At 44.6% G+C, this 266,849-nt stretch overlaps 1 protein-coding gene and 1 long non-coding RNA gene across 2 annotated transcripts; one reads left to right on the top strand and one right to left on the bottom strand.

The window, feature by feature from the left end:
• Positions 1-17,304: 17,304 nt before the first annotated feature.
• Positions 17,305-21,162, top strand: LOC146185493 (uncharacterized). Its single transcript, XR_014707801.1, has 2 exons — positions 17,305-17,388; positions 20,809-21,162. It is a non-coding gene; the product is annotated as an uncharacterized LOC146185493 (long non-coding RNA).
• Positions 21,163-23,327: 2,165 nt separating this feature from the next.
• On the bottom strand, positions 23,328-217,110 carry LOC146185492 (uncharacterized). The gene is made up of 8 exons (XM_084607840.1): positions 216,864-217,110; positions 130,793-130,828; positions 111,206-111,346; positions 74,374-74,508; positions 59,962-60,073; positions 54,921-55,153; positions 31,118-31,464; positions 23,328-23,366 (listed from the first exon to the last, which is right to left on the bottom strand). Exons 1-8 carry the CDS (start codon positions 217,108-217,110, stop codon positions 23,328-23,330), a joined length of 1,290 nt encoding a protein of 429 aa, XP_084463966.1.
• Between the last annotated feature and the right edge of the window lie 49,739 nt (positions 217,111-266,849).

The raw sequence follows: 266,849 nt of genomic DNA, 5'->3' as shown, positions 1-266,849 counted from the left end.
ATCCATCGGCACAGGCTACATCACTCCTCGTGAGCGTGTTTTTGCATTGTGAGCGTGGTTCGGCTGGCCTGGGTGTAGTGTTACGACCAAGCATCCGCATTTGCGCGCTCTATTGTTCGCCTGGGGGCATGAATAAGTGCTGTGGAAATGTGGTGATGGTCCAATGGCTCTAAGTGAGCCTGTTTCCAGGAATCCTGTTTTGTAAGCCTGTTTTGCTTTGTGGACAACCTGCAAATGCCAAATTGACCCTGTCAAGAGAACGTCTGGAAAAACACAAAGAAACGTCCCCCTGCGGGAAATAGCAGGAAGTGCTTTCTTTCTTTTGTTCACCCTTCCAGTGGAGAAGTGCTATCCTCCAGTGATGAATGCCTCCTATCCAAAGGAGACGACAGAGTGACATGTCCGCTGACGTGCAGGACAAGAAAGGAGCATGACTCATACGGCCATTAAGTGATTTCCCGGGAATGCAGGAAAGATTTGCAATTGTCGAAAAGGGACAATGTTGGGAGCCCTATGCGGCGCCACGTGCACTCGGGTTTCTGAGAAGTAAAACCCCTTGTCAGAACCAGCCTGTGGTTTCTTTGCTGAAGAATAGAAATGCACCTCCTCTCCTCGCCGTTCCCAAGCTTTTCCCGCCAACAAGTGATCACGCCCAACGAATGAATGCCGGACCAGTCAGTGCTTCAGACCATCAGTGCAGTGATGTGTTCGATTGGATGCCGATACCTGAGGGGCGTGCCCTGGATTTGGTTGGTCAGCATCTTCAGAGAGGGGCTGGACATAGGGGGTTTTAAGGACGCTGCAGAGCACGAAATGTCGCTCTGGGCCCTGGGTAAACGGCTCATCCAGTCGCTTCTCGCTATGAACTCTTAACGCTTGCCATTTTGCTGATGTACCCTTCTTTTTCGTGTAAATAATCTTGTAAATAAGTTTCTCAAAGTGCCATTAAACCTGCTTGTACATATTTCACCAACTTCGAAGATTCAATCCTACTTCAACCCCGAGTCTCTGCACGCTACCAAGTGAAGGCCGGGTCGACGTAGCCCCAGAGCCACGACAACTAGTGCCCAGCGTTGGGATCTGAATCTACAAGCCACAACATCTGGTGATTGGAGGTGGATCTGAAGCTACAAGCCACAACACCTTGTGATCGGAGGTGGCATCTCAAGCAACAAGCAGGAGCAACAATCGGCCAAGAGGGCAGCTCGGAACATCGATCGCATGTGTGGGTGAGTGCTTGGCTTTTCTTCTGATGTGGACCAGGTTCTAGAACAGGGTTAGATTTTAGAACTGGTAAAGAGAGTGTGGAAACGCCTTTAGGTTGGTAGTTTGCACAGTTGTTTTGGAAGTAGCCGACACTCGGAGCGATCATGGACCTACAAAAGCTGCAGAAACCGGACCTGTTGCTATTGTGTGAGGAATTGGGAATTGATACAATTGGTTTGGCACGAAAACCCTTGATTATAAAGGCAATCACTGATCTGGGAACCGATGATGAGGAGCTCAGTGAAGCATGGAACCTCATCGGTCAAAAAAAGGAACAGCTCAGACAGCAGAAAGAGCGTGAAATTGAAAGAGAAGCAAAAAAGCTGGAGCTAGAAATTGAGCTCCGGAAATTAGAACTAGAGTTGAGCAAGAGGTCGGGCGATTGTCCCCAGCTAGCGGTACCTCGTCTCAACAAGGAGGCAGATTTCAAGATGTCAAAGTACATGCAGCCATATGTGATATCAGGGGATATCGGTCTGTACCTGGCTAACTTTGAGCGAACTTGCGAAAAACTGTCCTTCCAGCGAGACACGTGGTCTCAGAGATTATTGACGGTTCTGCCCTGCGAGGCAGCGGAGGTTGTCGCGCGGCTAAGCAAGGAGGACGCGGACAACTACGAGAAGGTCAAAGCTTGCCTTCTGAGAAAGTATAGGCTTAGCGCCGAGGCGTTCAGACAACGTTTTCGGAACGCTACTAAGTCCAGGGACGAGAGTTACCCTGAATTCCTGTACAATTTAAGAGTAAATTTGGGCGAGTGGCTAAAGAGCACAGATTCCTACAGTGATAGGGACGCTGTAGTCGAGCGAATTCTTTTGGAGCAGTTTTATAACTGCCTCCCAGAAAAAGAAAGAAATTGGTTACAGGACCGAGGCGAAATTAAGTCGGCAACTGAAGCTGCCGAACTTATTGAGGAGTATGCTTCGCGCCGACAATTCAGCAACCCAGCAGTGGATAGGCCCCGCAATCCCAAGTTCAGTGTGAAAAACCGTCAGGAAAGGCACTTTGCTAGAGTTGGAAACGAAGAAATGAAGGTTTCTTCAGGTAAATTCCCTAGAAAGGACGGCAGTGAGAAAAGTGGGGAAGTGACCAACGTGCAGAACACAAAGAATAAGCTTGAGGCTAGGAAGCCGCTCACATGCTTTAGGTGTAATGAGCAGGGTCACATTGCCGTCAACTGCCGGAAAGAAAAGATTGCTTTCTCGTATGTCAGGGACTGCGATGAAAATATGCAGCTTTTAGAACCCTACCTGCATGACCTAGTAGTCAACGGGAAGCCTTGCAAGGTACTGCGCGATTCGGCCGCAACGATGGATGTTGTCCATCCGGCGTATGTATCGCCTTCCGACTATACAGGACAGTGTGCATGGATCCGACAGGTAGTTGAGGAACAGAGTGTGTGCTTGCCGATCGCGAACGTGGTCATCGAGGGCCCTTTCGGCGAATTAACAACCGAGGCTGCCGTTTCAGGAAAGCTTCCTAAGTGCTATCCGTATTTGTTCTCCAACAAATCGGACATGCTGCTGCGAAAGAGGGGCATCCTTTTCGGAGACAGAGTTGTGCAAGCCTTAACACGTTCAAAGGCGCGAGAACTAGCTACACTGCTCATTCCAGAAAAATCCACAGCGGAGGAAACGGCAGTTAAAACAGTGGTAAATGCGGAAGATAGCAGGTCAGAAAACTTTGAGAGCGAGGCATCTCAGATATGTCAACTTGAAAGGGAGCTTGATGAGACGCGGAATGAGGACGTTCTTGAGAGTAACCTCTTGCCGCCAGTGTCTAGTAATCTCACGAGACTTTTAAGTGGAACTCGAGAGGACTTAGCTATGGAGCAAGCCAATGATCCAAAGATACAGGAGATAAGAGAGCGCCACCGCGCCACTAAGACAGCAAAGAACATTTCTTTTGAGATGAGAAAGGGAGTGCTGTATCGCTTATTCAAGGATAAGCGCGGAGTAGAGCGGGACCAATTAGTCGTTCCCCAAAAGTATCGCGGAGACTTACTGCGACTTTCCCATGGCAGCTCGTGGTCATGTCACCTTGGAATAAAGAAAACAAAGCAGAGGCTGTTGCAAGAATACTATTGGCCTGGATGTTTTAAGGACACGGAAAATTTTGTACGGTCATGCGACACGTGCCAGCGGGTTGGAAAGGCGCAAGATAAGTGGAAAGCTCCGATGGTGTTAGTACCAATCATTACCGAGCCGTTTCACCGGTTAGTAATAGATGTAGTTGGGCCACTTCCTGTGACAGAGTCAGGGTACCGTTATATCCTCACTATGTTATGCCCAGCCACAAAGTTTCCAGAGGCTGTTCCGCTGCGCGAGGTGACGTCCGAGAGTGTAGTGGATTCGCTGCTGTCAGTGTTTGCACGAGTTGGATTCCCTTCCGAGGTCCAAAGTGATCAGGGTAGCGTTTTCACGAGTGTCCTCACCACCTCATTTCTCGAGCGATGCGGCATTAAGGTAGTGCATAGCTCGATCCATCATCCGCAGAGCAACAGCGTAGAAAGATGGCACTCTGTTCTCAAACGAGTCCTGAGGGGACTGTGCTATGAAAACAAGCGCGAATGGGATATCTGCCTGCCTGCAGCTCTTTTCGCTTTGCGGTCAGTGCCGCACGAATCCACTGGATTTAGCCCAGCCGAGTTGGTGTACGGAAGGTCACTGCGCTCACCTTTGCGAATGGTGCGCGAAGCCTGGGAGGGGCGCGGAGAAGACCCAACAGTAGTAGAATTCATTCTGAACCTCTTGAATCGCTTACATAACACTAAGGAACTCGTTGAGGCCAGCATGAAGTCAGCCCAGGCTCGTTCCAAGGTGTACTATGATAAGACAGCCCGTCAAAGGACGTTTTGTATCGGGGACCAGGTGATGTTGCTGAGAAGTTCAAGGCAGAATAAGCTCGAAGTACAGTGGGAAGGACCGGCTGAAGTCGTTGCAAAGCTTTCTAACACTAACTACGCAGTGAAAATTCCCGGTAGGCGTAAAGAAGTGCGCATTTATCATTGCAATCTTATGAAGCCTTATGTGCAAAGGGAAGCCGTGGTAAATCTAACGTTAAACCTTCCCGAGGAGATGGGGGACAACTTGATTTGCCTCAGCGGAAAAGGAAGCAACGCTCAGGAGCTTCTCAAAAAGACGGAGCAGAGAGGAGAACTAAAGAAATCCCAGCTGTCCGATCTGGGCGAGATAATAACAGAGTTTGAGGCCTCCTTCGTGGACAGGCCAGGCAGAACTGATTTGACTGAGCACGATATTGAGCTGACTTCAGACGTGCCAGTGCGATCAAGGTGCTACCGATTTTCTCCAAGGCAAAGAGAAATTCTGGATAGGGAAGTAACTCGCATGCTGGAATTAGGAGTAATAAAACCCTCGGAAAGCGATTATGCTTCGCCTATGATCTTAGTAGAAGCTCCAGGTAAAGACCCTAGGCCTGTGGTAGACTACCGAAAGCTAAATTCTCTCACCAGGGATCAAGTGTATCCTATTCCGAATATTGAGGAGAGAGTAGAACAGGTCAGTAGAGCGGCATATGTGACTACGCTGGACCTTACTCGAGGATACTGGCAAATACCGCTCACTGAACGCGCCAGCAGATACGCGGCTTTCGTCACTCCGACGGGCAGCTACCAGCCAACAATGATGAGTTTCGGGCTCAAAAATGCTCCATTTTGTTTTTCCCGACTCATGGATAGGGTTTTAAAGGGGTGTGAAACATTCGCGGTGCCTTATTTAGACGACATTGCGGTTTTTTCCGACTCATGGGCGGACCATATGGTACATCTAAGAGCTGTACTGAGCCTTTTGCGTCAAGCTGGACTAACCGTAAAGGCCGAGAAATGTTGCCTGGCAAGGGCGACCGTGGACTACTTGGGTCACAATGTAGGTCAAGGTTTCAGGAAACCCAGCGAGATTAAGATTTCTGCGGTAGCAGACTACCCGCGGCCGAGCACGAAAACGGAAATTCGAGCATTCCTGGGTCTGACTGGGTACTACAATCACTACATCCCTAACTATTCAGCTTTGGCTAGCCCTCTGACCGACGCTCTCCGCAAGACAGAACCGACAAATGTAGTCTGGGACGAACAAAAGGAAGCCTCCTTCGTAAACCTGAAGGCTGTGCTGATTAGCCGTCCGGTATTGCGAGCTCCAGACTATGGCCGAGAATTCACGGTCCAGTGTGATGCCAGTGATCGAGGGTTAGGTGCTGTTCTCTGCCAGAGAGATGACGACGGTAATGAGCACCCCGTGCTCTACTTGAGCAGAAAGCTGAGTTCTAGAGAGAGGGCTTATTGCGCGTCAGAGAAAGAGTGCGCTTGCATTGTATGGGCCATTCAAAAATTGCAGTGCTATCTTGGAGGGGCCAAATTCACCGTAGAGACGGACCATTGTCCCCTGGCTTGGCTGCAAACTGCGACATCGAAGAACAGTCGCCTTCTTAGGTGGAGCTTGATTTTACAGCAGTACAATTTTGAAATAAGATACAAAAAGGGGAAGTTAAATGGGAATGCGGACGCGCTTAGCCGCTCTTTCTAAGCGGTCCGAGATGTTCCTCACCATGTATCCAAATTGATAATCAGGTTTTTTTTTTTTCGTGCGCTTGTATATGTGTGGCTATGTAAAGCAGCACGTTTGGTTTTCTAGGAATACGTGGGTCCTGAACGTCTTGAGAGTGGGCTTTTCTCGAACAACAATGGCAGTTTTCTTTTGACCTGGTCTCTTCAGACGGGAGCCGAGTGCTTGCTTCGACATGTGGTTGAGTTTCAGATAGCTCGAGCAATTTGGCCTACAACAATCACGACAACGCGACAAGCAACAGCGAGCTTCAAGCGTTCACGTGCAGACCATTAAGTCGTCTCTTCATGCAGCAGCTGGGACTGCTGCCCTCCGAGACTCTTCTGGCGGGGGAGGAGGCTGTTACGACCAAGCATCCGCATTTGCGCGCTCTATTGTTCGCCTGGGGGCATGAATAAGTGCTGTGGAAATGTGGTGATGGTCCAATGGCTCTAAGTGAGCCTGTTTCCAGGAATCCTGTTTTGTAAGCCTGTTTTGCTTTGTGGACAACCTGCAAATGCCAAATTGACCCTGTCAAGAGAACGTCTGGAAAAACACAAAGAAACGTCCCCCTGCGGGAAATAGCAGGAAGTGCTTTCTTTCTTTTGTTCACCCTTCCAGTCGAGAAGTGCTATCCTCCAGTGATGAATGCCTCCTATCCAAAGGAGACGACAGAGTGACATGTCCGCTGACGTGCAGGACAAGAAAGGAGCATGACTCATACGGCCATTAAGTGATTTCCCGGGAATGCAGGAAAGATTTGCAATTGTCGAAAAGGGACAATGTTGGGAGCCCTATGCGGCGCCACGTGCACTCGGGTTTCTGAGAAGTAAAACCCCTTGTCAGAACCAGCCTGTGGTTTCTTTGCTGAAGAATAGAAATGTACCTCCTCTCCTCGCCGTTCCCAAGCTTTTCCCGCCAACAAGTGATCACGCCCAACGAATGAATGCCGGACCAGTCAGTGCTTCAGACCATCAGTGCAGTGATGTGTTCGATTGGATGCCGATACCTGAGGGGCGTGCCCTGGATTTGGTTGGTCAGCATCTTCAGAGAGGGGCTGGACATAGGGGGTTTTAAGGACGCTGCAGAGCACGAAATGTCGCTCTGGGCCCTGGGTAAACGGCTCATCCAGTCGCTTCTCGCTATGAACTCTTAACGCTTGCCATTTTGCTGATGTACCCTTCTTTTTCGTGTAAATAATCTTGTAAATAAGTTTCTCAAAGTGCCATTAAACCTGCTTGTACATATTTCACCAACTTCGAAGATTCAATCCTACTTCAACCCCGAGTCTCTGCACGCTACCAAGTGAAGGCCGGGTCGACGTAGCCCCAGCGTCACGACAGTAGCATTTCGGCTGTTTTCTCTTTTAAGGGTGCCGCTCAGTGGCCAGATTTAGTTGGCATAACTGATAATGCTCTTTCACTGCATTATTAACGGCGCTTTATTTTACGATATGAAACGTAGTACGGCTTACGCTTCCACGGATATCCATTGTTATATCCAATATATTTTCCTAACCTGTATAGTTATAAGTTGGCTTGAATATATTATACTGATCTGCGATCTCACTTATTTTACATATGTACCTAATTTTACCTTTTTACACCTGGCTGTGTTCTAGTCTGTGGCTGTTATCGCCGCGTCAGATACTTTACCTTCTATACCTCCATCCTGTGGCGTTAGACCCTTCCTGGCCGCCACGGAATGCAGTTTAGGACGCGATGCGCATAGCTGCTCTCTGCGACCTTGACCGGCCGAACGTAGTTGACCCCAACGATCATGTTGGTACTAAACCACCCACATGTCTTTGCCGGCGTGCCCGACTTCGTAGCCACCAATGGTGGTCATTAACAGCTTTCTTTCCTTCGCTTCATTCTCCGGCGTTCTGCAGCTAGGGACATCTGAGGGTAAGCAAGCTTACTACTTTCTTCGCGATTGTTTGGCCCCCGAGATTCACGTCGGAATCTTGAGGCTGCCTTCGTGCGCGCGGCGCTCCGCGCACGAGGAAACTTTAGAGGAAACCAGTTTTCCACAGTGGCTAGGCGCTTTAAAATCAATTCGTTTTCATGATATGAGGAGACCACTGAACGTATTATGACAAACTTGTCGCATTGGGAGCTTGACGTGGCAGTTTGTAAGACCTCAATCTGTCTGGTCAAGTGAACCAACGGGATGTTAGTATAGACTTGTCAGCTGTAAAATGAGGTTACTCACACTCACTATTAAGAAGCGGGCACGTATTCAGTAGTCGCAGTTGATCTGCTGGTAAATTAAATTTATTATACATCAGAGTATGAAGCTATGAAGATAATAAAGGAGAATAGGAATAGTTGAGAGCTAACTTGGCAACTTATGAATGGCAGCTTACAGATATCTCTCAAATCAATAGTTTTAACCATATAGATGACACCTATGAGGTAGAAATTTTGAGAACTACAGCATAATCTCGAAACAGCTGATTACTAGGACAGAATAGGGTTCCAAATTCTGGAACGGTGTTTGCCCTACAATCTTAAGTCAGCCTCTGCTGATGTTGGCGCTGACCAACCTTACCACAACCGTGATTACCTTCACAGATTGAATTGTTTTGAGTTTGCCATAGGCTGAAAATTTCAATGACTTTTGCAATGCTTCAAATTTATGTCTTTATTATGATCATTCGAGGACGTTAACTTTATCCACTCAATAGCTAAACAAAGGATACAGTTTTTCCACTGTGGTAATATTTCAATATTTTATTTATCTTAGAGCCAAATTAGGGCACTGTATTATGGGCCAACAATATGGCGCAGGAAATAATTAGTCAAAACAAAGGGGAGACAATACGTTCATGTTGGTTAGAAATAATAAGTTATCCACGACAGAAACAAGGAGGAAATGGAAACATGGAAACAGGAAATACCTGCCGTTGAAAGCTAAAGATGGAGTTTTAGGCAAAATACAGAAGTGGTATCCTAGAAGGACGTAGTTTCGCTTAAAATCTAAATAAAAATACCGCATAAAACTGATGCAAGACACATGCTTCAAAGAACAAGGTAAAAAAAAGTATAAGAGAAACTGCATTAAAATAGAACTGAGCACCAGGAGCACATGATACTAGGTTTGTCTCAAAGTATAACAACATTTATTTTATAAATTGTATAGACAGTAACGGACAAATAATAAATAACGGTATATTTCAGACGTGCACGCTAGTGAGTAGCAAGCATGGTAATTTGTTCTAGGCCATTAGGATAATTTAGCAGTATTTAGAATGGGGTTACCCTATCGGCACGTTTTGCCTAAGCAAACTTCAGCGCGAGGCCCATCGATTCGGTTAAATCTGACACCATGGAGTCAGGGGCCGGGGGACAGGGGAATAGCTGACCGCGAGAGCTCATACAAAAGAGCGAAAGTTGGTCGCATGCCCCCTGTTCCATGCCCCCCATACCATACCATACCATACCATACCATACCATACCATACCATACCATACCATACCATACCATACCATACCATACCATACCATACCATACCATACCATACCATACCATACCATACCATGCCATGCCATGCCATGCCATGCCATGCCATACCATACCATACCATGCCATACCATACCATACCATACCATACCATACCATACCATACCATACCATACCATACCATACCAAACCATACCATACCATGCCATGCCATGCCATGCCATGCCATGCCATGCCATGCCATACCATACCATACCATACCATGCCATGCCATACCATACCATACCATACTATACCATACCATACCACACCATACCATACCTTGGGCAGGCTCGTATTTGTATGTAATTTTTTGAAATAAATAAATAATTAAAATATATATATATATATATATATATATATATATATATATATATATATATATATATATATATATATATATATATATATATATATATATATATATATATATATATATATATATACCATACCATACCATACCATACCATACCATACCATACCATACCATGCCATGCCATACCATACCACACCATACCATACCATACTATACCACACCATACCATACCATACCATACCATACCATACCATACCATACCATACCATACCATACCATACCATACCATACCATACCATACCATACGCCGAAAGCACAAAGGGTTTCGCTTGGTATGATTACGGTGTCCCTTTTGTGCGTACCCTACTCTTGAACTGCCTGATACTTTAGGACCAGTTAGAATACTGGTTGGCGTCAAATGACAAATTTTGAAGACAGCGTTTCTTCCAGAGCAGCAATCATTATTACACAGGGAGTTGCAATAATCACACAGGGATGGTTTCATGCATTATTTTCAAAAGGCAATTATTTAAATAAGTAATTTAATGACACCAATTTGACAACCTGAGGGCAATATTGTGGCCAACGCCAACAGATAAAGCTTTGTGCACTTTGAGGTCTTTCTGCGTGATGCGTTTGCATACACTGTTGCGCTTGATTACGACAGTGTGCAGAGCTCTTGTCTGCAATTGTGCGTGGTGTGTATGCTATTACAACTGCTGTGTTTGGGTGTGTGCGCGCGCGTGAGCGTAAGACATCTGCTACTAAAACGTATAATTGAGGAAATTAATAGTTTAATGAAGAGAATTTCGTAATACTGGCCCTTGCTTCAAGTTGAGCGTACACCATACTCTGCTGATTTTTGTATCAATAGAGGTTGCTTTTTTTGTAATTCATGCGTCCTTTGCAGACGCATATCGATAGGGAGTTGGAGGGAAGGCAGGGGTGTTAACTAGGAATACTTCCGGTTGACTATCCTTCACGATGGAAAAGGGATGAGAATTAAAGAGGAGAAGGGAAAAAGAACGTGGAACACAGTCACAATTTGTCTCTCAAGCCGATGGCTACCAGGTAACAAAACAGTGCCTTGTATGCTTTGAAGGCAATCGACTATTGTGGCCACGGACCAAGGATCTTTCCCGCCGTTAAACAGCGAGGATAGAGACGGTGCAATGCACATGAGAGCAGCTTATGTCTTTCACTCACAAATGCAGGGCATTCACACGGGAGATGTCCAACTGTCTCTTCAAAGCCATAATTTTCACAGTGAGGGCTGCCGGCCGCTCCAATTCGGATAGCATATTTGTTCATGAAAGCAACATCAAGCCATAAACGGCACAGCTATGTTGCTTTTCGACGCACTATCTTATGGAGAAGGCGAAGACGCATTCCAGGTTCCAGTGTCCTGAGGCGGCGGTTGCAAAACTCTCCCGTGTTCCACACTGAAAGTGTGATGGATGGATGGAAACAACATTATTTAATAAAAAAAAAGTCTTCCAGGGTGGTTCCCTAATAGTCCAGGAGTCCACGGGCTTTTGTTTCACATAGAGCCCGATCTACCAGCCATTTCTGACCGGCGGGTTGAGCTGTCCGCAAAGCAGCCTCCCAGGAAGAAAAGGTGGGATGGGGGATGGGGGGCACTGCCTTGGGGGAAGGACATTCCCACAGGTAGTGGAAAAGTGAGGATTTTGGCTCGCCACAGGTGTCGCAGTGAGGGGGAAAGCCAGGGTGAAGGCATGAGAGACGGTAGGGGGAAATGAAACAATCCATCTGCAATTGTCGCCATGTAGCACTGGATAAGGGTGACAAGGTGCTGTGGGGTGGTGGCAGTGTCATGCGCTTGTGTTTGTAGAATGTGGTGATTTGGTGGTATGTAGAAAGGACCGATGCGGCCTCTTGCGCGGAGTTGGGTGCCTGATCATCCGGGGCTCGGGTAGAAAGTTCTCGAGCCAGCGCATGAACGCGCTCATTACCGGGGATCGAGGCATGCCCTGGGATCCACGTTAGATTAACCGTTCGGTCGAGAGAGGTGGCGGTGGTAAGAATATGATGCGCGGCCGGTGTCGCCACGCCGTTTAGGTAGTGGCGGTATGCCGCCTGAGAATCTGTACAAATTTCGGTAATGTCTTTGTCAATGGCTGAATGGGCAAGCGCGAGTGCGATGGCGGCTCCTTCCGCTTCTGCAGGCGAATTAGTTCGGATAGTGACGGCGGCCCCCACTCTGCCATCTTCGTAGGCAGCGACTGCAGTGAAAAATTCTACTTTAGAATTCCCTGCCGCGTCGACATAGAGGATATCAGAGCGGTTGCGGTATCTTTTGGTGTAATAGCTGGCTCTAACTTCTCCAGGGCCAAAGAGCGAAGCGACTAGAGCTCCGTCGTTGTGGACAAAATGGGCTGCCTCGTCCTACTGGCGATTGCCAATGATACTGAAGTATCCTTGAAGCTACTAAAAATGATATCGCGGCCTTTCGATATAGCGCCGTGGTACGGCTGGCGAATCTCTCCAACGAGTTGTTCTATGACCTGCGGCACAGTGTAGCCGTGCAGCTTGCAGGCCTTGTACTTTAGAATATGTGAACATGGTCCAGTCATGTGAATGTTCTTGACAAATTAATTCAACTGAAGCGCGCAGGGCAGCTAGTTCTGTACCAGTAAGAAAAGTAAGATAGGGCGTCCTAACCTGTATCACAATGGACGCGGTCGGATCCCGCGGAATTGGTTGGATTAACTGAGCCATCTGAGTAAACATTTATACCTTGTTGATGTTAAGAATACAAATAATTACATTTCATTTGCTTAAGACAAGACGATGACATACATGCTTTCTTCGTAATTCCAGAAATATAAGTTTGTATCCGAGGTTGATGTAGACTCCAGATGGGTGAGCATGGCCTTGCGGTAGGGGTGAACTGCGAAGCGATATAGGTGCGATGATCTTCTATAACTTTGACGAAGGCAGGGCTTGACCTAATTGCTGGAAAAGTTGCTAGATGATGATTGGGGATACGTGTTAGGCACCAAATATATGTTCTCATTGTGTCAACAGCAACAAGTGTTGTAATACGATTTTCTCGGACAACAAGAACAGTTGCTGCTGTTGAGACACATCTAGGGAGTCCAAGGCAGATACGAAGAGCTTGAGTTTGCAAACTTTGAAGGGTATGGACGCTTATTTTTCTTATGGTACCAGATATGTGGAAACAGTAGCAAATGTAGCCCAGAAATAGTGACCGGTACAGTTGAAACATCAAGTGCCCTAGGGCGCCCAGGGCTTTCCCGCGAGGATGGCTTTTCCATTGACGCATGTCGGGTAACGTGACATATTTTTACATGTGAATGTACTAGGGAACACTTCTCAGTAGAAATATTTTGCCCTGCAGACGCAGGTAAGACGTCAATATCGATGACGCCTTTTGAAGCCTCGCACAAACTTAGGGACGTGTCACACTGGATTCCCAAATACAGATATAATCTGCATGAATAGATGAAGATGTGAGCAGATTGTGGCAGTAAATCTACGAGGCCGACGAATATAAGGTTGAAGAGAGTTGGGCTCAGCACTTCACCTTGTGGACATAAAGGGATCACTCTGACAGGTAGCTGAACATGCGGCCTCCTATCTCAGCAGCTTCCAATGCGTCCAAAATAGCCTGATGGCTTAAGTTGCCATAGGCACCCTTGCTGCCCAAAAACAATGCGGCTGCCACTTCTTTCAAAACGTTTTGGTGCTGCGCAGACGTTACGAGGTCAACAACCACACGGTCGATAGAGGAGCGGCCACGGCGAAACTCGGATATAAAATTTGGATAACTTTGGTATCGCTCCATGGTACCATTTTACGCGTGTTTGTAACATTATTTTCATGCTTTCGCCGACAAAGCTGGCGAGCGCAATTGGTCGGTAGGAAGCAAGGCTGAGTGGTAACTTACCTGGCTTCAGAAGGGGAACCGGACCAGAAAGGAACCAGATTCGTTAGGAACTATGCCATCATACCATGACTTTAACTATCCAAAATATACCGACAAGCCATCCAAGGTTACCAAATGCGGGCTATGTCACACCATCGGGCCCTGTCGATGATGACCTTCTACAGCATGCTAGCGCAGCATCAAGTTCCTCCATGGAAAATAAGAGATCCATCTGTGAATCCCACGAAGGTGGAACATCACAGCAATGCAGCATTGCGGATTGGTTCTGTGGGCCTGTTATTCGGGCGAAGAAATCTTCGGCTACCTCTACTTTGCTGTGTCTTCGGTGGAAGGCGAGAGATTTGAACGGGAGACGCTGTTGAGAGGATGTGCGGAGGCCATGAATGACACTTCCGACGTATGACAAAGGCTTGCGTGGATGAAGTGTTTCCCAAAATGAACTCCAGCGTTGTGTCTGCAGGTATAGAATTCTGCGCTGAACCTTCTTCTGCGTGCACCTTGCATCTGTGAAGTCGGGGTGCTACTTTGTGCATCTGTATCTACGCCCTGCCCTCCACCAAAATGATCGCAGTAGTTGTAACTCGATATCGAAATCGGTGTAATTTGCAACTGGGTTAAACCAGCAGGTTTGCAATTTCAATGGCCTCAATTTTTTCTTCAATACCTGTAAAGAAGCCTGTTGTTTAGGCATCCCCTATAAATAATTTAATGGCCAATTAATACTCCGCATACTTGTGGTTAAGGGGGATGTGGCGGCCGGTAGTGATCAAGTAGGTTGAGCTTTGGTCGCTGCCAGTTGTCTCTGCATTCTAAAACCACTGGACGCTGGCTGCTAGTAAGGCATCGCGAAACGAATGTCAAGTCCAAGAAGTCACTCCATGAATATAAGTTTAAGTTCCGTCGTTAAGGCACTGAAGTTCGTGGTTAGGGACACGAGATTGTGTCCTATAAGATTCATTCCTAACATTTCCTCACATAGTGTCGTGAGCGTTGAAATCGCCTATAATTATCCAAGGGCCGGATGCCACTGCCACCAAATCACTAGTCTCATATATAATACATGCAATGATAGTGCGAACTTTATGTTGTGTTTTTTTGCAGCAGTTAAAGTTTTTTCCGTAGTGATCTGTCACTAAGGCGCTGTCGTGATAAACGACGTGCCGTATATTAAGGGCCTGGACTTGGAGGTCGCGCTTACATAGTTTTAGATGAGAGAAAACGATTCGCGCATTGTCTGCAATACTTTTTAGTCGAATCAAAGAGCGGTATACATGTTAACGTGGAGCCATCCTGTGGCAGCTTCTCAATATATCATGTTCTTGGTTTTTCATGTTCTGAATTTTTGAAAGAAGCGCAGTTTAGTTTCTAACTCTGGAATGCAGTTCCCTAATGAGCCCACTAGTTGACGCGACGCAGGCTGCAAAAAATTCAGAAATAGTACCGTGGGTGCTGGACTGCCAAATATGGAACACAGGGAAGATTAAGAAAAGGGTACCATAATAAAAGCAATGAACCTCAAGACTGTCATTGGCCGCGAATGCAAGACATAAGACAGTAAGATCACATCAAGTAGATCCGCTACAGTAGTTATCCATGCTCAAATTAAAAAAAAAAATCGAAAACGAAAGAAAGTAGTTCTACCTTAATAGGAGTGTACAAAAGTAAAAGAAGACATCGCTTCTGTCCGAAACTATGCGGTAAGCGCCATTTTTATGAGGGCAACAATAACAACAAGAACAATGTTCCGTGGTGGGTACGTAAAGAGGCCAATATCATCTATTATCGACGAGGTTAGAGGTTCGCCCATGTGTAACGGAAAACTTTGGAAAAGAGGCTACATTTAAGAGTTTAGGTTCTCACCAGAACAAATCGCTAATCTGTCGAAACAGTCGGTGCAACAATAGATCGGAGCGAAAGTGACGACAGGCGACCGCCGCTGACCAAAATTAATGGCCCTAAATACTGAACGCTGCTTCCGACTCGCGAATTCGTTTATCTCAAAGCGGTTCCTGGCGCATGGCAACGCAAAAGACTATGCAAATGAGCCCGCGGAATGCGCCGGCACGCTCGAACCACACGTCTCCCCTCTTAGTGAAAGCAGAACACGGTTTCACGTGGTCGCACCGCTTCTGCTTTTGTCAGCAGTCTGGCGGCTGGGGGTCAACACGGCGAACATTTATAGACACGCATATCCGGCTCCAGTCCTTGCATCCCCTCCCCAAAGCAAAGCCCATCCCGGACCGTGAACGCGTCACGGCGCATGATAATAATACGGCACGAAGAAAAAAAGGAGGGGTGGAGGGGAGGGAGTGCTGCGACGCAGCGCACGTCTTTATCTTACCGAGAATGAGATTATCCTTTGCCTACAGTGTTGCGGAGTTGCTCGAGATGTCTCAAGGTTCCTTCCGGATGGGATAACACGTACATACACACGCGCGCGTGCACACGAACGCACACCGGTCTCGCGGTGTGCAATTACCCTGTGCCGCACGTTAATGCCCCGAGAGTTGCGGTGGACGCGTAACGGAAAGAAGCAATTATACAAACGGCCGCAAAGCGCACCGCCGCTCCGTCGTTGCTGAGAGGCAAGGTCAACGTCGTCGTCGCCCTCTTTCCCGCCGGGTCGCTTATCGTCTATTCCCCCCGTCCGCGCGATGCGGCCATTATAAAGACAGCCTTTAAAGCCCATACATCATGGCCGTACACGCAAGGGAAAGCGAGGCTCGCCCCAAACGCCGCTCGAAGGTTGCGACGCCGACTTCGAGGCGCTGTGTAAGAACGGAAGGAAAAGAAAAGGTGAAGCTCGCGCGAGACGGAGAGAAAGCGGGGGTGAAAGCTCGATCTCGAATTAAGATGGAGACTGCGCTATCCGCAACGAAAACACGGGCCTGAGAACGAACCTCTATGTGCTCCATGCGTGCATGTATGCTCGCGCGAGCTTTGACTTTGATCCACATACAACCGCAAGTGGGTTAAGAAAAACCGGCTCCTCCTCGTCCATAGTCTTCCTTTTAATGCGCTCTCTCACTCTTTCTTTCTCTTTGTGTGTCTGGAAGTCGATGGTCGTCTTTCTTTTCCTTGGCTTCCCGCTCGGACAGTGCGCCATTTCGTAGTAGGATCTGAATCAAGGATCGCGACACGAGAGAAGGCTTGTTTTGGCTTGTTTACTTGATGGTTTTCACTCTCCCCTTGGCGCGAATGCATTAGCCGGAAGGCGAAATTGCGCTGTCCCCCGCAGCGTTGTAGCCGTACACGAGCACGCCGGGGTTGTCAGTCTCATTGGAGAGACGGTGGGAAGGTAACGGATGGAAAGGAGAAGGGGTGCGCGGGGGGAGGCGATGTTGTGTCCTTTGTGGCTGACGCGTCTCGCGGCCCTCCGAGCCAAGTCGGTCAGAGAGCCCGCTGCCGAGGCCTAGTTAAATGCCCCCCGTTGCAGCCGCTGCTGCTACCGTGTGCGTGGATGTTTGTGAGTGCAATGGCAAAAGGAGGTGTGTGTTTGGGGGGGGGGGACAAGAAGGGTGATTGGGGGAAAGGAGGGGGGGGGGGGGGGAGGTGTTAAGGCAATGCTTGCTCTTACTCAACTCTTCTTCCCTCCCCTCGCTGCGCTTTTATATTCGAAGTCGGGGAAAGTGTGTCCACGTCATGGAACGGAAACCACGCCTATGTAATACAACGATGCCAGCGAGAGCGTTGGTCCGTGGCCGGTAGTATATAAAGAGTTGGTTAGCCGATGTTGAGACGCAGATCGGAGGTGAAGCTCGGAGTAGTCGCTTGTTTGACTGTGTTGACTTCGCTGAAACCCAACAAGGCATCATCATGGTACGTCGTTGTGGAACGCTCTTCTTGCTTTTGCTGCTCTGTTGCTCGTGTACTAGAACTTTGTTTTCCGGAAGGCGGATATTCCTCTCGTACGTTGGAACAGTTCTGCCTCAGGCATTTTTAGGTTGACTGTGCTCAGAGTGGAGGCAACCCTCGCAAATCGGGAACGCTTCATAGTGGAGTAGCAAGGTGCACACACAGCCCCGCTCACTCGGATAACTGGGCGCGCAGTAACTTCGCGTGACATGTTCACAAGAGCAGCGGTTGAGTGGTGGTTGAAGGTGGCCCTTTTCTAGCTCACATGGGAGAACATGAATTTTAGGTTTTCGGCCGGAACTTGCAATCTCTTGCCGCGCAAACTTTCCCCCATCTATAGTAGCGTTGCACATAACAATTTTTCAATGCCGCACATACTAAGCTACCAGCGTCGACCGTAGTAGATTCTGCGCAAAGCACGCGTCGCGACAACCAACATGATGTCACCGTGACACGACCTGCCAGCCCGTCGGAGCTCGAAGCCGAGATGGAGGTCCCACAACTCACGCGTCCAGCTTTATTTCGACCTTTTTGTACACAGTTGAATGGAAGGACGATAGACGCCATTGCATCAGAGCTCCTAAAGCCTTACTGGCACGTGGTCCTAGACCAGTTCGCAATAAGTTTTGGTGATCCGTGGCATCGGTGGATTATTATCGTTGAATCAAACTCAATGTGCTTTTATTCGTGACAGCAGACGTGCGTTATACTCTCCATGGCTAATTCCTATCTAAAGAGTGCAGGGAGCCCTACAGACGTTCCTGTCCGGATAAAGCGGCCTTGACAAAGGGCCTTTATCTATAAAGCGAACCGCATTATAGCGTTTAAGTGCCGGAAGCGCAGGTTTAGGCTGAGAATCCAAGCTTCGCATTTCCAATAAGCATTCAGTACAGTAAAAGCAAACAGAGCAAGTACACGGCTAAAGCGCTTCACTGCGCTATATTTTCTGAGGATTTTACCACTCAAGTATAGATTTGTCCGCTAGTACAGTGGGCCCAAGTTATGGGCGTACATAAATATACGGCCATACCAAGATTCTCGCGAAGCTCGAGTTTCCCCACTGCAACTGAGCGGCGACATAAAAGTAAATAAACGGCTTCAATGTCCCTGCTGGCTATACCTTATGGGATTTCCGTTGCCACCGAGACACATCCGCGACAACGATGTACGTAACTCATATGCATTTTTACGTATATACTATATGATTTCATAACGAAATTCATACGCATATACTATACGATTTCATAACGAAATGCATCCAGCGCACGAGGCGCAGTTGGAATTGAACAATCTTATTCCGCTGCGTCCCTCCCGAGAACCGCGACCGAGTTCTGCAATATTTCCCCTTTTAGCCCCGATTTATTTTTTAAGTCTTGATATATACGATATGGTCCTGCTGAGTGCGCGGGTTTCCCGCGCCGCAGTGGCCTGGCCCGCTTCTAGTTAAAACAACAACAACAACAACAGCAAAGAAACGGGTAGCGAGAAAAAGACCCTGCGAAACCTCTGCACGGGCGTCTCGTTCGGATGCATCCCACTGTTCCATTTATAGGACATACTCTAGGAAAAAAAAGGCAGCCCTGTCTTCCCTATGTTTCCATTCCTGTTGCAACTTATCCCCATCCCTGATTTGTTTTTCTGGTGGCATGTGCCCTCCTTACGTCCATCCGTTCCACTTCTGCGCTTTGAGTCCCTTTGCGTTCTGAGAAATGACGCAGATAGGGAGCATGCGCGGAAAAGGAGCTACAGTGGAGAAAAAGAAAAAGAATACGCCAGCACGTGCCAGACAGGCTCTCGGGGCACTGTACTGGGAAAAGCGCTAGCCCGTTTGTCGATTATTATTGTTCTTTTTTTTTGTGCATTTTGACGGGAGCCATCCGAAACGTCCACTACGCTTCTGCGCGAGATCACGCCAATATATGGCGGTGTTGGGTGCGCAGCACTAGCGAAGGGAGCTGAAAGGAGAGGGAGGGGAGAGCGAGAATGCGTTATGCAGGTTTTTATAACCGGAACACGTCTCCTCGTAAATACAATGGCGAGGTTCCGGCGCTAGGAGCGCGCGCTTTCGAGGCTTTGCGCGGAGTTTCTGCCGGGATACGAACGGTTGGCTTGACGACGAAGGAGAGTCTGAAAAACAAACAAAACAAAACGCAGAACTGGTATGCTTTGTCTGGCTCAAAAAGCGAACGAATGTGACAGCCAAACACGAAAGTGAGGCGTGTGGGCGGTCGCTGGATTGGGCCACTCCGAACACTTTTCTTGTTTATGTTCCCTTTTTATACGTTCCTTGTGGCCTCTCGAATGCGTGAGTTTAATTTTTGTTTTCTTTGTTTTTTTGCCGGTTCGAAATGGTTTACGTCGCATGCATTCCACTTTAAGTCGGTCCAGAGCGTAAACAAGGACTGACTTTGATCAATTCGGTAATATGGCAGCAGCTTTTATCAGGTTTACTATCGCCGGAAAAAATTCCTTCTATTGCATATACTTATCAAATTGAAACCGGAAATTGATATGCGAACTAAATTTTATGTCCGCAACTTTAAGGCATTCATGGCTGGTTGCCAGAAACAGTTTTCAATTCGAGGCAAGCACCGTACGATTTGTCTGCTGGCAGCGTTTCAAAAAGGCTTGTTTTACATCTCGGCACTAGGGCTCCTGACAGCAACGACGAAAGATTAAACCTCCCAATCTTGGTGAAAGCGGAGAGCCAATATTTTAAATTTCAGCTGGAATTCAGTCGTTCGGACGGGTGACAGGAAGTTCGCCTTGCGATGACATGTAAAATGCCCTGCATAGAGGCGTAAAATACTTCTGACACTGTCAGGCATTTTTGTATTGGTGTATGCATTAGAATGTTGAGAAGTACAGGGTGCATGGCTTGTGACATTAGCCTTCGTCGCATCGTCGTGAAAAACTTGTGCGACAATGCCTCTCCGAAACTCTGTAGAGCGTGCCGAAGATCTTTTGATGCAAGAAGTACTTGAGTTTCGCAAATGCCAAGTTCGTCTGACACTGAATGACCTGGAAATGTTTTTAGTAGCATTTAGGACCACGCAAAATGGCCCGCGCAGTCTTTGCGGGAAACAACGTGCCAGAAAAACCTGTCTTACAGTGTCATTCGCTCCTCGGCTAATATGAAAGCGCTTGTGCGAGTTCAGTTTCTACCCGACGCAAACGCATGCTGGCGCAAGAAATGTTTTTGAGTGCAGTTATGAGAGTTGATCTAACCGTGTCTGGAAGTGTTCGCCCGATCACATTCCCTGACATCGCGATTTCGTGGATTGTAACATCATCCAATGAGAATTTGCGACGCAGTGTATAGCTCAACGTTTAGTGTGTAGTGTGAGTCTTAATACATGCTGCGTTGTTGTGTTTGTTTCGCAGAGGTCCCTGTGTCTGGCACTCCTAGTTCTGACGCTGGCCGCCGTAGCATACGCTGGCATCTTCGGCGGTGGCTTCGGACGCGGTGGCTATGGAGGAGGAGGATACGGCGGAGGCTTCGGCGGCTACCGTGGCGGCTACGGAGGCGGAGGCTTCGGAGGATACCGCGGAGGATACGGCGGCGGAGGATATGGCGGCGGTTTCCGCGGAGGCTACGGAGGCTACGGAGGCTACGGAGGCAAGGGCTGGCACGGATAAACGCCCCGATACCCTGGGGCAAGCGCGCGCAAACGCCACCGCGCGTACGCGTTGTACATTTTACGGTGATGATTGTTTTTGTTGAAAAAATATACAAAAGCCCAAATTTGTGGTCTTGTCTCAGTCTGTTTCCTTGTCTTGTGAAATATAGAGGGCTGCATGATAAAAGCAGCCTCCCATATATATTTTGGCCGATGTTTTGTCTCACGTCTCTCAGAGTAACGTTGTTGTCTTTACATCATACCCGAACTGTGCTAATTAAATTTAACGAGCATGCAGATGCAATAGGCGCTTTGCGGGAGAGGGAATGCGAGAGAAAACCCCAATCTCAGAACGCATGAGTGGTTTTATCCTGATGCCTTGTACCAGTATCTGCAGTTAAGATGGCAAGGGTGCATCTTGTGAGAAACAATTTCCGCGGACGCGCGAGAATGGTAACCAACAACACCTGAAAGAAAACCTTGTTTTTGACTGAAAATACAGCCTGGCCTGGAAAACACAGCATTTTAGAAATTAATGGGAGCCATATCCACGGGCGACCGTTTCACTCATAGGAAAAGACATTTTCCTATTTTTGTTCTGGCACCTGCAAGGTTCTGCATGACCGAGCACTGCGATAAGCAGCGCCCACACTCTTTAGGAAAAGTGAATTACCAGTGAGGCTCCAAGTCATAATGATAAGCAAAGCATCCAACAAGCGCTTGCTCGTGTTCTTGTCTTCGCCCTTGTTTGGACAGCGTGTTGTGCACTGGTGCTTGTGCCGTCTTTCATGAACACAATAGCTGAAATGATTCTTGTAGAGAGGCAAATAAGCGTGCAAAAGGACCTTGCGCTTTTTTTGAAATGATAAAGAAAACCAAGAAATCGAAGATGACATGTTTCCGCATTTTTCAAGCACGGCTTGGTATAACTGCACGCCATTGGTTCATTAAGGCATAGAAAGAAACACTCGAGGATGTTTTTCCTCGTTCAGAAGACAAAACAGCAGACTTACATAGGACGCGATCCAATTTCTGTTTTATTTGGCAACGGAAGAAATACAGAAAGAAAAAAAAAAGAAAACTAGTTTGAGCACGACCTGAATGAAAAAAAAAAGTAGATGCAGGTGTGCATAGCTGTGGCTTTTGCTCGCACAAGCACGAAACGGCGGTCTTCACAAGGCGTATTTTTCTTTCCCCAAATCGCTATTGTTAAAGAAGAGTGCGATGTGCGAAGTGCGTTTTTTAATTGGTACGAGCCCGGTTACAGGTCGCAGCTGTTAGCTGCAGAGAAGAAAATACGCAGGAAATCAATTAGTGCTGAAACTTGTTGCTACAATCAGTGATCCGAGTTATATACCGTGCACCGTATGCGCGAAAGTACACGTATGCGGCTTGTTGCGCAAATACGCCTTCGTATTGCGGGCGAAGTGCCGCATCTACGTCAACTTCGAGGGCTACTATGTTGTCATTAGCTATGGCCGGTGCCCCGAGACGAGAAAATCGCAAAAAGCGCGGGCACAAAATTAACGCGTTAATCCAAAATATGTCGATGGACTGTTTCTTTGCCACGCGTGGCAAATATATACGCCGAGTCTGACAGCACGGCGGTGCTATAGGTAACTTTTTTCACTCACGGAGAATGCGCGAGAACGCGCGGCTTCTCAAACGGCGGTTCGCTCTCGTTTCACAGAGCTTACTTTCGCGACTGAGCGCGGCCGCCTCTCCTGTCGTTAGGCCTCACATCGGGGTGCTTGGAACTACGTGAAGCATCCGCTAAATACATTCTTCCTCGCTAACAAAATACATCGGCCAGCGGCGGACCTGCAAAGCGCCGGCTGGCTTATGAAACTCTATCTCTTTTCATCCCGCACTCCCCTCCCCACCACGTTGGCGAACCTACTCGTGTACGCGCGGTCAGCGGAAGAAACTAGCAGCGTCGTCTTCGACTCTCATCTCTGGCGCTCGCGCGTTCGTTCGATCACGTGACTCGTGACGTTATCAGCGTAAAGCGACAGCATCGTCACCTTCGTTCTTTGAAATTTCCCTTTGGGTTGCTGACTGGCTACAGTTTTCTATGTCATGTGGGCTCTAAAGTCTCTACGGGTCGGATCTCTCATGGCAGCAAGGCGACACCGTGCGCAACGTGCCGGCGGATCTCCGACGCCTGGAAGGCCAGTCAACGACGCCAGTCTCGTAGGGTGCGCACAGCCCAGTTGTTTCCCGGCACACCGCAGGCTGCGCACAGGCCGCGCGACGCTTCTTGAAACGCGGCGCATTGGCGGGTTACTCGAAGGTGGCAGCCGTGTCGTAGCCAGTGGCTTCCTGCAGAGAAGAAAAAAGAAAGCTTGAACGGATGATTAGGTAACGTCACACAGATTTCAAGAGGATCGCGTCGTCAGTGTAGCCTTCGTTAATTGTAACGGGTTTGACCGACACCACCGAGATCTTGACAAGGCCTGCGCACCGCAGCAGTATACGTCACGACAGGCGGAGGGCGATAAAGTACCAGCAAATGAAGTTGCGTGAGCGAATCTGAGTCGAGTCACATGATGTCATCTCGCCCTTTTACCCAAGCCTGTACGCGCAGATTCAGTGGCTGATCCTTTATCGCTCATCCGCTTGTCATGACGTTCGCTGATGGGAGAGAAGGTGATGCAAAGGCCTTGTTAAAATCTCGGGGGTGTCGGTTTGACGGGCTGCACGTCTCCTGACCTGTCGGTCACGTGACCATTTAAAATAGGCAGTGCAGCTTTGATACGCGATAGCGTCAAACTTAATGCGCACGACAACACCGGACATACTAGGAACTGGGGTTGTGATTACGTATGTGCGATTTTATTGAGTCACATGATCCATCGACCACAGCCTCGCCGAAGACGTGACCAACTGGCCACATTACCTTGATGTTGATAACGTAACTTATGCACACGGCGAAAACGAGGTCGGGGGGATGGGGGTCATGCTCATGTATGGTGCTTAATGAGTCGCAATAACAACGTGTCATATGGCTCACTTGTCCCGTCAGCCATGGATTATGTGACCTTGATGTGGGATGGCATTTTGTACGGTATACAGTCTCGGTATCCTGAGAGCGGTAGCCTGGCACTAGCAGCTAACGCTGTAAAGAGGAGGGTACAATGGCAAGTTTTGCAGTGCTATACTGAGCGCAACATCTCGCCACAGTGTCGAGCTGACCGCACCGATGGGGTCAAGCGATTGATGGGACAATGGGAGTTCACGATCATATGAAGGGGTTCCACATATTTCGACGCCTGGGAGATGTGTAAGCTTGTGCTACCATTTGTTCTCAGTAGAATAGCCGACGTCTTTACGAAATAGAGCAGTAAGTTGGGCTAGTTAGTGGATGCTCATTTTGGAAAAGGGTAAGCGTGGTAGAAAACGCGGACAACCTAAACAGAAGTTAACTGCATCCACGCAGATCCACTAATTAATTTTACTAAATAAAAGATGACATTTATACAGCCATATATACAGACATATATACAGTTTACATTAGGTAGCGAAATACTCGAAGTAGTAGGCGAATATGTCTACTTAGGACAGGTAGTAACCGCAGATCCGGACCACGAAAAGGAAATAACAAGAAGAATACGATTGGGATGGAGCGCATTTGGCAAGCACTCGCAGATTATGACTAGCAGCTTACCGGTATCGCTCAAGAGGAAAGTATACAACAGTTGCATCTTGCCTGTACTCACCTACGGGGCTGAAACGTGGAGGCTAACCAAGAGAGTTCTACTTAAGTTGAGGGCAACCCAGAGGGCTATGGAAAAAAAATGGTAGGGGTACCATTAAGAGATAGAAAGCGTGCAGAGTGGGTCAGAGAAATAACTCAAGTTACCGACATTCTAGTAGAAATTAAGAAGAAGAAATGGACATGGGCAGGGCATGTAGTGCGAAGAGAGGATAACCGATGGTCGCTGAGGGTAACAAACTGGATTCCAAGGGAAGGAAAGCGTAGCAGGGGGCGGCAGAAAGTTAAATGGGCGGATGAGATTAAGAAGTTCGCAGGGGTCAAGTGGATGCAGCTAGCACAGAACCGAGTTAAGTGGAGAAGTATGGGAGAGGCCTTCGCCCTGCAGTGGGTATAATCAGGCTGATGATGATGATGATATACAGCGAAAAAAAAAGAAAAACCAAGTGCCCAGCGCTATTAATTCGCCATCGTCACAGCCAGAAATTCCGCACCTCACGATTTGCAACATGATAGAACATGTACACCAGTTTTTCTTTTTATAATATACGCCGTGAAGAGCTTGGTGTACAAGGTTCCTTGCTCATGTACAATATGTCGGTTATATCTAGAAAGAGAGTACGGAAGCAGCGAAAGAGATGCGAAAGGATAGAACCGGCGCTGCTCTATGGCACTGATGCGCTGTTGCAATGGGAGGGTACCCCGTTTACGTACCTCCAGATATTACTCAAACTTTTGGCAACGCGGCCACTTTTAGCCTGATGCTACATAACATATGTTCTCCAGACTGAAAACGGTAAAGACGTACTTTCATAGCCGAGCAGCTCAGAAACGAAGGAGCGAGTTCGTCCACCTGTCAGCTTATCGGATGTGAGTTAGTGCTTAACGAAACTCGAAGGTTAATTATCACAAATCCATGACGAATTATGGCTACTGCTTGATAAAAAAGACATTCTCTTTCGCAAGAACAATCTTGTTGAAAAAAAAAAAAAAGAACAGCGCCGTATATTGTGCTTATATTTTGATTTTTTTTTTCTCGGTCACTAAAAGCTGCAGTGCTGCTGGTCATGATTACTCATAGTTGTGTAGAGATAGCTGAGATGCTCCTTTTGTGCGGAAAATATTTGCATTTGCCTGCGTGATGAGTTCCATATTTTGTTACTGTTTAAACTGCAAGCAGTCCCTTGACCACTGTCTCATGTGTTGTCTGCCACGGTCAAAGGTTTGCGATGTTTTGCACACGCTACCCCTTTGAGATCTGTGCATTCTTTTGCCTTTTGTTGTCCCTTTTCACATGACGGTTCATGGAGCAGTGTACATGAAATCTGAAAGAATTGGCATCCTCCTGTAGGTATTGATTTCTCCTTCAGTGTTTCATTGGTTATTACACGAAGCGTGAGATAAATTGTACGTTTCCACTTGAGCCTTTCTCGGTTTCGGGGGACGGCTTACTGCGTCTCTTCCTTTGACCAGGGCATGCGATTTGGTTCTTGCTTGCCAAAATGCACGAGATATGTATATCAGAGGTGCATCTACGAGGAAACATTAATTTTATTCCCCTCTGAATTCTTAAGCGTCTGTGTGGAAAACGCCTTGTCTTATTCACGTTTAAACTAATTTTAAACGAACCCTGGCCTAGGCGGCCGCTTTTCGATGGAGGCAAAAAGCAAGGCGCCCGTGTGCTGTGCGATGTCAGTGCACGTTAAAGAACCCCAGGTGGTCTAAATTTTCGGAGTCCTCCACTACGGCGTCTCTCATAGCCTGAGTCGCTTTGGGACGTTAAACCCCACAAACCAAACCAAACCAAACCAGACCAAACCAAACCAAACCTTTCCCCCCCCCCCCCCCCCAAAAAAAAAAAAAAAGAAAGAAAAATTCTTGTTACATGCGTAAACAAAGGAGACAAAAAGGAAAGATTGGGAAGTTAACCAGGTAAGACCCATGTGGCTAACCCCGATTCGTGTAGACGCACCGTACTCTTGGGAAGGAGAGAGAAAGATAGAAAGGAGGAATGGCAGGGACAGTGGACCGCGTCATGGAGGACAATTGAAAGGAAAAAGTAGGGTGCTATGAACGAACTTCGGAAACTGTCAAGGGAACATCGCCTGGGACCTGTACGACCCTGTGCACAGCTCTATAGGAACCTCACACGGTTGCGAGGTAACACGTCAGAGAATTGCCCAACTGACCGCGTTGGCTAATGGTTTAAAAAGCCGGTAATGGCTATCGATCTCCCTTCCTCCTTCCCCGGTGGTAGACTGGAACCGGGACACGAGTGTTTCGCCATGCCGAACAAGGCGCGCTGGAACAAAGAAGACTCATCCTTGGCCAGCACCCCTATCGCTGTAGCAGCTCGCCGACATTAATTGATTCGTTAATGAGAACCGCTAGGCCGATCAATCCGCGTCCCGCTGAGGTGCGACAAGCGAAAGCGGTGCTGGCGATTCTCCGGGCGCTGAATGTGGTTGAATCGAGCGGCAGGGAAGAAGATTGGACGGGACCGCGTAAGCCAATATTGCGATGAGATCCCCACGTGGGCGGCGAATGATTACCGCCGTAAGCAGATCGCCGCCCGGCAATTCGATGCCGAGTGTTAAACGAGTGAACACAGATTTCTAATTACCGAGAGCGATTCCGCAGAACTATGTTTCGTCTGCACCAGCTCACCGAACGATGGCAACTTCAACACTGAGTGTGAAGCCTATACGGGCGAAACTTTTAAAACTGCTGAAACTTGTCCTGGTAGCTCATTCACCCTCCGTTAAGCCCTAGAGTGTTGCTGCTTTCTTTCACAGCGGGCGAACTTTGATGGAAGTACCCCTTAGAACCAGCCATAGAGAGCAATTAGTCGTTCAGGCACGGTTTTTAAATGAAAATGTATTCAAGCGCATTATTGCGGTCATTCAGGCCTACAGGTATGCCCTGCCCTTCCGCGTATCGCCGTTCCAGAAGGTCACTAGGAGATAGTTTGCTGCTTACTCGTGTAGCAGACATACATGGCAAAATTACTTTTGAAAAGGAATTAAATTACATTACTAATTACTTTGCTGAAGATTGCAGAAAAGTAATTAAATTCCATTACTCATTACTGCTTCCCCAAAAGTAACAAAATTGCATTACAATTACTTCTACTTAGTAATTCAATTACTTTCTAGTTTCCATAAAAGCAAAAACTAAGTAAAGCTATTAAACAAAACAACTTGTTCTCCAGAGTATTCTAGTTCTGCTCAATTCTGTCTCCTTTTGCCAATCCGTTACGCTGGCTTCGGATTGCAGCACGTCGTTCCTGCTTTCGCGCCCTCTACTTTGTTGTCTATTGAAGGAGTGATGGCGCACTTTAGTAAAGGTAATTTCGACAGGAATTCATTACTTTTGCTGCGAAATTACTACCAAAAAGTAATTCACTACATTACTAAATTACCAAACTGAAAAAATAATTCATTACATTACAAATCACCGAGAAAAGTAATTAAATTACAGTAATTCCATTACTGTCATGTCTAGTAGCAGAGCATCTATAGCACGTATTAAGCTGTGAATATTGCACGTATTAGGCTGTGAATCTGTGAAAGGTAAGGAGGGCACCTTTCCTTATTTGTCGACATTTTTAACTCCCAACTATTACACCCCAAAGTTTGAAACTATTTGTCAAGCAACGATCAAGGTCTTTTCGACTGAACATGTCTACACTGGTTTCGCATGACGCTAGCTTCTCCCGCACACCTTGTCACAGGCAGGGCTGGATTAACAATGATAAGGATCCCCGATTGAAAAATGAAATAAAAAGGAATTAAGAGGGCCCCTACAATCACCCACCACCCTACGCCATCCCCTGTTGTCATGCTTGAGACTTGATGCTTTTTAGGATTTCCTGCAGCAATATTTACTTTGAAGAATCTGCGGGCTGTTTACGAACGTCGCATGAGCATATATTTTTCTGCAGAGCTCACGAACAGACTGGCATCTAGACTGAGCTATTCTAGGAAATGAAAGGACACATAACTTCCTACCACCAAAATCAGAAATCAGAACGTGCATTCGGGAGAAATATTTTTTTGAGCGGTTAATTACTTAGTAATTTGATAGGGCAGCGCCTTAGACAGTGTTTCAGCAGAAACTGCTATATTATGCTCTATATGCTGACAAAGGGCCTTCAGTAATGCTTTTTACTCCAGACGCTGTAATAATACGGGGAGCTCAATCTTTTCGAAATGGTGGCGCCTGTAGAAAATAAATAGTTAATGAACAGACAAAATTAAATGTTTTAACACGGTCAAATGTTCATTAGTATATATTTACACTTATACAGATTTTCTACATTTACAAAGGCAGCGTATTTACATTTTGTAAATAATTTCCACTTTTAAGAGATGGAGGCACTTTTGCATGTGTCACAAACCTTTTCTGCTTTCTGTTTACAGAATGAATTTACTATTCACGATACAGCGTATGCAGCTCGTCGCACCGAGAAGCCGCCGTCGCCGTACACGACGGTGGTAAAAAATAAGGTGGGTAGGTAAAAATTAAGCGCCGCATTTAAGTGCATAATGGGACACCTTTAATAGTTCCCGTTAACAGGCTCAGCTTGCAGTTGCTGTTTCGCGCAATGCACTTTATTCTAAAATAGGGCAACATTTCAGCCGTGCTATCGCGTTTTATTTTTGCTATTTTTTACAGAAGCCTTACATGTGTACACAATGAAGAAAACGTAAGTTTAAATATTTCACAGGAAGTGAAGTTTTAAATGGGGCATGTATTCGTATAACATCTCTGCTCATTTAATTCCACATTTAAGCGAGTGAATTCAGGTATTTAAGTGTCTACAAACATTTTCGAGCATTTTGCTAGGAGAGTTTCTTGATGAACAACGTTGATCCACCAGAGAATCTCACGTTTCCAGTCGCAGCCGCGAAAAACTGCTATGGTGACCATCAGCTATGGATAGTCAAAATCTTTAACTAATAATTTGTTGCTTTTGTCACACCTTTTACTATTTAAGCTCAGTTTAGTAAAACACACAACTGACCTCAGCAGCAGTAATGACAGAGGTCAGTCGATTTACCAGCTGGTACGAGCTGACTCCAAACTGTAATTTAACAGAGTATATTTGGAGCCAGTCGGTCAGACATTAGCTCAACTAAAAAAGAAGCGAAAAACGAAGCATCTTCCTTGTCCTGTCAAAACGCTACGTTTTTCATTGAGCTAATATTCTATCTGAAAGCCAGTTGGGAGTCAATTTCCGGTGTTGTCAGCTGCAGGAAAGTAGGTTTTTGACATCAGGGTTTGCCTTGCCGTTAATGACTGTGCCTTCATCATGCGACGTCAATTTCAAATAGGCCATTAGCCGGAAGTCAAAGCTATAGTTTTGAATATTTGTTTATTTCAACCATATTTGATCAAATTTAAACACTGCTTTACGGAGGAGAGGCAGCTAACCTGTTAATAAGTGAGCCGGATGCGCGCATGCCTTGCACACAGGGCAGTTTGTAAACGTCACACATGCACTTCTTTACCAAAATGCGCCAAGTGTACAGGACTGTTGACTAAGGAGCAGTCGGCGACTCTCTATAAGCTTCTAGCAGCCACACCTGTGCAACCAGGAGCTCTTAGTCAGAGTGCTCCAAATAATGCTGACAGCAATGAAAGTAGGGGGTGTTCTTAAAGGTACTATGGACAAAATTATACAAGAGTGCTGCAGTCAACGACAACTTAATCTCGAGAATAATGTAAGTACATTTACGTAAGTACAGTAGTAGCCGGTCAATCTAGCCTCTGACCTACCGCGGTGAGATAATATTAAGGCGAAAGCCTTACTAGGCTATGCTGTGTGCGCAAACCATGTCGCTGGATGCGATGTCATCACCTGGTGATGTTAGCAGTCATGACCCCAAGCGAGTTGTGTGTCAGGATATAAAGAAGTTGGAATTAATGTCGAGCCATTACTCAGTAATGATAATAATTATTAACAAAATTATCATAAAGCAATATTAATAACTTATGATAGTAATATTTGCATTGACAATTAAGTAAAAATAGGGATATAACAAAATTAAAAATAAATAAAGAATAGATAAAACAAAACTAAATAATGAAGAATCCATCACGGAAGCGTTAATGCTTTCGCATTCTCACTGAGCAGTTTCTGCAGTGACCTCTGTTTTTTTTTTTGTTTAAGTTGGTTTTTTGGGACAGGAATGCGCTGCATCTGTCTCGTATTTAGGTGGACGCCTGCACTTAATTAGGTCAAGGTCATTTGGGCCCAGCGGGGCGAAATCCGAAGCAGCACCCCGAGCAGTAGAGCGTACGCTCTAATAATCAATGCATCATGCCCACCCAGGGGTGATACAAACGGATGCACCTTGTCACGCAGGTCCTGCGAGAGGTGCGACCGCAGGGGTCGCGTGATGGGCTGCTCAGGTGGAGCCGCCGCGTCGTCCATCGGCGACGTCGCGGCCCTGCGCACGGGCTCGTGCGGCTGCCGCTGCTGGCCCCCTCCCACGGTGGCCGGCGGGGGCGCCGGCGGGACCCGCTCGTCGTCGTCCTCGCCCTCGGTGCCGGAGGCGGCCGCTGCCGAGCCATTGTGGGCGGCTTTGACTCTGGCCTGCCTGGAGCCGCCCCTAGACACCGAGCCGCTCCTGTTGGACGTCGCCGACCGCTGCGAGGCCTGCGACCTAACCGAGGAGCCGCTTGCGCGACGGGAACAACCTGCGGGGATGGACACAGAGGTAAGTGAGGAAGAGAGTGCGCGGGAGGATGGTGGTTTCACTCTTATGCCGCTCGGATGTTAAACCCGAACTGCTAAGGCCGCGCATCGGCGGATTTAAAATTCAAGAGACACTCATCTCATACCCGTTATGCAAGCCCACCTGGTGGAAATAATTCAGGAGGACTCGATTGAGGCTCCTCTTTCTCGCTTTTTTCTTTGTCCGAGTAATTCAGTCGCGTTCATGACGCTGTTGAGATGTCCACCGAGCGGAAGACAGTTGCTGCGCCTTACCTTACCTCAAAAATCAATGCAAAGCAGTACTTAAGAGGATGGCTTTAATTAGAGACTAATTATGGCCTCGTAAAACCGAGCTCTAGGGAAAGCGCACTCGTGCAGTGGAAACCTTTCCTCGGGGGTTCCGTCTAAGCCGAAAATGTCACTTTTGACAGGAACTTTGTGCCATAGGAAAATATCTGTTACTGGCAACACATGTAAACACTCATAGAACACTATTTCTTGGCGCGCTGTTCGATTTCAGAGGCATCTATGACATCTCAATTTCAAGGCACCAATAGCCCAGAAACGATTTGCTTTGATAACGGCTGAAATAATAACTATGGAACTGGTTAAAAATATCTTCAAAGTACAGTGAAGGTTAAAGAAGAATTAATCTTATAGTTGCATATTTATGTTACATGCAAAAACTATAGGTGACAGAGCATATTACAAAAAAAGAAAAAAGGCTAAGAATTGGCGGGTAAATTTCACTGCACAATGTTTCAAGTGAATGGACCGCTCTGTCATTACATGTACCCATTGCTGGCTGGGCTCGCAGCATATTGCGATTAGGTGGCCCCTCGCCAAGCTGCACTAACTAGAGACGGCCTTGGATCTCACCCTTCTGAATTCCCTACGAGGATGATCATATCGCTAATGATTCCTCTGCGCATTGCCGACAAGATCACCGTTTACGGCGGCAGAGATTTTGACGTATAGATATACCGAACAAATCATTCGAGGTAAATCGTTGCAGTCGAAAGAACATACCTACCTACGATTGGGCAAAGAAACGACTCGCGATTCATAAGATGTAATTACACCTCCAACTAGTTTCTCATTTGAATACTTGTACTCCCCAGCTTAATGAACCTCGGCCAGGGCAGGAAATTAGAAGGCCCGTGATCCGAACCAGATCACGCTTCAAGGTTGGCCGTTCAATCAGCGTGTTAAAATGTCAACCAGCTCCATGCGTTCACGCGGTACAAGGAGTCGCACAGAAACCAGATCAAGGCGGCCGTGGCCGGCCCTAATTTGACGACGGCCAAAATGGGAGACCGGAATCAAATCTACAGCAGCTCCTCCCGGCGGTTAATGGACTTAACCTGTAGCTGCACAAAGAAAGAAAGAAAGAGTGAAAGAAAACTAAAATAAAAGGACATCTAATGGGCTGAAGTAATAAAGGTAAGTTCCGCTGAAATTAATGCTGTACAGGCAGACGGAAACGTACGCCCGCTCCTCCTTAACTCCGTTTCCTTGTTCAAAAAAAAAAAAAAAATATATATATATATATATATATATATATATATATATATATATATATATATATATATATATATATATATATATATATATATATATATATATATATATATATATATATATATATATATTTATGCACCTAGAGGCACTAAGATTGGAAATAACTCGAAAAAGGCGGGCATCAAATTGCCCCAAAACGCTGGCTACCGAACAAACACACCCTTAAGGAGTTGTTGATGGTAATTTCTTGCCGGAGTCATTATTGGCAGTCTTGTTCCGTTCGAAGACCCCCCCACACCCCCCCCCCCCCTTTGAAAAAAAGAAAGAAAAAAAAGAGGAAATAGGGAAGGAGGCGCTTTGAGAAGAGACGCAGGAGAAACTTCGTTTGTTTATTTGGTGGCTCTGAATTATTTATTCAGCAGCCAGTTCAGGCCCAGGGCCATGACTCTGCGAAAGCAGCCCGCAGTTTCATACACTCGCTTTCATTTTTGTCTAATCAGACGGGACAAGCAATTCAGCTGGAAGGTGAATGTGTGACCGAACGGTTGATTAACTCCAGATAGGAAAAGAAATGAAAGGGGCAGCGCTCGAGGTGGAAGTCGAGGGATAAGTTAAACACCAAAGAAGATAGCGTCCAATTAACTGCCGTGGCCAGCAGTGATGACAAGAGAGCCAATAAGGAGAGCAAGGAACTGATTGACGGGATAACAAAGCGAGAAAAAACAAAACAAAATGAGGCGGGGTACAGAAGCGTTTGAAAGCGTTCTGAAAAAAAAAAAAAAAAAAAAAAAAAACACGAAACGAGTTTCGTAGTAATTGAGCGGAAGGTTCGTGTGACACGTAATCAGTCCAGGCTAAGGCGAATGCACTTCACTCGGGCAGTTTTTATGCAATGTAGTCACGTGCGCTGCTTTGATATGATGCTGTATTGAATGTAAGTGAGAAGGTAATTGAAAACGCTGCCTAGTTAGCATATTTTGGTACATAGTGTCACCACCGCTACATAATGAAGAAACCGCACTTCATTTCGTTATGCGCCCTACCATTCGTGGCCGAGGATTGGCTAGCAAACATCTTCACGAGCGGCCAGCATGGAATTTGCACACTCGTGCTGACGAACTATGTTCCATGATCACTACGTAAGTATATAAAAAAAAGATAACTTTTGCTGTTCAGTTCTATAAATAATATGCAGCTTTTGATTCATGCGCTGCGGGCAAATGGCCGGAGGAATCTGAGACACTCGACAGAGAAACAACCAGGATTTCGAAGACGCGGCTGTAATTATTTACACACGTGCAGCGAACTAAAAACATCTTAATAACATGCTTGTCGCGAAAACAGCGCACGCGAAGAGAGAGCAAAGTGCCCAAGGCAAGAAATGTTTCACATAGTTCCCTTGTTGCTGTGGAAAGAACCAAGAGAGACGTGTGCTCGACAAAAAGTGCGCTCGCTTTTGTTTTTGCATCATTTCAAACCTCTTCCCCTCTCCCAAACAGCGTGCACAGCGATGCATGGTGCGTGGGTAGCTGCTTGCATGACTGCTTTCAAGCCGCAGGCAACGCCCGCGACAAATGCATTCACTTTGCCCTAACTTACGATGCTTATTCTTCCGTTTTTCTTCGTAAACATAGAAGCTTTTTGACAGCAGCGCCTCTGGCCTTCATGCCATGCGTCCTGGTACTCGCAGTCAGTCGAGAGAGCGACGCTTGAGTAAACGAATGCTACTTTGTCATCCTTAGACTTTTTGTCCTAGATGGCTGCTTTTTGAAGAAATAATCTGGCTGCTCTCGGTCTCGTTTGCTTGGAAAACAGTTTTCGCTGTTGCATGGGCGCTCTCATCTGTAATATATACATGTCACCGCAATGTGTATGAAGTTCGCTACTCGACGCTTCAGAAAATTCACGAAAATTAATGGGTGCAGGTCGATTGCTGTGTCTCCTTTTTTGTCTCAGTAGGACAGCCATAAGAGAGAGCAAGAGAGAGAGAAACGGAAGCCGAAATCGGAGATGCAGGGAGAATCACCTGGCGATGTCTTCTTTAGGCTACTTTAATTAGGGAAAGGCGAACAATGGGGAGGGAGGAAAGGAAGAGAGGATAAGAAAATCAATTTTGAATGGTTCCATTACGGTGGGCGTACACAGGTGTGCGCACTGTGTGATGCATTCCACAGCCACATAAAAGGTGGCTAAACCTGTTTAGGGAGAGGATGTCCAATGTGAAAATAGCTGGTGAAATATAATCCCTCAAACCGTTAGAAGCTGGCCAGTCACTGCGGTTTCAAGATTTTGAAAAAAAAAACCAGGGAGTCTAACACCAGTAAAATGCCTCGAGTTGTCCAATACTGCAAGGCGTCTAGAAGAGGGCAAATTGCGTTCACCTGTGTCCCCGGAATTACGGGGGCCGATGACGGGTTGGATGAGTTAGAAGAGCTCCTCAAGTTCTCCAGTCTACACTGAGGAACCTCGAGTGGAAGTAATGGTGTAAGCGCTGATCAAGCATCAGTACAAAAGGAGTTCTGACGTTGTCCCTGACCGTAGAGCGCGGACTAGTCACACTCAGCCATGGTGGCACGTGGGGACGCTCCGGACGCGGCCATCTTTCGACTACACCTCATTACTTCGTAGCATTTGCAACATCTAAGAACTTTTCAATTGTAGGACTTGAGCACACTCCTCTTGCCGCAGAAAGCACTGAGGTAGCCCAGTTTCTTGCACTGTGAAATTAGGGGAGGGGGGGGGGGGGCGGGGTTGGAATGTATCGCCGCACTGTATGACGAAAGCGGCATACCATCACGCGTGGCAAGATTTTGTCGTTTTTTTTTTTAATATATGCAGTTTTCACATCGCGAGATTAGAAGAGGCGGGAAACTTTGTCTCGATGTTTCTTTTGCCGTCCTCACGAGGATAGGCAAGTCGCCTTTTGTGATTGACTCGTTGACATCGTAGATAACACTAGTAGATAACTTTTTGCTGAGCGGGAATACCTGTACAGACTTATATGTCCCTGAGTTAAGGGACGCCCCGCAATGATTTTAGCGCAGCCGCTTGGTGGATGCCTACTGCAATGATGTTTTTTCCCCAAATGACTCGAACACCTTTAGTTTCATCACGCACAAGGGGTACAGGCTGCACTAAGGCGACTTTTTTTTTTTTTTTTTTTTTTTTTTTTTTTTAAGCCATCTCGCGTTGTCAGTTGCATGCATAGGGAAAGATAAGGATTGTGTGTGCCATTGTTTGACCATTTGTTTGCATAGTGGACTCAGTCAACGACAGTGTAGCTCTTAATAGCTTTCTCTTGGTCTTCCGGCTGACGTAGGTCTCAAAGCCGTCTTCGCACCTGTCCTCGCTGAGGTACTCCACGTCACTTGAAAAGCTACAACGCATCCTAGACGAGGTCGAGGAAGTGCTTGATGGATGCCCAGGACCAATGCCGATGCTGGCCCATATATCTACTGCTGTATGACGGGGGTCGGGGGTCGGCGTTCTCATGACACACATGAAAAAAGCAGCAGAAGCCGCTGGATAAAACGGACGACTTTACAAAGGGCTGATGGATGCTGCCATATTAGGTGCCGGGCTTCTCTCGTAGCACAGGAAAGAGTTGACGACTGCCTACCTTAACAGCCCGATTACTGTGCAAGAACAATATATATATATATATATATATATATATATATATATATATATATATATATATATATATATATATATATATATATATATATATATATATACATACATATACATACGAATTATTCGTCGTCATACTTACGCGCCACCCAAACCGAGAATGAATTGGCTGCAAGCTAAGGTGTTTTTCGATAAACCTTCGTGAATGATGGCTGAAATGTTCGAAAACTTTTCCTCAGGCCCTCATTAAAGAATGTAACCAATAGCTACTTTTTCGACGAATTCGCAATGCAGCAATGTCTCTCGTGTCGAATTCCTCCCCGATGGTCTGATACAGCGCAATATGATACTTTTGAAAAAAAAAAAAAAAAGAAAAGTGGGGCTAAACTTACAATTGCGAGAGAAGTTACTTTATTTTTTTTTTTTTTTTGAAACATCGCGTGGCGGCTTTGAGTAGAAAACCAATTTCAATGACCTTGCTTTATTAAGGACGGTTTCAAAGTTTTGCGCAGCCTCCGTTTGAAGGTGCCTCATTTACACTTCGTACTTGGATGACTTCGCTCTGTTTTTGAACTTTACAGCGTCCCAGCAGCACAAGCTTAAAATTGACTTATGCATACGCTTAGTTTCTCAGTAGGTTAACCTTGAGAGCTTCGAGCTTCCTTTAAGCTGCTTAATGTCTTAAAAGTATGTTATAAACAGTGGCCTTCTCGCACTTTTTTCATCAACTACATACCTGTGACATGCGAAAAAATCTACATCAGCCAGACTGTCCGATGTATTAATGATCGCTTTGCAGAGCATAAACGCGATTTGAAGAATGGGGAAGGATCCCATTCACCATACCATTGTAAAATCAGGGGTGGAAAAGACTTGTGCGAAGCGAGACTAAAGGATACAAAAAATGTCAAACAAAAGTAGAGATAAGATATCTGGTCAATTGCTTGAGGCATGCATTATCAACGAGAAAGGTATATGATTGTGTGAGCTTATCACCCATTGCAATGTACAATAATGAAAAAGGCCTTTTTGTTTTTTTAGATAAAATGCGGTGAGACACACGCGTGCCTAGATTGTGCGCTCTGGTTAGCTTGACCCTGGCGTGCTTGTTTGTTTCCTCTTCACCATCTTGATTCTTTCGCCTTATATTCACTACCATCCGCGGTGACTAAACAGTTGTAAGTTGCGCCTGTCCCGTGTATCTTTCTGTGTGTCGTCTGTTTTGAAGTGACATCCTTTCAAGTAATATATTTTGAGTGGCCGCTTCACATGCTTCATCAAATTTACTAGTACATTATAAGGATAAACTTGCCAGCCTTGCAGTTTAGGTCGCGCATGGAAGGCTTAAAGAGAGGCACCAAAATCGATTATAAACGCATTCTATTGCCTGGCGACGCGGAAACATGTTTATACGCATATATGACTTTAAGGTTGGAGAAGTCTTTAGCCTCAAGCCCCACCTTTCCTTTGCTTTAATATAGAAAAAAAAAAAACTTAAAACAAAAGCTAAGAAATGTCAGAGGCTAACCGGCCGCAATTAATTTTCTATCGCGCATGCACCACTAGAGAGGTATACTTAGGGTTGCTATACTAGTGCGCAGAGCATAGACAATCGAATAAGAAAAAGAATCCGCCAAAAAGAAATAGAAGTGACTATAGGGTTAGCAATGAGGGCATGACGCGCAGAGAAGAAGCCAAGCTCTGGATGCTCTGTTGAGGGTCGTTAAGATTGATCGCGGCGCCGCTGGTAATTAGATTTCGGGCCGTTACCGGTGAGCTAGCCAACATAGCAGCAGCTGCGACCGCGAGGAATCAGACATTAGCCGTCAGCTGACGAGCCTCGCGATCGAAGTCCCGAAGATGGCCTGCTGAACGAGCATTTGCCCATTCGCTACTCTTCACTCATGATTATGCGCGTCAGTGGCATTGGACATATGTGCCGCTGGCTTGTAGGATGCGTAGGACACCCGCGCGACTGGCAAAACATTGTGGTGCGATGCGAAATGGTTGTTCAGCTCGGCCACCGAAGTTGGAAATGACACGGACCGAAATGCTCCGTTTTATAAGGAATCAATAAACGTAGAAATATAGTTGTAACGGCGGAAAGGCAACAAAGCATATAACGAACTCATAACAGAAATAGGCACGGAACTCGCAGTGCTTTAACATTTCCGCAAGTAAGGAGGCCTAAGTGGGGCCCTGTAAATTTTAAGTGCGAACTTGCTGGCATAGTTTTATTTGTGATGGTCAGCAAGAAGATTTCGTAAGAAGCAAAGCAAGAAATGAAGCAAGAAATGAAGCAGTGGCAATCATTGATGTCAGAAGAGCAGGTTTGACGCGCTGTCGCCATTCATCATTTCTGCTTCCTGTTGTTGCCCCAGAATCTTGAACTGTGATTATAGAAATAGAGGGACAGTGAATCTCGGAGAAACGTTTGGGCCTAAAAGATAACGAAGAGAAAAACATATAAATGAAATAGAAATGCGAGGTAACTGTCCCACTCTCTGTTAACAACCGACTGGGGGGATGAATACAAGAAAGGATACATAAATTTTTGTCTATGAGGAATGGAAATTAATAGTAAGTGTGTTATTCAAGGTAGACCACCATATAACGCCGGGAAGAAAGCGGAGAAGCGAAAGGTCGAAGGCAGTGGAGAAATATTTAGGCCGTTTGAGGTTCTTTAATGTGGTCTGATATTGCACACTATCAGAGGGACTTTTATAGTTCACAATCTCGAAACCAATTATTGCGGCTGGCATTCGAACCGGCACATTGTGCGGCTCGTATGGGTAAGAGAGATCAGTGCAGGTAAGTAAGTGCTATGCGCGGTCCTAATTAGGCGTTCCAGGATAGGCGGACATTCACATGCTTAGTGAAGGTATGCTTCTTCAAAAGAGCTACAAATGTTGATTTTGGCAACTACCACCCAAAAGTCGTCACTGTTGTTCGGTGAAATGATCGGGAGAAGATAAGTAAACAGCAAGACGATCGACAGTTGCCTTCTGTTGGATTTAAGGAGGCGTAACCACGTGTATTGAATGCAGTGGCGAGTGCAGCAGCTAGCGAGAGAACACAGGTGGCAGAGAAAACCCAGCCCTGCATTTGCAATGACGCCTGCAACTGTGGTTAAGCGATAACGGAAATGTAAAATAAATGTAGGAAAAGCTAAATAAAAAAAAAACAAAAACAAAACACTGCTGCACCTTCGATTAGTGTGCAGAAATGTCACAGTTCGGATAAATCTTGTCACCAGGGGCCTGGAGCAGTGTCTGAGAGCAATACACCGGCGAATATCATGCATAGTTCTAGGAGTGTCTACTGGCAGACTGTCAAACCGCCAACTCTGTTGGTGGGCGAGCAAAGCTGCATACCGGGGCTAGGAGTGAAAAAGAAAGAAAACAACAATATATTGTCTTCCCCTGTTTGGACATTTCTCAACGAACTGCGGCAATGTCCGTTTACGTGATGGAAATACGATTTTGTGGCAGTCGTCTAGCAGCCGCAGCTTGGGTTGAGGAGACGACAGCGTGGGAGACAGCACGATGGGAGAGAACGCGCAGAAGTGGATAAGCTTCCAGACGTTTCTTTATAGATCTCCCTCTGCTCGCCGACAGAACCCGTGCTTTTTTTTTTCTGTCATTCTATCGAAGTTATCGGTGGAGGTATATAACGTGGTCCAGTTGTATGAAATGCGTGCCATAGTCTGAATTTCTGGCACTGAAAAAAATAATTCAAGAGACTGTGATCCAGAAACAATGCTAGGTTTACGCTGTAAAAGTGACAGGTGGCCCGATGACCGAGCCAAACAATTGGGAGGTCTCGGCCAACTGATATTTGCTACCGCGTTGCTGCAGCACCCGGCTGTGTGGCGAAACGCGCCAAACTGGAACGGTTAGGCCGCATTCAAACAAATACAAAAGCGCCAATAGGGTAAATAGAAATGAACCTTAGCTATGTCTTCAATCGCCGCTAGGCTTTAATTCACGGCAACAGCCATAGTCATCCTTCACGGATCCAGTATCCCGGATGATTCTAAAGTTACGGTAACCAAAACACACACTTTCGTGCCACACTGGAGATCAGTGCATAATTGCACCGATACTTAAACATATACGCCGTAAAGCACTCTGGAAGACGTAAGGCGAGCGTGAGACATTTACAACAAATATTCAGTGACACTTGCGCCCGATACGTGAATGCTGCGGAATATCCGCATGGCGGCTTATTCGCGATAGCTGTGGTAGACTACATATATAACCCACTAGTAAAAGCCACAATTAGGGCAGAAAGCGCGCCATACCTGAAGCCATAGCTCTGGCATCTGTCCATAAATCGTAGGACCGACATGATAAAACGGCCGACGTTATTACAGACTGAGAGCGAGCCTGCCTTTTTTATATGGCCGGAAGACTCCCCGAAAGAGCTGTAAAACGTTTTGCTGCTACCCGCCTGGAACAAACTTAAACAAATTGATTGGACACTGGGTCATGCAGGGTTGGGGTCAATTAAGTGGCTTATAACCTAGTTTGAGCGGTTAATAACCGAGGTATAGTCATTTCCGACCATAACTTGCACCCCTTTCGTCCGCACATAGCGAAAGCCTTGAAACTATACGTCTTAACCGAAGGAAAACCCTCCACCGCACAAAAAACTAAGACCAGCAGATGATATAGCTGTACGCCAAATATGAACTCATTTTAAACCTGCATAAATGCGATAAAATGTCGCAATACTTTGCCACCTTACCCTGGTGTGATGCTTGTGCCATAGTTTTTCATGTTCCATAGGAGTCTAAAAACAAACCTGAACCTCCAAAGACGTCCCATACGTCTCAGGAGTAGTGGGGTTCTACGACGTAGTGCATCCTTTGAAGATCAGCTAAACATAATTGGCCAGGTTCATGAGCAACTAGGATCGCTGGTTTCCTGGTATGAGGACCCAACACATCTGAGCATCAAGCGGGGAAGTCCTGTTTTCTGTTAAGGCCTATTCTTTTGATGCCTCTATTTTTCCATTATCGACTGCAATTGCTTGTGCCGGTGAAGAATGTCGACATAGCGTAAAATTGTTCTGCGAAGGCCACAGCGCGCTATATACAGTCACACGATGACCCAACGATGCGGCGCCTTCTGGATAGCTTACTCATTACGTTAGAGGTTGTCTTCCCAGACACTGTCTAACTTGCATCGTGGTATCATGGTAAGGGTTAATACGGAAAATGGGGTGCAACTTAATCTTTCGGGCTGTCGATCCCGAAGGTTGTGTGGTGTATACCGTATCAGCCGAAATGGTACCTAACGCTGCCGCCGTCTGTGTACGTGTCAGGCTTAGTGATAGAGGCTTATTTTATTCGTTGCGCGTAAAAACCTTAAACTGATAGTTATGCGACTGCTGTTCACTAAAGTAGACATAGATTTCAACTGGTTCCCTCTACGTTTTCTGGCACTCTCCATTTCTGAGGTTCTGCCCAGACAGAAATACTACAGAACATTTTCTGATGTTACGACAGAATTTCTGTGCGGTTTTTGACCAGAAAGTTCTTGTGACACCATAACGTTCTGTAGTTATATAAGAAATTTCTGTAGTTACATCACAAAAGTGCTACAGAACTACAGACAACAGAAATATACTACAGAAAAACTACAGAAAAGTACTGCTTAACTACAGAAGGATCTAACGTTTACGATAAAACTACAGAATATTTTGTCGTATTTTTGACACCTGTAATTTTTTTTGACTGGGTGGGCGCGGTGAAATTAAGATGATGCTTAATCATTAGGCGATGACAGTGCATTAGCTTTATGACTTCTTGCTTTTAATTGCATCTTCTATATCCTTAATCATTTTTATATTTTCTATATATGTCACCATGCATATTTCCGCTAATTCAAGGTTCTTAGCTCACTTGTCTGAGCACAAGGTCAGCAACTTTGCTCAGTCATTCTTGCTGATTACGAATTTCACAAAAATGACAATTTATTGCGGGTTATTCCCGAGGACCTTTCCTCTGAGCCGAAAAAGAGATCTTCACTCTCATCTTTGCCACTTGCCAGCCGAATCACGTAGCAGGCGTTGCACACGTATCTTCAAAACACTACGCAAGACGCCAGTTAAAGCGAGTGGTTTGCACACGGCCTTTCTTTCATGAAAACCAAGAAAGACGAGAAAATATTTATGTCTGATTGTCTTTCCTACAGTGGCGTAGTTTAAGACTGTATAGTAAAAAAAGAATTTTGTGTGCTAATAGAACCACGAAGTAAGTGGTCAAATGAGAGTAGACTGCGTGTACGTGGAAGAGGATCAGCAGGAGGAGACGCGGCCATATGGGAGCCATTAACGTTTTCGCGTCATAGAATTAAAGGCAGAACTTCAGTGTCCTCCAAATTTCTTCATAATGGGGCTTTGAACGCTTACGGATTGCTAGAGTTGCTGATTAAAATCAATCGATCAAATATAAAAACCATCAATAGTAGGGTTGCAGCTATAGACCTTCACTTGAAGAGGCTGCAGCTTTTGTCAGTGAACGGTTCCTTGAATTAGTCAGAACCGTGTAAGGCTTTCTTGCATCAATAAATTAGAAACGCCGAACACAGGTGTTGATTGCATCCCAATAACAAAGAATTAATGGCTGCCGCAATTTACGAAAAGGAAAAAAAAGTTGTCAAACTACAACTGGTTTGGTTTGGTTAGTTTGGTTTGAGAGAGACGCCGTAGTGGATGATAGCCTCGGAAATTTCGACCACCTGCGGTTCTTTAACGTGCACTGACATCGAACAGCACACGGGCGCCTTGCTTTTCGTCTCCAGCGAACACCAGCCGCCGAGGCCAGGATTCGATCCTGCATCCTTGGGCACAGAAGTAGAGCACTCTAACCACTGCATGACTATAACGGGGCCAAGCGACAACTCGCATGCTTTCAATCTTGCAAATTCACTATATGGGTGAAACAAAGCATGGTGACCTTAACGCCTTTCATTTGTGACGCTCTTACAGGGCGCCAAGTGAGCGCCCAAAGAAGTTATTTAGCGACCTTCAGCTTCTGTAATGCTCGGAAAGGCCCTTACTGTACGTAAATTAGTAAAAATTAAAAGGCAGAGATCCGCACATTCGGGCATAGCACAATATACGCCAGCGTCTCTCGAGATAACAGGAAACCGTAGCGAACCTAATTAATATACCCGTAGGAGTTCTCATTAGGTTTTCCTTGCTTTCCCTTGACTAGCTATTGCTAGTGATTTTAACGAAGGCAAGAGAGCGTACGCAAATGCAGTCGTGGGCGCGCATTAGAAGACTTTCTGAGATCGCGCGAATTGCGAATTTTTCAACAAAGGCCATTTTGAAAGGTATTTCTGTTTGAACTTTAAACATGTGCACGCGGATATTAAAAAAATAAAAAAGAGAGAAGTCTACCCACCAAAAAATCACCGTAAAAGAAAACGCAAGGAGGGTTGTGCAACGAATTTCAGACGCTATCAATCTTGATATTTCCGACGCTAATTGCATTTAACGCCTATAATCTCTTGGTACGTAGGAGAAGACTTTCAAACGGGATTACCTGCAAAGGCAAACTAATGAGTTAGCGACTTCGCGAGCACAGGGGCTTTGCGAGCTAAAGTCCTGTCAAAATACAAATTAAAGACAGCAGCCAGGCAAGGAAAATTTAACCATTATAGAATCGCACGCAATCCTATTGCAAGTAATCCCTCGATCAATATTAATGGAAAGCGCCGCCGTCATTTTAATTAATCTCTTAAGAATGTTTGCCTCTCACGTGCTCGTCTCGAGGCTGAAGAGGCTCGCAAGCTATGATGTAATCATAAAGTTAAGAGGGGAGTCATTGCACGAAACGAGAAGTATAGATCGCATATGCAAGGGCGGAGAAAATGCCTATATATATTTCACAGCAATGGATTCCTTGAAAACAAGTATTTGTTGTGATGGCGGACACCGTGGGGTTGTAGAGGCGTGTACAGGCCCATAAATAACACCGCCTGTCATTAGAATTCAGGGCGAAATCTATCGTGAACTATGAACGGAGGCATTGTGAACTGTGTGAGTAAAACTACGCGCGTAAACACATTTGTTGCGCCTGATGACGACGGCGTTGTTGCACGTTTTTTTTTTTTTTTTTAAAGAAAAGTCAGAACGCCATATGCTGCGCCGCCGGTGGTTCTCTAGCTGAATTGTGTCTACACTAAACTCAGATACACGTTACGGCGATGTTGATGTGAGGTACTATACTCGGGGACACTTTTTCTTGGCAATGGAGCCAAAGATACAGAGCCGAAACGCATAATCTTCCTACGCAGCTGAATATAGTCCCTAGTTGCATGAGCAGTTTCTGCAAAAACAAATTGAAATCATAGCGTTAGTTATTTACGGTATATTTCTTATAACAGAATCAATTTTCCGAAATGAAGCTGTTATGCCTAAAACATTTGTCTTGGTTCCACCGGGTTTTCTCGTGTGATGTCTGTCGCGGGTTTTCGAGACGCCCCGACTTTGCAAACAAGATGGCGACTGTCGCCTGTTCGGGTCGTTCCGGTTCTGGTTCGTCCACTCCGCAACGGTTGGAAGCGTTTTCACCAAACAAGATTCAAGTCAATAGTTCAAGAGACGCAGGCTGTCGAAACAAACGAAAGAAATGATCTGCAACGTCTATGCAGGCCGAAAGCCGCGCGGTCGGACTACATGGCGGAGCGACATATTTAAAGACGCCCCGCCTTCCTACCTTTGCGCTCATTGCCAAGAAAACGTGTCCCCGAGTATAGGCATTGGCAGATACAGCTTTCTTCGGCATGAGAAAAATCATACCAAAGCAAATTATTCCACTTTTTTTTGTAGCATTGGGTTCGTAGTTCACTTAGAACATCTGCACCTTCTTTTTTGCAAATGCATAACATCATGACCTACAAAAGAATGGGGGGGGGGGGGGGGGGGCAGCGAGGTGGAGGAGGGCGAAGGAGAAAAATGTGTGCTATAAGGGAGGAAAAGTTTAAATGTTTGAAGTTTAAATTAGACGTCACGTTTTACTGAAAGGTTCATGCATATACAGATCAAAGTAGATATTTATACTAGATTGAGTACCTCGCTCACTGCACTGACGTCTCTATTTATGAGACATTATTTTTACTCAGCAGCAGTTGCGAATTCAAAGCCCAGGGAAAGGTATGACACAAAGTTCTCGTATTTTGCTATTATATAATGAAAACGCAGTTTTTGTAAGCACTTCACTGTACGGAAAGATTCAAATCCTTTCGATACTTAGTATTTAACTCAGCGTTTTGGTTTTCCTTGTACTGGAAAGCGAACCTTTATTCTCTTCTGTACAATATCCCAACTTTTACAACTCTACACACACACTCTCTCTTTCACGCCTTTAGTGATTCGCACAGGAAACGAGATCATAGTGAAAAAAAAAAAAAAACAACCGTGTTTTTCTACAATATTTAGAACGACAGTTTATTTATAGCCTAGATTAGGTGGACTTATTTGAGCCAAAAGCGCAGCGGAGCTCCGTAGTTGCTGAATGTGTAGTATAGCCCTTTAGGAACCCCAAAAAACACGTATGAAAAGGTTTTAGGCTAAGAATGCTTTCTGCTCTGAATGATGTTACAAGAAAGCGTGAGATTAAAAAAAAAGTATGCTCTTAGATCGCAGCAGGGCAGTTCAGTTCAGTTCAGGCGTTCAGTCGTGTCCGACTCTTCGTGACCCTATGGACCATGTCACGCCACGCTTTCCGGTCTCTCACTATCTTCTTAACATCACATAGCTTCATCTGCAATGCCTCGAGAATGCCATCTAACCATCGCGTTCGCTGCCTACCCCTTCTCCGGCGACCCTCAACCTTTCCCAACATCAAATCTTTCTCCAGCGACTCCTCTCTTCTCATCAGATGACCAAAGTAGCTGAGCTTTAACTTTAGAATTTTACCCTCCAATGAGCAGTCAGGATTTATGGTTGACAATATCGACTGATTTGATCTTCTGGCAGTCCAAGGAACTCTTAAGAGTCTTCGCCAGCACCACAATTCAAACGCGTCAATTCTTCGGCGGTCAGCCTTTTTCACAGTCCAACTCTCGCATCCATACATCACAACTGGAAAGACCATAGCACGGGTTATACGGATCTTGGTTGGCAGACTAATGTCTCTGCTGGGCATGTCTTTATAAACTAGTGCCAACTACATAAATGCCATGTATGTAATGAATGGCGAGTACGTTGAGATATTGGTTAACCTTTTAAGTCAGCCAGCTTGCCAACACTGCGCATCTCCGTCAGCGCAGCCTTCAATTTTGTTCATTTATCGTGGCAGGAATCTCGAGGCCATAGAAAAAGGAAACAATGAGCGGAGAAATTTAAAAGAAAACAAAAAAAAATTGTGACATCCTCCGTGGATCCGTCTTGAGCTTAGGTTAGGGGGAAAAAAAGAAAAGAAACCTTATATAAAAGATGATGAGCGCCAAAAAGTGTAAGCTGAATCCTCTTGGCGCCACCAGCTCTGCACACGGCTTTCCTATGCAAGCAGGCAGACGTGTCAATAGAACACAGGCAATTTCCCATTGAAAGGGAGTGATTGGCACCACGGAAATGAATTCCTGACTCTTCTGTCTTACCCACGTTGGTCTGAGAGCCGAATTTCTGCTAACGCGAAGCAAAGCCGTAGTAATGTAGGCAAGTCAGTCCGCCTTTTCTAAGCACGCCTGACGTGATTGAAGGCGCAGCAGTTTGGCGTGAACAGTTTCCTCTCTCGCAGCATGTGCCTCTATTCCCGTGCCAGCAATCTTCCGAGAGGTAAAATAGGTCACGCTTAGAAGGTTTGGTTTGGTTTGCGTGGTTTAGGCACTAAAGAGACAACAACCGTGAGGAGACGGGCGGAAAATTCCACCACCGGGGCTTCTTTGACGCACGCTAACAACGCAAAATGCTACACGGGCGCCATTCGTTTCACCTCCATCGAAACGCGGCCGCCGCGGCCTGGATCCTGTTGCCCGCTACCACGGGTTCAGCATTCGAGCACTTTAACCACTGTGTCATTGGGGCGGGGCTCATGCTCAGAAGAAATCGCGCTAAAGCTTCCCGTGAGCTGGTTAAATTGTTAAGCAGCTGCTGATAAGTAATGATTGTGCCACTTTAATTACAGTTTGATCTGTCTCAGTGGTTATTACAAGTTGGTGAAAACTAGGACACTTCACTGCTTCTTCTTTTAACCTTCAGCACCCTAAGCCGAAACTAATTGTCAATGCCGGATAAAGGAAAGACCTCTCAGATAACCTTCCAGTCAACCATTCCCAGCACAAAGCCAAAGCCAAATAATCCCCGGAAGTTTCGCTTAGTCTCGTTCGCCCATCCAACTTCTACACTTGCTGAGTCCCGGAATTCGCTCCTTTACCTTAAAAAATATCATGGCTTTTGCGCCTGTTGATGCATGGTCGATGAACAAACTGCCCCGCAGCACACGACGATGAGGTGCGCTAGGGCACGCGTTGTTCGTCTCCTTATCTGTGTCCTCGTCCGGAGTTGCGTGGAAGTTTGCCAACCCCCAACAACCACCGGACATCTTGCTTTCGCACTACATGCCCTGCGTATGCCCACTTCGTTTTCCTCAATTCGAATAGGATATTATTAAATTGCTTTTCTTTTCTCTGGCTCACCCCACCCTTCTGTTGTCTCTGAACGTTATAACTGTAAGTTTCCTTTAAACATCTCGTTAACATGTTCTCAACTTAATCTGAAACCTTTTGGTCGCGCTAATAAAACTGACCTGAGTTTTCTAGAATATATGCCCTAGTCTCTACGGTCTAGTGTTCTGCTTCTGGCCTAGCTTGGCAATTATGTTCCCATCAGTACCCTACCCGATTCTACGTCTTCACCTCCTTATCTCATTGTCATAGTTAGATATAGGTGCATAGTCCTTTGCAACCATCAGCTCGTACTTCTAATTATATGTTACGATACATTCTACCTTCCTAGTAATTCTGTAGAAATCCTGTGCGTTGCCAACTATATTCTTTATCGACCAGGAGCCCGACACCTATAGTTCCTGCATTATCTTAAATCTCCCCTGTAATATTTCGGCTAGTATTTTGAATTCCTGATTAAGCTAATCCCGTTCTTGTGAGAGGATGCGTTATCAGCTCCGACTGCTGGTGTCTGGTCGCATGCGCTTCACTGAGATTACAATTGCTGTCCTCTTGACACGAATTCTCTAAGTCCACACCATCGTTGAATGTGATCGCATAGTAGATTTACACACCGTTATATTCGACGCAGTTCTTTAGTCCTGCAATTACATATAGTATATTTAACCAATCTCGCCTGAATAACCATACACGCGTTGCCCCAACGGCGCTCCTCAAAATAAGAAAAGAGAATATAAAAACTTTTCCCTCGCTCTTGGCCACTTTATGGCGCACTAGCATACTCACATAACTATAAATGCCTTCCTTGCTCGGACCATTTCAACAGTCGACTCCTATAGGCAGCCCCCGCTGCGGTCTCTCTGCTAACGCCGGAAGGGGGCAACATCTCAATTTCATCTTGGCTTGCTGCACAAGTTAAACAAGCTGCTTAAAAAAAAAATGCCTCATATCAAAAGTGGCTATTTCTTTCGAATCAGCAATGCTGCCATCTGTTGCCCCAAACTGTGAGTATTCCAGCAGGACGTACTTGCCAGTTTAGCACATAAAAATAAAACGACAAGCTGGGAAGGGGGTTCTCTCCGAGTGGTGATCAATATTTTGAAGATCCCCTTTTTTTTCTTCGTCTCCCGGTTCCGCTCATCTAAGCGCGTCCGGTGCGCATTCACCGAGAGAGAATTCTCGAGTGCATATGTTTTTATCCCAACGCAGCAGCAGCAGCCCGGAGGTCTATTCTTGGGACGCCATCGATCGTGCGGCCAATCTCTGGCGGATAAAAACAGCTCCGCCGGTGCCATCCGCGCAAAGGAGAGCAGAGAAACGGGGGCGGGGGAGCCCGTCTGGTCGCGCGCGTCTTCGAAACCGCACGACGCGTGCATTGCCGGTGCGATGCCCCCGGTGACGTCTCCGGCCAAAGGTCGCGCTGAAGTCGGACGAACGAACGCTGTTTTGCAATCACTAGCAGTCATCTCTGATAAATGTTTAGGCACTGCTGTTCCGCGACGTAACCAAAAAGTACTTCCCAAGGACTGGAAAATTTTTTCTCATTCATCATTCTTTCTACACAGCAATAGAGAAAAAATTCAATTTTTGTTCTGTGATAAATTACAGTAATTTGTTAATTGTTTCTTTTTGCTCGTACAGGTTATTGGAGACCAAATTTCAAGAATTCGCTGCTGCTACTTAATTTGCATGTTTGTGTTTTCTTAATTAATGTGTACTATAGGTTTCAGATAGGGGTAAGCGTTGAGAAAGACTGCTAGCCATCACCACCGAAGGCTGCGTATAGAAAAGCAAACGCATAAGAATTACTCTAAATCTCTAAATTTAACATCCCGAAGTGACCCATGGACTAAGTAGGATGCCAACGGAAGGCGCCGCATTATTTTAGGCTGCCTTGGTTTCACCGCGTGAATCGACATCGCACCACACATAAGCTTCTTTCTTTCTTTCTTTCTTTCTTTCTTTCTTTCTTTCTTTCTTTCTTTCTTTCTTTCTTTCTTTCTTTCTTTCTTTCTTTCTTTCTTTCTTTCTTTCTTTCTTTCTTTCTTTCTTTCTTTCTTTCTTTCTTTCTTTCTTTCTTTCTTTCTTTCTTCCTTTCTTTCTTTCTTTCTTTTGCATTCTACCTTCATCGGGACATGGATGGTATCGAACCGCTGACCTTAGTACCATCAGCCGAGCTCTCTTTAAAGACACTGCGGCACTCCGGCGGGTCACAGAGTATTTAATCCCGAAGACTTCGAATGGAAGAATGGAAACAAGCTCATAAATAACTAGCATGGGTTCATATCTTGTTCGGGAGTTTTACAACTGAGGTTAGTGTCTACATTTGCGCCGTATTTATTGGTTGATCTGTCGTGCAGATAGAAACCATTACTTCAGGAAGTTGAAAAAAATAACGTTCATACTGCGAGCAAAATATATCACCTGTATAATATGCAGAAACGCCGAGAGAAAAGTGCCATTGTAGAGAAATCATTGCATTTTTGCATATTGCATTGCAAATTTGGGCATTTAGACGAGATGTCAGGACAGCCCAGGAAGAAGAAAAAAAGGCAAGGTAGAATTGTCTCTAAACCTCCCCATCTTCATTGAACAACAGCAATTATTCGAAGAACGAAGAAACGATAGTGCAGATGTCCTGTTTGTGAGGTGGCGTGACGACATAGTGGAAGTCATTTATTGGCCGTCAATCCTAAGGATCTTTTTGACAACCGTTCCGAAACAAGCGTTTTGATGAAATCATTTTCGAAGGAGGAGAGGCATGTAGCGACTGACAGGATTTGAGTAAGCCCAAAAAATGTACTAGGGAAGGATGTTTTGAACTGGCATCGACTGCACCTGTCTCTTTTAAGAATTTAGTTTGCGCCTTGTACTAGCGCGGACGTTTATCATTGACCGAAAATATCTCTCATGGAAGACATTCATCCAATATCTCGCGTAATCCTTAAACTTCGCTCAGAGCTTTTGACTATATCTTGTTTCATCCAGACCGAATTTTAGAGCGAAAAGTCTGAAATTTCCTGAGGGGATATTCAATTCCCTGAATTGATTCCAAAAGGAACATTAGGGAGAAAAAAAAGGGGAGAACGGATCAAGCCTCCGCTGGCACGTGAAAGGGGAGATGCATTGGGGCCTTCTATGGTGGTTGTTTTGTTGTTGGTAGTATTTACCGGAAGGAACCAAATAGGAAGAAAAGTTACATATACGGTCGCCTTTAGGTGGGAGATACATAGCGCGAAATACTACGGCGCAGGAAATATAAGTCTGACCCGAAAGAAATCCGAAGCATAAAGGACTTGTCTTCTAAAAAACAAAAAAGGAAAAAGAAACCAATTGCATGAACACAAGATCACTTTGCTGATCGAAAAAAAAGTTGGACTTTCTGGCCGCGGGAGAACAAGCGTAGTGGGCGAATTCCACTGGCTGCCTCGTGTCTTTGCATTTTTTTTTTTTTTGCTGCGTATCATTTTACGGAGAATTTCAACACGAGGCCACCTGCATATCATGTTTCAAGGTTCAATAAATTTGCAGTTGTTCGTAAGCGTCGTGTGTATTGCTCTTTCTACTTCCTTATCTTTCGCGCTGCCTTTCAATCACGTTATAGCAACTAGCTCATAATTTACACTGGCGGCGCATGACTTGATCGCTTCGATAGGTCTTGGTTGACCATCTAGCAACAAACTTAATTAAGTTTTAATAGAATGCTAATAATGATTTTTTGAAAAACATGGCACATTTTAGTCGTGAGCTTTCCGCATAATGGAGGTACAGATTGTACGCATTCGTCATCTGAGTACAAGAACCTTGAAATTGAACATTAAATTGTAAAACTAATCAGGGTAAGTTGAAGCTTGAATGCGCCTTAATGACTGTTAGCATATTCGCAACTTTCAACTTGTAAATGCTTTAAGACCTGTCGCTGATGCATGCGAAACATGCGCCCATTTCTTAAGCCTGTCCACTAGCGTGTTTTTCCTGTATACACGGAGCGTGTCTTGATAGCCTAAAGCTCTAGCTGTCGGCCATGACCCAATGTTAGGCAAAGTTGTCCTTAAAAGAACACTGAGCACAAAATGAAGTTGGCCTGCATCGATAGAAGAAAGCATTCCGTCTTATACTTTAGAAAATATATTCATAAACTGTCTATAGAGGACTGTATATAAGGTTTATAGGGGTTGAAACGTGGAGCTGAAACGGGGCTGAAACGTGGAGGCTAACCAAGAGGGCTCTACTTAAGTTGAGGACAATGCAGAGGGCGATGGAACGAAAAATGGTAGGGGTAACATTAAGAGATAGGAAGCGTGCAGATTGGGTCAGAGAAATAACTCAAGTTACTGACATTCTAGTGGAAATCAAGAAGAAGAAATGGGCATGGGCAGGGCGTGTAGTGCGAAGAGAGGATAGCCGATGTTCGCCTAGGGTAACAAATTGGATTCCAAGGGAAGGAAAGCGTAGCAGAGGGCGGCAGAAAGTTAGGTGGGCGAATGAGGTTAAGAAGTTCGCAGGGGTCAAGTGGATGCAGCTAGCACGGAATCGGGTTAATTAGAGAAATATGGTAGATGCCTTCGCCCTGCAGTGGGTATAGTCAGGCTGATGACGATGATAGATTTATGGTCGTATATTCAACATTTGTTTATAGTTTATTCAAGACAAAATAAAGAGGGATAGTCTATAGACCTTTGCATCTGGCGAGGAGGAGGTCAAAACACCTCTTCTCTGGGCTGTTGGAAACCGGTTCTGCTGCCGCTTCCACCGTACTGACGTCAGGCGCACACAACAGCCCAGCGAGCATTATGAAGACGCCCAGGGGGCGCTCGTTGCAAAGGTCTATAGAAGAAACAAAATGAAAGCTGTATGATGTACCTTAGTGTATGGGTAATCTACGGATTGTATACAGACGATAGAAAATGAAGATCTATGTACTTCTTTAGTTGGCAGATAATTTATGAACAGAAGCAATTTGGCCTTGAGAGCGACGACGGTCCTAAAATATCTATAGAAACTCAATAGACCACTTAATAAGATTTCTTATTTTTGTTTTGCTCCGTAGAACATCTTGGTGACCGTCGTTGTTATTTTTTCATGCTATATTGTTATTGCTTTATTTTTATCCGAACTTCCCGATGTTTGTTTCTATATTTTAAAGGTCTCATCATCCAAAAAGTTCGGTGTTCGTTTTGAGGGCGAAAAATACCGGGTACGGCACTGGCAGGAGGTAAGCTGGCAGCTGACATGGCCGAGCGATCAGTCTTCAATGGCTTGCGCGACTTAACGTCACCACACGATTTAACAAAGTTGGAACAAGCTTTCAACTTGAGTTGCTCATTTGAGGTGCAAAGGTGGAATAAGAATCAACCTCTCAGTGTTCTTGGATGCTGAGTGAAGCACGCTTCTCCTGGACCAAGCGGCTTGGTTAAATCGGGGCTTTACATGTCGGATGGTCGTATACGACCAGTAGCTGGCTAAAGTGGTAACTTATTACTGTATGCTAATAAAAAGGTGTAACGTATTACCGAGATAAATTAATTGATTTGTAAATAAGCGGGTAAAGACTGCATGTACGCAAACGAGGAACTGTGAGAGAGCCTCAAACGGGAGCCCCTAACGCTATCTCGTCGCACCTTTAAATGCGGTGGTTAAGAATTCAATATAATTTTATTTGAGCTTTTGCTACATTTCCTTGGTCTTACATTCCTTTAAAGGTCCGGGCTCTTTTCTTAATTTATTTATGTTATTGTGTCTCTGTTTCGGAGAGATAAAAAGCTATAAAAATGGCACTCTAAACAGAAAGGAACCACTGACATTGAAAACTGAAGTTTTATGCGCTGTAAAACACTCGAAAACGAAATGCAGGTGTCGCCACGATCAGCCGATTTCGCAAGTAAGCTGTGTAGGCGATATCCAATTTCAGGCGCTGGTCTTGGAGGCTATGGTGCAACTCCGCTTGCTTCAAAACAGCGGCAACCCAGCCTTTTTCGTTTGGGAAGTTGCAAATATAAATCGAGTTGCGGGAAAAGATTTATTTCATTTCATGCGTCATAAATGGGCTTTTTGCTGCTTGGAAAATGTTAACACACCAAGAAGCAGCGAACAACTTTTATAAAGAAGAATATATTTTCATTGTTCACAATGTGACTTTAAGATAACCAGAAAGAATTCTCATTTTTGTGTTTCGATAACACGTCTTGATTATTTAATAAATACCACCTTGTTTGTTCTGAAGCAATTCTGTAAGTTCAGCGAGGGAAATGCGCTTTTTTTTTTGCTAATGCTGGATTAATGGCAGCGTTTCGGTGACTTGGTTTACCAGGCTGATCGTGAAAATGCAATGAAATACAAGAACAGGTCATGTGCGTGTTCTATGATGTGTCTTTGTGTTTCATTGCGCTTTCACGATCAACATGTATACTGTTTCTGGAATTTCTTTTTGTCATTGGTGTATATTCGCTCCCTGTGGTGAATAATACGAACTGGTTCCGGACTTTATTTTTATCACAGGAGTATATTCGCTCCGTCTGGTGATTGATACTTACTGCCAATGGTTCCGGGCTTCCTTTGCATTATGGACATATCTTCATTTCTTTCGGTGAATGATACGAAATGCTACGAAGCGCTGTTATAGAAGAGAGAGGACGCACCCTGGGAGTCTCCAGGAGGCGCGAGCATGCCGTAGCTTGCCCGGCGCGAGGCCGCGTAGTCCACCGAGTTGCGTGATGTGCGCCGGGAGCCAGGGCCTCCACCCTTGGCCCCTTGCGTCGCGGATGCACCGCTGCCACCCAAGGATCCGTCCACGGAGCTGAGCACGGCGGGGCCCGGGGACGGCGAGGCTGCGTCGCCCATTCTGTCCCGGCCGGACGAGCCGAAACGGGCTCTGCGGGTAGCGATGCGCTTTCGATCAACTGAATGCATACATGATTGAAGGGAACAAAATGTGCTACATTTTGCTCCCTTCGACCATGTACCAACAAGCCCAAGTATCTACCCTTCTGAATGCATACACTCGATCGCGCTCGAGGGCATGTAACGAATACCAAATCAATGCAATGAAATTATGAAGGGTCAAATGCACATGTACATGTTTTGGCAGTAGCACAAGGGCCCACGAAAAAGCAACATCTATGGTGAGGGAGAGGGAACAAAAAGGTGAAAAAGATAGAGAAATAAGAAAGACAATCGTGCGTTCACTTCAACCTCTGTGGGCTGCGTGTGTGTCATACAACAAAGCAAACGTACATATTGCATGTGTCGTCTCTGTGCTTGTGTTACGCAGTACTATTTGCTTCTGCAAATTACGTCAGCGCCAGTTGAATAGCATTTAACATAAACACACCGGCGTGATTTTATATGTTCCAGCGCAAAACTGCGCGTTCTCTGTGAGATGAGGACCATATTTGATTCTCTCGTCAGGCACTTCTTTCAGTGTCCGGCTTATATATTAGGTGTCTCGAGAAGCAGTACACTAGTTAAAAAAAAGTATTTTTTTTTTTAGAAATGAAGACAGTTTCTATGGTACAATTGTGCAAATGCTGGCGGACATCAGAAAACAAGATTGTAGTAGCAACAAGTAATCTGGTTTACTATTTTCTGGTAACTAACTTCTTGGCTATCACAGTTCGCCACATAGTTCCAATTAGCGACCTCTGGCCCACATTTATAAAATAACTAACATGTTTTTATAATTTCAAAAACGAGATTTCTCGGGGCACTGTTATTAAATAAGTTTTAGCTATCTTGCGCCAAAGGCGCGCTTTCGAAAAATCCACGCTCTAAGTACTGCCCCTGTGCCGTCAATCAATGGCGCAAGTACCACGTCACATTCTTTGTTCAGTGTGGGCGGGAGCTGCAAGCAGCGGAGAGCATCGCAACGCAGGCGAAACAGAGAAGGTTACAAGGCATTTGTGCTATTTATTGACGGCGCTGGGGGCAGTGCTTAGAGTACGAATGTTTCGAAAGCGCGACTATTTTGGCGCGAGATTGCCAAGATTGCTAATTAGTTTTTGTCTATGGCGTTTTCTAATTTTTATAAACTAGCATTACTATTAATAATGGCTGGCTACAGAACTAACTGTAATAATTAAAATGTTAATAAATATGACTAGGTTGATCAGCTTAATAGTTAACATTACTACCCCATTTTGATGTCCGCCAGCTTTGGTACAACTGTGCACGGTGCAAAGGCCTTGTTCACATCTGTGGAAGTCTATTTTTATAAATTAGTGACAGGCTTTCTTGGAGCACCTGCTGTGCTATTTACGCATACCAATCGCACATTTTGGGATTCGCCGGCCAATAATGGTGGAATGAAAGACGACTGGGGAGTTTTATTATATCAATATCTTTATTAATTGTTTGCTTGTAAAAATTAGGCAGGAAGTTATTACCAGGAAAGTGCGCGGATGTGCCGTCTTTATAGTTACATGCAGATTGATTAGTACATTACCGCGACACTGCGCTGTCTTCTCTACACCCGAGGTTTTGCGCTCTTAAAAGCAGATTGGGTGGAGCTAGAATTAGTTAAGGGCTAAATTTAAATTCATTAAAGCAGCTTTGCGTCCGGTTACCCGCGCTCGATTATCTGAAACTGCTACTGCCGTGGGCCAGATAATTAGATGAAAAGACTAGTGCCATGTCGAATGTCGCCAATATCGACCACGTCGTCGAATGGTGCTTGACAAAGTTTACAGATGAAGGACATTTCTGGTCATTACATGGAAATGTAATTCTTGATTCACTCCATCACTGGAAAGAGTTAATATCTATTTTAGTGTTTTTGTCAGGGTCATTAAGGAATAAGCAGTTATTGTTCCCAGTGTAGAGTGAGTGATATTGTCTGCAGACGTATTTGTTAGATAAGCTACCGAGAGGATTGAATTGTAGAAGACGTGCAACTCTAATAAGCGCTATTGAGCAGTGGATAGTGCTGGTGGACGGTGCGTGCTTTCGTTATCTTACTTGGAGCGAACCTCCTGGCAAGTTCCAGAGAATAGCGTACAAGAGGTATAAGAGAGAGAAAAAGAAAGAAAGAAAGCAATAAAAACTGAATAAAAAACCAATTAATGAAAGAATAAATAAAAAATAAATAAATAAATATGGAAAAAAGCAAGAAAGAAAGAAAGAGAGAGAGAGAGAGAGAGAGAGAGAGAGAGAGAGAGAGAGAGAGAGAGAGAGAGAGAGAGAGAGAGAGAGAGAGAGAGAGAGAATCTTTTATTGAGAGCAGGCGTTAAATATTCGCCCCAGCTGGGCAGCCTCTACAGTCCAGGAAGCCATGGACCCGAGCCATATCTCCCTAGCCCGGTCTACGAGACTATGCTGGTCATCCAGGCTGGGGTTTGAAAGCTGGGTCTCCCATTGCTTGTTGGTTAGAACTTTGGTGGTTATGGTATCATGTGGTTCCTTGCATCCCGAAAGCATATGCTGCAGGGTGTTTGACACGTTATAGAATGTGCAGTCCTATTTGTAGGTGGTGAGCGTTATCCTGTGTAGTAACGTGCTGTGGACGTGCTGTTGGTTTACATTTTTCGCAGTGTTACTGCCTTTTCTCTGACCAGTTTCGGGTGAGGTTGGGAATAATTCTTTCTTTCTTTTCAAGTCTGCAATGCAGGAGGATGTCAGTATAGTTTTCGGGTACAACCTAGGGTCTCCTAAATCCTTCTGGAATTGGTGCCCGCTTAGTGTATCCTCAGGCTGAGGCGTCGACGTCCTCGTTTACTTGTGGGTGTGTCCCGGAGTGCATATGATGTAAGCGTCTGGTAAGTGGGGTGCTGCGGGGACCCTCCCGAATTCCCCTATCCACACAGACTAGCATGCCAGCGAAATCTAAACGCCGGCAAAATTCTATGTTTTTCCAATTAAAGAGTCTCTCTCTGCTGCGGGGAGAAGAAGGATTTCAAGTATGATGGAGATTCTTTCTTTTTGGTAATTCCTATATGCTGACTGTAAATCACTGAGGATTATGGCATATTCATTGCATGTCAAGATGGCTGAGCAGCTGCACCTGTTCTGCTACGTCAGTGTCATTCGTTGGCATAGTTGCAGACATTCTTTCTGAAATGTGAAATTCATAACGATAATAGAGTGGCCTTGCCTCCCCGGGTATCTCGCTCCGTCAGGGTATCTGGTTTCCGGATGTGTTCCGTGCGCTTTGCTTAGAGCACAAACTCTTGCCTGGCGTCGGTTTTTTTGGTATGTAAAATGCATATTTCGCGGGAGGAGGGGGGGGGGGGGGGCGGTACGGTGATACATGAGCTGATCTCGTCCGGGATGCGTTACTTGGCGCACATAGGTTCTACACTTTCTCTTTATGCCAGTTTCTTAAGGGTCGTACGTCCTGTTTCATTTATGTTTCAGCGTTTCAATTGGTTGAAATTGTGGACCACGGCAAGCTCCTCCAAATTGTCGGGAAAGCCAAGGTGGAGAACTGTTTGGCTAGAGGCGTGTACGTTCAGATATACCGATGAAAATTTACTGATATACCGATGGAAGCCGAAAGGCTTCCCAGTTCGTAAGGCGAGCCTTACCGATGCGAAGAGATGTCTTCTTATGGGTATTTCAGTTTGTATTACATGGCGATCCCTGCCAGGTTCATTTCTCTTGCGAGATGCAGCCGGTGAACGTCAAAGTCAGGATTTGTGTCTCTGGAAACAGCGCTGCCCATTCTGCTGGGAATATGTGGTTCATTCACCATAGTAATTGGTGATTATGCATAGTATCGTTTACCCGCAGACCCTTTTTGCTGGTTATGACACATCCCCAGGTAGTGCGATGGGCCCTGGTCTCCAACTGCAATAAACTTCTGTCCTTGTGTGAATAGGTCCGCTTCCCACATAAGTACATCGAAACCTTCCAGATATCTTTGTTGGGGATTATTTCAACAAATATATGCCTGATGAGGTTGCTCACATGGTGTTGTTCATTGAGCACCTTCTGTACCAGAATATGAACTGTGCGATTTGTACTTTATCGAGTGAGTGTTTCATATTCTGGGACAAAGCGTGACATGGCGTGGGTTTCATTTATAGATATTTATTCCGCATTGCCTTGCGATACGAGTTGAAGAAGCTTTTTTTTTTTCGGTTACAAGGAACTGCAGTTCCTCTGCCACATTTCCAATATTGGTGGCGGTGTTCTTTATTTACTGTTGTAGGGAGCCATCTTATATACATTCGAAGTTTGTTTACGCCGAGTTTATATATGATTTAGCTTTATTTAGGGCGTTTTCCGGGTTTCCTGGAAGGTGTTCGAGGTGAACCTGAGTAGTGTAGTTTTCTTGAACAAGTGTGTGGAAGCCTTGTAGGGTTACGTGGATTTCCTGCATTTCCTAACTTGACAGTTTGGTCATGTGCAGCAAGAACTGCTGTGTAACCTGATGCGTAATTCGCTGTGTTAGAGGCATGTAGGCTTTCTGGATACATTCATTGACAAGTTATTTGACGTGTTCTTCTGTCAGCGGTGATGGGTTGGCCGCTTAGGCTTTTGCTCTGCAGTCAGTTATGATGGCCTCTTATTCCTTGCATTTGAGTAGCGTATCGACGAGGGCTTGCTGTTGTTGTAACTTAACTTGCATCTCATTGAGTGTAATATTTTTTTTGTGGCAATGCAGCAGTGTATCCTGCTGTACACGACACGGTGAAAAAATAGGCAAGAAAAAAAAAGTGATCAGAAGTGAGAAAAGGTGCTTACTTGCTGAAGAGCCTAAGGACGAGGCAGAAGAGCGCCGTGAACAGCATCAGCGCCACGATGACGCTCACCATTGTCGTCAGCTCGGCGTTCTCCAGGATCGCCACCCCGCGCGCTGCAGAGGAAAAACGCCACGTGGTTATCTTCATGTTAGTCATTCAATGAAAATAAAATTACAAGGGTTCAACGCTGCTGAACCAAATATTGAGCGAAAGCATTAGCTGCGGGTGACCGAGCGTTCTTCTCCTTTTCTTTTTCCTCAGCCCACATATTAAGCTCCGCTTTAACCAAGCCGTATGAACGTGCCTTAGTGGCCTATAGGGGCAAAGTGAATTTCAGGGTCCTAGCAGACTGATTCAGGCATAACCGTCCCGTGTGAAACGAGAGACCCAAGTTGGCAGCTCCTGCCAGCCCACGGGGGGTGTGGCGTCACAGTGTCACGTGGGTAAGACGTGGCTACCGGCCGCGCTACGCTGAAGGCTCAAAACCTAGAGTAGTATTACTTTGGCAATAAAAGAGCAGGAGAACAAAAAGGACAGACAGAACATGAAAATACAGTTATTTCACCAAGGTACACATGCCGTTTAGCCCACCTCAATGGGCTAAGCCGTAATGCCTAACTCAGCCCATTGAAGCTGACTAAATGAACTAATACTATGGAAGTGTGAGCGACAGACGGAATCAATTCTCCCCTAACAGAGCGTAAGCGGCACAACCTTAACAAAGGCACCAGAGAAGTAGTGTTTTGGGCAAGGGATGCGCCAGCTAGGTCACTGAAAACGATTTACGATGCCTACGGATGAGCAAATCGTACATATAGTACAACTCAAGAAAACAACCCCCCCGCCCCCCCCCCCCCCCACACACACGCGCACGCGCACGCACACGCACACGCACACGCACACACACACACACACACACACACACACACACACACACACACACACACACACACACACACACACACACACACACACACACACACACACACACACACACACACACACACACACACACACACACACACACACACACACACACACACACACACACACACACACACACACACACACACACACACACACACACGCACACACGCACACACACACACACACACACACACACACACACACACACACACACGCGCGCGCACACGCACACACGCACACGCACACACACACACACACACACACACACACACACACACACACACACACACACACACACACACACACACACACACACACACACACACACACACACACACACACACACACACACACACACACACACACACACACACACACACACACACACACACACACACACACACACACACACACACACACACACACACACACACACACACACACACACACACACACACACACACACACACACACACACACACACACACACACATATATATATATATATATATATATATATATATTGCAGAAGAACTAAAAAAAAACAAAACAGCAAACCAAACCAGTACGCACACGCGTTGTGCATTCGTAGACTCGGTCAATAAGTACCGTGCGCAAGAGAGAATCAGATTCAGTATTCCTTGGCATAACCTTGCAACTAACAGTGCTATTGGTGCCAAGCGCTACAAGGAAGCCGGCGAATAATATTTTAAATACGATTTTTGAGATATGGAGACAGCTTCTACAAAACAATTGCACAATTATTGGCAGACATCAGTGAATAGGAGAGAGATGTTAACTAGCAAGCTGGTTAACTAATTTCTGATAACTAATTTTTTATCTATTTCTGCTGTGTATTTAGTTGTAATCAGGATTTAGTATCTGGTCATCATTAGGAGCCATATGAGTTTTTAGATTTTCGAAAAATGTCACTGATCTTAGGCGCTGTGGCTCATCAAATTCTGGCTATCTCGGACCAAGAGGCGCGCGCTTTCGGAAAACCCGCGCTCCAAACACCACCCTCTGCGCTGTCAGTCAGTGACAAAACTCCCACGTCACCTTCTCTGTCCCACCACGCGCTAAGGTGCTCGTCCATCTTTGCTGTTCCCGCCCACAACAGAGAAGGTGACGTGGTACTTGCGCCATTGATTGAAGGCGCCGGGGACGGCGCCCACAAGACACGGTTTTTCTGAAAGCGCGCGTCTCTTGGCGCGAGGCAACCAAAAATTGCCAAGTCATTGCGTCGGGTGCAATTTCATTTTCAAAATTCTAAAAACTAATTTTGATAATGATATTCGGTGGTTATACATCCCTAATTGTTACTAGATGCCTAATTGTTAAATTGAAATGTTATTTATTAGAAATTAGGTAACCATGCTGTTTAGTAGTTAAGAACATTCTTTTGTTTTCTGATGTCCGCCAACGCTTGTACCGTGCGGCAGAAGCCGTCTTCATAGTTTGAAAACCTTAAAAAAAGTTGGTTGCTGGCTTCCTTTTAAGACCTGGTATGTTAGCTAGCAAACTCCTTGCAATGCCAAGGAAAGAACTGATCACGAAGTAAGAGGGGCTGGAACGTCCCCTAGGCACTCATCGTAATCATCGTCATATGCCCCGTTCCGTCCGTTAAATAACAAAGGTCCCTGCCCCAAAAATTCAATTCACATGATTCTGCAGCCACAGTCTTCTTAATCTCATCTGCACGCCCAACACTTCTGCCCTCTGCTACATTTGACTTCCCTTCCAATCCACTCCGTTGCCCTAACAAACTATCGCATATCAGCCTTCCGCATCAGGTGCCTTGCCATGCCTATTTCCTCTTTCCAGGCTATTGTTCTCTGACACCAACTGGTCGCCAACGTGCCATAAGAAAGGCAAGACGCTTGTTCATTCCAGTGTATCAATATATTTATATCATACATCCATCGCCGTAACCTGGTCGCATCTGGTTCAAGGGTCCTTGCGTGCCTAAGCGCTGCCCGACTGCGCCTGCTTGCTGAATCCGACTCTGTTGTTAACTCGTCAGAATATCCGCGCAATATTCACCGCTTAAGCATCGTCTCAAACAGTGACCACCAGTGAAGCTGAATCGGACCGACGCGAATAGAAACGGTGCATTTTATTAGCCAAAGAAAGATTACAAGGGCGATCGGGAAGGGCTGTTGTTGCAAAGGATAACTCGTGACAGACACAGAAGCTTCTCACTAGTAGTAGATAGCAAGCTAACTTTGCTAGTTGACGTATTCAACTAGTGCTTAGTACTAACACGCTCGTTAGCCAACTGTGCATATAGCCACAGTCGTTTCGCACTCATGTTGCCACGTAATAGTAATCGCAGTTGGGCAGTCCGGAAGACCGCGGAAAGCTTTCAAAAGGAAGATTTATTCGGCTGACTTGCGCCCACAAATAACTGAAATGGGCAGAGCGGGCAGAAGAAAACTTATTGGCGCCACTTTCAGCTTCCCTCAATTTAAAGACATCATCGAACATTCGCGATAAGGGCGATCGTGTCTTCCCGTGCAGCATGAAAACAGCAGCGCGTGATTACGGCTTTTCGGGGCCACTGTGACAACTTATTGCCTAACAAACCAAGTGGACGATGAATTAAAGACGAAAGTAATGGTCAAAGACGTTAACAACTTTATGGTTCGGTCGATTTGTGAGGTGACCCTTTCTTGCCTAAAAAACCGAGTGAGCGAGGAATAAAAGACAAATGTAATGGTCAAAGACTTTTACAACGTTATGGTTTGGTTGGTGTACCAGGTTTAACGTCGCAAAGCGATTAACGCTATGAGACACGCCTGACAACATTGTGCGGCAACATGCATCTCCAGCTCCCGTAAGACTTGCGGGATGAGGGTTACTCGCGCACAACAGTATACATGGCAGCCTAAGTAAAATCGAATTGCTAATCAGCCTCTCATTGGTTATGCCACCTTGAGTCGTTAAACCCCATTTACCACACCTACACCATCAAATTAGTGCTGGTGTATGTTTATGTTGATTTGTCCGTCAGACGTTCACCTTCGTTCTTTATTTTTCATATCTCTCGTCGAAGTGCTTTTTTTTTTTTTTTTCGGGTGGGATGAAATGAACGCTTTCCTTAACGGACAACGTTCGTCGCACTAGTTTACGCTCACCGAAAAGATCGTTTGAGTTTGCCGAACGGAACCAAATGCAGTCGATAAACCTCTGGTAGAACAAACGCTCCGGCATGCGCTACGCCGTCTCGACGCTGTAGGAGCGAAGCAGTACCGGAGGGAGCGATTGGCAACAGCGGCTGGGAAGCGAAAATAACGAGCCACCGCCTTTCCCTCCCTGCAACTACCTTCGTCGCTCACCAGCCGCGTTTTCACAAGCGCACTGCCTTCGTTTCCTATACCTGGCAGCGGCAGTAGCAACAAACCTGAGACAACGCGTATGGGCCAAAGGCAAACACAGATCGACGAGCTGCGCGGCGCTTTCCTAATTCAATACAAGCCAAGCCGTATCCAATCCACGTCGCCTAGCTCTTTACGAAACATTCCGAAACAACAATGCGTAGACAAGAAAGAAAAGAAGCGCAGCTATTGCGAAAAAAATTCCGGCCCCACGGCGAAGTAGAGCTTCCTTTCTTTCTCTGCTTTCCGTTTGTTCTCGTTCAGTCGTGGGCGGAGCGCTCACTCCGTGCTCTTTCTTGACCGACTCGTAAGTTGAAAGGGAGGCAAATAATTTAGCAGGGCCAACTTTTCTTACGGCCCAGCCGACCTCGCGGAAGAAAGGAGTTGTAGGCGTGCGTGCTCGTGGGCGTTGGCTTTTGCGCACTCTTTTGTTTCGTTGCACTCCTTGTGTGTTTTGGAAGCGACTTGTTCAATGGCAAATACAGTCTATATATAACGTGACGGGAGTGAGCTGCGGAGACCTTCATCTGTGAGTAGGCTCGCAGCATAGTGTTCAACTCAAAGGAAACTGCTGGGAAACGGTAATGGGATTATACCTGAGCAGTTAAAGAAGCGAAGAAATAGAACTCCCCGAAACTCTTCGAAGCATCGGAAGCTCTTTGAGAGTAGCTTATTTAAAAGTCTCATACGCCCCCATTGAAAGTTAAGGTTTCAATAAGTAAAAGGTTTTCTAAGCAGTCAAAATGCAATTTATATTCAGGCCATCAAATGTGCTGGAGCACTTTTTTGTAGATATTTGCAACAAGTACACCTGCCTTAACTAAAAAAGATGTCATTTACAATAACTGTGCACCGAATAGGTTATCGGTGCCTCATTTAAAAGATGCTGCACTCTACTGGATCTTGATAAATTTACAGGGAGCCGCGAAAATTTTATGCAAGGTATTTTACCTAAGCAATTTAAAATAAAATTTAAAATAAAATAAAACTTAAAATAAGATTTTTGATATAGAATAGCCCCTTTTTCGAAATAGCTTTGGAAGTGACGGTGTGCATCACGAGACAGATTAGGCCGGTTAACTAATAAGAAATATTTAGCTTTCTCACTATTACATTGAGGCTCTTTAATGGGTTAAAGGCTTTCGCCCGATGGCTGCTCCAAAATTTATCGTGCAGCAGCGGCGGCGAGAATAGCATTTTCGAAAATCTGAAAATTGATACCGATATTAATAACGAAGAGCTACGAACCTTTCAGACCATAAAGATTCAAATGGTATTATTCAAAATATTCTAATATTTTAACATTACATATGAAAGGTAAATATCTATTATTAGTTGACCAGCCTGATTTTTATCAGGCGTTTACTGTATTCTGACGCACACCGGAGCTGAATGGTAGGGCGAAGAAAGCCGTCTTTTATCTCAAAAATCCTATGTTTAAGCATTGTTGACACTCTCAGAAAAAAAAACATCTTGTACAGATGTTGTCGTCTGGCAAAGTCTAGTCCCAAACATTTATTCGAACTAATCAGTCAACTATTAGCCGATGCATTTTCACCAGCCAATCTTGATTTACTACGAAATGATAGCCAAATTGCCCAGATAAAAGCTGCTTGAACCAACGTGTTAGCTAACGCCTTGATCAGTGGATGTGAGTAGACAGGACTTCATCGTTCCTTAAGGCGAGAATTTACCTGACTCAACCTGATCGCCTTGGCAAGTTAAAATTTGGATTAAGACGGAGTTTGGTTGTGTTTCGGTATTGCCAGAGTATTTTCCGCTTTAAAGGAGTCAGGTAATGAAGTGCGCCCTGGAGCCCGGCCTCTAAACGAATTCTTACCCCTCCCCCTCACCCTTCCCAAGACAAGACGTTGAGAGGAAAATCTGGGCAAAGCTTATCAGTGGGTGCATGCCTAAGTGTGGTCCTTGCAATGGGGACTGAAGGGGTGCAGTGTCGATCTATTTAATCTTTTTCTTCCCTGTCAGCGCATATGGGTGGAGGGAAGGCATGAGGACCACATTTTAGTCAACGATATGTTCTGTGTTAATGAAGCTACATAATAATTCTGGCGGTGTGCCGACGATTAATGAAATACTGGTCACTCAAGTGCTTTCTTTAACCGCAGTCAGTATTGCCTCATGGTCCCTATACTAATTTCAAGTTCACGTATGAAGCAGCATGTTGGAGTATGGAACACGTACGCACGCAAGCGCACACACTGAAACTGAACGTCGTCAAAACCATAGAAAACATTTAAAATTGTTATTTATTTATTTATTTATTTATTTATTTATTTATTTATTTATTTATTTATTTATTTATTTATTTATTTATTTATTTATTTATTTATTTATTTATTTATTTATTTATTTATGTAGAGTTAAAAGGAAACTTAGCCATGTAATCATTAAAACAAAACTAGTACAGCAGTGCTCCGAGAAGAGCTGTCAGCATGCGTTGCACAGTAGGTGCCATAGATGATTCTGTTGAATCTCTCCTGGCCTAATCACATTTACTATAGCAATAAAAACAGACCCGAACAACGTGGCGGTTATATACGCACTCCGCTGATCGAATTTTTCGTCATCATGGTTGTATCTGCTTCTCTGGAGCAAGGTTGTAACCACCACGATAGACGCGAGCTGATAAGAAATCCAAATGACGAAGGGGGTACTCTCCGCGCTGTTTGCAGTTCTTTTTACCGCGCATGTATCGAACACTATTATCGTATTTTGTCAATTTATAAGAGCTTTAGAGCCCTTAATTGCCGCATCACATTGACTAAGACTAAACGAATGCGCTTTGGCTCTGTTTTGGTGCTGCACTAACTATTGATTCGTACCAGTGTCGTATTAAAGTCACTTTATTGGCCCTGTCGTCGTGACCGTGGCCAAAATACGTGTTCTGCCAGAAGCGGAATCAAGGCTGAACGTTGAAGTACGCTGGTCTGTTGGACTTGGGTATAAGACTTGTCGCCGAGAGAGATAATCGGCCAGTGTATTTTGCCTTACGCTGCCTGGTTCACTTTGCACCACGATGACAGAGTTTCGGATGACTACCTGGTCAGATGCTCCTCCAGATCCTGCGCAATTTGCGCCGAGGCTATCGACAACTTTCTGCCATAATTAGTCGCCCTTTCCAGCATGTTTTTCGAGGCTACAGTGAACTAAAATGGGAATTGCAGCGGGGGCGGATGTTCGCGTGACCACAGTTTTCGATCGCTGCCCCTCCAGAAACGGGCGCGCTCATCACGGCATCTGTTTGTTCGCATGCATCTAACCTTTTCACATAAATCACTTCGTGCCCCAGACACGCAGCGCAAATTCAGTTCTCAGTTTTGTTATCTTACCAACTCGGCGGTGCTGCTGCAACGCGTTCTAGTGCGTCACTCCTGCTCCACGATTTCGTTCACTAGTGGCGACATCAAGTGCCTTAGCGAGTAGTTTCTGTCTTGTGCTACTCAGGCTTCTTCTAGAACACTCTACCATCGAGGCGCACAATCTAGCCTGCATGCCTGAAATCGAAGACGCGATTCGTTAATAATAATTTACGCCTATTTCATTTGTATCGGGGCAGCAGGCGACAACATTTGTGCTTTCATGCAGCCATTATGAGCTAGAGGTCGAACTGTCCGAAATTTTTAATGCAAACTCTGCTTTTTTTAACCCCCTGAAATATTAAAAACATTGGTAAGAAACGCACAGCGCTTTCTAATTTCCTGACACTAACCTCACTTGCCTGAATATTGGCCTCTGGAGGTGAACCGGGTGGAAGTTAAATATGTGTTAGTGGGTGTCGGGTGCTGATTTAAACGCTCGGTGAGTCACTGGAGGATTTGGACAACAGACGCTGCATGGTCTTGAGCAACGCTCATAATACTCTTATAACGCAGCAGAAGCGGGATTTTCATCGCGCTTGTTGGTTAATCTCGTAGTAGCAAACCAGTCCACGACACGCTCGAGCCACACACACTTCGCTTGATTGCAAAGATCTAGAAAAGGCTGATCCAACCGCTTGAGGGGATAGGGAAATAGCAAAGCGCCACTACGCATGCGTACAAAGAAAACGACCTTAGGGGTGTCATAGTTAGCGGGTGACCGTGCGCCAATAGATAAAATAAGGTAAGACAAGGTTGAGTCGCTGGTCGAGACAGGGATGCTCCCCTCACCGCCATTTCGAAGTATTCGCGTTCTTGCGCCTCGCCTTTGGGGCATACGGACACATGATTTTTCTTTAGTGTTTTGTGTCGATTTTCATGTACATTTAGTGCAGAAACCCGTATTACAAAATTCTATAAAAAAAAAAAAAAAACATGATGATTATTTATGCCGCGCTGGATCTTTTCACCTAATGCGCTTAGCGAGTGGGCGTTGTTTGGCAGTAATGAAGTTGCTAGTACTTCCGAAACTGAGGGATCTTTAACAAGCTGGTGCTATTCAGTTAAAAGGAACGGCTATAAAATATCGAGTTTTACGCAATAAGTTGGTTTTATTATTTATTCCTGCTTTTTGTCTGTGCATGCGTCAATAAAATGCACATAAAATTAAGTATGGTGTATATTCGAGCCGAGATACAAATGGTGTGCTCCACCTCCCTCCCCTCTTTTTTTTTTTCTATAGTTGTAGGGACCATGTACCCACGAAATCTGTGGGACGCGCGAATAGAGGAACCTAAGCTTGGGCTCCTTGCCTTAGCAATGTTACTGCTAGGCTCTATTTAAAAAAAAAAAAAAAGCTTGCCATAGAGCGTGGCGTGACAAATCCGATTTTGCGCACTTGACGCCGAACGAGACGGCAATGGTAACCCTCGCTGGCACTGGCGGGCGATCGAGTCTGATCCCATGGGTGATGACCTCGTACATCCGCGTGTTAGACGTGATATGAGTGTGGTATCAGACCGTATAAACGAAACAAACGAAAAGAAACACAAAGAACCAGCAGGTCCAGACGATCGACACAGCGCTGCAAAATGCAGTGAAGAAGGCCGCGTGAAGCGCTTTCTCCACAGCACGCGAAAACACGAGAATTCACTCTAATCTCGAATCTGTCTCACTTAACGGCAAACGATGACCGATCACAGCGAGCGATCGAATCGAAGACTCGCCTCCTTGCACTTTCTCCTCGATCCAAATTCAGCGCGGCTACAGGCGGACGGACCAGGAAAGCACGTACCCGGCCGTGCGAGCGCATTTGCCTCTTTGCGAGTCGCAAAACAGCGCATTATGCAGCTAGCGTTAGCGCTGCGCAAAGTAGAGTAAAGGATAAAAAAGCAGCATAAAACTGCGTCCCGATATCGCCGTTAGAGACAAACCAGACTGAATATCCGGGCCGGCAGATTGATTGGGCCAGAGGGAGGGGGGGGGGGGGGGGGAACCTCCCGGAAAACAACAAGACCGTTTTGCGACGTTGGAAAGCTCTACCCCACAGCTCGATTGCCACACAAACAGGGCCTAGCAATTCGCTATCAATCACGGGAGCGTCAAGGAGAAACCTCGGCTGAGACCCTGAAGGGAGGGAAAAAGAAAAGTTTGGGTTGGCTGGGGGCATGGATGCACACGACGGCTGACCTGAGGCGCCCGCGGCGCTCAACAGAGAGGTTTTATGAGGCGAACACTCGTAGCGCTATTGGAGGTGACGTGGAGGGAATGAAGGACGGAGAGGTTGCGGAGAAAGGTGCGAGTCTAACAGGCTAGGGAGCGATATCCCGACGACGCGTAGGCAAGGCGACTGCGACGGCTTCGAAAGGCCACTTGATGTATGGCGGCCAACGGGAGCCCGTGTTTTGGGGTTGCAAGAAATAAGACGGGCCTTCAGGGCAGCCTCCCGAAATGACGGAGTTCCAGGCGGGACTTATACGAGGCTGTTTCTTTTGTTTTTCTTGTGAACTGTTCCCATCCCAGGTGAATTTGCTAACGAGTTATTTTAATAATCGAAAGTATCCCGACTTGGGAAATCGCAAATCTTCATTTGCAAGGTCAACGGGGCAAAAAAAAAAAAAAACAGCTAACATTACATGAAGTGACCTGATGTCTTGTCGTCCGTTTAATTTTGCTACTCCAGGCTCAGTTTTGGTTGAATTATCCTTGAAGAGAATGCACCGGGTAGCCCACCAACACACGTGTCGATCTTGTTTCAGTCATGCTGACAGCGATAACGGTGACAATGTGCATTTTATGCTGTAAGCGGTCAAGAGTACTCGAATGTCTTTCGAAACGAGTAATCAGAGATTGCCGTGCACCACCAATGAAAACTGCTTCGGCGGCCGCCTTAGCACTAACTTGACAACGTGCACAGGATGAAATAATACATTTGTTTAAAGTCTACACTGAGACTTAAAGCAAGGATTACGCATTGAAGTACATGCTGACAGCCCACCATGCTTTTATATTAGCGTCGTACAAAGTCAACCGAATGACTAGGTTGTCTCGTCGTCTTTACCCATGCTCACTGTTTGATCCAAGTACTTTCCCGTCTTATAATAAAGCGGTGTTCTTGGTCCTGCTCTAGGAGCTCACGTATTTATGGCGATGTGGCTAGAATGCGTACACGCGCAGTTCATATTAATTATATGCATTTAACCCGTAGTGACAGAACGCACTTTCACAATATTCATTCATCGTCTCCGCTATCTAGGAGCTATTTACAAGCTACATTCATACAGCTCGTTCCAGACTCTTGCAGCGTAATCAAGCATGCAACAGTGTCCAACTATATATTTCCTGCCAGCGTTCACTCGCATCTAGTCGGTGAAGCAGACCGCGAATTAATTTTGAACGCGTATTTGAAGAAACAAAAATGTTCGAATGCTATGAGAGTGCTGTAGATAGCACGTTACTCATTTGGTGCGGTAAAGGTAATTGCCTGTTTATGCTGATGACCGAGCCTTGCTGCACAAGCAATGAGCACAGTGCGCAACTATATGTAAAATGTAAGCAAACGATTCGAGGTTAGTGGCTAAAACCAACATTTTTGCACAGACATTGATCGATAAGATGGTGCCGGCTGGTCAGTGACCATGCGTCTTCTCCTGTGTCCCCATTTCGTTTGCTGTGCTCCTTACTACAATTTAGACTAATAGTTGGAGACGGTCTTTATTGGGCGCTGGAAGTTGAAATATGGTAGGATGGGGGGAATGAAGTTTATAGGACGAAGGCGAGTTCAGTGAGGTCGAGGTCTGCAAATACCACTGCTCATTTATCACTATGTGGAATGAAGCAGCTATAGGCAAAAGCAGTTACTCTGTGAGCCCGAAGGCTGCAAGACTGGTTCAAGTCCAGCGACCTGTTTCCTGAGCGTTAATGCACTAGAAAACAAGGATTAGCAGACTGCTTCATCAGGCTATCTGCTATCGATAGCATGAACGCGATTTTTGTGAACGAAGTTTTACTACTCTGTTCTAAAGAAAAGGCCTTGTCTATGGAATGATACCTACCGTACACAGCGAAACAGTGTTGTAAGAGACGCAACTATACACGCTGTAATACGCATGCAGTGGACACGACCCTGCACGCCCAAGTGTCATTAGAGTAACAATGAGCGGAAAAAGGCTTTTCTGCTGCTAGTTAAAAGGACGCGCCGTAAGTGAGCTATTCTCAGTAAACGCTCATTTCAACGGAGTACCTCTGCTATCTGTGAGCAACGCCGCATATCTCGGCTCAAGGGTGCTGGCACCCTGACACGCATCTCACCAAGGATACTCTTCCCAGCGCTGACCCGCTATGGCTGGGAGCGTTGCTGTATGCAAATTGCTTCCGAGAACGCGCAATTTGCAGCGAGCAGCAGCACGGACGAGAAAAGACAATGGTCTAAAGGCGAACTGGCCGTTATTAACGCCGATTAGCCTGGCGTCCCAGTCACGGTCGCCGTCGTCCGTTCCCATTCAAGCGAATCACGCGAAGATCGAGACATGTACGAAGGAAAGACATGTGCACGTGCGAATACACCCAGCGCTCTATGCGCGTTGCGTGGGCCATCGGCCACGTACTATGTGACCCTCGCCTGCAGGGCGAGTGTCCCTGTACAAGCTAGCTCTCGCATAGCGCGAACCACATCCATGCATTAATGCCGGTAGAGCCCGGACCGATGCAGCAGCGGCCGCGAGCTCGTTTGTCGGGGACGCATTACTCATCCTCGCCACCAGAGGAACGGGGCGTCCTTTCGCGCCCCGCTAATGGCGCCCCCGCAGCTGCCTGTACACCTACGGGCCGGACTGTCACAAGGACAACAACGGGGCAACCACACCACGGCAAGCGGTGAAAGGGCAGCAGCAACAAAAAGTAGACGAATAGCAGCTGTGGTAGGCCACGGCAGCGGACACGGCGTCCTCGCTCGCGTTCAGCGTAGACCGGTCCGCGAGCCCTCGGTGCATAATTCAGGCGGTGGAGAAAGGATGACGCGCTCACGAGTTCGTTGCTCGATGCGTCGTTGCTGGAACATCGAAAGTTTGCAGCGGGCTCCCGGTCCCGCTGTTATATGCCCTCTTAATATAACCTGCAATGTCTGCGGCAAGTACACATACAGATTAAGGGCAAGCGTTTTTCTTTTCTTTCCTTTTTTTTTTTATTTCAAGCCGACACATGCGCTTATCTGGGAAGCGTGCCCAGCATGCTTCCACGGCTGAAATTATGAATGGTGCGTTACTGAAATATGGACAAGCATGTGTACCTGAGAATTAAACTAGCTGTGTGCGGGGCTGCGTGCTAAGAACTAAATATTTTGCAGAATTGCAGTGCGAGCTAGAATTATTCTTAAATATGTAAAAATTTGTTGAACTATGCAGTAACGCATAGTCAACATACCAGGTCCGCATGTATACGCTGCTGCCGCTACCTACGGGATCCTCAAGGCGATGTGTGCAAATGCGCTGCCTTCGTTGCAGAGTAAATCATTTTGTTTGCAAAGTGCAACGGATATTTTTTCTACCGTGTTCATGAAGCTTGGCACAAAGTAAAAAGCAAAATATGATCGTTGACCTAGACATGCAGAGCAGAGCAGTGGATATAAAATTAATATGCAGAAAACTAAAATACTGTTCAAAAGCCACGGAACGAGACATCACTCACCGATAGGTAGCGAAGTGGTAAGAAAATGCATCTAGTTAGTTATGGTAGTAGCCGTAGATCCAAAACACGAGTATGAAATTACAAAAATAAGACTGCGGGGCAGCGCATTTAACAAGTACTTGCAGATGACCACTAGTAGCTTACCTGGGTCCCTCAGATTAAAAATATATAACAACTGTATCTTGGCACTGCTAACCTATGGGACAGATATGTGGAGGCTAACAAAAAAAGGCTCGACTTAAACTGACGACAGCGCAGAGAGCAATGGAAGGAAAAATGTTAAGTGTAACGTTAGCGGACTGGAAGCGAGCATACTGAGTCAGGGAACAAACGTGAATTACCTACCCTTTAGTCGAGGGCAATAAGAAGAAATGGGTATGGATAGGATATCTAATGCGAAGAAATAATAACTGATGGTCAACAAGGGTTACAGAATGGATTCCAAGCGAAGGCAAGCGAAGTAGGGGATGGTAGAAAATTAGGTGTGTGGATGAGGTTAGGACGTTTGCGGTGGTCAAGTGGATGCAGCCGGCACAGGATCGGGTTAATTAGAGAGGTATACGTTAGGTAAAGAGAGGTATACGGGAGGTAAAGCAGATGACGACTCACGCCCCCCAAGCGAGTGCGCTGTGTTTGCTGGCAGCATCTTATTAACAACTTCGAAGAGCTAGGTAATTCCCTACGTAATTTATGCGGGGATAAAACCTACATCCTAACAGCCACATTCAAAACCACAGTATCACTAATTCAAACACTTCATGCACCTAAAAATAGTGACATTGCTTTGTGACCTATATCTTAATCCCATTTGAGGACTGACATCAGCGGTAGATTATTGAATTGAATTTAGACGTTAGCGACACAGAGCCACGCATGGTTAATACATATTGGGGTTCGTCACGGCAGCGTTTGATTATTTCTTTGGCATACTTGCAAGGCGTTCGCCGCAGCCTGAATTTGTCTAACGGCCGAACTTTTACAAACAGGCACCTAAGGTGTCGCCCACCGGAACGCGGATAGTTTAGAGAATGCTCTTGCTGCACTCACTGGGCGTGCATTTGGTCGCTTGTGCGTCCGGCTCGTGTCCGTCGAGGCAGCGGCACTCGTTCTTCTGACAGGAAGAATGTGCCACCGAATAGGCACACGTCTCGTCGTGGTCGCAGGACCCACCCAGCGGCGAAGCTGCACACAAGACACCAAAAGGCGAGGGATTAGTTCTGGTAGCAACTAGGATCTCTGTGACACCGAAGCGCTTCTGTGAGAAAAAAACGTTATCCATTTTAGCGACATATGCAAAGTATGCTTTAAACTCTGCTCGGTCATCGTTTCTGACCTTTAGGCTATTCTAAGCAAGAAGGAGACGACTGAAGGGTTTGGCTTTGGCAAACAGGTACTCGAGTTAGCGCAGTAGCGAGAGAGCGAGATTGAAACAGAAATGAACAATGCAAGAATTGCATTGCAATGCTTGAAATATTAGGGCTGCTTCAGAAATTTTTCACGTGCCCGATAAAGGTGACAAGGTGTGCGTGCACCTCTTCAATGATGCTGTAACGCTAGTCATCCAAAATTGTATCCGATTCTATTAGCAGCAGTAATTTTTTTTCTTTTAATTTAAATTTTTCTCCCTAACTTTACGCATCTGTTTATTGGGTTCGGATGTTTCTTTTTAGATGGGCCTCAACCTTTGATAATAGGGCAAATTTCATATATTCTGTGCCTGAACAAAGGTCCTGCTACTCACGCATTGCTTACTGGATCAGCAGGCTTTTATAAAAAAAAATACAAAAAACATCCTTACGCAACAAGTGAGGAAATGATATATACATGAGCGAGAAAAAAAAATAACCCAAATATGAGAAATGTGAGAAAAGTATTGTTGTCTATGGAATGATACCGACCGTACACAGCGAAACAGTGTTGCAAGCAAATTAATGAACTTTTGGCCTACATAGAAACAATGAAGACATTCCCTGAACTTAATATGAAAACTTAAGATTCGAGGGTATTTACATCGCTTTCATGTCGGTTGAACACGCTCTGTGCGCCAACGATATCCCAATAAGGATAACTGCTCGGTCATACGAAGGTGTCTAGAAGAGGGTACGGCAAGCAGCTGACAAGGTGCAGCGGTACGCGGAAGCGTGAGGGCCTCAATGCTCGCCACACAATTTCGAATTAATGCTGATCAGGGAAGGAAAACGTACACAACAAGACGTAATCAATATTCAAGTGAAAACCGGGCGTGAATAAATTGAGAATTTCAAATTCAAAAAAAAAAAATATTAAGATACTAGGTATGCACAATTAAGAGGCTGCTAAAAATTTTAAGCTATTCAGAAAGATCACAGACAGCATAAGTCAGGTGTTACGGATGACCGAGATCATGAATAGGAAAGAAGGAACGAGGGAATAGGAATCGGTTTTGATAATGAAAGCATTTATTTTTAACACGTATGTAGGCAGTGCCATACATGTCGCTATAATAACAGCGAAAGAGAATGTCACGTCAGTGCCCTCATTAGGAAACCATGTGTTCCCTAGCCGGCACATCAGCCGAGAAGCTATTAGCACTGGGAATACTAAATAAATTCGAGAAAATTAAAAACCACAGAAGGCACATGAGGGAGGGAGGAGACAACACAGGGTGGCCCCGTGCCTGCGGACTTTATTTTCCTTAGGTCTTACCAACTGGCCTACACATCTACCCTCCTAAATTTGAGAAACTAATTCGCATCTTATTGCACAAATATTGAAACTGTCGAAGTAAGAAGGAAAGTCTTGTAGAGGCTAGTGATGAGCCCAAGGAGAGCAGGATCAAAAAGATGACTTAATCATCTAAATAAATTATGAAAACAATCCGAATGTCGCAAATATTACGATACGTCAACCTCGAATACCGCAAAGTTAGGAGAGTAGAAAGAGCGTGGTATAGTCAGGATATATACGCAAGAAGGGCAGGAGTCGTATTTACGGATGCGGCAAATCACAAAGACCATGACTACGGTAGTGGTAGGTAATGAATCTAAAGTAAAACACCCTGTAGCCATAAAAAGTACTAAACCCGACAAACCCGATGTGATAGCGATAGCGATACCCACAGAAGATCAAAATATAAATGCTTCAATAACAAGCTGGCAAGTTGATTACTGAGATTTCATCTAAGAGGGTGGTCCCAAGAGGGGTTCAGCGATCCTGATGCAAAAATAAAAATGTTTAGAATGCTTACTGAACTGTAGACACCACTCACGAGGCTCTTGGGGGTAACAATGAAGCCCAGTGCTCAAACGGAGTACAAACTTACTGGGTTTACGAGATGATAGTGAAGAGAGGAACTAAATACTGATTACGTGCTAAGAATGGTGGAAGGAAGTCTAGAAAAAAATAAATAAAAGAAAAACGGTTGCTTCTCTCAGTCTCAGACCTGCAGGCGAGTGTCGAATTGCTCGATATATAAGCTTTTAAAAGCAGCCGAAGTGACGGGAAAGCGAGAAGTGTAATGGACGGAACTTCTGCACATGAAAAGAAAAAAAAAAAAAGGAACAGTAAACCGGGCGAAGGAAGGGGCTACATGATACACCGTCGTCCAGACTTGAAGTCACTCCCAACTAAAATGACCGTCGTCCGGCGCACCGAGCGTTGCCCGACTTGGCGTGGATTCAGATCTGAAAACATTTAAAAGGAACAAAACAATGAACTAGACGATCTGAAAACGAAAAAAAAAAAGCAAACAAAACAAACAAACCTTAAATGGTTTCAAGTGAAGCAGAGAAGACACATCCTCGAGCCCAACGCTATCTGGTTCGGACTGTCCGCGCCAGTTTTCGCGCTCTGTCAACCTCTCTCGGTGATTTCTCACAACTTTTTTTTCCTCACCTCCTTACCGCCGCTTTTTTTCTTTATTTTTTGCCAGCCCACCCTCTTACTCTAAGTGTGTGTACCTAGGACGAGAGGATGAAGAAACGTGAGATGCAATAGCCCGGAAAGATCGGTTTTCTGAAAACATTGCTTTCTTAGAAAGAAGGAGAAAAAGTAACTGAAACTACAGAGAAGCTACGGGAAGAACAGCGCCGAAGAAGTCGGTCTCTCATAGTTTTGATATAGCGGCGGCGTTCCTCTCTCTTATCGAGAATGATAAGAGCTTCGGGGCAGTGTCATGTTTCTCGGTTTGTTGTTGGCAGTTCTTTAAACTTCGGGAAGGTGGTACGAAGAACTGATATTTAATCTGAGAAAGCAATTCAAGCGAACTCTTGGTTACGGTTGCTTACTCTTCTACCACACGCGGGTGAAAAGCTTTTAGACGATTTAGGCGTTTACTGGATTTAGAAGACGAAATATAGCACTTCAAGGAATTGGTAGGGGACAAGAAATTCAAGGATTTAAAAGACCCGATCAGAGGTTGGTTCAATTTAAAAATTACTATGTGGGCTATTATGAGGCAACACGCCCAGTTTCATATCCCTGGAATCATTGGACATGTACCTAAAGATATCCACGTATGCAAAGAGATGGGAGGCGATTGAAAGTGATAGTGATTTTATTAAGCACCGTTCAGTGACCGTTCGACTTCATGGCAACTGTGTAAAACCCTAGTAACTACCTTAAAAGCAATAATTCTGACAATAGTTCCTTGTTTAATTTATTTTAGGAAAGGGAAGGAGAGAGACAGACTCATATGATGCTTAATTTAATTTGGTTCGGATAACTTAGAACCATTATTCAGAAAAATCATCGAACACGAACATTATACTATCAAATGACATTGCTCTACATAAATAACCATCAGCCATAAACGCTGCAAAAAATAGCCTCACCCCGACTGGTTTCAAACGTTCGTCTTCATATTTTTATTTGTGGGATGAACAGTTTTCAATATTTTGAAATCTTTCCCGTTTATAGTCGTTTGGTTATTTTTTAAACCCATAGCTATGGAAAGACCTCTTTTTGTATTGGTAGATAATTCTTGTGCAACATTCTAATTATTTGTACGTACTCTTGCAAATATTTTCATTTCCTCTACAGTGCTGGTGGTGTATGTTGATTTTGCGTTGTAATTTTGTGCAATTGCTATTCTAAGTTATACCATTATTAGTGCACAGTCGTGGTAGTGCAAGACGGCTCTTGCTGCCGCCCTTATGCGAGGACAAGAGACCAGCCCAGTCGCCTTCTTTTTCTTGCCTCAGGGCAATAACTGCATTTTATTCGAAGAAGAAATAAACAAACCAAATGGTATAAGAACAATAATTACTTTATTTCTTTACAACTACGCTTTAACGGGGTGACTGCTCGTCAAGATAACGGAGGCCAAAGAAGATGGAGAAAACCTTGTCGGCGTTAATTGCACCTGTGCAACTTGTGTGCAATGTAGATCCACAATTAACTTGTGTTCCGTAGATACATAACCCTACTGAAGACCAGGTAATATTAATTAAACAGCTAGCCTGAAAGCTAGTACCTTCTGTCTCATGACGCTCTGTAGAAATAAATGCACATTCCCTTTATCGTTTGACAGAGTTTTACACCCTACGAAGCTGTATAGAGAATAACTTTTCAAACGTTCCGTTATGAGTAAACAACTTGCTAGCAGAGCTCGACTGGAAGGAGACATTGGGCAAACCCATTGGAGGTGTTTTGCCGAAGGTGTTGAAACGCGAAGTGCATTTATTTTGACCGCCCGCATAGTGAGTAGCAGCGACCATTGTTCCAAACACCAAACACACACAACCGGTGGTCGCCCCGAAGCGCTTCTACTGAAAGCGGCCGAGTGCTGAGCGCCAGCCAGCAGCGATCGTAGCCGGCTCTCCAGAACCCGTGTTTTGGAACGAGCGGCGTGAGGAGATTATTTCCCGTTCATGTGGTAAATGAAACAAACATCGCGCGCGCGTTAATTTGCAGCCCGTAATCAGAAACAGGGCCGAACCGCTGAGCCAGGCCAATATGAGGCGCCTGCCGACGCCACCTCGTGGCAGACTGCTCGTTTTATGGAAGCGCAGATACACTAGTGAAGCGCAAAAAGCGGTGCTTTGGTCGCGATGGGCTGAGCACTCGGATGAGAAATAGGATTCCGCAAAGCGAGATACACCGTTCTGTTACTTTGATGGCTGGAGTTGTGTGCAGCGCTATCGAATAGTGGGCTTGTACGCAGAAACGAGGGACATGGTCGTGTTCAGTGTACTTGCTGCAGTCACACTGAGGAAGAGGGACTAATTCTCTAGCCAGTCCTTACTCTCCTCCTCAGCAATATGCAGAGCGAGAGGTTCCGCGCAAGATTATGCATAGCTCTTCCTGTTTTAATGTTGTAAAGCGATATAATTTTGGCTGCAATGAAGGGGGAAACTGCCAAGCATCGTCGTCGAATGCGTGGAGTCTGATTCTGGAGGGTGCCTAAGGTATGTATAAGAGGAAGGAAGGACTTAGTAGTACCAGCATAGTAGTTGCACTTCACTAGTTAGTGGAAACTTTACAAAGAGATGCCAGACATGAATATGCATAGAAGAGACACGAGACATAGCACGCAGTCGCCTTTTTAGTTAAGTAGTAAGGTTAAACCAGTTCCAGTTTAGTTAAGGTTAAACCAGTTCCAAGGCTACACGTGGGCAGGCATGATCTAGTGAGAAATGCTAATGAGTAGTTGTAATTAGCGAAAAGCATTTATTATTAGCCATTAGAGCAACATGTACATCCCCCCCCCCCCTCCCCTTCTCCAATACCTTTAATAGAAGTACGTGCGCACATGAAGTAGTTGTAACGGCTAGAAACTGTAATCAGTTGTGATCAAAAATGAGACCTATATATAGAATTGCTGTATAGAGTTAGAACAGCAAAAGGGATCGAAACGTGATAAAATCAAAATTATAGCATAATGAAAATGAATAAACATGTGATTAGGAATAGTGCTACATAAGAATATAATCAGAATTGTAACTAAATAATGAGTGACTGACACCAGAATCAGAATTGATGAATCAGAATGAGATAAGATTAGCGAGTGCAAGAAACACATTATCGAATTTCCTCAATGTGAATTCATTAGTCACCCGTAACTTCATTTCTCTCTCTTTTTTTTCCCTCACTGTTATATATTGTTCAACGCCAAGCTATACTTTTCCTCCCTTTCCTCCTTCGACGAAAGAAAATTCTTCGTGGGTGGTGTAAGAGCGAGTACTCTTTTACGATGTGCCTTCTTATGGTTTGTTTTGGGGCCTCAACTAGGGCGCCTGCTTGCGAAGAATGAATTAATGGAAAGCGTTCATTCATTGTAAACTAACGGAATGGATAGATGTTGGTATCTGCTATTCGTGACTTTTATTTTTATTCCATGCGACCGGTTAGCGTGGCAGCTTAGATATTCGTCTTTTCGAGATGTGAGCCCGGCACAGTTAAAACATCGCGCTCCCCTTCAACCCTCCCTCTTTATTATTATTTTTGTAACGTTTGCAGAAAAGTCCCGGAAATAAGTACTATGCAATCGGCTACGCTTAGCGAAAGCAACAAAGCTTTGCTTGTCATGTATTTCGTTCACAACTCTACTCTATGCGTGCGAAGAATAAAATCATCAGATATCACGGCACCAGTGTCCGTAGTTTTTAATTCTTGCCTTGCGCCGGACAACACGCAGTGCTGCGGCCATCCGAAATGATGGACGCAAGGCCCTGTTACACGTATACTACGCCGCGAAAGCATCAAGTGCAGCTATAATTATTTATTTATTTTTATCTTTGTTGTTGATATAAGTGCCGTTGCCCGTTTTTTAGCTCTCACTTTTTTTGCACAATTTTTTGTTAACATGTAAAATGTTTATCCAGTTTTTCAGCCTGTTCTATTGAGTTGCCTCTTCCCCTCTGCCTGGCTGATGCCAGGAAGTATGCATACAGTCGGGAAAAATGCTAGCTAACACCGCGGGCGCGCATACTTGGTTTTAACTGCCAGACCAGCCTGCCACATCTGCACGCCGAAAGCAAAACACTCTGGTGTACGAGAGCTCTGCGGCTACCCTTAAACTTCACACACAATGCTATGCACCAAGCATGTACCAAAGATATATGTCTGGTGCATTAACATTTGGACGTAAACTCCTTAATGATTTGCCGCGGTCCAGTGGTCGTTGCTGTCGGAGTGTCTTCCGAACACTTTAAGATGGTACTTATACTAGAAAGAACAATAGTACATCACATTTAAAGATTTGACAGAACAAATAGATTAAGGAAAAGAGGAAATGGTCTTCTTTTCTCTTATGCTCACGTATTTTAAGCTATACTGTTCACGTCGCGATATTAGGCACTCGTGATGACAGTAAGGAGTTTGCAGGTATGCATTTTAGAATACATATAGGTTTTAGGCTGGATAGCATGGAAAAAAGTAAAAAAAAAAAAAAAAAAAAGATTATGCGCTACCCTCATCGAATAAGGCGCAACAATTAATAACAGTGGTAACGTACTAATAGACACGCAACACAGGATTAGCCGGAGTGGCTGTGTTTGCCGGTACCTCACTAATACCGAAAGCCCCCACATGGTTTCATCCCTGCCACTTTATTCTCTTACACCAGTGGGCTTCTTATTTGACTGCAGTGCCATTTCCTTCCGCTATACGCGGGATGTTTTGACGGTCGCGTCCGTTAGACTCGTTAGTCTCGTCCTTAGGGACATGTCAAAGAAGTAATCCTCGGCATATCACTCGTGGCCCTGATGTTCTCTCCCGCAGTTATAGCCCAGCTAGCAGCGGTGCTGCGTTTAACTGCTCACGTTGAGCGGCGCAGGCGCGGAAGCACCTCGAAGCGAGCGACTGAAGGCTCATAAATATGCAAACGACGCATCCGTAGCCAGAGCGAGCTGCGTGCCTGCTCCTTCAGGGAACAGAGAGGGAAAGAAGAGAGGGGGAGAGAGGGAGAAGACCGCGATGGCCTGCACCGTGCCCGCAGGATTAGTGAGTGCGGGCGGCCTTCATACGGCGGTATGCATCGTCTGGTGCTACGCGGTCAGGGTGAGAGGCATTTTGCGAGGACGCGTGATTAGGCGCAAAGCTGAGACTGCGAAGCCGAGGCCACCGCCGCGTCTTCTGCACGAGGGGCGATGCGCTGGAAACCATTGGAACGACGTGCGCACGCCGCGAGTGGACGCCTCTGATCCGGCGGTTCGCTCAGTTATCCCGAAGGGTGGAGCTTGCACCGAAGCAAAGCTGTTCAAAACAGTGGGAGCGGAGCACTCCGCTTTTATTTTGAACTATTTCCGGCCGCTGTTCTGAGACCGGAGATGCGGGATGAATAAAGGCGCAGTAACGAAGAAACCGGAGTCACATCTGCATGAAAAAGCAAGCCTAAAGCAGTTTAAATAAAATAAGCATACCAAGGGGGGGGGGGGGGGGGGAAGCACCAGCTTTTGATTTAAGAAAATCAAAATGAAATTTCTTTTCCTTCTATATAACAATTGCATTAACATAGATAAAGATTTGTACCTAGAGCCGCCTTATCATCACTCTAAGAGAATTAACCATGACATGTGTATAAGACCGTTTTCTGCTAAATGTGACTTGTTCAAATTCTCATTTTTTCCCCGTTCCATAGAAACATGGAACAACCTGCCCCACCAGTTTATGAATAATGTGTCGCTTGATGCCTTTTCTGCCAGCGTTGAATCTTTTTTTTCAAGAAATGTCATTCTCGTAGAGTTGTTGTTTCACTGCCCTCTTTGTTGTTCACGAGTCTTAACGTAGCTTTTAAATATCCGCAACCTTGATGTGTTATTCACGGTGTGCTCTGTATGCTTTCCCTACTGCCTTGGAACACTATGCCTGCTGTTTATACTTTTTTTCCCACTCCTGTCAGAGCCTGAGAAAGGCTCACAGTATTGCAAAATAATAAATAAATAAATAAATAAATAAATAAATAAATAAATAAATAAATAAATAAATAAATAAATAAATAAATAAAAAATAAATAAATAAATAAATAAATAAATAAATAAATAAATAAATAAATAAATAAATAAATAAATAAATAAAAATGAACTGACACGCACGCGCCCTAGAAACAAGTCTTAAAGAGGGAGAGAAAAAAAGGTCTTCAGTTGAAGAGCAGTATATAAACACCTATCACTGAAGTCTAGAAAGAACTTTTAATGAAGCTGAAAGAAAAACGATGCAACCGTACCACGCAGCCTGCCAAGCCAAGCCTGCATAACAAGTGAAAAGGGACTGTAACGTACACACTATACAGTGATTGTATTTCCTATTCGCGTCAACTGTAGATAGTTTGCAAATTTCTTTTTTGTTTGCACTAAGGAAGTGCTAAAACGTAGCATCAGCCGCAGGAAAATTTACAGGGAACACAAGATATATTTAAGTTCCACTATCTACCATTTTTTTACTTGATTTTATTTGTGACCCTATTCAGCACTCTCAAATGATAACGAAAGCCCGACATAGAGCTGTTTGTCTCTAGGAATTTGAATGAGGAAACCGTCTAAATCTATTTACTAAAATAATGCCAACTCAAAAAAGAAAGCCCTCAGTAGGAAGCCCCAAAAACCCGCTAAAAACTACTAAATCCAAAACATGAAAAAATAGTTTAATAATTTTATTCTGCCATTGGGTGTGTATATATTATAAACAATATTATGAATAATACAATTCGTGTCTCTGTTTAAGCAAAACTTCGTACTATGAATATTTTATGCTCAGGAATATCCCGCTTGCATTCTGCATGTTTAAATTAAACATACAAAGTATACATTTTTTCGTGACTACAAATTGCTGAATGCAGGCACTATCACTCACAAAGACAAAAAAAAAAAAAAAAAAAACCATTGTCACTGGATCTCGCTTTCCGAACATTCTGCAAATAAGCGACTGTCCGCTGTTATCGCAGCTGGGATTTGAGCACTATTTCTAACGTGCACCTTCATACTGTGCCGATATTTTTGGATTTGTGAGGAGTTTGTAGTTTGAACAGCATTTACTCTGCTTTGGAGTCTGCTTCTAGTAATCAATATATAACATTCGTCATCTCTGTTCAGCTATTAATCCTCTTTACATTTCGCAATGTTTAGTTAACGGAACATGCGTCCAACCTTTAGCATGAAGAAGAAATGTTTGTCGGTGGCATACCTGTAGACTTGTTCACTTTGTCTCAGCATGCAGCTGTTCTCTCATTATTGTTCTGGCTAACGGGAGTGAGCTTATTGAACTGCATTTCGAAGGCAGTGATTTGTTTCTTCTATTGGGTGAGTTGGCAGTTCATTTTGATGTAGGGATTTTAAGCGCAAATACAAGGACAAGAGAGGCGACACACACGCACAAGCGCTAACTATCAACTGACTTTATTGGCGGAAGGCAACACCATATATAGGCCGAAGGGTGGGAGAGAATGAAACCAGAGCGAATAACAGTGAAAACAACAACAAAGAATTCACAAGGTAAGAAGCCAGCAAAGCAAGGCGCATGCGCGGGTGGGCGTGTGTTACACACGAAAAGAGACTTTTGCCAGAGAATCAACAAGTAGCGTTGAAACGTCAATCTCAGCCTCTAACAGACATAAAGAGGGGTCGTTAATGCATTCGTTGCCAAGTTTCGTAATATGATAGACTTCTAGGCTAATCCGTGCCGTCCTGTCTTTACTTTTGCCTAGAACCACCGGCTCCTCAAACCGGCCCACACATGCATAATATTTACTTACGTGAGCAACTAGATGCTTATAATTGTCATCATTATTTTTTTAATTTTTGGGCGTGTTCCCCCAGGCGGTCATTGATACAACGTTCAGTTTGGGCGATGTAATGCTTTCCACAAGACATGGGAATGGAATAAACCACTCCAGTGAATCATATAACGAACGGCTTATCAAGGCACTTCAGGCGCTCACGCTTTTTCGCATTGCAAATTCGTGGGCAGAGCTTTCCCAACTTTTTGGGTGCCGAGAACAATACACGTACACCATGCCTGCTTGTGAGCTTTTTGAGGTTGTGCGATATTTTGTGAATGTAGGGCATAACCTCAGGCCTAGGGACCTTTTGTTTTGTTTTGTTGTGTCACCTCTCTTGTCATTGTATTTGTTTGCGTTTAAAATCCCTACATAAAGTTGTTTTTGTGGCACTAATATGTTACTTTAGGGGCGTCGGCGACTCTTTAAAGTACACATGGAACATTCATTTGCATTTGTAACTTCCAGTATCCAGTCTCGAAACTTGGGGTATTGCCGCCACTCTTTACTAATCTTCTGCACGTATTTGACAAGGTCCTGCAGTCTGCCGAACCGCATGCCTGGCAACACTAGGGTAGACGATTGCATAAAAAATTCCGCATAAATCAAATGAAGGCACGTTGGGAGTAGTTCCAATATTCGCCGTCTTGACATCTTAGTGACGTCATGTGCTCACAGAGGCATTCTTAGCCGAAATTCAATATAACTTTAATAAATGTAGACTTTTCGTGAGGTTATAAGTAGCACCACCGAAAAACGCGAAAAAAGAAAAGCCAACGCAATCTAAAAACCGCTCAAAATTCCTCTTCCCACAATGCACTCTTCCCCGTCAAACAGTGTAAAAAACCCGCTAAGTTTGCCAAGAGAACCGCTGTCTTTTCAATACTGTTTATTACATCGAGGTGAGAGATATAGTGCTCGAGCATTTTGAACTTTTCCATGTGTAGATCTTATATATGAAGTCCTGGACCTTTACACAAATGTTGAGCGGCACCAGTCAAAGGTCTTCAACTGGAATTTGCCACTAAGATGATCACTTTTTTTTTGTATGCTGCATTTAGACACTGTTTGCTCTTCACATTTCAGTAGTTGTATATTTTCTATTACCAAGCTTTGAAATGAAGGACTTTGTTTGTCAGGCGTGACATCCGAAGTTCTTCCCGTAAGTGAAGCTCTTCTGTAACAGCAAACACTCTCTCTCTGGTGCCTCTTTCATTAGCGGACAAATAAAGCAGGAAACAGTTCCTGTGCATGAAAAAAATATAGTTGTAGCTTTGCTTGTACTTTAACGGAAGAAATGGCAACGACAGCGAAAATGACATTAGCCAGGAGATCAACTGCGAGAAGGGTGCAGCAAGGAATCCTTATCGCATTTGTAAACCTTTCCGAGCGTTACTGTATGCTTTCACTAAAAGTAACATTCCTTCGAATGCACTTAGTGAATAGTATCCATGTTGAGAAGCAGATGATCTGGGGCTTTCCACTGAGACCTATGGCTGCAGTGCCCATATCAATGAAACATTATGACGCATAGATAGAGTGCTATATAGCTCTCTAAGTACTGCCCTAACTTTAACCTGTCTCGTAAAGCAGGCTTCATTCACACTGCACAAGGGCATGCAATAGGTCGGACAAACTAGATACCTGCATGCATTGATCTGTGTCATAGCATCGGCTGTCACATTCGATGACTTGACGCTGCAATTGGCGCCTCACCCAACGCAGAAGCGAGTGCTGCCTTTCTTTTTATTTTATTATTATTTTTAGACTCTGCGCCAGCCCTTTTCCGACCTAACGGTGTAAAATTGAAGGAAGTGCCAGGCATATCAAGGAAACAGGACTTTCTGCATCGTTTTACAGCGCAAGAATCAGTGATTCGGCTGGTCAAAGCAATACCGTGGGGGCACAAATCACGCATGTCCCAGAAGCACGTGAACAACAACAAAAAAATATCGCCTCGTACAGCACCTTCAACCATGTTGTGAGGCTGCAGCCAATAAATAAATAAATTTGATGGTTTCCGAAGAAGAACAATCAGCTATATTTAGGTAAGTATGCAACTACATCCGAAAAAAGTAACTATTGACTGGATCTCGCGATGATGCGTATTACGGGTGGGGTGCATAATGTTCGCGTAGATGTTAAAGCTGGACATGATGTGAGGAGCTTCTCCTCCTCACTCCACTACTTTGCGACAGGAGGTTACTGCTATCTCGGTGTTAGGTGGTGCGGACAAATCTTTTCTAGAAACAGAGGCATTTTTTTTTCGTATACAAAACCGTGTGTTTAGCCATTTTCAATAGGAATTTTTTATAGAATGCGTTCCTTGGAGAGGCACACAAGCGTTTATGTTAATTTATTGCCAGTGTTTTCGTTTTTCATGCTATTGACTTTATTTTGAGCTTCTGTAATTCTTTCTGCTATCCTTTGATTGATTGATTGATTGATTGATTGATTGGATTCATTCATTCATTCATTGATTCTTTCTTTCTTTCTTTCTTTCTTTCTTTCTTTCTTTCTTTCTTTCTTTCTTTCTTTCTTTCTTTCTTTCTTTCTTTCTTTCTTTCTTTCTTTCTTTCTTTCTTTCTTTCTTTCTTTCTTTCTTTCTTTCTTTCTTTCTTTCTTTCTTTCTTTCTTTCTTTCTTTCTTTCTTTCTTTCTTTCTTTCTTTCTCACTGTATCTCTGAACTGAAGCGCGACTGAAACTCCTTGGAAGATTGATGTGAGAAATAAAAAAAAAAGTATGTCATGGTCCTCTCTGGAGGAAAAAGTGCAGTTAAGGGGAGGGAGAACGGGAGTAGCACTCTAGCACTCTCTTTCCGCTGTCGCTTTGAAAGATGCCAACGAGCACATCCGGTCGCCTAGAACGGAACATCGTTTTGTTCCCTCCAAAAGGAAACGCGAAACTGGGGAATCACTCTAGCGCCTCGCCAGAACATCACGTCGATGTAAAACGCGGCCCTGTGCGTGAGAATGGGAGTTGCCAGACGGGACCAACAACACCAAGGCCAAAGACGAGAGTACAGTGAAAAACTATGACAGGAAAGCTGAGGGGGGGGAGGGGGAGAGGGATCATAGGTGACCACAAGACTAATGATATATGCGGGGTGCGGTGGTTGCCTCCCCCCCTCGCGGCGCCTCCGTCCCCGCCGTGGCCTATCCAGCCCGGAGCTGAGTCGTCCGGATCTCCACTGAAGTGAAAATAAGGGAAAAAAGAGGGACGAGCCTCAATTATCCAGGGCCACGAGAAGGAGTCGCGTTCGTGCGCAAATGTTAGAACCTCTTGAAAGCGGCAGCCTGGTCAGCTACTCGTTCGAGCCCCATCCGCTGGTGAAAACGCATTCTGTGGTTCGCCTTTTCCTAATACAGAAGTGTACTGCGGCAAAGTACCCTTTCGAGTACAAATTCTGCTGTGGGTGCGTGCTGCTCAAGAATCTCGTGTGTGGGTAACGACCGATAGGGGTAAGAGGAACAAAAGATTTATACAAAGCCTATTATTATACCTCTAGTTCTAGTTTGAGTAACGACTTTGGTTAACAGTACCGAGCGTTGCTCAGGGCAATGCATGTTATAGGCGGAGTGCAACATGCATGCATATAATTCTTGCAATGCACAAAGATGCAGAAAAATGGATCAGCCAACCAAGACTAATACGACATTAAACAAATTACAGGACTGCATTTAGGTATGCTTAAAAGCGCAAATGGTGAAAGTCACTTTAAAGGAGTGTTTTTACTAACTGCATCGTCATTGTCATCCCTACTATCATCATCACTATAGCTTATATCATCATTACCAACTAAATGCACCGTCATTTCCCTGACTACTGCTGTCATTATTCCTAACCCTGGCATCATTATCATCGCTAATATCATCAGCATCATTATCGCTAACTGCATCGTCCTTATTATTGCTATCATCCTCACGCTAGACAAGAATTACGATCGTTTTCTCACGAGGATTTTAACATTTGTTAGGGTGGAAAATTACTAGTTATAGCGGGATTACATTATGCAGCCCGGAGATTAGAAGCATGAGCTGTTTTAGTTTCTCTTTCTCGGAAGTTTTCCCATGCAGCAGAAAAAATAAGGAGCCGGGCGTGGAGTAGTGGTTTGCGCGTTCGGCTGGGGATCGGCGGGATAGCGGTCCGATTCTAGGTGGCGACAGATTTTTTTCCTTGAACTGCCACGGTACAGCCTCCGGCCGAAAATATATTTTCCCTCGTGACTGCAAGGCTTCGCACATGGAACTTCAGGCCGCAAATATATTTTGAAAAGGCTAAGGGTAAGAATTAATGGATTCTGTCTTATCCCTTTCCTCCCGTTCCCTCGTAGCGGGTTTTCACTCCCCTGCTTGGTCGTCTAGGCTCCGCAAGTCAAATTTGCCTTCCTGTAGGAATGACGCAGCACACAGACCGATCTCAGAGCAGGGACTCCTTATGCGTGACAACAAAATGGGTGAGAGAAGTGCGCTGAGAGTGGCTCACACAATCATTGGTCGACGCCCGCCCTTAACCCGTCACTCAGAGAAATGTACCAGTGAATGCCGTCTTGGCTGTTGACGTCACCGTCAATGATCGGCGGCTATAGTAGAGAGCAGGGAACTTGACTTTCGAAGAGGAAGATGAGAGAGTTTGACTTGCACTTTTACTGCTTTTCGGCTCGAGCATCTCTGTAGTATTGTGCAGAGTCTATCTCCAATACCTCATTGAAGCATTTGGCTTGTTTGTTTAAAGTGCGATACCTTGGACAGTGGTTATTTAGGTGCCAGTTCATGTGTACGTTTTCTGCGAACATTTCCTGCGGACATGTCCGAAGGTCATGAGCCATGAAAGGTGTTCACCTAAATAACCAGCAGTTTACTATACGGGCATTTTTTAGAATGCAGCGTCACATACAATCACGCAGGATTCGTACCTCTAGGTAGGAAGCGAATTAATGACTGGTTGGCTTAAAGTGATAGCGTTAAAGGCCGCATTATCTAGAAAATCGCCGTAGGCGTGGTCGGCGTCGGCGTAGTGAGCGAGAAATCACGGGCATGTCTCTGACAGGTGGTAGTTGGCAGGTGACATGGCTGAACACTGATTGTTCGTCGGGTTGCATGACGTAACGAGACCACGTGATGTGGGCGAACCGGCCGTTGCTGCCAACTCGGGCTCCCCCTTTGATACGGGAAGGTAAGGTCGGAATGCAGCCTCCAAGGACCCTTAGATATCGAGTTAGACAGTTTGTCTCTAAGCCATGGAACCACGGTCGTACAGCTTGGTTAATGTCATATGTCTGTTAGATGGTATGTGACACGCGGTGGTGGTCACTTGCGACTGAACGCTAATTGGTGCGTATGAGATAATGTAGAGGCAAAAAAAAAAAAAAGGCTACTGATTAAGCGAGTAATACCAAAGTAAATGGACGCTAGTCAGGATACTCCAGGGGGACCAGCAAATGGGAACCATTTACCTTGTTGCATGTACCCTTAAAGAACAACTTTATTACTCCCCTCCCCCCTCCTTCTCGATTTTATTACATTTGAACTCGCTACGTCACGCTGTGCATCAAAGCAGTTCGGCGAAATAGCTGCACTTCCAGTGACATTTACTTGCCGTACTCACATTTGAGGCGTTGTATCTAGATCACAAACGATAATAAACCCCCCAGCCCGTCCACTATCGCGAAAAACAACCACTCTCTTCAGTACCCCTTTTACAGGGAAAATAAAACATATCCCCATAAGCTCTCTCCCCGGTGCTATTACTATAAGGGAACGAGCGACACAATACCCCAAAATAAAGTTCTTTTTATATCCCTAGAGGTTCCACAGAAAAGTCGTTTCATAACCCTCATGCTTCAAAGCCTGACAGAAAAGGAGACAGAGAGAGTAGACATGAGGAAAATGTCAATAAACGTAAAGCGCGATATGAATAAAATGTCGTAGACTGTACCAAAAATGGGTCAAAAACGGCCGTGAAAAATTAATGCATTCGTACTTTGAATGAACTTCACTCATTAATCTCGAAAATAGTTATAGTGAGATGAAAAAATGCAGAAAGGTCAGCAATGATTTTTTTTTTTTTTTTATTAACGAAGAGCTTCACTTCCCTAAAGAAAAAAAAATGCATTCGTAACGTACTTATTGAATGGTGGGCACTTCCTTCTGGTTTCCATGGTCAGACAACGTTAACTTAATTTCGCGCAACCGATCATAAGTGAGGTTACGAGGTAGTGATGCAAGCTTTTCTCGCGAACGATTCTGCACATCGATCCTGTAAACTCGAGGTCATCCCAAGTGCGGCCCGTGTTCTAAAAATAGAGAATTTCGTCGGTGCTTCTGTCGCCATGAAATTTTTAGCGTTTTCCGCGAGCGCTGGCTTCAAGACAGGGACAGAAAATGATTCTGAATAGGCGGAGATCCGAAGCCAGAGAGGAGAAAAAACGATTACAATAAATGAAACTAGGAAGACAAAATGTAGAGAATGATAGCCCGAATTGTGGCTATTTTAGGCTTCCGGCATGCAATCAAAGGCGACCGTAGTGATCTGGCACCAAGCAATTTGGGTCGCTTGAGCTGTGCATATTTACTTGCCCTCTAGCGGGGATATGAGTAAGCTGGCATCGGTTCAACTTCCTGTTTTCTTGTTGGATGAATCGTAGGCAAGAAGATCTTTCAACTGAAGGCAATGTCTGCAGAAAAGGAACTAACAAAGCTGTTTTTCCACAGATGGGCCCGGTCAGAGTTTTGAATGTTTTTTACGTGGTGACTGCACGATAAGAGAGAAGTTTTCTTTGGAAGGCTGCTTTTTTCAGGCTTCCAGAAATTTCTTTCTGCGTAAATGCAAGTTGCGTTCTGTTCAGTCATTAGTGCGCTGTAGTGAAATATGAGTTTATTCGGCCAGAGTGTGCGACCATTTCAAGGACATTCTATTCTAGCGATGTAAGGCTCACGTGAATTTAAGCAAAAGAAATAATTTTGGAAATAAGACGCTACAGCTTCGCAGAGGCCACAGAGCGAGAGAGAAAAAAAAAGAAAAATCAGTTTCGTGTCCCCATTTCAGTTTCAGCAAGAACAAACGTAAGAGATGACAACAGTAATTTTAGTTGCTTTTTACTGTCCATTATTCTGGGCAGCATACAGCTATTCCGTGCTGCTTTTGTTACCTAAGCTGAATACTGATGATAACTTAAGTAGAAAGAACCGCGGTTCTTAACATCTCTTACACCATAAAAAACATCGGCGACGAATTCGAGAAAAGAAATAGATACAATCGGAAATTCTGCAAAATATGCCAATTTCTAAAATGGTTTGCTAAAACAATAATCTCCCTTGCAATGCTTTAATAAAAAAGGGTAACTTATTTAATTGCGCCGCATTAGTCGCAATATCCATGACCGACAGTTTGTCGGAGATAGCAGAGTAGGCATCCTATACCGGTCTTCTATGTTAGCGAAACACTAGATTTCAACTCTGCAATTCTGAAACAAAACTTTAATAAGGTATGTGTTTACAGGTATACATTAGGAATTTCTCGCTGCCGTTTGACATCTTCAGCCCGAAATAATTTAGAAGACAATTATTTTGCACAACAAAATTCACTAGTTACAGAAAACGGGTAACATTTCCGGATATGGCGGTAGTAACCATAGTGGCTGAGCTATTGGGACACGATAGCTTCGAACGCTGTTGCGCCGGCCTATATCGGTCTCGGGTGGAATCCTCATCTCGGGGTCTTCGAACGTTACTGATGTTCTTCAGCTTAGTCCTACTCGTGGACCGCATCGTTAGTGCTCTCTTTTATCCGCATCCTGTCCGGATCAGGTTGGGGCATCAGTGGGGAAAAGCAAAAAAAGAAAAAAAAAAAGAGTCCTGCATTGGCTTAATGTAATGCATTTATTATTTTAATTGAAACTGACTTTCCCATCAATTTTCTGGAAGATTCTATATTGCTATTTTTAGCCCCACTCTCTACAGTTGCTCCTTTTTTTTTTTAAATCTCGGCCAGAACCATCAGACTGTCTGGGCATAAAATAAGTGAAAATAGAGAAAGGAAATAAGACGTTGTAGAACCAACCCACACGCCGTGTTGGGATATAGATCACTTGGCCTGTAAGTAAAGCAAGCTAAACCGCAGGGGGACAATGCGGCAACCGTCCGGGTACAAGACGGCCTCGTCTAACATGTTGAAGCAGGAAGCGAATGAAGTTGAAAGAAAGAAAAGAACAGATGAGCAAAGAAAACGGAGAGAGAAAACGGAGAAAGAAAACGTGAGGACGACAAGAACGTTCGAGAAGACAGTGAGGTTTGCTTTCGTACTCCCCCCACTCTTATTTTTTTATCGTCATGTGGTCGCTTCGCAGTGCCCCGCTGTTGCCGATGCGGATGATCGAACACTACCGCGGCGTCGAAGGGGAAAGCTAGCCGTTCGTTTCGTGGGGACGCGTCGCGTATTGCGAATCACGCCGTCGAGGGCCGAGTGAGGGACAAAAGAGTCCACGACGCCTTTGTTCCGGCGAGTGGCAGCGGTGGCACGTTTTCTCAATGCCTCCTCTCTTGTTCTTGAGTTGTTCCGAGAGGATGCAGTGCTCTTGACGAAGAAGTGGTCTGCCAAGTTACACGTCTGAGACTTGTGATAGCGGCACAAAGCGCTGATTTTCTGTGGGCTGAGACAGGGAACTGGAGAGTAGTAGGCGGCTTGTATTTATGAATACGCGAGGTTTAGTCTTGCAAATAGAGATGAACGTACACCCAGACGCAATTATCATCAGCATAATCCGGATTAGACGCTATCCTGCATAAAAAAAAAAAAAAACCGCTTTCAAAGGTATTCGTTTATTCCGGTAACGCTGTCAGTGAGCCCCTTCACGCACCAGCAGTCAACGTTATCTTATCTGCACACCTGAGCTTTCATTGTCCTGAGCTACATTTTAGGGCGTTATCTCTACTCTTTTCGTGCGTAATCCTGGTGGGCAATGGATCGTGCAATTGTGACCTTGAACTCTTGCACTGAGCATCGTCGTCTTCATCATCGTGCTTAGGCACGAGGGCATTATGGCATCGTCGTAGCCGATCACGCCTCGTGTAAAACTGGAACACACTGTCGGACTCTGCAGTAAACATCGTCGTCTTCATCAACTTCCGTCTGCATCGCAATTTAATTTACCCTGGGTAAATAAGCTATGCACATACGCATTTTCGCTAAAGATAGTGACCGTAGAAGTGCAAGACAGATTTCAGAGACCATCGGGAAACGAGAGGCCAGACTAGCCCGTTGCCCAGAAGCTCACCAAGAGCGGAATCGAGTCAAGGCCGAAGCGGCAGCAGCGACTGCGGCTGCGGCCGATGGCTAAGCCTCGTAAAACGTGTTTCAAGGATAGTTGAACCTCTGCAACATTTTTTAATTGCACAGGCATGCTGTGTGTAAATTACAGAAAATATTCAGCGCACTATTTTCGAGAAGCAGAATCGAGAATGTTTGCAACGTGTTATTGGCATGAACTCATGTGCCTGACTTGCAGGCTCGTAAATAATTTTTTTTTTTCCGAGGATACTACGAGAAACGTTCAGTGAATTGTCTTGCTGCCTATCAGAACAAAGTTTCTGAGTAAATTTACATTGCTTTTCCCCATTATAACCGCTCTTATCTAGCACTATTAGCCCATTTGACCTTTGGTAGTTTTATGTCATCAGGAGAAATGAGATTTATTCTTATGGTAATAGAGCCCTGTTCAGATATTTTTCATTACATTACCACCAGATAATAGTTGTACAGGCAGAAACATTGCAAGTTAGGAAAGTTAAGGTAGTCACTACCAATTAGGCCCGAAATGTAGGCTGGATGACCGAACTCTTTAAAGCCGTATTTTTCGACAGTAGTTTGAGCTTCGTGAAAGCTCCGGTGAGTTCACGCATCGTTGCAAAAAAAAAAAAAAAGAAAAAAAGAAAAATACTGCTGCCATGATTTTATCAGCTGACTGCTGAAAATAAAATTTATTCACAGTTGGTGATCCTTTGCTTTTGCTTTTGCATTTGCTTTTGTTTAGTCTTCGCATTGCGGATTATGTTTCATAACCCACAATAAATTTGAGAAAGAAGATCGTGAAATTTCTACAACGTGCCTTTTCTGCCGGTGACATACCCTCTTGAGCAGGTATAAACCTTCGTGCCACCACCCAGTGACGATCCTTTCACATCACCAAACGCAGTGAATGCAACTCGAAACAGTGCCAAGTATAAAGCCTAATTAGGTAGTTGTCACACTGAGATCCCAATGTATTTTCATAATGGCCTCACCTTTACCGTACACGTCTTTTGTAAGTGCTTAAAGATGTCGTCCTCAACTTGGCAGTAGGAAGGATTTGTGGACAAATAGTTGGAAAATGGCCTTTGGTCAACACATCCTTCCCTCGACGGAAAATTTATCTGCGAGGGACCGAAATTTGTTTTATGTGGTAGAGCCCATCTTGGTCCTTTTCTTCTCTACACAATGTGGGGTCGAAGACGCATTTGTCTAGCATCTCACCCCAGATGAGCCAAGAACCAGGCAAGAGGAAAATGAGTGCCTGTGCACACAGTGAGCACCCGGTAGAACTGGGGTAGAACCCCGAACAGCACGAAAGCGAGTCGAGCGACGGACAAACCAGACAGCAGCCGTATTCAGACAATCGGAGACACCCGGATCGCCCAGGATTGAAGTGACTATCCGAGGAGCATTCTCGATCAGTGACAGTGAATATGATCGTCTTCTATGCTACGATTGTCTGCGCAGAAATGTTGTCAGATCATTCGCATAAGCCAATGCTTTGAGGTCACTCTCTGGGATACGGATACTTTCAATGGAACTGCTCGGCACTCTGCAGAATGCTCACACATGACGGTTCTAACCAGAGTGCAAACAGAAGGAGTGTTAATGGACACCCTATTTTGACACACGAAGAGATCGACATGTATTGTGAAAGAGAACTATTCATAATCAATCGGGTGAAGCAATTAATGTCGCAAAGACGTATTCCATCGTAGTCAACAGAACCAACATTAACGCTCTGTAAAAGCGAGAACAGAAAATTGTACTCAACACGATCAACAGTCGGTCTCGAGGGAGAGCGCGCTTCTCTACGCTCTGGATCGAGACCGGTCGTGCACGATCAAACGCCTTAGCAAAGTCAATTGATTACCTACACACTCTAAAGTTTTTAATTAGCATAATCAAGCACTGGGTTTTCACTGTGAGCATTTTGACACCACTGAGCCCTCTTTTTTCAAGTTTTCATTTTTTTTCAACTATTGAAAATATTTACATAATCAATTACAGACCCTAAAAAAATTTCAGGGGAGCACTTAAGTCGCCTTGCGTGCAGAAAGGTGAAGAAAGCCATTTGGTACACTTCTGCGATCTTTGGAACGCCCCTGATTCCTCGAAAGAGAGATAGAGGAATAGAGCTATCTCTCTCTAGAGAGAGAGAGACTCTGCTCTTGCTCTGCAGAGAGAGAAAGGGAGAGAATAGAGAGAGAGTGAGGGAGAGAGAGGGAGGCGTCTCTTTCACACAGAGAGATGGAGAAAAAAGAAGAGAATCCCTCTCTCTCTTCCTATTTTTTTTAGTGAAAAAAAGAGAGAGAAAGAGACAGCTGTTCTCTGGAGAGAGAGTGGAGAGAAAGACTCGCTGTCATCGTTGATTCATCTATTATTAACTATAACTATCGGTAACTATAAAACAGAAACCTCGCGGGCACATCTTGCGGACAGATCTCGCCCACGCGATTTTCACCGTGAGCCAAGTAAGGCTGTCGCCTTAATAAAAGTCATTGATTTATAGCACGCTGTATCTGTCACTCTATATATGGACACTTGACCCACGTCCTAAGAGAAAGGAGGAAAGCGGGAGTGGAAGCGGAGCAATTTATGCCACTCGGGGATCTTTAAGTGCCCTCGCATCGTAGAACACACGAATGCCTCTACGTTTCGATTCCATCGAAACACAACCGCCAAAGCTCAGGTTGATTGATTTTCATTGTATTTTCATTAGACAATTGAACACTTCTCTTTCCGATTTGCTCGCCACATTGGCGCAATGGTTACGACGCCTGACTACTATACTGGTGTACCCGGGCTCGAATCCAACCGCGCAGGTTGCATTTCCGTGAAGACGAAACGGAATGACGTCCGTGTGTTGTGCGATGTCAGTGGAGAACCACAATTGGTCGAAAGTTTCGAAGTCTCCATAGCCTGAGCCACTTTGGCTCTTCAAATCCTATGCAACAACAAAACCTTTTTCCAAGTTTTATTTTTTCAATTATTTCGGTTAACTGATTGATCAATTGCACACTCCAACGTTTATTAATTGGCATCATCAATCACTGGAGACTTCAAAACCTTTTGTCCATTTTTTTACCCAGTTAGTTCAAGCAATCATTTTCAATTACTCTAAACCTTCCTAATTAGTATCATCAAGCAAACTGGCTTTTCTTCTGAAAATTATCACAAGTTTGAACGCTCCTTATGCTAGTTGTTTAATATTTTCATTTCTTTAATTCATTAGTCGGCCAGTTTTTTACAACAATTTTATTAACTCGCCACCGGTTATCACACAGCAATCAATCATCAATCACTACAACCACAAGTTACCACTACTGCTACGAAGCCGGCCGCATTTCGGCCAGGCGAGCTGTATAGGCTATCGCGTTATAAAATAAACATTGAGACCAACGTTGGGTCATACATCAACAAAGCTGTTGCTCGACATTCTGTTCAACAGCGTTAAAACCCTAAATTTTTCAGTTCACAGCATAAAAGTTGAGCTCGACACTAACAACGCAATGCCGCATTTTCTGCAGCACGTGGCACGTGGCGCTTTTTAGGTGATATTTTTGGTCAGTTCCATAAATTGGGTGTATCGGGCACTTCACTACAACTGTTTAGGATAAGAATAATGCAGGCAGTGCGACTTAAAATGATAGAAGGAGTGCTTTCCTATTTTTGAACAGCGCAGGGGATGTATGCTTGTTAAGACTGGAAACCTACTTGGAAACCTAAGCATGGGTGGTTGCTCCCGCTTGCGGTGGGGGCTAGCCTGCCACTATATTTTTATCTGTTGTAGGCCGTCATTGCACCCGCCACTGCTTCGGTGGTGGACGATGGCTGTAGCGGCACACGTCTTTCTCTCCCTTTTCTTTTTCTTCTCTATTTTCTCTTCAGTCCGCACGAAGCAGCGGAGGTGGCTCAGCTACAGAGCCAGTAGCAGGCCTGTGCATTTTCTTTTACTTCTTTCTTCAGTCGCAACAACAACAACAACAACTACTACTACTATTGCTGTTGTGGCTGTAGGAAGAAGGAAAAGAAAATGCACGGGCCTGCTCTGGCTCTGTAGCTGAGCCACCTCCGCTGCCTCGTGCGGACAGAAGAGAAAATAGAGAAGAAAGAAAAAGAAGAGGCAGAGAAAGACGCGCGCCGCAACAACAGCCGTCGTCCACCACCGAAGCAGTGGCGGGTGCAATGACGGCCTACAATAGATAAAAATTAGTGACAGGCTAGCCCACGCAGCAAGCGGCGGTGACCTACCTGTCCCAGCCCCATCAGGGCCAGGATCAGCCATTCTTCACCACCTCCCCCTCCACTACTATTCCTCCGCGCATTTGTTTGCTCGCAATTGTTTATCGTAGAACTTTTCTTCAATTCCGCTTCGATGGAGGCGATACGCAAAGGCCTCCATGTGTTCTGTAATGTCAGTGGACGTAAAATTTTTTTTTGACAGAACATGGTCTTAATGATGACGAAAGAGCAAAAGATTGGTCAAAGGTCATCTCTGTTCAACCGATTTGTAGCGTGAAAGCACGTGCTTTCCTTCGTATTACTCATTTTAACACGTTGTAATTGCTATTCCTTATATGATGCCTATCTGAATGTTTAACATCTTCACAGGCCACTCCACGGACCGGTTAATTATCATATTTATTTTCCAGCTGTGGCAATTTCTAGTTCACGAATGCAGTCTTATCTTACAACTGTTTTTACCAAATGGTGTAAGAGGCTTTCTCTGCATGTGGACCTGGTGTGCTGTAGTTGCACATGTGGCGCCATCTGAGAGTCTTCGCGTCAAATTGGCGAGGTGTAAACGTTTCACGCTGACGTGCACAGCTGGCTCCTAAGAGCTCGTCCCAATTATTCAGGGCTGTTTTCTCCTCTTTCTTGATTCCGGTTACCTCTGCAGCGCTCTGCTGCATAAAGACGTCGTTAGCCGGTGACATATCTGCTTAAGGCCAGCGTAGCATAGAGTTTCTTACTGTCTTAGTGTAAGGAACTCTATGCAGCGTAGCGAACCATGAGTCTAAGAAAAAGGTGTCCTTAGAAAACAACATCCTAGGGCACAGAAAACTGTCCTTGTTAGGCTGGAAGTTTTAATTTGAGCTGACAGCTCGAAAAGTGCCGCGAAAAGCAGACGCATACTTCAAGAGCAGCTGCTGCTTTCTTCTTGCGAACACGCCAGCGCATACAGAGCAGGGTAAACATAAATGGCCGGGGATGCACCGTGGGGAGGAAGCACGTGCGGAGAAGAACTCGAGGTTGTACGCGAGGTCGTGCTGTCTAGCGAGCTTGTGCGTTCCGTATTTTCGCGCATATTATATGCTTCAAAACGGCACAGAATGAGTTCTAAATTTGATTCTATGTTTTGCTCGCAATATGGAGGACGAGGATGCGGGGACATTTGTTTTTTTCGCAGAAATGCTCACCGTATGTCGGAGCGTCCCTGAACACCGTTGTCAATTGACACAATGATGTGATACGATGTTCTTGATTTCAAATTTCAAGAATTGCCACATTAGTAACACAGTCGATGTGTTAGGCTGAGTGGATCGCAGGGGCAGGGCGTTACACGATAAAAGGCAGGGGGGGGGGGGGGGGGGTGGGGGGGGGGGGGGGGGGGGGGGGCGGAGGGCGATAGTGACTCCAGCTAGGACATAGCTAATTAGGGGCTAATAGGAAACACCTTTATTCTGCAGTCAACCGAAACTTTTTGGTGAGCAACTGAACAATGCTTTTACAGTTGTACTTCCAGCATGCCAGGTGCAATATATTTTTCCCTATGTGAGAGGTGAAACAAAAGGTTCGTGTTTAAGCCGTGGAAGTTAGTACGCGCGGATAGGCGGTATTAACTTGTGCAGCTGCAGAAGCGCTTGAAAGTGCGTGTGTCTGTGGCGTGGGATGCGTGAGTTGGCTGTTGTTGCTGCGCGTCGCTTCTGATCATGAGTGGCACGCTGTAAGCGTGCACAAAATGACATGGCTCGCCTACGTTTCAGACACTTATTATAAATTAGGACTACGCCGTGAGAGCTGTAATGAAGAATTCTAGCTCCACAGGAAAGGTGCGCATACAAACAGAGGGCTGGGGAGAAGAATACCAGGCAAAAGAGAGCTATCCAAGAACGCTGGAAAGTTCTGGGATCTCGTGCGCCATCCTCCTTTCAGCCGTCACTGCGTTGCAATATGCAGAACGTTGACTGCGTGCTGTTCGTCCTTTTTTCATCTCCCGGTAATGAAAGGCTGATGGCGGGAAAAAGCTCCACTAAATTACAAAAAATTTAACCAAAACGTAGACGAGGTGCAAAAGGATACTGACGACTCTTGATGAAAACCGATGAATTGTATAAGAAAGAAAAAAGATAATTGACTGTGTCGAGATAATTATGCGGACCACATTGATACTTCATGCTGTAAAAAATTGAAGCTTAGAATTCGCCTCTCCTGCGCTCCCGGAAAGTTTGAAGGATGATGCTGGCGTAGTTGAGGTGAGAATATGCGCTGGCCGAAACCTGTTTTGTAGACTGAACCGCTACAAAAGGGCAAGGTTTGAATGCTTCTCTTGCTAGCTTTCTGAGGAGCTGTTTTTAAAGGTTTTCTTTTAGCCGAGAGACGGCGGCCTTCTGTTTCATTGAAGTATTAGGCAACGAAATGTACACGGGATGACTACGAGAGGTCGGTGTGTTAGTTCTGAAAGAGCAATGTTTTCAATAAAATAATAAAAAAAACCCCTCAATATAACTTTGCAATATTCACTCTGGAGTTGATCACATCATTATGATGATTGAGACACTATACTGTTCAAGGATAAAGACTGTATAATGCGTCCGCTGGAGACATCACGGAAATAAGTGTTTGTGGGACTGATGGCAAAAGAGCTCTTCTATGCCTTAACTATGGGTTCTGGGGAGTTACATTAGATAGGTCGGCAAGTTGTTGGAGTATTTACATTTGAAAAAGCTGAGAATTCCAATTCGTTGCACATGTTAATAAGAAAATGCGGTGTTCAATCCATGCTGCAACTAGATTAACCAACGGTAGGAATGCATGCATGTTGCTCTCCATTCTCTTTACATTACGCAAGGAACATAACAAAGAACCTTGTCATTGAATAAACCTCTGTGCACTATTTTTGTCGCGCTACTAGTGAGCACCTATGTGTCAGTCGCGTAGACTGCAATGATCAAGCTCAAACGGTCATTTTCTCTGGTGGGGTGGAACAAAAACGAAGACGAAAAGTAGTCGAGAAGTGCAGTTTTGCACTAATAATATAGTTCGGAAGGATAACAAAAGATACTCACCAGAAGGGCATGCACAACCACTCTGTTTCAAAGGGAACGCTGTCGCTATCCATACATTTACCTAGAGAGTGGGTTTGGCGCCCTAAAACGACATTTAAAATCGCAGTCATTCTATACATGCTTGCCATGCACGCAGGCGCTTGAACACAGAAGACCGATGCAGAGCAGCCTTTCATTTCATTCACTTCATTTATTAATACTGTCAGCCACCATAAGGGGCTGTAACAGGAGTGGAAAAAAAAAAGAGCAATACAGAACACGATTAAAATCCATAGTCAATCAAAAATCATCTCTGAACACACACACAAAAAACAAAAACAAAAATGCAACACACAGAAATCGGAGCAACAGCCATCTCACACAACAGCAATATGATCTCATCGCCCTGTGCTAGTTCCATAGATGAAATTTTCTAAATGGCGTACAAATTCACATAATGATGAAGATCGAACCGCAGAATTTGGAAGAGAGTTCCAGTCCTTACAAGTTCGCGGAAAATAACTAAATTTGAAGCAATTATTTTTTATAGCCAGCAATGGGATGAACCTACTATGACGATGCCTTGATGTCCCATTAGTTTTGATCTCAAAGTAGCCTGATTTATTAATTTTTAGAATTGTTTGAGTCATAAAAACTAAGGCGTAAAAGCGGCATGAAATCTCATGCGTGCCAGTGGATAACACTCGGAAGGACGAAGGAAAAAATATCCGCCCTGTTACGAAAGGTCCACCATGAAAAGTTAACCTAGTTTAGTACCTATGTTTCAAGCGCACCCTGGAGATCTTGGGTGCGCAAAAATGAGCATTCCTGCGCGGCGGTTAAACAGCGCTTCAGGGAAGGTGTAGCAGAGGCAGCGACAACCAAGTTCAGGAAAAAAGTAAGGTAAGAACACTTTCTTTTCCGAGCATGCAGAGTGGTGTGTGCATGGTGCCAGGTGCAGTTGCTTCGAGCGCGGACGTCGGGTTATCTTTTGCGGGCGACCGTTGCCGCAGTTAGCGCACCAAAATATCGTTTCGCTGGCGTTGAGCAACCAAATGGCACCCTGATGGGACCACCCCTCTTTAAACTCGTTTTTATTCGCTTCTGTCTTAACTTTTCTTACGTATTAATGATTACACTACATTACTTTCTTATCTTTTTGTTTTGCATTACAAATAATAAACTGCAGCGCCACCTTTTCTCAAAATATAAAGGAGGAAACGCGCAGCCGGTTAGAGGTTATTATTCTAAAAGAGAAGTGCAACTGCAGAGGTAATCATGCACAGGCAGAGGCAGGACTCCAGCGTAGCGCACGTTTCCCGTTTTGCTTTTTAACGTAACGAAACATCAGGTTGCGCGACCGGGAACTCGGCATTCAACGATGGCGGCGCTCTACGCGGGTTCTGCTCCCCTGTGATGCGGGCCTGAAAGATAATATGAAGCGAGATAAAGCGTCTGCGCAAAGCGAAGCCTTAGAAAAACAAGAACATGTAACAGCTGGTCAGTGTCTCTCGAAAAGTTTCTGGTACGTATTACAAACAGAGAGTGTGCGGTGCTTGGCGTGATGCGTTTTGTATTTGTATGCGTGCGCGCGAATGTACATGTTAGTGCGCGAGAGAAAGAAAAGCAGATAAGGGTGGCCGCTTTAGCAATAACCTAGATTTGAAAAGGACTTTGTTCGCTGCCGAAATGGGCCTTTAAATTTTATTTTATGCTATTTTGTTAGTGCTTTTTTTTTATAAATGTTTGTGAACCAGTATTGCATCCCATTGAAACCCAGTGGTAGTAATGGGTTCAGTTCCGTCTCTAGCATTCACGTTTTAAATGAGAAATAAATATAATAGAGATGTCGAAGTAGCAGCGATGGTAAGGTGTCATGTGGGTCAATGAGTCGAAAACACAATAGGCGTTAATGGTATTATTCGAGCCGTTGGTGTAACGTTCCCTGCGCAAACTTATAAAAAAAAAGGGTAATGCGCTCAAGCACCTGTTCTCGGTTGAGCGCATCGAATGATGAGGATTATTTGGGGAAGTGATCGGCAAGTGTAGGTATATTAACTATATTGCTTTTGTTTTCTTTCGACATTCTGAAGCTGATCGGCGGTTAATGTGTCTCTTTGAGGACGCATTAATCGTCGAGCGTCTTCGAACGTTGTGAGAGCCCCCTCCGGATGTCCCCCAGATATAGATCCTGCTGTGATAGGCCATAACGGCTCTTCAGGATGCGGCAGGCCTGCAAAAAAAGGACACATCGGCGAACAAGAACCTGCAAGGCAAACTGGCAGAACCTATAATAAATTTAGTCAATGCTTCAACATTTAGAAGTATTCTGTGCAGCAGAGTTCTTGGTGCATCAAAATAAATTAAAGTAAAGAAATTCGTCTGAAACGAGGTTCAGGGCCTCTCTAGCATTTCTTCAGCAGGGAAAGTGTCTCTTAAAGCGGACCAGCCGGTTTCAAGTCACTTCTGGAGTATGGTGGGCTGATTGCAGCGCCCGCAGATTCTCCGCCTTTTCGAAAGGATTTGCTGTGCTGGTACATTTCACGTGCTGGAATTCACCAACGCGTACAAAAAAAGAAAAACAAAGAAAAGAAAAGAGCACACATTCCCTGGAACAACGCTGTTGTGGTGCTTTCCCATTTAGTTCGTGTGTGTGGTTTCTTGAACTGCGGTGAATTCTTTTCTTCTGCAGCCATTCGAGGTTATGGCTGCACGCAAGTGAGCGGGTGCGCGGAGTCAGCTCAGCAGGCCTTCGTACCCGCGCCAAAGTTTGGTCTTGTTTTTTTTTTTTTTTTTTTTTTTTTTTTTTTTTTTTTTTTTTTTTTTTAGGGTGCATCCTCCTTTTAAGATCTATGCTTTGTGTTTGCGCTGATGAGTGTGGGGAACAGATTGAAAAAAACGACGAGAACGAAAAAAGAGGGCGAGGCGGAGCTGAAATCACGGCGGAGAACACCAACGAAAATGATGCCGGCAAGAACGTCGGAAAGCGGCGCTGCCGCTGCAGAGAGCTCCCGAAAGCGCACAACGAGCCGAGACTCGCCAAGTGAGCCGTAGCAAATTGCGGCGCTTCCTACGAGGCGCCGTAGGAAGATGCCTTTCTCGGACTCGGCCGCTTCCTAGTACAGTTTGTTCCCGCCTCCTAGCCAGACTCACAGCGTTGCTCCCGCTTCTCAACTCCAAAACATTTTTCAATCTTTTTTGTCGATCATTTTTTTTCTTTCGTTTTCTTATCTTAGCCGTTCTTTCCTCCGTTTCGGTCGCCCCCTTGTTACTCATTTAACAGTTTCGTTTCTTTCCTGGGCATCGCTTTCACGTACGGAGCTCCCTCGTGTGGATATGGCTGCACTCTTAGAGCACGAACGGAGAGCGTAAGTTTGTCGTTTTCCTCCCCGGCCTCGTCCTCCCGATTAGCCCATCCGTGGAGACGACTCGCTGACCGCAAAACGTGACCCGCACTTTATACTCAACAACGGAGCTGCGAGGCGCCAAGAGCTGTGGCTCCATCGCCGCTGGATACCGCTTCCCGATCCTTCCCTTGCCTTCGCTCTCTAAAAGTCCCCCTCCTTGAATTCCCTGCGTTCCACGCCTTCCCGTTTGTCTTGTCCGCCCACTGTTTGCCTTTGTTACTTGGGTTGATAGTTTGCAGTCCTCTTTATTTAATTTTTTGTTGTTGCTTAGGCTGCGCAAACTGGCCGTGCCCGTGGGCCTTGCATGAAATGCTCCGGAAGCCCCGTTTCGGCCTTAACAAAAAGTTGGCAAAGGAAAATGAGTTCAGGAAACGCCTTGGTACCGCAGAAAGGCGCTTTGTCATGGTTAACTGTCGTTTTGTGTGGAAACCTGCGGGCCAAAATGGCCTTTTGCAATGTCTCTTGACTTATGATTCACGTTTTTTTTTGCTGAAAAGGTGCAGCTGGCCGCAGCTGAACTTGAAGAAATAAGCAGCGTTTGCGAAGCTACCACCTTAGGGGACTGTGTTGTCTCTTTTTCTGTTTTATTTTTTGAATAACCGTTTATTTGTTGCTTGTTCGTGTTCTCGTTTCAGCGTTCACGCTGGTTGAAAGTACTCCCCCTGCCCGCCTTATGAACTTGAAGAAATAAGCAGCGCTTGCGAAGCTACCACCTTAGGGGAATGTGTTGCCTCTTCTTCTGTTTTATTTTTTGAATAACCGTTTATTTGTTGCTTGTTCGTGTTCTCGTTTGAGCGTTCACGCTGGTTGAAAGTACTCCCCCTCCCCGTCATTAAGGCGTAAATTTTACGCTGCGGATTGCCCAGCATTAACTTGCCTTGACCTCCTTTCCCTTGTTTAGGAAAACGTTCACGTCCTTCTACCGACAGAAAACATATAAGAGTACCATTATTATGCTTGCCGGGAGGGTGTTTGCTTCGGCACTGTGAAAAGCGGTTTGGAGCTAAAAAAATGCCTTGTTTTTTTAGATTTCTAGAACAAAAGCTTTTAGAGTAGGCTTTTTGGCAGTCAAGCTCGAGAAAAACAATCATGCGTAGAACCCCGAAGAGCGATTTAAGGGAAAAAAGCCTCTGCGAAGTAAGAGTGTAATATGAAGCTCTTCTTTTGTTTGGAAAAAGTGTTCTGAAGCTGTTTTTCCTGAACAATCATTTAGTTGCGACTGAGCGCTTTTGTCGTGCTGTCTTCTCTTCTCTGTTTGGCCTTTCGCGCACGTTTACCATGAATTTTCTGCGGGCACGTTTCACAAAGCAGGTTAGAACAAATTAGCCCTGCCTGGTTCAGAAGCGCTGCGCAAATAGTTTTGCCCTGGCTGCACGCACCACTTTAGCTGATATACATTTAGGACAAGAATTACGGTAAAATATATATTTATAAATGCCTGTAATTTGTTTCCATAGGTGAAGTTAGCAGGTTTTCCACAGAATTCTGAGAGTGGGAAGCCTGACAGTCGAGGGAATGAAAATACAGAAGGAAGATATTAGACCAGAAGAAAAAAAATATAATTGGTCCCTGCCGCTCCAAAAAAGCTACTCTAACATTTTTTTTTCTTTATGGGACTATCTCATTTCATTCCTTGAGGTTTCTTTAAAGTCGCAATAAATTTTCAAGCTCGCCAGGGCATGATTTGTTATCTTCGCGAGGGTTAGGGTGTAAATGACGTGATCCCATACCCTGCACAAGATTGGAAAAAATAAAAATAAAAATAAAAAATGCAAAGCCACGATGTTTTATATATGATGGGATATTGTGAAGAGAATACCTTGGTAGCGCGGTGAAAAGCCTCAGGCGACGCAAAATTCAAACGAGCCGGAGCTCGCTAGAAATCTGGCGTTTTCACCTCGGTGTCGCAAGACCGTCAAGCTGGGCCCCGACGTGCACACGGAGCCTTACGCCAGAGTGAACAAAGCTGACAGGGATTTCAAGAAAAAATTAATATAAGGGAAGATTCGACTCTGCAGCGCCCCGCTTCAGAACCGTTTTTTGCTGGAGAGAAGCGACACATAGTAGGAAAAAAAAATTTAGCTACACACAAAGAAATCTCATTAATTACCATCGCGATGCAAGCACTTCGTCGGTTACTCTGTGTCAATGAACAAAAAGAGACGAAAAACCCCGCAGGCTGGTTTTAAAAAGCATTATTGACGCGAAATCCACGGGCTTGGGATCACTTGGTGTTGGCGGATTGGCTGCATGCATGGTTAAGTGACTGTGAGCAACGCAAATTCGGTACAAATCTGAAGATCATATTTAGGCGCAAGTTAAAACAGTGAAAGGGGGGGGGGGGGGCGGAGGAGAGAACGAATTGACTGTTTATTTTCTTGCAGCAGAAAATGCGTTCATGCGCGCCTCGAGAGTATTAAATGGTGTTATCACAACTGCGACAAAGTGATGAATTGTTGATTTTTCCCAAATCGACGTAACTCTGCGTTGGAGAGTCAATTTGAGTCTCACCAATGACTGGGGCGTATGACACTACATCTTTCGCGGCGTTGTCTGAGAGGTTCGGCGGCGTATTCATACGTTGTTGTTTTCCGAGGCTTGCCGTATAAATATACCTGTGGAGCATTGTTACATAAACCTTGAAAATAGAAAAGGCTGCCAAGTATATTCGTTTGTTTCTGTGTCTCCGACGGCAAATAAAAAGAGCATATTGTGAGCCCTCCACGGACCTTCTTTCATTTGTACATACCATGATCTTCTTTCATTTGTACATACTATCGTCATCGTCCCGCGGCGCCGGCTCCGGCACGCGCCTGGGTTCACCATCGGATCAAACGCTGACACAGCATACCTTGCCTTGCCGTCACGACTTTGCCGTCTCGACCTGGCCTTCTTTCACAAGTAGTGGAGGTGGTGGGTGCAGTTGGAGGCGGCGGAGGCTGCTCTCGGTTGACATGACGATGGTAGCTGTTGCCAAACGGCGACCGGAACGTAGCCCCAGCGGGAGGTAGGGCAGAAGGCAGCAATGGGATAGAATTTACAAGCAGGAAGAATTTCATGCTGGACTGTCTTTGTAAGTGCTGTCCTTATTGCCGAATGCTTGGGGGCGCGGTGCAGAGAGGAATGACGTGACGTAATAATTTTGTTCGAATCTTTTATTACTTCGAAGAGACAATGCACGGACCATGAGCCATCATTTTCCTCGATTTCTGTTTACACACACGATCTGAAATCAAAATCCTTAATAAAAGTTAATCACGTTTAATAAAACCTATAAACACAGGCAAAAGAAAAATGTGCCGCTTTATTAATTCAAACTAAATAGATTGCGATTGGATAACATGCATTTTTTTTTTTTTTTTGCAGATTTCATCTTTTCGTCTCACTTGCTTCATATTCTAGTTTTGTCAATCATCCGTTGCGCAAGTCTTCTTTAGTGATTTAAATTTCCTTCCAAAGTGCGCGTCCCTCGGCCTCACGCCTGCCATCTCAAAACCCCAGAGAGTCATTTCTTGGCCGTCTCAGATTAATCATTTGTGCTCTCGAGAAAACAAAAGCTGGCTCACAAAAGGTTGCCGCCACTACTAAACAATGGCGATTTTATTGAACGTTAAAACAAGTGCGATTTCATTTGTTTTTCTCGGCAAACCAGTCCTTCCTAGTCCTTCCCAGCTGAGATACCCCTTCTAAGTCGCGAAAACTGCCAAATATATTGAAAAACTTGCTTTTAGTATACTGGTCAGGAGTTGGTTTTCTGCACTTTTATCTGGTCAACACGTAAGCGGAAAATCGAAGCCATTATCTTTATTTATTGAAAGTGGGCACGTAACTGGCAACTGTGGAAAGGAAAAAAATCGGGAGACACGCTATGATGGAATAGATTTAATAGTTACCTTCAGGGCCTTGAAGCTCTGTTTGAATATCATTTGAAGAGGACACTACGTTATTTTTATTTCTTTATATTCATCAAGAGACATATAAAGCCTGCTTTACACCATGTCGAATAAATTTTTCTCGTTAAGGGCAGCGCATCTGATTCACGGCTCAGTTGTCTGTTGTTGGATTATTATTTAGTTACGCCAAATTATATTTAAGCACAATACTTAATTTACACTCTTAAATGTAATAATGACATTTGAGTCATGTTGCGACCTTATAATTTCAACTTACTTTGCGTTTTAGGCATCTCGAATTTCATGTGACGTCGGACACTCGGGGCCAATCCGAGATATTCTCGACATTCCGATGAGGCCTAGTTCTCCTTTGAATTAGACTTTCAACGTAGTTACGTTAAAATCTGGTCGATCTACTTGTCTTGAATGCAAAGCCGCCAAGAAGCTACTACCAGCTTGCCTATGTCGACAGTTTTCCTAACGGCTTTTTTAGCCGATGACTTCTTTGTGAATGAAGAAAGTGAAAATGAACTCGTGAAGTCGTGTTTGGCTCTCTAGACACCATGTAACAAAGAGACGCTGTACATGGCCTGGTGCTCACTCGTGCGGCATGAAAAAAGTAAGCAAAGGCGGAGGATGGAAGGCACTGGAAATGCTTCAAGCGAGAATTCTGGCTCAAACCTAGATAGGAGAAACTCTATCAGTGCGGCTCCCTTACTCTTCCGGAGGAGCGTACCACTCACGGATCGAAGAAGCAGCGAACAGCGAGACCTTTTTGCGCTACTGGCATTTCCGGTCGCTGGATTCCCTTTCGAACTTTAAGTGAGGTGATACACCGCAAATGTTTTCTTTGAGGTTCGTACTTCTAGTAGCTTTCGGTTTGCCCCGTCTCCAGCCCCAGTAGGCGTGCATTGTGTTTTAGAGAGACTTTAGACGTTTTCTGGCTACAGAATATCCTAGGCGTAAATGTTTTGCAGCGGTGAAATTTCTAGAGAACCCTACCACTGTTGTCAAATGTTTGCTTCAAATGAGGCCAAGAGCATGTGCCAAGAGCACGTGCCATGCATACTCGGGTCTTGCGAAAAGTAAAAAAAAAAAAAAAAGTTCTGCCTCGAAGAACAAGTCCGCAATCGGTACAGATTTGAGTGCGAAGTGCGACTTCGTGTTTACGTTCGTATACCGGCGTGCCGAATAAAGGTTCATAAAAAATCATCAAACTGGCACTACGGCACTCTTCGCTACGAAAACGAAAGTTATTCCTCGAGACGTCGATGTTTTCTCAAGAAGATAACCTTCCCGGTTCAAACGCCGGCGCACGCTTAAGAAAGTAAGTGATGATTCGGCATGAACATTTCTTGAGAGGTCTTTGTTCGCGGACGATTCTATCGTTTTTTTTTTGTTTTACCGGATATTCTTACCATAGATGGACTGTTTTGCTTCAGGCTAACTGTCTATTTGTTTAGGGCTACGATATTATTTCGCAAGAATGAATGTGAAACGATAGACTTCGTCCCAACATCCACTTCTCGTTTTTTACTTTCTTTTGCAATATTTAACCTAAGACATTTCGCTCTCCAAGAATTTCTGATAGCGCTCATTCAAAAACAGTAGCATTCAAGAACAGGCCACGTTATCTTTCCCCACGTCACCTTACCCAGTGAAGTGATTTGTACTTGGCTTTGTCGACGAAATGCGTTTGTTCAGTTGTTATAATAATTAAACTGTTGGCGGCTGCAGCCGCAGACGCTGATGCCGATTCAATCTTGGCTGGCTTCCGTGTTTGGTAATCTTGGCAACGCACATGTGTGTCTTTGCGTTGTTCGACAAACTCTGTAGCCTGTCTGTCTGTCACGGCTGCAGTATCTATGTTTAGCGAGATGGTGAATGTGTATGGCGTATTTACCTGTGTAAATGTAGGAATGGCGCAGATGGAACTTGAAGACGAGGATGTTTACTGCAGAGCCCGAGAGTACGTTGCAGTTTTAAACGTGGCGCAATCAGCCGCGGTGATAGCATAGTGCTATCGCGCCTGGGCCGACGAAGAAGACGACAATGTTTTCTGCACAGCGCGAGAGTTCAAGGTCACAACTGCACCGTCCAATGAAGGATGAGGGGAGCTAACGACCTAAAACATATGCAGATAGTTGAAATGACTGTCCTGTCTCGATGAAAAGCAAGACACATGCACTGCAAAGCAAGACTTGTGCACGGAACGCATAAGGAAAACCCTGAGCCTAACGCTACATGGCGCTCGCATGCTCCGCAGAGCTAAGTCAGCGCGCTCTAAACAGGGCTGCACAAAAGCAGATATTTGAGAAGTCCGTTCACCTTTGACGCACTGTCTGTTGTCGATGTTGACAGGGTAGTCCGGTCTGCACTCGCAGCGTCGGGAGGTGACGTTGCAGAACACGTGGTACAGAACGCGGCTGCATGTCTGGTTGCACGGGTCGCCAATGTAGAAGCCCACACCTGGTGAGAGAAAGGAGAATAAAAAGGCATCGTTAGCAGTCAAATGCAATTAAGGAAGTTGCTTAGGCGCTAGTCCATTAGCCACTCTTATTGATATAACCAGATCGCTGTCACCTGTAATTGATGTGTCGACACAAAGTTGCTGTAAATAGAGCTTGATTATAGGCGAGGTTTCATTCTAGTCGATGCTTCTAAGTATTGTTTAATTTTACTTACAAATACTGCAGGCAATAGCCCTTCCCAAGCAGGAGAGGGCTACAGCATTAATTCAGTAACAAGTAATGAAAGGTTTTCTCGTCTGAAGATTCAGCAATAAAAGAACGCAACCTGTTCTACTGGTGCGCAGAGAGGAAAAATGTTTTTTTTTTTTTTTTTTTTTTTGATGCAGTTTCGCTTCTGCGAAGTATGGGTCATTGTACGTGGGGTGGTTGTTTCGATCTATCAGGATCTATAAATATAGTTACCACGTGACATATCAGTTCTGTTGTGATAGTGCATGCAAAATAATTTCAGCCTGGTAACCTGAAGGCGTACACGATGGGACTGCAAGTCGAGGTAACGCAATATATTAGCGATTGACGAAGTTAATAGTAGGTGTTTTTCTATAAGCGGTGCCTTGTTGAAGTTGCTGTTTCAAGCCCTGTATGCAGCAATCGGATAGCCGCATGCTGATTAGGCCTGGAAACGTAGTGGCTAGGGCTTAGGCTTGAAAAGTTCTACATTTGGTGCGAAACGAGGTTTTCTGCATGTGGGCTGTTACAAAACTATTTCCAGAGGTCTCGAAACACAAATGTCTCGAAACCGTGACTTCATGTTCTAAGCGTTCACTTTACTGCGAACAAGTCATGAGTGCGCTTTATCCGCCTCAGTTCAACCTGAAACCTTTCGAAGCATACCAGCCGGGTATCTTCGGTAACGGCGGTCGTCTATTCTTCCACCGTGTTCTCGATCGATGTTGGCGACTGTCGACTCCTACAACTAGCAGTTACGGTTGCAGTGGACATCTCTCCCGCGGTCGTCCACTCCGTTGACCTGCACGTTTCTCCGCACGACACCCTTCCCGATTTCGAGGGAACGCGCCGTGGCAGCCGTCCACTTCGTTTCGCCAGCCACCTTTTCCGCGTAACGATCGCGACTGTCTCCAGTGTCTGATCGCTCCATGTCATTTGCCTTCATTGCGGCCCGGCTGTTTGCCACCGCCTTGCTGCCGCTTTAATTCGCAAACGCTTGGAAACTATAGCTAGTGCCGTCGATGGAGGTTAGGTCACTAGACGGGTAACTTGACCGAACGTTTTTTCATCCTGTTGTTGAATAGCTTTCTTCTCGGCGTGGGATACGTCAGTCAGTAATTGTTTCGTTTGCGGCTAAATGACATTATTTTGCACTTCGATACTTTAAGGGTCATTAACCATGAGTTGCATCATTCGTCAATGAGAAGAAGATCTGACTGGAGCGCCAAGTGGTCATTAGAAGATTTAATAGGGCGATAGATGATGCAGTCATTGTGAAAATGCGCACACAAAAGGTTATATTATTAGGTAAATCATTTATATAAATAAGAAATAATAAGGGTCCGAGCACGCTACCTTGCGGCATACCGGAGATAACAGGGGAAATATTAGAGCACAGATTGTTAACAAACACGAACTTTTGCCGATGCGCGAGGAAGTTACGAAGCCATGTTAAAGTTAACGAGTCTAGACGGAGTGATGATAATTTTGAAATCAAGCGGCAGTGAGCTACCCGGTCGAAAGCTTTGGCGAAGTCAAGAAATATACAACCAGTTTAAAGGTTGTCGTTCATATTGAAATGCAAGTCAGTTGTTAGTTAGAATAACTACATTTTGCAGGAATGACTATTCCTTAATTGATGCTGATTAGCATAGAAAAAGTTGTTCTGCTCAAGACGACTGAAAACATGAGATGAAATTATGTGTTCAAACATTTTACAACAGATACATGTGGGAGATATTGGACGATAATTTTCAGCTGAAGTTTTGTTTCCTGCTTTAAAAACTGGTATTATTTTAGCTATCTTTCAATCCGCCGGCAGCAATCCACTGGATAAAACTTGCTGAAAAATATGAAATAAAGTTTTATTCACGAGAGAGATGATACCTTCCTCAGGTGTTTCAATGGGTGTCATGCAGCGGCAGTTAAGGTCGGGTACCTCCGGTTAGAGCTATCTTCGGAAGAAAATACAGATAAAAAGTATGTGTTGAATATTGCTGGCCATTTAATATCTGAAACTGGAATGTTGACATTGTAGAGGTAGGGATCCTCCATCCCGATCTGGGAATATCTGTTTCCAAAACTTGTTGGGATTAGTTTTTATAAGCGAAGGAAGGTCGCGTGAAAAGCACTTATCTTTCGCGGAGGATAAGGCGGAGCAATATGTTTAGTAGTAATATGTTTGCATTCGACCAAACCAATGTTTGGTCGAATTCAAACATTGGTTTTCGGGTTGCTTCTGACAGTCTCCAAATAAAATCCGATACGTCGGAGTATTCTGATTAGTTGCAATAGATGGCTAACATGCTGCCGCTCTCTACCGAGGAAAGCGTATTGCACGGCGGTCCGGCGCTTCAGGATCACTTGCCTGACTTTGACCGAACCTGATCGCTTTCAACTTTTCTAGCATCTCGCATGCAATATGAAATTAACAAAACGCCCATATTACTCGCCATAAATCGTAATGAGTCTCTCCGGCAAGCTTTATATCATTCAACATCAGCTTCATGGCATGCTGCAAAAAGGAGTAATTCCAGAGCACACATGTTCACGAGTCTCTCCAGCAATACGAGTGAGAAACAACGACTATTGAGGATATTTCGAACAGGCTATCTTAGCTTGAAAGCGGTCAGAAAGAAGTACATATATCCCTCACACTCTTACTCGGCTCTCTTACATGGCTTTGTACATCTCGTCCTTGAATCCCTGCTCTGAGTGTTCGAAAATACAGATGAAACCATGCAACTGGGAGTCAAGACCGTCTTCGGGACTCCCGACAGCCTCTTCAAATTCAATGCAGTGCCACTCGACTTGTGCAATGCACCTGCGACATTCGAACGTCTCATGGATATAGCTCGCCGCGAACTGAAACAGGGATCTTTTGATGACGCCGTTATTTTTCGAAAAGCCTTTCAAAAACACGATGGCAGCCTCGGAATTGATCTGGACTGTATCAGAAAAGCAGGACACATCTTAAATTCTAAGAAGTACTATTGAAACTTGCGAAGCTCGAGATTTTGAAAACACCACGTACATCAAAGGTTATAGTGTGTCCTCAGTCTGTCGTCCTATTATCGCTGCTTTAGTTTTGGTTTTTCGCACTGCCTACATCCTACCATTTCTCCTCTGAACAAGTGTTCGCCGTATGTGTTGACACTCTAACGTGAATTATTCTTCAACAAGCTGAAATTTATCCTAACTTCGACACCTTTTTTGCGCTACTTCAAACGTATACCACTGTCACCGAGATTCACACTGGTGGCAGTGACGTCGGGCTTACAGCGGTTCTCGTCTAGATACACAGTGGTGTTAAGGACGTTATTTTATATGATAATAACAAGTCTGAGGCCAACTACTTCGTAACTACACTGGAGTTCCTATATGTTGTGTTTGCCGTGTACAAGTGTCGACCGCATATGTAAGACGCCCATTTACAATCGTGAACGATTATATCGAACCGCGGGACCAGTGTGCATGTATGTCGCTTTCGGTCTTGGGCCCGCAGGAGTAACACTTTACTCTCCCCTGCGAAGGTTGTCGGCACCTAGTGATGCTGATTGCTTGTCGTGCCATTCGTTGTCAACTACAGGGAAAAGGGTTTCTAGAGGAACATAGATTCACTCTACACACTGTTCTCAAATAGGCCTCCCAGCGCGATCAGCAAAACCGCCTCACATTCCAACATTTTCTTGCTGCGGCCAATATGGGAGCTTTCACTCCGACAGTCATCGTTAAAAATAGCCCTCTGCTAGAAAGCTGCTCAGTTTGTGGTTCCTCCATGCGTTTTGGTTCTAGAAATTCACTGCAGTGATGCGCATAGTGACATCATACCGGATCGGTTCCGGTGCTTTCGGACACTGCACATAATTTGTCAATATTTCTTCTCTCTATATACTGTGTAAGACCAAAATACCTCAAGCTGCGACAATTTCCAACCCCTAATCTTTAGCAACATTCCTCCTACAAGTCTTCTGAAGCCTGCCACGCCAAAATTGGACCCTTTTGAAAGAGTTGGCGCTGACATCCTCCCAAGGTATTCAGAGAGACAGCTCTGGGTCCAATAGACTGTATTCACTATATGTCGAGTTATGTGAGGACTACGGGGGGCGCAGATATGTGGGAACTATTCCGACAGCATGCTCCCTTCGTGTCAGAATAGGTGTCGCAATTAGCGACCGTGGACGATAGCATAGTGGTGACTTCGCCGAAGAACTAATTCGGGTGTGCGGCTCCGAGTGCGCTCACTCCTCGCCCTACCACCCAAGCAGAGTGTGTTGATGGACGAATAAAGTATTAAAAATGACGTTGTCCTGAGTGCACCACTGAAGTTTAAAAGGTTTAAATGAATTAGAATGTAAAAGAAATGGCCTAGAAACGACATATTTATTTTGCTTGCCCGATGGTAGAAACTCCCACATGTGGGGTAAAAACTTCCAAGACACTTAGGACCGTTCGCGTGCACTAAAGCGAAAGATCACTCGCGCATGACATCGGATTCCCACGCTTCATCTAGCTTTTTGCTGCGGTGCGTGCCATACCCGACCAATTGCCCGATTCCCTCTTTACTCTGTGTGCTTATCTGACATCACCCTCTTATGTGCTTATCTGACGGCGCCCACGCCACTCTGAAAAGCCTGCTGCGATAGGCTACGTGGTTTAGTGAGGTGAAGAGGGTGCACAGTCGTGAAAAAAAAAAAAAAAAGGGTTGCACAACTTGCACCCGGTGGCGGAGATCGAGAAAACTGCATCTAAGCGACATCTAGCGACAGTGACAGCGACACATGCATGTCAATAAAATGGGGCACCTCTGGATATGTCTCGATACCAGATACTAGACGGCGTTGCAGTGGAGTGTTCCTGAGCGCCGCTACCAGCTGTATTGTATGCTACTTTTGCTCACGGCTGTACCTTTGGAGGCACGTACGTCGGTTCGAATCCATGCCGCTAACTGGAGTAGCAGGCTCATGTTAATTAGTCAGCGAAATAGTATGGCATCACCTGGAAAGCTTGCTTCACAACGTTCATATGAAACAAGACAAATCTGTCGTCATACGGAGATCTTTAGTTATGACCCAGTTATGTTAGTGCCCTTCCACAGCAACTTCTCTTTAATCTGCTGTGCGTGTCGTTGCGCCATTCGAAGAGTCTGTGGTTTAAAAATGGCTGGCGTCATAGTACCTGTGGAAACTTGTGACGCGTGTGAGCCAGGGCAAGTGTGGAGCGAGACATGGAGCGATATCAGGTCTTTTTTAAATCTCGTTAGGACATACGACACTTTGCTCCACTTTCAACCTGATTACTACGATGAATATTTTAATTATGGCGTCTCGTCACGTAACGTTTTGTCCCCTACATCTGGCGACATGTTCTGCGTTGCATGAGACATATTAAGACTTTCACCCTAATAAAAGGCGGAATAAGCTACAATAGCGGCCCACCGCAGTGTAAACGGTCTTGGGAAGGCTCCCCTAATCTTCTCTGGAAAGTAGCAGGTGGGATGGGCATTTGGAAGGGGGGCTTAGTTGCTGGGGAATAGATTATGGCAGCTTAGGTGGGACTGGAGACTACGTAGGGTACTCGCTATTGATCTAAATAGGTCGAGCTCCTTTTCAGGCCCCTTTAGAGTGCGACCACTTGCCTTAGGCAATCCGATTGTGCGGCCCTCGAACTCCGCGACCCGATTCTCATGACCTCGACAACCTCGCGATGTTTCCGATCCCCGCAGCCAGACTTTCTAACAGAGTCCGCATGACCAATTCGGCCACATAGACCTAACAAAGGGTATTAGAGCTGTAGATTTCTCTGATATGATGTAATATGCGGGACCTACTCCAAGTTACTAGGAAAATGTGTTAGGTACTATCGGCGTCAGATGAAATTCGAGCAGCGTAGCGCGTGGAATAATGTTTATCTGAGGTAGTCTGTCTGTCGTTATCACAGATAGGTGCGCTCTTTCCGTTTGCGACTGTTTTGCTTGTGTTTTCTTTAATGCTCGTTTTCTCATTGCGTCACTAGATCACCCCCTTCATTCTTTCATGAGATAGTGACTTGCGCAGTGCAGTTTCACTGCCGTCGAGCCGTTCGCGACACACGGCTACAACAATGCTAAGCAAGAGATTATCTGGAATATCTTTTCCAATCAGCTTTACTTCAGGTTCGCTTGTGCTTTTGTTGACACCTTTTTTTCTTCTCGTCTGGCGGCGTGCTTTGTATCTCAGATGTATATTCCATGCTGAAGTAGCTAGTAGAATGGCACGTTTGCTCACTTTTTAATCCCAGCTCCACTAAAACATCGCTCTTATGAGGGCCGCGTTGCTGACAAGCACGTTTTAGGTAAATTATTTTTGGCTTTGCACGCCACTGTGCGAGCGCAGTTTGTACCTGCTTGTGTTTCGGTACTGTGGTCCTTTCGTCGTCTTGAGCCAGTTCAGTAAAGTCAAGTAGATTATCGCCAAAGTGATTACACACAGTCGCTCCTCTCGCAAGACCCAAGTAGCCCACGTTGATCTACTCAAGTGCTTCTACCATTCGTCAGTCTGACTTAATCAAGTCCGAGCTCCTTTTGTCACCGGGGAAATGTTCAGACCTACGGCGACCGCTTTAGGTGAGGAAGAAGCTGAATATTCGCGAAAGACATTCGCTTGGCTGCCTTCTCCTTTTCCTCTGGCCTGCGGGGCATTCATATATAAACTGATCCAATTCTTACAATTTATATGAACGCCGGCATAGAACACATGATAGCCATTTATGCATTTAAGACCAAAGCGATGCCTTTGTTCAAGCCTTACTTTAACATGTAGCTGGTGAAAGCATTGCCTTCACATTAGGGTTTGGTTGTATGCGATATCACATTTTATACCTTCTGGTTAGTTGTGCACTCATTTTCTCTATAATGAATAAAATTTATTCGACAGAAATAGCTAAAAAGTTTTCCGTTTCGTCTATGTTTGATCACACTTTTGTGATGCTGGCTGAAACTATTTTCGTTCTGCGGTTACAGCCTATGCCCGTCCTTAGTGCAGTGCTCTAGCTTTCCCATGCGCGCTAATGCAACATACATGCCATCGAAAAGTAACGTAAGGGCACCAGACTTTTGCCTGGCCACCACAAAAATATACATAGGAATAGAATAAGGCTAAGGCCTACAGTCAAGTAGATATTTTTTCTATATAATTGCTTAGAGCTCTTAGGCATCTTTACAAGGAGTTTACTCTCAAGAAAGGCAGGAAGAGAAAAAGAAGGGACTTGATGGCGCTCCGGAATGGTTACTCTGCACTTGAACAAAATGAAGAGGTCATGTAAAAGAGAAAGAGAGGAGTGGAACTGGAATATAGGGTTACAAACGAAAGCACGCGCACTACAGAGTAACAATGCTTTCTTTGCAGAGTGTTGAAATTCAGCCTTTGCGCTTAGCAAGAACCCATATACCATGGTGGCGCTGCCTGTCCTAGGTGGAGATGATCATGCAGCGGTGAAGACCTCAATTCAAACAATATGGCATGTACACACTTGGCTGGCGACAACTTCGAAGAGCTGGGTTCCAGTTCCTCTTCAAATTAAGGTTTTTCAGGAATGCGCCCTGAAGCAGTGGCGTTGCAAACCTGCGCCTAATATCCTTATTGCCAAAGCAACACTAAGCCCTGTGGGTATCATTCTGATTATTAACGTCTGCTGCACTGCCTACGATTTCAGCCCCCCCCCCCCCTCCCCCCCATCCCCCACCAGACGCACAGACAAAAAGGCCGATTGGGCTGCAGAGACAGTGAAGGATTTGACTGTTGAAGTGGAGGTGACTTCCATAGGTTTCCGAGCATGGCGTACTGAGACATCTAAACAGTGCTTTGCAAGCCTCTAGGGCTGAAAGTCGCTGTGGCCGCTGTATTGTGTGGCGTTAGCAAGTGTGAATCAAGGCAGCCTGCAGCATAGCACTTTCGCTGCTTGGTATCAGGCATCCAAAAACCATATGCTCGCTTTCTCGTGTAGAGACACTGAGTCAGTACCGTAAAGTTCGTGATAAAGGTTGCCTGAAAACGAAAACGTCGCTTACCTGTAAAGGGCTTCAGCTTGGTTAGCATTTTAATTTGTTTCCGGAAACATTTTTTCCTTTCAGTAAAAAAAAAAAGAGCCTTTTTAATTTGTTTCCGGAAACATTTTTTCCTTTCAGTAAAAAAGAAGAGCTTTTATTGTTTAGAGCTACTTTTTCTTAATGCACATTGCCCATCTAAGTGAAGGAAGTGGCAGTTCTCTGAGCACAAAATATCAGCATAGGTTGTGCGGTCCTGAATAATGAATCCACGTCTACATATCTTGTGCAGAAAAACGCTCGAACAGCACTCACTATAATAACTGCCCGTATTATGTCATCTTTAGTTTCGCAAACTGAATTGTGGAGTCGCCGCTTATGTATGGGGACACTGCTGTTTCTTCTCTAACTGTGGCCTTTATTTGTTCACATTTTAATTTGTGACGACCGTTTTTTGTATAAAGGAAGCATTTCAGGCGTTGTGCCTCTCCGTGACACATGACACACTCCCGAAACCTTTCACTCGCGCACCGTTTTATATGCTGTGAGCACGACAAATATTAGTGGTAATTTCCCTTTCCAAAAGAGGGGAAAACTGTAGAAGTCGAGTTAACGATGGAAATATGTCACGACCACTAAAAGGACGTTTTTTCTGAAGTCTGAATGCAGAAATTGTTGCACCGCTGATGAAAGTCTGCTAAGACCTTCAAAATTGATGCTGAGGGGAAAAAAAAAGTCCGCCAAGGAGTTAGAATAGTATAGAGAGAAGGAAGAAGCGAATGAAAAGAAAAAAAATGGCGTCAAGAACTAAGAGGTATCAGTGCATGTACATTCGCATGAATGACATCAAACCTAACCTAGCTTGGCTTCGAAAAGAATTCGGTACAAAGAGCGCGTTGAAAATATGATGTCTTCATGCAAGGATAAACAGGTCTGATCCACGGAGAGGAGAGCACGACCCGGCCCTGCGCGTTTCGCCTACTACGCCACCGCCGACCCGAAATGTTCTTCGAAAACAACCGCGCAAATAATCACGCGCCGAAAGGGCGGGTCGCACACGGGATGCGACGAAGGCCGATGGCAAAGTTTGGGCTGCATCAAGAATGCATTACGGTCTCGCGGAGTTGCGTGCGGCGACAGGCAACGTTAGCTCAGTCGCAAGGCTGAGCGATGCTTGTTGGCTGCCGCTGATATGGTCTCGCCCATTTTTGCACTCTGGAAACGGTTCGACGGCGCGTAGGAATAAAATAAAATGTAGAAATAAAAGCTGCACCAAGCACACAGCCCCGCCACCGTCAAAAAGACGCAGGGGGGAGATGCGTGATGCTTTTATTAGATCACATTTGACGTTACTCCTGGGGAGATAGCTTTAGGTGTCTGTTCCTCTTTTTTGTATTTGTATTTGATGCTAAACAGACATATCAGTACATAGGTAAACGACGGTCACTGAGGCGCACTATATAAAAGGAGAAGAAACAGTTTCGCTAACATTAAAAAGAAACAAATTACAGCAATCTAAACGTTGCTTCATTCCGCAATGTTGCACAAGAGCACGAAGCGAAAGATACAGAAGAACGATAAGCGATTGAAAAAAGGCACAGACGCTAAGCAAAAGGGGGTGACTTTGTCATATTGGAAGAAGCGAAGACACTGGTCTGGTCTCGGCTGAGTAATGTAGCCGGAGGAGAGTCGGTCTACGGTACTCCCGACGTAGAGGTATACTCCTTTGGAGCCGAGAGCTACCGTTAAGGGGAGTTTCGCAAGCCGTCAGCCACGAAGGATGGAAAACGTTTGTGCCTCTTACGAGCAACGGTAGAGTGCACGCTGTGGGTCTGCGTCGCGTTTCTCCGACTCGAAATGGACATTGGCACTGAAAAGTTGCGACACGGCTGTCTTTTTTTCCTCTTCAAGGAATGGAACGTGCGTTCATTTTGAAACTTGATAACAAAGTTAGCGACGCTGTAATTTAAGATCCTCAAGAGAACGAGCCCATTTTGAATCTGCTCATGAAAGACTTCATGTTTTTTTTTCTTTTTTTTTTCTTAATGAGGGGTAGCAAGAAGCACAAAGTGCGCTGCCGTCTCGCCGTGCTGTGACCAGCGCTTAACTACACTAATTTTAGAATGGAAGCGCTGTTCGACCAAAGTGAGACGCAGAAGGCAGGGCTTATTTTGTGGGTTTAATTATGAAAAACGAAATGGATGCGCAGTACCATTATAACAGCAAGTAGAATGCAAAAACGTGGTGCTGGGCCCCGTAATAACCGCACTGTAGACGCGGGACAACAGGAAAAAAAAAAGAGAGCAAGAAATATGATTCCATCGTATCCACGGAGCGTTGTTGCGATTGGGGGTTCTCCGTGTACAACACTGCTATTCTGTGCAGCTCCGCGTAGTTTGTAATGAGACGTTACAACCAAAATATATGTGTCTCTGGTAAGTGCACTAAAAAGGCTGTATGATTTGTGTAGGTCTTTCTGTTGCTAAGCAGTGAAACATTCAGATGCCGCTTGTGCGGCGCTCTTGGATGTGTACTTAACTTAGGGAAAAATTAGGAGAGGCTAAATCAAATTACCTGCTGAGAATGCGATAGCATTTAAAAATGAAGTCTGCTTTTCCTCCTCTGTCACTGCTGCTTGTCGCATACGCTTAACTTGTAAACCGCCGGTAGGCCTCTTGCGCTGGTGCCTTGAGCATTGTAGCGCCATTTCGTGGCGGCACAAATAGTGGCTGGGTAAGTACCACACCAACAAAGCTACTCTTTAACGCGTACCCGGCAGGCTTTTTACGTCAGCTCGCACATTTAAGAGAGTTAACTTTTACTACTATTTGTTACCAAGGCCGCGTATGAAGGTAAAACTGTGGTGAAAAGGCAACAAAATCGACATAATCAGAGGTGCATTACTGCAACTAGCTCATAGCACTTCGACTGGTTAAAAAAGCTTTGATCCCTTATACATGTGCCCATATGTCGGCCATCGAAGTGGAACCCTCTGTTCCCGTTTGCCGCAGAATATTGACGCTGGTGTCAAATGATTCGGTACCTTCTAAGCAATAAGACCGCTAATTGTAATTGAAAGAAATTCTAAAATATATCTGAGAGCGGCACCGATAACTTTTCTGCCTCGAAACCATCAATATGAATGTCTTAGGGCGCCTATTACAGCCGAACTGTCTGTCACGTAGGGTTCCGGATGGCGTCAAACAGTTTGTCTCGTTGAGATGTACGCGTTTATATGATGTAATATTTGATAGAACGAATAAATGTTCCGGATACAGTGATTGCGTTTGTAATCCCAATGCTAGTACCCAATCCACATATTAGATGGCGCTTCTTGTGTATTGGAAATAATATTTTCCGCTTTACGCAGAATATTCGAAGTTGCATCAGATTAGGGGGCATGTTCCGGAGGACAAAATTACTAATTGAGATGGAGGCCAAAATAGGTGTCGCAGTCGCATCGACGACCTTTCTGCCCCCAAACTGTGCATTCTTAGGAGCTTCAGACGGCAATTACGGCCAAACCGTTGGTCGCAGAGAGTTCCGGTTACTGTGAAATGATTCGTCGTGTTGGGATAACGAAAAAATATACCGAGCAAATCTAACGAAGAAATATACGGGCTATAGCCAAAGTGGCGTTAATTAGATGAATTAGGTGATGCTTCTTGAAGCTCCCGTGGCTAACGCTCTTAAGCCTAACACTGAGGCAGTAATGGCGGAAATTTTTCTACTAATTTGTGAGGGCTAAGAGACTTAATATCTCAAGGACATCGCTGGGAGCCATTCGTAGCCTAAGGTTAAAAAAAAAAAAGTTGCTGCGCATGCCTTCCGGCGATAGGTTCTAAGCCTGCGGTGCATTGATCTTGAACTGCACACTTCCATCATGAAACATTTTCACCGTCGCTGCTGCTGCTTGCATCTAAGGCTGCCGCGAACAAGTGGGCAATTGCAATGTTCGGCTGTATTGTTTTTCTACGTCTCGGTGGCGCAGCGTTTAGGACACTCGACTGCTAGGACACTCGACTGCGAGATTGAATCCCGGCCGCGGCGTACCCTTTTCGATGGAGGCGAAAAGCAAGACATCCGTGTGGTGCGCGACGTCAGTGCACGTTAAAGCACCCCATGTGGTCGAAATTTCAAAAGCGTCCAACTACGGCATCTCGCATAGCCTGGGGTCGCTTTGGAACGTTGACCCTTAGAGGCCGGCTCTAAAATTTTCTTTCACAGACACACAAAATGGGGCTACGGTGTGGATACGCGTCGCATACTAACGATGCGAAGGGTTGGTTGGGGAGAAACATCCTTCGCGTAATGGTTGCTCCTCTATCGGCTCAAAGTTGAAGTGCATGGCGTGGTGTGCAACCAGCTAAGCACGCGTGTTCATTCGCGAGACGGGGGAAACTGACCATTATGTTTTGCTTGCAGCAGTGCAGAAGTAAAAACTGCTCTTCAAGCAACGCGTAAGGTGAGGGGGTACGCAGTAAATCCTCAATTCTTTTAAAACTTTTGCTGCCACATCAAAACCAGCAATTTACGCTCAAGCCGAAACAACAATAGAGCAAAAGAATGACCACATTTTACTATTCGTAACCATTAGACGTACTATTTCGACCACAAAATGCATCGCATGCTTCTGTCAGCGCACTCTGTATAGCGCCTAATGGGCGTATTTGATGCGAAGTTTGCATTACTCCAACAGCGCTGGCTCAAGAGTTGCAGTATACGCAAGTACGTTAAAAGCAAGACACCCGAGAAACACAGTGAAAAGGTTCGTGTTCTCTAAAATGTGCACCTAACGACGATCTCCCAGATTACTGCTGCAACGCAATTCAAACGGTGTTGGAGACTCGGAAACAGTTTTCTGAAGTACTTTTAAGATCGTGGACTTCATACAGTTGCTAAAATTACACACGAGACTGATTAGTTCAGCGTTGCGTAGAAAGCAAAAACTGGCGCAGAACCAACAGAAAAGTAAGTTTAGGTTTGAATTGGTTTGGTTTGGTGTGCTGCGGTTTGACGTTCTAAAGCAACTCAGGCTGCGAGAGACACCGTAGTGGAAGGTTCCTGGAATTTCGACCCCCCGAGGTTCTTTAATGTGCACTGACTTCACACAGCACACGGGCGCCTTGCTTTTCGGTTCCATCGAAAAACGGTCGCAGTCGCCGGGCTTCGATCCCACATCCTTGGGCCAAGCAGTCGGCTAACCAACGCTCGACAGTATCACATGACCATGCGACGTTCACACTCCTTCGCGAAATCAGAGATTTCAGTGATTAAACAGGCCGTTTTTTTCTTAACTAAGCCTTTAACGCTATTTAAGTTTTCCGCGGACGTAGATTGTACAGGAAACAAGATACGCAAGAAAAACTCGGCTAACAATTAGCAACGATTTGGTTTATGATTTCTGGGAATTTAACGTCTCAAAGTTACTTGGACTATGAGAGACGCCGTAGTAGAGGGCTTCGGAAATTTCGACCACCTGGGGTTCTTTAACGTGCACTGACATCGCACAGCACACTGGATCATTGCTTCTCGCCTACTTCAAAAATAGGCTGCCGTGGCCGGAATTCGATCACTCATCGTAGGGAACAGTAGTCGAGAGCCCTAACCACAGCAACGGTTCAGGCTGTAGGAGAAGTGAGCCCGGAAAGGGGTTCATTGATAGGAGAGACTATATTTTACGCTTAAAGCTCCTTGTACCGCCGTAATGTTGCTTATGCGCGACGTGAACTAAGACGATAAAGTAGTTGAAAAACTGTTGGTTTGTTCGCTTGTGATGCTTTCACACTGAAACGAAAATAACAAAAACAAAAAATAAAACAAGCAAACCAGAACAGTACCCTTCAGAGCGGAGCGCATTATTAACCTGGAATTTCTCATGCGAAGCGAGTAGGAACGTTGCAGCTATTGTCGTTTTTCTTTTGCAACATGATATTTCTTACAATGACGCAATGTTATCTGTACATGAACATTGTACAAACTATCACGAAACTGATGTGAAATAAATACGATTCATATTGCAGCAGAACTAAGCAATACCTACTGGAAAACAGGCAGCGTAGAGCACATCATTAAAAGGCAGTGCCACTTCGTTTGAAACGCAGCTTGGGCGTACACTTCTTTCGGCTGAAGATGCATCCTTCTGAAGCGGCCTCAGACTCAAACAGCAGATTCTTAATGACAGATCATCACGCGTGTTTTTCTCAGGCTTTGGAGGCCTATCAGAAAGAACATATCGAACGCATCGACAACAAATGGCAGTGCGGTGAGGTAACGTACATAATGTGGTGTCAAATTAAGCCTTTTAATCAAGTCTTTTTGCAAAACATCCCGGAAGAACAAGAAGTTAATCAAGCAGTGCTTAGTTAATTCCGGGACTTCACAAAAAGGTAATTTATTGTTGACGCAAACATGTCCTTTTCGACTAAGTACGTTTTAACAGGGAATGTCTCGGTGTGTAGCTCATAGAAAAATGTTTGTTTACATGGCGAGAGAGGCATTTTAGCTATTACTAAGAATACTTTATGTCTCACTAAACCAATATACACTGAGTGCCACATCGGAGCAGGAAAAAGAATACAAATAAAATTCTCATAGATCCATTTCCTTGCCACTGCAAACAGAAACTCAGGGGAGAAAAGCACAAGTAGAAAAAAACAGTCGAATACACCTCCTGCAGTAAACCCTCTAAAGACGGACAGTCAGCAACACGAAAAGACGGAATGAGGGTCAGCAAGACATCAACTAAAATGGAGTACATAATAAAAAGCCGCAGCCGATATTCCCACGTGTATAAGGAAGCACACTCTTGCACTATGCATTGCAGGTTATCGCCTCCATCAAAGTTCATCTGAGCGCAAAAGAGTTTCACACTTGGCACTCCACTTAACCACGTTAAAACCTCATTTGTCATTGCCGTCGTTAGACTCCGGCGTAACCACGAGGTTTCTTAAGCCATACATACCTTGTCAACGCTGTTGGCCACTATCTGGGACCGCGCTATAGTCATGATTGCTAGTCCCTGAGCAACGCGTAAAATGGCAGTGTAGCTTTCTCAAAAGGCACTTCGTACTTTTTTTTATTATGTTTTTTTGATGTGTCAGAAAGATAGGGGGAAGAAAACAAGAAAGAGACAGAGAAACAAACAAAAGCAAGAGAGCGAGAGATCAGACAAGAAAAAAGAAAAAGAACGGAATCTCCCTGAAAACGCATCAAGAAAGAGAGTTAATTTTTATTCCATTTCAACGCACCCTGATGAAGCCAGTGGGTTGGGTTTCAATGTGCAACGGTGAGAGGCATCGCGCAGCTTGCCGTGAGCGTTTGAAACGAGCATTCTTTCTACGCAAGATCGGCCTCGGAAGTGGAAAGAGAGAGAGAGAGAGAAAAAAAAAGACATAACGAGAAGAACACAAAATGGAACACGAAGGATACAAGTGAGGCAGCGGCGGAAGCAAACGAAGCAAGACAGCAGGGAGAAAATGCGTGTCGTTTTTCTCTCAACAAGCCAGAGCAGAAATAAAAAGAAAGAAAGAAAAAGAAGCACCCGAGACGAAAGGACGAATGGAGTTCGAGATGGGAAGGCTCCATATTTATCACCCGCGCCCAAGCGAGCACAGCAGAACGCGAGCAGCGTACGGCAACACAATGGCGCATCTCAACAGCGAAATGATGAATGCGGGCACGGCGTAGTGTCCTTTGTAAAATTCCTCACAAAGGGCTCAACGATGTGGACGCCGCAGTTGCTCGTAGAGAGAGAGAAAAACGGACACGAAAAACTACAAAAATAGAAAGAAAAGCGGTTTAGTGCATGAAATGCTTAAGCCCGGAGTTCAGTTCATCCTTTCTTATTTTTGTATTCTCAGCTTTGCAAAACGGGTCTCTATATAGGCTTGAAACCTGCGCGCTGGGCAAATAAGAATCGTCAGAAGGGAACTTGAAACAGCGTGTTTTATCTGCTTTTATTTGTGGCTGCGGTAGAGACAGAATAAAAGGCTTGAAATGCGAAATATAGCTCTTGACGTTGGGCTGTTGGCCCTGTGAATGTTCGTCGAGGGAAGTGAAACGTATATAAATAGGCCAAAAAAGAGAAAGCCAGGAAGACTAAGTGAAACAATTCTGTTTCGAAAAATGCAGGTTTCGTCATTTCGAGCAGTTTTTATAAGACTTGAGCCATATACTCGCTCGACGAAAGGACATGACCCTTGTTATGCCCCCACAGGGGTAACGTGACCCGTCAGAACGGAATATTGTATTCCGGCAGGACTCTTAAAGAACCCTTTATCTAGACCGAGTTGACACCAAACGAAACTTCTTGGAACCTTAAAACACGTTAACGCATGCTCCATTAGAACTACCCACGACATGGGAAGTTCCGTTGAATATGGTGTTTGTTGGATGTATAATGTTTCGCACATATTGGACCCATTTGACCAATTAGGTGCTAGTGCAAAAAAAGAAAAGAAAAAGTAACATGGAATGTAATAAGAACCTTTTTGTTTGAAATAAAGTAAGCAGGACTTTGGAAACAGCATCAAAATAAAATGGGATTCATAGAAGTAGTCGCAAACGTGCAAGACGAGCTCAAAATATTTTTCTTGTGCAGTGTCCGCCGAAGAATTTGTCTCACGAGAACACTTAATACATCAGGGCCCGTATTCCGAGTTTGCGTCGATATCGAAGTGTCGCTATCTCACGTGACCTCGAGTCATCTGAGAGGTCAAACACCGAAACCAGGTGTTGCCACTACGGAACCGGAAGAGGTGGCAACATCATGTTCCACCGTTTCCACCAATTAAATGACTCGAGGTCACGTGAGATAGCGACACTTCGATAACGACGCAAACTCGGAATATGGGCCCAGGTATCGCACGGTAACTAATTATCGAGTTTCCGGGCATAAATGCAGTGAAAATATTAGGAGTTCAAAATTAGAAGAGCTTTTAATTACTAAGTGTCATTCAGGTTTTCAAGGGCAGAAGTGAACCTGAGTTCGAGCTGAATACTTATTTTCACGCGATCATGAAGCTTTGCATAACGCTTTTTCATCGGTTTCCTGGCTGGCGTGGCTGTTTACTACGCGTCTTACACCTTCAAAACAAACAAACAAACAAACAAACAAACAAACAAACAAACAAACAAACAAACAAACAAACAAACAAACAAACAAACAAACAAACAAACAAACAAACAAACAAACAAACAAACAAACAAACAAACAAACAAACAAACAAACAAACAAACAAACAAACAAACAAACAAACAGACAAACAGACAAACAGACAAACAAACAAACAAACAAAAATTGTTTTCAACAACCACTCTTTCTATACGGTCACAAACTCGCCGAAGAGTGCTTTTCCTCTATAACCCTCATTATGCGGAAAAGATGCCTGTCTGGGGGCGTAATGGAATCTGGAAAATCGGGACGGGTAAAAAGTTGGATAAAAAAGTAAATAAGGAAAGGAATGAGAGAGCATGTGAGAACGCTGCTGCTCTTAGGCGCTTGTTTTTGCAAAGCGGAGACTATAAGCATCAAGTTAAGTGCGTGCGAGAGTTTCTAACTCGGAAAAGAAGCGATACGATCATAACCTTGAAGAAAACGTGGGCTGGAGTTGAACGACAACTTAGTAGGCCGGAAGCGCACCCTGCGATAGCAGTGTCTGTAATGTGCTTGTGGGGAGTGAAAGGAATTAAAAGAAGCTGAGATGTCTGTCCACGATCAATCTTTCTTCGAGAAGACTCACTTAGTAAGAGCGCATTTCTTTGAGCTGGCACAGCTGCACATGGGAGGAGCGAAGCAGACTAAAAAAAAAAAAAGAAAAAAAAAAGAAAAAAAAAGAAAAAAAAAAGATCATTGAAACTGCAGCAACGCCAAGGACTGATTTATTTTTCTGCCTTACTTTGAAATAAAAAAAAAAGAAGAAAATCGCGTAATTACATCAGAAACTAAGACATTTCAGATTTATGGAAAGGCTCACTTAGCAGTGGGTTCGTGTCTGCGCATTTTCTATTTAATAATAGTAATATTGTTTATTTTTCCATCAATAAGACAACCAGCAAAAATAACCTTTTTTTTGTGCACTGGATGTTTAAAAAAGTATTAGATCCGGTGTCATTATTGGCAAAAGCGAAATCTGGGGTCGCATACTATAAGATTCTATTGTTTTATTATAGAGTTCAGATCACTTTGGTCTTCTTCCATTCATCAAGCTTCCACCCGTACTGAACGATTGGACTGTTGAGTCATTAGCGATCGCACCGCAGCATTGGTTACATATGAGTTTGCTTGGCGCCACGAATCCCCAAAAGAATGATGTTATACAGTACTTATAAAATTGGGGACAACTTTAAGACTGGCCTGAGAAATCAATATGCAGTAAGCGGTACGAATCGCCTTAAACAAAACCAAAGAAGTCAATTCTTCTTTACCTTAGACAAGTGTGCACATCTAGCTCATTGCGGTACAGAAACGGGAGGCGCAATTTCTTCCAAGTTTCTTATTTTCCACCCATGACCAAGCGCTAATATTAAACTTTGCGTAAAGGGTTTTTTTTTTTTTTTTTTTTTTGCACTAATGGGGTTGAGTTAATGTGTAATAGATAAGCTTGGTGTCGCTAAAAAAAAGAGGTTCCAGGACCACCCCTATCTGGTTGCAGCCCGCTTGTTTATAGATGCGCTAAGAATTTGCTTCCATACTGTAATGTTATTGGATTATAGAAATCTCCTTTAAAGGGCCGATGGTGACAAAAACTGCAGGACGGACAGTAGCACGTTTCTAGGCAGCACATAAAATAATGACACACTATATTTGTGCCCCTAGAATAGGCACCTGATGGGCAAATCTTGTTTTTCAAAAAACAAAACAGTAGAAAATTAAACAATATATATATTTTACGCAAACTTAATAATTTCACAGCAACGCATGAATCGCAGAAAGTGTAGGGGAAGAAATCTTTACATTATATATTTCGGCCAGGGAATGTACTCATGCCATTTGAAAATACACATCCCAGTAAATTTTATAGAAGATGCGTTCTTGTCCCTTGCTTATGTAGAAAGAATCAACGCCTGCGTGCGACCATGCCAATTCGGGTTCTTTAAAATGTAGCCTACAAAATGGTTGGGCATATATAAAACAATAATGCTTCTGTGCACAGATATAGCTAGAACATGAAGCAAAAATGAAATACTCACTCGCAGTGCGATGTCTGTTCTCGATTCCCTCGTTCTCTGTAAAAGAAGAAAACGGACGAAAGGTCTTGTCAGCGCAAAATTTCTGCACCAAGAACACAACAACATCCGCTACGACAGAGCAATTCGCGCAAGAACACGAACCAGGTAAAACTGAGTCGTGCTCGAAGAATGGCCGTTTCGTTGCATGGGCGGTAGCGCGACCATTATATGCGCCCTGTCCTTGAATTTAACAACAATCTCTACGTGCTACACAACCTGAAAGTCTCGAGAACTGCCAAACAATAACCGAAGCTCATAGGCGCGTTATGAACCAATGGTTCAGGTACACACGTGCACTTGTGGAGGTGAAATTAAGCGTCGTCTTTTGTAAGGCGTGAAAATCGATTCGGTTATTCGCTTGCACAGATTGCAACCTTGCATATGGAAGTCTGTAACACGCGCTGTAAATTTATGTCTTAAATAACACGCGTCATCTACGCGCAAATCAACGTCACTTTCTACGCCTTAGAATCTATGAGTAAATTGTATTACAATGTTAATATGCATGCGAATATTTAAGCCCAGCTTAGAGGACTAAAAGACATAAACTCAGTGGTATGTACAGGAAAGCATATAAAAGCGAGCTATATCAAGACGTCCGCGTGCATTAAGGAGTGCCATCAAACATGACACACATTACTTCTTCGCGGTCTTATATTATATTAGGAGATGCGCTAGATCTTCCGTGTATACACAAAATGGGCAGAAAGCCCTCTATGGCTGCGAAAGAAGAAAAGGGATGGAAAAAACAGAAACGCAATAGCCTCGTGGTTCTCACACGAACAGTCGCCATCTTCATTGCCGCTTGACAGGCGTGGAGGAAAAGAAAACCAACAAGCGATACAAAAAAACTCGGAGTCATAGGTAATGCAGCAGAGAAAACAGAAAATTCCACGTTTTCGTCCAAGAAGCGCACAATAAAATGAAGGTAGTTTTCCCCCCGGAACCAGTAGGCGCGGCGCCGACCAATATCTCCAGGGCAGCTTTCCAAATTTCCGTTTTATTTGCACTTTTTTTTTTTTTTTTGCGCGCCTGCCGTTTGCCGAAGACGGAATGCCGACAGGATAGAACGGCGAGGCGTCGCATTGCTGGATTTACCATAATTTATGTAGGCCGTTGGTAGGCCCTGCAGGCACGATGCCGACTGACGAACGAGGGACCACCGATGCCCAAGCCGAATGAGACGATGCGCGTCGCGCTGCCGTTTATGTGTCTAGATAGTTGGAGATGTATGAATTATTTCCCCCGGAGGAAAGCGAACGAGAACAACGTTGGAATGGCGTGGCCACTGCCTCTTGAATGTTTTACTCTCCCTACAACCTCCTTTTCTCTACTATCCTCTCTATGACCGCGCTCAAGGCCCTATGTAGGAACGCAAACAGGGCGGACGTGTTGAAAAAAGTCAAAAAGGACCCGGCGCATACAACGGCTTGTCGAAAGAAATATCAAATTCTTTATAGATGGTGTCCACAGCGAAGACCAGCTATGAACTTAGGGTCTAGTAATTTGGACAATGACTGCGAGTGAACGAAGCAAGAATCAGCAAGAGAGAAGAGAAATAAAAAGAAGCGACGAGCAAACGGGCTCGACAGCGCGCATGCATAATTCGATGAGCGACCGAGAAACGATTTGGGGGAAAGGAAGAAAAGAAGCGCTGTTTTCGGTTCTTCCCGGAGCATCCCGCGGAAACGGATGTCTCGTGGAATCAAAGAGCTTTGGCCCGAATATGGCGGCGGGGGACTGTATCCCGAGTGTCAGCGCCGTCCGTAAAGTATGTGAGCTCCCGTCCTCGTTCTCAGCACCCCCCTCCGCTGCCGGCGGCACATTGCTGCGAGAGACACCGCATATACACGACCCTCGAATAACCTTTTTTCCTCATTTCTTTGGTGCGTACTGGTAGTGAGGATAAGATCCACTGCGCATGAGAAGCAACGCGGGGCTCTTACTCTCTCTAAGTCCCGCATACATCGCCATTGCGGTGCGGCCGACAGTGACGTGGCGGGCATTAAGGGATCTCAAGTTTGAGAACTGATGTTTCTGCAGCGGCATCGAAATACATTGAAACGACTTGGGTCTTCCCTCTGGGGAATACGCAGACGTGAAGAACTTGGGTCTCAGAGGGCACTACGAAACGTCTAGCAGGGAGGCCGCTTCGTTGCAAGCCGAAGCAGGACGCACGGATAAGTATAATAAATGTGTTTGAGAGAAAAAGCGGGCTGGAACCTAAACATGGTGTAGTTCCTTTATATTCGTAGATAAACATCAGATTATATTCCCTTACAGCAAAGTGCTCATATTCAAATGTTGGTTAGGAAGCAATAACTCTGCCTTTAGTCCTACAGATTTGTTCTAAATTGCTTTAATAGTTCATAATCCATTATTCCGAATTCTTGTAGCGAGAGTAATAAAAATCTAACTTAAAGCATTTCAAACAACATTGGCAAGGAATGGCAACGTGTGTAGAGGAAGCTGGTAAAGGAAGTTGGAAGAGGACATCCTTTGATGCTTTTCATGTCCAACCCTTTGATTCCCAAAGACTTTCTTTATCGTTCGAGAAGTTGAAAACTTTTGTATATATTTATATACAATGCACGAGAAAAGCTAAATACATTGGCAAGAAAAAATTGTTTGCGTTTGCACAGAGATAAATGTTTACTAATAACTTTCTTTGTGGTCGTTATTCCCTCGCTAGGCTGTGTAGATGCAATGTCCGGCTGATTATTTCTTTTCCTGAGTCAGTCAAATAAAATATGAGAGCTTGTACAATGCTCTCTTGTAAAGCTAACGTTTACCAGTACCTCACCTTTTTTTATGTGAACATGGAATGGCTCCTCAAGCGGCCTTGCCTAATTCAGCTTCTAATCCAAATAAAGAATATCAGGAGTGTTTTATTTTGCCATATGAAGTTCGCCGGGCCTTGCCTTATAAAAGAAAAAGAATATTGATACTGTTCTTCTTGAGAAACGCTGGGTGTTAAAGGTTAAATGACGAAAATAGTCTTCAGTACTATAAGCTATTTGCTGCACGCTCCGAGACTTTGTGGACGTGCGTTAATTTTTACAGTTGGCGACTTTGACGATGTGTCCTAAAATGTTGATTGGCGCAATGAATATCAGTCAGTGCATCAGAGGTGGGGGAAGTGTCTCTGCTAATTTTGACCTTTCCTCATCAGCACGAACTGAGACTGGCGTTAGTCTTAGCTTTTGGATAAGTTTTTGCGCATGGGCAGCAACACTGCTATGAAGCGAGTTAATTCAAAGCTTTTTCTTAGACTGATGCTGCTGTACTTTTGGGCTAATATCTGCATGCACGTTCTAAAGCATAATGACTATTGGTCTTATTTAGGCTCCTTGCAACCTGGATTTCACATTATCGGACCTCGGTGTGTTTGTTTCTCAAGGTTATATAACATCTCAACAGCACATGACTGCCTCCGAATACAAGCTAAACGACGCAGTCAAACACCGCTGTCTATAGCCACACTGGTCCATGCATGACGGCTTGCAGGGACTTATTCCTTTATAAATGAAAAGCATCCTTGGTGAGGGCGATTATTTCGAAAAGTTCTTGATTTGTAGAGAAGAGGTCGTTCCATTTGATTATTGATGCCTGATCACCTAATTGATGCCTGATCACCTAATAAAATCTTACATGAGAGAAGGGAAACATTAGCGGCTTCTGTTCCCGTACTTTCACTACAGAAGCTATGCAGCCAGGTCTCGCTACGTGCAGTCTTCTATGCATATTTGCCGTCCAATAAATGAATAAGCAGTACTTCAAAGATGCTTCGGAGAAGCAAAGTCGCCAGTAATAATACGCTGACAGGAAAAATGTTGATACGCAAATAAAAAAACGCAAGAAGCGCTAAAAAAAGAAAAGCGCAGTTTAAATTCTCGGCATTGAACACTTTGGCTCGACATTTGCCGAGCTGGAGGTATGGTTCTGCCAATGCACGCACGAGAACGCCGAGAGATAGAGGATAAAAAAAGGAGGAGAGCGCCTCCAAGTGCACCCTTGAGAAACATGGCACGCGGTCACGTTCCGAGAGGTGAGAGATTTCGCTCACAATCGCACTGCACACTGAAGACCGGTGATGATTGCGATGTGGCTCTCAGCCTCGGTCGAGGTTTCGTTCTAAGAAACACGGCGGGTGTAAAGCGCTTCCGCCCTTGCGTGGTTGTCATGGAAACGCAAGCCGTGTCGGATAGCTGACTAGGCGAGGCGAGGAAGCAAGTGGTGCATTCCGTCCTGAGGGAGTCATGAATGCGAGTTGGCCCCCTGTTATAGCAGATCCCCCTCTGCCGTCCCAGCTTCCATCGTCTTCATTGGCGCTTTTCGGAGCTGTAGCTAAGAGCCGTGAATGGAAACGGCCGGCATCCACTCTTCAATGATACTAGTTGTCACACATCAGGTTCTTCTATGTGCGCGCTGTGGATATTTAAATGCGCAAATCATCAAGGTGGAACTTTTGAATGATGCGTTAGATTGTTTTGGCAGGACCTCGCCTAATTTACTATATACAAGATGATATTCATGTTAAAATGCCGCTTGTTTGCGGATTGCATTGAAAACTGTGCACTTGAAGTCAATGATTTCGCGAAGGGAAGAGAAGGTAAAAGAGAGACAGAGAGTGAGAAGGCGGATATAGTGCACATAGATTGGTATTCTGCTTGTATTGTTGTCACCGCTAGCTTTTGATGCCTGAGAGCTAGACTGTAGGTGCGTGGCTTTTCAGTGATACAGATTTTTTTCTTCAGTTGCTATAAGTCAGCCATTAAAACGCAAGATACGAAAAACCTTGACTTCAGCTTAAGGTAAGTGCTTACTTAGTTTAGAGAAGGTCGCCAACGCTTTGCGTGCTGCTTCTTTGTGTCGTGCACTAGGCGGCTGGCGTTTTCTCTTTATGAGCCAAATTTCATTTTAAGAGCAGCCTGGAAATAGAGCGTCGTGAACTTCGATTCCAAGATTTTTCGGTCAACTTGTTAGGTTTCTTGGGGCTAGGCCATTTATAAAGAAAAAATAATGTTTTCATCGAATTGCGCGTAAATTTTATTGAGCTTTATGCTTCCTTTATATAACTTCTTGACAGCTGTACAGGCGTAGTGTCACGCGCTGCCCTAGATTCCTGTTGTCGAAGTGTGGTTCGCAATGTCTCACACAAGCTTTAGGAATGCAGCAAGAAAAAGTGAACAAAAGTTAACGCTATAAGTGAGCACCTCGACGCCTTACCCTGGACGGCAAACACGCCAAGCCGAATGAGAAATGGAGTTAGGCACGTGCAGTTTGCCCATCGGCACTGTTCCATGCTTTGTCAAGCAAGTTGGGTTTGAAACCCAGCTAAACGAAACTGAAATTGAAGGGCACTTCATGCTACATGCTGTGTGAATATAGCCTTACTCGTTCAGCTGTCTTTCTCTGTACTCCTTTATTTTTGTTGCCTATTTAATAATCCCCCCCCCCCCCCCCTTTCCGCCTCTCTTCTGCCGACCACTGTTACGGTGGCGACTTCAGTGAAAGAATTACTGCAGGGCTGACATACTTTATTCTTCTTGAGAACAAATTCTAACCTAGCAGAAAGATCCAAAGAACGGTCAGAAGGAGAAGCGAGGACTGAGCACGCCCTACGGCTCTGTAAGAATGCGCTGTGAGAACTTTACCGCGTGGTTACTGTGAATACCCTAGACAGCCCACCATCTTTCTTTAGAAGTCACCAGCAGACGCGGAACAGACACGGCGCCTTGGAACTCTTGCTCTGTGCTACCCAATCTTTCTGGCGAAGTGTTACTGCCGCGCACGGGAAGAGATCAAAACTTGACAAGATGCCAATGCTCGGAAGCGAATATGTTTAATTCCCGGCTGCTAGGAAACTTTCAGAGAATGGCGCAGCGAATGCAAATGACAGAAAGTAACTAAATGGCCAGTAGCCACCATAGCGTTCAAGCGATTCTTAAGTTGTCAACGAGTGCGAGACAAAGCAAGCAACTTGAAAACGTAACAATAGGGCGCGAGGTTCTTTCCCAGCTTCCCTCCCCAAAGAACTAGAAGTTACACCCCCTGTGATTCATACGAGCGATAGTTTCAATACGAAACCTGCCAGCTACGTTGCGTCACGCCGAGCATAACGGCCACAACGCAGAGTGAAGCCCACGCTAGACTCGGCGCTCTGTGAGCTGGCATGTACGTGCATAGCAAACGACATCACGAACCTCGCCCGCTCGGTGTTTTCTCTGCCAAAGGAATTGTTGCCCCAAAATCCAAAACTGGCGTGCAAATTATTGTCAAAGAGATTACGATTTGTGACACCCCGAGAACGATGACGAGCATGCACCTCACTAAGGTGCATTAGTGACGCGGCCAGCAGGCGAGTTGGAGAGAACATATAAGGCAGTGCATGAACGTTTGAATCGTATTTGATTGTCCAGGCCCACATCGTTCTTTCGAGAGGGCCAACAAAGGTGAACAGTAATTTTACAGCAAAGCCATCGACTTGGTTACATCATTAAGGTCTATTGCTCCCTGAAGAAAGATGATTTGATGATATACTAGAGCACACTGCTGAACAGTCCCTTGGTATCTAAGCAGGCCTACTATTCCCTTTCATCGGCACCAGAGTTTAGCAGCGTTGCGGTTGAGGTTCAGGGTATATGTTCTGTCTTTATTAGTGTTTCTGAAGGCTCCCCTAAGATTCCGAATTCATTGACGTCATCAGTCGCACATTCAAATATTGCTCTTGCTTCTTCCCCACTGCGACGAGAAAGTTTTAAGCACGCTTAATACTTCTAATTACGATCGCAGCATTAGTACCGTGGTAAGTTTCAGGAGGAACATAAGCTTTGCCGTGCACTAAGAGAGCAGTGCCCTCTTTGTTAACAAAGTTGGGCCCTTACTGCATCGATAAGTGGAATTCGCTCGACAGCTTCTCTTCAAGGGCGCGTATTTTCTTCGTAGTTACTAAACCGCTTAAAAAGAAATCCACATTAAAACAGGTCAGAAAAGACAAAGACGGAACAGGCACAACAACATGTTGTTGTGCTTGCTTCGTCTTTGTCTTTTTCGCGCTGTTTTATTATGGATAACCAAAACCAGCTCGCCCAGCTTTCTGTTCCCTTAAAAAAAAAAAAAAAAAGCCGTTGCGGGCAAAATGTAATACTAAAACGTTTTTATAATATCCGCGTCACATTAAAGATACACTTCTTTATTTCACTCTTGCTTCATGGTACTCAAGGAACCAGCAGAGTTTTGCTTTTGGACCATTTTGCGCGCTAGCCCGCGGTTCATGAAAAGAACCCAATCACTGCCTATGGGGGTAAAAAAAAAAGAGAGAAAAAAAAAGACAGCTTCGTGCTCGTGATCAACATTTGAAGTTGGATCCCTTCAAGAATGTAATTGAAAAACAAAATAGCTGATAAGCACAAAATGGAGTGTGAGGGAGCAGCCATTGCCCTTGTTTGCGAACAAGCGAGCATCTGTCAGGCGTACAGCTTACGAGCGCTTAAGCACTAAGCCTCTCAGCGTGCTCTTTTTCCCAACACTGGACTTATATTTATCGCCATCGTCTTCTAATCACGTAGAAATGTATCGCTTAAAGACAGTCTCGTGGGGGCCTTCCAAGGGTCGATACTATTTCAAGAGATAGAGTAAACTGACGTTCAGGGCACATTTATATTTCAGACACGGTGCTGGTCTCCGGGAGCAGCCAGATAGCTTCAGGATTGTCTTATCAGGTTTTCCTTGCTGCAGATTTGCTGTTTCGTTACCAAAACAAATAATCGACGATTAAACTAGAATACAGCCCGTTTTAATGACGTAAAGTTTGCTCCCAACAAGAAGAAGGAGGCAGAAGTTATAGAGAAGAAACGTAACCGGTCTACTATTTGTCTAGGCTCCAGTGGAGACAGAGGTTTCAGCAATACGAACACTTTTTTTTTCACTTATTGTTTATTTCATAAAACTAGCCATAAGCAATAGACATTCTGACTGACTGCTCGACAACAGTGCCACCGGGAAATTTCAAGCGAGCGTGTCTCCTGAATTGAAACACTTACGAATAATTCTGTGTAGTTGTTTTCTTTTCCTTCTCTAGTTTTAGCTCGAGCTTTCATGGCCACCGGTTTCTCCGCTACCTATCTGAAGTTCAGCGAACAATATCGATCATTGTCCGCGGTAGTAGCAAAAGCAGCTCTGTGCTCTTGTCCGTCGGTGAAAGTTGTTCCTTTAAAGGTGCCATTGGGTGCATACCAGCTTTTAAACCTGAAACTGGGTTAGGTTAGATTCTGGAAGAAAAAAAATGAGCAAAAACTGGGTTGTTCTTTAGAGAAGCCTCACTCGCGCTGAGAGGAAAGGGATGGGAGGAAAGTGGTAAAGAAAACGAAAAGAGGAACACATGCACGTCAGTGAGAAGAGGTCGGCTATCCGACCTGAGTACAACTAAAAAACTAGTATTCTGAGAGCACCCGTATTTGTTCACTGTCTCTCTGAATCACTGTGAGAAGCAGAAGATGGTATGCCCACAATTCTGTCCATTCATCACTATACTTCTGAGGAAGCAGTTTTCGATCTTAGGCCAGATAAAAGCAAGTGACAGATATTTCTCAGGAAGTAGTTTTCGGCTTAGGCCAGATAAAAGAAAGGAGAAAATAACTATTTTTTGCAGGAGGGAGGCGGGAGGGGGGGGGGGGGGGTGGAAGCTTCCGCTGATGCCCCGTGTGCACATTTATTTTTTTTTCCCTCATGCTCTTCACAGCCCACCGCTAATGGTTGCTTTAGAAAGCGCACTTAAAGCGAGGTGCGATGTTTTTTTTTTTTAACTGCTGCCAGATTTTTTAAAATATCGGCCTGCGCAGGAGTGAGGGCACTAATGAAACTGTATTTAATTTGGAGAAATCAAAGTACATACTTGATATTTCTTCCAGACGAGTGCTAAAGCCCCAGCTGCACCCTGGAACCCTTCTTTACTAAGTTTTCTTCAATGTCCGATCAGTTGCTTTGCTGCAAAAATTCGCTGTTATTTATTTATTTTTTTGCTTAAGCCCCATTTTGCCACGCAACTACATTACAAATACCTTTCATGTTTGCATACTATGGCACCTCGACTGAACACGACCTTCTGTGCCACCCGCCACCACATCGTACCAACGCTTCACCTTCGGGAAATTCTACGCTTCATACAGCCTGAGCGTTGTGATACACAGCCAAAATATTCAATGAAACCACTCTAAGAATCACCGTACAGGTAGACAAATGCATATACCGAGCACTTGTAGTACAATGTTTGATTGCTTGAGTTCTGTACTTCAGAGCCATTCGTCTTATCTTTACTATGCATTAATTTATGAAGATTACTTTAAAAATTAGATGCTCAAAAGTATGCAACACTCTGTTTACATCGGCCAACTATCAACAACGGTACGTAGTAAACAGCCTGCCTATTTCTTTGCTTGCACCAGAGCTCTTCCTTTCTCTTCCTGGTCCAGACATTCCTGCCAGAGTTTCAGATAGGGTCCGCTTAGCCGCTAGGGTCACAGCTGTGCATTGAGGGGCAATGAGCCTTCATCAGAGCTGTCAGCCGTGGCGATATTTTGGGCTACATTTGCTACCTAAACTTTCAAAATGCCTCCCGATTGACGCATTAGAGGATGTTAGGATGTGCTCACCAATAGGGGCGATTGCAGGGACGAGGCTAGTCATGTAAGAATGCCTCGACAAAGCAAACGTCAGACATGAAATTAACTGCGCAGCATTTTGATTAATACAACCCCCTGGTAATAAGATTTGTACCGTTGCAGTGCCCAATGAGTGCCTATTAGACGAGACGCAGTGTCGCTTACTTGTCTCCTGTCTACAGTTTGTACTCTGCGACCGTAAAACTTGAACACTCAAGCGAAAACGCCACCGCAGTTCGTGTGCAACACCTGGCGCGTAGTCGCTACGCTATAGGCACAGGCAATGATCTTTGTCGGTCGATATCGGTTGGCATGTCGTCAGTAAACGCATTTTCTGGGCTGTTTTCACCCTTGTCGTACTGCGGGGATGTTTAGCGAATTGCCGATGGTTATATTTCGTAAAAAAAAAGCTGAGCACTTTTGATATATATCCTTCATCTGCTGGGCCGATAGCTCTAAACTTCTGCAGAATGACAAACCTTCTAGCAGCGCCAATGAATTTTGAACCTATAACTCCGGGAAACACATTGATGCTCCGTGCGACTGGTGCTTCCCACTGATTGTATCTACTTTAACCAAAGCGACTAAGAGTTGATTTTAAATCGTTTTAACCGAGAGTATATTTGGTGAGCATTTGCAGTAATTAAAAGATTCTAAACTCTTCTTCGCAGCACTGCTTGGAGATCAGGTCACACCTGCGTTTTCGTTTCGCCAGTTGTACGCGCGTCCTGCAACTTAGGCAATCGTGAATTTTGTGTCGCTGCGGCTGCCGGAACACTGTATCGACTATTTCATCGCTAAAACTTTTGAATTCGCTTCACGAAATCGTTGAAATCACTCTCGCGAATCTTATGGATCCGCTTCCTCTACTCATTGTGGAAGGCGGCCGGCATCAGCTTTTCGGGCCTCAAAGACTATTGATCGTTCTTCACGAACGTACACATATTTCAAGGCAGAGGCGTAAATCATTTATATGCTGCCCCACTAAATGTCCGCTTTGTTTCGCTAGGCAGCTCGCGGGACTTTTCTCTGTAACGTCGCTGTAGCCGGAATGGCATGTCGACGCGTAAAAAGCGCTAAACATGTTCCTATGCACACAAAGTAATTAACAGAAGGCACAAACCACAGCAAATGTTTAATTTTGCCGTCATCTGAGCGGCTGATTACTTCTCAGTCTCGGCAGTGCCCTGTATCTTGAACGTTGTTCTTCTGTGCACAGTGGCGTCTTGGCGCGGCAGCTGCGAGCGGTATATAAACCTTTCCCATACCGTTACGGAGAACGTTCGCGACTAGTGAATGTTGGAGGCAGTGCCTGTACCCATAGAGTTTCTTACTCTTATCTAGAGGGAAAGCTGTGCTGCCGTCTATGGGAGTTTACATGGAGTTTCCAGACGGCCAGTTGAGCCGCCATGGGCGCTCAAAGCATCATAGGCCGGATAGCTACCGAGTGCAGAACTACAACTTTTGGCCAAAACGAATGCAAAGATAAACGTTGCTCTACCGTAAATAATGCCCTAAGATTGAATATTGTGACTATAAATTGCAGAAAAGAGAGAGAAACAGCATGTCAGTGTGATATTTATCCAATATAAGCGATGGCTCTTTCTCCCATTGGCTTAGTTTTGAGCAGCACAAGTACTAATATTTTGCACTTAATAGGCAAACTTTGAAATTAAAAAAAGTTATGAAAATATTTATGGTTGCGCAATCACTTAAGGAAGTTTTTAGTGGCATTTCGGGAAACAAAAACCACTTATTGGCGACGTCTGGTTTTGCGCCTTCGCTACTATGGCTTTCGCGGTCTATGTGCGCACCTTCAGATGATGATGCTAACGAAAAAGAAACATCGCAGTAACGCCACTCCACGTACCCGAGAAAAACCGACTGTCCCGCAACAAGTAGCACACCGGCCCATGATTCTTAGCGCGCCCATGGTGGCTGAAGTGCAGCGCCCTCAGCTTTCCCTCTAGTTAGTGTAGGAACTCTATGCCTGTACCCAAGTGCTAATGATATCGAACTTCTGTTTGACTACTTCTGAAGATGTATCAATTAGGAAAATAATTTAGTCTTAAAATCAGCAGTGTCATAAAAGCAATAACTGTCTGACAATAACGGTGGCGTTCGACGTCAAAGCCAACGCTAGAGATTCTCCACTATGGAAGCCTAGAGAGAGTGGTTGTGCAGGAAAGTCCGCGTTTTATGCCAAGGAGGGAAGTAAGCAGGCTTGAAGGTAGCTTGTACCTACCTTGATATTAAGACTCCAGAGGAGGCCTCAAAGAGGGATTCTTAATATGGCTAATTTAAATGTTGACCGAGTGAAGGCGAACCGCTCTTGAGGCATCCTCTCTAAGGTAAAGTAAAAAAAAGGGTTATGAAATTTGGTTTTTAAGCAGATGTATCAGTGGCTGGCCTTCTTACCTCAAGATGCTTCAATATATCAAGAAAAGTTACTTTTTGGCCTCCCCTATTAATAGTGCACCTGCCCAAAAAGAAATATTGCTTGACTGACGCCTTGCTTGATGTATTTTCCTTCTATTACAGGACAGTTTTGCGCCAGTCTCCACAATGCTAGCTTTGCAAAAGTTATATCACCATGTCTGACTCAAACCAGGTAAAACAAGCGGTAATTACCTTGTCATTGAGTTTGTTCCCTGAACATATGCTAGCACCATCATCCGCCCCCCCCCCCCCTAAAAAGAAAGAAAGAAAGAAAGAAAGAAAGAAAGAAAGAAAGAAAGAAAGAAAGAAAGAAAGAAAGAAAGAAAGAAAGAAAGAAAGAAAGAAAGAAAGAAAGAAAGAAAGAAAGAAAGAAAGAAAGAAAGAAAGAAAGAACAACTTGGCGTAATTCATTCTGCGTCGCATAGACTGAATATGCGATGAGAATATATGCAAATAAAGGCGATATGACCGAATGGCAAAGGTGCACCTAGAATATTATTTAATCGGAATTTTTGTTTTAAGAAAAATGAAACGCTACCCGTACGCAACGAAAACTTTTTGTCGTACCAGCAAGAAGGGGCCGCTAATTTATTTCGAGAGCTGATGTTCTCGTGCTACCTTTCGTTTTACTGATCACGACGCCAGAATGGGAGGCAAACTGAGAAAATTCAAACTGGGTTTCCGATAATAAATGAACCCTCACGAATATAGGCCCGCTATCTCTCTGTGCCTGACTGTATCCGATTTTAGCTACGGGTCTGCCCTCAAGGCAATAACGAGTGTTCCTTTTCTGGTAAAAGAAAATAACAAAATGCAGGCAAAAAGGAACGAGAACGAACACGTGATGCAAGACTCGGGTCTCTTCCCGTCTAACGGTGGCCACAACTTTACCCCGAAGCGATAACTAATTGAGTTAGGATAGGCCGCAGGTCTGAAACCGCTGCGTTCGTTTTCACCTTGCACGAGGGCATCGCCTGCCTGTTCACTTATTCTCTTTCTCTCCCTTTTGAAACTCGAAGCTTCATTCTTAGCACGTTTGGTGTTGCTATTATTATAAGCTCTTGCAAGATCAAATTTCAGCGATTAGATTTCGCGCGAGCGGTAAGGTGGGCGGTACGGAGCGGTACGCCGATGCTCAAAATATTTCCCACGCGATGCTATGCATGCTCGAAACGCTTATACTCGATGTTGATTCCCCTTTAGCCCTACGATTGTTTACTTCGAATTTCCGTTCTCATTCGAGGTAAAATGTACGTACACACTTTAGTCAAGTTGATAGTGGTTTCGCGAAGATAACGTTTGCTGCATTCGTTTCTGCAGTTTAACGTCCCAATGCGACTCAAGATATGAGAGGGCCGTAGTGGAGAGTTTCGGAAATTTCAACCACTTGTGGTTCTTTAGCGCGCACTGACATCGCACAGCACACGAACGCCTTGTTTTTCGCCTCCATCGAAAAGTGGTCACCACGGCAGGAATTCGATCCCACATCCCTGTGTTCACCCGTCTGGCGCCGGATCACTAAGTGACCTTGCCGGTACATTATATGGCAATAATAAGCTGGTTGACATACTGAAAAACAACTATACCAGCAGTAGAGGCAATGTAAACACGTTGTGCTTCTTCTTTTTCTCTCTTGCTGCATACCCACCACCTCCTTTTGCTCATATTTAGAAAAGCACAATAAATTAGTCCATTCGCTGACTTTTGGACCTTTCTTGGCATTTATATAGTATTAATACGAAAGGCCTGAATACCTTTCTAGTTTTGTATTTCGTACACCGAAAACTTTGTACTCGGAGAAAACTTTATTGAAGTGTAACCCCCCAGCTGTTCCCTTGTTTCGCGAGCCTTATATTTTACCCGAAGATAGGTGGATACCGAGTGAGCCTGTTAACGTGAACGATTGACTTTTTTTTTTTTGCAGACAGTTAAGAAATGGCAACAATGTCAATTGACATTTAAATCCTAGTTCTAACGAAATTACCGTGTTGCTGTAGCCGGCGGCCATGGGCGTGAACTTTCACATAGGTTAGAAAATAATGCGAAAGGTAACTAATTTAAGACGATTTTATAGCATCAGAAAAGCTTCTGGAAGTTTTTATACGATAGTTAAAAGAAACCGTGTTCCAAGGTTGTAATGGGCTACTGGATCATGCTGCTTGGAGGATAGTGTATTGTAGTGAATGGTGGAGGGAAGCAATAATTTGTTGTATTTCGTTCTTCTTCGGCGTTCTTATTGGAATTGCCTTGCGTGGAAATGCGCCCAGGCCAGCCGCACCATTTTGTCTATGCTCCATCTTCTGATCAATTGAACAAGCAAGTAGTTGGTGAAAACCACTGTGAGCTCCGATCTATAATGTGACGCTAGAAATCTTGCCAGTGCGCAGACGGATAGTTTAAAAAATATCACCGCTTTGCATTGGAACGCTAACAGTGCCATTTGAAAGAAACCTTTCAGGTCATGTCGCATTGGAAAACACAGTGCCGAGTGCCGTATCCACTGATCATTATTTTATAGTAATATACGTTATCCTATGAGGTTAGGGTTGCAGATATTCACTGGCATGGGTTTTGACGTTCCTAGCGTTGTTTCGCTGATAGTCAAAGGTTACCATTGCGTGTAGACTCTCTGCTCGTAGAGCAAAGTTTTGAGTTGCAAATGGGCGCCCGTGTTTACCCACGTACGTTCCTTTTCTGTGTTGATTGATTTCATACCTATTTTCAATCAACTTATCACTCTGTAAAATGATACCCAGGCTCGCCGTGGCGTGATTAAGCGGGGGAGTAACCATCTGTCATGAGTGCGATACCTATTTCTAAAAAGCCACAGCTTCATTCTGGCCTGTTTAGAGGTTGTTTTCTGCGAAGCTTGATGCCTTAATCTGGCTGATTTAACTATTATAGACGCATTATGTTTAAGCTTTAGTGTATGTGGGGTTGATTTTCTTTTGGGTTACTTAGTTTCCATGCCTTTCTCCCATTTTTCATAGAAAAGATCCGAATGAATTTAGAAATCGATGCCTACTCCAAATGTAAACATGCAATCAATCAATCAATCAATCAATCAATCAATCAATCAATCAATCAATCAATCAATCAATCAATCAATCAATCAATCAATCAATCAATCAATCAATCAATCAATCAATCAATCAATCAATCAATCAATCAATCAATCAATCAATCAATCTTGGGTTATTTGAATAAGAAATCACAATCGCGTTCAGAGATACAATAATTGCCTAAAGTATCCTTTAAGCTATTTGACCATACTGAGCTGAGGCTACGCAGTAGCTTACAACAACAATTTTTTGAAAGATCATGACAGCGGAAGTGCACAGTGGTGCGTGAACTCGAAGCACCAGCTTGAGGCGGGATGCGATTTGGAGCCTTGACGTCCCCCTCGCTATACGTATCGTGCATATTGCTGGCCCCGGGGCGCCCAAGCCAGCGAACCGTGGCGAATCGCGGCACCACAATTGATCTCGGGATCGCGCTCGTCTGGAGGCCACGTGGATACGGAGCGCGGGCGCCGCTGTCGGCTTGCGTCGACTTTTCGAGCGTAGCCAATTTGCTTCGATTAGAAGAATCGGTCCGAAAGAGAGGAGCGGCGCCCTTTTAAAATTTCTGAGTCAGTGCGCCTGCGCACTAGCGTCATTGAAAGGAATAAGGCGTGGGAGAGCTGAAGCATCAGTAAAACGCGGTGGTATCCAGAAGCAAGGCGTTAGCCTCATCTGTATCGGCTTTGCGGAAGGATAGAAATATGACACATCAAGATCGAAATACCAAGTGACTGCTCTTACGTGCTAGACGTTTTAGGAGTATAGCAAACACTTCAAATGACCAAAAAAAAAGAAAAAAAAAACATCATTTCGCGACTGAAGAATCTGGCCGTTTTTACTCAACTGCGTCCCGGGATGGCTGAGTCTTCTTATTGCCAATAAGACAGCAAAGGGTGTGTACTGTTTGTAGGGTTTAACATCCCAAAGCGACTCCGTCTATGAGAGACGCTGTAATAGAGGGCTTCTTAAATTTCGATCACCAAGAGTTGTTTAATGTGCACTGACATTGCATGGCACACGGGCGCCTTACATTTCGCCTACATCAAAAAGCGGCCGATGGGGCCCAGCTACTGATTCAGAGCGGTGGGGCCAATGAGACAGGATAGAAACTCGTTAAAGGTCAACTGCAGCAAAATTTTAATTTGGCTGTAATGCCTGTGAGTGTGAACGGTCAGTAATAAAACGTATCGTAACTAGGTTTCATGCTTCGTAGGAGTGCAGTTCTATTGTTACATGCGCTTTGAATGCTGAGTAGCGGACAACTCGTGCACGTGAAAGCGTGTCGTGGAGTTGGGAAATTTGTCTCATATGACGTAGGTAATGTACAAACGGGCAGTCGAGTGCTGGCCTAACGCCGCGTCCACAGTGAATGAGCTGACTCCGGAAAGCGTGCAGTAGAAGGTTGAACCTGTCTTGGAGGTTCTAAGCTTCTTACAGTGGTAAAGGTTTCGCAATTTTCGCCGTGATTACAATGCTGAAACGCTGTGTAGCCGTCTGGGATGAGAACGCGCGCGTCGCACGAGGTTCCGAAGTGCGGAAAACGTAGGGCTAAAGAAATTTTTGTCCGTGTTGGCTGCTTGAGCAGGTGTTTGTTCTCAAGTTTAAATTAATTATATTGGCATCCGTATGTCTCACAATAGCCGAATATAACGCGTGCCTAATAGCTGAGATTTTACTAGTAGCGGAAGGCCACCAAAATGCCGCAATTACAACGCCCCAAGCTCCACTTGTGTAACCTTCTACCCCACTTCCAGGTCTCAATAATGGTCTCCCTTTTCCCAGCTTCAGTTCAAAAAACGACGCTGTTTGCAAGCGATTCCTGAAACATTCGCTTCAAATAAGAATGCAATATTTTGCTTTCATTATTTTCTCGACGTATTAGTAAAAACACACCTTTTTTGTAGAGAATACTTTCATTAAAGCTGGCTTTTAAGGTGCGCAATGCACACTGGACTCTTAAGGGACAATGCTATGACGACAAAAACCGCATTGTGATTGTTTTGCTCTGAATTGTAAAGGATTGGGAAGTTGACAGAAATATTTAAACTAGCAAAGCAAAAACGAGTGTTGGGGATGAAAAGCCATAAAGACCGGATTTACGGCGTGTTAGAGAGTGAAAGCGGCCAACTCATGCCCGTGGCTTGGCGGCTGTCTCGCTGCCGCTTTCACTCGACACGGTGCAGTGTTTGTGTTTAGACTCGCAAAGCTGATCTCTGAACGTTGGTTCTGAAGACTGATGTCTTGATTCTAGCACAGAATTCGGCTCCACCTATACAAACTGTTAGCCACAACCCAAGCAAACTGTGATGTACTCAGCCTGAATCTTACACTACTCCACAAACGAGTTAGCTCGCCGCCTGAGGCACCATCAGTTAGGGAGGGCGCATAATTGTCTTACATTTGCAGGTAGCCACCGTAGAGAAATGCAGATTGCGGCTACCTGAAGCGCGAAAGACCTTGACAGGCGCTTTTATACTGTAGAAAATATAGCAAGAGTGTGTATGTTGGCATACTCAAGCAAGCTGTATCACTTTCTCACTCACTCACTCACTCACTCACTCACTCACTCACTCACTCACTCACTCACTCACTCACTCACTCACTCACTCACTCACTCACTCACTCACTCACTCACTCACTCACTCACTCACTCACTCACTCACTCACTCACTCACTCACTCACTCACTCACTCACTCACTCACTCACTCACTCACTCACTCACTCACTCACTCACTCACTCACTCACTCACTCACTCACTCACTCACTCACTCACTCACTCACTCACTCACTCACTCACTCACTCACTCACTCACTCACTCACTCACTCACTCACTCACTCACTCACTCACTCACTCACTCACTCACTCACTCACTCACTCACTCACTCACTCACTCACTCACTCACTCACTCACTCACTCACTCACTCACTCACTCACTGAATATGGAGCATGGTGGAGCGCCGTCATGGCTTGTTTTCTGCATTTTTTTTCCGCGCCGGCGCGTGTTGAGTTGGAGGAGGAGAAAAAGAGTGCCATTTTTGATCACCGATATTTTCTGTGTTAGTGACGCTAGCTTAAATGTATTTTCGTTGAGGAGAGGACTGATAGAATACCTATTACTTGTGTGCGCTTTCTAGTGTTAGTAAAAAGCTTTTTATGGGCTCTTAAGCAGTAACAAATAAAAAGATACTTCTTAACTCGTACAGAGAAGTTCAGTCACAACGAACAAAATTCCTCTTACACAACGCCGTGAAGACATGCGAGCTTTTAAATAACTTTTTTTTTTTTTTTTTTGTAGTCTGACGCTTATCGCTGCCCCTCCGTGATTGTTCGGCGCACTAAGCAGTAACGCGCATCGGGACGGAGTATGAACCTTCTTCGATTTCAGTCAGAATTAGATGTAAAAACTGTTGAAGGCACTCTCCTTGCAGTTGCTTAGTGTTAATTACTACGTCAGACTCGTGAAAGGAAATAAAAACAAAGTTAGCTAATTGAGCTACTTCTGGTCCATCGTTACACCGGCTGACGGCAGGCAGACATAAAACGGTAAGCCCGCCCTATTTCCTTTCCTTGTCGGGTCCGCCTGCACCGATCGGGCTTTCGCATTAGCGCGATCGGGCCAAAGAAACAAAAAGCAGCGCTAATCTGCGGGGGCTACTGGCGGTGCTGTCTCTCTATTCGAGCGGCGGAATAAAATGGGACCTCTGTAGAGTGGAGAGCGACAAACCGTCGCAGCAGTGCGGCCATGCGTGGTCGGTGCGCTCGGGCGTACATACTGCGAGCGGTCGATTGGCTCGGCGGCGTTAAATAATAATAATTGTATCCTAAGAGAAATGACTGCGGCGTGGAGGAGCACGTAGAACTTTATGGGCGCTGACAACTCCTTCAGCGCTGCCAGTCGCCATGTGTCGAGTTTGGGTGATTGGATTAGCGCTCGCGGAGGCGGTGAACTCTCGGCGCGGTTAAGATTGCCCTAACCACGGCGACCCGCGGGACTAGTTGTCCAATGCGGAGAGAATCGGCGACGCGACGAGAGGCTAGTTTGCGACCAAGGAGACCCACTAACAGCGGCGGCGCCACAGTCTGCATCTTCAGTTCCGCACAGATGATGTTGCAGTGGCGCTGCGGGATGTTGCGCCGGGAATAAAGCACGCATTCAACAGCTCGTTCTCTGCATGTTACGCACATTAGGATTGCATTAGACGCTTGCTGGCTTTTTGAAGCAGTGGTCATATTAAATGTCAGGAGGCCTGGTTGGAAATTCCGTGACTTACTTTGTTAGTAACAAGGCGATAAGATTGTGGCATGTGACGGAGTACATGCGTGCATGTAGTGTCTACACGTACAGTCGCCAAGTGAACAAAGTTATAGTATAGCGCGCTGAGCCATCCCATTTTGTGGGAAGTTTCCTTAGGGCGGCTCTGCTCATGCGCATCTCGCCTTAACGGCTTCAGATGGCGCCCCATGCTAGTTAGCGGAGCGTGCTCTTTGTAAGTCGGTAAGTCGCCATAATAGATCGTTGTAGTATATACCCCGATGAGCCACAGTGGCTCAATAGAGCGCATCGCCAGCTCTCACTTCTTGATTGGTCCCGACGCTGTAGGTACGCTTACTGCCATCTAGCATAGATAGTTGGATGAGATATAAAAGCCTTCCCTTTGAAACATGTTGGCACGTGGAAGTTGACACCATGTTCGGCCCCCAAGCTCCCCATCCTCGCGCCTTTTCGGTGATCTGGGTATGATCAGTGGAAAGCCCGGGGACGAATCACTGTAGATGGCTCGCAGTCGCGTTATTGTGATGCTCTCCAATATTGATGACATTTTGGCAAATAATATGCCTTGATGCACAACCTAACGGAAGATGAGGAGTATTTGATGCATGTGTAAGTAGTACTTCTTTTACTGTTGGTCGTTAAAATAACGTATTCCAAATCGCGGAAGCAGCAGAGGGGATTAAAGGGGAAAGCGTGCTTTATATTCTTCAGTCCACGATTTTACTGTCAATCCCGCATGTGAGCACTATAGCCGCTGCGAGAATGAAGAAATCATTTCAGAAAAATTACCAATAAGACTCTTAGAAGACTCAGAGAAGGCCTGTCCAGACTTAGACTCAGAGAAGCCACGGAACTCCGGAAGTGGTACCGGTGGTACCGGTGGAGGGTGGAGGGCACCTCGAGAAGGAAGACCACCAGAGCCGAATTCGCCGAGGCATGAACGCCGTTCTCGGTCGGAATAGAAGTTCCGGGCGCCGAGTGAACCGGTCGTGTGACTGCCCGGCCGCTTCGAAGGAGGAGTGGGTTGGGGAGCTCCGGGTCGGGCCCGAAGTTGGTAAAACAGGTATTCGGCTCAGTTATGTTCAGCGCCTGATGCTGAAGAGAACGACGACACGACGACAACCACGTTCAACGCGTGACGGTTAGGAAAGACAACGACGACGAAGCTCATTCCGACGCTCGTGCGTGTGCTGACACAAGCTCTACGACTGATCGCCGAACGTTCCCTTGACTGCTCATGGTGTAGCGCCCTGTGTCAGGTCTTGTATTACAAGTGGTGGAGGTGCTGGGTGGCATTGCTTTGCTCGATTCCACTGCCACCTATCCCTTCGACGATACTACCGCCGACCTTCACATCAGCGCCATAACGCCTCTTCCTGTCGCCACTCCATCTTCCCTCGAAGTTTTTAACCGGTCCATCAACGCTGGCCTGACGCCCTTACAACGAGCCCAGCCTGTCGCCATCCTACAACGTTTTGCGGCTTCGTTTGACCCCCACCAATCTTCGTTGGGGCGCACAACTACCGCCAGATTTTCACTGCCCATGTGATTACGCTTAGTCTGGATGTTTTGGGAAACTGCAGCATTTTGCTATCTCTTCAGAATGCGAAATTTTCACCATGCGTCGTAACAGATACGACAGATGCCACTATTAACCTGTAGCTTCACAGGAAGGTCTTTTTTGCTCATGCCATCTTGGGGATCAAAGGCGTTTCGAACGGAGTATATGCTGGGCAATAAAGTTATAAAACGTGCTTATTTCATAGAAAAGGGGGCTATGTATGTGTGCTTGAAATAATTGTATTGCTAAGCTGTCAGTACTCACAGAAAAATGTGCCTATATTCTGTGATTTGAAGGCATTATTGAAGTCAGTATTACTAAATTCCAAGTTAAAGCTATAAATAAATACAGTAGGATTAACATGCAGAGACAACACGGCGCCCTGCCGCGTTATGATAGTTAATACATAATACCAGGGCGACGCGGAACAGGTTGTGTAGTTCTACGGCTGATAGCAGCGGATGGCGCATCTTGCTACGTCATAATGGCTACATCGTAATGGACCAACTAGCCCAATAAAAAGTTTTACTTCAATCTTATTTGACATGTCTGTGATATAAGATGACATGAACCATAAAAATATCTTAAGAAAGAACGAATTGAGCAAAATAGCTGTGGAAAACTTCGCTTTAACTTTTTTCCGCTTTACTTTGGCTTGAAATCACGCGTTGTGAAATTGAAAACAGAGCTTTAAATTGGCCTAGCTGGTGGTTAATACTGGCATTTGAGGTGTATCGCTTTATTTAACGCGCATTGCTCAGGTAACAAGGTTTATTAGCATGCATTTGTCGAAAATAAAACTAGTTGACAGTTTATGTTTGTTGCTTTGTGTCGTTTCTGTATTTGTTAATGGACACAAATGCAATTATGAAATTGAAAGTATATGTCAATCCATCCAGTCTGTGTCATTCAACGGATATTTTAGCAGCCATATCAAGCGTATAATTCGTTATTCAGTCGTATATACGCACGAGTTAAAACAAAATCGTGCATTGCAGAAAGAAGGCAATGGTGCTGGGGGAACTAATTACCGCGAGGACAGTGAAATCTCTTTATGAAAGGATTTTCAGCTGCATATAGTTAGCAGGAAAAAACTAATATCACTTTCCAGCATCTTTACTACACATCTTTTGTTGGCTTATGCCGATATTGCGCTTGAAAGCAGCGGAAACGACGCTTTGTGTAACCTTCTCGCAAGGCGCAAAGCAAAATCCGAGCCACTATCTCTTTTGCCGCAAGAACACACAAAGCTCTCAATCCTGAAAGGCCTGGAGTGAAGAAAAGGACGAAAAAAATTGCATCCTAGCTTGTCCTGTTTATCAGAGCGTAGTGAATCCAGCCAGCGCAAAAGGGCAGAGAAGTCAGGAGCGAGCGCAATTAACTTTTTCGCCCGACTCGCTGATGGGCCGGGAAGGATTTTCCAGTGGTAGCAACTAGAAAAAGGCGGAGCATAAGAGGAAAGAAGGATAGAGAGAGAGAGAAAACAGCAAGAGATGGAAGAAAGAGCAGGCGAGAAGCTACTTCGTTTGCTGTAATTGGGCTGCCTCATTATGGCAGAAGAGAGGCAGTGAGAAAAATGAAAAAAAAAGGTGTAAACGCGATTTTACGAGACAACAGCGTCAGTGTGCAGGAGTGCACGAAGGCTTTGCATATTCACTCGCGGTACAGTCTGTTGCTTAGCGTAAATGATTATTATGCAGCAACTTTGTTTCAACTGTCAGTACGGAAGTTTGAGCCTAATTTGAGGCCAAAAAAATTCTTATTTTGGCAGACAACAAGAACAATAAGAGAAGAAGAAGCGATGGGAAGAAGAAAGTTCAAACAACATGTAATGGAAGGTTCGCAGAGTAATTGATTGAGCGCAATAAAAACAAAGATAGAGTGGAAAATTTTAAAATACAAATGGTTGCAACTAAAGTGGAAAAAATTACAGTGCAGCGCTACATGCCGGTTTCGAATAATTACTGAGGAGCCAAAGAAAAAACTCTATATGTGTTGTTTGTATCTGTGGACCACATCATAGCTCACTCCTTGTCTTCATTAGGTCGGCAAGTTCTTTTTCTTTATCCCTGCTTTTTGTTTATCGCCACAAACACTTTTACGCCCGAAGATAAGGGACATTTATATACAAAAAAAAAAAGAAGCAGATGTGCCTCTGGGAAGAAGCCATGACACTCATCTTTATTTATTAAACATTTAGATTTTACCTTTAAATTTCCTTCAACTTGCTTTAAATCTTTAAACTTGTAAACCAAATATTTAAATTGTAGTCGCAGTGAAATACGTGAATAGAAGCCGAGCAGCTGGAGAAGTCGTAGGCTTCGGTCGAACTACGAGAGCAAGAGAGGTTCTGCGGCATGACGCTCTGAGAACAGTTTGTGAATATAATCATTGCCTTCAGTATTGCGATTTTGATACTCGCCGTATTTGTCTTCATTATTGATGAGCAATAAGACACGTACGAATGAAATGACGTTGATGTGATCGATAAGTACTAGCCGGAATCTATACTTTCTAGCACGAAAGCCGCCCACTTTTACAGCGTCATTATGAGAAAGCACGGCGGGCATCTAACAAATGTCTTCAACCGAAGATAGCTGCATGTTCAATCAATGACTTCATTCTGCAGATTCGGGAATTAGCGGAAGCTATTTTACGCGTCTGCTTTCTATTTTTTCTTGGTTTATTAAGCGCATTTATTGTTTTAGTACGGCGACTTTTTGTTCCCTCCCTGCATGACCTTTGTAAGCACATCCCATGATTTCATGCCTGACGAACGAGTTCCGTCGCTTTCTGCCAGCTTTGAGTGCTTGGGAGACTCTTGGGAGATTCTGTGGAGACTCTGTGGAGACTCTGTGGAGACTCTGTGGAGACTTTGTGGAGACTCTGTGGAGACTCTTTGGAGACTCTTGGGAGACTCTTGGGCGACTCTTAAGCACCGACTGTAAGGGTTTAACGCGAGAGCGTAAGCGACAACCCAACATATAAAACTTCGCTTTAGCCAAGCAGCACGAACATGTGTCAGCGTTGTCTAGGTGTAGTGTGCCTGACTAGGCATCAACACTTGGAGGTTGATCCTCTTCCCATCTTCCCACTTCGAAAGAGCAACACGAGATGGTAGCTCCTTCCAACTTTCTGATATCATGTGTTGTCATTAAATCGCTCAAACCATCCAATAATCAGTGCTCGGCCATGCAGGCTGCCGGCTACAACTTGCCAGAGTCATGACATCGATTTTTTGCTCACAGCACCGCCACTACCAACGACGCTGACACCGACACCATATTTTCGGAGTAACGGGACCTTCAACGTTATCGCATTAGAAATGCGTAGTGCACTACGTCCAAGGTTTATAGTTTCGGCGATCTTGATCGAAGCTGGAGTGGAAACCCTAGCTTCGAGCCAAAAGCGAAATGCAAGGCGACGTGCGGTATAAGCGAAGCGAAATCGGTTGTCACTGTTTGCGAGATTGGAACGCTTGTGCCAACTTTCAAAAATATGCCCAGAGGAGTTCCGGCGGCTAACAACTTTATCGCGCTTACCAGATTTATGCTGCTGGAGCTAAAAAAGTTAGATATAATGCCTCCGCGTACCCTCTAACAGTGCTGTTAGTGGTACCTTTGTTCATAAGTGTGGGCATTCTACACCATTCCGTGCCTGCAACAGTTGTCCGTCAAACCAAAGAGAATTTCAAAGTGTGTCTGGCTGATATCATAACCTCATTATACAACGTCGGAATTTAAAGACAGTGGCGTCTAACTATAGCCCTTTAACCAATTCCCTTGGAAGCGTAACGCAATCAGCCCTGCGCTTACTCTGCTTGTAGAAACAAGTCGTAGTCTTCGCTTTTAGGATGGCAAAGAGCCGTCTCGCCACGCTTTTCGTCTCATTTTAGTAGCATGACATGTCTCGCGTTTGTTATTGGACTTACACTTTTGGAATAATTAGACGTTTCAGAAACATCGTTACATGTCAGCTTCTGACAGGTTTGCGTGTTGCGATGAAGCGCCCAATAGGCGCAGTGAAAGGTGCGCGAAGGGGGGAGCACCAACGATTCCCCCGCTAGGATTGAGATGATAAAACAGCTTGCTATCTCGTTCGACGGTTCCTAAAACGAAATGTAGGTTTACTTCCTTTTCTCGTTGGAAGGCCACCTAGGGGGCACAGCTCGAGCTACGTTTGTTTGTGACGCTTTTTGCTATTTCAGCGTAAAGTTGGAGCTCAAGAACAGACAGATATTCGTGATCTAGCACATTATAAGCATGCACTGTTGACTACCTTAAGGTTTTCCCAGCTATACGTGCGGCCATAGCGACGGTTAACTCTAATTTCCAAGACGATGTTTCACTTTCACGTGAGGGAGGCCTTAAGCTTGATTGGTAGCGCTTCAGCAGCGAACGGGAGTGGCTTTATATGTAGACGGTTTCATGAAGGTGAACTAAAAAGACAGGCATGTGCTGTGCAATTTCTGCTCATGTAAATAATCCCATTCGGCAGAAGCCCAATCCGAGTCCTCTAATACTGCGTCACGTATTGCTGATGTGTCCTGACACGGCTCACGCGCGCCACATCAAGTTGCAAAGCACCACGGCGTACCGAAGTACCCCATTCTGTTCTGCGCTACCACCGTGCACTACACTGCACTGCACTCCTCTCCAATCCACTCCACTCAACTGTGCATCGCTAAGGATCAGCGGCGCCGACACGCAGGACCGCTTAGTGTATGAAGACAAAAAACTTGCACCCGCCACGATGCTCAATTCCCACCTTTCTTCCTGTGACGCTTGCCACCGCGCGACCGGTAGCCCGATGCCCTCTGTACCCTTTTTGCTTTTCTGAGGGCGCTCTCTTCATTACTTTTCCTTCTCAGATAATGCCCGCTGCCTTAGGTCACGTGGCTTGAGGGGTGATGAGGGCATACAATAGGAGATACATATGCGACTTCAAATGCCTCTTGCGTACTCGACAAGCATATGCATTAGAATTAGGTAGCGAAATGGCATGAAACCACCCTGTACGCTGCAGAACGATTGCGTCACAATTTTTATATGAAAGAGGGGAAATCAGGTGCTACATGAATAGGCGACAGAGAAGGGAGGGGGGTGGCAACGGTGATTCGAGCGGGGCACGGCGGATGGGGAGCGAGTAGCCGGACAGGAAGGAATTTTTTTTTTTTTGATGCCTGTTTATGAAGTTTCCCGTCGATGCCACTGATGAGTCAAGTACGTCTTCCGAATTAAACTCCAATCTACTCTTTGCCACTCCTCACCACCCCACTCCACCTCACTCAGTTTCACTCCTCGGCATCATACACCAACAGGTATTTAGTCACACCTTATTACACGAACATCATCTCCATCTAATCAATCGAACATGCTATGCATGAAATGACACCGTAGCCGGTGTTGAATTCGGAACTTCTGATTCGTCGCAGCTTCTGCTGCACCTGCATCTTACTTGGTCAACATTCCAAATGATAATCTACAGCAGGGACACTGAGTGGTACACAACCAAACTGTTAATGGTTCACGTGCAGCTGATCAAAGAGCAGTGCACAAAACCGGATACATTTGTCTATGATATACAATACACAGAACTACACGGATGTGATTCGCATCAATGTTGGGCTTTATTTAACATGATCGCTTATTTCCAACAAAAGTGGATTCCTCTTTGCCTCTTGAACACTTACGGTAATAAAGTTTGAAATTTCAACTGCCGCTTGTGACAGCATAAAGCGATATTACAAATTTAGCCCGAGTTGCGAAATCAGTGTAGCAATTGACTAAAGAGAGTGCTTCAAGTATCCCACAGAAGCGCTTGCAATGTCAAAAACGAATATGAAATAGAGAACTATGCTTCACCGATCTTACAGGAACTGGGACTCAAAAAAAAGTTTATATATTTTGTTCAGTTCTTGCGGCTAACTGATTCTGTTTGTGTCAGTTTACCTTAGCCGGTATATATTGTCCGCGTGCTTTTTCTTTGCGGCAACTGCGTGCGCCAAACAGGGCTGAGAATTCAGTGAGAAAAGAAAAAAGAAGGCCGAAAACGCCTTAATAAAGTGCTTCATGGAGACAAATATTAAGGACAAAAAACACTGCGACAAGCCTTAAAGTGAAACTACACGCATTATATGTCAGAGATACGGCTAACTGTCACTGCCTTTTCTTTCACTGGAGCCGCATAAACACGCAAGTGAAACGACATGAACCGATAGACTAGCATAAAAATATATTGTAGAAAGATATGGTCGTTACCCCAGGTGTTCTTAGTCGTTAAGATAGCAGTTTTATTAAAACAAAGAACGGTAACAACAAACATGCCTCTAACGCTTCATCAGGAACACAGCAAGAATAAAATAGGGGGAGAAACCCTTATCAAGTTGCTTCCGGAAGCAGCAATGACAAAAATGAAGAGTATAATAAAAAAGAAAGGCAAGATTTTCAGTGAGCTCAAAGAGAAAAATGCTATGATGCACATGGACGAAAATAGATGGAATAGAAATGAAAAAGGATGAAATAAATTCAAGGCCCTTTTTCTATTTTCGTCAGCAGGGCACGGCACGTGCGCGATAAAGAGGCCTAAGTGTTCTCATCAGCTTCTAGCCTCGCCTGCTCGTTATGTGCTACCGGAAGAATGACGCCGGTTGAGAGGCGTTAAAAATAAATGCACAAAAATAAGAAAAGGCAGAGAACACTGAATGGAATTGCTACTTAGGCAGCGGCGGGGCGAGCGTCGCCTTTATCTCGCAACAGGCAGCGAGAAAATATGTCACACGCAATTTAGATTTTCCCCAGATGCGTATTTTTGCTCCCTGCACTGAAGGTTTGTTGTTTGAATTTTGGCCGCCTTCTCTCGGCATTAAATCCTTTGCATGTGTTCATATCTTTCTCTCCTTGTTTTTCTCTGTTTCTCCGAAAGCTAACAAGAGAGCCAAGGAACGAAATTAGCAATCAAGGACGTTAAGGGAAAATCACTTCTTTATCGGCCGGGTTGGCACCATGGACCCGCCAGAGAAGCGTGACACTGCTTGAGATGACATTCAAGCAGCGATTGGAATTGTATGACAACCGCTTAAACAAAAATGGCACTAGCTTATGGGTTGAAGAACAGTCAACTGTTGTGATTAGTCGCAAGCTATAGACAAAATTCCGAGAGCAGTCTGGAGTCCACACTGCAGAAATGCAAAAAGCCCAAGTGTTGCTGGTGCACAGGGTTGAATCACGTCTGTTCTCGTTATCATTATCAACTGAAGGCATTGTAATTATCATTGCTAACGTCATCATTGCCATTATCACTAACTGCAGCTTCATTGTCATTGCTATTATCATCCTGGATAAGGCATACTAGATAAATAGTGTTGGTGGCGTTGCGCAATGGCGGTGCAGACTCCGCCACAGTAGGGAATTGACTTGGCTAGGACCTTTCTGGTCCACCTGGTAAAAAAGGGAAGCCTCAGTACCAATCCAATCCAAAATCGTAGACAAAGAGAATTATGATGTGCGTTTCGGCTGATGATTGAGGACTACAGTGGGAAAGGACGCTGGACGCCGTGAGTATGAGCTGTTAAATGCTTTCTCTCTAAAACATAAGAATACTCGACCTGAGGACAGAAAAAAAAAAAAAAAAGACAGCTTATTGCTAATGCAATGTGACGGCATCAATATGTTCGATTGAATGATAGATTTGTTCTTTTTCATGCTTTTCGCTGTTACACTGCGGGGAACACTAAATTGTTCTGCGTGTGCGAAGAAGCGTCATGCTCCTCAAGTATTCAAAACTTATTTCGTCATCCAGAAGCCGACAAGCATTACAACATGACAGACCACACGTTGAAAAGAATCCGGTGTACTAAAAAGCTTTCCAAAGAGAAGAAGTCAGGGAGAATTAACAAAGCATACGTCCCTCATTGCGTTCTTGCGCGCATCAAAAATAAAAAAAAAATAAAAGACGAAAGAGTCTGAGACCTTAACAAGGAGACTACTACACGAAAGAAAGGCAGATAAATTGAGCTCACGATTAGGAAAAGGAGCGGGGTTATTAATCGAGCCAATAGCTAGCCAGACAAGGCAACAGCCGGACCGCAGAAAGGCGTTCTCCTCGTCCCATTCGATGCTTCGCCTCTGGAGACAGAGCCATGGTTTCTCATTCTTCCTTTTTCACTTTATTAGCTTGGAACTGCCTGAGCGAGTCTGTCCGACTGTATATTGTTTGCGAGCTCTTTTTTCTACACACATCGTTGGTCTGCGATTTCCGTTTTTCTCTTTTCCCCAAGACATCCCCGGGTGATGCCTGTATACCAATGCGTTCGAGACGAGGCCGAAAACGTCTTTTGCTAATGCGCCCGGTCCGTGCTTTTTCACTTCGTGGCTTTTTGCCATGATTCATCGAACAGAGCGTCTCACCATGCTCTCTGTACCGGCAGAGTAAGAACTGCATTCTGTTTATTTCTTCTTCTTCTCCGGTATAAAGAGACACGCAGATGTTCCGAGAAACTTGGCGCAATAGCATTGACGTGAACGCGTGTTATCGTGAACGGGATATCAGACTTCCTCGTCAGAATATCGTCTTTCTTTCTTATTTCTCGTTTCCTTCTTGCGAGTGATGAACAAGCTTTCCTTCCTATGTGGAATGTGTCTGCAGCGGAAACAACTTGCGAAGGCATAATGCTTTTAGAATGCGCTGCAGCGCAAGGATTCGGTCGAAAGGGAAAACGGGTCACTGTGCGGCTATTTTGGGGCGAGACTTGGCCTTTCAAACGCGTTCGCTTGCTTCCCTCACGAACAATGCGGTAATCACAATTCCCGGATAATGGCCGTTCTGGTGCGCGGCTTCGCGAAGCGATTTCTGACGATTTGGGAAGCCGTCAGCTTTCTTGAGGAAATGGCACCGGAGATGAAGGGAGCAGGAAGAGGAGGAGGAGAACGTACCGCGAACCCCAGGAATGTCGGCCACCCATCGCGGAATGTTTGAGTTAGGATTTGCTCGTCGTCGTAGCCGGAAAACATATACTCAGAGTTTGCGCACTGAACTCCGTGCTGTTATCCCGGGGAAACTCCCTTCAGAGATGAAGCTTCCGCGCGTGCCAGCAGCGATCGGAGCAAACAAAGGTGCCGCAAGCTCTTAGTTATTAATACATATGATATGCGACAGTGCCTGCGGCGTGCTACTGAAAAAATAACTAGGCAATCAGTGCAACCCGTAGGAGAAGGTAATTTTGCTCTGCAGAGCTCATGTTCTGGAGCCCTCGTTTGACGTGTCTTGTAAACACTGCATGATGCTCAAACAGTTTGCCAAAGCTCGCAGAAGGGGATGGCAGCGGAGTTACTACTTGGGAAGACCTGTGGGAAGGACGGTGCCGGAAGAGAGGAGGAAAACGACAGACTCTCCACCGCTTTATGGCCTGCAAATTTAGACGGCTTTTAATTGGCGGCATAAAAAGAATAGATTGTCAAAATTATAATAGAAAAACCGTGAAGGAAAGAATATAAAGAGAACAGAGAATGCTGCACTTCCTCGCGTGCGAGTTTGTTTTTGCAGTACGGTGTTATTCATTCATGCTGTCAGCAAGCTGCGGTGATGCGCCCTGTGGTGCGTATAAGAAGAAATATATCAATATTGAAATAAATTTAAAATGAATAACACTGGAATTAAAAATACTATTGTAAGAAATTGTGACTTTAAGTGACATGAAGGAAACTTATTGCTTCCTAACTAACTTATATTCCTCTGTATAAGAATAAGTGTTCACTTCAAAATCTTGCATTATCGCATAATTAGGTATTCGCTCTCTAAGGAAAATTTGCCTGGAGAATGAGCGCTCAGAAACAGGAAAGGTTCAGAACCCAGGGTCATAGAACTCGAGACACATGATGCCTCACACATGGTCAGTGGAACGCATTCACTCTCCTTTTCATTCCACTTATGCTCAAAATAACGAGAAAACTCGCGAGTAAATAATGCGTTGATTCCGACGTCAGAATAATGGGAATACGATGAGCAGCCGCTGTTGTTGAAAGGGAGAAGCAGAAGACTTCATGATCAATATTTTCCCTTATGCGGTCCCCGTCAAGAGCTCACTCAGTTTGTTCTATTTTGTGCTTCTTCAAAGCCTCTAGGTGGAATACAATGTTCGGTGCAATATTTGCCTTATTCAGCGGGTGGAGAAAGTCTAACAACATTCAATCAGGCTTTGGCCGCCTGACAAATCTATGAAACACGTTTAAAATCAGCGGCCTCACAGTGCAGTGAGAAAAAAATACTGCGTACTCGTTAGCAAAGCGGTATCCACACTACGGACCGGACAGCGGCCTGCTCTCCTAGTCCCCATCTCCCCTTACCCCAGCATGGTGCAGTTGCGGTGACAGCACTGAGTACAGTCACGGCTGGTCACGAGAGAGAGCGCGCGATACAGTGAACAGTTACTCGTGTTTGGCAGAATTTCTCTCCTTCATGAACCACATTTCTTTCCGGTATGAGGTGATGCAGATGATACCGAGTCACCTGCTGCACCATCTGGTACCGGTGTCGAATGTTTTGTCCGACATCTGGATCGTGTTTAAAGCTAATTTGCTTTTACTGTAACGTTTTCCGAGATGACGAAATGTAATGAATGTCGATTTAGAAGACTCTTATACTCCAATGCAAGACGCGAGACAGCAGTCTGAGGTAGCAGAGAGAGGAAATTGATAACTCCAGAGAGAAAACGTTCGGTTAGATGAAAAAGGGGTGACATATAAAGTGTTTAAGTCATATTAAAACACTTTGTAGTTACACCCGCAGTGGTGTAACCGGTGCAACCAATTACACCACTGCGGTTGTAACCATTTACACCAACTGCCGATGTAACCATTTCTGGTTACACCCACAGTGGTGGCGCAGTGGTTAGCTCACTCAGCTGTTGTACCTAAGGCTGCAGATTAGAATCACGGCCGCGACGGCCGCTTTTCGACGAAGGCGAAACGGACAGGTGCCCGCGTGCTGCGCGACGTTAGCGCACTTTAAAAATCCCCAGGCGGTCGAAATGGGCGCAGTCCTCTAGTACGGTGTCACTCAGAGTCTAAGTCACTTCGAGATGTTAAACCACATAAACCAAATGTAATTAAGCCATTTTTTGATTGAGTAGGAATAGTTTAAACTAGGCAGCTTTAAAGGCTCCGTTCACCAGGAAATCTGGCGTAGTCGGTTTGAGTGATTTTACATAGCCGCATTGACAGACACTGCCAACTCGGGTGTAGCCTTCGAGATGGGAGCGTGTAATCGGAATCCAACCCTCCACGATGCTCGGATTCCTAGTTAGACACGCTGCGTATAAACCCACTCATGCCCGTTCATACGGCCTGGTTAGAAGCGGGCTTTATATCAATTCGGGACGTTCTTCCTTATAAGTTGGTAGCTTACGAATGTAAGCTGATTAGTGTGTGTGTGTGTGCGTCCCGTATTTGGCTTTTCCATCATTAAAGATTCCGTTTGTGCATTTTCGGTGTTTTGTATTGTATTTCTTTTGCTGTTTATTTTTTTGACCCAATAACACAAATGATTCATGTTCGATCTGTATGGTGGTGTTTCCTCAATGAGCAGATTGCAAGCCGATCGCGAATCTATAGTCAGGTACAAGCAAACATATTCACTTCGGGTTTCTTTAGTTTCTTGTACCAGGAGACGGACAATAAACATCAAACTTCAGTTTGATGCAAGCAATCATGGGTTAATGTAGAAATTAAATATAATAGCGTTACGTGCACGTTTGGACGCACGCATGTTCTTAGCGTTTCTAAATAAAGTACTTATGAAGCATTAAAAAAAAAAAACTGACAATAAACTGACATTAAACATCAAACTTCAGTTTGATGCAAGCAATCACGGGTTAATGTAGAAATTAAATATAATAGCAGGGGGGGACATGCATCAATAAATGTAGACGTAGAAAAAGTTTTACTTTGAGGCTGATGAAAAGAAAGTTTTAAACAGGCTTGACACGTGTCACTCTCAACATCTCGGTAATCACATCCTATGAAGATAGCACCTATATTGTCAGGCGTGGTGTTTATTGTAAAAGATAATTGCACCAAGGGATTGAACTGCGCCCGCGCTTGAAGTCCTCTGCACTCAACGACACATCAGTGAATTTATTTCTACGCGAAATATAAAAACATCTCAAGATAAACCCCCAATTTATTTACGAGTACGCCAATGTGCAACCTGATACATTGACTACGTGCTAGAGGAGAACGTTCTTACTTTTAATTAGTCACATGTCAGCTTTTATTGAACACAATGCCACAAAGAATGCTTCCCATCCCAGCCACAGAGCGTAACACAATCTCATGAACGCTGCTTTGCTTCCCCGCGTTGTCCGCTTATTAGCGGCTTTACTTGAGGCCCGCTTTCAGCAATAACTTTACCTTCTTGGACAGGCACGGTCCCGCTTTCAGTATCCGCTTTTTTTCTTCTTTTCACCGCTTCACACAGTGCACGACACGAGAGGCCCGTCATCATTCGTAATTATTATCTCTTCACACGACGGAAGAGCGTGACAGTCAGCGAACTGGGACGTCACTTGCGAGAAGCCGCGGCGCTGCGTAGTAGCTCGTCTGTCTGCATCATCGACATTCTCGTCGACATTCATTGGTCGGACACGCGGGCAGATATATCAGCATTAACGAACATCCATGGATTACCCGTGTCACCGTCACGCGAGAATCTATGGAGGTAATATCTGTTTCCTTTTTCAGTCTAGTCTTTGACGTTACTGGCTCTTCCCCGGTCATCTTCGGGAGAAAGCTGCCGACCATCGCAGAGCACATGCGAACTTCCCGAGGTTCGAGTTGCTACAGGAAAATAGCATTTTGCAGCATTTGTATTGCCTTACAAGCGTTCATCTAGTTAACAACTGAGAGGCCAACGCGTGAACACCCTTTTGTTGAGACAACAAAGTCAGAGCTTTGCTTCTCTACTCTGTTTATTTGCTGGCATAGAAGTGAAGACGCAGCCGGCTGCAGTCAATAAGGTGCCGATTTCTCAAAGCTGTTCGTGATTTCATACATCAGCTGATTTGCCAATAATTTCTGCCTCATGACTCACTGATATCACGAATTACGAAACGGCAAGCGCGATCTGCTCAGAGAACGGTTTTACATTCAGTGCGGTTTGGGATGTAAATGAAAATTCGAATATCTTGCGCGACTTATAGATTCCACATCAGGCAATAGTATTGAGAACAAGAGTATGAAGAATGCGTCAGTTCAGCGGCCGCTTTTTGATGGAGGCGAAAAGCAAGGCGTCCGTGTGCTGTGCGATGTCAGTGCACGTTAAAGATCCCCAGGTGGTCGAAATTTCCGGAGTCCTTCACTACGGCGTCTCTCATAGCCTGAGTCCCTTTGGGACGTATTTCATTGGCAGTCGAGGTCTGCGGCGCCAATCAAATTCACAAAAACCCTTTTAGCAAATGCAGGCCGAAATAGATTCGGATATTTCATCCCCCTCGACGAAGCGGTGTTTTTCAGCTGGCCTTTCGGCCATCTCATTGGAAGTGGGTAAGTTGGCATAAGTTTTCTTTTTTTGATGTGATGAAGTAGTTGCGTTGAAACATTTGACCCACAAAGAGATTTCAATTCTGACGTGTATATAGGGCTTGCCGCCGGATTAATTTTTGGCTTGAAAACATTGAGGGGCGCTTTCGATTCTTGCAAAAGTTTAGCAATAAGGTTCGTTGGTGAAGAGTCCGGTGACTAGGCAAGCATACGCCAGTTTATCCAGCTATCATGCATTCAATTTTAAACTTGCTACCGACACACTTTGTATATCAGTCACGAACCGTGATCCACACACGCAGGACGAGTCGCAGCCTGGAAGAAGCTGGAGGGTAGGAATAGAGAGAAAAATACGGACTTACCTAGAATATATGTTTGACATCGAACAGCCGTTCATCCTCAACGATGCTTTTGCGCGTGGCCCCGAGTCTCTACACATTCAGGTTCTGATTTTTTTTTAAAGCCAAAATACCCTCAGCTCAGACTTTTTATTTTCATCATAGCACAGTGTCATTTCCTTTTTATATATAGTCAGGCTCAGAAGCGACAGAAATAAGCAGATTTCTTTTTGTGACTCTTTACTACGCGCATGACGTCATTAACTAGAAGCAAAGAGCAATATTTTTACGAAGGCTTTGAGAAGAAACATTTGTACTCAATAAAAAAGACCTATAATAATAAGTAATTGCTCATTATCTAATTACCTTCAACTGCGTTTATTTATATTTTTGTTCACCAAAAGTTGTTACTGATGTTAAAAATTATTTTATGCAATTTAAACTTCTAAACTTAATTATTGACGTGCAACCTAGTTTATAATTGCTACCGAAAAAAAAAAATATCCTTCTGAAGCGCATTAACTTCCCCTCAGGGCTTTTGCAAACTCCTTTGCACAGTTCGAGTTCCGTGTTATGCAGGAGGGCTTCTACACGTCTTGCACTAGAATCTTGAAGCTTCTTTATTTTATTTTTTTTTGAAGACAGAGCGCAGGCGTTATGCTAAAGCGAGCACATAAAGCACCAAATAATCATAAGCGACTGCCTGCAGGCAAGGAATTTCACGGCCGGTCATTGCATTCCATCGAACACGGGAGCGCTCATAGCCGCTCGAACCTTCTAATTTTTTTCCCCTCTTTGAAGACGCCATAAAGCTAGTTCGCTCCTTAATTTAAGCGCTGTCTGCCAAGTTCTTAAATCGCCTCGTTAACGCGAAATCGGGGAACAACTTTTGTGAATCACTGATGAGCGCGTTACCTCTTCGTTTATTTGTTCGCGCGTGTGTAATTCTTCAGAAAAGCTCCAAGGGTACCATTTCATTAGCGCCAACAAGTCAATGACTGTGGCCCTGTTGCATTATTCACGCCGCACCTTAAAGAAACAAAGAAATAAGCAGAGATCTGTCGAGTTGGTCACCGATCGAGCATGACACGAAGACAATATCGAAACCAAAAAGGTCAACAGGAAATATCCAAGCAATTGCAAAAGCTTTCAGGACAAACTTTTTTTGCGTAGACTCCCGTGTAACACAGTCAATCCAGGCGGTGTAGGGTTTTACTAGACTCTTCGTTCTCAGGTCCAAGAAAGCGGCTGCAGCTTTGTGATGGAAATTATGGAGCCCGCCGCTCTTTCGTTAGTGGATGTGATGAACAAAAGGGGAAGAAAAGGCTGCTCTGGAATGCCATGAGCCCAGAACCGGCTTCATTGTCTTTGTGTAAAGCGAAGCATTCGTCCTATCAGAGAAAACAATGAACACTGGCACGAAGGCCTTATTTTCTTTTCGTGGCTTCAGAAAAGGTGAAGAGATAATCAAGTTTATGCTTCGCCTTGTCATTTAGTCCTAACGAAGAGCGAAAACCTTCCTTACTCAGCAGGAAATATTTTATTTGTTTGTAGATCCTGGAGTTGACGATGAGTTAAAGAATAATCTCTATACTAGCTATATCGCGTCCTTGTTGTAAATTATAGGTACCCTGATGATACATATGAAGATTTTATTAGGGGCTCAGGCATTACAGACCGGTGTCCGTAAACTCTAATGTTCTCTTGATTTCACTCAAACGAGATATATCTTCAATTAAACCAGCATTGTTAACTACTACAATGAAGTTTACATATAAGGCTATGCTCCCGGTTTCATAGTCTTTGGTTATTGAGATATATGTGTAGGTTATAAAACAACTTTCTCTCCCTCTCTCAACCTAATCAGGTCTTGTTACTTGGGTACGCTGGATGCAAAGTTTCTTGATATGGCCGCGTACCAGTCGGGAAGCGCTCGATTGCGTAGAACTTGTGCACAGTACATGGAGGTTAAGCCGCAGCCCTGATGTGATAACTATGAGCTCAATTGGGGTTCCCCTTGTTTTGTAACAACGGTACTAAAAGCGCCGATGAATACAAAGCAAGCTCAATGCCAAAATATCAGTCATAACAAGCCTTCACATTGAAACAGAATACTTTAGAAATCAGGCTTCTTGTCAATATTAAAAGAAAAAAAAAATAAATGTGGCGCGTACCTAGCTTCGATGGTTGGCGCCTGTTTTTGTCTTAAAAAAAGAAATTTAACAATCGAAATGTGTCACACGATGGAGCATTCAAAGGTGTAAGGATTAATGCCATTTCACATAAAGGAGCATTTCGGCCGCCTTCTTAGAACAAGCAGATCCCTCTCTGCACGGCAGTACTCCAGCGAGCGTCATTTGTGCTTGCAATAGGTTGTGTAAACACAATGGCGATTCAACTAAGGTGACAGTGATAAAACAACGGCTGCGTCACAATGAGAAAATTGGTGCAAAACAACAGAGAAAGTAATTTGTTGCTACCGGTGGCTTCATTCAATTGGTTCCCAAAAAAGTTTGGAAATAAAATCTTAATTGTCAACAGTGACTTCCTTGACTTTTGTTCGGAAAGATCTAGTCGAGAAGTATTTATTATATTCCTTCCATTATGGCTATCACAAACGCAAAGAACAGACTTTCAGAAAACAGTACTAACGCTATGTATGCAGAGGTTCTTTGGATGCTATATTGATAATTACAGTCATTGAGCTTTCGATAGAGCGCTTGAGGTCTACGCGTAACTACGAGCTATAGTCTCAAAGGAGATTTGGATTTTCATTCGATCGCTGAAATGACGGGAAACCCACATTACATTTTAATATAAGCAGGAAGACCCACAAGCCCTCGTTAGTGCGACTGACATGCTTCTCTCGTCCTGTAAGCGCCTGTTTCGAAAGTCAGGAAGTACAGAAAAACAACAACAATTACTGGCATAAATAAAATATAGGGAAGCGCCATAAACAATTCCGTCCCGTTTCTAATCGAGGTCTGAGAAGGAGCTTCCGATAGCAGGAATAAATCCTCCATTTGGAATTTGGGAACGCTGGCAAACTCTTCCAGCACGCTCTCGATCCGCCCCTACAATGCCACGCTAACGGGAGAAGCGCGGCTGAAGAAGCGCTGGGAGAACGACTGGGAGAACGACGGTAGCCCCCGCAAACACGGAAAGGGCGGAAATCGATGCACCTGGTGCCTTCGGTTGCTTGTGCCTCGATTCCAGCAAATGCGCGAGTCAGTCGGCATTATCGTACACAGCATGCCGGCAACGAGATATTAAACTCGAGAAACGATGCCGAGAACGACCAAAAGAATGCGGAATCTCGAAAGTAATATTAAAAAAAAAAGTTTGGTTAAAGGAGCTTTCGAAGACGCCATGACTTTCCATCTCCGATTGAAAGGCGCTGAATTTGTGTGGTTCTCACTGCACGCCACAAGAGAGGAGACCAGCTTGAAGATGAAGGATCGAAGAGGAGATTAAAAGGTAGCTTTTATTATTTTTGCGCTGAATGTTTTCCAGAACGGCGATATGAAATCCCGTCTGCGCTCGTAAACAGAGTGCAGAATTGAGAGAATGACTTTTCTTTGGCAAAGCTGGAAGCTTGCGAACTGTAAGGCAGCAAGATGCCTATGACGATGTATTAAGGCCGCTGCGAGAATTTGTTTTTTATAACCCATCATCGTTCATGCTTGCGTAATTGCTGAGTTTGTTTTTGACCCAAGTTTTCAGCGCATCGTGCGCCCGTAGAGCATTTCGGCGGAGTTAGCTGGGCTCGTAAGCCTAACAGGTCGTCTATTATCATTGCCTCTCACATAATAATAAACAAGCGAATCAAGCTCCTTAATGCCTTTTTCTCCTCCTCTTCCCAGGTCGGTAGCTATCCCGCCCGTCGAGGCTCTGGACAACCAGGTACGCTGTACTGTTGGAGGTACAGAACGCGGGCGTCTGCCCTGAGCGCGCCGTATACCCTGACGACCTGTCAGCGAGGCGCTAGTGCTGTTGTTGTCGAGAAGGTGAAGATCCAATGAAAATGATCATATAGGAAGCGTTAGTAAACTATGCCAAGGATGCCTTTCACGAGAAAAAAAATCTGAGGACGATTACAATACTCCCTAATGCGGAAGCTGAGTGCAGCTATTTCGCCTTTTTGAGGAGTGCTGAGGATAATAATTTGAGAGATGCTTGTATACATATTTATGTACAGTTCACGAGCCAAATAGCTCGCGGCTTTTGTTTCTCTTCTTCTGAGAACTTCGTTTTTCATGACTCTCTTTCTCACGGTTCTACCGGCATCGGTACTAATGGAGACGCGGCACAACCACCGAGCGCCCTCATAAGAGCTGCGATCTAATAAGCAAAAAATACGATTCTTAGAATTATTCACCTCTCAAGGTTTATATAAAGGGCGCCAAACCTTAAAAAAAAAAAAGAAAAATGGGAAACGCTCTTTGAAGAATCGGTTAGAATCTTGGGGCGGTATCAGGAGAATGCATCAGACATCAAGGAACGGATTGATGCTCAATGAATTATTTATAGGTAGCTTCTAATTCGGTGAGTTCGGCTGCTTGTTTTGTATTGCTAGTTTGAAAATTTATTCAACTGGTCTTTAATGTTGCTATACATTGCATCAAGCCAGTTTTCTTTTGGGGGCCTCCTGGCGTAATGTGAATTGTTTAACCGACGCTATGTACCCCCCCCCCCCCCCCCCCCCGCCCCCCAGAGAAACACAAAGAGTTGATTGGTCGAGAGATCGCAGCCTCCTCTAGTTGGTCGAATCCGGACCAATCTCGAGCTTCAAGCTGATAAAAGAATTCCCAGACGACCATAAAAACAGCTACGAGCGACAGTAGCACAGAAATAGTAACGTTCCTCAACTACAGTTCCGCAGTTGTCTTTGGCAGATACATCTATATGAACACCGAATGTTGCGAAGCCGTTCATAAAGTTGATTATGCAGACAGGCCTATAAAACTTCACTCGAAGCCTCTCATGACAGTGAGCTTTTAGCTTTCTAGGCAGTAGGGGAACAGCATAAAATCGCATCTGGCTTAGCGTAAGCTTCATGTAGAGGCACCTGTGATAAAACATTTTAGATTTGTTTTTATGGTTATTTATTGCCTCACAACGTAGAAAGAAAATTGCGACAAGAACGAATCAAGGTCAAGGAATGGAAAGAGGTTTGTACATTTTTTGTAGTTTTTCGCAGGACGTGCTTGAGATTTCAAGGTGTATTTAAAGTTGACGCTAAAAAATAGATTCAGGCGAACGACACAGTATATAAAAGAAGCGAAAATGCAAAGTACAACCTTTACGCTGCGCTGTGGTTTGGTCGAAAATCAGCATTAATTTATAGTTCCGTCCATGCGGATGCTTGATAATACCTGGAACCGCAAAGCATTATATGCGCGGATAGGAGTAACAGCTATGGTATAGTTCCGGCTGTTACGCAGCCCAAAGTTGACAGCAGCATGACGAGACAGGTAAAAAAACCCTCAAAAGCCATCGCAAAAGAGTGACCACTCGCTAAGGATACGGGACGATGGCGGTTAAGTCAGGAGGAGCAGGGCGCTACTAACGGCGGGAGGCAAGACAGAGAGATATAGCAGCAAGCTACTTCTGAAGTGAAATGAATATTTCTTTAGGGTCCTAAGACACGTGGCATACTGCCCTATCCATGTACTATCTTCTGTGCTGAATGATGAGAAACCCTTTTCAAACTAAAAAAAAGCATCATGGTGCAGCATAATAACAATTTGGTGACACGGCGCTCAAACTAGCAAAGTAAGACTCGGTGGCCTCTATCAGAGTCATGACGCAAGGAGGATGCAAAAGATGAATAAAAATAGGGTTTGAAAGATTGCTACAGGCTACATGGAATGTCATCTAAAAATTCTTAGAAAAATTATTCGAAGAGAAAGAGTGCCAAAGAAGGCAGGAACTTTCTTAGAAAGCGAATGCAGAGGAGAGAGAAAAACAGAGCTCGTAATTACTTCGATGGAGTTTGTAGAAGAACGTCCGGAACCAGCTAGAAGGCTTTGAGCCAAGAGACGTGCCTACCAAAGATTTGCGTGTGACAGCGACATATTAAGAGCTGTACCGCGTGTGGTTTGAAGCTTTCTCGCCTTGAAAAAAAAAAAAAAGAAAAAAGAAACCCATTGATCGAACGTTCGCCCGCTGAACGCATTAGTTCTTCCGGGCTGCATTTACAGTCACGCAAGAAATGCGGCAAAGTGTTGCTATCTACCACTTAGTTTAACTGAGTTTTATCACGCACAAAGAATCACTACACTATGTAATGAACGTCACAAAGTACTCCCATACACGCACTTTGCGAATCTCACTGTAAGAAAAGAAAAAGCTTAAAAGTTATAAGGGATGATTGCTTGAACACTTCGAATTTCGACAGAAGTATCGTTGTTTTATATATCTGGAACTGACAACAACAGAAGAAGCCAGGCTTTTTGCCTCTGGCGCTTCGTCACTATGGCTTTGTCGTCATATGTCCCTCATATCAACAGCACGCTGAAAAGGGTAATGAGGATAAAGGCTCGTTAATAGAGTTAAAATTTGTCTAATTTTCATCTAGGTGGATATAATATTGTTTCCTTTTTAATGACAGCTTCAAAGGCATATCTAATCTGAGAAACAGATGTATGGCTGCAAAACTACGGCCCCGCCATCGTGGCTCACTGATTAAGGCACTTGGCTACTGTATCCAAGGGTGTGAAATTGAATCCCTGCCTCTGCGGCAGCTTTTAGACGGAGGAGAAAAGGAAGGCGCCCGTGTGCTGTGCGAGGTGAGTCCCCTTAACAACAACAACGTTTTTCATATTCTGAGGCACTTCGGGGCTTTAACTAAACTAAATTAGTAATACGCGTTTAAAGAAAAGAAACTGCATTTTTCCCGCTGCTGTAGCAGAATACTTTGGCACGCTGTAAGCGTGAACTGCTTTTGTCTCTTATTTCCAGCCAGATGAACATCATCCCGAGATCAGTATTAAGTGGATGTAACATCTGTCGGCCTTCGAAGTAAAAACGGAAAAGCAAAGAATTCCGAGTGGGATGTGAAGCAATAAGGCTGCGAGTAGAACATGTTCGTTTTGCCGATGTCGCTTCACATTCCTAGCTCTTGGCTGTGGTTCTTGAGCGCTTTTGAAACAGTTGGATACTAAAAATTTGTTTTTTTGTTTGGGTGCGAAGAATGCACAGTATCACTAGACGTGGCACTGTGACGTTTGAGCGTGTGGTGTTGGACACGCTAGCTCGTACAGGTTGCGAAAAATTCTATATCTCACAAATGCTTACACCTTTATTTCTTCCCGGCCAGTGATAAGCCGTCTGGAAGCTTCTCGGTGCGGGAGAACGGTTTGCGGAGAAATAATTTTCATTTTGGCTTGAAGAATTAACGTTAGGAAAAAATGAAGCGTCGTTAGTGAATAAGGACAACAGCAGTATAGGACAATGCTGCTAACATGCTCGAAGAGCAAATGCTTAGCGGCGAGCTCACTCGGTAACGCAATGAGTAAGCAAAAATCATCGCTGTGTTGTCATAGGGAGTACGAACGGTGGAGGAAATATTGCGAAGAACCTGGTTAGCGCATGATGAGCGTGGTGGCAAAAGTTTGGTGTCCACAAGCGGCGATGAAATACCCACACTGGCGTTTATAAAATGACTGCTCCTGCTGCTAGGCGGCCTAAGGACATATTGCTCATTTTTGCATTTTTGCAAGCATCTTCCTCTATAGGAAACACTCAACATGTTTATCTGAATTTTAGGCAAACAGGGCAAATTACATTTAAATGCTGACATTACGCTTTGTACAATGCTCTATATTTATGATAGTCTTGAGTTCAAATGCTGTCTGGGATCCGAAGTCATGCATTCGCTGGGTGTATTGCCTGTCCTGTCATTATGCGGGCTTCCTGTATATGGCACCAGCGATAAGTTTTCGGTGTTATTAAGAGAGAACGTAGACCTTAAAAAAAATGAATCTGTAATCGCAAACGAAGAGGTTCGTAAGTACTCAATAGCAGGTTTACGGATATAGGCAGATAATTACGAGATGCACAAGAAGAAGACGGAACTATGATTTAGTTCTTATGCTTTACAATGCAACAATGTAAAATCTATGAGCGTTTTAAAAACACTCAGCGAATGAAATTTAGCCACGCTATTGTATGCCCAAGACTTAGATAGATGGCTAGAGTTAAAGCTCCATCTTTATTTTCAGTAATATTAAGTTGTAACGAAACCCCAAATGCTGACTGCAGAAACTGTGCGCTCAAAATAACTTCATCTCTCGTAATCTAAGACTTGCTGCACCAAGTTAGCGAAAGTTTTTGTGACAAAACATTTGAGTGACTCCACAGCGGAAGGGAAAGCACATCAAAGTCACCAGCGGCGAATTGCTCTGCCCGCACAATTTCCCAGCTTGTCGTTGGTACGCCCTAACCCTAGACAGGAACCTTGGGCTGCGCGAGGAAATTGCAGCAGAGCGCAACGAGGCGGCTGGCGGGATAGACCGTTGTTGACCGGACGCCCAAATTGGTGTTTGCCGACGAAATGAAACGCCAGCCACTTCGCTGATCCAAGCCATTGCCCAAACAAGTGTAGCACAACTCATCAACCCGTTTGGGTCTGCTCTTTTCTATTTATATTTTTTCGGACAAGTCTACAGCCAATTACCCCAACGTGCCCAACGGGTAAGGCAGAGCGCGTGCGAGGACCAGGGGTATACCACAGAACTGTTCTCCAGAATCCCTCCCCCTTCTCTCATTAACGTCGTTAACGTCCTCAGGACACAAGCGTTAACGGCTCCGTGCTCTCCCAAACCAGAGACTCGGCACGTGACGTGCCTACGCCTGCACCAAATCCTTCCCCTCCTCACATCCTTTTGCCGACTCACGGTGGAGCGCAACTGCTTCGCGTTGCATGAGGCCGGGATGACCGACACCGTGTGGGCCACTGATGGGACGTCGTTTAGCTGAAGGCGCCTCAATGAATTCCCTCCAGCGCCCCGTCCCCTTCATCTCTCTAACGCTATTTTTCCCTCCTCTCTTAACAAAGGCCTTTGTTCTCTCGCAGTGTGAAGCAACCTTGATTTTTCTCATTTTAGAAATATTCCCTCTTCCTTCTTTGGAACTTTAAAGTTCATTGTTATTTTTGTTGTCACAAAATATGCATTAGCGATGCTCAACACAATATTGAAGAGGTACGAAATCGGACAGAATGCTGCTAGAAGCTGAAACTGAGGGGAAATTATTTTAAACGCTATCAGAATAGAAAATTGAAAATCTGAAGCACTGGTCAAAAGCGACACATTCACGCGTAACCATCACTGAAATTCTCGCTGTGCATGCAGCGTGCGTGGCGACGTGCAGTTTTTGGCTCTCTACTGCATCCTTGATCCACAACAACCCCAAAGAAACGCACAAAAAACTGCCGCAGTCGTAAGAAAAGCTGCAGAACTGTTAAAAAATACGGCAAAATATATTCTAGTCCTGTCGTAAGGACAATGTTTTGTGAACGTCTGTTATACTTTCTTGTAGTTCTGTAACTTTTTGTTATACATTTCTGTAATACCCTTCTCGCGTAACGACATAATATTGTGTTGTCACTGCAGAATGTTCTGTAGTTACAATAGCTATCACCATCAAAAACAGCACATACTTTCGGTCGTGACCACAAAAAGAATTTCTGTAGTGTTTTTTCTTTTTTGACTGGGACATGTTCTGTCCAAGAGGTTGAATAGGCTACATACAATAACACACCCGATGAAATAGTGGCAAGTAACATACGGACTACATGCATAAAGTGAGACAGCACGCCTATCTACGAATAAAAATCAAACCAACCAGTTGTGTTCAAAGCGCCACTGTCAAAATACGTGAAAATGAGATAATGCAAAAGTAGAAATATTTCTTGGCTGAGTGAAAATCAAAACCGATGATACAGTCCTTGTTATCAAGCAACGTAAGAGTGCTACGCAGGGGCCAAAGTACTCTACCTGCCTTGCTTTGTCGCAGTTCATGAGAGACAAACACCAAGAAGAAGATAGTTGGATCGGCATTAAAGACACGACACACAGGGCATGTTGAGCAGCAAATTGAAAAACTAGGCTGGGACCAGCAATAAGTGATTGCAGGAGTCAGGACCGAAACGTCCAAAATCCTTCGAACGTTCGAATGGTCTCTCCAATGACTGAATGAACATCCTTAGTTGTACCACAAAGCCAGGTCACCTGCATGGCTAAATGCTTCTCACACATCTCTCAAACTAATCCGGTCCACCGCCATCTGTGGCCAACGTATATCCAAGAAAACTTCCCAATGTAATCCGCTGACGTAACTTTCCGTCACTCTTGTTTCGCTTCCCTTTTCTTTGAGTGTTTGAAGAGAGTCAGTTACCATTAAAGACCATGGGTTGTACTGCATACGCATTAAAACGGTTAAAATATTAAGCACAGATTTGTTTTTGAAGAACTATGAGAGGTAGTACTTCAGTGCAGTCTGCGCAAGCTGCTCGGTAGGGCGGGGTAGACGTTATTAACGAGACAGAGTTCAACTGAAAGACGAATAACTACAACTAACATTCTCTAATCAACTTTTAGGGTATATACATTAATCACGAAGTTTAAGACTACGAAAATCCAAGACAACGTTAGTTTTAAAAAAATTTCATAATCGGCTTCGTATACGTTCGCGGTGCCGAACGTAGAAAAACTTGTTTGGAAGATCCTGAGGTTGGCTTCCTGTGAGACCTATTAATGTCATGGCTCCACTTGAATGAAATACAAACTAAGCTTAGGTTATTTATGACGTAGAAAATTTTTATTTTGCCGTTAGGATACCACGAGCAGAGATGGCATTTTATCATTTTTCACTGCAGAAAAGCAAGCTTAACGTGTTTTGGAAAGCGTGTTTCTTACTTTTTATATTTAGAGTCGCGATGCCAATTCTTAAGTTTGACTCAATGCACTAAAAAAAAATTCTCTATTAAATTGAGAATTTAAATGTGTTTGTTCAATCATGTGTCCCAAAAATAATAAAATAAAGGTAGAAAATTGATTACTTAGTTTTATTTGCATGATAAACTTTTCAATGTACTCCACTACAAATGATATCCTTCTTATCACACATTCTACCTGAGCGGACAGTATCGGCTCATGGTTTTCATGAATTTTGAAATAAAATATCTGTACTGGTTTGTTTGAAATACATGTATGCACTGCCCATGCTCATTTCTATTTCCTGATTTCGACGAACCAGGATGAAATTAAGCAGCGTTTTTTTTTCGTGTCCCAATCAGTTGCCTTCTTATCTCCTATTGTTACACCTATCATGTTCCTTTCCATAGATCAATGTGTTGTCCCTAATCTAACTTTCTTCATTGACTTTCACACTCCTGCTAATACTAGTGAAAGTGCTAATAATAGGCAAATACTAGTGAAATAGAGCTGCTATATAGTTTCTCATGGGGGATACTGGTCATCAGTCGTTCATGATCTTAGAGAACTTTCGAAATTCGCTCGACCTTCATTTTTATTTTTGGTTCTTCCATTATCGTTGTCCGGACATGCGCTCACTACTTCTGTTAGGTAGATGTACTCTTTTGCCACTTTCAACCTCTCATCACCTATCTGGTGCTCACTTCAGAGACATCGGAGAATGAATTTAGTTTTCTGCACATCAAATGTAAGACCCGCAATGCTGCTTTTTCTGTCTAGGACTTCGATAGGGCTTGCAGTCCACCGCCAGAGTTACTTGCAAGGCAATGCAATCAGTGAATGGCAGATTGGGAAGGTATTCATTATTCACAACTCTTCTAATTTCAGGTCTCATGAGCCAAGAAATGCTTTCACTTTAAGATTAGTACGGCACAAGAGAAAATGGTTTCGTTGTGCGATCTGTGTCCTAAGAAATAAAAGCGTGTCATTTCTGCTCACCGAGAACACAAATTCGTGAAAGTAATTGAAACTGGAATAGAGAGGGAGACAAAGCAAAACGTGCATTGAAGGAAATTGGACTTGCTTAAGGGCAGATTGCAGCCAGAATGAAATACATGGACCTTGTGAGAACCCAAAGTTCACTGCGGTTCATTTTTGCCGGTTTTGGTACTAAATAAAGTGATTATAAAAGAGTGACGTAAATGTACATTTAAAATCAGAATTTCCTAAATAGCATCTCATATTCTTTAGCAGCAATCGTCGCAGGAAGACGTCCACCGGCGCAGTAATCTTCTAATTGCGGGCAAAACTCGAGAGAGGGCTGCGCCTAATAACAACGCTCGATAATGCACCTTTTCAGAAGACTATTTTCGGCTCCAAAACTGGCAGCTTTAGCTTCCAGTTAGCAGAAACTGTAACCGGAAATGTATGCCGTCAGGTCTTGGCCCACGTAATTTAATGTCCACAGTGCAAGTAAAAATAAATGACGGCGGCTATAAAGCTCTATAGTATTGTTCTCACAGTTGCCTCTGGCAGCAAGTTTGCGAACGAGACCAACTTCTCTACAAGTAAATTTAACGTATGAAGTAGTCATAAGCTGTAATCGTTTCTGTTCAATCCAGTGCAATGGCCCAAAACTATAACGATTCACTGCCATCACAGCAGCCACACAGTGCTCCGGAAAGAACGTATCATAGCGCACGAAGATAACGCATCCACATCCCCCTGAGAAGAATGAAAAAGAATGGGCGGCTAATGCAGAAAAAAAAAAAAAATGTGGGGCTTAGATAGATTGAACAGAACACATCTCAAGCAAATTCACGGAACAACGCGGTGTGTAAAAAAAAAAGAAGAAAATATCACTAAATTATGTCTGACTGAACCAAACGCGAATACAATTTAAAACCTAGTCTTAGTCCCAGCCGTGGGCAGTATCGAAGAATAATGTTTGACATTACCTTTTAATACATTTTCTGTACCGATATTAGGTATCGCGTGCGGAAGATGACAGTATTGAAATATCGGCATCGAATTTTTTTTTTTTTTGTGTGTAACGTGTATTTTAACTATACACGATACTGAAAAATGACTGAAGATATGGAGGCTGCTGTGAGTCAGACCTTGGGTCAGAGGCGTGCACTGAGGAAGATACCGCCCTCCTTTGAGCTCCCACAAAGTTCCCGTCTCCTCAGCCCGACGGATCTATCCAGATTCCCTTTTTTAAAAACTGAAGGAGTCAATGACACGTGGATACGCAGGAAGTTTACTAGTAAGTACCGAGTGCGTACAAAGAAGCCTTCAAACAGTTAACAGGCACACACAAACAAAGGCACAAAAATGACCACGAAAACCCAAGGAAGGAAAACACGCAGTAGTGATCGCGCACACTGCTCCTACCCGGCTGCTCTTTCACCTGCCGTCCACCTCTTTGTCCATTTCAAAGGCACCCGGCTCTCAAACGCAATAACTTACGCATGACCCTTCTCCAAATTCAGATGTTGGCGTATCGGCTCTGTTTGGTGGCAAGAACACGGACTTCTAGGTCTCAGTCAATCAAAATGCAGACGGCTAATCGCATATGCTTCAAAACATACCCACTGTAACGGGGCCGGAAAAAGGCTTCTCAATGAACCGTAAAAAAAGAGCTAAAAAAACAAACAAACATGGCCAACCTCTCCGCTTTGAGTAGTTTGATCAGTGCGCTGCCCGATGTCCCGTGCGTACTTCACAAAATCGAAGCCACTTAATTTGACGTGAATAGAGCGCTGCACAGGCCTCAATCTCAGGCTGGTTCCCAGCCCAAGCCTAAGCCCGAGTCCCGAAACCTGAAACCCGAGCCTGGCCTATGCTCGTGGCAACCATCCCAGGAAAGTTTAGGGACTGCTAAGTTATTGCTCTACTCGGCTCGGCCCAGCCTGAAAAGCTTGGAGTGAGGCCCAGCCACACCCGACTCGGGCCTATTTCAGTCCCGTGCACAGTAACGCGGGGAGTAAATTGCTCACTCTGAGCATGTAGCCTATTCTTACATAAATACAGAACTGAACGACAAAGAAGCTCTATTTGTAGTGACGCTTGAATATATTTATTTCTTCGGAAACTAAAGGAAGTTATAATGAGGCGTCCAGTCGGCTTTTTGATCAGTGAACGCTTTGAAATGGTGAGGGAACGTAGAGAAACTCGGAATTTCCTAAAGCCAAATGAAAGAGGTTGCATATACGCGCAATAAAAACCCTTCCGATCCTTGAAACTTGTAGTTTGTAATCAGTAATATTATACGTTCAGCGATGTCTACAAAACAATACAATGTTCTCGCAGCCAGTGGTATGACATGTTTTGCAAAGAACATAATTTCAATTATTGAATTTATGGCCGAACTGGTTGCCTTTCAATAGAGGTTAAAATAGAGAAAGTGTACAACAGTTGCATATTACCTGTACTCACCTATGGGGCTGAAATATGGAGGCTAACGAAGAGGGTTCTACTTAAGTCGAAGACAACACAGAGAGATATGAAACGAAAAATGTCAGGGGTAACGTTACGAGATAGAAAGCGTGCAGAGTAGGTCAGAAAAATAACACAAGTTACTGACATTACTACTGTGAAGTGAGTTAGGCTTGGAACGTTATAGCAGTGACACGAATGAAATGAACGAAGCGATGGTGCGCCTGAGAAAAACTTTGGGGTATATTGAGCTTTCCCTACTCCACTCAAGTTTTTCAGCATTTCCGATTTCTCATCTACTCACACAGCGCTTTTTCCAGACATTCACAGCCTACCTGCCCTGGCACAGCGCACTTATGTCTCTCCCCCGAGTTCGTTGAAAAGCTGGCTTCTTCAAGTAGCTCTTGAGGCTGGTGGCGGAAGTCGCTTTGACTGCATTGAGATACAAAGAAAAAAAAAACAAAAAAACAAAACACGCTTACTATTAGTTCTGCAGTCCTCCACTATGGCATCTCTTTCTCTATTTCGCTTTTCAATTCCATTTTCCTTCCTTCCCTTGCTGCGTGGTTCAGAAGCCCGTAGAGGAATTCTTCCTTGGAAACCAACTTTAGTTTACGTTTGCACCTGTTAGTTTTGATTATAAAGCGAGGTGAGTTCTAAAGAACTATTTCATTGCCTGCAGCAAATATTTTGCGGAATATATGCTCTCAATCGGCGAGATTTTTTTTTTCTCCACTGAAAGAGTTGGGCACTAGACCTAGTATTTGGAAAGGGTTGTTTCATCGTGATGCCGAAGCGCTAAATTTCTGTTTGGCTGTATTCACAGAAATTGTCCCACTTTCTTCATTATAATGATCACAAATCAGTAGTATTATGTGGAAATCTTTTAACAAAACGGCTTTTTCTTGTCTGAAATAAAAACGTGTGCCCCCCCCCCCCCCCCCCCTCCGCCACACGCATAAAAGGAAAAAAACAACAAGTGCGTTTTGTTTGGTAGTAGCTGTAGCTTACTGCCGTATTTTAGAGCGTCGAGTTTACAGAGTTTCTTGGACATTGCATTCCGTCAACGGGTAAGTGTGTCGAGTCTATCGTAAACAGCTCGAAATGCCAGTAGCCGGATGGTCCCGAAAAGGCGCCGTGTAGAAGCGGGCTGGCATCGACCCCGGTCACTGAAACCAATCACCGCTATCTCCATCTGCAGCCGCCGTCAATAGACCGAAGACGCTGCTGGATCCCGGCCAGGGATGGTGGTCTCGATAAGACTGTGACCTGCCAAACAAAGAAACTGGCCCTTCCCGAATAGAACGCCTCCTTGGTCCCGTTATCTTCTCCTTGTTTCCCTCGGCAGACAAAATAACGTAGCACGCGGCCTGCTGTCGACTTGGCATTGTTCACTGTAACTGACACACACTGCGTACAATGGGAAACCTGCGGGTGTCACTTGTAATGAGAAGAGCGCACGGCGATTGCTTTCAGGCGAGGCGTTTTATTTGTGAGTGTGGCCGAGGGCGTCTACGGCCGTGAGGCTCTGTAGCACTGTATTGCTTTGTAGCGCTCTGCTCTTCGTTGGTCGAAGAAGACCAGGGCCGCCCAAATGATACCGCAGAGCTATTTTTGGGGGCATTTTTTATTCTAACTCTATGCTATGCCTATTAGTTGAGGCTGGCCAATAAGGCATAGCAGCTGCGTTCAGCGGAGCTACCAGTTTCAACGAAAAACGATTATAATGAAAATAAAAGTGTGCTACCTTTCAAACTCTGCAGTATCGCTGTGAACCTGGTTTTATATGTGGTGACTCAGGCTTTCATAAACTTTGTGTACTGGGACGTAGCAATTTCGCAGAAATGTTCCGCTATGCATTACATTGCGCAATATATAAAAGCATTACTGAATACAGCGCTGTGTTTTGGAAAAACGAATCCAGTGCATGGCAAGGCCACTAAGCCGCTAAATTGGACGGCAACATCTGCAGACTATCGCGTTTTCAAGAATCACTGCAGTTCATCAGTTCGGAAAGCGGTGTAAATTTATCACGTGCAAATATATGCTACAAACACATGCCATATTCATAGACAAACGTGTATGTCGTCATGTGCAAAATAACGTTGTGATTAGTCAATGCCCTCATGCTTTGACATTGTGTCCTCATATAGGAGATCGATTCTTTCAATTAGTCGTATGTCCTTGGCATTGCTGCTGTCAACTCTTCCTGGACCACCCAGACTGCTCTCCCCTGAACTGCCCTTTCTGCCCCTGCTATGGAGGCCACACTAGACCACTTCCTAACAACTTGTCCTGGTCTTCGCGTGGCCCACAAGGCACACCTTAGAAGCCACTCTTACCACCCTACCAGACCGCCTGACATAGGAGTATGGACACATGGCATGCACCACACATGGCCCGCACCGAGAGCTGTTGGCACTCATTGGGGCCACAGGCCTGTATCAATATATTTAGACCCTTATGCCGAAGGGCAAACTTGCGCAATAAAAAAAGAAATGTATGCCCTTAATGGCGCACCGCGCTACTCGGAGGCCTGAGAGCATTGATTTAATACTACTAAGACTAGAGTGAAAGCGACGGCGGCACTCCCATGTAAATCCTCTCGCATGTAAATAATGTTCGCAGCCATGATGGTACTTCTCGCATACTACAGCTGCGCACAGCCAGCGCCGTCTAGTATAGGTACAGCAGACGAAACGATACGAAACTATCGCAAGTACGCTTTTATCAGCTTTTATATCACTAAAATTTTACAACTATAGAAAAATAAAAGGTGAAAACATTTTTTATAAACTTTATTGCTTTATTTATCTACGTTTTAGAGTTGTTTGTGCAATTAAAGTAAAACTAATTAATAGGAGTACCATCATGGCGCTACAGGAGTGTAGCACAACCTCCTCGCCGCTCTCTACCCCCTTGCCTGAGAGAGCCTTCGATTTCGACTGCGCTCAGGTAAAAATTGTTTTAGTCCAACACATCACCATAAACAAAGCTGAATTCTAGAGGCGAGAGAAGGAAAAACTGGGACATGTGTAGAAGGCTAAAGGGAACAGACAGAAAAGAAAGAAGGCTAAGAGAGAAAGGAGGGATGAATGGCTAAACCCATTTTCAAGCCCCATCGCGTGCGAAGCCTGCATTTTGCACACACCGCTGGTGAGCTAAATGTCAACGCAAGTCTTTGCTCCGTTTAAAGTGAAATGTTCTATGGGTTGCACAAGATAACCTACCTAGTGCTAGGAGTGCTGTGACATACGCCTAATGGTTTCGTGAAAATGGATGGCGTGACAGAAAGGAGGGTGGAGCGCGACTTGAGCAAGCAACAGTGAGTGTCTTAAAGGAGAGTCAATCCTTCAAGCATTTCTTTGAATCTGCTCTTTCCTGTCATGCAGTTATTTAGGTCGAACACCAGTGACAATGTAGTTTCGAAAGCAAATTTCGCTTTGGTAGAACAAGAAAAGCGAATAAGGAGAGTACGTAAAGATTAGTGTTACCACCGTTCAGTGGGTCTTCATACAAATTATTTAATTTGCTAAGATCAGTGTGTTAGAGGTTTGGAAGCTGCTGAAGCACGGAAAAAAGAAGCGAAAAATAGAAATATGCGTAGAAAGGGCATTTTGTCATTATGCAGGAGTGGCTGAACCACACTCGAGTATGAGCACCTCTAACAGCGCTATCGATCATGTCCCGTGGCTATGTTGGAGGGATGTCCTTGTCGAAAGACACGCTTTTCTTTCTTGCAAGACGTAATTTCCTCCTTAGCGAAGCACGAAAACCTTTTACCTCCAGCTCTCGGCTGAGAGGAGCCCCGCTTGTGCAACGCTATTTCCACCTTCCGTCTTCGTGCGCCTTCTCGGCAGAGTTTATACCGAACAGGAGAGACGCCAGTGGAAGAAATATGTGCAGCCGAGCCAACATCATATACCAAACCTCTTTGTTTCCAGAGGAGCAAGGGGTTGGCGTAGCCATAACTACCCATTACTTGTACCTGCATTAAGGGAGCATTTATCACACACGTTCCACAACGCGAATGCTTTTAAGCTCGACAGGTTTCTCAACTTGCTCACGCATTACGGCGTGAGTCTTGCCCTTGCGAGACTGCGTGGTAAATTTTTTTTCTCCACAGACGATGCCTAATAACTACTTACGTTCACTTCGATTTCAGCAGCCGTAATACTAGAGTTCTTTGTAAGCATATTTATTGGAGGTGAAGTCTCATTACAGTGTATAGCACTACATTTAACCCCTCCCCCCAAAAAAAAGCAACAAAAAAAGCCCTACAGAAACATCGAAATAGAGCGAACATATTAGTAAGGTTACTACTGAAGTACAAGGTTTGCTTCCTATACACGGTTCCTAATGCAATGCACAAGTTTGTTTCGCATAGCATTACTTGTGAAGGAAAAAAAAAAAACATATGCTGTCATTGTACAAGTAAAAAACACGTTACAAGCAATAAAATGTTATGTATGTCACCCGTTATTAATTAGAGGGTATTATTAACGATGCGCCCTTAACGGTGCACACACTCCCAGACCCCCTTAGAGTGAGTGGGGGTAGCTGTTCCGGTCGCAAAGGAGATGCCCTCGACCTGCGTGGCAAGCTCAGCCGGAATTCAACTACCTTGTAGTGACAGAAAGGGGTGGTAGTTTGGTGCCCAGCGGTCGCCGGTTCAAGCCAGAGTAAGAGTTGGAGCCAGAAGTAACAAACAAAACAAACTTTATACACAGCAAGATACGATACAGAGGAATATACAAACACTAGAGTTGCACAGACGAGAGGTTCACAGAAAAACAAACGGTAAACATGCAACTACGGAGGTCTTCAATGACATAGAGGCTTTACAACACAGATGAAACACGAGAGAGGTACAGCCTCGTCCACTTCTAGCTATAACACGGTCACTGCTTTCAAGGTGTCATTGCATCCGACCCGGCCACGCAGTAATCTAAAGTGGCTGGCCATGTGAAGCAGCACATCCGTGTCTCTGTGTGCTTGCATCGCTTTGCATCGATATCTGCCTGCGTCAGATACAATGTTGCTTTAAAAGCAGTGACCGTGTTCAAGCTAGAAGTGGACGACCCTGTACATAAACAAACACCAAATTGTTCACCGAGCACTGTTGCAGTCCGACGCCTCAAGAGTCATGATGTGGCCGCCATACAAGACGAGCGCCGCTCCCTTGCAGGTCCGTGGACTTGCCAGCAGCAGGTGATCCCCGGGAGTCCAGCCGAAGCACTGGCGAACACGCCGCAACCACTGACTGACTGACTACACAAACGGCGCGGTCTCTTTAAATAGGGCGCGCCGCGTCTGTCTGTTAGCACGCGCCAAAGCTAGCGCGCATACACACTTAGTTTCGCTGGTTAGAGCGCTCCCTTCTCCTCCCGTCGGAACCCCGCGTCGTCATTGGTTAGGTCCCATAGAAGGTTCTGGAGTTTTCTGGCATATTCCAGCTTGATGAGTCCGCGTGATCGCCGGGTGATGGGAAAGAGGGCGGCGGCGACGCGTACAAAGCTACGCGCTCTCTTGCGCGGGGAAGGAGGCTTTTCTCGAGCTTTCCATGCGACACCACGCGGGCCTCGCGCTGCGCCGGCTTGATAAAAATGTGCGCCGATTTCGTGACAATGTATGTATGTATGTATGTATGTATGTATGTATGTATGTATGTATGTATGTATGTATGTATGTATGTATGTATGTATGTATGTATGTATGTATGTATGTATGTATGTATGTATGTATGTATGTATGTATGTATGTATGTATGTATGTATGTATGTATGTATGTATGTATGTATGTATGTATGTATGTATGTATGTATGTATGTATGTATGTATGTATGTATGTATGTATGTATGTATGTATGTATGTATGTATGTATGTATGTATGTATGTATGTATGTATGTATGTATGTATGTATGTATGTATGTATGTATGTATGTATGTATGTATGTATGTATGTATGTATGTATGTATGTATGTATGTATGTATGTATGTATGTATGTACGCGCTTGCGTGCGTGTATGCTTTGTGGGTGTATGTGCGACTTGTGGCTAGGCGTCGTAGCCGTCACAGTCTAAAGTATGTCATTTTTAAAGGAGATTCGCCGGTTGTCCAGCTAATACAAAAATATTTTCCAGGCGGATCTGAAACACACAGTCGACTACGTGCGTGCATGCAGCGGACACTTCCAAAATGTGATTTCCTTCTCAAACAGACACCGATGGGCTCAGTAGCGCCCGGATTAGTTGGGGCTGCAAATCTAATTCCTTGGTACAGAATTCTTAGTGTTCCTTTGTCCCATTCCGGTAGTTATGAGTTTTAGTCCTTAGATTGACAACAATACGATTGTTTCCCTTCTTTTTTTCTTTTAATCATTCGGCGCACGTAGCTCGAAGAAACCTGTATATCCGTGAGACGCTCCTGAATGTTTATTTTTCACATGAGCTGGCCAGAAGTAACCAACACGTCAACTCGGTGTGCGGCAGGCGCTTATATGAACGCCGACTATTATAGTGATCAATTTGACGGGAATAAGAAATTGCCAGAATATGTGTCTTCGATGTCAACTATTTTCTTTTGCTTGCGTGTTCAGCAATATGTGTGCTGGCCGGCAGCCTCGATGGCAAGGGAGATTACTCGCAGGCAATATGACGGCAGTTGCAGTTGAAATCACCAATATTAAATCGTCCCGAGGCCAGCCAAGTATAACATATAAAAAATATGATGGCTACATTTACTCTTTTGCCTTAGATTAGTGTTGCAGAGATGCTGTAGAAAGATCCTACCATGGGCGCAGTTAATGTTAATGAGATGGGTAAATGTGCTTGCAGAGAAAGGAGCCATCAGACATGATAGAGACATGTGCCCACAAAGTAAAGCGTTGAACGAGCATCTGTACAAGCAGTCGTGTCAGTGATTCCGACCCCTAAGACGCTCAGCATCCTTCATCACGCTGTCGAGTTTTGTTTCATTTGCGATTTCCTTGTTCCAGTATGTTTAAGCTCCAAAATGAGAGCACTGATCCATTTTCGCCTCTGGGATAAGGAGCCGGAATCCTTGAAACCACTCCTCTTCTCTGGCTAGGGCTGTTCTCTGGCTAGGGCGACATAACAAACCAATTCGTGTTGACAAGTGCGCGACCTTGTTTACGCGCTAAAGTAGCGAGCGTAGCACTGCGCATAGCGAGACATTTAATGCGAGGCGCACCAACTGTATGTGACGCAAGAGGACCGCTCCTAATGTGGATGCCGCTTAGTTGCGCTAAGAGCCTGTCGGAGCACAGCCGCGGCTGCATGTCTCGTCCATTATGGTAATGAACAGGAGGTATCCGAGGATACCGTTTTTATGAGAAGCCTGGCTGTCGCCGCACCACTGTAGCTGTCTTGCATTACAGCGCCATTAGCTTCGCATTCTAGAGCGTGACGCACATATTAGCTCAGAATGCAGTGCGGATGCCTTTATTACATGGCATCTCGCAAACCTGCAGTGTTCTAGCCAGGTTTAGGCTGCTGGCTCAACAAGAAGCTTGGCCGCATCGTTCTCTTCAGGCATGACCTTTGGAACTGACCACTCGCGTCGAAGTAGTGCTGCATTTGCATGCTGTGACGAGTACCGCGATGCGTGTATTTATTGTGATGCGGATTGTAAGTGCCATAGAGCAAAAAGCGAGGATGCAGTTGCCGAGACCCCAGTTAAGTGAGCACGGCGAACAAAAGGAACGCTTCATATTCACTTCAAGTTATAGAGCGATTCTCAGTTAGCACTAAACAAGAAGTTACAAGGTATAAACTCGACTGGACGTGACAGAAATTTATTTCGGCTAGATGAAAGAGCAATAATTCAAGCGCAAGTATTTTTTTCTAGCGGTCGGTATTTTTCTAATTGCAAATATGTTATAAAAGGAAACAAGACTCAAAGAATTTGGCCTCTGAATATTGCAGAACGCATAACTGACTCTGCAGTACAGCACCCTAAGGTAACCAGCCTTTTCACAGCGTCTTTAGGCAGCTATGCATACGTTGTTTAGATGTCCTCAAGGGGACAAGGTATGCTGACTACTGTTAAGACCTGAGATGAGCGAATTTTTATCGTGGATGCGACAAGCTCGCAGGAAGCCTCAAAGTGGCGCTGGAAGCCCAAACATACACTGTTATACCTGCTGGGAGCCATAAAGTTCTAGAAACACATCTGTACGTTGCCGGGGTAAATAGTAGACAGTATACATGCCGGTCATTGGCAACCAGAAACACTTTCCCTTCGCAATAATGCGCATTGTTTGCCAAAGTAGAAAAACTAACCTTTAAGCCGGTGGGAATGCGCGCTAACTTCAAACAATTTTAGGCCGTCCGAAGACATCAGAAAGGGGTAAGTTTAGCATACATTTTTGATCTGGGATCATTTTCTTTGCTTTCCAGAGAGCGCAAGAAACCCCAGGGCAGTTGAAGATTGCAGCTTGCTGTGAAGTGGATATTGACTTGTGTAAAGTGCCATCAGGCGCAAAATACTAAGAGGACATGCTGTTATTGTGGAAATCTTGGATTTAGCGTGCCTCTTCAAGCTTGTGGCGATTCCTTCATCGGTGGTATCGTAGTAGTGGTGTTGAGCCGTGTGCGCTGAGGGGCTTGTTGGTAAGACAATTTTAAAAAAATCCAGAGGGCACTTGGACCACTAAGGGGCGATGAGCGAAAGCCTTATAGCGCGGTGGACGTAGCCCTCCACTACGGCACATATATCTCCCTCTCTTCATTCACTCCCACATTCCTTCCTTCCTTCCTTCCTTCCTTCCTTCCTTCCTTCCTTCCTTCCTTCCTTCCTTCCTTCCTTCCTTCCTTCCTTCCTTCCTTCCTTCCTTCCTTCCTTCCTTCCTTCCTTCCTTCCTTCCTTCCTTCCTTCCTTCCTTCCTTCCTTCCTTCCTTCCTTCCTTCCTTCCTTCCTTCCTTCCTTCCTTCCTTCCTTCCTTCCTTCCTTCCTTCCTTCCTTCCTTCCTTCCTTCCTTCCTTCCTTCCTTCCTTCCTTCCTTCCTTCCTTCCTTCCTTCCTTCCTTCCTTCCTTCCTTCCTTCCTTCCTTCCTTCCTTCCTTCCTTCCTTCCTTCCTTCCTTCCTTCCTTCCTTCCTTCCTTCCTTCCTTCCTTCCTTCCTTCCTTCCTTCCTTCCTTCCTTCCTTCCTTCCTTCCTTCCTTCCTTCCTTCCTTCCTTCCTTCCTTCCTTCCTTCCTTCCTTCCTTCCTTCTCTCCTTCCTTCCTTCCTTCATTCGTTCTTTCCCTCCCTTCCCCACGGCCGGTGACATGGCGGACACGTCACGGTTATAGTACTGAGCCCTGTGTTGAAGTGTTTGCTCCATCGTGGTTGGCTGCGCTAGAAAATCTGATGTCGTGCCAGGTGGATTGCTCACGAGCCCAGCAAATAGTTTTTGTTTCACCCCGCGCATTAGATAGCGCGCTTTCTTCTTCTCAGGCATATTTGGATCAGCACGCCTAAAAAGGTGGATCATGTCCTCGTTCGGGGCTTTCGTTCGGGGCTCGGCAGCGAGATCGCAGTGCCGACTCCGCACGCTCCCTTCGGTCGTTGGCGGTGTAGGTCGCCAACAGATAGCGACGAAAATGGTCCCATGATGGCAGCGTCGTTTCGTGGTTCACCAACCGCGTCCGCGCCGAATATTCGAGAGCAAAGTACACATTATGCAGCTTCCTTTGCTCATCCCAGTCGTTGTAGTTGGCGACCCGTTCGAATTGGCTCAGCCAGTCCTCAGCGTCCTCATAAAGCTCGCCGTGGAGGGACGGTGGCGTTCGAGACTGGAGGACGACGAACTGGAGTCAACTCTGTCCGTTAGCCACAATGTTCGTGCTCGATCTATGCATGGTGGTCACAGGTGTCCAGTACAAAGGCCCTAACTCTGGTGACTGAGCTCGGAGGCGGCGGCTGGAACTGCGGTGAACCGGTGTGAAATCCGTGGTGACTCTCGGTTGCCTTTGAGGGATGGAACTCAGCAAAAGGAGAATCGGACCCCGCACCTCAACCAGAAAAATGTAACGAATACAAGGTAGCGAACACTGAGCGGATCAGTTCCACACACTGTACTGAGATTTTTCCTCTTGAGGCGCGCGGTAATATATCCTTGGCCGAGGAGAGCCCCAGCACTGGTCTACGCTTCTGAGGGGAGAAAAATGGTTCGCCATTCTATTTTTCACACAATTCGCCGCAGCCCGCCTCCGGAACCAGGATACGGAGAAGATCACTATGAGAAACGCAGATATGGCAAAAATTTGTTTGTAATCAACACGGCTTGATAATGCCCTAAATAAAGATTATTATATAACATCAAAAAATAAACTGCAAGGGGGAGGGGGGGATAAAACTAAGTTTCGCCTGGCTTTACTGACAGCGTTAAGGACTCCTGTCCGCGCACGCGCATTTTAAAACTCGCTTAATGACTAATCCTCTAATGCGCAATTTTATTATCTCAGAGATATCGCATCACGTGAAATGCAGCCCGCCATTGATATAACACCCCGCTTTAACCGAACAGTGTGAACTTGCTAGCGTGGCCTAGGGGTGGCATACGTGGCTAGAAATGCTAGGGTCTTGTAGTATTCCCCACTACCTCCCATCAGAAATTAGAAGCATCAGCTGGCAGCTTCTGCCAAATTGGCTATGTCACGCACTCCCGTGGCGCAGCACAGCTCTAGGACCAATCTGTTCTCGCCAATGTCAGCTGCCAGATATCATGCAACCTGCCAGGTACCATGCACCTGCCAGAGCGATTGCCATGATTTTTGGTTGCTGGCAACGCCGACAACGGCGATAACGCCAATGCCGAATTTTCACGAGAATGGTGCCTTTAACGCTATAGTGTTAGAAATAAGGTAACCAGTAAAATTAGTTTTAGAGATTGAGCTTGCGGGCTCTGCGATTGCAGGAGGATGCACGATGTGCACACGGGGCGACGCCACTTATCAATGCTCCCAGCATTTTCGGATAGTTATGCATCGCTGAAGTGGGAAAGGGTTTCGGCACCGTATGAACAGGACACATACAATCGTGTCGTATTCCGTTTTTCAGATACGAGGAATACGTTTAGCAAGTTGGCGCCCGAACCAAAGCAGGATTGCTCAAGGAAGGCTCGGCAAAATAAGTGGCTCTTTACTAGGTCTACATTAATCGAGCGGGTTGCGCCACAGGTGTTGTTCAGATGCGATGAAACGAGCTAAATTAGTGTAGGTTGGTTCATCTTTAAGCTTTGTAACGTTGATTCTAAAGATCTAAATCTCTGATACGAAATGCGGATGTTGCTAATGTATGTCCAATTCAGCAGTATGCGTCGATATTTTATTTCTTGTGACATTTTTACTCATAATCTTCAATACCATAAAATGCGTGTTCAATATTGTAGCATGCGTTGACGACAAAGAAGCGCAGAAGTGTGAGAGGAAGAAGTGTGCTAACCTCGAGCCTGAACTCTGACGCTGTTCGTAGAACCTTTGCCACGCCTTGGACCTCGGACGCAACTGTAAAGGTCGCTGTTTACGCGACAATATCAGCGGCCTTCGGAGCACTACAGTACTTAGCGACAGCTTCCTCCTCCTTTGGAATGAATGAAATCACTGCTTTTTGTACAGCGATTCACTCCAGCGTTCCGCATCTGTCAACCTCGTTCCCTTGGAGACAGTTTAATCCACATGCCACTACCAGACTACGCATTTCTTTCTAGCTAGGTGGTGGGCGTAAGCGAATGCTCTCTCTTTGATTGCCAACGGTGGAACGCTGCACAAAGCGCAACCAAGGCTCCCCGATCCTGCCCGTAACCGGGAGACAGGCACCTAACGAAGTACTCCTCTTCGAATAGAGCGGCGCCCTTAATCAGACTGCTCTCTGGAGAACGGCATTTCGCTCCTTCGTCTGCCCTTGTCACTATGTCCTTGTTAGGAAGAAAGTCGGTAGGAGACACCATGTTCACGCCGCATTGGGCAATGACAGCCAATTCTGCACTCCTTTCAATTGATTGCTAAAAATGTGCATTGCTGTTTAGTAGCTATCGTCAGACCTTGCGGCACTTGCTTATTTGATCAGCTACACTACTTCCAGCGTACTGTATTTGCTGATTTTTTTTAAACAAAACTCTGATACACTTATTTCGTAAAGAGGAGAGTTTTCTCTTTTTATTTGAGGGGTTTATTACTCTTTTCCCGTAGAAGCTAACTGCTGCAGAAATAATCAGGCACTTTCAGTACCAGAATCTTCGTTCTTATGACCAAATATAATACCGCTTCGCTTCGAGATATCAGGAACCAATGTAGGGTGACAGTACTCGCGTGTGCGCATCCTTCACACAAGCTTAACTGCCGTAGAAAGCGCCAACTGCCAAATAACCTGGACGATACGCATCAAAGCAAACGAAGAGCGGCACCACCCCAGTACCGGCGAGGTTCGTAGCTTGAGCTTACACACGCCGCAGTTGCACACTTCCAGGCAAGGCAATGCACCCTTCCTCCCCTGTGCCTACCGCGGCCTTTCCGAGGCTATCCAGTCCTAATCAATTTGGCGCCACGACTCGGCGCTGTCGCTGTACATACAGAGCTGCGGCTCTCCTTATTTATAGCCTGGACTTGGCCTCTCTTTCAGCGCTCCGGGTCGCCACGATGGCCCGATGACCGAACGGCTTTCTCCACCCTGCCCTCGATCTTTCCCACCTTTGCCTTTTCCGTTTCGTTCTTTGCCCGCCAAGTCCACTGCTGTCAATAGCAGAGGAAGCCTTTGCAAGAGTTGTCGCGGCGCAGAGAGAGAGAGAGAGAGAAAGACGGCTGAGTCCCAGCTCTCGTGCCGACTCACTTTCGACAAAAAGGACCGTTTTCTCGCGTCAGCCTATTAAATCCCCGTCTCGCCTGAGCCATTTCTAATCCTCTTCTCTTTTCCGAGGCCCTGTGCCGTAACGTGACGTTTCTGAAGACAACGAGAAGGCTTGAGAATGGTGGATCCATTTGGTGAGGATAAGTACGTTTGCACTTATACGTCATGACAACGGGATCTTGCGACTGCAACGGCCATTGTGTAATAACAGCAGCACTTGCATCCAATGTTACACGGACTTTGCGTTCATGGGTGACACATGTGTGGATTCACTGGCCGTGGTTTCGATTTCTGCTGAAGTTATCAAGACGATGGAGGGCTTAAGTCGAGAATATCCACTCAAACAAATATTTTAAAGTGTTTCTTAACCTATACCACTCGGGCAGTAGATTCATAGACTCCATAGATAATTTAATGAGATTCCACGGCACCAATTTTGCATACATTGCCTGTGAAGCTGATAGAACGAAGCTAAGTGGACAAGGGCATTGGGGAAGCTTCAGTGTGACGTTTCGACCAGTTGACTCATCTTGATCAAGTCTCCTTGTTGAAATCCCGAATAGCGGACTCAGGCACCTCCTCAAACATTGTACACATATTTTTCATTGCAAAGAAGCCCATAGTCTAGCCCTCTCTGGGTTGCACATCTGGAAGTAGTTTTCTATTGGAATCACGGCACTAACTAAGGGTAAATTATCCCATTCTTAATATTTAAAGGCGCGTATAAAACGGGACAAACACAGTGAAGACGATGGGACGAAGCGCCACTTCCAACTATTTTATTGAACGCACGAAACATACATATATAGGCTTTATTGTCACATGCGCAGACACGTCCTCTAATATAATATTTAACGTGAAAACTGGTGCTCAAGAAATTTTTCTTTCACCGTATACAAAGCAATTGAAGTGTCACTTATGCACGAGCTGGTTTTGTTTTTGATATAAAATGCTTCAATCAGTTCCCTAGCTGTCTTGTCTCTACTTTTAGCAAGAAAGTTTTTACTAAATTATCACCCAAAACCTGATTATACAAACATATGGCAGCACAGTTATAGCGAAGTATTAGTGCAAATGAAGAGCTTTAATGAAAACCCGCACTGATGAAAAACCTAAAAGTGGGAGGTTAAATTGGGCCTATCGAAGACTTGGGCAGAGAAGTTATATATGCTACGTCATATAACAATTTTAATGAAAGTTATAGATTCCTTAGAACATTTCTTTGTGACTGAACTCTATGTCAAGCAAGCCTAGGTAATGCTAGTTGCGGCACGAGTTGAATTCGCATCAGACGCAAATAATAATCAGACCACTGATAATAAATTAAAAGAGAACATCATAACGTTTATTCTTCAACAGATGGAACTATAGATTAGGGAAAAAAAGGCAGCCAGCAGTGGAGTGCAATTACGACAGCGTGCATTCACGATATTTGGTTGTAACTAATACGAAACCCTATGAAAAATAGCACTCGAATAGTGAACGCTTCAGTTCAAACAGAAATTGTTATTACTGTCGGCAAGGGGCTGCCTTTAGTAGTTTGGTCTAATAAGGGCGGTTGGGATGTATTTGCGAACGTCTTCAAAGTTCTGGTGTTACTCTTTTTGAAACCGCTTGCGTTCTCTCAAAGCACCAGTTCTTTTCCGGTGGCAGATGTTTGATGGAGCAAAAAGAAAAAAAAAAGGAAATGTCTGTTGATGCTTCCAAGAAAAAAATAACAATCTAGGCCCATCCATAAGCATTTTGCTAGGGACCGACGAGTGCGGTATTTCTATAGGCCAGCTAATGGACACATGACGAGGTCGCGATTGAAATACCTAGACACACGCACGTACGACTACATGGCTACTTGGGCACAGGCGTGTTCACAAACGTGCCAACTTACAAACAAACACAAAAGCGCAGATATGCTGGCATCAACGCAGCTTTCTTCCCTGTCTCGACATCGCTTTCGCTGTCTAGATTTTAACATTGGCAGAAGGCCTAGCACGTTTGACGCAGTGGTGTTATTATTGGCGGCTTCATCACAGGAGAACGCGAGGGTGGTCATTCATCTTGGAAAAAGTTCCATATGCAAGCAGCGCCGAAGAAAAATGGATCCCGAATTTGCAGGCCTCATACACGATTGTGCCCATAAGTTAAGGCCAGTGAGAGTTCTTGCCCGGTGCATAGACGCAGGGGGTCAAAACAGTTGAGGGCATGGCTGGCTATAATAAGTGATCACGGCGCTCCAGCGAAGTTACAGGTATCCTGACAAGTGTCATGTATGAGCCCCCTCAAGCTGAATGTGTGCTCAAGGTGTTACAGAAATTTTTGGGCAGGGCGTTTGCAAAAGTGGTAGAAACTACACATGCGAGAATCTGTGGAACAAAGTTCTCGTACCTTGGATGTGTAAGACTGTTGCTCCTGAAAGCATAAAAACAGGTCGGTAAAGGCAACTTTCCGCAGTTATGACAGGAATGGCGGAGTGATTTATAGCCCACTTTTAAAAGGATTGGCTCATTCCAAAATATGCTTTGACTTTTCTGCCGCCGTGATATTCGAATATTTAGTGGAGAAACTTTGGTTGAAGGTATTGCGATGCCTCGTGGTTTACATAGATTATTTTAACATCAATGTCTATTCAGAAGTTTAAAATGTGCGCTGTCAGTTCGAGATTTGGGGTTTTATATGATTGAAACGTGGAGGGGGGTTTGACACGTTTTAGGGCTAATAAAGATCTGAAAAACAGTAAGTTGCAGTCTCAGCTGCTTGGGAGACATAAGTAAGCACTGCTTTATCGGAGCATAGACCCAATGAGGAAGCTGGAATTTCTTCAACAGTTGCTGCTTACAGCCGCGACAAAGTAGTGTGAAAAAAAGAGATCGAATAAATAGAGCTTTTAAACATCCCCCAGAATGCTGGCAAAATAGAATTAGCGAAATTTTCGGAGTTGTAGCAAAAACTGACACCTTCGACCTATTATTCTATAGGAGGGTCACTGGAGATAATCTGAGAATACTTCCAAGCGACAAATGGCGCAACATATTTCAGTGAGGAATAACTCACCGTTTGTTGGTGGGTATGTTGACAATCATGCACATATATAAGAGCAAGATACTTATTGCATAGTTTATTTAATGTATAGAATCTTGTGCTGGTGGATGAATGAAATATTCGCAGCTGAAACGAAGAGTTGTACCTTATTTGGACACAGCAAGGCGATGGACTTGTTGATGAGCTTGTAGACAATATTTTCTAGAACTACTATTGCAAAGATTATCGAACGTAAGAGGCTCGAGCCTGTTCAGTCGTGTATCATGACACAATAATGTTTGCTTATGGTAAATGGAGTTCTTAAAATACACAAAGCTCCTCGAAAGGAGTGGGTTTGCTGATTGTAATGGGATTGATCCCTACTGTAGCAGCCATGAACGATACACTTTCGTCCTTCATCCTGCGCATCGATGTTCGCCTTCAACCTAACTGTGATATGGCGGAAATAGTCGCACGCGCTTTAATATTTGCGGCACAGCGCATTTGATCTTCCTGAGCTGAATTCTGATTGGAGGAACATAACCTATCTTCGCACGCCACAGGAAAAGTAAGACCGTATTTATTATTCCGGCTAGACGCGCCGCGGCTTCTTAGTGGTTTTGGAGTTGGGCAGCTGACCCAAAGTTCCGGACGATGCAGCCGTATTTTGATGGAGGTGAATTACAGAAATACCATGCTGTTTGACTTCATCGCACGTTAAAAAACCACGGGGGGCCTAAATTAAAAGGGAGCTCACTACAAAGGCGCCCCTTGAAGAAGTCCGAGTAGCATCGCGATTTTAAAACCGCAAAGTCGACTGCCTTTTTTAGGTGCATCTCATTTACACGTGATAATAAAATTACAATAAGAAATTGCGCCCAGCCAAAGAGCTGTCTTGCGCTCACAATAGGCGAAGCAAGGCAAGTTATAAACCCTTCTTATTTTCTAACTATGCCTTAGGTACAACTTTCGAATGAAAAAATAAAGTTGCCTCCATACCTCAGTTTAATCCACTGACATGAACAATGAAAATCTTAACATACAAGCCTTTTCAATTACCAGTGGGTGACAGCCTCGATTCTCGAATATGAACAAGAAACGAGAACAATTGCCACGCTGAGCTTTCAGGAGTAATGAACGGCCCGTCGTTTACTGCGAAGAGCTCGAGGCACGAGGCAAGAGCTCATGGCCACGTAGGACAGGCCCCTCCTTCCCTCTCTACGTCTCTCAATCTCTTTCTCTTCCCGCCTCACCCAGAGTGAAGCGCGCCACAGCCCAGCACGGGGAACGCGCTTGGAGGCTGCCCAATGATGCTCAAATATTTCCTTCCTCCAGCGGACAGCGAAACGACGCGGTGCTCTCAGAAGCAGCGAACAAGTAGAGCGGTTCGTGACAGAAAATAAAATAGAAGACCACGCTCAGAAATAGAAGACATGCGCGCTTCATCTACACTTGTGGTATGCGGGAAAAAATGAGATAAAGGGTGACGCTTTTAGAGGATTGCCTTCGCATGAACAGCTTTATGCAATGCACGAGATGAATGGACAACAGAGATGTAAGTAACAAGCAATTCACGAAGAGCGCTTGCGCTGTTAGCTGTAACTGTGGTGTGGAAGAGCAAGAATAAAATAGCCATATGCTGCTAGAACACGTGGTTAAAATATTTTACAATGCGCACGAAGAAACAGCCGCCCCTATATGAAAACCGCGTAAAAATATAAAGAGAGGTCAACATCGCTAATGCAGACGGAAATTAAAGGTTTATCTGATAAGCTGCTTTTCACTCCTTACTCCTTACTCCTTCGCTTTTCTCTTTACTGGTATTCATCTGCAAAGCGGCCAAGGCGCTTCATTCTTGCTATAAATGTTTAGTCCTTAAAATGTATAAATTTAAAAAATTTGTACCGCAGCCAAGATTTTAGATGTCTCTAAATGGCTGCACTTGTTAGCGGAGATATGTATTGGATAGATTGCCCACAAGCTATTATTCTGAGATTCCCTGCGGATTACACCGAACTTAACGATTAATTTACAAGTTTTGCATATGGAGCATTTATAGCAAAGAACGTCAAAATTACATTGCGCAAAGATGTAAGCATGCTGTTCTCCAAACACAAAATTATTTTTCATGTCGCCTTCTTAGAGGCTCAGTCTTTACTTTCGAATGGTTTGCAGATAAATACCTGCAGCTTTAGTGTATACGATGTAGCCTTGGTCTAAACGCTGCTAGTAAATCGAATCGTGATGCGACATACCTGGCTTTCTACAGGGGGCACTGGGCTAGCCACAAAGTGCATGCTTTCATATAAGTTAGGAGCCCAAACAGTTTTGTCCTGGGTCACACCGTGAGCGTCGTAATCTATCACCAGCGCTGCAGATATCTTACTTGGTTTGGCCCCTTCGGATGGGTAGAACTTTAATGAACACTGCAGGTGCCTCAGCACAAGACTTAGAGGCAATCCCACGGGTCTTTAGCCTATAACCGCGCCGTAGATGATGGGGGTAATATAGTTTCAAGCCGAAAAAAAAAGCATTATTTGACCAAAAAGCCACTAATTTGCGTTGCACTTTGCTGCTTTGATGCAGATTCCCACCGGTTTACTGGAACCTTGCTGACGGAGTAACCGAAGGTTTGGCTTATTCGCGCCTTAAAAGCCGAAAGTTATTATTATCATCGTCAACTCTTCGAACTGCGCCTCTTTCAAACAGCTACACAAGGTTTACTTGAGTGCCTATTGCTAGAACTCAGCAATATGATTTTAACCTTCTGTTATTCTCTCCAAGTAGGGACTCGTTCGTAGCTCTATTTTTTCATTTACCACTGTATATTGGAGCACCCTTTCTATTTTATAATGGCTTTATTGTTGGTTACAGATGCCCTAGCATTGATGTAGCACATCTTTTCAAAATGTGTCTAACATTTCCTCGTATGCTGTTTTGGTTAGATCAAATACTGTTTAGGGGTGTGATAAGAGTAACCGTTCAAACCCCAATCAATAATGTAGCCACACTCCTAGTTATATACAAAGCGAACAATATTATAACCGGACTATACAGAAGTCGAATTTTTTTACGAATAATCCGCACTCAACTGCGCTAAAATTTACAGAAAACGAATAGCGGCGCGAGAGGCGTAAACTCTACTGGTAAAACCTGGTGCGATGCTATAGGATATGAGCATATGCCTTTAGGTATAAAATGAGGCCAAACTGATTTGCATCGGGTGGTATATAACAAGCAGTCTTTACAGCAACGCCTTGCTCATTATATATTACGCATAAGACACGTACAATTTAGTAACTGTCGCGGACAGTGAACGAACTGTCCAACGTCTCAGTGGAATGAAATAAATATATTAATTTATAGACTGTGCACGAACACGGGATTTGATAGCCTGCTAAACCTACCCGAGGTTTACCTCATCGCCTAATATAATATTTGCGAGAACGATAAAAAAATTCGCCGCGTCGCGGCTCTGAAATGTCCACTTGGCGCAAACCTATCCCAACTTCATGATATGCGATGTTAGAATGTGCCCTGTTTCTGAACTATAGTCAGCGAAAAAAAAATGTTGCGAGGATTATAGTACGTTCGTGCTTAATATCAGATAACGGTTCGAGAAGTCCGGTAAACATAACTGAAGGATATTAGATCGCTTTTGTATTCACATATCTGTCGGAGTATCGGATAAACAAGCACTTCTGAAATACGCCGGCTCAATCGAGCGCAAACTGTTCTAAACAAACAAAAGGAAATAATAATTATCGTTATGAGCAAGAGTTCGATAGCACTATGTGTTCTCCTTGATTGAAGAGGTGAATTTCCAGAACATTAATCAGTGAGAGCTGATTGGCTCTCCGCCTTCCACCGCTGCCACTTGGAAGGCTGTTTTTGGGCAAGTGCAAAATCAGGTCGCGCATTTCTCTGCCACGTGAGAACCTCCTCCCACTATGGTTGCCAAACCCTGGGTCATTCCCCATGATAGCTAATATCCGGCCTCATACTGCTCTCTTCGTATAAGTAAAGAGGGCACTTCCGTCCTTCTGTACACTTTGCCACTCCGCAATCGAGGTATGTATCTGTCAGTCGCTTACAGAGCTCTTTAATATTACCAGTTGAGAAACTTCCCATAGGACATATGTATCAAAAAACGTCGCTTCCGATGGGTAAAAATTTGGTACTTTACGGATTGCAGCGGCACTCGCGGTCGGAAACTGTGTCTACTTTTCAAACTAGCAGATTGTTGATAAATGGGCATTACCGCGCGGAATGAAGTCAGTTGAGAAGATGCAGTAGCAAAAAAAAAAAAAAAAAAATATTAGATGTAACAGCCGTAAACTTTAGGAGGCAAGATAAAAACTAAATAAATAAGAAATGATTTTCAGAAGGCGATGACGGGAACAGCAAATAGCTTTCATTGGCCGCTTGTAGAAGGCGCAGTAACCCATAAGCGCAAGGAAAGCGCTTAGTGTAGATTCAATTTTCGAAACGACAATTCTCAACTGACATGTAAAAGGCGAAATATTAGTACATGGAATTGAGATGTTCACGAGACCCCCCTTCGCGGGATCTGTAGCTAGCTGTCCACCTGTGAGCAGTGGGAGACCGCTATGCTCAGCTCGGAACCGCAAATCCAATTCCTGGCCATCGAGCACGCAACCCAGGTCACCAGAGGCCAAGGGCTCCCGGCCACTTAGAGCGGAAGCCGTTGCATAAGACTTCCTCCTCAACGAAAAAAAAAAAAAAACGTTTATCCGGCTCCCTTTTCTCAACTGACATGATAACCAAGCTCTGCTCGCTTGGCAATATTTTTTCCCTTCCGTGCTATGAGGCCGCTGCCGGTGTGCGGAACTTGACACAATATTTTTGCCACGATTGAACTTACAACGCTAACAAACAAACAAGCAAACAAACAAACAAACAAACAAACAAACAAACAAACAAACAAACAAACAAACAAACAAACAAACAAACAAACAAACCTAAAAAGGAACGGGTACGAAAGCGTAATAAAATAAATATTTTCAAATTTTCGTTGGTTGGTTGGTCTGTGGGGTTTAACGTCCCGAAGCAGCTGAGGCTATGAGGAACGCAGTAGTGGAGGACTCCGGAAATTTCGACCACCTGGGGTTCTTTAACGTGCGCTGACATCGCACAGCGCACGGACGCCTTCTTTTTCGCCTTCATCGAAAAGCTGCCGCCGAGTCCGGGATTCGATCCCGCGTTCTTGGGAACAGTAGTCGAGCGTCGTAACCACTGCGCCACCCGTATTTTCTTTTTTATGGTTGCATGCCTTGTAAAGTAGCCTATGGGCTCTAGCCCTGGAGCCTCCTAAAGAGACTTCTGCCCGCAGCTGTCTCTATTGTAGATGGGAATAGAGAAATTATGCATATAGATAATCAAATAAATTAATTATGCACGTGGCGACTATGCTGGTTTCTTCAGTCTCTTCTCTCCTGTCGACTAGCCCCTTTTAAACGAAGTTACTGATGCCGGCCAACAAGTCAGTCGCTTCACTGAAGTAGTTTTTGTTGGTATGCGCCAGTGCGCTCATTGTACTCTAGTATACTTTCAATCGAAATTTCCTTTTTTGTGTTATTCCGTTCTTCTTTTCCTTTCTATCCCCGAATGTAAAGTTTTTCTGGTGTATTTTATTATTATTTGTGCTGCATTACCAAGACCACATGGTTTCTCCTGAGCACATTAAAAAAAAAAAGAATGATTGATTGACCATTAAAATTAACAATTTCCATGGCCTTTTTCGTTAGCTAGGTAAAGCGGAACCGAGTCCTAATTAATATCTTCGCCTTTCCACCTAAAAGATTCTCTCTTCACCTTTCGGCCAATGCCTATGAAAGTTTAGGTATCTCAACATAAGCACAGTGTGAGGGGGAAGGTTAGTTCGATGTTTTGGCACGCCACGTCAAAGCTTATTTCGTTACGGTAGAATTGCCTATGAATAGTTTTCATTATTTTCGATAATCTGAAAATTAAGTGCACGTCCGCAAGCGGTGTCCATCGCAGGTAAACTATTGAATGTTGCCAATACGGAAGGGGTACCAAGGAAACAGCTACGTGTTCTTGCATGACTAAGCTCCCAAAATGGGACAAAGTTGGGCTAATATGCTAGCTTGGGGGGATAGCTAGGCCGACGCAGCACATAAATAAGTAGACAGCACAGGTAAAAGTTTGACGTTGTGTTATAGTTAGTGGGAGTAACGAAGTCAGTAACGAGGTCTTGCATAGGTCGATGGGAAAGCAGCCAGTATTTGAATGATCACGCGCAGGCGAGGATGTACAGAGACAAGCTTTCCTTGTGTGCCTTGACTGTACACTCTGCGCGTTGCAAGAGCCGCCTAGTGTGAAAAATTGCCAGTATGCCCATTGGTCTTTGAGCGGAAGTGTGTCGAATCATCCCTTCTAATTCTAGACAGGGAAAATACGTTGCACATTGTCATACTGCACAGTAAAGGATGCGGTAGTGGTTCGATACATTACCTCGCCGCCGTAATAGACCATACATGCTGCACTTCATTAATGACAACAGGACAGCGGGCACTATCGCCCCACCGGTCAAGGGTTGTTCAAACTTCGTGGCAAAATATCATGCCCCCAAGCTGATTACGTAAGAGTAGCCGTGTCGCAATCGCGCTAAGCCCCTTGGGGCCCAGGCCGCAGCGACCGCCTTTGTACATGCCCGCGTGGGCCATACGTCAGCGTGAGTAATCGCCGACAGCGATATGAGAGCGTCTCGCGAGGACGACTGCGCCGCATTGTAAGAGCAGCCTGGCTGTTCAGACTGCACAAGATGAGAAGCACTTCATCACGCAGCACATATGTCACCTGCACCCTATATATTCGGCGAGTAGTGAAGATGCTTGCGCTGTGATGTCAAGGATTTCAGTTCATTACAGTGAATAACGACTCTCTTTGAGTGACCGTCTGCAGCGCGACACTAAAGGAGGGGGTGAAACTGCGTTCGGACTTTCTATTCAATGAAATGATCGTTCCAATCACGCAGGCTTTCGTAAGTGTGTTCATTCAGCATCAGCAGAATTGCAGAGCAGGGAATACGCTTCGCACTACACTGGTAAACACTAGTGATATTTGTCGTACACAGTATGTTATGTTTCGAATCTGCACAACTAGAGCTGAAGCTACGTGAATTCGTAGCGAAGATTGTGGTGATTACATTTAGGGGCACTCGACCACAACCTTAGAGTTAGAATGCTAGAAGAAGTCTTCAGCTGTGGCTCACATATATCTATATATATACAGACGATACTATTAAACTACTGCCCCAGAAGTGCATCGTCTTTTAAAGACATAAAAAAAAAGCTAAGATAATACGCGTGGTTCAGTTTGTGACCCTCTAGGGAGCAAAGCTATCAACCGAAATGACCTTACAGAAAGTTTGAGTTCTAAACTTTCATCCGCGTCTTTGTCCAGCCTAATAACCTTAGATTTCTTGGTCGTTCCGTTTCGCTAGCTGTCGTTTATGGTGTTGTAGACATTTAGCCGGGCTGTGAACAAACAACTGCCTTCAAAGGATAACTAGGGCATACAAAGACAAAAAAAAAAAAAGAAAATTTCTTCGTAGTAACGCACAGCTGGTTATTTGTGTAGGTGATAAAAAACATTTGATGTCTTCAAACTTGAACTGTGCTTCGCTCACGGCATTTTTCTTCCCCCGAGACCATCTGGGACCCACAGTAGCCAGAGAAGTGCCTCGACGCGGAAAACTGAGCCATCCGCGTCATTCGAGAAGTATCGATGGACTGAGCTCAACACGACCTGCTTTAATTTTGTTCCAGTTTTATAGTCTTTCAGCTCTCAGAGGGGAGGCAGAGTATGTTATTTTGATTCAGTGAACGAGAAGGGTGGTCGCCGGTGCTGCGTTTTTCACAGAATGAATTCGCACACTGCACGCAAGATACAAAGGAAAAGAAAATGCCGCTGCACTAACCTCTTAAGCTTGAGCGATACTATCAGTGAAGGACATCTCAATTAACCGAGTGATTTCACCGAACTAGTTGCAGAGCGTAGTGTTCCCGCATGACTGACAGTTTTTGATTAAAAAAAGAAAATCCTACAATCTATTGCGAGCCAACTAACGCTATATTGTGATAGAATGGCCTTTCTGTCCTTAAATTAAGCTGGGAACATGATCGTATATACTCCTCTTTGGCATGCTGTAGCCTCGAAGACCGGTACCATCGAAGGGTTTATAACGTCAACCATGTCAAAAACTCCCAGTGAGCGGTTGTTCATAAGTTTTAATCCCTGGCCTAAACTCGATGCTGCGATAAGCCTCCACGGACGTAAATGAAGGAAACAAAACTATCTGGATCGCTGAAGCGGCTGCAATAGTGTAACCACCCAACACAATGGCTGGAAGTCAGGATTACAGGCCCCTGGTTCAGGAACGACCGCTATGACGGGCTATCGCACGTCCGCCCCGCCGAAATCCCACGAGAACGGCTCTCACGTCTTGCGACAGCGACTAATTCTGCAGGACAATGACCATTAGGGAAGATGGGTGCAACCTGCTACGTACGTAACCCATGGTCGCCTAGGCGTGTTTCACTGCCATTGGGTGGTGTGCCCAGTCCCGAAAGGGCTTTCCGTCAATACCTGTATAGACGCTATGGGAAATGAGGTTGTACCACGTCTTGCTCCCGAAGGTGTGCCAATACGTCGGCCCATCAAGGAGTCTTTCAACACTAACGCACTAGTTACGCACAAGGTTATAAAGCTGGTTCACTGCGTGCGCACTGAACCCTTTTTTTCATTAGGTTGATCAGATACGCCCATGCGGCGCGAAGGCGAAAGCATTTGGTGAGTATCGATGGGCATATTGCGTGCATCACGCACACGCTTTATTCCTGAAAGATTACGGCTCTCCTGTGAGAGAGCGCTGCCATGACACTCAATGTCTCTAGCTAATTGTCGATAAAAACGTTTTTTTGTTATCCCTAAGCAAATACACATCAGCGAACACCTGTAGGAAGGCGAAAATCAGAGAAATCAGCCGCCGTTTGCAGGACAGTGAGTTCTAGGTCGCACTGCATAGGGCATACCAAAGAAAAGTGAGCAAGAGGATTGAACATTGATTTAGGCCAAGTCATCGCCTCGTTTAAAACTAGCTGCTACAGCGCTCAAGTAATCTGAGTCTCGCCGGGTAAGCAAGGCAACCTTGCCGACAATATTCAAAATAGTGGCATGACTCTATTCTGCTCTGACACAGCATCGAGCGCTTCATTTCTTTATGAACGTTGATCAGTTGGCAGAAGCAAAACAGCGCGCACTCTGTTATGCATGCAGTGTGTACGCACATGCTCTCAAATTGATCTCCTGAACTTCTACTGATTATGGGAAAAGAAGGGTGGTTAGTGAGAGTCATTCCTTCCTCCAACTGATAAATACAATGTGTTTTTGGGTCCAGTTACAAAGGAAAATATTTTTTCTACCTTAAATATGGTTCGGCATATGGATATTGCGCATCAGTGATAGTATATTGCGTCAAGTGCTTGTTCTTGGTAGGGTATAAAACAAATAACGGCTGGCTGTGATATATTTACGTTTATCCAGTGCAACAGGTCGTAAAAGCAATCACAAAAATCGGATGGACTACTCTATTAAGTGTAGCACTAAGTTTGTAGGATCGTCGAATGCGTGGTGTTTAATGGAACTTTAAGCTATTTATCGAAGCTGCTCTTTCTTTTTTTTTTTTTTTTGCTATATCTCAATCATAAAAACGCAAGCAATGAAAGCGCCCGCGCCAAATGTGCGCTTTGTTCTCGCGCACCTATAATGGTAAGGTATGAAGCTGTTGAAATTGTTAATATGGATGTAATGCAATTGAGCCCCATCCTTTCTGGGCACCGTGAGAATAATAAATACATCAATTATATAATATTATTTGGCGCATATTAAAACGTTAGGCTGGCTAAAATCTGAAAAAAAGTTGCCTCGCACGTTGCTGCAAGGCGGATATGAAGTCCAGGATAAACCAAGTTTCTGTATAACTGAAAGCGTTCCCTTTCATGTGATTATATTACAAATACGTTATTATTAGGTAGCCGCGCTGACTGCGAAGATAGCAAAAATCCCAAGCACGACCAATGTAGATTCGGTGGCTTAGCTGTGTGCACTGCCACCGTCGCATCTAACCCAGCCGTGTCACAGGAGACCATTTGTTTTACCGAAACGAATAAAAAAGTACTTAAGCAATTATTTAGACATCACAATTATGCTCCACCTGGCGAGGTTCTGTGATCAGGCTCCACCTTTCGTGGGCCTCTGCTCCAGTCCGTCAGCTTGGTGGTGGGTGTGTTTAAATAAAGAAACTGGTGTAATGGACGTGTCTGCTGCGACCAGGGCGACCACCCCGTCCGTGTACGTGCATTTTTATTGCTAGATCTGAGAGCTAGAGGTGGGCGAAAGGCTTGTGGTATCGGTTTTATATTTGCGCAGTTGTTTTCTCTCTCTTGTGGAGAAAATCCCACGTTTAGTTATAGTTTTGTAGAGTAAATAAAGTGCACTTTTTCTGAGACACAAATGGGGTACTGCAGAACTGAAGATTGGACGAGTTGGTGATCCATCGTTTAAAAACCAGGGCTTGCGACACAGGCAGAGGATGAGACGAAAGAAACAGATGACAGAGGATGAAACAAAATCTTCTGTTTGCTTTGTCTCGTCCTCTGTCTGTGTCGCTAGCGATGGTTCCTAAACGAAGGACAAATAGGTACGACGGTTGAGGCTTGTACGAAATGTTCAAACCCACTAAACGAATCTGAAATGGTTCTTAGTCCAATAACGTTGGCGAACATATCCACAGACCGAGTATGTTTGTGGTAACATAGTATTTGCTCACTGGAATCCAGCAAAGTACAGCCATGGGACTACAAAGGAAAGCTTTATGTCTTTAACAGAGGATTCCCGCGTAGATTACACAGTAGGCACTTTCTTGCGGTTATGTGTAAACGCATGCGAATAATGAATTCATCCATCTAGAGTAACGACAGAACTTTTTTCATGCCTAATATTTCATGCCTCAGTGTTCGGATATACAAACGGTATACAAGTCTGCTAGGCTCTGAGCATCCGGATTTGTGCCCTGGCACTAAAACCCTAATGTTTTGCTGATAAAGTAGAACCACATATGTATTCTGGCGTTACGCTGAACGCGAATAAGCGGAACTCAACATCTTGATCTTCAAGTAACCAAATGTGTTTTGTCTTAATTTGGATAGAGGTGTCATTTACGTGGTTTATCGAAATGGGGTGCTCGAAGATGATGATAGAATATAGTCTAGTTTAAAAAGACCTGATTAGGTTAAAGGCCATAATGATAGGGACCAATATATTACTTGTGATTCTCTAGAAAAAACTTTGGCGAGTGAAAAGCGTCTCTCATCAATAATTTTGAAGTGGTTTGTGTTTGTTAGACAGAAACTCGGGACGCCTGCTCTACTGAAAAAAAGTGTTAATTAGCTTTATATTACCCAAAGTGACATCGTGGAGGAAATATATAAGACTGTAAAAAATTTTGCCAGTATATTATTATTAAAGGAAATAACCTTTTTGCACGTTCAATTTCTGGCCAAACGATATTCATGCACTAGTCTTACGCTTATGTGTGCTTTTCAGAAGAAAATGTCGACCCATATACCGAGGTCTGGTTAGAAGGTTTAACGTCGCAAAGCGACTTAGGTTATGATCGACACCGTAGCGAAAGGCTCCAGATAATTTCCACTGCCTGGGTTTGTTTGACGCTCACTAACTTCATAATACACGGGTGCCTTGCATTCTGATGGCGCTTGTCTTCCTTCGAAATGGAGCCGCCGCAACCAGGATAGAATCCGGTTTCCCGACTCCGTATTCTGCCGCCTTACCCGCTCAGCCGTCATGACGGGGCGCACACTGCACATTTTTACGGCGAAAGCCTGATTAGTCCTGTTATGCGAAAACTTCTGCTGTGGATGCTGTGAACACTCGTTGGCACCCATTGAAGATGACGTCATAACGCAGACAGGCCACGCAGTCGAATGCCACCAGAGAGTGCGGAGAGGGGTGGCAGTGCCTAAGCAGTGATTACCACTTCCTCGTTCTACATCCCTGACTGATCTCTCAGTTCAGTTCAGTTCAGTCGTTCAGTCGTGTCCGACTCTTCGTGACCCTATGGACCATATCACGCCACGCTTTCCGGTCTCTCACTATCTTCCTAACATCACATAACTTCATCTGCAGCGCTTAGAGGATGCCATCTAACCACCGCGTTGGCTGCCTACCTCTTCTCCGGTGACCCTCAACCTTTCTCTACGTGGCGTCAAATTTCCCGGCATTAGTACAAACATTGTGACGCAACTGCTCCTTGCACAGCGTTCTGTGCGGAAACAGGCGATTTTCTGTAACATACCATTTATCGGCAGACCAAGGTGGATGTTAGCTTGAGAAAGATTCGAACCGACGATAGATGTACCTCTAAATGAAGCGCCCTCACGCCTTCAAACTGAGGTTTCGACGATTAGGGCTCCCGGAAGCAGCGCGGAGCATGTCGGTCTACGTCCAGTACGCGAACACATATATCGAATATAATACGAGAAGAAAGAAATATACATCTCGAAAACCTCACTCAACAACATTCCCTTTTTTGACTATGAAGCTTTCGCATTCCTGCACGCCTGTAGCTTTAAGTGTCTCTGCTGAATTTTCGCTGTTTAATTTCTATATATTGCTATGTCTAATTTATGGAGAGTCGGAGAGCACGGAGTGGATTGGAAATATAAATGCACGGGGTTGTCGATATACGACTTATAAGTGCACATATCCCACTGCCTCTTATACCCACACTAAAGAAGTAGTTCTCACTGCTGCTTTATGTTTTACGTTCGCATAAATACTGTTAAAACTCCCCCTTGGACATATTTATGAACACATGTTATATGTAAGAAGGAATAAAAGTAAGTCTTGCGCTTTTTATATGCACTCAATCTTTGTCATAAGCAATGCGACCTCATATTTTGACATCAATTTACATCAAAATGACTAGCATTTGCTCGTCAGTACTACTTGTAGCTGTGTACGCATTCAAACTGGGGGTACGTTTCTTGATGTGGCTTGTAATATAAATGTAAGCTTGAAGGATCTTTAATGCCAAATCTAAATTACTCTCTTCGTAAGCTCACCGCAGGTAGGTTCAGGTTCCATCGCTCATTATGAAGATCCGATATCAATAATACCTGAAATAATGCAGTGCAATTGTAATTGATCTCAATAGTCTGAGAAGACGTTTTGCTCTATAGTCATGCGTTACTCATGTGGCTTTCTACTGCATATACTATAAATATCCTGACAATAAAAGAGCAAAAGAAAAACAATGAAGAAAATGGAGCCTAGACAACACAAGAACAACAACAACAGCAACAACAACAAAAAGGCCTGGGTCCGTTCGTATTCTCCTTAAGTCTGAAAAGTGCTAGCTTGCAAACGGAGAACAGTGCAAGTTTGTCTGCTTCTCCAACTAAGTCTTCTACTCCATTTACAAGATAGCGGTTTTCGAGCATAACATGAAAAGAAGAGAAAAACAAAAAAAGAATGAAATGAAAGCCAGAAAGCACGAAGGCAGCCTCCAGCTCTTCTTCAAATGGAATGTATTATTTAGACGTAGCTACCCTGCGATTAGCCTAATGCGCAAGACGCAAGGGCCGGAAGTCGTTAGAATATTTCCTTACGCGACTAGATCCACATACGGTTTGGTAAAGTTCAGGATAAATCACATGTTTTAGCGGGAAAATAGAAGCAAAGGTATATTCCAGTGTAACCAGGAACACGAGTAAGCGGAAATTAACATTTCGTTATTTAGGTAAAAAAAGAAAAGATTTGTTGTGTTAATTTGAGTACAGCTGTGATTTTTGTTGGTACAAGAAATAGTGTTCGGAACATAATTTCAGTTGTTATTCAGACATTAAGGTGCCTGTTTACGTGATCGGCGTAAAGGTGAGAATAAAACATTCGATTCCATTGGATACTTCGGTGAGTAAAAAAAAAAAAAAAAAGAAAGCTTCCCTCATATTGAATTTCAAGTAGCTTTATTTCTGTTCGACACGACCTTGGAAAGACTATGAAAACATATTGACTTCATACATGTATATATTCAATAATAGGACGTTGTTAAGGGTCAATTTGCGACTGCTAGACAATTTTGTCTTTAAAAGTAACTAAAAGAAGAAGGTTTCTGGAATGTTCTCGTTCGATGTACTGTTCATGCAGGAGTCGTACACCCTCTATGTGTGTTGCGCAGAGAAAGCTGTTGGTTGAGAAAGCAGAACGACTGAAAGAAAGCAAACAGAAAGAAAGATTGAAAGAAAACAAACAAGCAAGAAAGGCTCCTTTAAGTCGAAACATTTCCACATAATCACTTGCAGTGTCCTTTTGCAATCTTTTAGCCATTTTGAGCAGACGAGCTGGAAACTTCGCTTTTTTTTATATATTATATCATATCGCATTCCATCTCACCGTTTTCATGTGATTTCCCGCCAAGAACGCTGTACGCCTTTGTTAGGCACACAATTTAACCGCACCGCTCCTGACCGCAGGCAGATCAAGGCTGTTCTCGCACTGCAAATTTCACTCCCGAGTCCATTGGTTTCGCAACAAAGTTCCCCAGGTCCGTTTCAGTTTCGATCAGAATAATCAATTGTTCCTGCTTCTCGAAATGTTGCAATCCAATTTTAGGCAAGCGCGCCCTGCACCTGACAGCTAATTTACAAGAAATAACTGAGAACTTCCTTGGGGGCTGGTTTTCTCGGACAACATCACCGCGACGTCTTGTCTAGCGAGAAAGTGCGTTTTTCGCCGGCTACCTTGAGCCGTAAAATTGGTTCCCCATTTAGAAAGGCTGACCTTTTGACTACAAATTCTCTTTCAGCAGTTTCGCACTGTAGGCTTACTCTAGCGAGAAATCTAAAAACGTTTCTTATTCATTCGGCTGTTCTCTTGCTCTATTTTTTTTTTTTCAATTAGTATGCGTTCGCCCAGTCTTGAATTCTGCGCCGTTGATTTCATCATATCATGGGGCCTTCGCATTCATGCAATCTATTTCCTAAATGCTTGATGAAATACTCCCGTCATAATGAGATAATGTTTGTGCTAGCTTGCCAATTTGAGTATTTTTAGCGTTAGGCCCATTTTTCGGCAGCCTGCTCGCGCATACAGGAAACATACATTTACGATGTGTGTGTCTCGGCAGACGAAAAAAAAAAAAAAACTAATTCCCACAGACTGCTGGAAAATTGCATCAGACGTTTTAGACATGCCTTCATTTTACCGTAATAGGTTCTCTATTTTGTTTCAGCATGCACCACTCTATGGGAAACTTATCCAGAGATCTCGCATTGCATTCAGCAGAAAAAGAAAGTCAGATGCAATTCTACCAGATGCAATCCGCCCCCACGCTAACTGGTTGTTAGCGTGGGGGCGGATTGCATCTGGTAGAAAGGCAATGTTGAAAACAAAGAACCCGCATTTTTGACCGCTGGGACCGCTCACTGGAAATGGGATATGAAATGGAGTCGGCCACTGCCATATCTCTTCTCGTAGTGAAGTTGCCCACCCTGACTTTCTTTTTTTTTTGTTTTTGACTAAAACAGCGGACTGCTTTTGCCACCATGTCAATAGAAGATGCCGGGCTCGTCATGTGTGTGCGTTAATCCAGTTGGTGCTGCTCGAGTAATAATAATGAAAAAAAAAAAAAAAAAAGAACCAAAGTGATGCCCCAGAAGCGTTGTTGCGTCAAGAACTGCACAAAACTTATGCACAAGTTCTCAGTGGATGCGGTACAGTTTCATCCCACATCACCAGTTAAACTGGTATTGCGCATCTGAGGAGAACATTGCGCCCTTCGTGTTTCTTGCAGTTTCCGAAAAAAATGTAATCTGTTTCCATCACCGTGATAAATGTGACCGTGTTTACCAATGTCGTGTTATGTCTGCATAACATATACCCATGCAAGAACGGAAGACGCGGTTTGTTGTTCGGATGCGTTATTAAACTCGAACTAGCATCGGTTGTGTTAGGTTTTTATTGGGAGCAAAAGGGTGCTCAGTACACACTTCTTCCAACGTTTGGCCCAAGCCGTTACGCTACATTCATCACAACACTGGAAGGAGCTACCGAGGATGGCGTTCCTACACCGAAGAGACATGTACTTCCTACGATCCGATGCACTGATTGTGTATACTTGGGATGCGCTTCAGAATATGCAACCCGTAAGTTGTTTTTTAGTGTGATATCTTTGGTTAAGTAGACAGTCCCTGTAAAAAATGTGTCTATTGAACTTTGTCTGTGAAACACCCCGCTCTCTGCATGCATTTTAGAGTTTCTGAGGTGTTCGTGCTTAGGCATGCTCGAAGGTTTTCAGAACAGCTGTTATTGCGCAACCAAAGGTGACCAGAAGAGAATCAGAATCGAATGCGAGGCAGGGAAGGAGACTGAAGAGAATTGGGTTGAAGGGAACAGCCGTCGACTGGACAGATAGCGCCCTCAAAGTGACATTCGAGACTGCAGAGTTGATTCAGTTCTACCCGTCTGCGTCGCCTAGAGGCAGCTGACTAAAAGCAATACACGGCACCGGCCGACGGCTGATACACCTAGCAATCGCTGACATTGTGTTTAACTCATCGTTTTTGCGCTTTTAATTTTACATATGACGTAATGGTGTTTGTGATACCTCGGAATATAAAGCGCATGGGAAATTAGCGTTGTGAACATTTTATATCAGTTGACTCCGTCCTTTCTTGACCTTTCATTAAGGAGTAGCAAATATCATAATTCAGACCTGTTCTCCTTTTTATATTTTTCTGCCAGTGCTGTGGGGTGGTCCAGGAGAGCAGAGGTACAGCCACCGAGTATGCAGCAGCGCACGGCGCGCTCTTCTCGGTACCACGTTACCTCTATTGTTGCAAAGTTCTAATTAATTATTGTGAAAATAAATCCACAGTTTAGATCAAATTTTTTGAGTGAAAGAGAGTTTCACACAGCTAAAAACAACATATAGCGCGAAAAGTGTAAATATGAGACGGTTAACATGAACTACATGCACACCTCACTGTGTAGATGGTAGCGGTTAGCCGTTCGCAGAGACTCCAACTTCCTCCGCTGGTAACGTTTTGAATTTCCTTGTTTAGAAAGAGTGTTTGCAGCCATCATTAGACCAGCTGACTCTCGAAAATGTCTCATATCAAGCAGACCTGCTACGACCGTCAGAAGATTGAACATGCTTGCAGCAAATTGCACTAAAATGAAGTTGCGCATATAGGACATAATATTGAATGGTCGCATCGCACCTGTCATAGTGCTTGCACGGCTTAAAAAGATCAACAATTTATAGCGGTTATATGAAAAAAGGACTTAGATACGCAAGAACTTTGATTTTTACTTCCGTTCCTCTTTCGGTTCAGGGCTTGTTTTTTGAAGTTAAGATGCCTTAACTTTTTGGGTTTCATGATTAAGCAGCGTAACCAGGCTTAACTATAAGATCGGCGAATCAGTTACTGCATGGTGATTTTACCGTAAGAGCCGCTTATGCACCTTAAGAGGCCAGTGCTGTAGCTGTGAGTTCGGAAACTATTAGGCGTGGATAAAAGTTGACGGATATGACGACATGCGCGAGAGAATGGCAGTTAACACACGCGTGATGTTCGGCTGTGGCGATGACGCAGCGGTCTAATGCAGAGGCCAGTGAAGCTGGTTTCTGCGCGCTACCGAGGGATCAAAACGCACTCGTGACCTTAGGTGTTTTTAGTTTGTCTATGGCACAATTACTGTCAGCGCTTCCACCGTACAAAGGCCACGCACCGGAAAAAAAATTGCGAAATCGGCGAACACGTGTTGTAACGTGTTCGCCGATTTGACTACGATTTGCCAACAACAGCATGAAAGGATTAGACAGACAATGAATGGCAAAATTGGTGACTGGGGCCTCTCGTGTTGTCAGCTGCATCAGTGCGAAAAGAACGATCTTAAAAGTGCACGCCATTCAACCCGGTGCCGAAGGTGAATGCTTTTAGCGCGTAATACAGTGCTATTCTTTGTTTTTTGTTTTTTGGAATAATATTAAGACGTTCCTAAAGTGATGCCATCTCGCTTTTACTGAATGATATCTATCCAAAAGGCGTAAGCTACTAATTTAAGCCAAACCAACCTTTAGCGAATCTTTTCAGTATCGTTATACTTTTTGTTTGATGTATTCGTTTTGAGCCTAATCTGTGTGTTCCGAAAGAAGGATGCGTCGCATGCTAACGAAATCCTACGGAGCGCACACCACACAGTTTTGCAATATAGGTGGCGGCAATCGGTGAATAAGTTCCCCGGTGGAAGAACTTAGTTCAATGCTTGCGTAACACGCTTAGCGATAAGATAGACACATTGCGTATCGTTTCTCGTTTCGAATTTTTCGCTCTACACGATGCAGCATTACAATAAGTTAATAGAAACTACTCAATGTGCATTCTGGAGTTGGTATCGTGGACTGCCAGGGTACATTGCATTGACTGCCGCTATTCCTCCCAGCCACCTTATGAAGGCTACTATGAATGCGAGTCTGTTTGTCTGCTTTTGCTTTGAGAACTGAAGTTTTGCGGTTGTCTCGTCCGTAACGCAATATCAGTATTATAACACTGCATTACTCAATTTCATTTCGCATGTGAAAACACAACCTTTCTCATCATAAGACAGTTGGAAAGTGGTGCGCTATCACTGATGCCCACTGGCGACAGGTATTGCGCATCGCGCCACAAAAAGAATCATGATAATAGGCAGAGACATTCACGAGCAAAGCGTCCAGTGAAATGGATTTGAATTTCATTTTCTCTCGGCAGTCTCTTGATTTATTTTTTCATTAAGATCCATCTTCACTAGCAGTTATAGCTGTGGAATAACGTATAACAGGGTAGACGTCTGAAAAATATTGGCTTATGCTTTATAGGTTTTAACACCCTAAATCGACTCAGGCTATAAAGAACACGGTAGCAAAGAGTTCTGGGTAATTGCGAAAACATGGGATTATTTAAAGTGCACGGACATAGAACAGTACACAGGCGCCTTGCGCTTTGCCACAGCTTTACCATGGAGAGTCGCGCCTTGAATAGGTTGTTTACATTGTATATCTCCTGCCTTATGTAAAAATGGATAGAGCTCAATATGTCTCGTGTCATTGTAAAGACTACAAATCATCTTCAAGTCAGATCGCCTGTGGTGCCCATTGAAGCTGAAGTCTAAAAAGATGTTTCATAGCACCGATTATTCAAAACTAAATAAAATGCCTAACTCATTCATGTTGTAAAAACGTTCCTTAATTGGAGGTGCATCCGTGAGGATTTTTTCGAGTAGTCACGCGTGCTGAGGTTCAGCAGGCTTTCCGAAACGGTTTTGGTTACCGAGGGCGCCTTCACCAGATCCTTACACGTGAAGCACACTGAAGCTATGATGAAAAATTACAGAAAGCAAGAAACGAACATACAGCGAGAAACGAAAACGAAAAGGTTGTGGCAATATCGTACATAGATAAGCTTTCATACCCCGAACAAGAGCGGCTATCGCGCAAATTTTGTGTGCAGTTTTCTAAGCCCCAAATATGAGCCTTCAACTCGGAAAACAAACTTTCCCGGCTTATGAGGATGAGATCCAGCATTTGTCAGTCGTCAACTCTAATGGTTCCTCTAACCATGTGAATAAGGAGCACCAGTCCGGCTTGTCAGGTACTTTTCCTTTCATATTATTTGTGTAAATAATAAAATGAAGATAAAGTTCACTTAAGCAACAATCACAACAAAAAGGGTACGTTAGCTGCTTGAAGGAGTTGCTTGCACGATACATTTTGCATGTGGAAATCATTACGTTGGCGAAAGTGGAAAGCGCTGTTATTCAACAAAAACACGAAATGAACGTCCGGTGAGAGTCGGATGGGCACACGGTCTGACAATACAGAAAGAATGTTATGGTATGGTACGTCCCACTGAGGCTGTGAGAGATGCCGTATTAGAAGATTCGGAAATGTCGACCACCAGGAGTTCTTTAACGTGCACGGAGACCGCAGAGACAGACATAATAGCAAGAATGGGCACAGGGAATCATTTAAATAATCCGTCAATTTTGTGCTTCAAATTTATAGGCTTGTCAAGGAAATTGTAGAGGCGGCTGTGATCGTGCGAACAAGGGCACGGCTATGTATACCAACTATTCATGATAATATTGTGCAAAAAAACTGAAATTCTGGCGTTAGCGGCGAACTGATGGGGCAGGCGTTATGTAGTTAATTCCGCCCTTCTGTTTATTTTCGAACGATGGCGGTAAGTATATGCATCCGCTCTCGCGAATAAAAGTTCATTTGTAGGTCAGTCATTTGCTGTGTTTTCTCAACTTTACGTGGCGCTTTTTTGGTTGGCCTAGAATTAAATATATTCCATACCGCACTGTGCACCGCACATACGAAATCGAAACCAGGTTACATCGAATTATCAGCTTTAATTAGTTCCCATGATGAATGGCTAGCCTGCGTTGAGAGTTAATGTGGCTAACTCCTTTGATATTAGTCCCTGCGGGAGTAAAGGTTGTCTGTCGAGACGACATGGAGGCAACGAAATCATTCCTAAATTAATCGCACATTTAGTTCTTGACTCAGAGTGCTGACAGCAACTCTGGCTAGTGGTGGGCCGAGGTGTGACACCCGTGGCAGTGAATGCATTGCCATACAAAGCCAACGTCTCCTATGGCATTACTGTTATTTTAATGTATAAAGCATCTAAGGGCTGATCTCACGTCGGAAGATATGCTGCATTGATGACATCAATCAGTTATTCGTCTCGGCCTAATGCAATAGCAGTGGAAGAAATATAAGTATAACCTACCGTCCCTACGGGTCCTGGCAAGCCAGCTCGTGGACTGAGGCTCCGTGGGCAGCGGCAGTCCTGCGGCGGCTGCCGGCTGTTGAGGCAGAGGCGCCAGCAGCAGCAACGACACCACCGCGGCCACCAGCACCCACCACTGTCGTCCTGTCCTCCTTACAAGCGCCGGCGAGTGAACGTCCAGCTCAGTTCGGACGGCCGCCACTGTCCACACCGTCCATGTTCGCCGCGGCACCGAAGTGGACGGCATGAGTCAGTGTGAGCTGAGTGCGCACGGCGCTACTAAGCCCGGTTTCTCCGGCGCTTCCATCGGCATGGTTGCCATTTCTCGCAGGAGAAAGGAATGTGGCACCGAAACGTCGTTGCACCGAGAAGCTTGCTCGCTGAAACTACAGGCTCTACGAAGGTTGCTCTTCTGAGGGATGCCAGAGCCACCTTTCAAGCATCAAAAAGCCTTCCAAGTGAGGGTAGCACATTTTGAGTTTTACCCAGTAACCTGGGTTTGGCATCTTCATCTTTGTAGTGGACCATTATGGTGAAGTCGTTAGAAAGCCTGTGAGCTACGTTCAGTTTCTGTTCCCAGCGCCTTTGGAACAACCCCACTGATCTATAAAGCAGATCTGCTTAGTTAATTCCTTATTCATGCGTTCTCTATTGTCATCCCCAGTTTAAAAATGAAATATAGCAAGGAAATACAAGGAAATTACTTTTTTATAATGCCTGGATTATGCCTCTGCGACTAGAAGCGATTAGAGGTCAACAAAAATTACATCAGCCGGAAGCAAAAAAGCGCCTTCACACAAACCGTTCTCTTTGCCGAACAAAGTATTGATCCCGCCAGGCCGGTGCTAACCACGTGCTTATGATGCAACTCCGAGGCGTCCGCCGAAAGCGCTACAATGCAAGGCTCTATTTAACCTTTGTGCTGTTATGTATCAGTAGCTGATATATTTTGTTTACGCGAATCCAGGGATAGATTAGATAATGTCAAGCAGAAAATGCCTCTTGATGACCACTAAGAAAGCTGGCCGGAAGCTCACTGCATCTGCATGTCAGTGATATGTTCAGAACACACGTGTGCACGAGATAAGCGATTGCAAATAAAATGTTTCCTCTCCGCTGTGAAAATGCTGGATTTACTTGCTACTTCAGTCAAGGTCACCATAAATGTGTTCTTGAGAAACAAGGCGAATTACGGCCGCTTACAGGCAGTGCAGAAATTCGGTCCTCCCATTTCAAGCGATATTTCGCTTTTACAAGCACAACTCAGTACCAAACACGAGAGCACATTCGAAGCGCCGAAAGTAGAAAACCGCCACCAGCACCACTACAGTGTTCTGCTCACTGCACAGAGTCCGCACACTTGCACTTGGGCCAATGCACTCACAGAAAATTTGACGACATCGATACTGGTCGAAGATGGCTTGCAAAAGAGTGATACAGTAGCACGCGTCTTCTTCCTTGGGAGGGAGCGCGTTTCAGCGTACGGCGGCTGCCCCAGGACGCCGGCCTCGACTAACGAGAGACGTGCCCGCGCGTCTTGCTCCCCCAGCGTCGCGCGCGCCTTTCTTCGCCCTCCGGGCAGCGAGGAGCAACGGCGGCGGATGAGGGAAGATGTCGCGCCGGGCGCCACCGCCTGCTCGGGGAGGAGAGGGAGGCGACCACCCTGGCCCCTGCCAAACGCTAAAGCTTTAGCCTTGCTACGAGTCAGCATCCCGCGATGGGAAGGAGGTCGTCCCTCACTCCGAGCACGGGGGGAAAGTGCGCGAGAGGGGAGGATCAACCGGGGCGGGAGCGAGGGGAAACGAAGGGCGCAGAGCATGCGCAGTGAGGCGCGAAGTCAGCGGCTCCTCCTCTCACCTTTCGTGCAATGCACGCGCGCCTAACCTCCCCGCCGCCCACGTCGCCATCTGATAGAAGCCAAGAGAACTTCCGCTCTTGCGATATATTGCATAGTAGCTGCTTACCGTTTGTTTGCCATCTGTAGTTTCTCGCTTTTGTATAGTGTATTTTCGCCTTCTTTTAATCCCGAGGGAAAGAGCCAGTTCAAAAGGAAAGTAACAAAAACAAGCGAAAGCGCAGTGATCGAGACAGTTGGAGTGACGTAACCTTGTGAGCTTCACGGTGACGTTTTTAGCTTTGATCTTTCTTTTACGAGTATGTAATTTTCTCGCCTGAATCATTACGCAAGTAACTAGCGCGTACAAACAGTCCGCTGCCCTATTTTGTTTCTCCTCGACAGAATGCTTTAAGGTGGTGACTTTATTTAGATAATTTTCTTTAAAATTTGGCTTAAGCTAAGGAGAGAGAAAAACGCAAATTATAATTACGGCCACGAAACTCAGCGTGGCAACCTTATCACCGCTTCTGTACTGATAAGCGCGATGCACTGCAAGCAGACAGTACAAATATAATTTTGAAAACACGCTAAGGAAAATCAAACACCATAATACTGATAAATCTTTGCATCATTTTCCTGCTGTGTTTTTGTTTTCGCACTGGTCATGACTTATTGGTTAGCACGCTTCTTCATTTAGCGATCAAGCTTTCTCTTTATTTCATTGCCGCCTTTAGAGGGTGCTCTGTCGCATAGTAATAAATGCTGAGGGAAAGCCAGTTTTTTTTGACGAAGGATTGATGAGGTAATCACGAAGGAAATTCCCCATCGACTATGGGAAGAATGTTATGGGCTCCGCCAAAGACTGTAGTATTACACTTTGGCAAATATTGATGTTTTGAGTTTCAAGCCAGTATTAAGGGACCATTTATATTATGATTAATGATGGCTTTGTATGTAGAAATCCTTAATGTAGCGACTCACGAATACTCTTTGAGGACGCGCTCTTAAACAGAGGCAACAGCTATGGGTCAGACATTGTATACATCTGGAATATATTAACCTCTAGGTGCCACTTATAGATTGATAAACATGAATAAGCTACATATTATAGTACTTTATAGGATGAAAAACGTAAATATTTCGGCAGATCATCTACTGTACCTGTTCGGGAGGAAACGTCGACAGTAACATTTGCAAAACTCTACTCTTATTCGCCTATATAAATTCCTGAATGGCGGGCCTATGTATGGTGAATATTTCTAGAGATATGTATCAAACTTTTGATGGAACCGTTCATCGTACAGAGTTGCGGGTGGTGCCATACATCTGCTAATCAAGTACTAGGCTATGTCACAACAAATATTGGAATCGGCAGCATATACACCTATATAATTACAAGCCTCCACGCCAATGTTTTGAGATAACGGATCCTACATGCTGCATGAAGCATGAAAGTCTATATCGAATAAGTAAACACACACACACTAAATACAATATAGTTCATACTGAACCAGCCAAAAGACGAGATACAGCAAAGAGGAGGACAGGACAAGGCTGGACTATCCACTGAATGTTTATTGATCAGAAGAAAACAACGAAGACTCCTTCCGAAAAGCTCGCGCACAACCCAACCGGTGGAATGGCAGGACATTGGGAAGAAGAGGAAGAAGAAAATTCAAAGCCAATTCAAAGTCAAGGCCTAACTAACGACTTTGAATTTTCTTCTTCATCTTCTTCCCAATGTCCTGCCATTCCACCGGTTGGGTTGTGCGCGAGCTTTTCGGAAGGAGTCTTCGTTGTTTTCTTCTGATCATTAAACATTCAGTTGATAGTCCAGCCTTGTCCTGTCCTCCTCTTTGCTGTGTCTCGTCTTTTGGCTGGTTAAGTATGAACCCATACCAACGTGCCCAGTCGTCAACCTTGTTGAAATACAATAGTGGCAGATGTAGTTTATTGCATCTTAAACCCCACTCGAAAACGTTTCACCCTAAGGAAAGTAATGCATTCGAATTCCTATATGTAAGCAGTCTTAAGTATGTCTTCCGAAAACTGCGTGACGCACCGCCATTCTGATTCTCTATGTACTATGCAGGTCCAACTGCATTACAAGGTCATATGAAATACAGTCCTCGTTTTCAATCGAGAGATAACTGATGACGCGAGGGTCATGGGGAAAATGCTTCTTAAGAGTTCTTTGGAGGGCATTCCAAAAAAAAAAAAAAGAAAGAACAGCCCAACAGTCAAACAAAACATGTTCAATGGCTTCATCCTTTTTGCATAGTGGACAGTTGACTACCCATGACACAAAAGTTCGTTTCTTTGCAACTAACCATGGTTTAACAGAGGAAGTCCCACTATGCAGTCGAGGAAAGGATGTTCTTGCTGCAGGAGCGATGTCCCTATTTATCCCTTTTTAGCCTTTTTAGCGCATCTTCACTTGGGCCTGCACTGTGAATGATCCTACACAATGGTGGATGGAACAGTGAGTCCCATTTGTCCCTGCCAGGATAAACACCTGCAAACTGTGTATAAAGGAAATGACAACCTATGAACACCACCTGCACCCCAATCTCTGAACCCCTTCTCGTGTTGCGGAATAAAGGTTTATACTACTCTACTACTACTAAACAACTTCTTGGGTAAAATGGCTTGGGTAAAATGTATTCTAGAGAACTTCGGATGTCGGCTCTTCAGAAACGTCATGCCACATAACCCACATTAACGCTGCTGCCAAGTGTTTACAAGCGGAGAGAAAATATAAAACGTTTGTAAGTGACAATATTTGTCATGCTGTTCTATACCTATGAATGCGATTAAAGCCTTGCGCACAATGAACGAAATCCTGCAGTAGAGTGGCAGCAACTAACCTGGAACCTTTTTTTTTTTCAGCACGTGGGAATCTTTTGCACTTTTCGACCTCCGAAAAAACGCTGTCACCATGGCTTAGAAGTGATCTAGTGACCCCTATACCCCCCGTGCGAATCACTGTTTATTGTGTATGCACAGCGCAAAATCGCATCGAGCTTCAACAACAGAATTGTCTGCGTTAAGAATCTATCCGATCACCAGTTTAATAGTTTAGTATAATGTTAGTTACTCCGTCTACTAATTAGACCTTCGAGGCAAAAAGCTTGAATGAAATGACCCCCAATGACATGCTATTATTATAAAATCACATATCACTGTTATGACAAAATAACCAATCAAAATTTCTGATATATTCTTTAAAGATTCTATCAATCGTTTGTCTTAAAATCTCGCCGCGAAATGACGCCTCAATGATGCGCCATTTTCCGGCTAGTTTTCTCGCACAAGAGACGGGCGTGATAATATTGCTTTGCAAACAAACATTAGCGTGATCTCCCCTTCAATGTTTTAAGCCTCGGCGTACGCTTGTTTGCCTTGCAGCGATCTGCCCACCGAGTGAAGAAACTTTGGCGATGCTTCACTGCGGTGTTTCGTAAGAGTCGAAATGCCAGCAGGCTGCGTAGGGGAAGCTTCGCCCAAGGAAATGCGCTTCACAGCACGCAGGAAGAATTCTGCCTTGCTTAGGATGGCTCTTATGGATGGATGGATGGAATATAGGAGCGTCCCCTTTGAAACGAGGTGGCAGCAGTAGCTATCATGCTCATTTTTCTCCCTATATCCTAATTATTGTTTTATATTGGTAAACTGTACCATCATTATATTTATTAAATTTTATTTCGACATAACTAACATTGTGTCACTCCTCTGCTTTTAAGTCACCAATCTTCCAGTCGTTTTTTGCTAGTTTTCACCGCCGGTTTATTCACCCGGCCACTGGTATCTCTAAATCCCAGAGTTTCAGGAACAGTGACCTCGCCTGCATCAACTTCCGGATGGATACCATTACATTCAAGTATAATATGGTCAATTGTTTCACTGGAGTTACCACATACAGCACATGCGTCATCTTCATTGTTAAATTTCTTTTCGTAGCTGCGTGTTCTAAGGCACCCTGATCTAGCTTCAAAAAGTTATCAAAGAGTTATCTTGAGCTATCAAAGAAAGCTTCCTTCCTCTTAAAGTATTGGGTGCCAGCGTCACCACTGCAGCGAACGGCGCTAGCGTCCACCTAGGGGAGTAAGTGGGATCGCGTGACTCCTCTTACTGCTGCTGAAGCAGACGATCGATTGAATTTGTGTGTTTTAAAAGCTAACAGTGGCGTTTATTTCTGTAGTTTGGGTTGATATAGAGTGCCAGCCTTGCATTTCTGTTTATCTTGCATCGTGACTGAGGCTGCTGGAGTTTATTTAAGCTGTTGCTACGGTCCGGTACTGCCCTGTACCCGGACGTAAGCGAGGGAACCCGGCACAAGCTCCCATTGCCACCCGAAACATGAGCTCACAGAATCTTCCTTAATCAAGATTTGAATGGTCAAAGAAGGGAGTGATCATTCTCATGATGTGCGCAGTAGATTATTAATCGAGCAAGGTTTTGTCCACAGAGTTGGCGCTAAGCAGTTCGGTGAGCGGCAGAAGAAACTGCGTGCGCGTTTTAATTTGCACTTCTAACTTGTGAAGCTAACAATACAATTCCTGAAAGGATGGAAAAGATTCGGGCTTCTTCATGGAGCACTATCCTCCCAGTGAAAGGAGGAATCGTGCGAAGGCCAGAAGGTCTGAAATTATTCTAAATGAAAGCAGACATGGGAGTTTCACTGAAATGAACTAGAAGATTTGGTCGCCTCGGGCAGCGGTATGCATGGTGAGCTGTCTCAGGCAGCGTCTTCAGTACTGTAGTAATTTCAAATGACAGAGTCCGTGAATAAACGAAAGATAGAGCATTGCATGCATGCTGTGATGTGCTGATGGAGATATGCGTAAAAAAAAGAAAAGACTACTGTGAGTGGGGAAAACAAATATCTGCTTTAACCTAGAGTGCCAGTGGCCGTAGTCAGTGCGCAAGAATTAGCTGCGTGGAACGTACGTCTTCATACTTGCTAAAAAATTAATTAATGCCATCCCCACAGTCATAGGTGCTTGCTCTACTACGTTCAAGGGAGCAGGGGAAAGGTGCCGCTTCCGACAGCGCTATGCGAAGACGCTCAGCATCTGTCAGGCCCCTGACAGTCATCTATCTGCTCTTGCACAGGAATCTCACTACCTGTGCACTGACTACTTACATCTGACTGACTGTGTGGTATCTTCAGTTATTTTTTTATAGCAGCAGAAATGCTGCAGCCGGTGCGTGTCTTCGTAGCAGTAAAGCTCGCCAACTACGATAACTGATTCTGTGAAGTTTTTTTTTTTTTTTGCCGAATGAATGGTCTTATACCTCAAAATAAGCTTATACAGGCCCAGACGGAGGTGTATATTAAATAAATAAATGAACATAATTCTAACGTGTAATTGAACTGCCTAGGAAAGCCTCCCACAGCAGCAGTTCAACGTGCGTTAGACCACTTATTTCGTCATGCCGGCGCTTCTGAAAGGTGGCGCCATGGTATGTCCTCGCGCCCAATAGACTCCATTCGATCGCGACTTTCTCGGCTACCGGCAGCCATCTTGTTTGATCATTTAGATAATATTTCCTTCGTCCCCTATTCATGTGGTGGTTATAAAAGCTGCAATATTTTAATGGTCGCGATGGGGAAAATCATCGTTTCAGAAATGCTGAACTAGCTCGGTAGGTTAGAAGTAAGATAGCGTCGGACATGAAGAACTAAAGTGCAATAAGAGAGTAATTACTTCTTGACCCCCCCCCCCCCCCCCTCCTTTTTGCCATGTGCTGCCATACGACATATGGGACTAGTGTTGGTGCGGGAAAACGCAGGCAAGCAACGTGCATTTCTTTTTCAGTAAAATCGACGTGATCCTCCAGAAAACCTGAAAAATGCTCGGAGCTCGGAGTAACATCAGGACATTTGAGAATGAATATCCTTTTTACTACGCGACTTCTGGTGCGACAGGGCGGAGCAGTTTGCCTAAAACAAAAGACAAATAAATTGTTTTCGTTTCTTTAAAACGAGCGCGTATGTCAGTACGCTAGTGTAATAAAACAACACATGAATGCCATGCAGTCCTTCAGTCACGAAGAAAGGAGAGAAGAACGCAGTGCAATTTTATCATATATAAGGAAGTCATTTCTTCAATATCAATTCTGCTTTAAAAGCTTCGTGTGACTAAAAATATGTGTATCTTTCTCACAGCGTTTGTCCTCTATACACGTATTGCACTGGGTAGTCACTAAAAATATGCCAGTATGACCTCCAGTGGCCTTGGGCCACAATATTCATTATCTCGTAGGCAAAGGAACCCATGCTTTTGTTTTTCCTTCAATCAATTACCCCCCAACGCGCATTTAAGCCTCGGCCGCCCAGAGACATGTCGCTTTTGGCGCGTGCCGCTAACGGCGCTACCTGAGCCGGGCTGACGCAAGCTTGTACTTTGCTTTTTCGTGGAACGGAAGCTCCATCAGCGATCAGCAAACATGCCCAACGTGACCGACCCATTCACGCGCTATCCGGGTCACATAGCAGAGGCTTCTTTTCTTTCGCCGGTTCGATCCAGGCACGTAGAGCCAATCGACGCCCTCTCGTACCTTCGTCCCGTAGTCGGGATTTCTGTCACCACTGGAGGAGCTGAAGACACGCGAGAAGGTGCTTAGCTGCTGGGAAACCGAATCGGGCTCTGACGTTCTTGACTCGGCGTTGATTCGAGTTTTGTGTGTTTGAAGTTTCCAGGCCGAGATTGTGCTGCTGCCTCCTATAAGCCACAAGGCGCAGACTTTGCCTTACTCCGTGTCGCCGTGAATAAGAATGGCGGTTACGAAGAGCTATCACCTTAACTATTTACACTAATTTCTTCGCCAAATTGAAAAAAAAAAACACAAAAATATTATCGCTGTGGGACGGGAAATGGTGATAGGTCCGTACACATGTATTATTAATCTATTTTAACAATGTCGTATCCTCATAATACATTTGAGGAAGAGTAGCTTGAAACCGGAAAGATGTGTTAGTAGCTTGTATAGCATCATACGTTTGTGAAAGTAGCGCCTTTAACTAGCCATGATCTTGATGTCCTGATACGACATCATGTGAAGAAATTTCACAGTCAAGGACTTCACGCTATTGCGGATTAATATACCAATAATTCATGTCTTTTAAGTGCGAATGGTTTGTAAATAATAGTTATGCTGTCTTGCGGTATATAATATTGTCTGATTTTATGTATGCGTTTTGTGCCCTACCTGTAACAATCCCGCAATAAATAAATAAATAAATAAGTAAATAAATAAATAAATAAATAAATAAATAAATAAATAAATAAATAAATAAATAAATAAATAAATAAATAAATAAATAAATAAATAAATAAATAAATAAATAAATAAATAAATAAATAAATAATATTGCCCCATTTAATACGTTATTTTGGGGCCATTTCACGTCGATGGCAGCCGTATGGAGTGATACGTAACCAACAATAATGGCCCCGCTGACTTGGTAGCTATGGTGAGGTTCCAGGAAGCCTACTGCGTCACCTACTCCGATCGGCTTCAGATATCATCCTTCTTCAAATTACGAAAAAGGCACTTAACCAAGAGCATTAGTGCCAGTGCATACTGTCACTAGCCACCCTGACCCTTCGGCTTGTGGTTAGTCATGTACCAATACTGCCTTTCAGCCACTGGCTGATTATGGAGGGAGTGAAAAATGTCAGGTAACGAAAGAGGTACCATTGCCAAGGCCTTGGAAATAATTACCACCACATGGAGGTTCTTGCCATACATGGAAATCGCAAAGGAGAACGGCTAATGTTCGTATCGTATCTGTCGAAATGAGCCCACCGTTGCCGGGAGAGAACTTTTGCCCTGCCGGTCTCGGTAGCCAGGAGCCCTGACCAGAAGAGAAGGAGACGAACGGGGACAAAATGGCGAGACGCCGTCATGAAGAGAGAACTAAAGATTACTGCTCTCGAAGAACGTTTTAAGGCGAGAACCTTTAATGGCTCATAGTCACGGCGTCCGGCGTCCTGTCCCACTATACCTGTCAATCAAATGACGTCACCAACTGAAAAGCACATCATAATTCTCCTTGTCTGCCCTGAGGGTGATAATTAAAAATAAAAAAAAAAAAACCTATCGTCACCTGAAATGTAACCTCCATTTCTTGGATCCCTAGCCGAGTGCTTTAACCAACTGCGCCCGGGATCGCGAAACGCGCGTCATGATTCTCCTTGTGTACCTTGAGGATGAAAGCGATGACAACGACGCTTTAATTAGTGACAATGACAATAATGACATTAGCAATGATAATGACGGTTCATTTAGTTCATAATGATAATGAGAGCAAATGCGATGCACCGTGTGCACCAGCAACGCTTAGAATTCCGCAGGTCATGCAGATTCGACAGCGCTCTCGAAATTCTTTAACTAAGCCGTGGCCTTGATCGGCACACCAATTTTTGCTCCGTTTACTTTCACCTCAGTGTTACAACTGTCTATCTAGCGGAACCATGATCGACTTTATTGCATTGCGACCTTTTCATCGGCTACGTCTAAGCAGCCTCCAAATTGTTATTGCTTGTTTAGTTCATTCTAAGTTCGCTCGATTGCCGCTTCTCTCCGTGGCGCTGCCATTTACTCTCACTTAGAGCTCCTTGATTTACTCCCACTGCCATCCTGCCGGCAGCGGGTTGGCGTAAGGCTAGCGCCTGTTTCCCAAGGTTGTGTGCGAATCTCTACACCTTGTTTCTACCTGTGTTGTTTACCACGAGCATACCAGCTGGGAATTTAATTGCTGCTGACAGCCTTGAGCTTCCGTAGTTCGTGAAAATCATCGCCCGCGATGCTGTTTTGCTGTATTCAACACTGCAAATCGAGCGGGCTCACAGCAAACGTAATCGGGTTGTTTGAGTTTCCCGTGACAAGGCTGCGGAACCAGCGCCCCAAGAAAATTTCTTGGCAAGCAGAAAGATACCTTTACGTAGCTGTGAAGGGACAGATTATATTTGAAATGTTAATGCTACACAAGAAATGCATTGCAGTCAGCAGACCTCTTTGGTACGTATCAGACATGTCTATTACATGACCTGCTATTTTTTTGTTTGCGTTTACTCTCCCGTAAATTTTCCGTTGATATTCGGAACTGAAAGAAACGCATACTCTAGAGGGCGCGCTCCACGCTGTCAGGGCTCGACCCTATGCTCTCTCATCGTTCTCTCTTTGCAATTGATGGAAATTTGCAAGACATGAGAAACCTTAATGCATTCCTAGCGACCATAATAAAGTTTGCACTGTGCACTTCAAAGGAGATTGCTTCGGGGAAGGCCTGAGGCGGGGAAGCTAAAGCAAGACTTTGTGCCGTGGATTTCCCCATTCACCAGAGGTATCTTCAGGAGGAAGAGGAAAGAAAGGGTACTTTAACGCGTAAATATTTAAACCATGGTACTCCTGTAGGGGAAGGGGCCAAGGCAGCAAGGCAAGTGCTGTTTTAGTTATAAATTTTCTTCTTTTAGAAAAGGTTGCTGGACTAAGAGGCTTTTGAAATACTACAAGCAAAACAATTTTTCTTTGCTTGCATCGAATAATTTCGTCCTACATAAATAATATCTCGTATAATTTTCATGGCTGGACGCAATATGGCTGATGGCTCTCTATCTGGGAACCATGGTGAAAAATTCACAGCACAAATATAGCGAAAACACAAGCGCCGGAAAAAGCAAGACAGTACAGAGGCTGCACTTCCCATTGAGGTTTATTGGAATTTCTTTTGTCTGGCTTGTTTTTGTGCTTGTGTCTTCGTGTCTTTTGTGCTGTGAATCTGTTTACCATGTATTTCAACTAACTGGTTCAAACCGCCGTGTTGTGAAGCGAAAGGTTCCTTACGTCTGGTAGTTCGAGCCGTCGGGTATGCAGAGTTTTATCACCTTGAGGTAGATTTGGAGTTCAAGCTTCTGTGTTAAGCCTGGTGGTCGCTATGCGACTTTGAGGCATAGTCATGTAGGCCACCAAGTGACCCGTGACCACTGTCAAGGTCAAGTTTGTCAAAAGATTTAGGGGTCAAACTTCTGTGTTAGGCCTGGTGGTCACCATGTGACTTTGAGGCATAGTCACGTAGGTTACTAAGTGGCCCATGTTCCCTGTCAAGGTCACGTGATGTGACGTCAGTGGGATGTGGAAACAGATGGTGCTAGAGGGGTAACACACTTATAAATAGGAGCCACCGGACTCTTGCCGAGGTTACAACACTGCGAGATAGAGGAGGACGAGCACCCTGCTACAGTAGCGAGTCGGAACACAAAGAAGTCACGTCGGAAGGAGGCCCTGAAAAGGCGGCATGCCGAAGAGACCGATGAAGAAAGGGTTTACGTTTTGAAAAACGCACAATGTGTTTAATCCAAGCTTGAGAATGAGCGTACCCATGTGAATGAAGCTTTCGCTTCCCTCCAGGGTTACCAAAGTTAAGCCACCAGCTAATGTTTTTGAAATCACCTTCACTATGGCAGAGGTACCAGCACCTTCTTTGATGCCAGCAGCCGCTACAATGCCAGCAGCTAACAGCCCTGAACATTATCATCTGGACGAAAATCCTCCAAAGCGTGTTTTGGAGGCATCTCGGCATCCACAAAAAGGCACTTCACTTGGGCTTGTACAAGAGTAATCCTCCGTCATTTCCCCTGAGCCCAATTCCAGTACAAAAAGGAGGAAGCACTAACACTTAGCCTGATGAGTAGACGGGATACAGCGCCTTTAACACCGCCTTTTCATTGAGAGAATTTGTATTGATGTATTTATTGTAGTTATTAATACAATTTAAATTTATGGTTAAGGTAATATCTAGACACATGCAAAACACACGTTATTCAGTCATACGCATCACAACACCTTCACAATAAGTGATCCTCTGTCTGGCATGTTTGGTACCCTTAGTTGCGTGGCCACCTTTCACGTAGAGGGCCTGGATACGCTCCCCGATGGAGTCAAATTATTTTATTGAATTTCATATTCTTTCCGTCACGTGTATCTCAATTCTGCGTTGCGGCGACAGTGACGCATTTTTAGGCTGAACAAGCTGTAAGTGTTACGGCGTAAAATGACCACAATGGTGCCTAGCCACAATAGTGTGGCTTTTAAGGCATAGTCCATCTAAAACAGTGCACATAAAACACGAAACACATAGAAGAGCAGGACGGACAAGAGCGTTCTTGTCCGTCCTGCTCTTTTCTGTGTTTCACGTTTTATGTGCGCTGTTTTAGATGGATCGCTACCAACTAGCCCAAATTTCGACATTACTGAAGGCAAAGTCCCCATATGCGCACAACTTGCTCGGAAACAGGACCTCTATTACTCTGAAGCCTCACTATACTGAAGAAGTTTGTTGGTGCACGTACTGCAGAAGTGGTATCGTCACTTACCAAGTAATGTCTACACATAGAGGCAAAGCAGCACGCTGAGCAGGTGAAACATATGTATTTTATACCGAAAGGGTTTTCACCTTTGAGTATTGTAGGCGCGCTGTGCCTCCCTGACGATGAACGAGATGTCCCTCAGCACACTAAGACTTAAGTCGGGCACATTTGTTTGTGGCTATGCATCTGAAGCTACGAGCTGAGGTGCCGGATTCCGCGCTGTTATCACGCGCTCACGAGCCATATGCATAAGCCTGTTATCTGGCTGCTCCCGCTCATAGCTTCTACGTATACAGAAATATGTAGTCCGAATTTAGCATCTTTTAAATATATACAGACAGAGACCTTGCGGTGAGTTCTTAAAAACGCCATGGTTTAACTGGATTTGCAATACCGTATATCAATGATGGTCGCTGCCGAGAAGGGAGTAAGTTGTGGCGCCATCTACTGAGGAGGTCGATACCGCCTGAGAAGTCGCATCCGCGGACACGAGCCGCCGTAAGAGGCGGGGTAGTGAACAGGGCTCGAAATAATAAAGCAGGTCATGGTCTCAACTATCTCTATACGTCCTTTTCATTGCTTCTGATGTTCTTGATGTTCTACAATTTTTTGTAACCTCTTCCATTTGTGTAGACTACGAAGAATCAGTCTACTTTTCTTGACATCAGTTTTGGAGCCTGCGTTTGTCCTGCAATTAAAATTGTACTGCTCCTGATTTTATTGTTGTTTCTACTGGTGTTGTTATTCATGAAGTCTATATACCGGCACTTCAAAGAGGAAAATAACATAGTTATTTTTAGTACAAATGGGGCGCATTAAAAGGGCACCAGAAAATTCATGACTGTGAAAGTGTTCTATAAAAAACTTTCTGTAATCCAGATTTCCGCTAAGTGCTGAATTTAGCACAAACAAGGTGAAATTCACACAGGGTTTCTTATAATGTAAAACATCAGGGCGTCGTAAACGAAAAGAAACAACACATACCTTTCTCCAACTAATAAAGATTTATCTGTACGGTTGACAAGTATCAGTAATGGTGAAGTGTCGGCAGGCAGACTGCTGGAATCGATCCCGATGATTATTTCTATAAAATATTTCAGTAAGATGTTGTAGAGTACAACAGTTTATTCTTATCCGCGTACGGAGTGCAGAACTGGTGACCCTGAGATAACCTGTAAAGAACGCCATGAGCTTGTTTAGAAACACTGCTCTATTTCGAAATAGTAAATCAAATAGAAAAAAAAAACTTTGTCAACATTATATTACTGAGAATCTTGCGGCCAGTGCAATTTAACATGTTGCTCTGTGACGGAATTCGTTGTTTTTGTTAAGCATGAAAAGCCTTGCACTGCCTCTAGACCTTTTTAATATAATCTATGGAGCTTTGTTAACGGGCGTAACACTCTGCTGTCCTACTCTTGCCTGGGACTTCACCAAACGCAGCTGAGATGATAGTGGGCGCTAGCCCGAATTGCTTATGTCTATATTATTGCATACTATTGCGCCTTTACGGATTTACGGAAATTACCAGATATTACGACGTGTAACTATTTTAAAATGAAAACGGTGTAAGAATATTCCGGTGTGTTAAAATTTGTCCACCGAGCGCTCAGAATTTCTAAATATGCATCAGCCGACAGATGGGGCCAGTATCAGTTGTTTCAATTATCCATGCACGCCGGTAGAGTGAGTGAGTGAAAAAACTTTATTGAGGTCTTTTGGTTAGTCTCGGAGAGTCTTCCTGCAGCCGCTTCTTAGAGTGAGTGAAAAAACTTTATTGAGGTCTTTTGGTTAGTCTCGGAGAGTCTTCCTGCAGCCGCTTCTTTGCCACCGTTGGAGACTCCTTAGTACGGGTGGTTCCCTCATTCCAGGGCTCCACTGGTCCTGGCTACCTCGCATGCGTGCTGCACCAATGCCCTTTGGGCGGTGAGCTCGCAGCTGGTTAGCAGGCCCTCCCATTGCTCCGCATTCGGGTTAGTTTGTTTGTGGAAAGTGTAGTTGTGTTTACATTCCCATGTGATGTGGTATAGGGTAGAGCTTCTGCCGGTAGAGCTTCTGCCGCATCTGCTAGATTGAAGAAGTTGAGAATGAGACCGAATGCCGTCTGGCTGAGGAGTTTCATCTGAACGAAGCAAAAAGTGGCGGCAAGTGAAGGAATCTGTTTTTCACAGACTTCATAGATAACAAAGTCTGCTTCCCCCCCCCCTTTTTTTTTTTTTTGACTGGTGACTCCTGTTCTCTTCGTTTGTCTGCTTGGTTGCACATCTAATGGCTAGATTGGCGCACACCACGCAGAAAAAAAACAAAAAAAAAACTTTAGTTTGTCGCACAGTGCAATACGGTGAGCGCGGCGAATAGGAATCGACACACTTTGAAGAAGTGCAAACAGGTTTCATTTGCTAGCGAGAAATGTGGGTCTTTCATTCGATCAAGTAGTTATTGTTAAAGCGAAGGATAGCAAACGAGATGGAGAAAACTTTCCTCAGATGTTATTATCTGCAACTTTGCTTACCCGTCTGGCTACGCTCTACAGCGCAAATAGTAGCCTACGTGCCCGTTACTTCCCGAAGAAAAAGGTCTGGCTGCCCAAGAAACGTTTAAACTTATGCTTATCGCTCTATCATAGAAAACGGTTCAGACGTCGTTTAAAGAAAGCGCCAAATTCAGGATCGGACGTAGTCCGCATCTCTTAGCGCGGGACTGCCGCAGTGATTCCTAAGGAAAACCGCATAATTCCCCGCGCACTGAAACAATCCATTGAAAGTTTTACGTAACAGCAGCCCTAAAAAAAAAAAAAAACAAGAAAAAACAACAACACAGGTTGCTAAACTCAGCCACAGATACTGAGACTACATGTTGCTGTGTCCTCTACGTCGTGAGCTGGCCGAGTAATATCAACGAACATAAACTCGCCCTGTATAGTTCGCCGTCTTCCGTGTGGCAGGGCAAATCCTCAGTAATGCTCTATTTTCTTCTATAAATTTATGTTTTGTGCACTTCATAGTCTACGTGTTCTAAAGTTTAAAATCTAAGCCTTGTACTGTTTTTATAGGTATCGTTGAAAAAAATCTTTTACCATTATTGGCACGTTTTTGAGCACTATTAATTGACGGTGTGTGAACTCTTGTCCAGAGGACCTGGCCTTTCTGACATAGCGCTTTTGAATAAATTAAGTAGTTGTCTGGAAACAGAGTGAATCTAATTTGCCACGTAGTGCAATTTCAGGCATCACTTATGCAATTGAAAAATAAGATGTAACCTAACATTAGTGATTAGAACGCTTGAAGGTCCTGGTAACGTTTCATATGTTACACTCCGCCATTCAAAAATTGAATTTTGTTTGCCATGCAGGACCGAGTCCAGAAAACAAGTTGCGTATGGTAAATGAGTTTTGAGAGCAACGCAGAATGAGGAGCGATGTCAAATGATTTTATAAAGTCAAATACAACATCAATCCTGGCACTTGTACAAACATCTAGCATACGTATAGCAGTTGTTAACACTTAGAACGTATTGTTATCCACGAGAAAGATGAAGCGGGAAGAGGCATCGGCAGGGCATTATTGCGCTCACGTTATTGAAATAACAGTCATCGCCATCGGTCATTTTGTCTGTCTATTGACTTGCTCACCACACTTCTTCTTATTGTAATGAAATTTCTCTGTAATAATTGCATGCTATGACCGTTTCAACCTCAATTAAAAAATATAGCAACAGTTACCCAACTGATGAACTACCGTTAATTAGCTGTGTTCTTGAAAATGGGAGACATGTTGACATATTGCTCTTAGACGACGCGACGGACTTCAATATGGTCTCACACACACAAAAAAATAATAAATTATAATAAATTACATGTCGCCTGTGTTCCCAATTATACAGTTGAAAAGACTGCTTCACACGTAAACAGAAGACTGCTGGACGAATGGGGTGTTTGCTAATCCATGGATGGAATTTCTGCTGCACCGAGCGGAAGAGCCCCCAGTGTTCTACTCTATTTATTATTAAACAATTTGTCTGGCGTTGCTGTTAAGTTTGTATCCATTAGCGTATTTGAAGATATCTGTATTATATTTAAAGAAATAAGAGAAACCACTAATCGTCGTATTCGCCAAAGTTCTTAATGGCCATTGAACGTCTGTGTGTGGCGCGTAGTATGAGACTAATGATGAATAAAACTCTACTGATCCGATAAAAAAAGCATATCTCATTTTTGTATTTATTTTAGCAAAGCTGTGTTGTATGCACGTGCATGCATATTTGTAAAAGTAGCCGCCACCTCCTTCCCCTGCAAATATTATTCTTTCTGCATATAACACTTTTCCTCCGGTTAAACTTCGAGCGAGCCCCGATGAGTGCGCACGAAAAGGACGAGCTTTTTTAAATCATCCAGTAAGAATCAGTCAGGCCTATTTTCTATAAATAGAGCAGAAAGAAATCATTTGAAATAGAGTCCCGGTTGCTTCAGTCCTCCGCGTAATAAATCGAAATTTGTTCCTTTCAGTTTTTTTTTTCTCAAATGAAGTATCTAACCCGTTACCTCCTTCCATTAAACTTTAAAATCCAAGACAAACACGGGACACTAGGAAACACAAGCTGCAGCCAACCTATAGCCAAACAAATCGATCCAAGTAAACTTTCTTCTCACAAACCATCTGTGAGCGAAATTTGTTTCCAGAATCGCACGTTCTTATAATTTTTTAACGCCTCGGAAGAACATTTTTTTTTTGTTAGAATGTCTCATTATTTGCTGTTATTATTAATATTACTTTGGATTTGATGCTGTGCATTGCCTTAATTATTGCACATGTATCGCGCTGTCAATGCTACGTTTTATACCCATCCTGCTTGGGCACCATAGGCTTGCTGTATATTGAAAAAATAAAGATAGGATAGCAGAGAAAGATAGCCACCTACTATGTTTGCAGGCGTGACTAAATGCAGAAAACGCTTTGCTGAACCCCGCAGAGTGTTTCTTCATGGCAGCGCATCTAATTCCAGTGACACGGCACTCAAAAGCAAAAGTGTTTAACAGACGAACTTGCGCTTATCAAAGAGTGCATTTCGAAGAAGTGACACCGCTTAACACTAACAAATACGCTGATCCATCTCCGATACGAATCCAAAGTTATAGGTATATAGGTTCAGTGTGTAACTATTAGGGCCCATTCTGGATTTTAGGAGGCGCGACAGTTATCGACAAGTATCTATGCTCGTGATTCTAACTTATTCTCGATACTTAGGTAGCTGTCGCTTCAGAAAAAGAAAATAGCTTAGCTACCTTTCATACCGCAACAAAATACCATCACTACCGCAAGGTTAGCGTCATACCATAAATAACAGACACCAGTTCCGCGAGTAATGAATATATCTACCTCTGAAAGGAACAAGTAGGTTTTCCTCAGCCGTAACTACATTCAACAGGTTACCCACACTGAATATTTTCAGTAAGAACACTCACTAACGTTAAAATACTTTTAACGCGAAAGCGTTCAAGGCCCAGTTGTTCTGAAAAAACGGCCATTTTTTGATGTCACGGAACCACATGATATGCTAGGAGCTGACTACTCGGGCAGGTTCTTTGAGATTGGAAAATAACCCTGCGGGACCAAAGGATCCTGAATTACGCAGGTACTTTTGCATGACTAGGTTAAACGTGGACTTGATATATTTCAACTGTACTTGCATACCTCCTGTTTGCGTGCCACGACATGCTAATGAGAATATGCGCATTAAGCTTCACTGATTAAGTGAGCAGCAGTGCGCATGTACTTGAACAAAGACCCGCGAAGGAAACAGTGGACGGAAGCCAATAATGCTGTTGCGTCATAGTCAGAGATAAAGTGACCACACATCTTTAACAGCTCTCTGAACCATTTATTGTTCAGCATATTAAATGATGTTTTGACGTTGTGTGGTTGTACAAACATTAGTATTTCGTACGTTATTTCTCCCCTCGACCAATCGCCCTTTCTTGGTTTCTTCTTTCCCGAAAACACTGAACCGAAAAAAAAAAAAAGTGTAACCGGAACAAAATCTTTTCCAGCAGTCGGTTCCAGGGGGAGAAGTAAATTTTGCGAATTTCATATTTTCATAAATGTGGGTTTTACCTAAGATGCTGATAGATATCGCAGACAGGAGTATTAATCAACGATGTGTTTTTTTATTTAAAGCACAGAAAGGGTCACTACGTTGTGCGACGGTGTATTACTTGCCTTGATCTACATGTGAAGGTACCAAAATTTTCTACGCAACGTAGAGTGCATCAATCGAATAAAGTAAAATAAATGTTTTGCTAGAGACAACGACGAGCAGCATTGCGAAAGTAGAATGGTCGGGCCTCAAGTTGCGAGTTTCATACCTGCCGTACCTGTAGTGCGCGTTTAATCCTAAGGTTTGAAGCAAACCTCCGGTTTCAAGGACTTTCTAAATCATTACTCACTACAAAGCGAATGTAGCATCATATATTGATGACATGTTCTCTAAACGGAGTTTAATTTACCCTATTAGCGTCTTCAGTGATGTGCAGAGAATTGAATCTCTTGTCACACAAAACAATCTGTCAAAGGTAATTGCCCGTTTCCAAAGTTTGTCAACTTTCGAGATCACTAATTCACTGAAATATGACTAGGATTATGTTTAGATAAGACATTCTGAAAAGTGAGTTTATTTGATTACATTAGTTTCTTCAGTGATGTGCACAGAAGTGAGACCTTTCTAATACAAAAGAACCCGTGGAAATCTGAACTACAGCCTGTTCACAGTGCTGCAGAAGCTTCTATGTGAACGCACGGTGCAACCACTACACGGAAATTATTATTTCATATAAAAACCAATTGGAAGTCCTCGGATGAAAATTTAAATCACCCTTCAACGGCAAGTTCGGCGGTTATATATATGGCAGCATATCATGAAGTACTGTTAAACGTAATGACCGCGTAAGAGGCCTCCCCATTTCGGCGCAAAACGAAGATCGCCGCGACGGAATGAAATCCCTGGCGGAGCATCATTTACCGCTTAAGATGCAGTCAAGTGCCGAGGAAGGTTCGCTGTACAGACGCTCATGCCTCTCCAAAGACATCCTCTCCTCTCCGGATCATTGCGCACCCGAGAAAAACCCATTCTGGCTCGCCGAAGAGGAGTCGTAAGTCGTGACCTCTGTTAAGCCGAATGCTGGCTACGAAATTACGACCCAGAAAGCTTCTGTTTCCACTGATAAGACACCCGGAACATTCTGAGCCTCTTGCCATTCGCGGACGTAAAACATCTTCTCGTGCAGGGAAGTGAACCCTGCTAGGGATCGAGTCTGGCGCTCTTTGCCTGGGCTTACTTTGTATCCGGCGGCGCGCCTTTGATTGCAAGCTTGTCATTCTACGTTTCGAGGTCCTTACTGTTGCTTACGCGGGAGATTATACGGGCAAAGGAGTGGAGTGAACGAAAATAAATACCTACAGTTGCATTTCTGGAAAATGAGGGTACATCCTGTTAACCCGCATGATCACAAGTTCGTCTCAAAGTGAAAAGTGGGTTTCGAGCAACGTTTCAATTCTCAACCGTTCAATGGGTACTTAAACAAATGCGCTCCTTCACGCCTGCAACTGCCTTATAGTCTAGTCATCACCAAGTATTGTTCATGGTAGGGAGCATTATACTGTATTGAAGTTAATCGGTTTGTTATGCGGCCTGGCTCCGATTGATTGAATTCTCCTTTTGCCAGTTGGCCGAATGGATAGCAAAGGTTGCTGTCTCCCCTCTTCGGGCATCTGAAGCAAGCTATTCTTCCGAGAAGAGTGCTTCCAGGGAGACTTTATGTTGCTGGTTCTGTTGCTGCTTAATGCTAAAACATATAACATGGAAGAGAAAGGCGGCTTTATCGAGCGCGTATTATTTGATTAGGTGAAGGTAGAAGCGAACGCCTGTCAACTTGTGATATAAGTGGCTTTCAGATGGTAGATGGATTCAAGGATCTGGTTATATGGCTTACAGCACATGAAAAAAAAAAAAAAAATCTTGGAATATCTACCTCTCACCATTAACGTATCTTTATATAGTCCATTCAGTCATATAAATATCTTGTTCAGGAAGAAGTAAACCATAATGCTGGTAGGCCTATTAAATATATATAGGTACTAAAACTGCTGGACATATACTTGCCCTTATCTGCTTTTGGTGGTAACACGTGTATTATAGTATCTGTGCCGGTGGTCTGATGCTACCCATTGCTGCTTCTTGCAGTTGATGACCGCCTCCGCTGCTCTCGGACGAGGGTAGGTATCCCCTTTCTGACACCATGAATCGGTTGTCGATCATAGTGACGAACGTCAAGGTAAGGGAACAACTGAGTGAGGTTTATTGTGGTCCGTACATATACAAAGCCGTGAGGAGAGAATGTTATTATAGCGTAAGCATTATATAACTATGAAGTCGGGTTTCACCTGGGCACGACTTTTGCGACGCCGTAGAAGAGGAACTAGTTGGTATATCGGAAAAAGAATGGTACCATAGGATAGAGCGGTAAGGAAAGGTGTGCAAGTGACAAAATGGTTGATGTGGTTTAGTTGGGTATTATAAGAGTAATAGCAAGAATAATTGGTTCACAGAAATCGAAAGGCGCAATGTATGTCATACCTGTTCAGCGGACACCTTAACCGCGCCGTAAAGGAAGAGGGGAAGATGGGAGTGAAAGCAGAATGAGTGAAAGGGGTACCTTAGTGGAGGGCTCGGGAGTAATTTCGACCACCTGGGGATCTTTACTATGCACAGACAACGTAAAACCCAAGGACGCCTCAGGTGTACAACGATTGTAAACTGGACGCAGTCACGAGACGCTATGGAGCCATCCTTGAACATCAAAGAACCTTAAGGAGGATCTACCCACCTCCCCACGAAGACCTTAATAGAGAGCAGTCGGTTGCCTGGATACAGCTACAGACTAATACATACCCCATCCTGAGTCTACTCGGTAAAATCCATTCCACAATATACGAGAATAAATGCCCACTATGCGGGAAAGTCCCTACACTATAACATGATATCTGGGCGTGTAAAAAAAAAAATTGCTGTAGCTTAGCTCTGGTTAAGCCTGAGTGATTGCGAAAGCAATACCTCCCTGGCTGCGCTTGGCTCTGCTGGTGGTGTGGCATGGCTTCGCCTTTTGTAAAACTAAAGGATTTACTCTGGACACAACATGGTGCAAAAAGTGTTAGGATTATTTCTTACTTTGTGTAGCAGGATTGCGCTGTACAAACACGGACGAAAATAAACACAAGGAGAAACTCAGAGTCCTGACTAAATATATGCAGCTCTGACGCCGTGGCGCAGTGGTTAAGGCGCATCATATAACCTCAAGTCCGCGTGAGGCGGGATTGAGGTTTTATTATGGTGGTAGAATCATTGACCCATCAGCACAGCATGCAAGCGCACATCAGCGCAACAGATCAACGCGCACATTTTGGCTGCCGCAACAGGAGTATAGTTGAGAGATTTCAGAAAGTCAGGATGCGAGCGCTCACTTTGGATGGCGGTACAAACCAGAATAGATGCCCTCCGGCCACTTACAGCTTCACTTAGGAGCGCGTTCTCCGTAAGAAGCTGGCGCACCTCATCGATCAACGCATCATAAAAATAACACTCGATGAAGCATTGTCGGAAGCTGCGCCTTGAAGATCCAGGGAAACACGTTCGGTGCTTATCAGGGCGGGTTAGTACCGCCTGTTTCGCAGATAAGCCTTGTCGCCGAAGGATCGCGCCACTTCACGCATTTAACACATTTGTACTTGCTAGTCGCGGATTCTATGATTACGTCTTATTCTACAGCCTGTTTTTTGAAGTATTTGCAGTGAAAACGCTGCTTGCAAGACGCGATGACCACTTCTGTATCGTGTCTGCGGTACATTTTCCCCAGAAAGTAACTTTGTTTTGAACAGAAGTGCTTCAGATTTGCAGTGGCGGGCAAAGTATTAAAAAAAAGAGAGAGAGAAAAAGAAATTGGCAATGACTTGCCTTGGTTAAGCCTAGTTAGAAACAAAAGCAAGTCGGGGTGAGTACTACCGCTGGATTTAGCGCGGCGTTCGGCTTCTTGGCATCGTCTTTTCGCGAGGCGTTCCTCTCGTTATTCTGGCGTTTCCAATCGTGTTTCGTGCCTTGGCTCGTTTTTTATTGCGTAGCTCGACGTCCAACTGCCAGGCGACTATCTCTGAATTCGAAGAATTAAGCTTCCCATCTCTCTGACGGCGTTGAATGGCAAGGTCTCGCTCCTTTTTCTCCACCGCTGCCGCGTCCATGTCGAGCACTCTACGGCGAGCCTCCGCAGAGCGCGCATATTTATACACTTCTATATACACTATATTTATATATATTTATATACTTATTGTTTACCCGTTTTACTGTTTGGTACTTTTAAATTGCGCGCCAATCCCTTCCTATCCCCTTCTTCGGCTCTACTTCAGGTTGCGTGACGTCACATCCTTGGCGTCATCCTAATTGAGTGACATAATTAACTATTTTAGTCTTTGGTACTTTCAAATTGCGCGCAAATCGCAGTATCTGTCACTCGCGGAATTTTGCTGTCATCCACACGGTAGACAAGCGGAATTATGAAGAGCGTTTTACCATCCGGGGCGTAAGCGGTAAAGCGCTCGGCTGGGGATCCAAGCGATGGAGGTTCTATTCCCGGTGGAGATTAAAATTTGTTTTTTTAATGAGGATGAATCGCACACCTCTTAAATGTTGCTAGGCAACACTGGCAGGGCTTGGCGAGGGGGCCGCGTTGCTGGCCTTGGCTGTGACGTTAAGAGCATGCGCAGAACTAGGCTATGTGGAGCCACGCGAAGCTGCGGTCTGATACGGGTAGTGAAAAAACGATGCACTGCAGGTTCAAAGGGCTCAGCATACATTTTTCTTAACGCTTCTCCTCTTGTTATACTTTTATGCTAGCGATCGCACCATTTAACGGAAAGCAGCTCGCAGGTACCTCTTGCCTCCTTACAATATATTGCCTATAGAAAATAAAAATTAACTCGCCAGTATTTCCTGTACAGCATGTTTAGACGCCAATTTATAATGTAATGAAGGAATTGCTGCATTGGAAACAGCGTGGAACCGGGCTTCTCTTCAGAATAAAAACTGGTGCGGGACGGAGGGTCTTTCATTACTGGAGCCTGAGATATGTTCAAAAGAAAGAAAAAGGTATCCTCTCCTTAAAATAAACGTATAGCTTTCGATGATAAAAGCAAATGCCGTGAATGCAAATACTAACGGTGGAAGAAAACCAAAATATTAGTTACCATAACGACCTTTTTGCTCCTGTGCTGAGGTAGATTTAACATTGCTTTCAATCTTATCCTTGATTAACCGCTCTGCAGCGCCTTGCGTATATCTAGGGTAATGAAGCTGGGTGCACGTTTGCCTTGTAAAGCACAATTTATGTACGCCGCAGTCCATACTGCAACTATGCAGCATCACGGAAACTGGTATAGGGTAGCGCCTTGCTGCTGGGTGCAATGGGGCTGAGAGCTGTCGCGTGCAGCATCTTTCCGTAACTTATTACACTATTTCCTTCGCTGCCCCCTTCAAGCTCCGAGACAGCACGACAGCGCGGAAAAGAGAGCTAAATCGTCGTAATAAATGATTTTGGGTCGGTGCTTTAATGTATGCAAGAAATCGGGCCAGGAGAGTCCAGTCGACTCCTTTGCTTAACTTTATTATTGTAGTAAGATGGGCCGGGTGTTATAAAAAGCAAACGTGGTTAATAATTTTCAGAAAAAAAAAAAAGGCCAGCGCTCTATTCGATTAGGAACAAGAAAAAAAAAAAAGGATTTATGACTTGCTCTGTCTAAATTTTCCTATTGCGTGAAACACATTAGTTTCTTTTTTTATTTTCTTGTTTCTTTTCACAATTCCAAGCCTCGTCAGTGACCCTTTTATTCTTTGAGGCTAATAACTAATGTTATTATGCATCATTGCCTTTGTGATATCGAAGCTTGTTCGAATGCTTAGATCGGGTCCAAATGAAGCCCTTCCAACGTAGCGCTATCTGTATAAGCAACTTAAGCCCCTTGACGACTTTGGGTGTCCGACCTACGCGAGAGATACCAACAAATTAAGATCAGGAGTCAATTATCGCTGCACAGCTGCAGCTGGCAACCCCTATGGTCGGAAGGAGAACACTTAGGTGACGCGAGAAACTGCGCAACTAACGAGAAGCCGCAACATCGGCCTCATTATATGCAAGCATTAAAAGTAATTGTCTCGTTCATTCCTGTACATCATATTCGGCTGCATGCTAATGAATAGTTTGATTTGATACCAAGTCTATTTGTACTAACCAGTGCAATGTCCACGTCATCCTGTGTAAATTGCTTAACACAGCGGGAGCATACCGTGATCCGCGATCCGCTACCATGACCCTCTACCGCGCGTGCGCGGGGCGCTCAAGCTGATTGGTCCCGACGCGACAGGTCTGTGTGCCGACATCCAGTATGTGGCGCCATCTATCGGTGTCAAGGGGGGTCTAGGCATGCGCAGTGGAACGCGTGGTGGCGGATCACGGTAGCGGATCGAGGCTCACGGTAAGCTAAAACTCTATTGTTTTGGGCTTTAACTCCGTGAGAACCACTTTAGTGCTTGCAACTATAGGCGAAGAGGTGGCGTCAATGTCATGTGACGTTGTTTATGTCATCACCCCCAAAGTAACAAGAGCCTGGAATTATACCATCTACTCAATGATGCTCTAGTGGCGTCACTACCCCTGTGCACACTGTTTGTAATCTCTCACATCACCGTCTTCAGGCATATGCGTGTTTCGAATTCTGCCAATGTCTTCCTGTCGTAGTTTTCTCCCCCATCATGCCCTGGGTAAGACTTATTTGTTGTTTCGGAATCCTTGATGTTGCCGTTCCGAAATTTCAGTTTTCGACGCGTGCGGCTCGTTGCAGTTTTACAAGTAGCATTATGCTGAAGCATAGAATTTCTTCATGCGTGCATTTCGGTTTCTTTACAAATTATTAACAACTTTTTACGCATCGACCACAGAGGCGCTACTATCGAGAACGATTCGAACCTCAAGCACCTCGCGAGACCGCCTTTTGCCTGACTTATCTAACTGAGGCTACGGGACGCGGTTCTTCATGCCTAAATCAGAGCTATCGCAAAGCGCGATTCTCCCCTCTGCCTTCTCCTGTTCGCCCCTAAAATAAAGCTCTCCATGTCTCCTCCAAGTCCCAGTCCAAGTATCTTTCTTTGTGCCTAAAAATCTCCTAACTTAGTCTACCCAGCAATTCGGGGCCAACCAGGGATTAATCAGGAATGAGCTTCTCGAGATTAATCTGAGAATTTTCTCTAAAACCTAAAGAACCAATGGGGTGGAGTTTTCAAAGAGGCTAGAAACGCAAAAATAAGTCGGTAACAGAAACAATACGAGCGACAAGCAGGTACCGCCAGTACATGTGCAGCCAAGGTTTCCTTTTTATGTGCGACTCTACAGAACCTGGCTTTTTTCCAGTGGGTTCCGTCTTAGAGGGATCATTTATGTTCCCTCCCCAGAGACCGGAATATTCTGTACGCCGGAACTGCATTTCAGTAGCACCTCTAGTATCCAAGGTCTTGGCTATCTATAAACGGACAAAGATAGTTGTTGTTCTAAAGATTGAATGCATTTACTACAGAACCTGGCTTTTGTCTAGTGGGTTCTGTCATAAAGGGATCATTTATGTTCCCTCCCCAGAGACCGGAATATTCTGTACGTCGGAACTGCATTTCAGTAGCACCTCTAGTATCCAAGGTCTTGGCTATCTATAAACGGACAATGATAGTTGTTTTTCAAAAGGTTGAATGCATTTACTTTAAAGGGGCCGGGCGGCTTGCACCAAGGCTGCGGAAAACGCAACGCATCACGCACAAAAAGTACGCCGCCAGGGTCTGAGATTCCGATGACTAACTACTCGGCGGCTGCGAAGAGTAACCCCCTTCCTCGCGTAGAGCTTACCACCGGCATTTCCTAACCTGTGCGCGAATGCATGCGTGTGTGAACTCTTACGTAACCTTTCCACCATGGTGGGTTATTGGTTAGAACTATAGGTTCCTGAACTGGAGGACGCGGGAGCAAATTCATGAAGGCGAAATGCAAAAGGCGCTCACGTACTGTGCGATGTCAGCGCTGAAAAATATCCCCGCGTAACTGACGTCTGTCCGGAACATTTCACTACATTCCGCTACGTGTGTCTATGTCACCGAGCTCGGGCATATAAAAAGAAGACTAAAATTTCACAAAAATACAAAATCTGACAACGAGCAGCGAAAGGAGGCGCTGTTCAGCTCAAACTTCGACGACCAGAGACACCCATCATAATTAAGGGCCTGAATGTTGGCAGCTTGCAATGCAGTCTTGGAGGGAGGATGCCAATCACTCTCCATCTAAGATATTTTGCTTCCGAATGAATTTATAACCGCCGCCACTCTGCGCACATCTGTATTTATAACGAATATAGCTGCGTAAAGAACGCAACTAAACACAGAAGGAGGAAACACGGACACAGGCGCTGACTAAGAACTGAAATATTATTTCGATACAAGACACATATATATAGGTACAAAGAGGGGGTGTAGCCAAGGCAAGTCTACGCAATCACCGAAACAGTGTAGTCACTTCCAGAAGTAAAAACGATGAAAAAGGTAAAAGACCGAAACGACTAAAAGCGATAAAACCCACAGTGTAAGAAGCCGGGACGGAACGTAAAACCGATAAAAAACAGATATATTCGTAGCGAAAAAAGGCAAGCGAAAGCGTTAAAATATAACGGTGAAAACACAAAACTTAAGTCGCGGCACAAGGTAATTAACAAAAAGTGGCAAAGAGGGGCACGTGTGAAGAAATTAAACATTAAGGTGTTTCTTCCTTCCGTGTTTCGTTGCGTTCTTTGCGCTGTTATATTCGTTATCAGTACCAACTAGCCCGGCATCTTGCACCTGTATTTATAGTTTTACTCTACCGTTATGCCACACCCATCACAATACTGTTGGGAAGTGAGAATGTTTGTTTTCCTGAAAACCGGTTTCTTACGGCACGGTAAGGCTAGCCATCTTGTATTGAATTTCGTTTCTTGCGAGCAAAATGATCTTTATAGCACAGCTTGCGCGCTCACTGTGGTCATCTGACCTCATGTTATGAGCTGCATGTGGTCGACGGCAGTGCATAACACGCGCCCATCAGCAGTGCTGCTCAAGTTTAAGGCATTTAAGACCTTCGCCCGTCTATTCGTCCGATGTCGTTCTAGAAACAGGTCCATGTGGGATACTTGGGAGTGCTAATTTCTTGGCCCATTTAGACTAGTTTAGGCTAAAGTAAAAGATTCAGGGTTCGGGCTAGTGGGTAATATGCATTAGGTTCAACAGCGGACAATAGAGGAGGGGTACTGCGCTATGGAATATAATGTTGGGCTGATGCAGTTTTTAAGAGAACACTGCGTTCGCTCTTCAAATAGAGCTATAGAATGTGGCCCGGAGCTTTCGGCTGCTAAGAACAATATCTTCACCTGGAACCATTAAAAATTAAAGCGTGGCTATATACTCAAGCAACGTGGCCTTTATTACAACAATATCGGCTGTTAATACGTACCGTGCTCACACTGCCCAAAAGTTTCGACGGCCATAAGTAGCAAAGGTGACAGTCCTGTGATCTTTCGTTTTTATGTATCGAGGAATGAGGGAAAGCCGATTGCGATCGACAGGACAGTTCCACAAATCGATGTATTCATGAGGTCATCCAGGAAAATTATTTTCTCGCACAAATGTGAGAGCTAATTCCGTTTTCTCTGTTTATAAGCCTAAGGCCGATGTTGCAATGGACTCCACAGGGAACAGCTAAAGGACTCACGATTTCCGGGTAACTGTAGGTAACATCATCGCTTGCTCTGTACAAGCACACATAGGCTGCGTGGATTACGCTGGTTTCTCGCACTTGCTTTTCAGTTTTAATGCGTAAGCATTAATTGACTATGTTCAAGGAGTTTGTCACTAGAAAGTTTTCGGCAGGATTGCGTCAAAGTGAGGGTAGATACGAAAAAGCGGATGATTGTAATCGATAGACGATGAAGAAATATCACCTGCAAAATAATTTGGTGCATGTGGAGCCATTAGTTCATTACGTACAGCCAATTAAGCCAATTAAGCCAAATAGACGTCGAAATAGTCAGACGGGGTAAATAACACATCCAAATCGATCACGGGATATATTACTTTCGGTCATGTGGTACCTCATTTCCGGCCCTGTGATCTATGAGGACGTCGGAACGGTAACGTAGTTATGTAGATGTCGGATGTGACGTCAGTGTGGGACGTCATAAAACCGGATATGGGCATGCTTGGACATGAAACAGCTGAAATAAAATGTGATCAGAAAGTGCGTAAAGGGTGTGAAAAGTGTCGCCGGGAAAAAAAAAATGCGGCGCATGTGGAGTTGTTAGTTAATTAATTACAATTAGGCTTCCAATTAGGCGTCCAAATAGCCAAAGAGGGTAATGTGGACTCCAAAGTGAACTGATTGCGCATTCCTTCAAAGGGGGTGGCCGTAGTAATCTTAAACGTATTTTCTAGGCTTCGGACATAAAAGAGCACTCTTAAAGACACATGTGCGTTGTTACAGCAACATGATAATGCGACAAAACTACGCTTCCTTTCTTTAATAATGAAAACAAGGGCGGCAGGAAGCTTCGCAGATGACACTGTCGTGGCACGCAGTGCATAAATTCGAGTCTGTTGTCCGCCCTGTAAGGACCACTCGACGTCTCCTCAGCTCCCGGCCCGACAAAAGCCCAGGATAATACGAGAATCCGGGATTGGTCCTCCGTGCCTGGATCAATGCGATCAAATAGCAGATATGTCCGTGGGTTCTTAGTCGTATAACGCTAACGGCCCCCAGATGCATGATCGCTGATCTCCAAAATAAGCTTTCTTTCCCTGCGGATATGAGCCGTTCGGAATCGGCCGTATTCCACACGCGCTGTTAGATCCACAAGGATGGTTATGCGTCTATGAGGAGAGGCAAACAAGCGAGTTAGGCTTTGAGTGTACTGATTGCCAATGTAAACATTTATTTTTCCTTTTGTAACCGAAAATATTCATAATTAGACGCCAAATAAATATTTATGACCCTTTTTCTTTTCAGCACCTTGAAACGTCCTTGAGTTATTGAATCATGAAGTAATTTTGGCTCGCTCTGAATATTTTTCGAAATGGCTTAAATTTTTTTTGTTCACCGAACTTTTGTCCTGAAGATTTCTCAGAAAATTGAAATTCCAAAAAATAGAGCGCTGCCGGATGTAAGGCTACTTTATCTTTGCGCTGAAATAAGGTCGCCCCGGTGGCTATTCTGCAAGTAATTTTAAGAAATTTATTTTCCATCAATTTTTTGAAAACGGAATCTGTATTGTATTATACATACATCCAGCAGTGGGATGAGATTCTCAGTTTCCATATTATCAACATTTCTGTGTAGGTAAAATAAGAAAAGGTATCTTTTCATTACGCTTATCAATCCCATAAGCTTATTGAAATACCACAATCACAGCATTTCACAACAAAGTGGAGGAAGAATATGAAGAAATGGGTGTTTTTGCTGAAGTTCTCTAAGAAGCCTCCTGCTTTTCACTAGGAGGCTGTTTTAAGCGACAGCCTATACATCTCTTTCGGCCGAAAAGCCGTCGGCATCGTCATCGTTGCAGTAGTAGCAGTAGTGGTAGTAGTAGTAGTAGTAGTAGTAGTAGTAGTAGTAGTAGTAGTAGTAGTAGTAGTAGTAGTAGTAGTAGTAGTAGTAGTAGTGTAGTAGTAGTAGTAGTGGTGGTAGTGGTGGTGGTGGTGGTGGTGGTGGTGGTGGTGGTGGTGGTGGTGGTGGTGGTGGTGGTGGTGGTGGTGGTCGTGGTAGTAGTAGTAGTGGTAGTGGTGGTAGTGGTAGTAGTAGTAGTGGTAGTAGTGGTGGTAGTGGTGGTAGTGGTGGTAGTGGTAGTAGTGGTGGTAGTGGTGGTGGTGGTGGTAGTGGTGGTAGTGGTGGTGGTGGTGGTGGTGGTGGTGGTGGTGGTGGTGGTGGTGGTGGTGGTGGTGGTGGTGGTGGTGGTGGTGGTGGTAGTAGTAGTAGTAGTAGTAGTAGTGGTAGTAGTAGTAGTCTGTTGTAGTAGTTGTCGGCACCGCGTGTTGGAAAGAATGCCAAGAGCTCTGCAGAATTTGCATTGGAGAAATGCTAAACGCTGAGAGTTGCTGCACACGGTACATCGCGCAAACTTTGCAGAGCTTTTGCTAGGCAGGCCGGGATTCGTGCTGCCACACAGAGAAATTTTCTTTCTTTGGCACGAGTTCATTGCAGTGCACAATCAAGTGTGGGATTGAAAAAATAGGATTCAAGTGTCCTATTGCGCGGCGTTCTCATAGCCACGTGGCATTTTGATACAAGCCGGCAGCGCCTGAAGCGAAAGCGACGTGCACGAACTTTGTCGGTGTTGTTTTTTCTTTGCCCCGCCGCTCTCATACAACGACTTCATTGCGCCACCGCCCTCTACCATGACGTCAGCGGCAGCTATCGTCATGGCAACTACATTGGCATGACGCTATTGTGAGCGCACCCCTTTTACTATTACATGCTGTCATTGAGACGACGGGAATGCTAGGGAAGAACTTAGGCACAGCCGCTGGATGGAAGCGAACTTGTGAGTAAGATATATAGTTGGTTGACGCACTCTGATGGTGATCGGAGGGGTAAGAGTTCGGTACCTGGGAGAATATTATTTTTATTGACAGAACTCCGCCGTAATTTGATTGGCAGGTCTAGTGACACTTTCTGTGGACGTACAGATACACACTCACAGTCTATAAAGACTCGCCTTGATAATCGGGGCAGAGTAAGAAATTCGTATCATTGTAATTTGTGGTTCCAGCAATTGATGACTGGTGTGCGATAAGCGATGACCAGTTAATTAAATCATTGTCATTAATTGATGAATTGTTGAAATAAAAAAATAAAAAAAATTGCACAAAGAGTTCAAGGCACCGAAAAACTCAGAATGAAAAGATAATGCTTGATAATGCCAATTTAATAATGTAGAATATGTAATTAAAGAAATAATTGTAATATTTAAAGGTGAACGAAAGGAAAAAATAAAAAAGGGGCCTACAGAGATGCTAAATCGGTCAGGGTGAAAAGCCAATGCTTGCTGATGCTAACTTTGAAACTGTAGAATGTGTAATAATAATAATATTATTAAGTATAATAATAATGTATATTTTGTGGATATATATTATTTTATATATATCGTTATAGATTAAACATTGAATTGAAATAATTGAAAAATGAAGAATTGTGGAAGGGGGTTCAATGGTGTAAAATGCCTGGAAGGAGGTGGTAGTAAAAATGCTTAGTGCCCATGAAAAGAAGGAGTTACATGGAGGTTTCTGAGGAAGCTGCCCACATAGGGCTGAATATTTCACGCCTGCTCATAATAAATGTTTGTCTCTCTCTGTCTGGGGTAAGGATTAGTGCCCTTTCCAGGATAAAAAGCCAATGCTTGGTGATGCCAATTCCCCCCCCCCCCCTCTCTTATTCTTTGATGTTATCGATTTGTATTTCTACTAGCAATAGGCAATTCTGTTTGCTGACGTTGGTAATTCGACTGTTTCTTGTTCTGATCGTTTCCACTCACGCACTAATGGCGGTGATTACAAAACAATATGGCTATATCTTTCGTTATGAAAGAAGGGTTTTATGCCGCTAAAAGAGTTAAACAGCAAAAAAACAAAGAAAAAGAAAACATTCGTGGGGACCAGAAGATTTACTTAACGGTTACAGAAAAAAGTAGGGTTATAAGAATATTCCTACTTTTTTCTGTAACCGTTAAGTAAATCTTCTGGTAGGGTTATAAAAATATTGCGCCCCGCCGGGGTGGTGCAGTGGTAAGACGCCCGACTACTGTGCCGGAGTTCCCGGGTTCGAACCCGACCGCGGCGGCTGCGTTTCGATGGAGGCGAAACGAAGAGGCGTCGTGTGCTGTGCGATGTCAGCGCACGTTAAAGATCCCCAGGTGGTCGAAATTACTCCGTAGCCCTCCACTACGGCTCCTCTTTCTCTCTTTCCACTTTCATTCCCACCCTCCTCCCTTCCCTTACGGCGCGGTTCGGGTGTCCACAGAGCAAGTGTGACAGTTACTGCGCCTTTCCCTTCCTGTGAACCAATTTAATTTAATTTTAAAAATATTGCGAGCGCATGATAAAGCTCAGTAGTACGTGCGTGCGGGCTAGTTCGTTAGATGACTCTGGAGACCAGTGGCGCTGCATAGTTACACACAAACACAACACACACATAAGAGATTACAGCAAGACGTTCACACCCCATCGATGTGAACGTCTTGCTGTAATCTCTTGTGTGTGTGTGTGTAGTGTTTGTGTGTAACTATGCAGCGCCAGAGGTCTTCAGAGCGCATGATGTTTGAACAGACCTGCTTCTCTAAATAAAGCTCTTTTAAGGTTACAGTAATCCTGAAATGCACTTTCAACTGCTGGTTCAAAAATGAAAACTGTCTATACAACTTTGGAGATGCGGCCGTCATGACCAGCGATCAGTGGTTACATGGGGAACCTAACAAAAGAAGAGCTCCCGGTGGGAACTACTTTTGTCGGTTCAAGGTAGAAACAATATGTCTGCAATTGCACGAATTTCGTTCTGGCTATCAACGGAAAGCAATATTCGTGGTTATGAGATTTTTTCACCGCGCCTAGAAGCTGGTAAGCTCTAGGCGCGGAAAACCGCACTGGTGCAGAAAAATGGCAGCAATAGTTCTAATGCAGCCCTTATTCAAGTGCATTATTCACGTTTAAAAATTATCCTTGTATGTTGTTATGTGATGGAGAACACAGCCGGATTTTGTTGATTCACGAACTTACAGCAGGGAATTTACTGCAGTCTATAAGAGAAAGTAATGGCACTTGCGCTCACCTGAGGCCATCTAAGGTGCTTTTGTTTTCTGCACTAAGAGTGCCATTATTTCACCATTTATTGCATTGAGGCGCGATGTGTGGTTATGGGATTATTTTAAAGCTGCCGAGTGATAAACACCAGCACAGGCGCAAGGGTGAAAGCTGGGCATGTGAGGGAACGAAACATGCGCAGACTTATAAATGTATAGGAAATATGTCATGCGCTCTCGGTATTTCTTGCGAAAAGAGGAGATAAATAAATAAGTGCATCACATATTTATTGTCCTATGCTCGGGTTGCCCTTTTTGCGCCAGCGTTGTAGCCTCCACTCTGTGGAAGCACATATTATGGCAACATATCAGGGACATACGCTTCATTAAAGAGAAATACAACACGATGCCGTTAAAATGTATTGACTGTTGGCAACTGTGGTGTACCTTTTACTATTGTTAACTTTAGAGCTGAACTTAGTGCTTTTTTTTTTTAGAACAATCTATTTCAGCAAAGGTATCCATGTTGAAGACGTAATTTTTATTATACAAGTGGTATTATCATAAAGTGATAACACCCACTCTGGGCAAACATTCATATAAGAGAACTAATGGTCTGATTTCAACATTGCATCTCCTGTATAGGATGGTCAGAGCAGCATCGCGTTCTCTAATGATATCATTCGAGACATGACTGAAAATAGCACGTAAAAGATGGAACAAGAAAAAGATTACACACAAAATCCGCTGAAAACTGAGCATTTATTCGGCAACCGCAAAACCCGCAGATGTAAATCATATAAGCTGAGAGAAATCAACATATTTAGGAAAGGACAGACGGGGCTCAGTGTTAAGGCCAGAAGACCTGACCTGCAACTATTCCCTGCTCTGTTCAAAACGCTCCGACATTACACATGGCATTGAACCGGCACCTGCTGAAACAGTTGGCGCGTCGCTGTGTAGTTTCCCAATAGATTGCCGACCAGAATTTGGCGACCTGCACAGGCCTGCGAGGCGATTCAATGCACACTGTACTATTTGGCTGGGAAGGAAAACCCCTGTTGGTTGGTTAGGTTTGGCCCTGTATATGGGGTTTAACGTCCCAAAGCGACTCAGGCTATGAGACACGCCGTCGGGCTGGGCTATTGAAATTTCGACCACCTGAGGCTCTTTAACATGCACTGGTGCCCCGCACGGATTTTTTTTAACATGCACTGACAAATCGCATGCACACGGGCGCCTTACTTTTCGCCTCCATCGAAAGCGGCTGCGGCGGCCAGCTAAATTCGATTCCGCATCCTTGGGCACAGTAGTCGAGCGCGTAACTACTGCACTACCTAGGAGGGGCGGTTTCGGCGGGGAATTGGTTGGTTAGTTTCGGCAAATATGGCATCCGTAGAAAATAAGCGCGCCAGCTGGGAACCTTATTTGCTAACGCAACAATTCCGCACTTTTTATTCGTAATGTTAGGGATGCCAGTCAAAAGTTCTTTTTCTGGTAGTGCAGGCGCACGGTTGTCCGCACCGCTAGTAAATTTCACCAGTCAGTAAGCTTAGTTTGGTATTTACAAATGCGCACACCCTGAATATACCATATTTCAAGTTAAGACATTCTTTCTGAAGCAAACTGCTAAGGACCAGAAGTACAAATGCTGAAGCGGTACCCTTCTCAGCGCTGTGTATGTTCTATGCCTTCGTCCCTTGTGCTGTTTCGTCGAGAATGATCAACGAGCTAGCTTGCATCTCAACCCTTGTAAGCGTTAATCTAACTGGACACTACCCGAGAATAAACGGCGAATTCCCTTCAATACGGGCTCTTAGTGGCCCCGACTGGTTCTCGTGACGTCGTGGTTAAACCCCTAGTGCGAAATCGCAAGTGAAAAACAGGTGCGCCCGTAAAATAGAATTAACCACGACGTCATGGCAGTAGACTGAAACCATTCGCTGAAGGCCCTTCTGTGAGGTGTATTTACGCTGCCTTCTTCAGTTGTCTCGGTGTGTAGACCGAAACGTTTGCCCAAAGTCGTTTACTATAAAACGTCTGAAGTCTTAACGTTTGCTAAAAAAAAAAAAAAAAAAATAAAGAAGCCCTTGCACTTTCACAGTACAGACAACTTCTTTTCCATATGCATTCACCCATAACAACGAATTGGTGAGCCACTATCGAAAAGCCTATATAGGCTATGGATCGGCGCAGTAGACCGAATAACCTTTGCTCATCTTACGGGCCTGCTATCCAAAACGCAACGTTGCGTGCAGTGCACAAAATTCAGACGGCCGTGCCGTAAAGAATATATGCCTCTTCTTGAACCATCCTGAAACCCTGAAGGCACACCACAATGATCTGGAAAGTTGGAATAGTCAAAGAACGTGCGGTCGAGGAGAGTATACGGTGCAGGCTGATCCATAAAAAATGGTCTTTTGTACCAAGTCTGAGTGAGGAGCGGATGTTTTAACGTGATGGTATGGGCACCGCACTTCTTTTTAATTTGACATAGCCGCGTACGTATAACAGAGCATAGAAGGTAAGCAAGAAGGATATTTATTACCTCCTCTTCTCAGCAGCGAAAACGTCCTTGTATGAAGAGAGGCCTTGGCAGAAAAAGAAGTGATGCCATGCTGCTGTGTGTGTAGACCATGCGCCATGTCAGAGGGGTTCTTGCCTCAGGTGGGTTGAAACGTGGAACAACCACTGTAAGTCCAGCGCCGTTTTTATATGGTAGCCAATCCCTGTCATTTATACAGCCTAAACGAGCTGGCCTAAAGTTCTTATTGCGACATTATTTCTTGCACCGATGTATTGACAGCCTTAGCTCCCCTTTGTAGTCGAGGGGGCACATAGTGTGCAGCAGCAGTACATGCAGCAGTTGATTTTGCCACTCAACTAGGTTTAGCCGAAGGTAAGCAACTGGCAATTTTTATTTGTATTTTTATCTGTATTCACTGCAAACTCGCACCTTTAGCACTGTTTTCACAAACAGAGCTTTAGACAACCATGGAAGTAAAATTTTCTAAAATTGAGACGAGCAGTAGTTTCACATCGCAAACAGTCAAAACAAAAGTTTTTCATTCTAAGTTCAGTAGCCCTAACTAATATGTGAACCATATTATATATTAGGTTGGATATTGTTGCGGCCTGTATGGATAATAAGTTTTAGTGTGTTTCTCAATTTTCAAGAAATTTTATTCAACGTCAACAATTTTGGGTTAATATTTAAACTTGTTAGGGAAGTTCTGCCTGTGTTCTCGGACCAGAAATAGTAACAATAATGAATATTGACTGTATAAGAGATATGCATCTAGGACAAGTGTAGTCAGAAGTATAACAACGTGTTAATGAGGTGCACTGTAGATTTTGCCTGTACTAAAGTATACTAAGCGCACTGGTGGATCACACCTAGAGAAAGATTTCCGCATACGTGAAAGCAACCTGATATTCATGGCTTGTTGAAAAAGACACAGTTGCACTGAGCTCGCTAGAAGGCTAAAGGAGAAAGCAATACGCTGCTGCGAGAAGGAGCGGAATGCATTAGGCTTATATGTAAGCAAGTCACGTGTCGAAGGGTAGTTTGGGAAACCACAAAACCATTAACCCTCTTGTGCTGCGGATGTTAACGACGTTAATCAGGCTTCAGAGAGGTAGTGTTGCGCATCAGCTCGTTACACCTATAATTAGACCCCGCGGTATTTGGCTATGAGTTAGAAAAAGTACAAAAAGTAAACAAGAAGAACTTTCCTGTTCCGCTATATATGCAGGCTGCACGTTGGTGAGGGCGAAGAATTCGTGCCGACTTGTTTTGGCCGGGAAGCAGAGCACTTAAGATGCTTGGTGAGCTGCGGATGGTGCACCAGCCGGCTACCGGCTACACGTCTCCTGCTCATTTGCTTTTTCTCGCATTGTTTTTTGAACGCAACAGCATCTACGTGCGAATTGTTGACATACATCTTAGGAGTACTGAACGGCAGCATAAAATTTCGAACGAGTGGGGTAGTTTCGCCCCCTCCCCCCCTCCTTTTCTCTTTCTCTCTCGCAGAGGTAGAGCGTCCAGAAAGTATGAGAGAAAAGCGCCCGCTTTATGCTAAGGTGTTATTTTCTTTCTACTCTAAAAGACGTTCACCACTGACGCTACGAGCAGCAGGCCGTATTGTGTGGGTCACGCATGCTAATGCGTTATCGCTGCCACTGTCGCGAACATTATAAGGCACTTGCATATGCTCGAGAAGTACCTGTGCTCAGGATAGATAAAGAATTTCAATGCAAACATGGGCCAGAATGGTCTTTGCCACCGTTTTTTATTTTTAACTTTGACCATCTCGGTATGGAATTCTAAGGATAATTACCTGAAAAAAGGCGAGGTTCTTGCGTATTTGGAATATTTTTATAATCTTATGCTGTTGTATTTGATTGAGTAACATTTTTATTGAATAGTACCTATCCCAGACAGCCAATGAAGCGTTTTATGTTTCTCTCTGAGGTGGCAGATGTTTTTGGGAGAAAGATATAAAAAAATCGTACCTTTAGTACGTTTTGATAATATAAGACTCCTTAAAAAAAAAAAAGAAATTCTGCTAATACCTTGTTCTTAGGTGATATTTCAGTACAGTGCGTTTTAAATATCTAGAAGATGGTAACATGGGTGAGTTGATTTGAATTCAAAATATCTATATAGACAGTGTCTGCCACGCTGTAAAAGTGATGCTAATTTGAGCTAGTTACGCAATATGAAAAATCGTTGGGTGCAAAAAATGAAACAGTTTGTGTAATTTTGTTGTCAAGGCCTGGTTTTTCGCCGCCATGGGAAATTTCCCGGAAAGTGAATTCTTCATTAAAAATATGTGCGAATTGATTTTTATAACGCGATAAACAGCAACAAATGTTATGCAAGAAATAGGCCTGAGACGAAAGCAAAATCAGGTATGCTTGGCATGGAATTTGTCCGTACTTAAAGTTTCACATTAGGGGCATGCCGTACGACGTTTTCTTTAAACCCCATTTTAGAGCTCTGTTAAATTACCTATCTGCAAACACTGCCTTTCAGTGAAGGAACGTTACTGAATGAAACGATAAGGAGATATAGAAGTGTGTAGGTGCAATTCGTTTCAAAATACCGGGAAAACCTCTTATTAATGAGAACAGAAAAACTAAATGCATCAATGTTTATTATGCTAATTAGCCCTTTCAGGCGACGTTTCCTTCAAAATAATGCTTTGGCCACACCTGGCGTTTCCCTAATGACTGTGTTTACAAGCTATTCGAGATGTCAAATGCTGAGCTGTTTCGGCTTGAAAAGGTATTACATATACCGACAATGATCTCCTCTTCTGATTGTGAATTAATAAGTGAGAAATGTTTTTATCCAGTCATGCTAATCTCGTTGCCGCTGAGTAAGAAATGTTGTGAAAGCGTACCCGCACAGTTGTAATGCGTTGTTTCTTGCTATATTTGGTCATGGATATATATAAAAAAAGAAAGATCATAGCGCGGCCTCTTGTTTATTTGCTCTAGGACGTCCTTAAACGAGAGCCAAAAGCAAGCGCATTCAATTGTTGCTGAGTCGCACGCAATTGAAGCAAAGTGTCACTGGAAAGATATGTAACAGAAAGACGCCCCAGACCAAACCAATGTGTAATTTTAAGCCTATGCGTAGAGAGGTATGACAATAAAATTGTCGTGCCGAAACCGAAGACAGAGTCCTGCACTCCAAAATATCCGACAGCATACCGGAAAAAAGCGATTGCATGATTCATCTGCCTCCTTTTTTTTTTTTTTTTTTGAGGAAAAGTGATATTTCGCACTTCCGTCTTGAAGGACTGCCTGGGCGCTTAATTGTGCGCATTTAGCTGGCGACGCAAACGCATGAATGTTTCCATCTTATGCGGCTCACGGTTTGCGAAATTCTAATTTTCAGCAACGTTGACGCCTAGGCAGTGCGCCTAAGTCAAGAAATCTAAGACGAGCTCCTGCTTATACTGCTTGTGATACCAAGTCTGTATTCTCGATATTCGCAAATCAGACAGACTGCTTCTTCATATTTTCACAATAGCATGTTGCTAATATCTTTTATGGGGTACTATAGTTTTCATTTGGTTTAGTTTATTGAGTTCAACGATCAATGCGACTCAGTCTATGAGAGGTGCCATGGTGGAGGGCTCCGGAAATTTCGACCACCTGCTGTTTGACGTTCACTGAAATTGCACAGCACACGAGCGCCGTGCTTTTCGCCTCCATCGAGAAGCAGCCGCCGTGGCCAGGTTTCGATCCCGCATCCTTGGCAAAGTAGTCGAGCGCCTTAACTACTGCACCACCGCAACGCGAGACTATTAGTTTTGATCTTCAGCCATATTGTATTCAAAGATAGGCGTCGCGAACTATGCGGTCATCATACTGATGTTAGTTGACTTAGTTGTTTTTCTATACCGGCGCACCTACAAATTTTTTCGAGAAATAACTCACTGTGCTAACTTAAACGAGAGTACAGAGTTTACGTTAAGCCAGAAAATTTTAGGAAACATTGTGTCGAGACAAGCTGAAGATGAAGACAGGGAAGTTGTGCACATCAGCCATTCGCACGTGTGCGCGATGCTCTCGTTGTTTCATTTTCTTTTTTAGTTGTGAACAGAACGACTCGATATTCTCAAAGTGTTGAGAACGCATCTTCCAGTGGTGCGATTGTTTCAAATCTATCACACCGACTTCAAAAATGCCTGCATGCCATAACGATCCTTTCATGCTCTGCGGACTTACAGGCATCCGCGTTGGTCGCATCAGGTTATCGCGCTACCCTGTCATTATGCACCGTCGTCCGCGCGATACTCAAAGGTTCGGTGAATGTCGCATGAAAAAACCTCGCAATGGGTCGCACTAATTGCCCCCATGTTACAGCTGTAACCCGAACAGAAATACGCAAGTGAAAAGGCTCAATATTACAACGTGCAAAATCAGAGTTTTCACATTTTGTTTTGTTTTATACACTTTTTGCAGGTCACTTTTCCTTCCTACTCGTATTTTATTACTTTCGCTCCACTTGCTTGTTTTGCTATATACCTTTGAGGTATACACTGTATACATGACGCTGCTTACGACGCACGCACGCGGCACACTGTACAAACTAAAGTACTGTACATTGTGCAATAGTGTATGTATTTCTTTTTACTTTTACCTACCTTGTCCTTCTTTCCTATCGCTCAACTCTTTGACTTCCTCTAACCCTTCCTCACTATTCCGTTATCTCCGCCGCCCCAGTTCAAGTGTTTCAGATCTCAGATAGCCGATAGCGGGGCTGGCAAACATCTTTTCCTTCCTTTTGTATATATAATAAACTCACCACTACAACAACACTGCACGTCCCACCAAGAGGGAGGAATTGTTAGGACAATCTGTTTTACGAAAATGTAGAGGCCTGCATGTGCTGTGCGACCTTAGCGCTTGTTAATTCGCTAGGTGGCCGAAATTACATCGCATGCCTTCCATTACGGCACCCCTTTCTCTTTTTCCGTTTCCACACTACCATCTTCCCTTCCCTTACGGCGTGGTTTATTGGAGGCGAAACGAAGAGGCGTCCGTGTGCTATACGATGTCAGCGCACGTTAAAATCCCCAGGTGGTCGAAATTACTCCGTAGCCCTCCACTAGGGCTCCTATTTTTCTCTTTCAACTTTCACCTCCCTCCCTTCTGTTGCAGAGCGGTTCAGGTGTCCACAAAAACAAGTGTGACAGATAGTGCGCCTTCCCTTCCTGTGAACCAATTATTAAATACGGCGTGGGTCAGGCGCCCACGGAAAATATTGTGATAGGTATTGCACCTTTTCTTTCCTTTGTATGAAAGAATGTTTTCTGAAGATAATTCCAGAAATTGCCCACGTTTCTAATAGGAAACAGTCTGCGGAAGTTTAACAAAAAATTTAGTTTACAATAATACGTTTTAATATGAATAAAACTTAATGAATTTCGTGCATGAAATCTATTTATGGAAATACCAAGTAAAGCAGCATAGTTTCAGGCTGTCAGCTAGTGCAGGCTCCAATGTTTTTGAATACATGATTAATTTACAGCATATCGAAGTTCTGGGATAATTGCAGCGCTCATACCGATATCGCAACTGATGTGCATTAAGCACACTGGGGGAGGAAGAATTCGTCCGACAATTTTCAACAAGGTTCTTTGTTGTAAACGGTAGAGTGACCGTGCCTATTGAATTTCCCAACGTCATGACGTATGGCTGCAAAGAGCAAAGAAACACATAAAGATTATTATTACAAGCAAAGAGCTTGTATGATATTTGTATTGTGCGTATTTTCGCGACTGAAGGCTCGTTAGACCCAATAAGTGTCCCAGAAAAAAATTACTTTAGTTTGGTAGACTCCTATGCAAAATAAAATTAGTTTAAAAGCTGCTGACTTGTCCTCAGCTCCTTGTAGATCCTCTAATTAGCACCTGTCTCCCAAAAGTGTAATGAGAAAAAAAAATTGACGACGATTACGGTACTTCTATTGCAAAATTTGACCGCAGCTCATCAACTGGTTGAGCTTTTCGATAAATTGAGGCAAAGAATTCGAGCAAGACATGTATGTACATTTACAGACAACTGGTTACGAGGGATGACGGTGACGCTAACAGCGACGACGACGCGAAATCCAGAAACGGACGCCAAAAAGCTTAATGCTTAAACGATGCCAATCGAGACATTTTCGAAGAACATTGTTTTTTTTTTTTCGCTGTGGTGAACTAGCTCTATACTCGTATACGCAAGCTACATCAAAATATGATGCTTTTCTCTGTGACTGTGTGAATTCTCGTTATTGAACATGTTACCCTGCAGTTCGGTGTGGGTCCTCGCAATATTCATGAATTTTCTCAGTGTGTACTTTGTGTGGTCACGTCTTCAATTTGGGCTCTGTAGCGGGCCTTTCATAATTGGTTCACGGGAATGGAAAGGCGCAGTATCTGTCACACTTGTTTCTTTGGGCGCCAGAATCATGCCGTAAGGGAAGTAAGTTGTTGTTGTGGCTGTAGGAAGAAGGAAAAGAAAATACACGGGCCTGTTACTGACTCTGTAGCTGAGCCACTTGACTGATTTATACTGTTCTCCCCTGATGGGGTGTTGGGGCAGGTAGGTCACCGCCGCTTGCGGCGAGGGCTAGCCTGCCCCCGAATTTTTATCTGTTGTAGGCCGTCATTGCACCCGCCACCACTTCGGTGGTGGATGACGGCTGTTGTTGCGGCGCGCGTCTTTCTTTCGCTCTTCCTTTTCTTTCTTCTCTATTTTCTCTTCTGTCTGCACGAGGCAGTGGAGGTGGCTCAGCTACAGAGCCAGTAGCAGGCCCGTGCAATTTCTTTTCCTTGTTCCTACAGCCACAACAACAACAACATAACTGATTTATTTATAGGAAATGAAAGACGCGGTAACTGTCTCACTTGTTTTCTGTGGACACCGCAACCGCACCGTAAGGGAAGGGAGGAAGGTGGGAGTGAAAGTGGAAAGAGAGAGAGAGAGAGAGAGAGAGAGAGAGAGAGAGAGAGAGGAGCCGTAGTGGAGGGCTACGGAGTAATTTCGATCACCTGGAGATCTTTAACGTGCGCTGACATCGCACAGCACACGGACGCCTCTTCGTTTCGCCTCCATCGAAACGCAGCCGCCGAGGTCGGGTTCGAACCCGGGTATTCCGGCACTGTAGTCGGGCGTCTTACCACTGCACCACCCCGGCGGGGCACTCTGCTGCCTCGTGCGGACAGAAGAGAGAAAGTACAGAAGAAAAAGAAGAGAAAGACGCACGCCGCAACAACAGCCGTCGTCCACCACTAAAACAGTGGCGGGTGCAATGACGGCCTACAACAAACAAAAATCGGTGGCTGGCTAGCCCCCACCGCAAGCGGCGTTCACCTACCGTCCCAGTGTTGATCAGCGACTGAGGTACCCAGTTTACCGCGGATGTTGTGGAACTGCTTTGCTTTGTCTGCTTTGCGGAGGAGTTTGTCAACAGACGCACAAAGTGAACAATGCATTGCGGCGGATGGAGAAAACTGGGCCTGTCTGGCACCATTTCTTCCGCCTAGCAACCAAGAAGTCCTTCGTTCAGCGCTTCCTTGAATATTTGGTTGGTTGGTTGGTTTGTGGGGTTTAACGTCCCAAAGCAACTCAGGCTATGAGAGACGCCGTAGTGGAGGACTCCGGAAATTTCGACCATCCGGGGTTCTTTAACGTGCACTGACATCGCACAGCACACGGACGCCTTGCTTTTCACCTCGACCGAAAAGCTGCCGCCGAGGCCGGGATTCGATCCCACGTCCTTGGGAACAGTAGTCGAGCGTCGTAACCACTGCGCCACCCCGGCGGGGTCCTTGAATATTTATAACCATAAACTGTTACTCTAAAGTTAATTATGAGTGTTGTAGCTCCGCCCCGCGCGTGCGAAGGCAAACTACGCTTTACGACACAAAGTGGTCCTGCAGATAGGCATTGAAAATTAAGACAATCTGAGATATTTAACCAAATCCGATACTTCTTATGTGACTGGTGACACCACCTAGCAGCCAGCTAAGCCATTCAGCAGGCGTATACGACAACCGTTTAGCGATGAGCGCAATTTCAGTGCTTGAGGCAAATGTGAGCCAAAAAACGGAGCTACGCAAAACGTGTAAATATAATGACCACTTTCAGCATTTGTCGAGGCAGTGGCTAGGGTAACTGGATGTGCTTGTCAGTGATGCCTTCCTGTAATGTGCTGTTACTTCTCGCTCCATTTTAGTTCGTTTTCTTAATGCTTAGCTGTGTTATTTAGGAGCTTTAAACTTTATAATGCTCTTAATTCTATGCAGCAACCAGCGCCGCGGGGCAATACAGGACGTGTATCTCTAACAGCTTCACAGGCTTTGATGCAGCTCCATTTTTTACAATAAACAGGCCTTGCCAAAGCTGTGTAAGCTTCACACCGGGTGTATTAAAAATGAGGGGGCTAAAGAGACATGAACGTCGTCTGAATAAAGCTTGGATTTTCTGTGCAGCTCAGCGCCGGTAAACAGAGGCTAGTCAACAGTGAAACCACGTAGGCGTCCATAGCCGCGAGCCGCGGAAACCGAGGCATACCAAAATGAATCTAGCCAGCTGTGCCAGCGTATAGTTATGTGTTGCTTCCGACATTTACTTTTCTTTCTGACACGTGCATTGTATGATAAAAGTTCACTGGAGGTTTTCACGCAAAACCTATTACCCAATTCAGACTTGCTACCGTGAAGAACATGGGCAGCCCTGAGACCACTTGTTCTTCAATGTCTTGGTGCTTGCGAGAATGGGCTGTGATACTGATGCCTAAACCTATTTTCCTGTTTATTTATATCTTACAGGAGCTTTGTTTGCAGCTATGGTGGGCTTTTCTGGAAGAAGCTCTGAATACATTGTTACAAGCCAGATTAACTTTCTTCTCAATGTACGTTAAATAACCTAATGAAAGAAGCGATATAAAATACGGCCGCACGTGCTTTCCTGCATTTTAAGTTTTGTTAAGATGCACGTGCGCATTTCTAATAGACGCATGCTTTACATTACTTTTTATTACGACTCAGGAGCCCTGTGTAAGAGGGGGGCTTTAAACTAAATTATATGTCGAGCGTAAAAATCATTTTGGAATTTATTTGCTGTTGTTCAAGTCTTGCACTGGCGGATATGGCGTAGAAAAAGAAGGTTCGAACGATGTTACCGTGAATATCAACCGGTGATTTGGATTCATGCTTTGAATCCGTGAAGAAGGAAACTGTGTCTGGATGACGTTAAATTCACATCGCTGACTGAAATACAAGACGCGTTTAGTAATCTCCGCGCCGGATACACGTCGTGACCAATGCTTATTTCCGTTGGGGTTTCATGAAATCGCGAAAAAAAAGAAAGAAAGAATGGCAATCTCAACACGTTACTGGGTGGTCATGCACGGCTAATGTGCCACGTTCCAGCAGCACGATGATTACATAAAGCCGTGCTTCCTTTCATATCATAATTCTTATCTAGGACGGCCACGGATATAGTGCGCGGTTCTTTCGTGGCTCACCTCTCTGCGTGTCCTCATCTTCTCGGGCGACATAAATCCCGGATGTAACGAGAGGCCCTGGACCGGTTCAACGTGCCTGCAATAAATCGATCGAAGGTAAGACATGCCAGCTACTGCTTACTCGTGTGCACGTGAACGTATCTAACCTTCTAGATTGCTGATATCCTTCGGAAGCTTCCGTTTCCGGCAAAGGAGATGAGCGATCTGGTGTCAACCGTGTTTTCGATCACGCCGTTGTGCACGCGCGAGGAGAGATGAATCCATGCAGGAGGGTGGACGTGTCTGTTCGGTTATATCGACTGAACAGGACCTTAGAAGCAGGGCTTCTTGTTATCATTAATTATAGCGCTAACTGGTTCTACGACAAGCAAATTGCTGTCTTAGTTTGCTCATTAGTGACGCAATGTTTTTGCGTGGTTCGTAGTGTATCATAATAAGCGTCCTGCGTTAGATGAGGGGTTTTCGTCGCACTTGTCTCTTCCATAAAACACATCAACAGAAAAGCTCCTCGGAGAAGAGTCCCGTGATTTCATTTCATTTGCATCGGAACGGCAGCTGGCGGGTTTGTTTATTTTTCTGGACAGAAAGAACTAATAAACTATTCAAGTCTCGCATGTTCTCGATCGTGCGGACATGGTCAAGAAAAAAAGAAGGAGTAAGGAAATTTTGTGTCATTGCTATTCTAACTATCTATGAACAACCCAGCAACCTAGAAACTTAGTAGCTGCTTCTTGTAAAGCGAATATGTTGTCATTCCTAATGCACAGATACGAATGAGTTACGATGACTTAAGTATCGGTCGGTGTTTGAATAAAGATTTGCTTACTGCCAAGCTCATAGCACCTCACTTATGATTTAAGCGATGACGTTGACTTCATATACCGTAACTTGCCTTCCTCGCAGTCAAGTAATATCGCGTGACTAGTGACGTCATCAACAGGTAATAGTCATGAAGTACGCTCCGTAAAGGAGTCGGTAGTATCGCTTTATTTTCTAGAAAATAGGAAAAGCACGTATACCTAAACCGCAAATAGCGGCGCAGGTTAGCCGCGTACATGAGAAAACAGGTCTATTGAAGCTTTTTAAAGTTTTATTGAACTTTTCAAATCGAACGCATTGCAGACTGATATAGTTAGAAATCAAGAGTCATTAAATTGGGGCAAGGGAATTTAACTGTCACATGCTGATTACATTACTTGGGACATATAGATTGTAACATTCATTTAACGTGCTACTCTTAAACGGTTCTCACGGGCACAGAAAGCAACTCGCTTACGCTGATGTGCGCGATAGAAATGACTTGAAGAAAGGAGTAGTTTTGCAGGAATAATGACATGCCGACTTTGTAATTAGTGCTTTTAAGAAAATGATTGTAGTTTTGTGGAAGCCAAGTTTACTTTGCCAATATGAATAAAAAAATTTGGAAGCCTTGACGGTTTGCGACAAAAACTAAAGATTGGTTGAAAAGGTCGACCTTTTGAAAGCGTGAGGACAGCAACAGCCGAGGAGAGAACTTTTTTGGTGTAATGTTTTGGGGAATTCCGCTTAGCTGAATCGGCAGAGCGACCTTCTTTTATTCAGTTTTTGGCGAAGTCGATGCGACAAGCTGTGCATATCAAACTGAAACCATGCAGCTTGCAAGGAAATTTCGTGCTGATACGTTTAGCGATCCAGACATGGCCGCAGTTACTCTTTTTTTTTCGTCTCTTGTGGGAACGATGTGAAAATGCGCTTTGGGTATGCACTTCATCAGGATTCCCGAAATAATGAATCGTAATGAATAGAGTCGATGAGGCAACAATTAGGAATAAAGGAGTAATTACGGCATAGCATCGACGCACTTAAGTTGAGGACAACCCAGAGGGCTATGGAACGAAAAATGGTAGGGGTAACATTAAGATATAGGAAGCGTGCAGAGTGGGTCAGATAAATAACTCAAGTTACCGACATTCTAGTGGAAATTAAGAAGAAAGGGGTATAAGCAGGACATGTAGTGCGAAGAGAGGATAACCCGTGGTCGCTTAGGGCAACAAACTGGATTCCAAGGGAAGGAAAGCGTAGAAAGTTAGGTGGGCGGATGAGGTTAAGAATTTCGCAGGGGTCAAGTGGATGCAGCTAGTACAGAACCAGAACCAGGTTAATTGGAGAAATACGGGAGTGGCCTTCGCCCTGCAGTGGGTATAGTCAGGCTGATGATGATGATGATGATGATCGACGCGATGGCACCACTGTTACAAAGGAAAGCTATACTGCTTTAGCAGAAACCTCGTCAACAAAAAAAAAAAAAGTCTGCTGATCCAGGCTTTGAATCCAGGCACACTTCATTCGGGGTCAATCGGTTTAGCAGCTGAGCTATCTTTTTTTTTTTTTTTTATTGCCTTCTCAAACAATAATTCCACAACAGCCAGTAGATGAAATGCTTGGACGAGAGGGAAGCGATGATTTGATCAAACTGGGGAGTAGCCTCTGAAGGGCAAAATCCGCCATCACGACTAGTTCGCCTCCATGTCTTTCATATGTCCCTCACGCCTTCTGCATTCAATAATCATTTCCCATTGTAGCCAGCGAAGTCATCACCGCTATCAGGCACGATACCATAGCTGACACAGACATCGAGCACGCGCTTGTCGAAATCATTCCGAGAAAGCGACAGTGAGGGAACACGTTCGTACTGAACGTGTACAACCCGCCAAGACAAATAAGAGCCGAATTCTTTGAACTTTTCCATGGAGCTCAGAAGCTGGTCAAAGAAGATGCACTCATTATCGTAAGAAGTATCAACGTCATGGACAGCAGTTGGGGGTACCAGAAACAAGATATCAAGGAAAAACATTAGCGAAGGTAGCCGAATATTTTGCTGCAGTCTAATTACAGATCCCACGATCTCGCACGATAATCGGTAATGGTGCGAGCACAGACACTTGCCCGGACCTGACGTTCGTAAGAAAGAGCAGGGAGTCGCAGTGCGAAAACATGATGGAAAACATGATGGAAAACCTAGGCAACGATCACTTTATCCTCCGGACAAGAATAGCATCGGACAGGATAAGACACCGGATTGGAGAAGCGAAACTCGCAGACCAGAACACCTTTCGCGAGGCTTGCAAAAAATATGAAGGCGGCATCCAATCACTGGAAGAATAGAGCGGCATGATGAAAGAAATTTGAGACAAATGCACAAAAAGTGTAAGACGAACAACAACGCCCGAAGTAGACGGGTACCTTCTTTGACTATGGGAAGCCAGATGCAGTCTCAACAAAATATGGCCTAAGAAAAACGCAACAGGTAACTAAAACTAAAGATAGCAGAAGTTACGACAAAAGCTGAAGAATACGCAACGCAACTCGCGAAACAAAATTGGGAACAATTCAGCGACTTGTTTAACGGAACCTTATGCACGGCCAGAACATGGAATCCCCCAAGAGCACTAATCGATCCGACCAAAATCAAATCAGAAATCAATAAAAGCATTATCAGGTTCATCCACTCCTTCAAGGGTTCGCACACCGACCTTTTAGGGCAGGCACGAAAAAAATGTTTCGGTGTTCACAACCCCCTCACGATACCAAAGAACGTATCGCGGAGCCGAAAACGAGAAATTCGACCACCCCATAATTGTGCGCGGCCATAAGGAATACGACCAGAAACACGGCAGCAGGAGCGGACAGAATCGACAACGCCCAGATCCGCAACCTTAGTGACGCCCTCATTCAAGAGCTCGCAAGCTTTCCAAACAAACACTGGGAGGCGGAGGCGGTTCCCGAAGCCTGGAAACACGCCGAAGTAATTAT

The sequence above is a fragment of the Amblyomma maculatum genome, chromosome 6 (genome assembly GCF_055883805.1).
Source record: "Amblyomma maculatum isolate TAMU_Amacu chromosome 6, ASM5588380v1, whole genome shotgun sequence".
Classification (NCBI taxonomy): Eukaryota; Metazoa; Arthropoda; class Arachnida; order Ixodida; family Ixodidae; genus Amblyomma; species Amblyomma maculatum.
Note: the sequence above shows the minus strand (reverse complement) of the source record. Positions and strands in the feature narration are given on the sequence as shown.

Coding starts and splice junctions, on each gene's coding strand:
- LOC146185492 (XM_084607840.1), bottom strand. CDS start 217,110: ATGCCGTCCACTTCGGTGCCGCGGCGAACATGGACGGTGTGGACAGTG. Junction 74,509..111,205: donor CAACAGACAGTGCGTCAAAG/GTGAACGGACTT, acceptor TCTTGTGTGCAG/CTTCGCCGCTGGGTGGGTCC. Junction 60,074..74,373: donor AGCGACCAAATGCACGCCCA/GTGAGTGCAGCA, acceptor TTTCCTCTGCAG/CGCGCGGGGTGGCGATCCTG.